The 204235-nt window shown below is 49.5% G+C and overlaps 6 protein-coding genes across 13 annotated transcripts; 3 read left to right on the forward strand and 3 right to left on the reverse strand.

The window, feature by feature from the left end:
- Positions 1-16500: 16500 nt before the first annotated feature.
- On the reverse strand, positions 16501-20140 carry SNAI1 (snail family transcriptional repressor 1). 2 transcript variants are annotated; one of them, XM_037403119.1, is made up of 3 exons: positions 20039-20140; positions 18984-19487; positions 16501-17729 (listed from the first exon to the last, which is right to left on the reverse strand). In XM_037403119.1, exons 1-3 carry the CDS (start codon positions 20115-20117, stop codon positions 17548-17550), a joined length of 765 nt encoding a protein of 254 aa, XP_037259016.1. In that variant the 5' UTR covers positions 20118-20140; the 3' UTR covers positions 16501-17547. The 2 variants fall into 2 exon arrangements, with proteins under 2 accessions (XP_037259016.1, XP_037259015.1); XM_037403118.1 differs by having other exon boundaries at positions 17627-19487.
- Positions 20141-26747: 6607 nt separating this feature from the next.
- Positions 26748-31592, reverse strand: RNF114 (ring finger protein 114). The gene is made up of 6 exons (XM_037402587.1): positions 31434-31592; positions 30618-30768; positions 29456-29562; positions 28738-28852; positions 27178-27285; positions 26748-26952 (listed from the first exon to the last, which is right to left on the reverse strand). The coding sequence occupies exons 1-6, from the start codon at positions 31559-31561 to the stop codon at positions 26887-26889; spliced, it is 675 nt and encodes a 224-aa protein (XP_037258484.1). The 5' UTR covers positions 31562-31592; the 3' UTR covers positions 26748-26886.
- Positions 31593-32664: 1072 nt separating this feature from the next.
- SPATA2 (spermatogenesis associated 2) lies at positions 32665-41892 on the forward strand. Its single transcript, XM_037402246.1, has 3 exons — positions 32665-32927; positions 35879-36304; positions 38050-41892. Exons 2-3 carry the CDS (start codon positions 35987-35989, stop codon positions 39301-39303), a joined length of 1572 nt encoding a protein of 523 aa, XP_037258143.1. The 5' UTR covers positions 32665-32927; positions 35879-35986; the 3' UTR covers positions 39304-41892.
- Positions 36234-81043, forward strand: LOC119154559 (opsin-5-like). 6 transcript variants are annotated; one of them, XM_037402250.1, is made up of 9 exons: positions 36234-36304; positions 51856-55321; positions 62725-63103; positions 70305-70461; positions 71821-71908; positions 73522-73684; positions 74296-74423; positions 77877-78205; positions 79069-81043. In XM_037402250.1, the coding sequence occupies exons 5-9, from the start codon at positions 71821-71823 to the stop codon at positions 79621-79623; spliced, it is 1263 nt and encodes a 420-aa protein (XP_037258147.1). In that variant the 5' UTR covers positions 36234-36304; positions 51856-55321; positions 62725-63103; positions 70305-70461; the 3' UTR covers positions 79624-81043. The 6 variants fall into 6 exon arrangements, with proteins under 6 accessions (XP_037258147.1, XP_037258145.1, XP_037258146.1 ...); XM_037402248.1 differs by lacking the exon at positions 70305-70461 and having other exon boundaries at positions 51856-52024; positions 55167-55321; XM_037402249.1 differs by lacking the exon at positions 70305-70461 and having other exon boundaries at positions 51856-52024.
- A 6829-nt stretch (positions 81044-87872) lies between these two features.
- SLC9A8 (solute carrier family 9 member A8) lies at positions 87873-118766 on the reverse strand. The gene is made up of 16 exons (XM_037402434.1): positions 118643-118766; positions 117722-117900; positions 113055-113135; positions 108081-108139; positions 104933-105016; positions 103883-103984; positions 103166-103200; positions 101965-102108; positions 100530-100668; positions 98592-98697; positions 96045-96161; positions 94440-94522; positions 92545-92656; positions 91894-92114; positions 90650-90796; positions 87873-89400 (listed from the first exon to the last, which is right to left on the reverse strand). Exons 1-16 carry the CDS (start codon positions 118648-118650, stop codon positions 89293-89295), a joined length of 1725 nt encoding a protein of 574 aa, XP_037258331.1. The 5' UTR covers positions 118651-118766; the 3' UTR covers positions 87873-89292.
- A 20187-nt stretch (positions 118767-138953) lies between these two features.
- Positions 138954-179178, forward strand: B4GALT5 (beta-1,4-galactosyltransferase 5). 2 transcript variants are annotated; one of them, XM_037402467.1, is made up of 9 exons: positions 138954-139154; positions 165143-165277; positions 169619-169732; positions 170593-170717; positions 171392-171508; positions 172343-172530; positions 172768-172890; positions 173395-173496; positions 176094-179178. In XM_037402467.1, the coding sequence occupies exons 1-9, from the start codon at positions 139028-139030 to the stop codon at positions 176239-176241; spliced, it is 1179 nt and encodes a 392-aa protein (XP_037258364.1). In that variant the 5' UTR covers positions 138954-139027; the 3' UTR covers positions 176242-179178. The 2 variants fall into 2 exon arrangements, with proteins under 2 accessions (XP_037258364.1, XP_037258365.1); XM_037402468.1 differs by lacking the exon at positions 138954-139154 and adding an exon at positions 155191-155403.
- Positions 179179-204235: the final 25057 nt, after the last annotated feature.

Consider the following 204235-nt stretch of genomic DNA (forward strand, 5'->3'; position numbering starts at 1 on the left):
ACCCCGCTGCCAGGCGTTAGAGGGCAGATGTTACAGCTGTGGGCATGACAGCTCGACACATGGATGGTGAGATCCTGGAAACTTTGCACTGGCAACCTAATTGCTCGTTTGCTGTGGGTCTCCACGGTGAAATATTTGTCTTAAAAGCAGCCCCTGGAGCTGTAGAGCTGTTCTGAGGTACACTGGGCTGTTCACACTTGAGAGGTGGGAGCAGCACTGGGTTTCCATTGCTGGGGGCAATGGAATAATTCGGACAGAGCAATGCAGCTGGCAAGGGGTGGCTGTGAGCTGCCGGACCCTGCTGAGGCATTGCCCACATGGGGAGGCTTCGCGGCTGGGGAGTGGGTTCCTGCCAAGCTGTAGTTACAACGAAGGGAAATGAAAATAAAAGCATGGTATTTCCAACCACCTCCTAACATGCCCAAAAATGTGGTGGGACGGCTGTCTCCGTCAGCATGCCTATGGAGCCTGCCCTGCTCTCTGAGCCCAGCCTGGAGAGGGGAAAAACAGACCATTATTAGGAGGGAGGTATTAGAAGAGCTCAGAGATGAGGGGAGATGTTGGAAAATGCCCTGCTTGTCTGGGGCCCCGGACCTGCACAGCCTCATGTTAGTGGTCAGTGCAACATGGGGAGCCTGCAGCGCCAACAACCAGCTCAAAGAATTCATAGGGATGGGGTGGGCAAAGAGGGACCCCAGAGCCTGGGCAGCCGCATAACCCAGGGCCATTCCTCTTCGCCAGTCTGACCGGCATGTTCTGGGGGCTCAGGAGACACTGGCCACTGGGACAGAAGTTGAAGACAAGCTGCCTCAGCCCCAAACCCCAGACATCCCCTGAACCCCTCTGTGGGATGAACTTGGCAGGAGCTGAGATTTGGACCCACAGCCACCACCTGGGGACCCCGTCCCAGCTCCTCTGCCCTCAGCCCAGGGGCACTGCGGGGTCTGTGCAAGGGTTGCCCTGCCTGGAAGGGGCATGGCATGGTTTATCCAAGCTCTATGGGGACAATCCAGGCAATGGGGCCAGTCTGGTGATGTTTTCACCTGCTTCTATAGCGCTGGGTCCCCCCTTGAGCTGGGGGTGAGTGAGACGGCGCCTCGAGAAAGCATTTGTTCATTCACATCTTCAGCTGCCAGGGAAAGACCACACACACGCGCGTCCCTGGGAGCCATACGGGTCCTCTCCCCAAGCCCCTCCTGCAGCAGGCAATGCTCAGCATCCCTGGGGAGCAGTGGCAGGGATCATCCAGCCGAGGGGAGGCGAGGGCCTCGGCGGGTGTCTGGGAGGGCGAGGAATGTGCGGTTAGCTGGAGACAGCTCCTCTGCTGCAGTGGAGCAGGGGGGACCGTCTCCCCCCAGCACAGCGGTGCCGGTGGTCTGGGCACAAACAGCCCTTTAAGGGCCGGCAGGTTGCACGGCTCAATCCTCCCTTGTCTGACCCGCCAGCGGAGCGGGGCGGCAGGCACCCCCACCAGGACGGGGGTCATCCCAAAGGTGGAGTTTCTCTCCAGCCCTCTCGTAGAAAAATCAAACCTTTCCTGGCAGAAAGGGAGATGCTGCGCAGAAGCCTGCGAGGGGATGCCCACCAGCACCCACTGGGGAAGGGGCACAGGACATATGGGACATAAGGACCCTTCTTTCCAACAGGCCCTTAGGGATGGTGGAATGGCTGATGTTTTTTATTAGGCTTAATAATTATTAATTATTAATAATGATAAGACACTGACTGCCTGTGTATAAGGTGCTTCTTTTTTTCAGCTTTAAACTTCAAAGCTCTTTAGAAAAAAATTGTTGGGTTCACTAAGGCTGTGCTACAGATGGGGAAACTGAGGCAAGGAGGGGACTGAGGCTGACACCATGTCTGCCTGGCCAGCCGGCAGCACTGGGACAGGGCCGACCTGCAAGGACAGGGTGCGGGAGCTCTCCTGGTGGCAGAAGCCCTGGGGCTTTCACCCTGTGGTGGGACCAGCACTGAGCTCAGCTCACAGCCTCTTCCAAGCCCTGGATCAAGCTGCATTACAAAAACGCTCTTAAGTGCTGCTGCAGCCCAGCTAGCAGGACGAGGACTGGGGAGGAAGATGTGGCCAGGGCCTGGCTGCAATCCCTGCAGGAGCCCAGGGATGCCAGCGAGATAATGAGAGGGGATGTTAAACATTACTGCAGTCACAGAGCTATTTATCTGACACGAACAGAGGCAGCCAGGAATCCTCCAGGGTGCACAGCTCAACTTAGACCCCATTAAAGTTCCTTTTATTCCCTGTGTTTTGGCTGACGTTAAAACAGTGCCTGAATTGCTCCTGCGGGAGCCGGCTTCCACGCCTGGCGTCAGGTCTGCTGCTCGCTCCGGCCAGCGGCCATGGGGCCGGGCTGCCTCTGCTTCGCCCATCGCCCCAGTGCCCCCGGCACCACCAGCACCCAGCCCGGCGTGGGTGCTGCGGGGCTGAGTGGGGCTGGTGGGCAGCTCCAAGGCGCAGGGGGCTGCAGGTGCAGGCAGGGCAGGCAGGAGAGGAGCTGATGTCCCGCTTAGATGCCAGCCATCCCAGGACTCGGAGTGCTCCCGCTCTGGCAGGGCTCTCGGGATGGGGAGAAGAGCCCAAGCCAGGAGGGAGATGCCAGAGGCTGTTTTTGCAGGAGCCAGGCTTGGGCTGCCTGTGGTGCAGCCATCTTCCTAGCGCTGGCACTGCCAGCAAATGATCTTCCTGCGTGCTGAGATTTTCTGGTGTTTGGTGGGGTTTTTTCTCTATCCTGAAATAGGAAAAAACCTGAAAAACCTCACAGAGATTGTGCTGTACCTGGGCAGGAGCACAGCAGGCTGAGCAGAACCTTCCACTAAAGAGCTTACACTTCCAATCAAAGCCTATTGTGGACTAAAAACATGTTTAGTTTGGGGGCGGGGAACACACCAAAATGAAACAATTCAAAAACTTTCCAAAAGTGTTTTGGACCCTCTGCCCTGCACCTCCCCACCAGCTGCTGCTGGACGTGGCTTTGGGGCTGCAAAATGACCATGGTCAGGGACAGCGGTGACATGGAGCTGCATTATATGGCCACGCTTTACACAGGCAAGCCAGGTGCCTGCAGCAGTGCCGAGGGGATGCCCAGCAAGCGCAAGGTGCCACCACACCACCATCACCATCACCCCCCCTGCCCACTGCCCACTGCCCGCACAGGTGAGCAGGAGCCGGGAGCTGCTCCTCGAGGCAGGGCAAGGCAGGAGGGCAACGAAGCCGGCACAGGCTGGGGAATTCAGAACCAGAAGTGGAACAGACAATTTCCAAGCCGTCGTGTTGGTGTGCGGTGATGAGCCGGGGCTGCTTCAAAAGGAACCAGCTTTAACTGGATCAAGCCCCGAGCCAAAAGCATAAACACTAGGAGGAAGTTTGGCTAAAGTTAAATCATGTTTTATTTAAAAATCTCCCTCTCCCTGTTGTAAGATGGAAACTCTCCATCTGAAAAGTGAAACTAAGATTGGAAACAGTCCGCAGTCATTAAGTTTATGCTGCTTTTTTTTTTTTTTCTCTCCAGCTTCTCAAGTAAAATATCAACTGGCTCCACTGTCAGGGACAGGAAACATTAGTAATAAGTTCATAGATTTACATTTTCCCCAGGGAAATACAGGAATATCAGAGATCAAAAGTTGGAGAAAGGAGTTATTTTTATACAGAGTGATTTGCAACCAGCATTCATTGGGGGGAGTAAATAAATTACAAGACCTTCACTTTGGGGTTGTTTAAGTTCTTTTTCTTTAATGCCGTGCCTTTTAACTACTGTAGAGAGTCTGTCAGGACTTACACAGGGCAGAGACTTTCTTGCCTGAAAAAGGGCAGTTTTCCAGCAAAAAAAATCAGTCACTGCAATTAGTTGTCATACGCAGACGTCACATAGGGTGGGCGTTGGGGTGGCTCAGGGCAGGACGGGGGACGGGCCAGCCCTGTGTGCAGGGACAACATGGGGAGGTGGCTCGGCTGGCCCAAAAGGTGTATTTTGGGGCTGTCAGACCCAGCACAGCGTACCCGCAGGAGGTGACACTGATGCTGGTGCTGGGCACAGTGGGATGCGCAGCACTGGGGTTGTTTGGACCTCGCCGCTGCCTTCGCCTGCCCCTCGTGGGCAAGGAGAGGCGCTGGTCGGGGCTGATCCGATCAGGGCAAGGTGATGGCCACGGGTGCCCTGCTTTCCAGGCAGGCAGGGATGGTCCCAAGGGCTTTGCAGCTGCCCAGGCTGGTCCTTGTCACAGCCCGGCAGGTGGCTTGCAGCATCCCTGGCACCTCGGGGTGTCTGCTCTCCTCTCTCCCAAAGGTTTCTGCACCGAGCTGGTGCCCCAGGCTGGGCACAGCCATTGCTCCGTGCAGGGTCTCCTGCAGCAGCCCCTGCTCCCCTGGGAGCCGCACCACGAGGGACCGGAGCTCCCAGCGGCCGTGTCCCACTCACCCTCCACGTCACCTGCCAGGGCAGAACTGTGCTGGCAGGGTCTGGGGTGGCAGGGAGCCAGTCCCAGTTATGGTGGAGACACTGGAAACTTTGACCAGGCATTTTGTCTGGTGTCATCAATTAAAGGTGAGGCACTCGTTGGCTAGGCAGGATAATGAATGATGGTTTTAAGTACAACTGGAAAAACAATAAAATACTCTATTAGGGTGACACAGCTGTGAACAATGAACATTAAACAACTTCACAGCTAGCAGAGCTGCTGCAGCAACACTTAGCCCTGGCGTTTGATGGATTCCTGTTTGGAGTGCGCCTCGCAAAGCAAGTCTCCATCCATCCCAGGCACGGAGGGCTGGGAACCGCTCTCTCCTTCTCCTGCTTAAAAATACATCCACATAAAACGTGCTTTAAGAATCCCTTAAGGTTCATTAATGTCACAAGCAGGGGAGGAGAAAAGAGTTGGAAGGCCTTGAAGTACATGTCGGAAACACTCCAGAGAAAACTGTAAATGCTGCTGGGATGAACTGCAGGCTCTGGAGGATCAGTCGCGCTGGAAGACTATTTATTTTCCAGTCTATTTTAAACACTGGACTGTTTCAGATAAGAGTTGCCTGTGGTGGCAGACAGGATCGTGGGACTGGTGTGCAGGAACTCATGCCAGATTCATTTCTGGGGAGTATTTCCTCCCTGCCTTGATTAATCTGCCTTGTCTGCTGTACCAGGTTACTTCCTTTGGAGTTCTCTCTCCTTATTATTACTTATTAAAATTGCCTGCAAATAGCACTTGGGCTTCATGCAACATCCTGTACGAACAATTCATCCTTCTTGTTATCTCAAAGCTGACAATTCCCACCAGGGCTAGGGAGGGTGGGTGGAAAAATGCCTTGAGAAGAAACAGAAATGGCCATCCCTTATTGCATGGCTGGAGAAACCGCACTGGGGAGACCGGAGAGGGCAGGAGATAAGTAGGGACTTCTCCCCCTTCAGAGACAAAACAATGCACAGGAAGAAAACATGAAGAAAACATGAAGAAATGAAGCTGGCAACATTGATGAGCATCCTCCCTCGCCTGCTGGTGCTGGTGTTCAGAGGGGTCAGCAAGCCCCCTGTGACCTGACCTTGCAAACTCCCCTGCTTTGCCTAGATCTTATCTAGAAAATCGCTCTCAGGTTACAGGGGTTGTTGGTGCTGGGCTTTTGGCTGCAGATGGCAAACCTGCATCTTCCCTCTGCACCACACAGAGGAGGCCCAGCCGGGGTCACCGGCCCCTGGACTTTGAAACTCCACTGCATCCCTTTCTGCAGCGAAGAGATACGGCGTTTCAGTGACCCAAGGGTGTATGGAGGAGGAAGGTTTAGGGAGTCGAGCTGCTGGCTGGAGCCAGATGCTCATTCCTCCAAGCAGACTGCACATGGCATTAGTGCTGGGGCTGCTGTGCTGGAGATGCACTGGGGATGGCTCTCCCCACCCTCCTGGCCTCCAGGGCTTCAACCCCGGCAGTGCAAGCCATCAGGATGCCGCTCCCCAGCCCTTGTCTCACACAGTTCTGTCATCCTGATGGGGCTGAAAAGTTCAGCTTAGCTCCTGCAAGCCTGGGGTGTTGCCATCAGGCAGACCATTTCCACCCCAATCATCACTCCTGGGGGACACAGAAACAGCTCCCCTGGCTCCATCCTGCCATCCCTCCCCAGCCCTGGCCAGCAGAAGCTGGGCTGCCTCCAGCCCCTCCGCTGGCTGCCAGCCCGAGACATCCCTGCCCGAAGCAGCCTTTGCTCCAGCGCGTGCCCTCCATCCCCTGGCCCGGGCACTGCAGCCCCACTCGGACGGCGCTGCCCTGTGCATGTGGGCTTAATCACAGAGCATCTGCTTCCCATTGTGGCCGCCCAGGGCAGGTTTCCCCTGGCAGCCTCCTGCATGGGTGCTAATTTTATATACGATGCTGCCTTCAGCGTGGCCATGGGGAGAGCTGTGGGGCTGGGCGGCAGCAGGGGGATGGGGGGCTCTGCCCCAGCCAGGGGGAGCAGGGCAGAGGGGGGCCAAGACAGTGTGAAGGGAGAGAGGCTCCTCTTCCCACTGGGGTATGGGGAAGCTGGAAGCAAGTCTCAGAGACACTTGGCCCAGCCCGGCAGCATGGAGAGGTGCCAGGGACTATTTTCAGCAGCCTCGCTCGTGGTAGCATCCCAAGCCCAGGGTAATGCTGGCCCGGTATGGGTGGCACAGGCTGGCCCACGCGAAAGCCGGAGGGTTTTGCAAGATGACTCACCTCTTGGTGATGGGCACCCCCAGCGCCAGGCAGGCAGGCATCTTAACTAGCGGTTCCTGACCACAGCTTGTAGAAATGGCAAACGCTGCTGGTGCCAAACGATGGATCGCTCCTCCAGACGTTTTGGAGAAGCCTCTGGAAAACAGCCTCTTCAAGGCAGCTCAGTTTTGGCTTTCTAAATTGAGGCTCCCCAAATTACTTTTGGAAGCATTAGCCATTATTATTTTCCTTCTTTCTGTCTAATTACAGTATTTTCCCTGACACTTAGTGATAACAGGCATCCAAGGGCTTCATGCCTCCCAGGAGGGACCACACGCCATCACACTCCCCAGCTCCACACTGTGGCAGTCACCACTGTTGTGCCAGGCACTGCCGTCACCCCACATCCACAGGCAGGTGCAGGTGACGCTGAGCAGGAGACCCAGCGGTGCCTTAGCAAGGGGCATGGGAGCTCTGCAAGCCCAGGCACCACGGCGGGCAGCCGGTGCAGGAGCTCAGTGCTGAGCAGTGCCAAGGGTCTGCAGACCCAGCCAAGCACCCACCCACCTGCCTGCAGGACAAAAAGAAGGTGGCTGTGCTGGGGGAGGGGAAAACTCCGTACCAGTGGCCAGGGGCTGCTGACAGCAGAGCATTGCCCTCTGAGAGTGCTTCAGACCGCACAAGGAAAACCTCAGAGCACTTTGATCTGTGCTGGGGCTCCTTGACGTAAAGCAGGGATGGGGTGAAGGTGGCTGTGGGATGAGCCCTTTGGCTGCCACTTCTTCTGGCTGGGGAGGAACAGAGCTGGCTGCCCAGCAGCTCTGAGCAGTGAGGCAGCACTGGCCTCGCCAACAGGGACCAAAGGGGCACCCGAAATGCATGTGTGTGACCAGGCAGGGCTGGGCTGCACAGGGATCAACAGCCCTGGTGTCATCTGCTGCAGAGGATCCTTTGCATCTGCCTCTGCCCTCCCTTGCAGAACCCCCAAGGGCCATGGCAGACCTCTGTGGTGTGGGGCTGGGGCTGGATCCTGCTCAGCAGCGCAGGAGCCTGGCTGGGGGCTGACAGACCTCACAGCATCCACCCCATTTAATGGGGGAAAATGGGTCATGGGAAGCAAAGAGCCAAGCCTGGTGCAGCTGAGAAAGCTCAAGTCTCTGCCTTAGCTAGAATGAGACCATGTTGGCAAGATCCCATGTGGCTCAACAGCAAATGGGGCCCTTGTGAAGAGTCGTTCATGATGCACTGGAAATTGTCCCCACAGTGTTGCACCCGGAGGCTGCTTTAAATACCTGCCAGTGGCAGCTCCCCAGGTCAGCAAACGGCTCTCCTCTCCGTGCCCCACCAAGAGCCAGCTAAACTCTGGGCGAAAACACACCCAGCAAGTGTGCGTGCAAAAATCAGTCTGCAAACTCAGTCAGCTTCTAACACTGCAAACCACCCCCAGATGAAGTTTTTGTACCAGAGCAGGGCCCTGTGTGTGGGGCCGGCGAGTCACACTGCCAGCCTGGGGGGGGACTGGAGCACTGCGAGTGCGAGCATCCTTGTGCGGCACCTCTGACTGGCATGGTGCATATGGTCCCTATTTATCTGACTTCTTTGCTGCTGGATCACTTTCAGAATAGTTTTCTGCAATTACTTTGTTTCCCCAGAGCAGACTGGGAGTGAAACTTGTGCTTCGGGAGATAAACTGCAGACCGTTTGGCATCAAGGGAAGCTGTTAATTTGCCAGCAGCAGAGACAGAGGGAAAATGAAAATGAAGAGAGATAATTCATTCCCATCGCAGCTTGGTTTTGAAAGCAAATAGGGGCTGTGGGCTGGAGAGACGCAACTACAACTGGTTATTAATGGCTCAGAGCTGAGGCCAGGCCAGCAGAGAGAAACCCGCAGCCAGCAGAGCCCTGACCTGCAGGTACACAAGGCCAGGCGGTCCTGGGCCTCCCCATGGAGATACCAGTGAGGGTCCCCTGGGAGGGCGCTGGTCCTAGTGCCCCTTCTCACCTTTTGGCTTGTCTGCTGTGCATGCCTGCTCCCCAGCACCAGGCTCATAGAGCTCCTTACAGGTGCAGCTGTGATACAGTGTTCCCCACTGTGCATGAAAAAAAGTGCATGTGGAGATGATGTGCGATGAGCAAGGATGCAGAGCTGGAGTCGTGATACCTGCACCTACCCAGCTGTTCCCTGTGCTGCCAACCTGCCCTCGCTCAGTGCCACAAGGTGGTTTTGCAGGTCCCCCCATCTGAAGCTCCTGCTCCAGTGGGGAAACAGCTCTGGGTGCCCAGGAGCCCAGGCTCAGGGCTCAGTGTGTGGGGCTCACCGCAGGGATGCTCCCAGCACACCCCTGCTATGCTGGGCCAGGATGATGCTTGCAGGAAGGATGCTCGGAGGGTGACAAGGGGAAGGCTGGGGGTGTCTGAGGCATGGTCAGATGGGAGCAGCTCCTTGGCACACGTGTGCATCTTGGACTCTCTCTGCTCTTCCGCTTATTGATGTTATCCTGCAGCCGTGAGCTGGAGCATGCAGGGAAAAGCTTTCTGCATCTGCCTCGCCCGCACTTGCAGCCTCCCCCACGCTCCCTCCCACCTTCCTTTATTTATGGGACAGCTATTTCCTTTTGGACAGAAGTAGCCAGTATTATGAAATGGCAAAAGGGTTTGAATGAAAACAAGTTGTTTGCCTAAATTGTAGATGTGGGCTTCCCGATGGGTGATGGAGTGTGATGCCCCAGCCTTCCCTTCTTCCCCAGCAGCCGACGAGGACCACAGTCCCTGTCTCTCAGGCATGTGCCAACTGCTGTTTTGGCTCCTGGGGTGCTCTGAAGACTGTTTGAGGAAAACCAGTTGCCATCTACCATGGTGTCTTCATTTAAAAACTGGCTTTTTGGTCCTCACCTGAGTCTTGAGTACTAATAACCATAAATTTTTGCAGCAAATGGAGGCCCAACATTGCTGCCCTCCAGCCCGGTGGAAGTGACAGCAGAGAGCTATTGCTGTAAAGTGAGGTTTTGAGGGGGAAATCTGGGTGATATTGATCACAGACAGCAGCTGCCACAACCAGGGCAGTAAACTTTCCTACCCCGGTACTTCTTTTGACCTAAAATAACTTCTGTGCTTAGGCTGCATCTTCCTGAAGTCTGAGCAATGGTTATTTTTTATGGGGGATGGAAAACCCCCAAGCCCAGCTCCTCCTTTGGCAGCACGGCATGGGAGGGAGTATCTGGCTGATGGACACCCTGGGGAAGGAGGATGTGGGGTGGGCGAGGTGCCTGCGGGCTGTGTCCTGCTGGGGGCTGTGGCAGGATGAGGCCCCAGGGACCAGCTGGGCAGAAGCCTCACACGGGGTTGTAGCTGAAAACAGCCTGGCCATCATGGTGGGGAGATCTGGGGGACCCGGTTCCTGTGGGGTGCAGGAGCCCACTGGCTTTGAAGCCAACGGGACAGGCAGGACATGGGGAACACTTCACAGCCCCATGGTGTTACCCCAGCCGGGCACCTCTGCGCTGGCTGGGAGCTACCTGTACCTCCATATTTGCTCTATCACTGCCTTGAATGGAAGCAGATACCTTTATTAAAAATAAGGAAGGGCTTCGTTTCGCTTCCTGCTCCTCTTGTCAGTGAGTTGTCCCGCACCAGCTGCTCACCCCTTGGTCCCACCGCCTGGTGCTGACATCCTTTCCTGACATACATCAGTTTCCTGCGTGCGGCTCTCGTGCCACTTCCTACCCTGCTTATGTTTCCACTGAGCACTGCGTGTCACGGAACAGAGGAGGGGGGAAACAAAGCAAGAAAAAAAAAAAAAGAAAAAAAAGAAGAAATAGAAAGTAGCTTTTCTTTCTGCCCCCACTATGAACCGAAGAAAGGTGCAGGCTGGGCAGACACTGCCCATCCCTGCAGCTGGTCCCCCAGGAGCATCCCTGGCACTGGCTCACCCATTGTGTCTGGCCAGGTGAAGAGAGGTCATGGTCCCAGCTGTCATTGCCCATGGTTTGACACCAAACCTCTTCTGTTCCCTGATTTCTGAGGTTGGTGAGAAGGGCAGGTGCTCTGCACCCCACATCCCCAAGCTGCTGGGGCTGGGTGCTGCCACCCCTGTCTTGGTTGGGGTGGGTGGGGGGCTGCCCTGGCCATGCTGGTGGGATCATTCCCCCCCTTCTGCTGCAGGGCCGCGCTCCAAACCCGCTTTCTGCCTCATCGGGAAAGCGGGAAAAGCGATCAATGGCTCCAGCCCTGTCTTTAGAAAGTGGATTAGGGCCAGTGAATAGGAACTGTCTCTCTAATGAAGTGCTATTACCAACAGGCTAATTGAGTAATGACATAATGCAGGCCCTTGAAGCTCTTTATAACGGGCCATGACTCTGTGCCGCAACACGCCGCCACTTCCTTGCCTTGCCCCGCTCTGCCTCCAGCGCATCGCCAGCGAAGGGGGCTGAGCGTGCAGCACCGTCCTCCTGGAGCGGCCACAGACAAAGTGTCGCCAGCATAACCCTGCGTGGAAAATGCGGAGGTGGAGGGGAACCCGGATTAATTAGCTCGGGAGACGCCAATCTCCTCGCATGTGAAATGTGAGCCTTTTTATTGAGAAAAGTAAAACAGGCCTCGCATTGCTTTCAGGGAGCCCAGTAAAACAGAAGGTGATCCATAAATATGTATGTTATGCTGGATTTAAAATACTTTCTGATGATTTTCTAGGCAGATCTCCAATAAATTACAACACAGCATTGCTATTGTAAAGCCGTCGGTGCAGGCTGGTAACTCCTGCACTTCTTGTTGTGGGGAGGGCAAGGGTCGCTGCTGTGCCTGTGCTTGTGTCCCTTCTGCCAAAGTGCTCATCCACGGGTGAAGAAATGGCACGTAACAGCTTCAGGCCTTTCATTTCCAACCCACTGCCGTTAAGGGAGCAGGCTGAAGTGCTCGGTGCTCTGGCGAGGGTGTCTCTGCGGAGGGTCCCTGCAGCTGTACCGGGATGTTTGCTCAGTCACCCACTGCCTGCGCCAGGGGCAGAGTCCCCCTCCCAGCCCACACCAGCTCGTGCCTGCTGGGGGGGCAGCACCAGCAGCCCCCAGAGCTGTCACGATCGTTAAGACCAGCTGAGAGTGAAAGAGGAGAAACAACCATTTAACCCACAAGAATATCGGGCTTGTCCGTCCTTCCGTGGTCTCCCAAACCCCCCTGGGCACAGCTGGGTGCTGCCCACCCTCCCGCCAGCCATGGCCGCTGCCGTAACATTTGCACCAGGGACGTAAATAGCTGGAGGGTGACACAGCCCCGGGAAGGTGTTTCTCAGCTCAGCAGGATGAGCGGGGCTGCCCCGTGCACCCAGGGTGAGGAGCTTGTGCTTGCTTTGCCCTGGGGAAAGCTGGCCTCCACCGGCACGACTTATGACCTGATTTTGGAGCCAGCGAGGCACGTGCGCTCGCGCTGCTTTGGCAGGTGGCTGGTGCTTGGCTGGGCACGGTGCAGCCCTGGGGCAGGCATCGCCCCTTGCCCCACGGGCACAGGGGCAGGCAGGGAGGCACTCACAGGCAGCACAGCCAAGGAGAGGCGATGCCCTTGGAAAGACGAGCGCAGGTGGTGGCAAGACAATGGTGATGCTGCAACCCAGTCCACCTGCATCCGCAGGGAGGAATCATCTTTATTTTAATCCTCCAGCCTCGCATCCCTTCCCTGGGGTCTCCCTGGCTCCTTCTCTCCTCATTTGCCATGCTCTTTGTCTCCATGGGAAGACTCACACCTCTCCAGCCCCACGCTATCAGTTCATCATCTGATTAAAGATTAATTTGAGATTATTGCTCATGTCAATAGCCCAGAGCCAGAAAAACAATAGCTACACCTGCAGCTTGTTTGTAAACCCCACTCCTTATGGTGAGCTATTAACGGACGGAGGCTTTCACCAGCACCGCCTGTTGACATGGGCTCGCTGAGCCCTGCACCGGCACCTGCTGCCCTGGTCCGGCGAGGATAAACGCACACATCTTCCAAGGCCTCCCGCAGTCCCAGGTATCTCAAGTGGACAACCCGTGTTGTCTCCGTGGATCACCCCACGAGCCATCGCAGCTTCTGCCGTGAAGCTCCGGTCATTCCCTTCCCAAATCAGAAACAGCCCTCCAGCAACTGACTTTAATAACGGGCCTTTCCCTGGATCCTGCCAGGTTTCTGTTTGTTTATTCAGCTTTTTCTAGGTAAGGTAAGAGCCAAAAGAAGAATTAGGCAGCTACGATTTGTAGGAGCTGAGCTTTGCCCACCTTCTCCGGGGGCTGCATGCTCAGATGCTGGAAGCTCTCCTCCAGAGGCTGTGGGGGATCCAGGAGATCACGAAAAGAACATATCTGTCGGGCCATTTTGCAGTGACAGAAGAAAGTGGAAAATTTTTTCCTTCCTACTGCCCTGGAGGTGGGGAGAGGCATTTCAGGGGCCCCCAGAGCTGCTCTTCACCCTCACAGTGCCAGGGCCAGGCATGCCTTGTGCCTGTCCCTGAGACAGACGGGTACAGAAAGGGGTGAAAAAGGCAAATTTGGGAACTACAGCTCCCTAATCACTGAGCAGAGGAAGCTTAGCCTTTGCAAAGGTGGCTGTAATCCACCCATTTCCCTTCTCGTCCCCTCTGGGACATTCTGAATGCCCGCAGAGACAGGACTATTTCAAACAGCCATGTGGAAGCCTTAAAGCCCTTTTTAACCCGGTACCTCCACGTGGGTCTGCCCCAGCTCTCTGCCCCGGGGGCGTCCCGTGGCACGGTGGGTTTCCAAACACCCTTAATTCTGCATCAGGTCAGGGAAGGGAGAAAAAACTACTCCTCTCTGGGAAGAAAAGGCACTTTGTGGTTTTCCCAGAGCCTTTGAAAGGGCTCCAGGAGCCGAGGGGACGTACGTGCTTGTTTAAAGGTCCTGTGGAGGTCCGTGGAAATTAAACAGCGGAGTTCAAACGCTCGACGCCATGGCCGTGCCACCGCCCGGGGAGTGCGGCAGCCCGGAGCCGGCACAGCCTGCACCCCGGCACCACGGCCCCTGCCAGCGGGGCCCCCCGCTACCTGCCGGGCGCTTGATTGAATCCCGGCTTTTACGAGCGCTGACACCGTAATCTGTTACAGATGGTCACACAAGGTGGTCACCAAATGGTTCCTCCCGTTAATCGCCGGCTGCCCCCCTACCCCCCGCCACCCCCACCACCAAAACTGCAGCCTGTGCTACCTGGATGAAACAGCCCGGCTGTGGGCAGCGGCTTTACAGTGTGTTTAGTTCCTGTGGCATTAAAACAGAGAGGGGGAAAAAACAGGGGAAAAAAATGCTGAGGTTTTGCCATGAACCTTCCGGCTTCGCCATGCAGCAGTCATTGCCCAGGCCAGCACAGGGGACCAAGGGCTGGGGACCACGGCACTGCTACCAACTGCGCTTGCTGCCAGGGGTGCTGCTCTGGGGGGGTTTCCTTCTGAAAATGAAATGAAAAAGCAATTGCAACGCATCCACAAGCCCAGCTTCCAGGTGCAATTCTCCATCATGGATCCCCAAAGGTGTATGGAGGCAGAGAAAGGACAGAGGGGACTGCCTACATCTGCAGCAGGTTTGAGCTGGACACAAGGGTGTCCTTGTCCCAGCCCTCTGCTCACCCTAAGAGCCCTCAGTGTAGAAATAAGAAATATTTTTGCAGTAGGAAAATGAGCAGCCAGTCAGAAGAGCAGGAATCTGGGCCACGTCCATCACCCTGCAACGGGGCAGCAGCTGGTCCAGACCTGGGCACAACCTGGGGAGGTCAGAGGCACTGCCCCAAGCTGCAGAACAGCACCTGAGCAGCCGTGGTCCCCAGGGCACAAGGTGCTTGGGCAGCGCAGGGAGCAGATGCAGCAGCAGCCCAAGTGCCAGTGGGCTGCGCTTCAGTGACTCAGAACAGGCAGCATTTTTTTTTTCCCATGTTTTAAGGCTGCATTTGTGTTTGAATGCTAGCTGGATTTGTCAGACGGAGCCTAGGCTGTCCTCCACCTTGTACCTTCCCTCTAAAAGCCTTGTGTCCCAGCCAGATTCTGGACAAAGCCATCACAACTGAGCACAGGAAAGATTGCTGAGGAGGAGGTTTCTCCCAGCTCTCCTCATCTGCCTAACCAATATTAGTTGAAGCCCATTGAGAGGGAGGGAGCTGGCAGGGTTCCCGGGTGGGTGCCAGTGGATCAAGCAACAGCTTGAATGACGCGGGAAAGGGTCCGCATCCAAGCGTGTGACAGCCACGACATGCGTGGATGGGGATAAGGCACAGCCCATGGCCCTGCGGCTGGATGCATGCTGCAGGGCCCCAACGTTGAGCAATAACCGAGGACTCCGGCACATCGGAGCTGCAAAGCCACCACCGACCCGGGCTGGTGGGACCAACTTGGGCTGGTGGGACCGACCCGGGCTGGTGGGACCGACCCGGGCTGGTGGGACTGACCCGGGCTGGTGGGACCGACCCGGGCTGGTGGGACCCCCCGGGCTGGTGGGACTGACCCGGGCTGGTGGGACTGACCCGGGCTGGTGGGACCCCCCGGGCTGGTGGGACCGACCCGGGCTGGTGGGACTGACCCGGGCTTGCGAGACCGCGTGCACCTCGCTGGGCAGCAGGGCTCGGCGGGCTTCTGCTCCATGCTTACCCGCTCCTTGAGCCTCCTTTCCAGCTCCTGCAGGTGGTCCGTTCTCAAAATTGGTCTTTTTTTTAACTGTTTAGCTGCTTTTGCGGCTCCAGGATTTTATGGATGGAAAGCTGAAAGTAATTAGTGCCCCTCCCCCGCTTCCTGTTGGGAAAAGGAAGAAAAAAGCACACACAAGAGCAAACCCAAAACTTCCTGCCCTGCTTAATAATCAAGTAATGAGTCCAACTCGGCTGGGAAAGTCAGTTTATACTGGGCGAGCTCTTAATTAAAGAAGGGCCGAGCAGCAGCTCTGCTCACTTTTACAGCCACACACATCTTCCTGCTCCGTAACAGCCCCTGGGAGAGGCACAGGGAGCCGGGCGCCAGCGGGCTGGAGGGGGGATGAGTGCTGGGGGGCACACGCTTTTATTCCCTGGTTAAAAGCAATGCCCCGGAGATGGCACCAAGAAAATGCGGGGGAGAGAACGACAAAACCCCAGCCCCCAAGGGAGGCATGTGGCAAGACTGTGGTGTCCCTGAAGCACCCCAGATTTGGAGGTGGCTGGGAAGGTGCAAGGCAGGTGTTTTGGGGCACTGGGATGGTTTCATTATGGAAATCCGAGAGGCAGGTACCTGGGGCATCCCGGAGCACCTGTCCCTCGGTCCCCTCACAACTGTGGGCACGCAGGGGACAGCCCCACCTGCACTGGTAGAAGGGCTCTGCAGAATGTGCCACCTCCACTGCCCCCCACCCACATCAGGTCACCCATCTGGAGGCTTGGCTCACTGAGGTGCCATCCCCAGGGAGGCTCGGGAGCCCAGCAAGAGCTGGAGGCACCCCCACCGCCCCAGTGGAGCAATCCCCTATGCTGCAGCATGGACCTGCTCCCCAGGGAGTGCTGGGGGCCATGGCCAGGCTTTGGGAGCTCCAGTAGCCCCACGGGGAAGCCAGCACCCACCCAGGCAGGCTGGGAAGGATGCGGGGCCAGGGAGATCCACTGCACCCCAGCCCCCACCAGCCCACATCACCACACAGCTGCCCCTTGCCCAGCCCCAACCCTTCGGCAGGAACTGACTCAGCCTGCCTCTTCCGACTTCTCCTCCTCGGAGAGGCTCTGCAGATCCCCTCACCCTTCACCTGCAGCCAGGAGCGCAGGGTGGGAGCTTGAGAGCTGAGCCCAGCACCCCAGTCCCCACAACTCACTGCTGCACATTCCCCCTAAGCACCCACAAAACCCTACTATAAATTAACCATTTTATTGAATATCAATAAACTGTATATAATTATATAAAAAGTTTCATCAGTACAAAATTGTGGCACAAAAATATAAATACCAGTGTACCTTTGAAATGTAAACATCCTCTTTGTAATGATTCCATGAAAAACAATGTCCAAAGAAAGATGCATTCAGGAGGCACCTGTCAATACCCATAAATAGGGCTTTTGGCACACACCTGTCGATGGGCAGCCTTGGGACAGGCCACCATTGTATCAGCTGACAAGTGCCTGCTATTAGTCACAGCTCTCTTGAAAAGCAGTTGTTAAGAGTCATATTAACAGGTGCTTGAGTGCATAGCTGCTCTGTAAACAGGGTTGGTGTTTGAAATGGCTACCCATGCCTTTTATGGACACTGTTAATCTCGCAGGCATTGCAAATTGTCATTGTGCTGGGGAGAAGCAGCTGCTTCACAACTACTGGGATACTGTATTATTGCATAGTTACACCTTCTACAGGCGGCATATATACACTCGGGGTTGGGGGTGTGTGTGTTAACATTTTGTCCTTCATTACAAAAATATTGGTTCTTAAAAGTTACCAAGTGGTTACGGTAAAAAAAACAAACAAAAAACAAAACAACAAAAACCAAACAACATAAAAAAAACCCCAACCCCCCCCAAGCTACACGGTCACAATGTTTGATAGGAGCGGTGGGGCCGGGGTGCAGGTCCAGCCCTGCAAGGTGCCGAGTGCCTCCGGCAAGGGGGTGCACCTGCTGAGGGGCTGTGGCAGCAGCGGGTCAGGCTCAGGGCTGCGGCGCCCGAGCCTCACACACTCGCTTTGCACCGGGGTCCAATCCTGCACCCTCAGACGCTGGGCTCGGAGAAGGATCAGGCCTTCACATTGCACAGGAGGCACCGAACAAGGAGTGTGAGGGCCTTGAGGGCCAGAGTAGCTGGGTCCAGCCCGGTGCACACTGCGATGGTGATGGAGGAAACTAACTCCTACAGAAACTAGTTATAATATAGGTATTCGCGAGGTGAGAGGCCGGGGGGCGCGGGGTCCTCAGCGAGAGCCGGAGCAGCCCGTCTCCTCGTGCTTGTGGAGCAGCGACATACGGGAGAAAGTCCGGGAGCAGGTTTTGCATTGGTACTTCTTTACATCTGAATGGGTCTGCAGGTGGGCTCGGAGATTAGAGCGGTCAGCAAAGGCCCGGTTGCAGTGTGTACAGGAAAAGGGCTTTTCACCTATGGGACAAAGAGAAACGCTCCCAATTAACCAGTGCATCAACACATAGGGAATATCAAAGAAAGAGCCATTCATTAGCCTAAGTTTGTGAAGAACACAGTGAAAAGAAGTGCTGGCTGTTATTGTTTGGAGGGAAAGCCGGGAGAGGTCTGTACAGCATTCACTTTGGGGAAAGCGCGGACTTGGGAATTTCCTACTCCCAGAAAAGCCTCCCCGGTGAACCACAGAAAATTAATGCTGGAAACATCTGCGAGCAGCAATGCAGTCGCACATACAAACGAAGACATGATACTCATCTCCTGCCTGGAGCCAAAGCGAAGCGTTTGCAGAGAGGCAGGAAAGCCAAGCACTATGTGTTAATTATATCATAGCAGGCAGCGGCTGAAAGGCGCCAGCGCCAGGGTGAGTATAGCTATTTCCTAACCCCGCGCTCCCCCTTCTCCTGCCCGGCTCGCACTGAAAAGCCTGGCCAGGGTGAATTCCTCCCAGAAAGCCTCTGTTGGAGGAAACAAATGCATATGCTCAATTTGGAAAGCACAATTAAGTCTTCCCAGCTTCCTTCAGCCATCATCTTTAGTACGTTAAGAGGGTGTGAAATCAGTGCCAAGTAACAATTACACTATCCCCGCAGCCCCACAAAGGATGCTCAGGAGATGCATTGTACGGGCGGCCGTGGCAGCAGGGTGGGCTGCAGCTGCGGCACCCGGACCCGCATCAACAGGTGCGGGGGGTGGCCGGCCCCGCACCCCCAGCACCTGCCCAGAGGCCATGCCGAGCCTTGCTGTGGTGCATCCCGGCAGCGAGTGAGCCCTGAGCTGGGCTCATCGCTGCCGAGTGGGGCGGTGGGTTGGAGGCCACGGTGGTGGGCAGCCGGGTCTGGACAGCCTGGCTGGGAGCCCTCAGTGTGGGCAGAGAGGGATGCTTTGGGCATCAGGGAGTGCTGCGGCTGTCTCATAGCCCCAGTTTATGAAACTGGGGTGAAGTGTGCGCCGTCACACTGTGGCCCTGGGGCTGGCTCACGGGCAGACACAGCACTAACAGCAGCGGCACAGATTTCCGAGCAGAGCCTTGACCCTGTGCTCGGTTCCAGCCAAGAGGATATTTAAAGGACATTTTAGAGAGATGTGCCAAGGGGGTTTGGGAAGCTCTTATCTTCCCAGATAACACCCGGCCTGCCCATTCGCTGGGGGCCTCGGAGCTGGGAAGCGGGAGGCGATAAGGGAGGGAGGGAGAGGGGCGAGAGCCGGCATTACCGGTGTGCGTCCGGATGTGGCCCTGCAGCAGCCAGGGCCGGGAGAAGGCCTTGCCACACATCTTGCAGACGCAGGGCAGCGTGTGGCTCCGGATGTGCATCTTGAGAGCCCCCAGGCTCACGTACTCCTTCTCGCAGTACTTGCAGCTGAAGGATTTCCTGGCCTGGGCGTCGCAGTGCAATTGCTTGTGCTTGGAGAGCCCGGCGAAGGTGGAGTAAGCCTTGGCACACTGGGCGCAGCGGAAGCGCTCGGCGGCGGCGGGGGCCGAGGCTGGGCTGGGGGGCCCCGAGCTCTTGCCTTCATCCTCCTCGCTGGAGAGCGCGGTCAGGTCCAGGGCGGGGGTCGTGCCGCCTGCCGCCTCGCTGCCCGGGCCGCCCGGGAAGAGGCTGGAGAGCAGCCCCGCATCCCACACCAGCGGTGGGTAGTAGGCGCCGGGGCCGAGCACCTCGGGCGGGGGGATGACGGGCAGCGGGCAAGTCTCGTACAGCAGCGGGGCGGCCAGCACTGCGGGAGGCGGCGGCACTCAGCGGGGGCCCGATGCTCCCCGTGGGAACGGGGGCGAGGGGGCCCTGACCCAACCCCACGGGGCTCCGCAGGGCTGCAGGGTGCCCGGCCCAGCCCACCCCCGGGGGACTCCGCACCACCTTGGGGCAACGGGACCCGACCCCAAGCCACTCCGTGGGAGCCCCGCGCTCCACCCGGGGCCGGAGGGGCAAAGGGACCCCAGCCCGTCCCGGGGCAAAGGAGACCCGAGCCCACACCGCGGGGGCCCGGCGCCCCTGCCCACGCTGCTGCGAGGGATGGGGCGAAGGGGACCGCGCCCCTTCCCACCCCCATCACGGGGGAGCCCGGCGTCTCCGCCCGCCCCGAGGTACCAGGGCCGGCTCCCCATCGCGGGACACGGGAGAGCCCTCACCCCGTCTCTACCCGGGACACACAAAACCGAGAAACACCCCCCGCGAGAAGTCCGCCACCCACTCGCTGCCGCGTGGGGACACCGGGACCCCCGCACCGCCCCACGTGCGCGGCCCGTCCCGCCGCGCCCCGCCACGCACCGGCCTGGCTCTCCAGCTCGCTGTAGTTGGGCTTCTTGCTGGCCGAGAAGTGCTTCTTCACCAGGAACGAGCGCGGCATCTTGCAGCCCCGGTGCCGCCGCCCGCTGCGGGGCCGCCGCGCCGCCGCGCCCGCTAATATGGGCCCGGGTCCGGGGGGGCGGGGCGGGGGCGGGGCGGGCGGCGCGGGGCGGCCCCCGGGTCCCGCAGCCAATGGGCCGGGCGGGGCGGGGGCCCGGCAGGTGCCGGCCCCGCTCCCGGGGGTGCCCCCGGGGCTGCGCTCCGGCGGGGCGGCCCCGCTGCCCGCCCGGTGCCCGCGCCGCTGGCGGTGCTGCCGGCGCTGATGGTGGCTTCCTTCCCTCCGGAGCGCTCCCCGTGCCGCGCTGCGGCGGGAGGCAGGGCAAGGAGCCGTGCCACTGACCCGCGGCCCCGGTGGCCGGGCCGGGCCGGCCTGCAGCAGCGGGGCTGGGGGAAGACGCCGTGCCGGGGGGCATGGCCGGGCCCCCCACGCGTGGCGGCCGCGGGGGATGCGGTGCGGGTCAGCACAAACCTGCGCCGCTGCCGCAGGGACGGGTGGGACGCAGCCCGGCGCAGGGAACACGCTTCGCCCCGGGTTATTAATCTTCTGAGGAGAGGCGATGGCTTGCGAGGAGCGGGAGGGATGCAGCACAGCCCTTGCTGACTCCTTCCCCCAGGCAGCGGCCAGAAGCACCTGCCCAGACAGGCTTCTCCCTTCTGCTGGGCAGGTTGCAGGCAGCGCAGCCTCCCCCACCAAGCTGCCCTCTGGTTTTCTTCCCTCCTGCCTTCCCCTGACTCCCCGCGGGCACGGCAGTGTGGGTCGAAGAGCCCCAATGGGTCACACGCTCCCTTTGGCTTCCCGCTCCCCCGGGGACACGCACCCATGGAAGGTGCCCAGGCTTTGCTACCAGGTGTTTGGGGCGCAGTGGGCAAAGCTGGAGCGGTCCGGTCCTCCTCCCTCGAAAGCCCACCCTGGGCTTCCAGCTCGCCCCATCCCTCCCGCTCATGTGGGGATTTCCCTGCTGGAAGGGCTCAGGGCATGGGTCCAGCCACCTGCTGTAGGAGTGGTGCTCAGCTCCAGGCCAAGACAGCTGCCGGCGGCTGCTGGAGGAGGAGGAATGGGACCTGCTGGGAATGCCTCCTTGCTCTCAGCCAGTGTCTGGCTCTGCCAGCTGAAAAGGGGCCCGTGATGCTGGGCCACTCGTGACTCAGCCGTCACACACCACTCGCCAGCCCTTGCTGACCACACGTTACTGTTTAGCCACAACCCACATGAAATGCAGAAGTGGGGAGCAAAGCTTTCCACTGGTACAGCTGCAGCACAGGGGGCTGAGCTCACTGTCAGTCTTTCCTCAGGGCAGGAGCAGCTTGGAAAGCTTGTCCTCCTAGCCACACGCAGTCCTGCGGACACAAGACACGTTTTCAAACTCTTCCCCTGCGGCCACGAGCTCTGGAGCTGGATCCATCCCTCCTTTGCTGCAGTCGCCTGTAGCTTTCAGCAGGTGTTTATCTGACCTGGGTCAGCCTGAAGGTCAGGGGAAAATGTGCTCCTGAAGGCCTTGGGGGATGCTAATCTCAGAGGCCAGGTCCACCCCATTTCTCACAGGGGTCCAGAGGTGCAGCACCCCGCAGTGCAGGGGGAAGGAGCCTGGGTGCTACTGCAGGTGCCTCCCCGGGCCCCTCATCGGTGCCCCCCCGCACTCCTCCACCTGCCACGGATGTGGTTACGCTGGGGACACTTGTACGAGGAACCCAACTAGGCGGTTTTCTTTCAAGAAGCAAAGCCTGCTCCTCTCTCCTTTCTGAAATGTTAATAATCAGATCTGTTCCAACCACCACGCGTGGAAAAAACCTGCATGTGCTAGAGGAAAAACTGAGATCAAGGGGAGAAAGCAACCTGACCTACCTGTGCTGGTGAGCCAGAGTGCTACGGGATGGAGAGCAGGAGACCAGAGGCAAGGGGAAGCTCAGCAATGATTCACAGGCTGGAAATGGCAGTGGCTTCTAGCCGTCCCACCCTGCACCAGCGCACTGGGCTCTGGCAGCAGCTGAGCCACGGGTGCTCAGAGCTGCCCTGCCACCTGCCCGTGGCACAGATCCACTCCCAGGCCCACATGGGCTGGCCCAGGGAGCTCACAGGCACACTCTATCCACCTCCAGAGCGCAAATCCGCCGCAAATTCTTTTTACCTTTCTCGGCCCCATGGCTACATGAAACATCTCAAATATCCTGCCACAGAACAAAGCTCCTGCTGCCAAGGGGGACTGGGATGGAGCGAAGAGAAGTTCTGGCCACGAGGTGTGGGAATGAGGTGTGCACCCTCACTGCAAGACTGGAGAAGCTGCGTGAAACCCACCGCTGGCCCCTGAGCCCTGTGGAGGAGGAGGAGGACCAGCACCGGGCCGGGAGGTTCTCTCCAAAATGCAAGACCTCCCTCTGCTGTCGGCTCACACCGTGCCTGCCACCGCTCCAGCCACTGGGGTTTATTCCCCCTACGCTCAAGTTATGGAAGGGAACTGGTTGCATGGGGGCACTAAAACAGCTCCCAGAAGCTCCACTGGGTTATTTTTTTTAAGTCCAGTGTCTGAGTCCTAGGTAAAGACCGAACAAATGCAAGGACTAGAAGACAGACCCAAGCCTGCAGCAACCACGCTTATTTTCACTACGTGTTGAATATTTTCCGGAGTTTTGGGGAAGGAGCAGGGAAGGAAAAGGAAGTTTTCTTAGTGGTTTCAACAGTCCTCATTTGTATTACCAGGAGAGTAATGTAGTTTACTCATAAAAAATTGAGGTGCTTTTGAAGAATGAAGCACGGACCAACGCAGCTGTGACGTGAAGCATGTGACAAGTGCATGTTCCCTACAACTGCCTGACAGGGGCTGTAGGCAGGTGAGGGTCAGTCTCACCTCCCAGGTAACAACCGAGAGGACAAGAGGCAATGGCTTCAAGTTGTGCCACAGGAGGTTTAGACTGGCCGTTAGGAAAAATGTCTTCACTGAAAGGGTGGTCCAGCATTGGAACAGGCTGCCCAGGGAGGTGGTGGAGTCACCATCCCTGGAGGTGTTTAAGAAACATAAATGCAGTGCTTAGGGACATGGGTTAGTGGTGGACTTGGCAGTGCTGGGTTAATGGTTGGACTTGATGATCTTAAAGGTCTTTTCCAACCTAAATGATTCTATGAAGCTCTGCATTAGAAGAACAAACAAAACCCCAACCCCAAAACAAGCGAATGCCTTGTTGTCACTCTTAGTTTATTTAAACTAAAGAAAAGCTTTAGGACTGTGAGCCCATCCCTCATCTGCTTTTCCGTGACAGTATAGCCTTGGTACTGCACGAGACGTTAATCCTTCTTATGCTAGTCTTACCAGTGACCATCCAGTATAGCTGGCCAAAGGCCTCAATGCAAATTCGCTGTGCCTTTGCCAATCAGGTGACATGAGGACCCAGAATATACCATTAATGTTCCATTACAGATGGGATCCTTTACCTCATCCCCCCCGCAGCGTAAGGAAACTGGGGTGTGTGTAGCATGTGGCGTTACTGCTGTAATTCCAGATGAAGCAATGCTTTTGTGTTAGGTAATTAAAGCTGACAACAATTTATCAGACCTATTAGGCTTAATCTTTAACTAGAGACAGATTAATTTAAAAAACAGTTCAACTGCAAGCTTGTCTCTTCCCACTCTGTCCCTCTCCCTCTGAGCTAATTGTCCTCCTAAGGCTGACTCCTCGTGCCAGACACGGAGAATTTCACAGGTCTGAGGTGGCCCAATTACATTATCACCAACAATGGGCACTTGGGATCTGCTGTGGCTACAGTATCAGCTGCTGACAAGGTGCGAGCAGCTCTGGCAGAGTCCTCCACTCTTCTGCAGTAACATTCCACTGGATTTAGAAGCCCAGACTAGCTTGTTCCATAATAAGGTTTTTTTTCATCATGAGTTTCTGCATACAAAGGAGATGAATCAAGCCTATACACAGAACACATTCACCTCTCAACAGAATGTCTTTTTAAATCAACCGGCAAGTATCCGTAAGACATACCACAGCATGTGTAAACACCTTTGCTTTTGTTAAATTGACGAAGTCAGCAGCACAGAGACACAAAACTTTTCAGCAGCTAGAGTAAGTGGAAGCCTATGGCTGGGTTTACCTCCCAAGTGGTTCTAGGGATGCTCTCCGCAGCATAGAAAGCAGTGCTGCGAACCCCACTGTTACCGGGGTAGCAGGTGCCGGAACACGGCTTCTTATTCATACACTGACATAATCAAAGTTAAAGTAGAATTAGCATGCGTTTTCCAGTCAGTATTTTTGGCCTATACCTTCTATCAAGTTCTTCCAAGTAATCAATTGATGCAGATCAAACCCAAGTTGTACAGTCCAGGGGCAGGTCTGTGCAGCTAGGGTACTCTGCACAAGCGTTTTCTGACCAGCCATCGCTGCAAGCCAGCCTTCACCTCCTCATTTGAAGCTACCTAAACGGAGGACGACACAAAGGTATAAACATCCCAAATTTCACAGCTAGAAGATTATAAGCTAAGGGGGCTTTACAGATTTCAACAGAAAAGCCCTGCTGGATAGTCGCACTTCCAGGACTTAGTAAGCAACTCTAGGGTGGTTTGTTTCTGAGGCATGTAAAAGTATTCAGGCACCAGACCGCACCTGCAGTATTCTGGCCAGCTCTAGCAGAGCTCAATCTGAACTTAATCTGAACTATTTTTTCATAACCTGCATGGGTCCACTGTTTGAAAGATTATAAACGAAGTTGCAACTAATCAGTACAGAATATTTAATGGAAGCCAGAAGTTCAAGTCCCTGCAGCTGCTCCCTGCAGCGCCCCACAGCCAGCAAGAAGTGTTTTTAAGGAGGCGCTGAAATGAAATATACAGACCATGAGGAAGAAATGACAGGAGTTGACATCAAGATAGGATTTTATAAATTAAATGACCTTTATTTGTAGTTGTCTTCAAAATTCAAGAACATGACAAAGTAATTGCTCGGAAGCTTCTAACTGCTTTTTAAAACATTTTATCAGAATTGCATGGAAGTGCACTTAGAATAGGAGCAGAAATCTAGAGAGTCAATGGGTATCACCCAAACTGTGTTCTAGCCAGAACCCAGAAATCCCCATCCAACCACTAATACATTTTAATGACTTTGCAGATCGAGCATTAAAAATAATCAAACCCAAACACAGTACTTCTTCCACAGTACCATGAGATTTCCTTCTTCCCCCCCCCCCCCCCCCAAGGCTGAGCTTCCAGTCACCAAGCAGACACTTGAGGATGAGTCTGTAACAGCCCATACCAAGTTGGGGAAAACATACTAAAACCAAGTTCAACTTCAACGTTAGAGGTCTGGCTGACATAACGGGGCATGTTTCATCGTTTTAAGTATAAGGCTATGCTGCAGTCTGCCGAGTGCAGTGATACTAAGTTTACTGCTCAAATATATTAATTAGTATTCAATTCTGTGGCGGTGCAGGTCCACTGCTCCAATTAATCATGCTTAAATTAGACTAGACATCTCAACACTACTGTGATTTACAAGTTCTGTTCAGATGTCTTAGATCATTAGATCTCAGCATCTTGACTGTGCAGTTAATGAGAATGTTAAACTGAAAAGGAATCTCTATAGTAAAGGCATAGACTTGAATACAGAGTATCCATTTACCACGTGCTGGAATTGTCATCCTGCTTTCTTGGTTATATTTTACTTCTCCTTTGAAAGCTATACCTGCATACTATACACATAATATTATATGGAAAACAATCTAAGTACAGCTTCAGCTACTTTAGCAATATTTAAATGAAGAACAGGAATTCAAAATAGCTGTTCAAATCTGTAATGCAGAAACTATGCAAGTGCTATGAATTATTGGTTAGTTTTGCTACCAGGTTGCCTTGAGAGATGGGAAAACTAGGAATATATATATATACGAAAATTTTAGTTCAAATAGAAAGCAGAGGTATTGAAAAAAACTTCTGAATTCCCCTATCAGCATAAGGCTTAAAATCACTAGAAAATCAGTTTCAAAAACACCAGTTCAATCATAAAGCCAGCAAATACAATTCATATTTGCTAAAATAGTTTAAAAATGATGCATTTTAACTAAGACCAACATTAAAGTTTATTTTCCAGGCTAGAAATTATGGAAGAAAGTAATAATCATGCATAGAAGTAAAATATTTTGAACTAGTTGCTTACACAGGTGCAAAGATTGGCTAAGGAAGTTTGTAGTTTGAAGACTCATACTGAAGACATGTTTTCCATATAGTTGAGACGCTGCCTATAAGAATTTAAACACTGGGAAACATCATGAAATCACAGGCATTATAGGTCACTTTAAATGAGAGCTGGTCTGACAATTACGGTTAGCACCTAGAGGTCTCACTAAAGGAAAACAGCTACAAATACACCTCTCATACTATCATTTAAGATATGTAACTGAGATAGGGAAGATATAGTTATTAACTAGTTCAGGACATTCCATTTGGAATGTTTTTAAGACAGTCAAATGAACACAACTGCAGTAGAAACCAAGAAATAGGTATAAGTAAACAGATTTGTCTCCTCCATGTTGATCTACAATCAAGCTGTGTGTTGAAGCAAGTAAGAAAATCAGGCTGACAGGGTTAAACGGCAAAGAGCATGTTAACAAAAGATTAAGTGGTACAGAAATACCAAACCAGGATTTGAAACCAAGATAGGGATTAAAGTATTCCGTATTTCAGGATGCCTGAGTTAATCTTGGGATGTACAGGGAGACATGCGAGGATGCTGGGCATTTCCCCCTCATGGAAGCTTGGTTTTACAGTTAATCTTCTAGTTGGTTCATTTATCCCGTAAGGAACGCATCAAAACCTGTGCCATCATATCATCTTCATCAGCATCATAATCCTATGGACAAAGAGTACAGAAATTCCTTTACTGCAACAGCCGTGCTGGTTAATACAACACCAGGTAAGAACAGAAAAAAAGCTGTTTTTTCTCTTGACTTGCCAATAATCTAATTTCTCTCACGATACTATCTGCATGGATGAGATGTCACAGTAGTGGCTAAGTAAAAAATGTTGGGCTTTTAAGAATCATCAGGATGTATTCCAAAGGTGAGGAAACACATACCACAAAAGTATCATACGAAAAGCGATGTCGCCTTTGAAGGTGCTCCATGAAGTTAGCACTCCTGTAATTTGGATCTCCCCATGGCATTGAGGCACAAATTGGGCAAACCTTCAAGAAAAACCCAAAAAAGCCAATTAAGCCCCAGTGGTTAAGTGCTTTAACATTTACAGTAGGAAGTGCAGGACAGAGACAGTATGGAAGACTGAAATTTGAGGTTTATGACAACTAGTATTCTATATGCAAAATTATGTCAAATATTTTGCTGGGACATTTAATACAAAAGCCTCAAATAACCCTCAATAATTTTGTCTTAGGTCTCTGAAATGGAAAGGCTTAGCCTTCTCCCTACATTCTGAGAATCAGAATTCACTACAGCTGTTTGCTTTACAAAAGTTCAGCCTTTATTTCTCAGTAACAGAAAAGTTTTCTTGATCTCCTTTGTAAAGATCACTTCACTCCAAGAGGAAAAAGTAACTTTTTTCTAAATAATTTGGAATTCAAAAAACCTTCTAGAAAAATGGAAGTTTCAAATACAGCTCCATGTTGCACAATTCCTCTTACATGAAGAGGGAGTATCAGCAGATAAAGATTACTAGAGTGATATACTATTTTTTGCAAGCATTTTTCCCAATGGTTTATATTATCTTCTTGCTGAAAATAGCAGAGGAGAAAATTAAATGTCTTTTTTCAAATTATATTTTATTAATTTGATGTTTGTTACTGTGCATAATTAACTTTCAATGTCTACCATTTTTCAAATATGAAAGAAGGATGTGACCTAGCTGCAATAGGAATAAACTAGTCACCTCCAGAGAACGTATCGAAAACCAACATCAAAATTATGTAAAAGTTAAATGCATGAACAGCTGTCATTGTTTAATCCCAGCTGGCAACTAAGCACCACACAGCAACTCGCTCACTCTCCTTGCCCTAGCGGAATTGGGGAGAGAAGACTAAGCAAAAAAACTTGTGGGTTGCTATAAAGACGATTTAATGGGACAGAAAAGAAAGAAAATAATAATAATAATGATAAAAGAATTAGAATATACAAAGCAAGTGATGCACAATGCAGTTGCTCACCACTCACCAACTGATGCCCAGCCAGTTCCTGAGCAGCGGCCCCCGGCCAGCTTTCCCCCCCAGTTTATATACTGACCATGACGTCATATGGTACGGAACATCCCTTTGGCCAGTTTGGGTCAGCTGTCCTGGCTGTGTCCCCTCCCAGCTTCTTGTGCCCCCCAGCCTCCTCGCTGGCAGGGCACGAGAAGCTGAAAAATCCTTGACTTAGTATAAACACTGCTTAGCAACAACTAAAAATATCAGTGCGTTATCAACATTACTCTCATCCAAAATCCAAAACACAGCACTGTACCAGCTACTAGGAAGAAAATTCACTCTATCCCAGCCAAAACCAGGACAACAGCATTCCCACATTTGACTTCAACAGGAATAATTATAAATATGTACTTAACTTCAAGAGTAAGTCTCTAATTCATTGTTTCAAAGGGATTTAAGACTAGACTTCATTGCAATTCTTGCACCAAGACTTTTTATTACCACTTGTTTTGCATCCATGCTGTGCAATGTTTTGCAGTGTTCAACTAGTCCTTCTTGATCAAAGTTTTTCTCGCTGCAGTAGGGACAAGGAAAGGTAAAGCGATTTGGGAAGTTCCTGGTTGGGGGGAGAAAAGAGATTACTTATTGTAAGAAAGTTAAAAGTAAAAACTTTAGGATTCAATACTTGAAAGTTGTCTTACTAGCTCTTAAGAATATAAATTACTCAAAGCAATAATCTTATTCTATGCAATTAAGACAGGCTAATTTTAACCCTCAACTTGTAATCCCTAACAATATTTTAAGTAACTCTGAATATCATCCATATTTACACAGAAAGATAGTTCTGTAAATGTTATGAGTGTAATTTATCACTACTTTTTAAATGCACAGGATAACACCCAGTGCACTACAATGCAGATGAATGCACTACAGTCAATGCTGACTTCCCTTCATTATCAGTTACTAAAATCAAGAGCCAGAAAGAAAGGTTTTATTTAAAAAATAGTTACTTTTATCGAGTACCCTGATCTTAAAGACGTCTTGTGCATACTTGCCTGTGCACAGTCATTTGCAGGATTAAGGCTTAGTTTTTAATTATGTGAAAGGATTAAAACAATTAACACACAAACTGAACAAAGAGGTAAAGCCTGCTTTTACTTAATTTTTTTTTGTGTGTGACACAAAAAAGGACAAGTATTTCCAGAGAAGAGCTAGTTACCTGGTGTTGTGAAGTGGTTCTTTAGTTACGGCTTTCACACCTTCCATTATATAATTCTGGTACTTTGAACAAGAAGCTGCATGGCTACGCATCTTTGAGAGATACATCTGCACCGGCAACAATTGCATAGCAAGGTTAATTTAAACTATTTGCAGTTACTTCCACATTTTTAAGCAGAAGCAGTAAAAAAGTAAAACAGAGCACATTTCTGCAGACAGTGTTAAAGCAGGAAAACCCAAACACTTCAGCTGGCAAGGCAGAAAGCTTTGAGATTATAAATTAGTTAACCCGTAATTTTGCTGCCTGTAATATTTTACAAATACAACACTGTTCAGAAAAGCTCACTTTTCTTAACCTATACTATAGTACAAAAAAAAAGAAACCTTTGGGTAAAGCTAGTTTACCTAGTCACTGAGGAGAAGAGACAGTGTATGGAAAATAATTTGGCTTTTAGTAAAGATTTTGGTGGAGACTGATTGCTAATTTACAATAAGGAAATCTGTAATTCAAGGCCCTACAGTTTCCTGTCTGCTGGAATGAAGATACTACCCAAAAATAAAAAGTGAAATTAAGTGTAATGCTACCCCCCCTTCGTGTGTCTAACTATCCTTTTCTTGTTGTTTTGCCATCTGCTGATATGTTCTTTGCATTCAATTAATGCTAAGAAGCTCAACTTTACAAAGAGAAAGATAGTATCTGTATGGCATCCTTCCTGTTACTCAACATGCAGGACACTAACAAACAATAAGTCTATGGAATATAGCACCCATATAAGACAACTTTGACTCATAACTATTTCAAATGAAGCAAATAAATTTCTATTTAAGAGCCAAGAGATCGCTATCTAAAACCCACATCCACTGTTTCATTACAATGTTCCTCCCACAGAGACATGCTCACAGAAGCAGCTTCAGAAGCAATATTTTGCTATAATTTTAAAATCAGTATCTTTCATTTGAAATTCACTTTCTGAACAGGTACCAATAAAAACCTGTGGCAAAAATGTCAACACTTGGGTGCTACTTATATAAATTAGCACTTATCAGAACAAACATTTTGACCTGATGCTGCAGAAAGCTGAAGAGCAAGCACTTTATTTCCCTCTAAGCAGCATGGCTGAGCAGGCACACTTCATGCACTTAGTTTCCAAATACTTTCATACTTTTTTATTGCAGCCATTGCAAGTGGTTTCTGTTGTTTCAATTTGCTTTTCCAAGTCCAGAGCTCTGCTACCAGGTGACAGGGTACTGCGGCAGACCCCACAAACCGGCTTTTTCGGCTTAAGACATTCCTGCAGGCACGGAGTGCAAAAGCTAGGATGCGAGAAAAACAGTGGGTGGTGAGAACAGCCCCGCTGGACACACAGCGTAACCATCCAGAGCCCTTCCAATTCTTCTGCCCTAACCAATAAAGGAGTCTCAAGAAATTATATCTAATACAAGAGCAGCCTGTTGACATTTGTGCATGAAGGGAGAAGTCTAGCTCATCATGCTCGGTGTTCTTAGCTTTCGGACAGCGCTTTGCTCCCTTGGTTTGCACATCCTCCAGAAGGGAAAGATACTGAAAGTGAAAGAATATTAGGTTTTTCCCCTGCCGATTAGGGTTGGTTGGGTTTTTTTCCCCCTTTCGTTTTTCAGGAAAGCTCCAGGCCACCGGTATGGCGCTGCTGAAAAGCGGAAGGGCCCGCGGGGGCCCCCTCTCCTCAGGCAGCGCCGATTCATCCCCCGGCCCCCAGCGGGATCCAGCCCGGCCGCACAACCAGCAGCCCTGCCTACCTCGCCCCCGGAGTGGAGAAAGGGGAGCTCTAGGGGTAACCGAGCCACGGCCCCTCACCAAGGCCTCGCTGCCCCCGCCGAGGAAGCCGCCTGCGGGCCCGGGCCTAGGTCCAGCTGCCCTCCCACCGAGGGCTCCAGGGCCCCAAACCACCGCCACCGCAGGCCCGGCCTGGCCCCGCCCCGCGCCGCCAGCAGTCGCTCACACGTGTCCGCAGGGCACCCGCACCGGGCTCTCGTACACCTCCAGGCACACGGGGCAGGTGAAACGTGACAGCGGGTCGTGCCGCCGCTCCGGGGACCGGGAGGAGCCACCGCCACCGGCCACCGCCATCTTCCCGCCGCCGCGCCCCGCCCCGCCCCGCCCGCCAACGGGGGAGCGGCCCGTGCGCAGGCGCAGCACCGCCCCAGGGCGTGTCCGCACTGTGGGCGTGGCTTCCCGCTGGTGGGTGGCCTGGCGCTGCCGCGCCCCGGGGCGCCAACCCGTCTGCCCGCAGGGAGCTGGCGCAGTGCTGCCCGGCGGGACCGGGCGGCGGGCATGGGAACGGAAGGGTTTCACCGGCAGCCCAGCGCCATGGCGGCAGCGGGCGGGGGGGTGCCTGGCGGCGGGCTAACGCCAAGCCCGGTCCGTGCCCAGCCGCCGCAGTGCTGGCCGGGGTGCCCCGCCGGCGGCGGGACGCAGCGCTGTCCTCTCCCTCGTTTGCTTCTAGGGCTGTTCTGGCTTTAGAAAAACTACTGACTTTTCAAGGAAGGAGCCACACGGCCCCTCACCGTCGTTTCTAACGCAACACACAAGCTATCGATAGGAGAGCAAAGATTTAACGATCGATCTTTGTTACTGCCGGTGCATAGCACATCCCCCAGGCACGGCCGCTCCGTGCCCCGGTTACGCTCCTTGCCCCGCACGCCGGCTGGCAGGCTCCTCGTGCGCTTCGCCCCCAGGCTCCAGCCGGCAGCGGGGCCTTCCTGGCGCTGGGGCGCCACCGGGCCCAGCCCCCGGCCCCAGCCGTGCGCAGCTCCTGGGGCAGGAGCTAGCCGAATCCCGCCGCAGCCCAGCGCGCTCCCGCTCCCGAACGCACACGCCGCCTCCACGCTCCCACACGGAGCCGCCGCGGCCGCGCGTGGGACGGGGCAGCGCAGAGCAGGCCCGCGGGGCAGGAGGGGCCCGGGTGCTGCCCGCCCTGGCTGCCCTCGCACCAAGCGATCCTGGCAGTCGCGGCCCGCGCCTCTTCCTCCCCGCCCGCCCCACGGGCCCGCGGCTCAGCCCCAGGGGTCCGGCCCGGGAGCTGGGTCCAGCCCGGGAGCTGGGTCCAGCCCGGGGGCGGCTCAGCCCCGCAGCCGGGCGGGCCCTGAGGAGGCCGCCCCGCCCCGCCGACGTCACGCGGCGGAAGTGCATCCCAACGGCAGGAGGCGGTGCCCCGCCCACGCCATCTACTTCCGGGGCGCCGCTGTCAGCCGCCCCCTCCCGCTGGCCGCCGGCAGCCCCCGGGCTGGTGCCGGGAGGCCGAGCTGTGAGGGCGGGCGTGCTGCGCCGCTGGGCAGCCGGCAGCTCTTCCGGGGGGGGGGTGGGGTGGCCCCTACTGGGACGTCGCGGGAGCGTGTGAGGGGCCGAGGGGTCCGCGGTCCGCATCCGGGTCACCGGGCGCTTCCGGCAGAGCGGCGGCGGGTCCCGGGCGGCAGGCGCGGCCTGGCGCGGAGCGGTGAGGGACGGGCTCGGCCGGCGCGGGGGGGGCTCTGCCCGGCCGGGTCCCCCGGCGCAGTGCTGGCCGCTGAGGGCCCGGGGTGGTGGGTTGCCGGGGCGGGGCGACGGGCGCTGCGCCCCTCTGCGGCGGGGCGCTGGGGGCAGCCCCGGCGGGGCCGGCTCGGGGTGCCGTGGCCGGTGAGTGCCGCTGGCGCTGGGGAAGCGCAGGCGGCTCTCGGGGCCGTGCCTGCGGCTCCTGGCAGCGGCTGGCCCCCTCCCGCTCTCCCAGCCGGACCGGGCGTCTCTGCAACAAGTGTCTGTGGGAGAACCAGGGTGCGGAGCGGCTCGGAGCCGGTTTGCGTTGGCGTGTCGTTTGCTGCCTCCCCCTCGGCTCACGGGCTGGATTTCCCCGGCGGTGCGGGGTGCTCTCGGGCTATTAAATAGCCTTTGTCGTCGGGATAATTTCCTTTTCAAGTCTTTGGTGCAAGCCTGACGTTTCTGGTCTCCTTGGCGTGGGGCAGGGGAAGGCTGTACCTGCCCGGTGTTCCTCCCCTGCTTCCATAAAGGCTTTTGCATGACAGTGCCCTGCCAGGCAGCCCCGGGTGGGCAGAGTGGTTGGTTCCCTCAGTGGAGGTTTTGACCCAGGAGGTGGACAGAAACGTTTTCTTGTCTTACCAGCAAAAACTGGACTCTGATCAGAACTATTCATGCATCTCCAATGAAATCACGAGGGTTTTGGTCAATCATTTGCAGCAAAACGGCCTTGTTCCATCTGTTCTATCAGCTAGTGTGCTTCTTAAAACTATATTTATCTGTACCTGCTCGCATGCTGAGGTTTTTCTTGAGCCTTGTAACCATGGTTGTTAGCTGTTCGGAGCCTGCCTGGTACTGGATGGGCTGCCTGGGGCAGGGATGTTTTGCTTCTGGAAGATCTGGTGCAGAGGAGCAGCTCAGTGAAGGCTTGCTGGGGTGCTTGCTTTGTCGTGTTTTGCTTTTTGGCTGTGTGAACTCTGCTTTGTGTACAAACTGCAAGTCAAAATCAGAGTTAGCAGTGGCTTTGCAGTGTCACAGTCCGCAGGGCTTTGATGAAGGACTTTCCTTTCATTTGGGGACTTTCCTAATCCTGACGTCTCATATGTGTAACCAAGCACTTTTGTTTAGTAGTTATTAACAGTGGGGGTGGAAGAACTGTAATACATAATCATTGTCAGCACAGGATCATTCCCTGTCCTGGGGGTGTATAACTGATGTGCCAGACAAAGATCCTTCTCTGAAATTGTCTTGTGGAGCTCTTCTTGCTGAGGAACAGACGTTTTGTTGTCTTTGTCCGCAGACTTAATCTTGCACAACTTAAGGAGGAAAGATCTTGGGAAGAGAGAGGGGTTCACTCCTGTCCCTTATGCTCAGATGTTAATTTAGAACTCTGCACTTCCTGTGATTCACAGCTTGTCTCTTGACATCAGTGCAAATTCTGATCGTGGGGAAACTGGGAACAGTGTGCCTTTGAGCAGAAATTGAACTGCTAGTTAACTTTTCCCACTTGGTGTTGCTATTAAGCACACCCTTTCATCAAGTATTATTAACTGCTAGGCTGTTGATTGTTTGTTTGTTTGTTTTCCTGGCCTATTGGTTGTTGGTTTGTAGTGGTGGGTATTTTTGTGGTCCCCCTCCCATGTATTTTGTATTATGGCTCCTTTCATTCAGTTAATTTTGCTCTTAACAGTGATTTTAACTGGAGTGTGTGGGGGCATTGATCAGTATTCTAGCAGCTGAAATTAGTATTGGGTGGAAAGTCTTTTCTAAAGAGCCGTTTCAGACTGACTACAGCCAAAGCAGTACATTGATTTCTCCTGCCTCCCCTCCACTTGATTCACAGTTGGGAAGTCCGTAAGGGCTGGATTGTGTTTTTACTTAAAAAACCAAAGCGCATTGTGTGCTTTTTGATCACAAGCTCTTCGGGCAGAGAGGATGGAAATGGAGTCTGTTGGCCTGTTAATTACCTTGGGTTTGGTAAAGTAGCATTAGAAGCTTCTTTTGTCACCAGCTTTTTCTATGAGCTCAGTGAAGTGAAAATGTAGAGCAGTATATACATAAAAACAGCTATCCCCGCAAACAAAAGTGTACATGATGTAAAAACAGAAATTATTTTGCTCTGTTCTAATAAAGCAGCTAAAAATGGCAGGTGTAGCTTTTTTCTGAAATGATGAAAATCTTCTTTGCAGCTGCCAGCATTCAGCTGAAACTTTGGCTATAGTTTGCAGCAATCAGGGAAGTGTGTTCTCTGTGAGACGGCTGCAGAGCTCTCCCAGCACAGTGATGGCCTGGGTGTGCCATCAGGTGTAATGTGAGTGGCAGTCAAAAGCCTAGAAAATGTTAGAAATAGAAAGGCAAAGTAAATTAATTTGCTCAGTCTAGGGGCAGTCCTGTGCCACTAGAGGAAAAAAAATAAAAGTAGATGCTTTCCCAAGTTGAGTGAAGTAAAACTTCTTTGTTTTTAAAATCTTTATTTCGTTGTGCAGGGAAAAAGAATTAGAATAATGTTTGTGCTAAGTTGTTTGATCTGAAAGGGCAAAATAAAATGCGGAGGAGAGACCCTAAAAACTCATGCTTCTCCTTTCATTTTTTTTGTTGTGAGTTACTTTTGCCTTGATTCCTTGAGCCAAGGAACACTCAGTCTGAGCCTGAGCCTGCCCCAGGTTTATTGTATCATACTCTCAGTGCCTTCCTCGATGTGGGTTTGTTATGCTGTTTTACGTGGATAACTGGAAGAGGAATTCAGAATGACAGTGAAAAGCAGGACAGCAGCACTTCTGTAGGCTCTTGTTCTTTTTCGGAAACCTAAAGAGGCTGTTCTGGGAGCTGGTGTTCTGTGAACCATTTCGTAGAATCCTGTGAAGGAGATAGATGCTGTGGACATCTGGGATTTATGCAACTGTGATGACTTGTCTTTGTTTTCAATTTTTATTCCAGAAGAGTTGCCATTACTGAAGATTCTTAATGCCAGATAATCAACCTGCAGCTGAATAACCATGAAAGAGACGAGGTAGCTGCCCAAGTGTGAGACAAAAACTGATTTCAATGGATACAAAATATAAAGACGATTTATTTAGGAAATATGTACAGTTCCATGAATGCAAACTGAATGCTTCTGACAACAAGCAGCGTCCTATTAATGATGAGTATTTGCGAGTGGCAGCGGCAGCCTTACTTTGCCTTCCCAAAATTGATCCGTTTTATAGATTCCGGTTGATAAAATTTTATGAGATGGCTGAAAACTCACTGAGATCTGTGAAATCCTCAAGTTTACATTCTCTCCATAATGCATTCGGCATGCTCGAGACAGTTGGAATTAATCTCTTTCTTTACCCCTGGAAAAAGGAGTTCAGAAATATTAAGGTAAGACACTTCGTGTGGCCATAGAGAAAGCATGATTTATTTTTCTTTGTTTTAATACATTTCATGCATTTCCTTTAAAGACTTCTTTTTTCCACCTATTAGCATGGTTGTATATCTTTGTCTACATACAGCTGGTAAACAGAAGTCATAGGAACATTTCTATGTAAAATAAGTGAAGTTTGTGCTGGTGAGAGTATCCGGAGAACAGAAGTATGAATACCGTCAGCATTTATAATTTGACCATAAAGTAGAGAAAGAGCCTATTTAAGGTTCTTGTTCAGCCTACCCTGCTGCAGTGTCTTAATTTCTACTTGGAGATGCTTTCACTAGGGTTGAGCGGTCAAGTTGTGTTTAAGCTCACTCAAAGTTTGATTTTTGTCTTGCAACAGCTATTAATGGAGCACAGGTGCTAACAACCATTGCATGCTTTAGAGTGGATGCTTTGCTGAGGTTCCCACACGTTGTATGATGATGGTAAAGGAACTTCTCTGAAGGAATTGTTTCCAGAATCTCTTACCTGTTTTTTGGTTCTCAATTAACAAAGTTTTGATTTTAATGTACTTTCAAATTATTTACCTGCAAGGATCTCAGAGGGAAAAGTAGGAACTTATATATTGCTCAGCTTGGGTGCTGGAAGCCAGATAACGGCTTCTCTGCTGTTGATTTCTCTATTTTATCTTTTACTTGTTCTTATATGCTAATACAAAATCACTGCAGTGTTTCAGTAATGAATGCAGCAGATGACCTACAAGAATAGTTTTGAGACTTGAAAGCTGGATAAAAACACTGCTGGTATAGGTGTCTGAAGTCACTTGCAGGTTGTGTGCACCAGTGATGGGTATTTTTGTTGTTTTTTTTTTTCTTAAAAAGACAGTATTTCACTATTTAGCAGAGTATTTGAACGTTATTAGAACATTTGAGAGTTCTCCCAACACCCCAAGGGGGAAATTAGCTTCTTTCAAGATCCCTCCATAAATCTTTGTGCTTAAGTTCTGCCCTTTGAAATGCTGGCTGATCCACCAAGGATATCTCTTGACGCACTGCTGATACTGACTTTGGTTAAGTACTATGGATCCAGTACCTGCTCTGTACAGAGATGGGATGGGCAGGCTATTCTTGTCTGCAATCCAAACCAGTTTGAACTAGCTTAAGAACATATCTCGGGTATGCCACGTGAGAAGGATAAACTCCTATCTTTGTTTTCGGGGCTTTTTTAGTGGAAGTTCTTGACCTAATATAAAATTAAATAAAACGGATGTTTGAAACTGCATGGTAATGGTACACAAAAACCATACACACCTCAAGTGTATTTAAAGCTGGACTGAAGAGGACTTTGGTACTCCCGCAGTAATTCTGAGTTCCTGTTATCTCTAGCAAGCCCCTTGTCCAGGGGCAATACATGAAATCTCTGCCTTTTTACCTTCCATAGTAGACTTGCTTGTACACGCATAAAAGTTAATGCCAGTGTATAGCATAGTGGATTTAAATCAACAGGGAGGACATTATGCTAATCAGCATCTCAATTTGAATGAAAACTCTCCTACTTTGAATTTGCCTCGTGAGGAATTTCCATCTGCTGAACAGGAGGGATGCAGAAATGGAGTCGTCTTGCCATAGGAGTTGCATGTGTTCACTGTTGTTATTATTCTATTTAATTATATATTATCTGTCAATTATCTGAGCATCTAGTCCACCACTGAATTTGTAACCTAGTTTTCCTTTTATTCCCCCCTCCCTCCCCTTAGACCTACACTGGACCCTTTGTTTATTATGTAAAGTCTGCTCTAACTGAAGATGACGTAAGGCAGATTTTGAACTACATGGGCTATGTCCAAGAACTGGGAACAATGTATAAGCTCAAAGAGCAGGTTGAAGCCATTCAAGTGAAAATGGTTTCATTTGAACTCTTTTTGGCCAAAGTGGAATGTGAGCAGCTTCTTGAAATTCACTTGCAAGTGAAGGATAAAGGTTATTCAGAGATTGATGTCATAAATGAACGAAAAAATAGCAATGAAGATGTTAGAGGCTGCTCAGAGGCCATGAAACGGCGTGTAGAGTGCAAAGAAAACTTAAACACTTCCATGGCACGAATGGTACTGCAGAAATCGGCTAGTGAAAGGGCCTCTAAAGATTATTTCAAGCCAAAGGTGAGCAAGCCTTCTAAATCAGTGGACACATATGATAATTATTGGGAAAGTAAGAAGCCACCTTTGATGAGCTCACTGAGTCTCAGGAAAGAACCAATTTTAGTTGATGCAGAAGATGACATTAAAGATGAAATTATCCGTCCATCACCCTCTCTTCTGACAATGTCAAGCTCCCCACATGGGTGTTCAGATGAATTCTTGCCAACTTCATCTCATCACAATGGCATGCTAAGAACAAATGTCCCTTACAGCTCCTATTTTTCTGCTCAAGAGGACTTAGATTTATATACTGATCCTGATTCTAGAAGTATGTTAAATTTTAAAAGACAAGAAGCTATTAAGCCTGATGTATGGCTGTTAAAAACCGATGCCAACCCTGTTTACCACAAACGCACCCACCTAGCCAAAGAGACAGCTTCCCTCAAGTGCCAAAACTGTGGCGTACCTTGTGGCACTTCTGTTTGCCAAAAGTGTGACAATCTGTTCAACTCTAGGCAGGACTACCCAGCAGTGAAACAGAGCGCCTATTCAATCAAACCACTTCCAAATGATGGCTTGTCTCCTGCGTCTGCTTTAAGGGAGAAATCTCAGTACACGTCACAGACTCAGAGTCAAGAGAGAGCTGCTCAATTCAGTTCAAAATCCAAACCTTCAGGCACCTCGCGCTGTGGCTTTTGTAACCGATCCGGAGCTGCAAACACTTGCACGTTTTGCTCAAAAGTCTCATGTGACACTTGCCTCAATGCTTACTATTACGATCCCTGCTGTAGAAAAAGCGAGCTTCACAGATTCATGCCTAACAATCAGTTAAACTATAAATCGTCCCAGTTGTCCCATGTAGTTTATAGATAGGCTCGATTAGTCGGTTTTGGAGGGGAAAGAAAGGGGGAGGGGAAAGGGCTATCCTAACTAATGTTCTGACACCACTGATAAGAAAATACACTGACCTCTTACCAAATCGACACGTCCAAATATTTGGAACCATGGTTCAGTGATCAGGTGCCAGTTCTTGATTTTTGTGGCTTCACAGATGCTGCAGATACATTAGATTTCATGCTGCTATAATTTAGGTAACTCCTAAATGATCATTACTTTTCAATTTAAATGGGGGAGAAGAGCACATTTTTCTTTAAAACTTGGCAGCTGTTGTATTTTAGAAAAGTGACATCACACCTTTCTATTACATTGCAGTCATCTCCTTGCCCAAATAAAACCATGCAAGGCTTGAAAATTAAGTCTGAAAATTAAGATTCTCATTTTCTATGAGCAATGAAGCTACTGCCAATTTTTGATAAAGTATGACTTCAAAATGTGCAAGAAATATGTGAATGGCTTCTTTTGCCAACAAGGACTATTTTTTGAAGTGTGTCTGCATTTCTTGCTCTCCAAAATGCAAACACCACAGCATCTCTTCCTTTCATCTTCATGTTTCTTCCTTCTCCCCTTATCTCCCAGTTGTTTATCTCAAGCTTATATAATCTGAATCTGGGTAATACGTGCTTTATTTTCTGGTGTTGCCAATATCATCCTACTGGTTTTTACTGTATGGTATTTTAAAAAGGTGAACCTGTATTCATGTCATTTAAATTATGCCTAGGGTGTCGTCCTTTCAGATGAGTACAGATTTTCTTTACTTTGTGTTGCACATGTATTAAGTACTGTTCTTTGTACTGTAAATAGGTAATTTGGAAACAGTTTATTTTTAATAAATATTTAATATGTTGAGTTCTTAAAAGTGGTATAATCATTATAACTATGAAGTCTCTCTGGGTTATTTGTTCAGGTGACTTTTTGTTTTTCCTTGTACTGTATTTCATAGCTTATTATAATCACTGTGGTAGACTGATATTCTTGGCTCTGATCAATTTTTGGTTTTTATCTGACTTCTTTCCCCCCCCCCCCCCCCCCCCCCCCCCCCCCCCCCCGATAAGGCTACCATTAGTCTAAGTGGAGTCTTGTCTAAGAATTGCAGGATTTTGGTTCTCGGTGCATGCTTTTCCTTTGTGGTTATGGAAATTGTAAGTATAAATGTTATGCTTGCTTCCAAATTCACTGCAAAATCTGTAGTGTAGTCCAGCAAGTAAAGCACTGGCCTGGTTAAAAATCAGAGCTCATTTGTGACTCCTGTTAAAGTAAACCCATCAGTTATGGATGTGAATCAGATAATAATATTTATCTGTATTACTGTAGCACGTAGGAACCCTAGCTGACAACCAGGACTCCGTTGTGCTAGGCTCTGTACAGTTTGACCCCCAAACAACACATGATTATGAATAGTCTTTAGATTTTTATGAAAAGGAAACCCACAAGAATCCTTCTAACTTCCTTATTCCAACTAGCTAGTTAGAACAAAGTATCAGGCAACCTAATCTGACGTGCAGAATTAAATGTGTTTAAAATATCTGTAAAGAATTCTAGCTGAGATGTGAACTATGTAGTCCACTTTGCACTAAAATTATTCACTTAGGGGTTTTTTAAACACTGTTAGAGTCTAGGCTTCTAAACTTAAATGTCCGTTGATCCCTGTGTGATCGAAACATGCATGAATGATCATCGTTCGTCTTACATTTTTTGGGTGGGGGGAGGGCTTGAGGTAGGTAGAGGGGAAACTATATAGGCTAATGTTGTAAAATAGCTAAAATAATTTTAGCCATAAATGGGTGTCAGAAGTATTACGGAAATAAGATGAAACCAGAGTCTTACAGAGGGCTGAGAACAATAAGTTACTGTACAGTTTGCACTAAGAAACAAAGTGAATGGCATGTTTAGCAATCAGGGAAATTTCTGAATCAAGCGACTGCAACTGAACATAATGTTATAGGCAAGTCTTGCCTTGCTGACCCTGAAGGTTGGGGTGAATATTGTTTAGGTGAATGATTTTAAGGTTTTCAAAATCTTGTATGTTTTTTATAAATATATATATATATAAATATGACACAAATGTAGATACATTATGTATATAGTGAAGAATTTAAAAACAATTTTACTATTAAAATACAGTCTAAGGGTGGTTTTCTTTTCGGTGGTTATTTTGTTTTTGTTCATCTTCTGAAGTGTCATGCCTGTTTGGCTGCTATACAGTGTATCTTCTAGTTCACTAGTTCAATTTCCATATGGCTACTCACACTACAGTGAATAACTAAAACTGTGATGCCACGTAATTTTTACGGTGAACATAGCAGGGACTATACTTGCTTTGAAAACGAAAAGTCCTGTGTATATATGTCATGGAATACTGTAGTACAAAACTGTGTTGAATTGAAGTGATACCATGCTCTATTTTTGTGTATCTTACTGTATGAAGTTGCTGTGATTGATACAGTAAAATATATGCTAATTTAAAATGCAGGTGTTTTGCATCTGATTTGTTTAAATCAATTTGTTTTGAAGGAATTGAAAAATAAAGAGGCCTTTAAGAAAAGGCTTAACTCTTTTCTTAAAGTTGAGTGCATGTAGCTGTCTGTTTCACAACTGCGTTTTGCATGCAGAAATGAGTTTAGTGCACAAAGGTAGTCTTGGGGGCAAAATGGGCAAGAGTGTATGTATCATGAGCCTCAGCTTTATGAAATCGGCTGTGCTGCTTGCAGAATGCAGAGCTTTTTACAAAAAGGTTTATTTTCAAGTCTAAGCAGCATGACTCAGTTTGTTCGGTAAGAGCATGTAAGCCAATATGTCAGCAATCTGCAGCAGACAGACTAACGTGGGGTGGAGAGCAGGTTTCATGTGCAATGTGAAGCTAACCTACATTGATTTTCAGCCTTGACTCTTGATATACGCGCTTTTTCTAACCAGCTTCCTGATGTAAGCCGCATCTCACAGAAGTTGTGTGATACTACTGATGTACTTCTTGGCACTTGAGTTAGGCCTTCTGGCTCCTTTTTCATCCTGCTAGCTCTGGAGCAGGATAATCTCAAGTTCCAAACTAGATGGTTTTGTTTGTTTGTTTGTTCCTTGTGTTAAAGCATGTCAGGTGAACGCTTAAATGCCTGAAGTGGCATTTCTGCAAGCCCTCTAATCCTATGAACTGTTGAGGTTACTGAAGTATCAGGGATGATCATAAAAATCTGGCTCAAGGTAACTAAAATATTCTTGCAGCAAATCTTATCTTACATCAGCACAAGAAGCATAGCGGTGTATTTCTGGTACATATAAAATAAGACTTCATACTGTCCTACTGTCTTGACATCTCAGATTACAGACCTGTATGTGTGTCTGCCATGTCTTTTGCTCTCAGCAGAAGTTCAAAGGTTCAGTACACTGTCAAGCAGTTCGGATTTGATGGTTTGAACTGACAGCTCCTTACATTTATTTTTTTTCTGGAAGATTCTGTGGATTATTGGATTATAGGTGTTTAGTACGTGTTGCTAATTTTGCTATAGAATCTTTTTAGGGGAAAAGGTTCACCTTTCCAGTATTTGTTTAGAAACAGGAGCTAATCTGAGCATGGTGATAGTTGATATGTTGCCAGAGTGAGGAAAAAAAGCAGGAGGTGACTGCAAGTTAAGGTAACATGTTGATGTACCTGGTTTGGCTCCAGTTTAGTTAGTTCTCTGAAATCAGTGGGAGTTAATTAGGACTCTTAGCATGGCCATTACTGTGGTATCAAAGCAGCAACTGAGTTGGGCTACGAATGTTCCTGTTATTTGTGAAGGGTGTTCCATGCTTCTGAAAAGCACGGGATGTGGTCATGTTTGTCTAAAGATTGTAAGCGTGTAAATGTCATAGGGCTCATGTACAAAATCAAGTAAAACTGGACATTGCAGCTACTCTCAATTACTTTTTTTTTCTACAGTTGATCATATTCTCCTAGAAAATGTTTTCTGTAACTTGCCAGTTTGAAAATGTAGGGGCAGGGAATCAGTAACTAAGTAGCTTTCTGGTTTTGTACTCCTACACCCCTGCTGTGAAAAACAAACTCTGAGGGCAACCTTTTGCTTTGAGCCACCGTGTGAAAATGAACAGACTAGTGCATCAGATCTTCTTAGACAGTGCCTAGAGGAAGGCAAAAGGTTGGAATATGTGATACGGCAGCAGCTCTTTAAAATCCTGCAGACATGCCACATAATTGAAGCTCTTCCATCTGAGGAGAGGTGTAGGAGAGCCAGAGAGCAGCTGCTTTGTTTGACAGGCTTGCTGTACAGATTTCAATGTGCTAATGTGTGGAAAGCAAGGCTGTTCCTTGCAGCACTGAAAGCTCTCTGCGTTGAAAATACCTTCGCCTATCTTTTTATACTGTCTAGTGGGGTCCTTGGTTTGGACCAGAATCTAGAGCCCTGCGACAAGGTAACCGGTGTGGCACTAGAGCTGGACGGTGAGCTGATGGGCAGGCCCCTGCAGCCAGACTCTGTGCCGGTCAGAAAAGGCAATTATAACACCAGGCTGTCCACGCGGAGCTGTGGGGATGTTTGACCTGTAACCAGGAATTTACAACACGTAGCAGTGCCCAAAGTGGAGCAATCCTTATAATTCCTTGTTTTCCCCCTCTTGCGCTGCTTTTGCTGCTTTCACAGGGTGAAACAGGGTATGAGAGCTCGGTCATTGCTATGAGTTGTTGCTTTTTTGGAAACAGCTGCTTTGCTGCCCTGACCTCTGCAAAAGAAAGGATCTCATCTCCTTAGGAGTCCCTGCAAGCAGGGGAGACCCTGCCATGCTCAGGGACGGTGGGTGCTGCCAGTTGGTTTCTGCCATTTTGTAAGGCAGAGTTGCTCCAAGCTTTTTCAAATGCATGCAAAATGCTTCCCTTATCTGGGCCATGCTGCCGCGGATCCCTTCTGGGAGAACTGGGTTTGCTGTTCCCTTGCCCAGAGGAACCAGCAGGCTCAGAGGCTGTGATTACTGCTGGTCTGCCACTACAATCAGCTGCTTCTCCTCCCAGTCCTCCCTCAGCTGGCAGCAGTGGGTCTGGCTTTCCACTGCAGTAGCAGAAGCAAAGGGGCTATGGAAATCTTCCTGACACCCATCAGCTTCCTGTGTTGCCTGTGCTTAAAGCCAGGCATGGACTTCTACTGAACTTGGAAAGGCTTTGTGCAGAAAAGAAGTGGGCAGGTGGAAATGTTCCAGATAAAAATGAAACAACCTGCTCTGATTTTTTTCTCCTCTTTTTTTTTCTTTTTTTTTTTTTTTTTTTCCCCACCTTAGCATCAAGAAGAAATTTCTCTTCCAGTGTTCAGAGTTTGGGAGGCACTGAAGTCATATTGCAGGGAACTTCAGATGAGGTTAGAGGTTGTTGTAATTACTGATACTTCTTACTTGTGGGATCCTTTCTTAGGGCTGCAGATCCTGAGTATAAGTGGTGGTGGTCCTAATACTGCTGTTCAGGCTGGGCTCTCTCGTAGCAGTTACCACTTTGAGATGGGGGTGTGAAATACCTTCTGGCTTGGGTAATACCACCCATTTGTTTTTCCTCTCTTATACTGGACTTTTAGTTAATTCTGAATTGTGCAGTTCACTGCATTGAAGACAATGTCAAAGCTCCAAGTAGCTGTAAGTAGTGCAGGATCAGACCTGCAGTATGTGGCTGACAACTTGCATGTGGCAGCTGCTTCTGCTGTTGTGGGTGTGGGGCTGTCATGCTTCCTGCTTTAGAAATCATTCTTATGATAGTCATACTGTTCTGAGATTTTTTTTTCATCATCAACCTGCTTTAAAAAAAGAAAAAGAAAAATCAACCCACAACTGCTCATCAACTCCTTAGTGAAAAATGTTGCTTTTCCCCAGAGTAAGTAGAATCTGTTTCGTACCTTTGTGTGCAAGGTGCTCTGATTTAACTGCCTTACCCTGAAACTCTCACAGACCAGCTTTCCTAAAGCATGGCCGGTACTGGTAAACCATCTTCACCGAAGCAGTGATCTTTACACATCTCTCCATCACTGCACATATGTAAATCTGCACTTTACCTTCCAGTTAGGCAAGACTGAGCTTCTGTAGTGACCCAGTTGTGGGTGCTTGCCAGTGGCATCTGTAAACCCCGAATTCTAATAAATGCACTGTTAATCAAAATAAATGCTACCAACCAGCAAGTCTAAAAAGGAGCAGCCTGTTTGCATGTCTTGGTGCACTTATGCTAACTAGCATATTTATGGGGAACCTTCCCACAAGGCAGCTCTGTGATGGAGAGGAGAGGCCTCTTCCTCTCCTGTGTGGTCTGCTGTGTGTGTCCCTTGCACCGCCGGGAGCGGTGGGTGTGCATGTGGTCCCACAGCGGGGCCACCGAAGCTGGTAGAAGTTCACTGACTAATAAGAAGAATCTGTGTGGTCCTTAAAGGGTACAGGGGAACCTTGTTAGATACCCACGTTAGCACAGGGTTGGAAGATCTCTTGAAGAGCTGAATCCTGGCATGAAGATTCCCTCTGCGTCCCTAGGAGAAGTATGGCTGGGTGGGAATGCTGAATGCAACCCTTGGGAACAACTACGTAACTGTTCCGTGGCAGTTTCTGACGCTGGAAGCCAGCAGACACCTGACAGCACTTTGCCAGCTTGGTTGGAGCATGTAGGTGGGGTTGTCCAGCTCTAAAGTGATGGGGTTTTTGTTTGGCTGGGGTTTTTGGACTTACTTTCCATTACAGCCAAGCATGCAGCGGAGCCTGTAGTTGTTACTGACGTGGCGAGGGTTGTGTGGCCACCCCAGGGAGCTGGTGGAAGGAATCGGCAGAGTGCCAGCGGCGGCTCGCCCTGTGCCTGGCAGCACCAGTGCCCAAGGAGGAGGGCAGCTGTGTGCAGGTTTGCGGGTTGCCTCGGTGGCAGAAGCAGGAGGAGGCAAGGACGTTATCTGCCACATCACCTGTTCAAACCCTGTTTCCTCAGGCTGTGTTTCTGGGGTTAGCTGTAAGCCTTTCTGTCCTGGGGGGTCAGCTCAGCACCGCTGTGGAACACCTCCCCAGGAGCTCGGTTTCCCTTGGGAAGAGCTGGTGGAGGCGGCTCGTTTATCTGTCCTGGGATGTGCACTGAGGGGAGAGTGCTGTTTCCATCTCTTTTTCCTTTATGCTTGGTTCCTGGCCCTAAAAATGCAAACCTGTTCTACTATCTTTTCATGCAGTATTAAATGAGAAGATATATTCTTATAGCTGTAACAAGCCTGTTTTATAAGCTGGCTTTGGGCCACCTCAGCAGAAATCAGTGGGCTGTATGCATATGCTCTGCCTCTCCTGTTTAGTGGAGAGTGGGGAGAGGGGCTTTATTCCCCACGCTCCGCCTCTCACTCTGGGAGAAGTAGAGCCCCTCTTAGGGTAGCTACCGTTAAATCTTTTGCTATGATTAAATTCTCTTATTCTCAAGCCCTTAAGGAAAGAAGGTTCTGTGAGAGGTATTCCTCATGCCAGGAAGGGGAGAGAGCATGCATGTACGTTTTCTGCTGTGCTGTGAAGTCATGTGCAGCAGCTATAGATGGCACTCTGGTATTGGTTACTGCTGGTGCCTGGTCGGTTTGGTGCTGGGAGGACGGAGCACAGTGAGACACCGTCTTGGGAGAGTAAGATCCATTTGGCCAGCTTCTGAGAGAAGATTTCTGTGTAGCTTCTGCAGCGAACACATGGTGTGAGCAAGGCTATAGTTAAGGGTGGGAAGGGTAGAAATTAAGTTTAAGGAATAAGATGAAGCCTAGTGGTGGAACAGCATCATATTATACAAATACTGTTTCCTGCTATACATATTTTTATAGACAGTGCTTCCACGTAGATGATCTGGCATTTTGGGTCATGTGTTGATAAGGATTTAAGGAAACTTTGTTCCTTAAGGAGATGTTTTATTCAGGGTCTGCCCAGGCTTTCCCTGCCCTAAGAACTGGTGCTGGAGGCCGTGGTGCCCTGCAGTGCCTGTACTGCTGGGGGGTCTGGCTGGCCTGGTGCTGCTCCAGGACGGAGCTGGGGAGGTGTTAGCTGTGCAGAGCATGCAGTGAGGCTCTCTCCCACTCCTAGATCTCCAGTGAGAATTTCTCTCAGGAGAATTTCCTGAGAGCACAAAACTTCTGCATGTAAATCAGTAATATAAATACAATTCAGAATGGGTGAGTCCTTGGAGGGTAGAAGGAGGTGTTTGCTCTGTGTGTGGCCCTTGTCCTGCTGGGGAGGGTCTGTATCTTTGGAGTTTGTTCAAACTTGAAAGGTGCTTTATGTGCACAGTCAATCTCGGGGATCCCTTTCTATCCCTTTCGTACTCCTGCATTTCAATATTCAGGTAGAGAAGCACTGATTAATTTGAAGTGCATTCTCTGCTCCACAGATCGCTGCCAGGCTCTGTGAAGCCTGCCATGTCCAGGTTTTCAGAACTGCTGTTTGCTTGGACTCTAGTTACTTCTGCCTGTTTCAGGAATCAGTCTGATTCACTTTCCATTGCAACTCACAAAGTCTTGGACTATTTAGAGGCATATCAAAAATTAAAAGGATCTCTTCTAGCAGCCTCAAAGCCTGTGGTGTTTGAATCTTTGACGTGAAGATTTCTCCTGCTTGGAGAGTAGTTCATTTTAATGCTGTGAAATAGTGCGTGATAACTTTGCTGCTATATAACTACAGTGAGCATTATGGCTGCTTAATAAAATGATGCTCCTGTCTTCCTTTCCTACTGAACTTCCTTTCATAACGAAAGAGGGAAGGTGCAGTATTCAGATACTAGTTACTCACACCTAAAACTTTAGGCACAAATTTTTTTTTAGTGTAGTTCTACTGCCCGCAGCAGGAGCTGAATTCAGTAACTTTCTGATTCAGTGCTCACTGCTTAAAATACAGCCTGTTAAATGTTGCATTAGCCTAGACAGCTTTGGAACCTAGTGTCTGTCTGGGCTTGCTCTGCAGAGAATTTGGTAAGCAGAAGTGGGGTTGAGACATGAAGACGTGGTGTGTAGCCATCATTCTACTTGGGTTGAGCTCAATACAATGGAAAGCTGAGAAAGAAAACAACCTGTTTTCCGTGAAGTCATTTTTGAGATGTGTTAAAACAACTGTAAAGTCTGAAAACATGATTTGGGGAAAAGAAAGATGAGAAATCCTGGGAAGCAACATAAAGCTGCAGAAGTGCAAAACCTACAGGGCTTTGCCATCAAGAACTCTACCTGCTAGGAATGATCAAACCCAAATGTTCCTTGTTGTAGTACAGGCACAGGGTATAATCACTGTATTTTGTTCCTTGTCTTTTCCTGGGTTTGTAGTCTCAGGGCAGGTTGTAGGCATCTTCTGCTACTTTTCAGTGCTTGATTTAAAAATCCTCTTTTTTTCCTTTCATTGTCCTTCCTTCTTCTTTTCAACAGGCTCAAAGCCTGTTGGCAAAATGACTTTTACTGAGCTCAAGTAGCACGCTCACATGTCTTGGGAGTGAATGTAGGTTTGACACTGATTTGATTCTGTTTTTTTTGCCTGCAGCTTATCACTCAAGCTCTCCAATGAAGGACTTTATTTTCTCAGTCAAATATTTTCCATTTGACTAGGTAATAGCTAGGGGCAGTGATTTTCCTGTCAGTGCTCAGCGCTGTGGATTTTCTGTTCGGAAATCGTATGGCCATCTGAGAAGTAGTCTTAAAAACAACCATGCATTTGTTCAGAGTGACAGGATAAAATGAAGTGATGGGGTATTTTTATTTCCGTGGCACTTAAATCTTGTCTTTTTTTCCCCAGCAAAGCTTGAAGTCATAGGGAGGTTCATTCATTGTCAGCAGACACCTTCCCTGTCAAGCTGAAAGTCATGTCCCAGTTTCTCCATTTGTACTCCCTGGAACATGGTGCTTGTGAAAAGCACCAGCTGAGCTGCTGGGAATGTCCGGATTTCACCCACCTCCCTGATGGGCTGTAGCTATAAGGTTTTTTTTTTCCCCCCTGATGCATTAAAGTTATGATACCTGGCAGCTTTGCCCCAGAAGCAGCTTTGTGAAGGAGAGCCTGATTTCCAGTCTGCTTAGTCAACAGTGCTCCCATCACCAGCAAACACAGAGGTTTTTAAGTGGGTTTATGATTAGGGAAAATTGTGTACTAGAAACCTGACTGGGACACCAAACTAGCCTATGTACCGGTCACCATGATGCTGCCTTGTAATCGTAACCGACACAGCTTTATGTTCAAAACAAAGCCTGGCACCACAATGTTTGTGCTGGTTTTATGCTGGTAGAGGACTGCAGAGGAATGAAGCTGGGTTAATTAGCATTGATAATATACAGCTGTGGGCTGGCTTCAGGGGCGGTGGGTTGGCTGACGTAGATAAGGTGCAGCTGTGGCTGGTTCTGTTAAGTGGTTGGGCAGCCGAGGAAGAAAGAGGAGGAAGAAGCAGAGAGAAGAGAGCACCCTGGGTGAGGAGAGAGGAGGAGAAGGCAGCAGAGGGGCTGGCATGAAGAGTGTGCTGGTATGAGATGGTAAAAGACCTTGTTGCAGCCGGCTAGTTTGTGACAGAGGACCACTGATTACAATGTAGTTAAACCTGATCTGTACGACAGGGAGAGGAACTGAGGGTACAGAATTAATACTAGATAAAACCACAGGTGTGAAAGGCTCATTAAAAACTGTCAAGCCATGGAGTAAAGAAATGTGGGAAAGAAATTACACCGATGCCAAAGAGCAGTATGAGTAGGAAGATAAGGGGAGAAAGTTACTAGCCTGACAGTCCTTCAGAGAGGAGGAGAAAAAATTGGCTTAAAAATTAAACCTTGATAACGAAGCAGTATCTAATGACTCTACACGCAAAAGTGACTTTTGCTTGAAATACTGGTTTTATATTCTAATGCAGAAAATCTAGGTAGTAGCAAAGGAAACTGAGAGATTTCAAAGGGAATATTAATTAGGAACAATTTGAAAGTCCAGCCAAAGATCTATTTAAATTGATGCATTTCTAATGGAAATTTATCTGCCATGTGTCTTCCTAAAATAAAATAACTTGTTAAGATACTAAATCGGCATGTGTTCGAAGTAGACTTTGAACATGAGAAAATAATAAAACAAAAATTAGAGAAATTCTCTCCGGCGTGTGAAATAGCTGGTCTGGTGAAAGGGGGGGGTGTGGGGCTGGATGGCTTCATGCCAGAGAGCCCGGCGTGCAGCCCTTCCCAGCAGTGCTGCTCCCGGCGCTGGGAAGCCTACAGCAGGGCTCGATAGAAGTTCTCATGTCTTTCCATGATGTTTTGAGCAACAAAATACTGATTCTTTTGCAGCTTGTTAAGATATGAGCTAGCATAAGGTGTACACTGAGGAGAGTGGTCCCTCGCAGCGTTCTTGTCAGACTAGTAGCTAACTTCCATTTCTTATGGGGAGAGCAATAGGGCTGGGAAAACCACAAGTACATGGCTTTCAAAGAGGACAGGAGATGATATTTGGGGCATCTGTGTGTGATATGGGACTGGGAAGGAAGGATCAGCATTTTTCTCATTAGATGTTTGCCTCTTGCCTTGATTTTACATTAGAACCCTTTGTCAGCCACTAGATGTTGTTCCTTTGGTGTCGCTTAGAGCTGTGTTTGATTTATGCCAATTGAGAATCTAGTCCATAACTCCTAAGGATGAAGCCTTATACACCACTACAGAGGTTGTATTTCTTGTCAGGTCATTTCGCACGTGTGGATCCTTTTAAAAAACCAGATCACACAGATCTCCATGCACTTCCATTTGCGTATGTTGGAATGTGCTTGATTTGTCATATGGCCCTGCAGCATTTGCAAACTGAAGCATGATGTACAGCATCCTTGTGCAATGGAGACCCAAGCTCCCTTGGTGACCTCTGGAAGAGTTAAAAATATTGAGAAGATACCAAGAAAATTGTTAATGAAACAGAGAGCCTTGTGGAAGAGTTTAGTGAAGTGACAGACCTGAGAGGATTTTCAAATACTACATTTTTCCTTTCCTGGACCACCCCTGAATTCTTGGCACCAGTGCACCTTAGTGCCAGTGGGATTCTGCTCCTGTGTGCATGTATCGAAGGCCGTGAATGGTCTACCAGTGCTCGGTGCACCAGTTCTAATTTGCAAGGCAAATGCGAGACATTCTGAATGTTGATGGATCTGTCTGCACGTTTGCAGAGATTTTTGCAGAAAATGAGACTTATAGGCCTAATGTGCTCAATTTTTCATAGGAGCTTAAAAGTGTGACAGTCTTTTCAGTTTTGTTGGGAAAAGCAGGTAGGTATGTGGCATAAAGGAGATGCTACAGTCAGAGGACACAAGAAATGGCTGAGCTAGTAAGTGCTCTTTGATCTCAGCACACCTGTTCCCTTTGAGATAGCTTCGTGAAACACACAGACCCTTTGCACCATCCCCACAGCTCAGCCCTCGTCACTGCTGTGAAATAGCCACGAGCTGGAAGAGTTCCCTATGTGCTGCTGTTTAAAGGCAACTGTCAGGTATCCCCTGTTGTGTCAAGGTTACTGCAGTCTCTGCAGATGGTTCTTGGCTGAGCTGAGTGCTTCCTACTTATATGTGGGTTTATACCTTTTGCTTTCCAGGCTTTTGTCTGATCCTAGGAAAGTAACCCAAGGCATGTGCTAACCCCTGGCTCCCGGCCTCAGAGCCTGCTTCAGGACCTTCAGCTTGTTGCTTCACAGATGTTTGTCCCACACCCGTCTCCTTCGGTCTCTTCACTGAAGTTTGACTGCTGAGAAACTATGGCAAGGGGTGAGATGAGCTCTTCATGGCAGGGGAAGGTGGAGAAGGAGCACCCTGGTTACCGTGCTGGCTGTTTCCTCCTGGTGGTGATGATGTCGGGTGGGATCCGGCCCCCAGACTGCTGCTGGGGATGCTTTGCGGTATCCTGTCCGGGGCTGTGGAGCTGAGTGGGCTGGCTTAGAGAGAGAGCCAGGGAGAGGATCTTGGAAGTTAAGGGTTAAACTCTGGCCAGCTGGACTTCAAGTAGCAAGCAACATTCAAAGCACAGCGGACAAGTGGGATGTGAGAAGCCAGAATGTGCAGGCACTGGGAATTGTGGGTGGCACCGAAAAGCCAAATACAAGAACAGAAACATGTATTTTAATATATATTTCCATTACAGTCACAAGCACAAATTGTGAGTGGGGAAGTGCATCTCAAGAGCAACATATGTGTTATCTCATGCCTCCATCTAAGTATACAAGCATGAGATTAATGTCTATTTAACATAAAGCTGAAAGTTTGGTGTACAGATGGTAGGAAGTTGGGCAACAGCACGCATAGCTTGTAGCATAGATCTGTCTTAAATGAATGCCGTCACCTAGCGTTGTTTCTCGCAGAATGTTACCCTTTGAATCTGTCCCTAACCCACTTGCAAAGATGCTGAGCTGCCTCTGCAGCACACCAGTACTCAGGAAATTATAGGCCAGTGAGTCTGACCTCAGTTGGGTTAGGTAAGAGTCTAGTGACGAGAACATGAAGCAGTAGGAGAAACAGAAGTTGATAAAAATCAGCCAGTATGGCTAAATCTTGTCAGACAAATGTAGTGGGGTTTCTTCCTCCCCCAGCTTTTAAGGTGATGGTGCAGTGAGCAGAGTTGCACGCAGGAAGCGATGGACATAGACATCAGTGAGACACGACACAGTGAGGCACAGCAGGCTGAGGGTAGGGTTAGCAGGTACAAAATGTGCCTGGCATGCTGCAAAACTCAGTGCATGCAGATTTCACAGCTATGCGCAGACAGGTAATTAGCAGAATCTCGTACCATGCTGTCTGTGAAATAAATACTATTAATGCTGTTTGCAGGTGGGGAGACAAGAGGCCCAGTGAGATGACGTGATTTACCAAAAAGGAGAGCAAAAGAACTGGAAGTAATGCTTTCCAGATTAATTGCATTAGTGTGATGTGCTGTGACTGTTTTGGTACATCCCTGCTCAAGCCAAATAACTGTGGGGTGCTGGGAGAAGGGATGAGGCTTTACAGAGACCCTCACTCTAGTTCAGGCAGGTTTGCTTCAGAATTTTCTTCTGTCTGTTTGTGACGATTGTCTTTATGAATCTCACCAAGCCTATCTTGAAAGTGAACTTAATCTTTCAGTCTGCTGTTACTGAGGTCAAATGTTAGGAGCATGCTTTTAGGGAAGTATCTTTGACTTTGTTGATTATGTTGTAGCTCTGTCTTTTCTAAAGCTTAGGACACTGCCTTATGAAGGCAATTGAAATCAGCACTTTTATTCTCTGCTCTCCATTTGCTCTCTAAAATTAAATGCTCTTGTGGTCTGAGTGAAAGCCAAGAGTGGTAGTATGCAACGCTTCAGCTGCAGCTGGCTGGCTTGGAGACCTCTCAACTGGTGTTCAAAAATTTTATGCCAAGTGAGGACAATAATGCTTCACTTTAAATGCCCTCCTCATGCACGGCAGTGGAGCTGGGAAGTGACTTACAAAGTATCTGCTCTGTTTTAGTCCTTTGAGCCCTCTCTGAAGGGGCATAAAACAGCCACTTGAGCAGAATCTGAAGCCTTCTCTTCAGTTCCCCACTTTCTATTTAGTGGATCAGTTCTGTGTTTTCCATTGTATTTAAAATTAGTCTACTTGTAGATCCCTGTTTTTAGCTGAAATTATCCCCAAATTGTCCTTCATGGGCTCTGTTCCTTTGCAAATGATCCTCTTAACTCATCACTGCTTATTTTTATAGACCTTTCCTTGTAATATACGTGATGATTCTGTGAGATACTGATCTATTGCTTACTGAAGACCATAAATTTCTTTCAACGGTTTTTTTTTGTTGTTGATTGTCCTGAATGAATTTTGCCTGGCAGCTGCCAATATTCCTTTAAAATTTCCTGTGGCAGACCTGACTAAAACATCAGTGTGCTGGTACCTTTGGGGTTTCATACTCCCAGTCGTGGACTAGCAAGTGATGTCAGTGTTATCCATTCTGTTGAGTGCTTACTGGTAAATGGGTTTAATAGTAGGGTTTTCACAAGGGGTTAAATACCAGCTGACGGAGGTTTTATTTCTAATGTAAGGAAGCACAGCTCAGGATTTATACTGACCTAACTCTTCATCTCAGTTACGGCCACCAAAGCTTTGTATCACGCCAAGAGCTGCAGAAAGTTCATGGTCAGTGTTGCATGGAGGAGGTACTAAGGCAGAGTTTCGGTGACTTGCCCGAAGTTACAGAACAGTTCAGTAGCAGAGCCTGGAGCTGCTCCTGCAGATGTACGTAGCGAGGTCTGTAGCTTGCTGTGCAACGGGCGGGACAGTACAGAGGCTGGGAGAAATGGGAAAATGGCTTCCCAATACAGGCTGGGGAATGCTGGAAAAAGGGTTTATCCAATAGTTCTGTGGGGGCAATAAATGTTAGTGGGAACGTGATGGAGTGCATCCTCTAACTCTGGGAATTATGAGGGAAATCAATGGCAAGACCATGTTTTCAGTGCCTGTATAGCTTCAGAAATGAAGGCTCCACCTTGGCTTTGGCTGGTGGGCAGTGAAGTGTTGCTCACCATCTGATCTCTGTGGACTTCTGTGCCTTGAAAAACAAACAACTTTTTACTGTCCTTTGAGACAGGATGTTTTAAGGGTGCAATTTGTCTGGAGACTGGGAGAGGTATTTAGGAGCAGGGACTTGCAGAGGTCTACGCCAGCCGTATTGCAGTGGGTAGGTAGGTCATTAGCTCGCTGCCAGCCTTGGTTTCTTTGTGTCTGATCAATGCGGGCACTTATTTTGGTTGCACCACAGCATCGGTGTGTGAGTAGGTAAGTAATTGTTCAGAATGCCTTGTTTAGCCTCACATGGCCTTTTTTGCTCATACAAAGTGCTGACAAAGGTGCGAGTCCTCCTAAGGGTTACAGTTTCCTTCAGCTCCCACCTGAAGCTTCTCCGTTAGCTCACACAGATTCGGGCTGCAGTTGTGCTGATGGCTGTATACAGAGAACATCAAAAAAGGGCAGAAGTGAATCCCTAGCAAGGATGTTGTGCAAGATTCACCCTCTGGTTCTGATACTGCGCAGCGTTGTGCTTTGTACGTGACTGGCAAAGTGGGTAAGTGTGCCCATCTGCACATCAAGACCTTTCTACCCTACCTGTGGCCATTCAGTTGCTGCCCCTCGTGCTCCAAATAGAGCTGTCTCTTAGGGAACTCCCCTTTCTTTAGCTGCTGGTGCTGGCCTGCACGGTGGAGATAGTGTTTGCATCTGGTACTGAGCCTTTTGCTGCCTGCAGATATCCTCGGTATCAGACACAGCTGTTTGGACAGTTCTCTGAGTCATTAATCCAGGCGAGTATTGAGATAGTTTTCTCCCGATTGTCTCTGCACTCCCTTGTCCCGTGAATACATCCACAGACTAATTTTTCATTCAACTCAAGGACGAGGCTCCTTTCAGCTCCCTGACAATGCAGGATGCAGCAGCGTTTGGCTTGGGCAGCGCTGCGCAGCTGGCTGACTCGTATTCCTCGTGACTGCCCCTGTCCTGGGAAAGAGACCCTTTCATGGGGCTGTGCCATTTGTACTCGCTCTCACAAGATTTGTGACTCTGTCCCCTTTCGCACAGGAGTTTGAATTTCCATCTGCTCACATGCTGTAGTGGCCTGCCTGGGCTGCCTGCTCCTGCAGATGTTCACTCTGCCTCCTCGTGCTGTCTCCCCAAGCCTCCTGTTTCACAGGTGAGCAACTGTGGGGCATAACAGCTCTAATTCCTCCTCTCCATCCCATTACCCTGCTGCTCACCTGCTTGGGAGATGATGGAAAGGGCTCATGTCTGAAACACCGTGAAGGGCAAAACCACCCCCAGAGTCTCCATCTTGCCCAACCAACACAAAGTGATTATTCAAGCCTCTCTCTCGTGAATAGTTTTAATATCATGGTTTTTTGAGCAAAATATCCTCAGACCTGTTTTGCCACTTGAGCCCTGTATCCCTGCTCCCTGTCACTTTATTTTTGCCCGTCCCAGCTTGATTATTGATGAGACCAATTTGCAGTATGTCCAGCTTTATTCAGCAGGAACAAACTAGCGTAGAAGAGAGAAAGGTATTCCCATCCTCTTTTGTAGGAGATTGAACAATGTGCTTCCCAATCTCTGCACACGTGTTCTGTCATTGATTCATGTTTCTGCGGACAACTGTCATTTGCATACAAACAACTGTGGTTCTTCCAGGCTTTGCTACACCTCAGACTGCAGCTGGGCTTCATGTTCACGCTATGGGACATGTTCCCAATCTGTATCTGTCACTGCTGCTTAATGAAGAAGCTAAACATAGTCTCTCTTGCAGGCTCTGCTAATGGTGCAATTTTAATTTGCATGTTTCTGACTGGTTTTTTTTTTGTTTAGGGTATGATAACTAAAAATTAAACTTTCAGAACAGAGCTCTAGCTAGCGATGCCAACACATTTTGCAGATTTAAATTACGCCTCACGACGTCTCTGCAGTCTGCTTTCTTCTGAGATGGGAAACTGAGGCAAGCAGAGGTGACCAAGGAAACTGAGAGTCCTAATGCTGGAAGCAAATCTATTGCTGCCAGTACAGAGTCACTGGGCACGGTCCGGTTAACATCTCTGTGTGGCAGCCAGGGGCTGGTCTGAGTTACCAAGTTGAAAGCTCTGGAAAATCTAGTTGTAGTGATTTAAGGCAATCCTATCCATGACTGTCTGCTCTGTTTCTCTGCCTGACATGAATGTCGCTGCAGTAGGGACTGCAGGAAACAGTGTACTCCTCTACATCAGCCCCTCCAGTCCAAGCCTTGTGTTTCAACAGTTACAAACCTTCCTTTAGCTGAAACACTAGTTCAAGCATGGTAGAACTTCTTATTTCTTGGCTTAGTGCTGAGGGTCTTCTCATTTCAGAGGTTTCTGTAAAACTTTGTTCCTAGAAGTCATTGGAATGGAAATGAAACGTTTCACTGGACATTCAGATGTACCACTGCTGCCATGGTATGTGCAAATGATGCGTATGCACAGTTACCTGCTCCTGACATCCAGGTTCAGCGTGTTAAAATGATGTTAATGTTCAAACTCAATAATTTTATGCTGAGGGGGAATGATATTTTCATGTGCTGCTCAGTTATCTGAGTTCCTAACATTGCTGGATGTTAGTAAGTGTTGTACTTAAGTGTTGTCTCCTTACAGTTTTCTGATAGAAATGCCTGTCCCTTTTTAAAACTGAAATATGTGATCAGAAGCGTTGTGTAGGTTTAAGTTCAAGGTGTAGGCTGCACCTTTCATTGCCTGTAAAGGTCACTCATGTAAGTAGGAATTTGTAAGCAATGTTATCTGCCAGCAATACAGATTTCATGGACATTTTGCCTGAATAATTACCTGTGTGGATGCTGTATTCGGTACTGCCATCGCCAGAGACCTTTAAAGTAGGGGTAACCACATATTTTCATAAAAAGGAAGAGTAACACCACAGCTTAAGACTGAGAAGGCAGAAAATTGTGATTCAGGACTTAGCCTGAGCCAAGGAGATCATTAGAGATTAATTCAGTGCCAATACTAATCAGGAACAGGCCACTTAGGAAGTCCATGGATTTCAGGATAGTCTGTCTCATGATTGACTGCAATGATGTGGAGTCTGTCCTGCCTCTTGGTCCATCAGTGGTGGAAGTGCTCACAGAGGGTACTAGATAACCTCATCTAATTTTAAGATAAAGCATTTGTACCACCAGTGCACTAAAATGCAATAGATTCACAAAGTGCTTCCCAGCTGTGCTGCTGTAGAAATCCTAAATGGAAATCTGAACTCCATCAGCCCTTCACTTCTAAAAACCAAAATAGATAAATACATTAAAAGGACCAATAACCGTTTGGGAATGTTGGGGGTCTGTGCAGTAGAACTGGCACTTGCTGCCTCAGCGATGGATCAATAACAAGGAAAAGCCTAATAGCATTTTTATGTAGCTGAAGCAGCTTGTGGGTGCACGTAGCATATCCACAGAGCTTTCCCTTCGCAGGGCAGAAGCCAAAATCTCACCCTTGGTCATTAGGGCAGCCATCACAAACTGGAAGGGCTGCTTGATTCCTTCTCCAAGCAGCCTGTCTGGCTGCAGCTTACTCTCAGACCTGTCACCAGTGCCAACACGACCATCTTGCCATGAGATGCAGACTGGTTTGGCTGTGGGATGGCAGATGTTTGTGCTCACCAGCAGCATCGACCCAAGGAGCTGGCTGGGGCCTCCTGAGCCTGGGCTGAATTCCAGGCTGAGCGTGGAGAATTGCTACGAGTTGCTCACTGAAAACAGTAAGGATGAGGCCCTAGGGGCACTTCGTGGGGATGTAACTCAGGCCTGGTTGAAGGCATCATCCCTGCGTGACAGTGGCCTTCGGTGGAGGAAGAGCAAGATATGAACAAGGGTGTAAAAATCTGAGCTTTAGGGGCAAGTTGCCAGGTTCATGCTGCCTTCTTAGGGACCCTGGCTTAGTTAGATCTGTCTGTGGGCATGGCAGGTGGTCTAGACTTTTGTGTTATTGAGGAAATCAGTGGCTAATTAAAAATTCTTTAGTTAGATTAGTACCAGATGTTTCACAAAGCACTGTTATAAACATCTGTCCAGCTGCCTTAGTAAAATCTAGTTAGATAATGCAGAGTCCTGCTGGTCTTCAGTTTGAGAAAATATACTTGACAAAGTTTTAGTTTTTGGATCAGATCTATGGAAATATTTAAAGATTTATCAGATTAATAGGCCTTTACAATAACTCCAGAAGCACGCTTCTACTTCATGAGTAGAAGTAGTGTCTTTTTAAACACGGCAGCAGCCTCTGAAGATGGATGACAGCTCTCAGTTTGATTGTCAATTATGTGTTTATACTCTATTTGACAGATGATTTTTTCGTGGTGATTTACTCTTCTTCATAATTAGATGTAGCAATTAGAATATCTTAATATATTATGCTGGCATTTTCTTCTAATGGTGCTGTAGCCGGATGGCCTGTCAGACACCTGTTCCACAGCAGAGCAGGCATGCGAATTAACTCTCCGCCACACCGATCTGTTTCTTCTTCTCCTCCACCCCGAATCATTTTAGTCTCCTGGTATCAGGGAACTTCCACTGTTCTCTCAGGATATTCCCTATCCCCAGCTGATGTTTGTTTGTCTTACCTTTATCGAAGTTACTTCCTTACAGATCTGATAAGCTGGCTTGCTATCTTTAGCTGGGCAGCAGCATCCCTCCTCCTTTGCCTCAGAAAACATGCTCTGCCATGTCCCTTTGGTACCTCCAGGAAGGCTTTTCAGATCACCATCAATGCAAAAAAAAATAGCCAGAGAACTGAGCACCCAGCAACACCGGCAGCACTGGCCATGGCCGTGTATCCTCTTGTCCTTGGCTTCTTAAAAACAGCTTTCCCTGCTCGCTATCACAAACCATGTACCGCAGTAAGGACAAGAGTTCCCCGCCAGAGATTGCCGCTGGCATCAGGGTTGATATGCAGAAGAGAGGCATGGCTGGGTGTCTGTTTGCAATGTACAATAATTAGACAAGTAAATTAAGTGTAAAGGCACATCTCTGTAATGAATGCTTGTGTGTCAAAATGCCCTATCTGCGCAGAAAAGGTTATAACATTTGCATGCACAAAGTAGGCGCACAATTATGTAGTTTAAACAACTGAATGCACTGTTGTGCTTACAAATTCTTGCATTTAGTGTCTTCCAGCACAAGGACACAACCACAGGGAACAAAGCCCAAACAGAGCCGAACTAATGGTTCTTAGAGTCTCATCTCCTCCTTATCTCCAACACTATCGGAGTTGTGCTGCTAGCATTTTAATGGGGTGCTCCCAGGAAAGGGTCCCGTATCTGGTGGCGAGCTGGCAGTTTCTAAAAGGCACAGGGACATGGGTTTCAGGTTACTTCTCACCATCTGGGCTTAAGAAATGCTGAGCTGAGGCTGGGCAAGGACACCGTGCTGCAAAGCACCTCTGAGGGGTGGCAGCTGGGCTGCACTGTCCCTTCCTCACCTGGTGCCAAAGTGATACCCCCATCCTCAGCGGGCCAGCTGGGGGGCAGGCGAAGCCAGCCCCATGGGGGGAGAGCTGTGTGCTGAGGGAGCAGAGACCTGCCCGGCAAGGCTGAAAGGCTGAGCAAGCAGCAGTGAATATAGCATTTCTGTATGGTGTAGCTGCAAAACAAGGCGGCTTTTATAGGTCTTTGTCACTGTGTGTAGAGCTGGTGGAAAGCTTTAGGAGGTGAACCGTGTTACTCTCTGCTTGTAACATGACTTGCTGGGTTCCTCTGGACAGGAGGACGTAGCATCTTTACACAAGTGTGTGCATGTGCATTTTCTTCCCCTACCAGCTTCCCTTGGCTGAAGAAGAACCCAGATACCCATTTGGAAGAGCCGTGGTAATTTTATTTTGGTTTCTTTTTTTTTTTTTTTTCATTTTCAAGTTTGTTGAAAGAAAAAGAGCCCATAAGCTTCATTTCAAAGGTGGAAGCTAGAAAGCTTACCCCTAGGTGTGGAGGCTGGTGGTGTTAACATGGAGCTTCTACCAGCTGCTGCAGTGTCCTGGTGACTGATGGGTGAGCAGGGGAGTTCCCGTGTCCCTGTGCTCACTACTGTTCCCCTCAGTTTTGTGCAATTATGCTGCAATTTCTTAAGCACTTGTGTGTTTAATTACATGAAAAAACTTCTTTGATTTGATTAGTACAGACTTTGAAAAGAATCTGGAGAAAGTATCTTCTAACAGCGAAGCTGTTCTTCTCAGGAGAACACAATTAAATGGGCATTGAGAGACTTAAACCCTGGTCTTTTTTGGAGGCATAGCTGGAACCAAGACCTTAGACCAACAGGTTCTGCTGTACAAAGTTGCCTCACCTGATGCAAATGGGCTGCAGTGGCTTGGGAGCAAAGCCGAGTACTTACAGTCTTGAGATGGAGCTGGAGTCTTCAGGAGGTGGCCAAAGATGAATCAAAACCTTTTGGATAGCCTTCTCCTGTGGCCCACAGGGCAGAGAGGGAGAGACAGAGAAAAAGGAAACAGGATTCCAGTCCCCACGCTGGGATTCATGTTGGTGTTGAAAGGGAGCAGGGCGCTCTGGGTCGCCTGCCTCATCACAGGCTGTGACCTGCTTGGCAAGGCTCTCCCGCTTTAGGCTCTCCTGACTGGCAGCCAGAGGTCTTAATTCTGGGACAGGTGACACTGTGTAGGTTTGACATACCTCTCCTGTTGTTTTTGTAATGCCTCCACTGTCCTGTGGTCATGTGCTGTCAATTGGGTCCTTGTTCCTTTTGTGTGTCCCCCAAATTCAAATGTGCATTCTTTCTTTGGTTTGGTTTTTTTTTTTTTGGGGGGGGGGGGGGGGTTTGGTTGGGGTTTTTTGGGTTTTTTTTTGGGGGGGGGGGCCAGGAAGAGGGAGGAAGAAGGGAGAGCTTAGAAAACAAAATTAGATGCTTAAGATAACAAAGGCTATACCAAAAACTCAAGGATTCACAGCAAAGAATTATGCTTCAGGTCAATTTTCATTTCTAGAGATCAACCTGTTGGTTAAATCCCAGATCAAAAGTACTCCTTTTACAGACACGCTCCGTGCCTCGACCATTGCCGTAAAAAAGTGATGTTGAAGGAGCGTGGTAGGTCTGGGTTTAAGTGCAGCTCACTGTGTGCTTGGGCTTGAAGAAAAAAACCTGTTCCATGAACGGCCGACCTTATGAAGTCATTTCCTGCAGGTTTGGTTTTCTGTCCCGTCACCTCTGTAATCCCTGGCTCCTCCATCTCTCTCTCAAAATCTCTCGCAGACAAGAAGGGAGGCAGCAAGCAGGGCTCTGTGGGCACTGCTTGATCAGCCACCCGCCCCGTGGCATCTCCACTGAGCTGTCTCACCTCCTCAGCCAGCTCCCGCGGGTCTTTCCTCACTGCACAAAGCAGGTGGGAACTAAATTATCTCCAGGACTTCAATCCCTCTTCCAAATCTGGGTGAGAGCGGCTGACGAATGGAGTGCTGTTGGGGAGGAGTGATATTGCTGAGGAGAGACAGGCTGAGGTGGAGGTCTGTTTCCCAAGGAAACTATGCTGAAAAAATAATGAGATTGTGCAAATGTGCCCACAAAGTTCAGTAACTGTTTGTGGTCCCCATGTGCGGTGTGGTGTGGAGTGGGAAGTGCTGCTGCTCCTGTGTGAGCTTGTGACTCTGCCAAGGACTGCCCGTGTCCCTTGGCATGTCGCTGAACGTCATGCCCCTCAGGTCTATCCCAGGTGAAAGGGAGAAGATGGGGCACATTCCCTGGGGGACGTCGGGGTCTTTGGGTTAACTCTGGCCATGAGGAGGGGACGGCGCAGCAGGGCCTCAAACTTGGCTGAGGCCTTTGTGTTTCTGGAACACAAACAACTAACTTTCCGTTTATAATAATCTCAGTATGTATCTATTTACATAGCTGTTTAATCCACAAACGTTTCTCATGTAGGCTCTCTCCAAAGCACATAGGGTGCGTAAGGCTATTGCTATGTATTTCTCCAGCTCCAGGGTTCCTTTCTGAAGCAAATTTAAGCAGCCAAATCCAAACTGACCAGCAATCCTGACGATGCCTGGAGCTCCAAAAATGAATACTAGGATTTTTGATATTGGTCCCATGTCTAACTGGCAACCAAGGGAAGGCTCTTGGTGTGGAGAGAATTAACGAAGCACGCAGTTAAGTGATGGTTGTGACTCGTGTTTTGCCAAGCAGAGACAGGTCAAATGATTTGGGTGGAAAACAAAACCCAGCTCCAATTGGCAACAGGCTCCGCACAGCGATCCCCACCTCCTCGTCTCCTCTGTCACTCCAAGCATGTCCTTGGAGCACCTCACAGCACAGCATGGGGCTGTGCCGGGTGGCCAGCCAGATCTTCAGGGAGAGGTGAGTGAAGTACCAGCCTGTCTCCTTTGAGGGGGGATGAGGGGAGGGGAGAGTGAGCCTGGGGATGCAGGGGCTCCAGGGTGCTGCTTTGAACTACTCTCTCTGTGCCTCAGTTTCCCTTGCTATGAGAATAGCGGCTGGGAGGGCTGTGCGGCCGGGGAGGAGGGTGCTGGGGAGCGGGGTGCAGGGAAGGTGGGTGCCCGGGCTGAGCTGGCCGTGCCAGCCCTGCAGCGCAAGGGCTGCCCGGCGGCGGGGACGGCGACCCGCAGCATGCCCTGCCCGGGGGCTGTGCCCAGCGCCGCGGGGCGGGCAGGGCAGGTCCCGGAGCGGGCAGGGCAGGTCCCGGGGCGGGCAGGTGCGGGCAGGGCAGGTCCCGGGGCGGGCAGGTGCGGGCAGGTGCGGGCAGGGCAGGTCCCGGGGCGGGCAGGGCAGGTCCCGGGGCGGGCAGAGCCGGGCAGGGGCGGTGCGGGAGCGGAGCGGAGCTGTCCGCGGCCGCCGGTGCTGAGCTGCGGTGCAGCCGCCGCGATTCCGCGGGCGCGGAACCTGCCCCGCCCCCCCCCCCCCCCCCCCGCGGAGCTGCCGCGGGAGCCCCAGCGAGTTGCTGGCGGGGCAGAGCGGGGCGGGCTGCGCCGGGGGCTCCGCCGGGAGAGGTAAGGGGGGCCCGGCCGCGGGGGGGGCGCTGCCGCGGGCACCCCGGGAGGGACACGGTGCCGCCGCGCACCCGGGCGTGGGGAGGACAGCGGACCCCGTGCGTGTCCCCAGCGGCAGGAGGGAGGCGACCCCGGGACCCCAGCCCCGTTCGCTGTGTCCCCGGCGGGGTGCTGGAGCGCAGCACCGGGGCGGTGCGTGTCCCGGGTGGGCACGGGTCCTGGGTGCGAGCTCCGCTTCCCCCCAGGCAGCCTTGAGCGTGCGAGTGATACATCCCACTGGGCACTTTAGGGGAGGTGTGCATGGGACTGCATCGCCTCTCAAAGGGGCTTGCAAGAGTCCGAGGTGGCTACCGGGGTGGCAGAAAGCAGGCTCCTTTTGTCTGTAACCGACAGGATGGGCAGCCCTGGCACGGGAGATCTCTGTCATCTACAAAGCGATTTTGGGCAGGGGGCTGAGGGCTGCCTTGCCTTACACTGCAACCTGTCCTTCAGGAGCTGAGCAGCCACTCAGCCGTGCTCTTTTGCTCTTCTACGACTTTTAAGGCTTGCTTTACTCGCTAGGCAGGCAGTGGTGTCTGAGCTTCCCCCATGCTAGGAATTGCAGAAATCGATTCCTGCTATTTACTATTGAAAGAGACTGGAGGTCAGCTGAGTTTCTAGGCTCATCAGGTTTCCTCCTCCTCTTCTCCAAGAAAGGCTCTGGCTTTGTGGCACGTTGGCTGAGGAAAAGCAACTGTCCAAGTCTGGAGAGGAAAAGGGCAAAACCAACAATCACACAAAATAAAACGCGTGGCTTTTCAGGTAGACATGGTGCATGTGATCAGGCCAGTCCAGCCAGCCATGCCCGTGTCCTCCCAGGTTCCGGACGTGGACATGTGAGGGAGGTTTAGGTTTGATTCTTCTAGCAAACACAAGATTAGGCTCTGGGATGCAGAATACAAGGGTTTCCTGGTAATGTACCTGTGGCAGCAGCTGCCTGGAAAACTTCATCTCATTTTGAAGTCTGATTAAATTGAGGGGAAGGGAGCTTTCACAGTCTGTCTCTTCTTAGAACAGAGTCTGAGCATTGAAGCTTAAATCAAATTCAACAGCAGCTTTGTATGTCCAAAGACTACGTGGCCAGGCAGTTTGATTTTAAAGGGCTGCGTTGTGCTGGCTGGGTAGCCCCCGATGCGACATTCTCGTCTGAAGTCATTCCCAGAGGAGTTACAGTTTTAGTCTTGATGGAGCATAGTCGTGTTTTTGAAATGTTTTTGAACTGGAAGAAAACTCCAGCAGCTGTTCCTGTCAGAAATGAATGTGAATGTGTTTAGTACCTGCAATGATACTTCTGCAGCTTGTGATTTAATACTAAACATGACAGCAGAGAGGGAGGCTTGTGCGAGTCCCCCTCTGTCACACGCTCACCCGAGGGAGCAGCCCAGAGAGAGGGAGGACTTTGGTTTCCAGCACAGAACCGGAATTTGTGAACTGGCAGGGAGGCAGGTTAGTCACTGTCTTGTTTCCACGAGGGTAAAGACCATGGAAGCACCTCCTGGGGCCAGGTGTAAAGGAGCCACACCAGCATCCCCCTCACAGAGTAGCTCAGACAAATGGACCACCTTCTAATTTGTCTGTGGGGGAAAGGATTTACAAGCCCCCCATGAATGCAGCAGGGCAAAGTCCGAGATTTTTGCTATAGTTTTTATACTGATCCTACCTTCTCTTGCCTGTACGCTGCACATAGCTACAGTATGTCTACAGGATGTAGTTTATGATTTACTTCCAGATGCAAAAATGACTTTCCATATTTCTGTAAAACTGATTTATTGTCCGTGTGTCAATGACATCAGCATATCTATCAGTGCACGTGATGCATTTTTATCATTTTCTGTATCACAATGAAAGATGCGTGCTTTACAAATAGCTCAAGCACAGCCATAAAAATAAGGCCTATCCGAAGTAATATGTCAGAAATATAATTTCCTCTCCCCTGGATTATTGTTATTTGCCAGCTTGATCTCAGAGGACACTTGTAGGTCCCCTGATGTATGGTAGGATGGAGACCTGCCAGGGTTCTGAAAGAAATAAAAGTCCTGCAGGCTTTGCCAGTTCTCTTCTTCCTTTGCTGCGTGTGTGCATGCACGCTGAGGAGCAGGAACAATTCCTTCCAGACTGTTTGTGCTAGGCTTTGCCCTGTCTTGTCACCAGTGCAGCTGTGTGACCAAAGTCCTTCCTTTTTCCCAGGCTCCATGTTCTTAATACACATATACTTTGCTAAAGCATCTCAGAGAGGTGGTGTGTGTGTGCTGTGTTCAGCGTGTCTGCTTCCGAGGGCTCTTGAGGAAGAATAAAATATGGCCTAAGGGAGAACAATGCATTATGAGAATTTCAGGAATGATTTGCTCAGCCCTAAATGAAGGTTGTTTCCAATTAGGTTAATGAAGGACGTCATTCTCATGGCCAGAGTCACTTAGTGTGGTACAGGAAAGTATAAATCACCTGTCCCTCTACATGGACACTCTTTACCCTCCAAAGAGCACAGGAGAGTAAGGGAAATTATTCTTATTAGGCAGAGAAGCATTTAGCATCCAAGGTGCTCTGTGGAGGAGATGAAGCCAGCAGCCCCCTTTCACCACCAGCACTCTGTCCTCCTGCCCACCCATAGCACAAGGGGGGGCTGCCAGTCTCCATCACCTCCGCATCCTCCTCTCCTGCTAGGTTCACTCTCCTCTACACCAGCTTTGCTCCCAGGGTGGGTGACTCCCAGTCCCAATCCTGGGTGCCAGTCTGCAGCCTGGGACACAGCTGCAGCACTCTGACCCCTCGGCTGGGTCTCGCCCAGTTTGCACTGTCACAGGGCTCTTGTTGCCAGGAACCGCACCTCCCTCCCTCGCAATCTCTTGCATATAGGGATGTTCAGAGCAACCGGCATCGTTGAAGGCACTTGTGTGGACAAGTGCTGTAACTAGGGCTGCCCAACAGTGCGTGCATTTGTCCCAAAGGCACAGGCTCATGTCTTAATGCCCATGTCCAAAATGTGCCCGTGGGAGCTCTGCCCATTTTCGATCTGTTTGTGGTTAAGGGGAAAGAAAGAGTCACTTTCTCAAGAAATTTTGAAGAGAAACTTTGAAGCTGATGAGTATGTAGCAAAACCTCCTCCCTCATTCTCTTTCCACATCCACAGTGTCATACTGTGGGTCTAATAACTTGGTGGTTTTCTAATAAATTTAACTTTAGCATCAATTAAAATGCTTTGGCACACAAGGAAGGGAGAGGTGGACTCCTAAGGACATTCATCATAGAAAGCACATTGAGATTGGATTTTCATTAGTTGTGAAATTAAATACTCTGAAGCAGCTTTTTCACCTTGACAATTACGAATATGCATCAGAGTGATGTTCTCACCCAGCCCTGCCTGCTCCTGCATGTGCTGGTGAGGAGGAAAGCCCGTTTCCTCACAAGCCTTTTAGAGGGTGGCCTGAAAAAGGGAGAAGCTGGGCTCCAACCTTTTCTGCGTCCTTGTGATGGAGAAATCTTATCAGGGAACTTTTCTGCAGCATCCAATCAGTTCTGCCTGCACCCTTCAGTTAAAGCCTTAGATCCCGTAGCTGTCTGTCGTCCACCAGCTGCCTTCCACTAAAGCCCAGATTTGCCATTGCTGCTTTTCCTAAGACAGAATGACTCAGAAGATTTTAAACAAAACCTGAACACAAGCCCCATTGATTTTGCTGTTCTTTATGAGTCACTGCATCATATGGTGAGGATTTGAGGCTGAGGACAAGATTCGCACAGGGCAGGTGAAGAAAGGCTGGGAAATGTTTCCCTTTTTCCTGCTAGGGATTTCCAGCACAAGTGTCCAACAAGTCAGGATTGTCAGTGAAAATCTCAAGGGAGAACCTGAGTCTCCACTGGACAGTCAATGAAGGGAGAGGTTCAGCTTGAACCCCGGGTGTGAAAGCACATGGAATGCTTGCAAGGGGCCCACATCGCAGGGTCGGTGCCAGGTATCCAGGAACATCTTTTTGTTGGCACGATTGATCTTGTAAAGGGAGAAAACGCCCATCACAGAGCTACTGTGCTCTCCTCCTATGTGATGTTGTTGTTCCTCTGCAGTCAGGCAGCGTGTAGGTGATGCCCAGAGCCTGGCTGGCACTGGGTGTAAGCTGGCAGGAGCGCAGCAGCCGGGCTGGTTACAGAGGAGGGACAGTTTAAAGCTGCCTGGTGTCACCTCTGTGCTGGTGCCTCTGTCTGGGATTCATGGGCTCCGCTCAGGATTCCTGCCAATTCTATTCCCCAAGCTCCCAGGGAGCAAATGGGAAAGGCCACCCTGGATGGACACCAGCACGTCCCAGTGCCTCAGACGGGCAGACAGGGAGGAGCTTCCCAGGGCTGCAGGTGCCATCAGTCATGCTGAGGACGCAGAGAGGGGACAGTCACCTTCAACATAAACCTGTAAGTGAAAGCCTGAGAGCAGGTGGCGAGCTGAGCAAACTGACTTATCCTGAGATGCTTTTAGTGTGGTGCAGAAAGATCAGGCAGTGAATTGCTTCCCTGGGTATCCAGCACGGGGGAAGGAATGGCGTGCAGCTTCCCAGGTTACTATTAGCTGAGATAAATTCCTGCCTAAACTCTTTTCCCTCTAAGCAGAGCTCAGGGTGGATCTTGGCCCGTTGCTGTTCAGACTCCAACCTTGCGTGCCCTGGTAATTACGTTGTGTAGACATTTACGAGGATGGCCAGGGAGGTTGCACTCTGCCCAGAGCAGCTGGAAAGCCCAGGCAAGCGGAGGGTGGTGACAGTGACTTCTCATAACCTCGTAAGCAGCATCTCTGCTGTGTGGCCACGCTGAGGGGGCTCGGTTCTCTGCACTGTGACCGGGCCAGATGAATAGGGAGAAGGTAGGAGGGGTGTAAAGCAAGCACCTTGTGAATTGTATTTGCTAAGAAAAGCAAATTGATGCAGCTGAACTATATCATGCAAATGAGGACATTCAAATGTGTTAAAGTGGTCCAAGGCTACACCAGTGCCAAAGCAGAAATGAGAGAGCAATGTCCACCAGCCAGGAAAGCAAAAGGAAGAGCGGATCCGGGGAATAAGCACCTGCAAACCGTGTGCTGGGCTGGCAGCGAGAAGCCCTCCAAGTCAAGTTGCTGCTTTGACACCAGCACTATGTTATTTAAAGTAGGAAGCCTCTAAGATGCAAATATTAATATTTTCTTACACCTTTTAGCAGGCAATTATTAAAAGGTAATGAATATTTAAGGCTGAACATCAAAACTGCATGTACGTAAATTCAAGTAATAATGCATGAGAAGTTACCGTACTGTATTTCTATGTACTGGCAACAAGACAGGGGACATTTGATATGTTCAAGTAGCAAACTGCCTGTGTGGCTGCCAGCCTGCCTGGGCAATCACACTGCTGGGCGCTTGTTGCCCTAGGTGCTTGCATATCGAACCCCCAGGGCTACCAGCCTCTTCCTAGCCAGTAGAGAATGGCTGGGGTTTAGTTTCTTAGTAAAGCACGTGCTGTTGTTAAATGAATGCTTTGTTTTGCACAACAAAAGACTAGAAAAGTCCCAGGTGTGGTAGTCATCTCTCTGAAGTGAAAGATTGTGGCAGGATTGTGGCTCTTTTGTACTAGGAAACCCAAATAGGAGTGGTTAGACCCCCTGGCTGTGCATGTTTACCTTCACAGTGTCCATACAGTGCCACAGACCGACTTTCCAGACCCAGGCAGGAGGATGAGGCTTTTCAAAACGATACAGGATCTCTTTCTCATCACCAAAAGCCAACAAATGAGTTGGGGAAGGAGGAAAGTGTGCCACACAGCTTCCTGAGAACCTCTGTCAGTTTAGCAGGACAATGTAAATGGAGCTTAATTTAAAATCACATTTACATCAAGCTGTCCAACCAGTAACCTGGGCAAAATGTGTCTCAAGGATGAGGGACTCTGCCAGCAGCACAAGGGCTCTGGCCATGTCTGCTAGGGTGAGCGAGCCAAAGCCTGGCTTGCTGTTGCTCCTTCGGTCTTCGGCGCATGGCACCTCTCCCTGCGGAGCACACACTTGTTGGGACTGTTTTGCACAGACCAGTTCTCCTGCTTTCCACTGTCTCTGTTCATAAGGGGAGCAGGAACCACCCAGAGAGGCCAGAAGTTCAACAGGGTGATTTGAGAACCACGAATGACCATTGCAACTCCCATTAGCTATATTAACCAGCATCCTACCTGGCCTGCAAAGGCAGCTCCATCATATTCATGGTATGTAGGCACTGACCATAAAAATATTAGATTGCTTAACATCAGATGCTTGAGACAGGCTCACTGAAAAGTAGTAAGTGAAACTATGCGAGTTGTAAACATCCCATAGGTTGTGTGCCCACCTAACCCAAGAAAGCCATGACCTTTGTCCATTGGTATTTGGCTGTATGGGCCAATAACACAGAGAATGAAGAACTATTGTCAGGATCTCTTGGCACTTTAACACCAATTATTGTCTTAAAGTACATTTATACTGAAAGCAGATTTACTCGTTACTTCAAGTAATCAGCTCCATCTCTCTGAATGCAGCCTTGGATATGAAGGCGTTTTCACCGGGGTACGGATAACAAGGGTAGTTGCTCTGTTGGTGAAGTCCGTGTCAGCAAAACCCGTGGAAAGGCTCCGTGTCCCTGCCTCCTGGCCCACGCGATAGCTCCCAAGCCGCCTCACGGCACTCAGAGGCCAGGTAGGAATCTCTGCTGGGGATGCTGCTGTTACCCACCTCCTCCCCGTAAGGCCAGATCTGTTCCCTGTTCCAGCTCACGGTGTGGCCCTATGAAAACCAGGCACCGGGGCAGGAATCCGCAGCCTGATGCCACTTGTCAGGGTTGGACCATGCCACGGCTGCCCCCAGCTGCCTCCCCCCAGCCCCTGCTCCTTCCCAGGGCACTGGTTTCAGTTCAGGGAGGGACCTTGGGGAAGGAGGCAGGAATACTGCATGCATTAAACATCCCAGCAAGCAAGCTAACAGCTATTGAAACATATAATTAAACCATTATTTTCTCTCACCCCCTCTTTTCTTTTTTCTTCACCTGAACAAAATATTTTCCCATTTACTTGTTATCAGTGAAGGGAGTGAATATACTGAAACACATCTGCTGTTCTGCTAGACTACCCCCTATTAACTCCCTGAGCACTTGGGAACCTTTGGCTCAGCTGCACAGAATAACAGGGAAACTAATTAGTTCGATAAAGCTCAATGATTGAGACAGGCACCCTGAGAAAGGGAGTGACTTTTTACTACTGGTTTTTTTATTTTATTTTATTGTTAATACATGGGTTCACCCTCACGTTCTTCACTGCCTGCACTGCTGGCAGCATGGAGCAGATTTAGTTCCAGCTGAACAAGGAAGGTCCCAGGCAGGAGCAGTGATGATCGGGGTGACAATTCCTTTTTGTCCCAAGCTGTGGGGTCTCCTAGGCTGGGGTTTGGCCAGCAGCTTGTTGCAAGTCCCCTTGTGTGCGTAGGCTCTTCTCAGCACGCACAGTGCGTGTCTCACAGTAGAGGCAATTAATATGCCGCCAGGACGGCACACGAACAGGTCTTGGCCACATAACAAAGAGAGTTTTGGCCAAGTCTTTACGCTGATGTGGACACAGGGACAGGCGGAGGCACGCGAAGGACGGGGCAAGCCTGGAGGAGGGGGGGCTTTGCAGAACACGAGGCCTCCAGCTCCGAGCAGCTGGTCCCCGCGGCCAGGCACACAGCGCCTGCTGCGGTCAGCACATGGCTGAGGCAAAGAAAATTTAGATCCAAAGGCTAATCCTAATCAGTAAAATCTGTAATTGAAGAAATGGTAATCACGTGAGATTACCAGCCCGATCCTGTTATCAGCCCCCTGCCCAGCCGGTTAGGTCAGCGCTGCACCAGCGTTAACAAAGCCACCCCTGCAGCCGGGGGCTGGGGGGCTGCACGCTGCTGCCTCCATCATCGTGCAGTGCCAGGAGCGAGGCGCAGAGCTGTCCTCCCCGCGAAGCAAGGAAGCTGAACACTCCTTCATTAGCCAGAATTCACTCTCACTTCTATTTGTGTCTTGCTTTGCAGATGGGAAATGCGTCCGACACCTCAGTGTTCATCTCCACCTTATCGGAGAGAGAAGACCTGATCTTTGGCACACTCTATTTAGTCTTTGGTAAGCAAGGACAGCCTGTTATACCTGTGTCCCTGCCAGAGACATTCAGGCCTTTTGCAGTCACTGATGCTTCCAGAAGTGTGCAGTCATTAGCAGAACAATCAAACTGGTCCTTCCTGTGTCAGCCTTAGGTTGCTCAAAAGGATGATCTGGCCAAAGCTTGGGGGCTGCATTCCCCTCTCAGGGGAACTGCAAGTACCACTTAATGTTTTTAAATATTTGGAAAGTTGAACAACGTTTGAGGAACGTGCTGTAACTCCTACCGCAGCCACCCAGCGTGAGATGGATAGGGGCTGTGTTAGCGCTGCCAGCTTCGTGAGTATTGAAGGTATTTAGACCTGAGCGGCCCTTGCTTTCAGCAGAAGATGCTGGTGAATGTCCTGTGATTTGGAGTTAGTGGCACTGAAAAGCCAGCAGGCACAACTGAGGGGCTGGGGTGTGCTCTGAGGTGGCCTAGACCTGCGTGGTGCGGTCCAGAAGTGAATGATGGCCAAAGAAAAGCCTTCCAGTGTTCTGAGCCCTGAGCAAGTTGTCTCCCAATGCTAGAAGAGTTTTGCATGCCTGTGAGGGTGGGGAGCCCAAGGGATGCTCACGCCACTGGCACTACCAGCAGCCCTATAGGCACCTACAGCTCTTCAGAGTTAGTAAAGCTAATGAAATGTACTTAGTACGGATGTGAGACTAGCTCTGTGGGAAAGACGCCTTGTGAGGCTGGGAAGAAGGATAAACATCTCAGTATTCTGCCCTCCAGCAGCTCCAGAGCCTCCAAAGCTCTGGTGTTGACCAGGTCCTGGAATCATGTTCCTGAGGGGAACTTTAGTGTTGGCTGTTCAGCGGCTTTGGAAGCTGATTCTTTCCATGGTATTTAATTTACAGCCTGATTCATTAGGGAGAAACCCTTGTCCTACCCGAGCTGTCCCAAGAGCAGCAAAGATCCTCCTTCTGAGGACACAGAAACCTCTTTTCAATGAAAGCACAAATAGGTAATTTAAAAAAGAGAGAAAGCCCTTGTTACAGAATTTTAATCGCTGCTGCTGTTTTAAATACACTAATAGCAAGCAAAGAGCCTTCTTTTGTTTAGTCTGGATTTTCCTTGATCTTCATAATGCCTTTCTTCTTGTTTATTTTGTTACCATGATATTGGACAACACAGACTCACAGGAGTGACATTGCCAGGAAGAAATTAAAAAGGCGAAGGGGCCCAGCTCCTTGGCCTCACATCAGAAGAGCAATCACACAAAGCTCCTGTTATTTATCTAGCTGGAAGGAAGTGCCCCCCTTGCTCCTTCCAGCTGGAAGAAGTGACTCTGGCCAGATCCTGCACCCGGAGCCCATTGCAGTCTCATCCCATCACTGCACTCCTACCAAACGCCTCTGTAGGATCTCAGGAAGGGGAAGGGATCATATGCAATGTAAAGCAGCTGCAGATGTACTCACAGAGCCCTGCAGGTCCTGTGGGCTCCCCTGGTCAGCCCGCTCCAGAGAGGGAAGCCTGGAAGCCCTTCCCATCCTCTGTAGACATCTCCAGTGTTTGCTTCCAAACATCTCAAGATGATCCTGGCTCCTTTCCCGGCCCCATTACATACAGCACCGTTCCTCTGTCTTCTCCGCAGGAATCATGTCCCTCTCTGGGAACTCGCTGCTCCTGCTGGTGGCCTATCAGAAGAGGTCCATGCTGAAGCCTGCTGAGTTCTTCATCGTCAACCTGGCCATCAGTGATTTGAGCATGACAGTGACGCTCTTCCCCTTGGCCACCTCCTCCTTCTTTGCACACAGGTACCTTGTGGACATGGCTCTGCACCGGCCAACAGCCATGGGTGCAGTTTGAAAACCTTGTCTTGGAATGGGGAGATCCCTGACAGGGGATCACTCTGGGATCACTCCAGAGGTCACTCTGGTGGCACGGGGCACTGTAACCTCGCAGCCAGCCAGCCCACAGCAGGGTGCTTTGCTCTTCCCTGTCCCTTTGGTTCATCACATAGACCTGCTGTAAAAGGGGTTTGGTGGTGGGTTTCCAAAGCAGCACCTGCGCGGTGTGGGCACTGCTGTGGTGTGCACCGGCATGGACCAGGGCAGCTCCCACACCCATGGCTCCATCTGTGCTTGTCACTGGGATGCTCAGGGAACAAATTAGGGCAAGATCATGCCTGTGTTTGCTTGGGCAGTCAGGTGCCGGTATCCATGCAGCCTGTTGCAGCCACCCCGCACACGGCCAGCTTTGCTTCTGGTGTGGGACCAGCAGCTGCAGCTCCACTGCTGGGAAATGCCCAGCCTTCCTCCAGAGCAGGGACCCTGGGGAACACTGGGTCCAGCCGAGTGCCAGGGGCTGTCATCCAGCCGCCCGGCGGGGGGAAGGGCCGGGTTTACCTGCAGGCTTTCCCTTGCAGGTGGCTGTTCAACCAGGCGGTGTGCACCCTCTACGCCTTCTGCGGGGTCTTGTTCGGGCTCTGCAGCCTCACCAGCCTGACAGTGCTCAGCACGGTTTGCTGCCTGAAGGTCTGTTACCCAGCATATGGTAGGTGCTGGGACACGTGTTATCTGATCTATACTTACACCCCTTTCTTTTTAATGGGCCAGATCCACCTCTTCTGGGAAAGCTTTGCCCCAGGGCAACCTATTCCCAGTCAATACACAGAACCATAGAATCGTTTAGGTTGGAAAAGGCTTTTAAGATCATCAAGTCCACCACTAACCCATGTCCCTAAGTGCCACATCTACATGTCTTTTAAACACCTCCAGGGATGGTGACCCCACCACCCCCGTGGCAGCCTGTTCCAATCCTGGCCAGCCCTTTAGGTGAAGAACTCTTTCCCAATATCCAACCTAACGCCCCCCTGGTGCAACTTGAGGCTGTTTCCTCTTGTCCCATCGCTTGTTACCTGGGAGAAGAGACTGACCCCCACCTCCCTACAGCCTCCTTTCAGGTAGTTGTAGAGAGTGAGAAGGTCTCCCCTCAGCCTCCTTTTCTCCACCCCCAGTTCCCGCAGCCGCCCCCCATCAGACTGGTGCCCCGGCCCCTTCCCCAGCCCCGTTCCCATCTCTGGACACGCTCCAGCCCCTCCACGTCCCTCCCGCAGCGAGGGGCCCAGAGCCGGACACGGGACTCGCAGTGCAGCCTCACCAGTGCCGAGCACAGCGGGACGATCGCCGCCCTGGTCCTGCTGGCCACACTGCTGGGGACACCAGCCAGGCTGCTGTTGGCCTCTTGGCCACCTGGGCACACTGGGGGCTCCTGCCCAGCGGCTGCCGCCCAGCCCCCCCGGCCCTTTCCCGCCGGGCAGTTCCCAGCCCCCTGCCCCAGCCCGCAGCTGCCGGGGGCTGGTGTGACCCCCGGGCAGGGCCCGGCACTGACCCTGCTGAACCTCACACCGGTGGCCTCGGCCCCTCGGCCCGGCTGCCCAGCCCCCCCGCAGAGCCCCCCGCCCCCCAGCAGGCCAGCGCTCCCCCCCAGCTTGGTGGTGTCTGCAAACTGACTGGGGGTGCACTCGATCCCCTCGTCCAGATCATCCATAAAGACATTGAACAGGGCTGGCCCCAGCGCTGAGCCCCGGGGAACATCGCTGGTGCCCAGCACCAGCAGGATGAGACTCCATCCCACACCACGCTTTGGGCTCGGCCGCCCAGCCAGGGCCTCACCCAGCGCGGAGCATCCCCATCCCAGCCATGAGCAGCCGGGTTCTCCAGGAGATGCTGTGGGAGACAGTATCCAAAAGCTTTACTAAAGTCTAGGTAGACACCAGCCACAGCCTTTCCCTCATCCACTAGGCAGGTCTCCTTGTCATAGAAGGAGATTAGGTTCGTCAGGCAGGACCTGCCTTTTATAACCCCACTCTGGCTGGGCCTGACCCCCGGTTGTCCTGCACATGCCACATGATGGCACCCAGGGTGATCAGCTCCATAACCTTCCCCAGCACCGAGGTTGGGCTGACAGGGCTGTAGTTCCCTGGATCCTCCTTCCAGCCCTTCTTGTAGATGGGCATCACACCTGCTACCTTCCTGTCAGTTGGGACCTCCCCGGTTAGCCAGGACTGGTGACAAATGATGGAGGTTGGCTCGGTGAGCGCTGCCGCCAGCTCCCTCCGTGCCCTCGGGTGGATCCCATCCGGCCCCAGAGACCCGTGTGTGTCTGAGTGGTGTAGCAGGTCGCTGACCATTTCCCCTTGGGTTATGGGGGCTTCATTCTGCTCCTCGTCTCTGCCTTTCAGCTCGGGGCTGGGTACCCAGAGAAAAACTGGTACACTTGTGCCGCAAACTCTGAAGGCTTTGATCACTTGTGTATTCACTCCTCTCCACCTGCATGGGGCTACGGAGCCCCAGCACCCTGTGCCCATGCCCTGTGCATGCATCCCAGCTGTCCCCTGCTTCACTCTAGGGCTCAGGAACATCATCCCAAAAAGTGTCAAGGGGCTTGTCCTCCCTCCGTAGAAAACTCCCAGCTGCTGTATCACAGCAGGTTGCAGAATGTTAAATGTCCCGGCACAGACTTGAGCTTAGACTAGAGCAGGCTCTGGGAAGCCACAAGCTGTGACGGTGCAAGAAGAGCTGCTTTCCCTTGTCCCTGGTGGGAGAGCCATAGGCCAAATGTATTTAATTCACCGAAATAATTAATACAAGAGAGCTGGGTTTTCAGTGTTATAGCTCACTTCTGTAGCCCTATTTTCACCTGGACTTCCTCTGCAGAGCTAATGTGAGTGTTTGCAGCTCTAAGCTGGGGCACCAGGTCTTTGTAAAGGACATGCACTGCAGAGAGCACCTGAGCAAGCGAGGGGACGCAGGGATGTCCCCTGTACATTTACAGCTCCTCCTGTTTGTGGTTGCTTCTTAATTTCCTCAGCTCAGCTGCCAACCCTCCATCCAGTGTGTATCTTCAGAATAGAGTTTGGATTAAAGGCCAAGAATAGACATAAAATAAGAAATCAAAGATACTAGTTTGCTTTGCAGAGCAGCACCCCAGGGTACATCCTCACCCCCCGTCCTGTGGCTTGCTGTCTGGCTGTCCCGAGCCTGTGGCTGTTGCCAGCCACCAACACGCTTTGTCCCCGGCAGCTCGCAGTGCCTCAAGGACAATGCTGGAGCAGAGTCACCTTGGTTATGTGCCAGCACGACAGCTCTGGAGATCACTAAAAAGGTAGAAGGAAAGATAAAGATAAAAGTTGGCTTTTCAAAGGCAGCCCAGGTACCGGTGGCTTTCCCCGCGCAGGTTCTGCTCGCTGGATTAGCCGGCGCTTGGCAGCCTGGCACCTTGGGCTTATCTCCCCGTGGGTCCCCAGCCCTTTTTCCACGAGGAAATGGCCCATCTCAATGTGCTTTTCATTGCTTAGGGTCAAAGAAAAATGTTACTGCTATGTATGGCTGAAGATTTAGCACTTTAAGCTGAGCTCTTAGAAGAGCAGGGTTTTAGATTTGACAGGGGATGGGTCAAAAAGGAGAAGACACACCTCCCCCAGTGCTTCAGTCTGCCGGCGAGGGAAGGGTCCTTCATGTGGCAGTGTCTGGGGAGGCTTTGCGTGGTCCCTGCCCCATGTCCAGGCTGCTGCAGCCAGCCAGGCTCCCTCCCAGCTGCCCAAGGGCCATGGGTGCAGCCCTGTCCCTGCGGGGCCATGGGTGCAGTGTCCCCTCCCATGCCACCAGCAGCCACGTGGCCTCCCAGCAATTCCTCCCGAAGCTGTGAGAGGCTGCGCTGCTGATCCTGCCATTGCAAACCCTTACGTTTCTCTCGGCTCCGTGCTCTGGCCACTGGCCCAAGGGGACAGGAGGATACCTGTGTGTCCTGGGGCAAGTGTCGGTGTGGCTCTGCCTGCTCCACGGCACCAGCTCCTGCTCTGCTCCGGTGACCCTGTCCATGTCCCAGGGCAGCTGGCTTCGGCCCTGGTGCCTGGAGGTGTGGGTGTCTTGGGGGTCACAAGGCTCTCTCTCTGCTCCCCCTGGCCCATGGGAAGCCATTCTCACCCCAATCCCTCTGCCACAGGCAACAAGTTCTCGCCCTGCCACGCCGGAGTGCTGCTGCTGTGCGTCTGGGCGTACGCCCTGATGTTTGCCACGGCCCCCCTGGCCGAGTGGGGCAGCTATGGCCCCGAGCCCTATGGGACAGCCTGCTGCATCACGTGGAAAGCCTCGAGCAGGGAGGCCACGCTCTACATCCTCGCCCTCTTCATCTTCTGCTACCTTCTCCCCTGCCTCCTCATCCTCGTCTCCTACTCGCTGATCCTCTGGACGGTGCGGGTGTCCCGGAGAGCCGTCAGGCAGCACGTTTCCCCCCAGCGCAGAGCCCGCAGCGTGCACAGCCTGGTCATGAAGGTAGGGGGGGGCTCGGGGCACTGCAGGGTCTCTGGGAACCCCCTGCCCCAGCCCCTGCCCCAGGCAAACGTGGCAGGACCCTTTCTGCCAGGATGTCTGCTGTTCCCAATGAATTCTCCAGGTGTTTGTATCTGTGGGTAATAACACATTTCTCCTTGTTTAAAGCCATCGGGTGGAGGAGTTTTCATTTTAAATTACATTGGAAAAGATCACAAAAGGAGCTTGCATGAGTCATTGTTCCCCAGACTACGAGCTAATACTATAATTTACCAAGGATATGTAAAAAAAAAAAAAAAAAAAAAGTGGATACCCTTTAAAAAAAGCCACAAACACGAAAGAAAACAGCTTGCAAGCCTGGCCTCGAATGAAACGTTTGTGTCTGCTTGGAGGAAGGGGGTCTGAGCGTGGCCGGTTTCCAGAGCCTCTCGGTCGGTCTGCACGCCAGCACACATTGCTGGAGGGTTTTTAAGTGCTGCCAAAAGGCTGCTGGAGTCCAATGCTGTCCTGGTCCCAGGCGGGTCCCTGGGTGCTTCGTACCCGTCTGCTGTGGTGGGCCGAGGCAGCTCCTGAGTTCCCCAGGTGGGACAGGGTGGGAGTCGCCTGCAGCGAGTGCAGGTTAATGCTGTCACGCTGGGACGTGCTGAGTTGCTGTCCTGATGTCTGACATCCCGATGTTCCAGTGTGATGGGTCCAGAAGCACCTTTCCCTGGGGATGTGAGCAACTGCTCAGGGTGGGCGCCCACTGTGGTGTGACCCCACGGGGTCTCAGCATGTGGCTGAGGTGGGGGGAGGGGAGCAGTTAGCATCCCGCGTGTGCCGCAGGAGGCTCAGGGCATTGCTGTCTCCATCGCCTTCTCTTCCAGCTGAGCATTGCCGTGTGCCTGGGGTTTTTGGCTGCCTGGACCCCTTACGCCGTCGTGGCCCTCTGGGCAGTCCTCGGTGACGCCAGCCAGGTGCCGGCACTGGCCTTTGTGCTGTCGGCCGTCTTTGCCAAGTCCTCAACGCTCTACAACCCCCTGGTGTACCTGCTTTTCAAGCCCAACTTCCAGAAGTTCCTCTCCAAGGACGTGGTGCTCCTCCAGGCCATCCGCACCCTCCTCTGCTGCGGCTGCCCGAGCACTGCGCTCCAGCCTTTCCCCTCCTCAGGCTTCGGTGACCATCCTGGAGCCTGCAGAAACTGCAACGATACTTTTGAGTGTTTCAGTAACTACCCCAAGTGCTACAAACTGCCCCAGGCCCCTGGCAGCTCGCCCCGGCGTGCTCCCCTGGCTCTCTTGGCCGATAGAGCTGCTTGCCAGCCGGGGCTGAAGAGGACGGTGCAGGTGATGGTGCTTGTCACACGGAAGAGATCGAGCCTGGGTGCTGCGAGTGTGGCGGGGGAAGCCCTGCCGGCAGGTATCATGAAAGACCTTCTCTGAGCCCAGCCGTGCCCAGCTGTATCCTGCCAGCGCACGGAAAGACAAACCTGGATGCAACATTTCTCTCGCCTACACACCCGATGGGTCCCCGGCATGTTCTGCAGATGAAGCGACGTGAAAATTTGAAAATTCCAGACCAGCCTTGCCTCTCCCTCTGGTCTGGCTCTTGCAACTTTGAGCCTAGTCTTTGCACTTGCAAAACAAACAAACAAAAAAAAGACCCCCGGTGCCTGAAATCAGCCCAGGGTGCAAGCCCTGGGTGCAGTTGCTCCTGCAGTTTGCTCTCTGGGCTCATGGCCTTTGTTTTTCCATCCTGGTGCTCTGATGACCAAGTAGGAACTTGGTTGTCTTAAGAAACAGTGCCTAGCAGGGAGGGCTGGGGGCTGGGGGGCCCCGGGAGCCATCCTGCCTCCAGCGCCAGCCCCTGCAGCCCCCACTGACCGTGTCCTTCCCCGCCGGGGAGCGGGACCATGCCGCTCAGCTACCTCACTGGGGATTATGAAGCATTTTTCTGTACCTCTCAAGAGACGACTCTTTGTGCAGGTAGCGTTGCCCCACTCCCTTGATTTGAACACAAACCCACCACCATCCTACAGATCGAAATGGGAGCTTGTCTTTAAGGATTTGGGGTTGGAATAATCCCGGTGCAAGTAATAGCAGTCCCAGGTCGTGCTCTCCAGGCAGGGGACGGCAGGTCTGTGGCTGAGCACCATCCCGAGAGGGGCTGTGGCTGCAGGGACAGCTCATGCCACCTGCACTGCTGCACAGGGGAGCAGCTGCCTGGGCAGCTGTGTCCTGCGGGCATTTGGAGATCAGTGTGGGCAGGTCACCCACGGGAATGGTCTGGGATGAGAAGGACCCAGAAGCTGTGAAATGGCCCGATGCAAAGCCATGAACAGAAGACTCCCCATGTTACCCGCTGTGGCAGGCGCAGGGCAGGCTTGCAGGCGTCTCTCCAGAAGCGTGGTGCCCCCACGGTGAAGGTCACCTGGGGCTCAGCTCGAGGGGTCCCCATCCCACCCCTAGCACCGAGCTGCCCTGGGCATGGTGGGAGCTGGTTTTGCTTTGCAGGGGCTGAATAACAGCCGGAGTGCTGAGAGAGGTTGGTTATGTCCCCCCAAAATTACAAGATATATTCAAGATGATGAGAAGAGGTGGGGAACATGCTGCCCTCTGGCACGCAGCCAACCAACTTACTGGTGGGACCGCTTTACATTGTCACTGGTGAACGAACAGAACCACGCCGCAACCCGTCACCAGAGCTGCAGCAGTAAATCATGGCTGTGCTAAAAGGGAATAGCGATCCGCTTTCTGCACCGAGTGCTGGGAAACAGCTGGTGCCCCCAGTGCTGTCACTGGCTGCGATCTGCCTGCCAGCCTCCCTGCCAGCCTCCCTGCCTGCTCTGCCTGCCTGCTCTGCCTGCCTCCCTGCCTGCTCTGCCTGCCAGCCTCCCTGCCAGCCTCCCTGCCAGCCTCCCTGCCTGCTCTGCCTGCCTGCTCTGCCTGCCAGCCTCCCTGCCAGCCTCCCTGCCTGCTCTGCCTGCCAGCCTCCCTGCCAGCCTCCCTGCCTCCCTGCCTGCTCTGCCTGCCTGCTCTGCCTGCCAGCCTCCCTGCCAGCCTCCCTGCCTGCTCTGCCTGCCAGCCTCCCTGCCAGCCTCCCTGCCTCCCTGCCTGCTCTGCCTGCCAGCCTCCCTGCCAGCCTCCCTGCCAGCCTCCCTGCCTGCTCTGCCTGCCTGCTCTGCCTGCCAGCCTCCCTGCCTGCTCTGCCTGCCAGCCTCCCCGCCCGTAAGCCGACCCTGAGCTCTCCCTCCTCCCGCTGCTCTCCAGATACAGATACTGCTATTTTTAGCGGTCGCTCCTAGAACCAGGATGGATCCCTGCCTTTTCTTAGCACAGCTACGGCAGCCTCCTCCCTTCCAAGGACACACAGCGCTCCGCAGAAGACCCACCAGCTGCAGGGGTGTGCAGAAATGGAGGGGCGGGTGTGCTCCTGGGGGGCAGGCAGCAGATGCCCACCACCAGTCATTTAAGCTGCAAACTTGGTACCGCTGAACCTAGGCATTAAAAACACCAAGGTTTTTGGCCTTGATGTTATGGCCCAATTCTGGCGTAGGTGGCAATGGGGCTGGTGTGAGCTCTGCAGTAGAGGAAGCAGTTGCTGCACACAGAGGCACCCAGTGAAGCAGCGCAGGGTGCTGGGGTGCAGGTGGTGCTGCCCTGGCTTTCCCTGTGTGTGCTGCACAGCTCTCCGGCGCACGACAGCATGGCAGTTGAGGCACTTGCTTTTGTCCCTTGGTCATTCCACTTAACCACTTTAACTAGCAGTTCCCTTGTGACAGGAGAGGGTCATCGCTGCCTCTGGGGTGCAGTTGCATCTTCCTGGGATGGTTTTGCCCACGTGTGATACCCACAGACGGTTGGGACAGGGCAGGGTTTATGCACAAGAGCCAAGTAATAACGGGGAGGCCGTGCAGGGATTGACTCTTCTGCCTTCGCTCCCTCCTCCTGCTGTGCAACCCCCACCCCCAACCCAAAGATGTGCAATATTTGCAAAATGCTGCAAACAAACAAAGAAAAATCAGGGCAGCCAGTGAAGAGAGGACATTTCCAACACAGGTGCAGGTTTCTAGGAGGGCTGGTCCCCATCTGGCATGGGGCATGGCTGCTCGGCCCCTTGCCCCCCTCCAGCTCGGGCACCACTGCCCGCGCCCCATCCCAGGCACTCCGGCACACAAGAGAATCACACGCACTCGGTGTCTCTGCTGATTTGTCATCATGTTCCAGAAATTGTACATTTCTAAAGTAAATTCATTCATGCAAAATGCATTCGGCTTGGTTCAGTTGGGTGTTAGCCGCGCTCTGGGATGAATGGAAATGCTGCTGCTGTGCCTGCTGCGGCCAGGCTGGGTGCAGTGGTGGGTGCTGGCAGAGACAGGGCATGGCTCAGGGCAGGCAAACCTCGCCTTCCCCAGCAGCCAAGCCCGGGGCAGCAGGGCCCATGGGCTGGGCTGTGCCCCCCAGCTGCCCCCCTGCCCCACCGAACCTGCTGCCCGTTGCCCTGGGCAGAGGGGAGCCTCCAGAGCTGCCCCAGGGCTCATTTCCCCCCGCGAGGACACACGAAGGGCTGCTGCCATCTCCTGGGGGCTCTCGGGCCATGGCCACCCTGGGGTGATGGGCGGCTGAGGATGTGACCCCCGTCAGGCTGGGGGCTGTGAGGGGCTCAGGACATGGCACGGTCCAGCCACTGATGCAGCATCGGGTCCCTGCTTTGCTTACCAGCCCTCCTGGCCTGCTGCTTTGGCCCCTGCTAGCTAGGAAACACTGCCACCCAGAACTCACCTAAAGAGGAAAAAAATACGTATATATCTGCAAATCCCCCAGCTCCTTTATTACTCCAGGAAAACCCCAGATCAGCACCTTCATCTCTAGTTCGGTGTGAGGGTGCCTAACACTGCAAGCATGTAATACTGAGTGTGCTTTAATCCACATTCGTAGGGACACTGGGGCTGCTGGACAGTCCAGACAGCAGCACTGCAGTCACTTAGCAAAACCCTCATCAACGTAATTAACTCCATACACCATGGCCTGGCCAAACAGTAAGTCCAGGGTCCCTCCCCTGGCACAACCCAGGGCTGCCATAACCCGGGTACCTTCACCCACGCGCCTGGACCTTCCCCTGGGACACGGCACAGCTGGTGCCGATTTAACGAGTGTCCCCAGCTGGGAAGGGGCCATCAGCTGCCATCAATTACCTGAGGACAAGAGCCCCCCCCTGCAAGGGCAGCCCCTGCAGTGAGCCTGATGGCTTCGTCCTGCAGGGCTGAGGTAGGGTCTGCGCTGCGGGGTGGGAGGGGGTTTCTCTTTGCCCAGGACAGAAGGGGGTTGGGTCCCTTTATTTTTGGAAGAATAAAACCCCACATCCCAGAGCCCTACGGTCCCGTCGGTGGAGAAAGCCCAGGGGTCATTGCCCTACGCAACCAGGCTGCTACCAAAGTGATTTTATGACGCTGATGGATGTGAAGTCATGGAAGATTTGCGCCAAGTATAATCCCAGAATGGGCCAACCGCCTTGTGAAACTGGTTATAACTGGCCTCCACCAGCCTGCCTTTGGGAAGGCATCTCTCCTGGAAAAAGGTTTCTTGCTGCAGGTGTTTTGGCTCAGGCTGAGCGGTAACTACATCTTGCTCACATGGAGGTCGATGGAATGCATGTGTCTGCTCTTGCCTCAGCTTCTTCAGCCTCAAGAGGCTGACTGAGCCTGGAATACGATGGCTATTTGAAAACAAAGCCATCGCTGGCGAGAGGCACAAGTGCTCTAACTCAGCCAGAACCGAGTGGGAAAGGCAGCACCCGCAGCACCCACCGCCACGCACCAGACCCACCCCAAGGCACCCCTGGCCCGTTCCCTGCACAGGACCAGGCTCTTGCCCAGCAGTAACACAGCCCCCAGCCCCCCGGCTCAGAGCTGGGGGCCAGGCTGCTGCGGCAGCACCAAAAGCTAAAGAAATCAGCTCTCACAACCAGCAACCACCTCCCAACCCCTGCCGGACTGCAGCACTTCCAGGACACCTTCTCCTTTGTGCCCTACCTTGGGTGGGAGGCAGGCGAGCAATGCACTCCTACCCCTGCCAGGAGAGCCCGAGCCTCGCAGCAGCAGTTTAGGTTTGAAAGAGAATTTAAGGGTGAATTAAAGCAGCCGGTGCATGTCCACGGTCTTCCCGCTTGTCCTGGGGACACGGGCACACGCCTCACAGCAGTGTCATGTCGCACCGACCCTGGCTGTGTGCAGGGCTGGACCCTGGAGCAATGCAGCACCCTGCAGCTGGCCACGGCAAAGCGGCTGTTGTGTGATTTGAGCCTCGGTCTCCATTTACCAAAGGGCTTCACCCGAGGCTGCCCCTTCCCGGCGATCCAGGCCCCGGCCGGGCTGTGTTCTCCAGACCCCAGGCGCACTCTCAGGCCAGGTTTCACAGTGCTCATGGCCAGTAAACCAGGATTTTCACAAACATGAAGCTGAGAGCAAATCTAATTCTTCTACCCCTTCCCTCTCCGCTCCAGCCTGGGCAGCGGGCTCGGCTAAGGGTAGCAGCGGTGGGATTGTGTACAAACGTGAACCTTTTGGGGGAAAAAAAAATCATCTGCCCTTTGAGATTAATTTGTATTAGCACTGGTGCTGTGAACTGGCTCCGCAAGGAGAGCTTCACTTCCAGCAAGGTGAACGGTGCCTGCTGTGCTCCCCTCGGAGCCGCTCTGAGACCCCAGGGACACGCTCTACCCTTCTGCTTGGTTTTCAGTTTGCCACGGACAAAACCTTCCACCAGCTGGAGGTGGCCCATAGCCAGGGCGCATCAACCCAAGCATCCCCGGGGCCCACCGTGAGCTGTGTGCCACCAAAACCGGGGATCACTTGGGGGTCTGAGGGCACAGCAACACACTTGCAGGTGGCAGGGAAACCATGTGTCCTGGGAAAGGAAAAATGGGGAAGAAGGCGTCTGTTGGGGAAAGTCAGCAAAATTACAAATGGATGTGAAAATGAATCATTGATATAATGGTAGAAATTTCTTCCGGTGGTTCCAAACTATGGAGCTTAACGTGTAGTTTGAGGGAAAATGAAATCTTAACTCCAAGTTGTGACAAGCATAGTGGGTGCCTTCTGACGTTTTAGTGCAGTTGCCTTTTAACATTCCTCCGTCTTAATTGCTTCAGAGTGATTTCATTACTTCTGGCTGTGGTGGTGAATTGAATGTATAAACCCCTCCCAGCCGGTGGCTCTTGGTTGTTGTGCTGCTGTTGGCCTCCCCACCAGCAGGACTGGGAGCAGGACCAGTATCCCCAGTAGCTTCATGCTCTGGCAGGTCCCACACAAGCTCATCCGGCTCCTGCTCATATTAAAGCAGGAATAACTGATGACGTTCCCATCAGCTCAAATCGAAGCTGTCCTTCACCTGCACCACCATTCCAGGTAATGGCCAGCAACCCCTTGCACCCAGGCCCTTGGTACCTCCAAAATCAGTGGTTGCACAAAGCTGTACGTTCCCCTCTGGCGACACCTCCTGTGGCCCCATTCTTCTCAAAGGCTGAGCAGCCCTCAGCTGCGGTCTGTGCCACTGACCTTTAAACGGAGCCCTGTGGGTGGAAACCTCCTCTCTGAGGTGGGTGGCCTCACCTTCAGGCTGCACAGCAGCTGGGAAGAGGTGAAGGGTGTTTAACAAACCAAGCCCAGAACCCTGCTCCGCCTTTCCAAATGTGAAGCTCCTCAACAGTAGATAATGACTATTGCTTTTGGTCCTTCTAGGGAGGCTTTTAGATCAGGCTGTAGAAACAGCCCGTAGGTGCTTTTGTGTTTAAAATAAGTGTTTCTTGGTGTGGTTGAGTTAAAAATATCTTCATCATGATGAAACCAAGGCAGGGAAAGCTGGAGGTGTTTACTTGCATTTAGCTGGTGAGTCACAAGCAGGCTGGGGCCGGGGTCTGGCTCTCGGGCACCTGGGGCAGGATGGGGCTCAAAGACAGCGCACGTTAAACTTAAACCAGACCCTGTGGCGATGACCCGCTTTGCGTGTGCCGGTCCTGCAGCTGTCTCGGGATGCAAGGTGCCCCGGACATGTCACTCTGCGGCAGCCCTGCACAGGGTGGGCGCTTGGGTGCTGTCCCAAGCCTGGTGGCACGACTGTGCTCAGTGCAGCTGCCCTGAGATGGGGGATGCGAAGGAGTGGGGCAGGCGGGGGCATCCCCATCCCCTCCCTGCCTGGCACAGGGGTTGCTGTTAGGCTGGACAAGCTGACCACAGTTTTAGCAGCCCCAAAAATCAAGCAGCTCGGAGGGCCACCCACTGGCTTTGCAAAGGGGATCTTGATTATTGGGTAAATTGAGGCACAGATCAGGCCTGTGAGCTGGCCGTGACCGCATAGCAGAGCGGGTCTGCTGTCCTCTTGAGCAGTGGTGTGAAAACTGGTGAAAGCTCCTGTTGGTTTGGGGAATAGGATGGGCTGGAAGGGGTGGAAAAAAAACTCCTGGGAGGCTCTGAGTTGCCAGAAGCTGGGCTCTGGGCTCCCCCTGCCTCTCCTGTGCACAGCTCCTCAGTCGTCAGGAGAAACAGCCACTGGGTTTGCTGTCTGGCAGAACTTCATGGCTCTGTAATTAGCAACATCTGCACTGTACTTCCTGCTGGCTCCGTATTTGAGAGTGCAAAAATCAAGTTTACCCTTGCACAAATCTGCAGATCGCACCAGGTTAGGATGGGGCTGCTCATACTTTTGGAAAGAGGATTAGAGTTTAATGTTGGTCTGATAAAATAGGAAACTATCTAAAGTAACTGCAAAGCAAGTCAATAAGGAGACATAATTTTTCTTTTCTAAGCATATTACTTTAAGCAAAGTAGTCCAAACTCTGAAATGACTGACACTAAGAAGTCAATGTATTGGTAAATTAATATGAAAGTTGGCCACTATGGTAAAAATTTCTTCCATTGGTTCCAAAATAAGGAAGCTAGCGCATGCACCGAGAGAACAAAGCTCCTACACTTGTCAAAACTTGGGAGTTAGTATTTTCTGAAGTTTTAGAATAGATGCTTTTAAATTAAGCCATCCAAATTTTCACATTAATTGCTTCCAAGTGATTTCATTAATTCTAGCTGTATCAGTTAATTGCTTCAATTTAACATGTAAAATTATTCCCAGCGAACGGCTCGTGGCCAGCAGAGGGCAGGAACCGATCACTTTGCCTTGGTGGCAGTTCCCACGGGGCTGATCTATCGGCACCTACCTCTAATTATTTCTCAGGTGACCTATTTCACCGGAATAACAATAGAAATTAGACGCTATTTTATATTTCATCATGACTAAGGCGTAATAGTAAGCCCAGTGCAATAGCATCTAGATCAACGTACGCCTTCCAGTTCAAGAGAAGCTCCCAGAGACCTTCCAGCCCACTCCTGGGCTTGCACGTTCAACCTGAGAAACCTAGTAAGGCTGATGGATAACTGAAATGTAATTAAGTCTACTGTTGTCTAGAAAGGTGAAGATGAACTCTGACTTTTTTACACAGATCTGCTCCTAAGGATTGTAGAGCAAGGTGCTTTCTGGTCAACACCAGAAGCTGAATTCATGTCCCACCCAGAGTCCCACCAGTGTGTGTTTCAGCTCTGGGATTAGCAGAGAAGTTCTTTGAAGTGATGGAGCAGGGAAAGGGGAGAAGGGAGGCCGGACGTAAGTTGTGTTATTTGGAAAAACTGCTCACACAACACAGGTTTAGGATTCTAAATACATTCTTGAACTTTTATTCCTCCCAGCAGGTAAGCGGCTGATTAAAAACCTTAGTAGCAAAACCAGACCAAAAATATGTCTCACTTTCAGAAACAAACGTGCACTTGCATGTCAAATTTATGTGCAGAACTACAATTCACATTTCAACAGTGAATATGCAAATGACTAATAAGGAATTTGGGTTGGCAGTGCGAGCAAACTGCTGCATGTGTAACCATGGCAAATGCGCACCTACACACACGGTGTTTGTTGTATGCCGCTTGGAGCAAATGGACTAGGCCATGTAAAGAAAGTGAAATGCTGCTGCTGATTTTGAAACAGTGCAAACAGAAGAGAAAGTTCTTATTAAAAAATGGGACAGCTTAATGAAAGCTGTCTGGCACTTCCCCACCAAGGCGGCTTCAGCCATGTGCAGTATTAACCTTTCTGTACCTGGATTCCATTTTTGCAGGCTCAACGTACACACTGCTTTTGCTTCCACTAGAACTTAAGAATTCCACTAGGGAATTCTGGAGTGTTTGGGACACTTCATGAACTCAGCAAAACAAAAGCTGCTGTTTTCTAAGATTTGAAGCCAAAGTGTCAGCAAGGAGCAACAGCCAATTACAGAAACCCAACTGCAACTGGCTTTAGCCGAAGAAAAAAATACATTAAAACTACAATTTCAAAATGCAGTCCTGTAGTGTGTCATACAATCGCCCACTCTCCCAAACCATGCTATAATCACTTCTGTGGATTAGATACCTCAGTATAAAAAAAAAATAATAGAAATAATTAATTTCTTAAATGACAAACCCACCAGTTTTCAGAGGTGTTTCCTTGTATGTGCAACAGCTGCTTTTTGTCAAGGTATGCATCTTCCCTGGATTCATAATGTGCAAATCCCATAAATTACAGATTTATTCCAGTCTGCTTCCCTTACTAGTGCTGAAACAAATTCACAGTATAAACTGTCAAGACTCTCCATGCTGTGAATGAATATATATATATATATACGTGTATATAAAGTGCAATTCATTCTGTTTTGCAGAGTCATACAATGGCTCTGTACTTCAGCATACATGTATAGCAGATTTTGTAACAGGAAGAAGACCTCCCCTATTAAACAGTGTCATCGTTTCACGGCAGATGTTTCTGCTGCATGAAATTTGCTATGCTGTGCCATCTGAATGAAAGGCTCTTCATTCAGTCCAGTGTCTGACACTTAATGGGCTTCCATCACTGACCAGTAACATCAAGCACAGCCCGTCTGCGGTTTTATACCTAAACAGGTAGCGTAAGACATGTCTGAAATCAGAAAGTTCCTTCTTAGCTTTCCAGCTTTTGTGCAGTCAGACCCTTGATACTTTAAATCCTCTTTCTAATGCTCAAATGATAAACTCACTGCACTCCTGCCCTGGTCTACTATAGCAGCTCTTGCTCATCATCTTCAGAGCCCGAGGGTCCTTGCCGTACCTCTTCATACCATTTGTTTGTGAGGGTTTTCATCTGTATGCGCCCGTGATGCAAGTCCTAAGGCAAACAGAAACCAGAACAGTTCGTTACATAGCTACAACACTACTTGTTTGTTAGAGCAAAAGAGAAAGACCAGTTTAACATATTCCAAAAGAAATAATCCACTCCTGGTCTTTAAGCATGCAAAGCAACTCTGTTTCCTACCAGAAAATATTTATCAAGTGTTCAGTCAGTAATTTTTTTCCACGGATGATGTTTTTGATGACAGGTATTTTTACCTATTTTTTTATAGACAGTCCTGCTCTGTGGGTTTTAACAATCCTAATGCTGTCTGGATGGCCTGGCTTTGAATCTCACTTCTCTCTACACATTCCCAGAGACAGTGGGAAGCTTGTGACCTGCTTTGGCGATTCACATACTTATTTTTCTAGCCTTTGGTTGCAGTCTGGAAGGCAGCCTGTGCTTTTGGCTACCAACTACGAATCAGATGCTTACTCTGGTTTCTTGATTTCCTTTTGTTTTGCAAAGAATGCCTTTAGCTTTTGTGGGGAAACTGCAGAAAGCATTCTTTTGAAAAGAAAGGTACACAACAAGAGGAAAAATAGTATGTTTGAGCAGGCTAGGAAGATGGAATGTGCACACTTTACACAAAGTTATTACTCTACAGCAAAAATGCTTAATTCTGTGGCAAATTGGAAAACCAGTGAATTACATGGCTAACGAGTCTCAGGTTTCTGATGCGTGGGAGTGAAAATGGCATAGTATTTACACCTCCCGGAGCTACTCAGTGTTAAGTTACATGTTCAGTCAGGTGTCATTTTGCATTTACAGCTTCGAAGTCTTGAAGGCTGCAATGCTGGTGCATATATCCAAGATAAAATCTGCACTCTGCAGAAAAATTGCAGCTCCAGAATCCTCAGGACCACCTATAGTAAAAGGCAGGAACTTTGTGTAACAGCTCATTAAAAACCACATAAGCTGCAGCAGCTTTTTTTAGCAACAGTAGTAACTAGTGACTCCTGATACTCTTTGTGGTACTTTACAGGATTAAAGGCAAGTTCAATAAATCCATACACCTTTAAAAGTTTAATTGTGGTAGCTCTGAGAGATGCTCATTTAGTCCAACCTGCAATTTTACAGTGCAGCTTTTCATTACAGCTGCTCTACATATGCACAAATGATACATTAGATAGCTCACTGTTCCTCACGTAGAAGTTGCATGGGTACACTATGAGCCTCGAATGGTGTGGAGTGAAATGACAACCAGGTCTACCACAGTTTCTTCAAGAAAACAAGAAAGACTTACTTCTTGTGTGAGTCTTCTGGTGAAGAAAGGATTTAAATACTTGGCATCAAACCACATAAACCCTTTGAGGTCCTGGCGTTTTATATACTGGGCTTCATACTCCTCCTCTGTGAGCTCTGATAAGTGTTCGGATTCTATGGTATTTCCCTAGAAAGACCACAAATATTGGAACAACATAAGAAATGTGGCAGTCATCCCTCCAGCTTATTTCAGCCCCCTTCTCTGTGTTCTCCCTTCTCATAACCAACTCCTATGCTGGAACAATATGGAAATTATCAGCCCAGCCTACCAGGGCTTATAGCTGTACGGATCAGTCTAGCTGTTGATACCCAGAGCCACTTAGCTTCCCTTTTCATGCTGAAAGGTAAAAGACCTCAAATGTTCCATATTTTGTATTGTTACTATTGCTGAGAGCATATTTCTAGTGTGCAGGCTTTCTCTTGTGAGCTGGACAAAGATTTTATTGAGCAAGCAACACTAATGTCATTGTCTCGCTGAAAACAAGCCCTGTATCGGAACACACCCTATCCCTGTGCTCCTATACACACCTCCCTACATGGACAGAGTAAGATAATTTTGAAGACTGCAAGCTTTTTGAAACCTCATGGCAGGAGGAGTTGTTCTTTAGATCCTACAGAACAATACCCTCCGTATATTGTTTGATGGTTTGTGGAAAAACAGACAAATGCTCTGGGATGACTTATGTACTCCAGCTTTTTGCACATGAGGTTTCAGACTGGCTGTTAAGTTTTCTTTAATACTCCTGCTTAGCCAGAAATTGCGTTAAAATAAAACCCAGGCAGAGGGGTGCTGTTGTTACCACCTTCTCATGGCCTTTGCTTTGACTCTTTCAAAATAATTCCCATCTGCCTTTTATGATTAATTCATGACTCACTGTACTAGCTACTTTCCCTCTGTATATGACTCAATCCTCTCTCATCTGCTTTATGCTTTTTCAGGGGTTACTTTAATCTGTATGGATCAATTTAAAATTAGATCATAATTATAATTAAGATAAAAAGTAAGTTAAGAAACTGTTTCTCCTCCCTTTGTCCAAATAGTTACTCTGTGCTAACACTAACCAAGCTCTGCCTTTGGGATATTTTAAAATTACATTGCTTGGCTTTTTCCACCGCTTTCATTTATCTTTTTTAGAAAATATAATGCACAAGTCTTGGGAAATGTAAAAAGCAAAAATAAAACCCACAAATCAGTGACCCACTGAATAAAAAACCCAAACCAACCATCTTCTCTGTCTTGCTAAGATTAATGTCCTTCTTGTTCCTCTTGCGTGCTTTGGAGTCCTCAATGTCAATCAGTCTGATGAGCGGCATGGTTCCTCCTCCCAGCAGCAAAATTGTGAACAGTACTATGATGATTGTTGTTGTCCCAATGAGCTGCCGCTTCTCTATCGGTTCCAAGCCCAAATGGAGGCTGAGGGCATAGGGAATTGCACCACGTAAGCCTGATCAAAGAGAACAGTAAATCAATGAAGACTGAATCAACAAGCACACTGGTCTACAGCACCCTGATAACTCAACAGGAATTCTCCATCTTTAAAAGATTTTTTACAATCCTGTATTGTGTCTGTTTGTTTATCATTTGTTGCCACCCTAAAATCAATCTGAGCTCTCTGGATACTGTTCAAACTGTGAAGTTGCTAGACCTAGGAAGAAAAGTAGATTCTCTGCAGAAAAGCTTTAGTGGGGATCACCACTGCATAGTCCTCTAGCATAAGCAGGAAAGAGAACACATACACTGCACTTGGGTTTCAGAACAGTGAAAATGTTGAGTTTTGTTCCACAGATGGAAACCCAGTTCTTCCTGGAGTAGCCCACACAATGTAAAAGGTAAAACATTTTTTCCATTTCTCTGCACTTTGAGCTTTAACTTACCACTAAACCACATGATAAACATCATTTTGGGGGTGATTTTATGATCACGGAAAAAGTTGAGTAGGTAGGAAAGTGGGAAAATATTCACTGCTCTACCAAACAGAACAAGTACCTGAAAAACAGAAATAAAAGCAAAAGACTGTTTGATGTGTTACATTCAAGCAGGCCCCGGCTGCACCTGGTTTGCACAGGGTAAGGTGAATATGCTCTTTTCACTCACAAGTCTTGCAAGCAGGCGTGCTGCTAAACTGACATAGAGAAATCCCTCAGCATAGGTCATTGTGGAATTCAACTTTTTAAACATTTTGTCTGATTAACTGAAACTCAACCAGACTTGTCACTGACAGAGACCAGACACCACTTTACTTTTAATAAATAAATGAAACCCAAGAGGCGTTCCAGGGAGACCAAGAATTACTTTGGGTAAAAGTTCTCCTCAGTTCAGCCCCTTTAATCATTCCCTTGGCACAGCAGCTAAAAGGCAGTAAGATATTTCTATTGTCTCCCCATGGACCAGTTCCTCAGAGAAAAAGGCCAGAAGCCAAACAAACAGCATGTAATCCAGTTCCTCAACACTTCCCGGGGTACGCTTAGAAAATATACCATGCACTGAAGTAACATTTTGAGGGGTGTGTGTGTGTGGAGGTACTATTGATTTAATGGCAGACAATTAACAAATACAGTGAAAACTTCAACTCAAATAACAAAGGTTTTCACAATGGCATTGCTTTTAAGCTCCACTACAAACAGACCTCGGTAAGGTAAATATCCTCAAATTAGTCAGCAGGATCCTTGAAGGGCTGTGCTGTTTTCCTTTATGAATCACCCCAAAATTACACAATTTGCATTATACCTGTGAGGGCAATGCAATATAAGGAAGCGTCACACCTTAGATATATATTAGATAAGGAAGCTGGGTGTAATGCAGTGAGAGCAGTTCCCCATGCTGCTACTACTATCTGTAAATTGTAGGTAACAATTCTCCCCTTGAACCATGGACTAAAATGTGCCAGTATACATTGCTGTACATGACTGGAAATGGATTCACATTTCCCTCTTTTGACTCTGCAAAACGGAACATACCCTTCATGTCTATGTTAGACAATTATAATAGCAATAGATGTAGGTAACCGCCATGTGAAACAGAAGTCAAAGTGCCACTACATAAAACTACGCTGAAATACAGAATGAAAGAAAAAGATTTAAGAATGGAGTCAAAGAATGAGTACACATTGAAGAAGGTTTGAGTAAGGTCTTCCTCTGAAGAAGGCGAGCACAGAGTGAAGAAGTGATACTAAATTGGATTGTGATACTAAATTGAAGGAGTGATGGAATTAATTGGTTTATCTAAACAAACTGCAATGATATACAAGAAATAAAGATTCAAGAGCAGTCTGTAGTCCTGGAGAGATGAAATGGAGCAGAGTTTGATACTCGTTTGCATTGTAGTTTCTACAAACTGCCCCTTCGCGCTAAAGATACGTAAAAACTCAGGATTGTTTTCTGTAAAATAACTTCTAGAATAAAGTGGCCTGTATAATAACCTCTCAACACCTTTTGAGATTTCTTTTATTTTAATAAATCTAATAGGGTCAAAACAAGTCAGGTTGTTTTCCTTCTTTTTAATAATCTTACAGAACAGGGCTCCAAAAAAACAGCAAACCAAAATTCGTTAAAGACGACTGATGCATTTGTACACCACAGTGCTGAGAACTAGATGAATAATTTCACGCTAGCTATTAGTGATAGTTAACTTTGTGCAATATATAAAAACATAGAAGTATTTTCATAAAACCAACAAAACATAACAACTATTCTAAAATGTTTTAACTGTAAGGTGTTTCCACCCTCCCGAATACCAAGGTATCTAAAGAAGTATGAAAGTAAATACCTACTATGCACCAGATGACAAAGGACATTTCAAACTTGTGAGGAAAACTAAAAATTGACAGGCCAAGAAATGCAAAAACACACGTTTCTGAAAAAGAGAAATCACATGTTAAATAAGTAATGATATAAAATATTTTTTACTTTTATTATAAGTCACTACATAGGGTACATAAAATACTATTTCCTGAGTTTTGAATGCACAAAGGCCATTAAGCAAAAGGCCAGATTCTTCCACTCCTGCTGTCAGTGGACAGCACCTTAGTCTACGTGTGCAGGCTTTTTTTAGCTGTAAATTACTAATGAGTATGAAACAAAGCTAGCAAAACCTTGTTCTAAAGACCGAGGAATTTTTTACTTGAGGAATATAGGACAAACTGCAGAACACAAGCTACATGAGCAACTCCTAATGACTTCTGTAGCTTTGAATCAGATTCTATACAAAACTGAAATGTCAAGGCACAATCTCATATATTGCAAATTGAACACTACTACGAAATATTAAATGCCTTACATTCTTATAAATGGCAGCAGTTCATTACTTGATTTGTAATAAAATACTGTACTGTATGATCTAACAACCCTAGAAGCGATGTTTGCAAATCTGAAATAGTACCACCACTGCACAGTGACTACAGTAATCCAGACATTTTATTTCCACAGCACCAATCCATTACACCATCAGAGAACTGCAGAGTCAAGATGTTTCGTCAGTTCACTGCTGCCCTAGCAAGGTAGGTTCCTTATCATAAAGGCAGTTAAAAAAAGGACAGTTTTGGACAGACAGTAGCAATACCTGAGTTACTGCAGCATAAGACATTGGTCGTGCTTTGGGAACTGGCCACTTACATTTGCATGTTCACAACCTGCTGCAGTCGTGTTTTACAGTCTTTTGAATGAATACGTGCTTTTTTAGCATTTGTAATAGATTAAGACCAAACCTGATGAGCTACTGGTGCTCAGGTAATGAGTGGTTTAGTTTGCAGCAAGGCCGCTCCCTGACCATGTTCCAAATGCATATTCCTGCAAACAATACAGAACGCATTCATGCCATCCCCTAAAACCCAGGGCTATATTAGTAATACAGAAGCATGCCACTTCTTTGAAAGTTTGCTTGTAAAAAGAAACAGAAAGACTATGGGATTCTAAGATGCTTGTATCCCTACTTCCAAAACTAACTTCTCCATTTGTGAAGCTATCGTTTTTGCAAGTATCTTCTTATATCCAAAACTGCTTTTAAAAATACCGCTAAAAATCCATCTCCTAAAACTAAAAATTGACCAGAGGAATACAGGAGTCAGAGATCTCATTTGGTTATCAGTCTTGTGGCAAATCCTAGCAGGAGCCTGCAGGATGGGAGAGATTTACTGGATGTTTTATCCAGTATGGCAGGAAAGGTGACTTTTGACTGCCTTCCAGCCTCCACTACTAGGAATTCTTCTCTTGAAGACATGTACTACTGACATAAGCATGGCCTAAAGAAAATTCACACCTCTGCTGCTGCCATCAGAATCATCATTTCAGGCAAATATATGTTTAAACTATTAATATTAGATATTAATATATATTAATATAACCATTAATCTTGGATATGAATAGTAGGTAGAACCTACCACACATGAAAGCAACAGTTCTCAGTGTCTGCTGCATTAAAATCTGTGTCACTGGGGACAAGTTATGGTGTGTGTAGTGAGACATCACGATGCCAGAGAAGAGGATTGCCATGATACCTGGAGATAAAAATGTGACAGTCAACAGAAGACGAATAGCTTGCACTGCAAATATTTGTGTTCATCACCCCTACTAACTCAAAAGCTTACGAAGAAATAAGTGAGCCACTCCAGTATGGTGCACCACATCCACCAATACCATAAAAAGCTAAGAATGAGCAGCACATACAGGTGTACCCCCAATTTTCCATCAATCTGAGAATGAGAAAAGCTATTGACACTTGAGAATTCAGGGCAAAAATTACCTTCATAGGGATCATAGAATCCCAACTGTAAGGAAGGTACAGCCTGATACCTAAGGCCCACAAGGAACGCTACTGTGCAGAATGTCCCTTATCTCCAGCAGAAAGCGTCACTAAAGCATCTGCTGTAAGTTACTACAGAGATGTATCTTGGCTATCCACTATGGGAAAATGCACCAAATTTGCCATTTATAGAGTTCTGTCCCCCTACTGACATGCACAGCTTGGACAGAGGTACAGCAACAGATATCACAGGCCAGAACAGCTACCTCAGATTTCACTGTATTTTGATTTGTGTTAGGGATTTTTCCCATCTACCTTGCTTGCCAGCTCTTGGTTATTTATGGGAAGAATCTGAACTTCACTCTATCTTGCTAACTGCTCAAGACATATCACAGGTGCTGTCAGCTGTTCACTGTTCAGAGGGAGCTGGATATCTTTAAGCATTTCCACGGCTGCTGCATAGACTTACACCTGCAAAGGATGTCATCTGAGATGATGGTTAGGGTTGTGGAAAAATTTAGCAGTCCACTTGAAGAACAACTTCCCTGTGAGGAAATGACTGACCAAAATTGACAGCATAACCCAGACGAAATCAATTGCAATGCAAAACTCGAGAGGACAGGATGACATGTGGGATTATGTCCTCTTTGCCCCAAACAAGCAAGGTTCAAAAGACTAGAAGTATTTGGCTGGAGCTACATGCCTGGGAGTGGCCCTGAACGCAACTGGAAGGATTAAAATACCTGAGAATACAAGAATCCTTTGTCTGAAACACACAGGTGACCTAAGGTCATTCAAAGTTTGTATTTCTTGAGGGCATGTCAGCAAATTAAAGAGGTTGTCTTTACAAATAAAATTACAAAGAACCTCTATCATCCTGACAGTAACTAAGAATCTTACTGTAAATTCTTTTTCATTGTATACCAACATACAGATATGTTGGTTATATAATGCAATGACACTGTAATTCTGTAGTATTTTATTATAATTTTATATTAATAAGCAATATAAATTAGAAATAGAAAAGGCCACATTTTGAAACCCTCCAGAATAATCTTCTCACAAGGAAAAACTTGTTTTTACAGCAATACAGATATTTTAACATATCAAACTACTTGCTCAGGTTTCCTATACTATCATTTCCCTACATATGTATTGACCTATACACACATATGGAGTAGTTCTGGATGCAAGTGGGCAGAATGGAATGTTTGCATTAGGATTACGCACCTTCGTTGTGTAACTACCATGATTACAGGTCATATCTTCATACATATTAAAAAAATACAACTCCACTGACAGTGAAGGTATGCTGATATACACTGCTACAGTTCCATTTCAAAACAGTCATATCAGCTCACATTTACTTCTTCAGAAAGTCTGACTTCAAACTTGCAGCTCATTTACAAGAAATCTAGTCCTGCTGCTACTCCTCACAAACTTGTAACATTCTTACACAGTTCAAGTTCTAGAGCAAATATATCTTTTAATGCACTTAAAATTAGAAAAAAGGGAAAAAAGGAAAATCAAGAGCCAAGCAGAGGCTCTAGCTATTTGGATTATAGTAACTCTTACATCCTTTCCTACTTTTCTTTGAGAAATGAGATGGGAAGCTGATTGCCTTTAAAAACCACTTAAATCAGCAAAGATCAGAGACATTGGGCATCCAGCAGAACTGGACCCTGTCTTCATACTTGGTTCCACAGAATGATGGAAGAAGTTCAACTGTAAGCCTCTTCTTGTGGCCTTTAGCAAAACTTCCACCAAGTATTCAGAGATACATATGACACCCAGTGGTCTCAGTTGACTTCCCCAATGGCACTGAAGGACAGGCAGAAATACGGCTACAAGCGTAGTGGGCTGGATATGATCCAAGTCAGCTCAGATGTGGCTCAGATCTACAGCATGCAGCTGAAATTTTAATTCTCTGTTAGGCAGAGGTAACCAAGGAGAATACTAGTCTTTATGTTCATTAACTAATGCTTATAAAACTGCAATTACCTTTCCTATACTTTTATAACATGAAGTAGAGAATAAGTGTTTATTTAAAGTATGTCAAAGTTAAAAGTAAAAGCATAGGTTAAATGAGAAAACGTGTGATAAACCAGGGGCCCTCTTAGACGCAAATAATATCTAGTCCTTAAATGTACCAAAGAAACCAGCACCCACTCATTTTGCTACTCACCTGAGAGTGAGATACCTTCTGCAAGTCCATATGGAAGGTAAGCGAAAATAATCATCATCCCAAACTCTAGGGAGGGTGTCTTCCTTAAATCAATATGCTTTAGCACGTACACATGAAAACGTTATGGAAAAAGTAAAAAAAAAACCATTTCAAAGACAAGTTTAAATCTGTGCTATTCCATTACAAAACCAGGATTACGCTTAATGTACTGCATCTACTGAATAGCTACTAAAGCCTGCACATTGGCCTTTGACTCAAGTATGGAAAGATGAATAATTTCTTACGAGGACTGTTTCTTATAGAATCTACTGCTGGTAGAAATTTAACAGAAAGGACAGACCTAAAGACAGAAAAGATCTGCTACTGATGTACCCATACAACACTGACAGCAACACACCAAACTGTTCGGAGCTAGAAGGGCCATTTCCCTACACATTCAGTCTTTGAAATATCTGCCTCAAAACTATTGCAGAAAATCCACAGAGAATCATTAAATAGTAAAGGAGCACTATGAAACAGCAAATGTAAGAGTAAAATAGCTCTCATTTATGTTTTAACAAAAATAATGTCCTTTTGATACTCATAATATTTAAAACTTACTTTACGTTTGTAGTCATAAATGTGGACTCTTGTCAAGGGGCCACAAGTTCTGCTTTGCATCTCATGCATGGTTCTGCAGCACAGTGGCCAAGTACAAGTACATTTTGCGTCAGACATCATTATTTGTCACACTAAGCATGCATGCAATCTCCTCTGCTCAGTCACTAGACTTCTAGCTACTTTCAAATGGATGTGACGGATTTGCAGTAATATTAACAGCGAGGAATATTCCTTCAATCACATCCTTGCCTTAACGCTTAAGATACTCCACCTACCATCTTTGTTAAAATTCACATGCCTGTGACATGGAAGTTCACATTCCTCCTGGGTCATGAACAAGCAACAACCTTCAACGATATTTATTTGATGGCAACTGGTAAAAGATGTCCTTTGCCACACTGAAATTTTGCATGCTTAGGGTAAATCCAATAATTTGAGGCACAAGTAACTGCAATAGGGCAAACAAGCTGCTTTTCTCTTTGTCTTAATATAATTTAGATACCAGTGAAAGAAGTGTTGAACATCTGTCTCCCAGTTTTGTTCGGATGCATGGAATAATTTAAAAGTTCATGGAATCAGGCTAATGAACTAAGACACGGAAGTGTGTCTACATTTAATGAAACACTCTGTTCCTGTTATTTACAAACAAAGTGCTTCACAGTATGTCCCAAATGACATCAATAACTGTTGTACAAACCTAGCACAAAGACAGTATTAATATAAAACAAGCTCTGAAAAGTAACAAAGGTGTCTGACTTACAGCAAACGTCCCTCCTTATCTCAACAGAGAAGCCGCTGGGTTGTTTAGCAACCAATTCATGGTAGTAAAAGAGGCAAAATATAACTCAGAGTAAATCCAAATGGAACAGTATCTATTCAGCTGCCTGAATATGATACATAGGGACAAATGAGCTGGTCTGACTCAAAAGCCCTCAGGAAAAACAGTTCTTTTTTTCCTTTTTAATTAACTGTTTTATGTATGTAAAAAAGGAGCCATATGCTTGTAAAAATGGATCAGTATTGAAATGGAGTACGATATTTTGAATTCAAAAAACAATTAGCATATTTTATAACACTCCAATGCACATAATATACACTACTATACAGCATTTCTGACATTAATTATGTTCATAAAAAATTTATGCAACTTTTTAATACACATGCATGCACACTAATATAAAACCAAAATGAGCATGAGGAAATCTGCAGCCAACAAAATAACATCTAATAAGAAATAAGCCCTAAGAAATGTTGGAGAAGATGGGAAACTAAAATACTATTCAAATGCTGAATTTCACCAATTTATACATGTGTATCACCAAAATTAAAAAAGGATATTAATGCAGAAATAAGACCAGTAAGTGTGCCCAGTGCTGCAGAGCCAAAGAACATCTTGAGGAAGTATCCCAGTGCCTGTAGAAAGGTTTGCCATCCACTGACATCTGACATATTTTCTCTTGTCAAACCTTCTGCTGTGCTAGATACAATTAACGAATAAATAAAAAGAAACGGTTACAAATTCTAAGACTGGATCCCAAAATTCCAAACGTCTTTTGAGAACAACAAAAAAAAAGACTTCCGTTTCTTTGTGGCTACCATTCTTAAAAGGCTTTTACTGTGATACACATAACAAGAGGAATGTCAAAACACATTAAATCAAATCTTAGCATAATCCCCAAAGGGAAACCTAATTCTGCTAAAAATCTGAAAATCCAGCATTGCTCTGCTGAAGAATCCCCAGAATGGCGTAAATAGGCTATGGTAATGCCCAGTATTACAAAACAATTTTCAGACTCTGAAAAGGAAAACACATTTTGCAGTGGTAAAAACTCAGGGCATGAAAAAGAAAAGAGGTGGATCATGTGATCTTCAGAGAAGAACAAATGAACAGGAAGACCTCTCATCAAATATTTAGGTGTGGATGAGAGGCAAGAAGGTCACTGAAGAAGAACGAAGAAGCTCTCAGGAGGAAAGGGGAGAACTCTCTTTGAATTTCAGCAATGTATTTCATAAAAATTCCATGCAAAGATGACATGGATTCCAACTACTGTTCCTTTTTACTCCTGTTAGCCTTCATGGTCTTCCATAAAAGAACCACAACTGTATTAAAAGCAGTTAGTTCACTGAAAAATGACTAACTTCATTACCTTCTTCGTGTATCTACTTCTATACATTCATAGTCATATCTACTGACCTTAGCAATAACATGAAGATAGACTTTTTATTTTTTTATACTCTTTCAATCCCAAAGAATTATCATGGACAAAGCATAAGTATATGGATGTTTTTCTTCCATATAGTCCCAACATATACATAAACCTATTGCATGGATGTTGAGGTATCATTGCCCTCCCCCCAGCTGAAGGTGACTCTTGGGTACAAGCCAATACCGGAGACACAGCTGTGTATTTGGCAAGCTAAATATTTTTGTGCAAGCCTGAAAGGACACAGGTTGGGTTTCTGTTGACAGGACCCTCAGGTGGAAGAGAGCTGGTCAATGTATGGACTTAGAAAACAATCAGTTATCTGGGGTCAATGAGATAAGACATTCAGGTAGTGGTAATAAGACATCCATTAACTGTCTTCTGCCTGCACAGTTTATGTTATGGACTGCTTTTAACAAAGAAAAATCATACACAATTCAGCTTTACACCAGAAACACATGATTTGCTCCAAATGGAGATGGAAGAATTACTGTATATTTGAACAATTAATTAACAGAACATAGCATGGTTGCTGTTTCCATAAACACGTGTAGTTCCAACGCACTTACTTCGTCAAGACAATAGAGACCGCATCATTGAGAATGCTTTCTCCAAAAACCAGCATGTTAAGTACAGGATCCACATTGAGGGCATTGAAAATGGCAATAGTAGCCACAGGGTCAACTGCAGATATTAAAGAGCCAAATGCAAAACTGGGAAAACACAAAAAAACCCAGAAAGCTAGATTAAAGAAAGCTGTGTACCTAGTAAACTTACGTGAACAACTAGTAACAAAGACATTATGTGTTAACAGTTTCTACACAGTGAAAAGTAGTCTTCCCATTCATAAGAACCTGAAGGGACAAAAGGGAAGTTTTTGTTTTTCATTTTCTGATATACCAAAGAGAAAAGTTGTTATCCAGCTGGAGGAGATGTTGGAGAAATAGCTATCAATGTCTTGCTCCAACTAAATAAAAAAATCAGAGGAATGGGAAACGAAAACAACTTTACAGACGCAGCCCAAACCACGTACCATACATGTATAGTGTTACCTGTTCAGGAGTACTAGTCAGGAAGATTTAAAGGGAATTGCTAAAACTCCTTTACTTTGGAATCCAAAAATAGACAATACAGAGGCAATGTGACTGCTCAGCTGTGGCTATGTAAAGTTGAACACTGGAACCAAGTAAGGAAGATTTTTGCTGTTCATGCATATTTTACTTGTTATTTTCTTGCTTGCCACCCAATTTATTTGGTAATCCATTTATTTATGGTTTTTAACAGAAAACTGTTGTATTTGCTATACAATAAACAAACAAACGAAAATCCCAACTAAATGAGGCACAAACAGGTAGGGTGCTGTACTCCTAAAAACTGATTAGATCCTCTGCCAAGTTCTTAAAAAATCTTCATTACTGACACTGAAAAACTCATTCTGTCTTCTAAGAGAAGATTTGGACAAGGAACTTATGCCCCTATCATATATATTAGTAATAGCAACCAAAGTTTGTACATTTTAACTTAATTTAAAAGTTGGTTAAAAAACCCAGCTAGAAAAATCACTAAGCGCAGACTACTATTTGGAAACAAGGGTGTAATAAATAGGGTTTAGAAGTGTTTGATCTGTTTATTACTGTCATACACCATGTTGAATCTAAGTAATGTAAACAATAAGCAGAAGAGCTGGCCAACTACAGTGCATTTCCCATAGACAGTTACCTTGAATAATGCTTCATTTCATTCATATACACCGTTTTCCCAAGAGCTTACCTGTCTGTCATGTTGAGTTTATAAATTACATCAGCCTGAAAAAATAAGTAAAACATTACAACAAATCACAACCCACTGTGTTTTTCTGCTGTTTCAAAAAATGAAACTATTCATCAAATCCTAAGTTTGCTATCACGAAAAAAAATCACAGTAGTGATGTTAGCCAGTCTAACACTACCCTTCAACAGTGATCTACTCCTACAGTTCTGGTCACCCAAAATCAGGGAAGACCAGATGAAACTGGAAAAGATACAGGTGAGCAGAGTAACTAAGGTATTCAAAGGAATGAAAATCTGAGAGGCAAAGAGGAAAGTATGGATTGTTTGGCCTACCAGAATGAAGTCTGAGAGAAAATGTAATTATCTATGTCTGTAACTAATCAACCAAAGAAGAGAAGCAAAAAAAAAAAAAAATATTGAGAGAAGAACAAGTAAGTTTAATACTGGAAATTAGAAGGCTCTAGAGAATACAGGTTTTGGAACAGCCTTCTGATAGGAAGATTGAGTAAGTTAAAAAAGTAAAACTCAAGTCTTAATTGCTTTTAACGTGGAGCATGCTGTATCTATGGAAGGGATTATACAGCATTGCCTCTGTGACAGCAGAGAACTGGACTTTGTGACCCAGGAATTCACTTTCACTATGTTTGCCTGCTCTTGAAAGATGGACTTTCAAAGAGTAAGCAAATAAACTTAAGTGCTTCAAAACTGTTATTCTTACCTGGCCCAGGAAATAAATTCCTCCACCTACAATGAAAGCTGATATTGCAGTGCCAAACACAGAAAACAGAGTGATGGAACCAATGTTCTGGAAAAAATTACCCTGGAACACAATAATAGAGTAAGTAAATTAACGAAAATTATCTGAGGGAAAACTCATGTTTGGGTCTGCATATAAATTAGATTGTGATTCACAACTGGGTTTCCAATAATAAAGCTTTATTACTTTGGTGCCAGGTACCCCAGGACATCCACCCACCCCATTTGCCTGCTCTCCTGAGGGTAACAGCAAATCCCTCTGATACCCAGGACAGGCTGTCAGTCTGGTACACCGACAACAAACCAATGCTCACACCAACAGCAAGATATTCACAGCACTTTGACATATTCCCCACCTGACAGAACTGTAAATTAAGCCATCTATTGAAGACAGGGCATGTGAAAAGGCTTGTAAACTTCCCAGCTGCTAGCCCATCTCTTAGGTTGTGATTCTGTATGAAAAAATCTTCTGTGTTGGTACCAATTCATGATAATGCTGTCACCCACTGCTCACTCCCTTTCTGCAGCACAGCTCAAGCTGAAAGGCAGCACACAGGGAGGACAGACCCGCTTCAGCCAGGACCAGCGCTGTGAGAAATGCCGACGGAAACACAGGCTCTCGGGCAAACAGTGAAAACCCTTGTAAACATTTACCTCCTCTTTAGCTATGGAGTGGCCCCACCTTTCCCACTTCTGATCCTACTCCTTCCCATTTTGCCTCCTCCACATCAGCCCTCGTACAGCTCTGATGAGGTAAGAAACCTCTCCAACCAAGGGAAACAAGCTCTATGTAGTACCTAACACCTTGCCAACATTCAGTTAACAGGAATAAGCTACCTTCCCTGCATTCTGGGTTGAAAAGGCTTAATCATTAGGGAATTGAGGATGCAAAATTTAACATGATGGAATTTTTTGCAATTATTCTAAACTTCATGAAGATTAATTACAAGCAGAATGTGTTCCAAACAAAACCTCAACATGTAAAATGACTGTCTGGCAGGGGCTAACTAACCTTGTGCAATGAATATCCAGATTCAAATATAATAGGTGGAAGCAAAAGCAGAAAAAACATATTTGGACGAAACATTTCTTCTTCCTGCAAAACAAAAATGAAGTATAATTTCAAGGATATCATAATTATTGAAATAACACCTAATCTCTCAGAAGGGAAATTATTTAAAACAAACAAAAAAAAATGTTGGAAAATGGAAAGGGCATTAACCTTTCTCCCTTCTTATCACAAAATAAAAGACTGAACAACAGAAAGCTACTCTCCAGGGCTGATATTTCTATTGGAGTTTTTTTATCCAATAATGGAAATCTAGGCATTACTAATTTTAAATTACTGTATCCAAGTAAACTGCACAAAAAAGGGATTGTTTATAGCAAAGGAAAAGACTTTCTGTTTCCACAGAAAAGTATTCCCATTCTATCTCATGGTCTCAAAATCTGTAAGGACTGTCAAGACAGTGGCCTCCCAGTCACTGGTTTGAATATAATCTAGATTAGCTATGACCAAGTACAGTTTCACTAGAAAATTTATCACCCAACAGGCAGAAAACAGATCACGTTAGTACACTTGCAAGTGAACAGGCTCAAGATATACGTTGCTGTTAAGAGTCTGAGGATCGATTCTTCTTGGCAAATGTCATTTATGCCTGTAATTTAATGTTCTGATGTTCCTTTTTACCATCAGAGTGATATAAATGAAGCCTACCATGAAGTAAGATGTTATTTTTTGGTGACCATACTCTTTGACACCTATCTCATCAACTCACTAACACCGCTTTATGGAGTTGTGCCCCCAAACTGGCACTGGCACCTTGTTTTTTCTGCTGGCAGATTAAGCACAGAAGGCAAACCTGGCTGAATGCGCCTCTCGTGCTCTACCCACCAGGCTGCCTCCTGGTCACCAGAGGTCTGAATACAGCAGAACTTGTCACCTTTGTAAGCAGTGATTAATTTGTATAAATCCAGGTTAAACTGCCAATTGACTGTTCTGTTAAAACATCAGCTTTCAAAAAAAAGTACTCATCTCTTTAAAGTCTCGTTCCTGTCTGTGCCAGCGATAATCATCTTAAAGGATTTGGGGGACTTAGAAAATAAAACTCATCCTTTATACTGAAATGCTTTAGTCCATTATTCTGCATGCACAATTCCATGTGTCGATGGCTAACACTACCTAGTTTCTGTCAACACAGTAACTGCGCTAGAACAAAAAACCCACATACCTGATTAATTACACTGTTTAAAAGCCCCTGAAAGCAAAGCTGGACAAGGAGGGGAGAAATAATGAAAAGGAAGGACTGCATTTGTGCTGCATTGAAGCAGAGACCAGGAAAGTAAAACATGAAGACTGTAATTATCAGCCATGCTAGCCAGCAAGAAACACCAGCAAGTACAAGGTCCGCCGAAGACTTAATAAGGCACAATTGCAAGAAATTACATTACAAAGTTCTTAGGGCAGGGATATCATCCAAGATTTGCTTTGTACACGTACATAGCCTGCAGTTAAATATTATAATTTTTTCCATATCAGATAAAAAAAGCTCCAGTAAATTTATAATATTTAAAACCATTTTATAAAGCACATAATAATTATTGATGAAAACATTTAATATCTGAAGTTATGACAGCCTATGTTAAGACCTAAGCTTTAACACAGTGAAAGTAACTTAAATAAGCAAATAATAATGTGATATCTGCAACCCTTTACCTTAGCTGATAACACGAGCAACTGGACACAGCATCTGCAGTGCCTTCCAACATTTGACCAATGCATACCAGAAATATAATTCACTAGCTATGATCAATATTTCCTGTGTTTATAGGATCAGTGCTCAAATCAGAACATACTTCAAGATTCCTTTTTTCTTCCTACAGAGGCAATCTTCTTCAAAGTTATTTTATTTAACCAATAAGAAGCTATTTTAAAATGCTGATTTTGTAGTTGTTTAACTGACTTTCAATTGTAAGTCAAATCCAGTTGAAACAAAACAGGAATGAAAAAACACTAACCAGTGCATCATCCACTGTTTCTAATAAATAAATACGTAGAAATTAGGTATTACAACATAACTCTTGAACTATGTAATTGCTTACATAAATGTACACAGAATTAGTGAAGTTAGTTGACAAAGAGTATAATACGTAATTAAAAAGCTACATCTGATTTAAAATCTATGCATTTTAATGCATTTCAACTAAGGAAAAAAAAAATCTTCCTTTAGGGAAATAACTGCCAAGAACTATAAAGCTGCAAGCTAGGATGAGAATTCACTACTAAGCCAAGTTTTGAATATCTTTGTGGATAAAGATTCCCACAATCTCTCTGGTCACATGTTCCTATGTTTGGTTGCCAGCACTGTTAACATTTTCTTCCTAACGTCTAAATCCATAAAGTACCAGGCACCAGCCTCCTGCACAGAAGCTTTGCTTGCGTTTTCTGCTGGAAATACAGCTCAAATCATGTTTCCATTGTCTTAATCAGCATGAATCATGCTGCTGCTTCAGGCATGCTGGTTTCAGCAGTCTTTCCAAAAGAAGCAAAAGAAGCACCCAGGAAACATGCCATGCTGAACGGATTGCTTTGAGAACTGTCTGTTCTTAGCACCACAATTTGTTCGTTTTAAGTATAAGTAAATAAAACAAGTAAATAACATGAATTTTAGCATAGCTATTCTGAAGAAGTGCTCCTTTTTACCTCTGTGAAATCCATGTCAACATCTTCAGGTAAAACATCTGACTTTACAACCTATCAAAACACACTGTTTTCTATGAAAACACCTACAAAATCAAGGCTAAAAGGAGGAAGAGGACAAAATACCATCAAAAAGTATCCAAGACAAATAACTGAACTGCTGTATTTTTTACTCTAATTGATCCCAAAGATGCTCAGTACCTTCTACCATGTATCTAACAGGAACAGATTTGGTACCGTGAAAAGGATTACTGGGGAAAAAAAAAATACTCTGCAGAAAATGTTTAGCAGGATCAGGACCTCAAATTGGTTGTATTATTATTTTTAAAAACCTGAATTCTGGCATCAAGTATAATGTACCTGATTTTTGGAAATTACATCTAAAGAAACCAATATTTCAGCCTTATTTTAAACATTTAAGGATTTTTCTACAATTAAAAATTCATTGCTTCAAATATACCTTCCAGTTGGCCAGCTTTTGAGCCTCTATGATTTTTATAAAAGCTCCCATAAGGATACCTAGGAGAGAACGAGATAACATTCTGAAATATTCACAAAACACATCACTGTTTCCATTAACTGTTTATCAACTCTTAGTCAAAATAGTTTTAAAAGTGAAAACAAAGCAAAACATAAAGCAGCAAGTCTTTCATTCCTATCACAATTCACAAAAACACAAACTGCTTTTTGGGTCAGATGTATGCCATTTTCCAGTACGTTACATAATTACATAGCTTCCCTACACAACAGATTGTCACTTGGGATATTCAAATCCTGAACACACATATTCAGAGTGCTGTGTTCATTGGTTCATAAAGGTAACAGGTTTACTCAAAAACGTTTCTCATCTAAGCTGCATATTATTAAAATTTCACATTTCATGCTAAAGAATCAGGAAGTTATGAGTTAGATATCTGTGTCATAGCACAAAACCTTCATGTCACTTCGTTATGAGTTAGATATCTGTGTCATAGCACAAAACCTTCATGTCACTTCGTTATGAGTTAGATATCTGTGTCATAGCACAAAACCTTCATGTCACTTCAATGGTATTTGCAGTGCTAACACAGATGAAGTGAAATCGGTCTCCTCCACAGAAGTGAATTCTGTCTCAATGAAATCATAGTGCTTACTGGCAATGAAGTAGGCAACAAATTCTCATCAGGGTGGAGACACTGTCAGAACTATTTCCCAAATGAATTACACACATTTTAAGTCATGTAGAAATACTAATTTGAGTATAGAAGAATTTATCAAGGGTGCTGCAAACTCAATAGTTAAAGGTTATCAGGTTCTTTCCTCCTGTACATATTCAAACAGATAAAGTCATCAAGAAGTTATGAGAAATGTTATTTAGTCAAAGTTCAGATCTGTGTTTCTGCACAGTTGTGTTTTATTATTTACATAATGGAGACTTCATAGTCAAACACTGGGATGTAGACACGAAATACACTGAATGAGAGGTAAAATGTGGCTAAGAAGCTTAAAGTATGCTTTCCTTTAAGTCATGCGTTTTCATTCTCTCATGATGTAGCTATCAAAAGAGTATTACAAACAGCATCACATGGATTACTCCTGATGGATGTGTCATACACACAAAGCCACATAAAAAATATGTGAGAGCACTGGTTCCAGAAGACAGAAATAATTGTTTCATGAAATGGTTTATATAGAAAGGAAGAGCAAAACATTAGTGAGGGAACATCAAAGGTCTGCTGTTCTTTGAAGGAGGGCAGAATGCAGATACAGCCACTCATATGCCATATGAACACTGGTCTCAGCACTAACAGGCAGGCTTTCCATGCTGGGATGGAAGCTGTGTCAGAAGCTGAGAACTACAACATTTCTATTTCTGCAGAGGAGCAACACTGTCTTCAACTGGTACAGGCAGTACTTGTATCATTTAACAAGAAGTTTATGTGGGGAAACAACAAACCACAACAACCAGACTGCATACATCTGAAGGCACAGACTTTAGGAAGTATATACTTCCTGAATGAGCTTGCAGTATTTTTTGAATTAGTATTGAGAGCTCTCACATAGATTTAAAAGAAAAGAGAATCCCTTAACTCACATCTCCTGAAGTGGAAGGGCTCCAGCACAACTTTGTGAAATTGGACCCCCCTGAGTAGGCCAACTACAGCCTGTGGGCTACAAGCTGGGCATCCCTATCCTATGAGCTCACGAGGCTTAAGTAAAAGGCTGGTCTCGACCTCTTTTTTAGAGGAAGAGCTAACCACAAGCTGACCCTAACAACAGTGACACAGACAGATGAGGTCCTTTTATGATATCAAAAGTTAAGCGAACAACAATATAAATTTAAGGCAACAGCAGAGATTATGGGAAAAGGATAATCCTGAATCATACAACTTACACCTTTATATAGCACAAAGCTGCATGTTACACACAACAGTACTACTAAACAAAAATTATGCTAAGTCAAGTCATGAAAAGGCTGCACAAAATAATGCATCACCAAGAGGGTTTAATAGCAGCAGAATCAAACTTGGACACTGGTTTTCAAAACCTGTCCCACATATCCTTACAAACTACTCTTCTTTTATTACTAGATTAATGAATGCAGGTTTTGTTCAGCTGGTTCCATATACTTAATCAGGCAGATCAGTTGTGTGATAGGGCTAATTGGAAAGTTAAGTCTGTAAGAGTTAATCTAAGCCTCATTCTTTTGAAAATGCTATAGGAATCTTCTTATTACAACCAGCCTTTATTTTTCTTGAGAACAAGTTAAAACTCACTAAGAAATCAAAGAGAAAAACTCTTCTGGCAACTGTTTTTACAAAAAAATATTCCAGTAACTTTTAAGAATGAAGACCACAATCCAGAGAATGCACTCCCATCCTGTCCCCTGGGACAGTAACATAACCTAGAAACTGTAAAGTGGAGCTTCCCGAGTAGCTTAGACAATGGAAGGAAAAGCAGTCATGAAAATCGTACTTGTCTTCTCTGCTGCCATTTTTACTAGTCTTCAATAACTTTCTGAGAGTATTTGCTTAATTTACAGGACAAAACAGGACACACCTCACTTCTGGCATGGCTAGCAACACTGGATACTTGAAACTCAAGCTGTGCTCTTGCAGCTGTGTAGATCATTACCAGTAACAGAGGCTCACTGACCAGCAATTAGCTGGCAATTCCAATAATTATACAGATGCCACACCCTGTCAACAGAGTTGACAGTAGTTTAAATATGACTGAGTCAATACACTAAATAAATAAGACTTAAGTGACACAGGACATCTGTTAGCTGGGTTGCTACTGGGTATAACTCCTGATTTAGTGGAATTGCATTTGCTGGTATCAGCTTGTCTGGTTTGGGAGACAAGACTACAGCTATGCTGCAGTTCAGAACAAAAACCAAACTCTGCAGGTCTCCTATACACCCTCTATGTAAAACCACAAGAGATGCACACAACTGGTACCATCTTACCCATCTTGAGTAGCAGTGACAGCCCCAGCAAGACAACTTACTAGTTTCATGAACGAGCTTTTGTTGGGACTGACAGAAGCACAGAACATACTAGCACAGCTAAAATCCTTGTCCTACTGCTGAGATGCCAAGAACAAGAAACAGAAAAAGAACGGCTGTGCCTCTGCTGCTCTCTGCAAAGCTCAGCAGGAGCAGTGACGTAAGCTTGCCTGACACCTCAGCTCAGCACTGCCCAGTAGTTGGCTTGGGGAAAACCCTAAGAAATTATAGCAAAGAAAATCCAAAACTATGCCAGCAAGAGCAATCAATATACTGCTGCATTTAAAATTGGGGGTTAGGCTTAAATTTAGATTAGCTATTTGCTAACAATGGTAACTAACCTCATTAGAAGCCAAATTAACATCCTTCACCTGGATTTTTGTGTACAAAGATGAAGATATAAAGGGATAGTACAGTCCTTTTGGAATCTTTCAAGACACTGGAAGATATACTACACAAGACATCTCAACTATCCACAGCAATAATGTAAGAAGGGAAGGGAAGAGAAGTGTGTCAACAGTGAATCAAATGCTGCATGGTTTCTATGGGGATGACACAGTAAGACAGGATGATCTGCAGCAGCTCTGATCTTTCTATGTCGTAAGATGGTAGACAGAAACACAAACGCACAAATTTGTGGATGCTGCTCCGATAACGATGAGGTGTGCATGCAATACCCAGGAAATCCATACCAGCACTGACAGATTTACAGGTCTACTTGTTTTTCAACTGCACAGAAATATCGAAACTCAGATAGGGCCTTGCAAGTGAATGTTCCTAAGCTTCAATACTTTCTACTATGCCAGTAATGTGATGTGATCTGCATCAAATTGAGTTCTCTAAAAATTCAGGAAATCACGCCTGCAGGAAAATATGTTTTTCTTTCTGCTAAGTAACAGCTCTAAGATTTTTTCAATCTAACACCCAAGATGCAAGAAGATCCCTGTTTTTCAGAAAGCATAAGGTACTGACAAGCACCAGAAAGCTTACTCCCTCCCATTGAGAAATTGTGTGAAACTACAGTTAAGAAATGAGAGCAGAAGACACCAGCAAAGCCCAGGAGAAAGTACAAAATCTACCTGCTCAACAAGTATTACACTCCCCCATGCTACGTTAGGATTATAGCTTAGCACCTTTCTCTTTGTGTTCTATTTTCAGAATGGCTGTCAGTGAAAGTGTCAGTATTAACAGAAGCAAAATATCACAGATTCTTGTAAACAAGTTACAGAGACAGCTGAAAAACTGTTGCTGGGATTAGTTAGGCCAGGTTCTTTAAACGTTATGTTAAACATTATGTAGAGAAAATAACTGTATTTGGCCCGATTCCCTCCTCATTTACACATTTATACATCAGGAGCAACAGCATACAAATAAATGAAATTACCCTAACATAAAACTACATGATTAGGAATATTCCCAATTTGATTCATATTAAGTAAGCACTTGATCTCCGTTAAGAGTGGTACTCTTATAGCTCATGTCACAGGAAGAGCTCTTGTCATGTTACTGAAGGGATAGTTCAGTATCTGGAAGTCCAGCCAAGTTTTCAGGATGCAATTACAGTCCCCAACTAGATTAAAATCACATACACAGACATCATTCCACCAAAACTAATACAAACACATACGCTACTTCAAAGGGAAGGCCAGAGTCTTGCTGCCAGGGAATGTGGCCATATCTTGTCCAGATGCAAAAATAAGAGGAAGCTGCCTGTAGTGACATCCCTATAGTGCCCGTTATGTATCATTTTACTGGGCTAGCCTCTGCACATATGCTCATTTCTTGATTTCTCCCATGAATCTAATCATACGAATTGGTTGTTTTCTTTGCTGCAGTTTGCCACATCTTTCTAGTGATGGTTAACACATAACAGAGCATTATTTCAAGTACAGGCTACCGAGGGTAGTCTGTAAACAAATTCAATATAAAAATGTCCCAGTTACTCACCTAAAGAAACAACAGCCACACTCTCTGGTAAAAAATGAAGTCTGTATTTTATCAGTAAATGCACCAATATGATGCAGATAGCTGTGAAGGGAAAAAAAAATCAGATTTAGAAGTGTTAGAAGAGAATAAAATATACTTTTAAGTGGGAATACTAAAATGCACGCAGCAAATCTTACTTCTAATGATTCAGTAGAAACTCACTAATGCAAGTAACCAAATTTTAGTTCAAACCTAATTCTCACTTAAGTACATAAATGGATCTACAAATGACAGAGAATAACTAAAAGCAAATTTTAGGCCTCAAAATTATCTCCTAAAAATACAAGTATTACTACATTTAAAGCCTGATTCAGCTTACAAGAAAACATTCTCTGAGCAGTAGCTGTAAAAAATGAGTTATACAGAATACAGTTTTAATAAAGCTGTTGGTAAACCATTTTGTATTTTTTAACTAAAACATACATGTACACATGGCCTCAATTAAAATTTCAAAGCAACACTTTCACGTCTGAGTCCCTCTGAGCAAATGGACTTTACCCAAACCGATAATTACAGAATCTGAAAAATTACATTGGAAGGGATCTCTCGAGGTCATCTAGTCCAACTTCCTGCTTAAAGCAGGGCTAACCTGAAATCAAAGAAGGCTTACCAGGGACTTGTCCAGTCAAGTTTGAAAATCTCTGAAGACAGAGAAGTCACAACCTCTGTCAACCCCAGTCCCACTGCTTAAGTCTTATGGTGAAGAATGTTCTTCTCTCCAATCCACATTTCCCTTTTTGCAAGTTGTGACTGGTGCTTCTTGGTTTTTTGTGCACCTCAGAAGTGTCTCGCTAAATAGCCTCTGTAACTCCCGTTCACTGGGGCTATGAGGTTGCAGATGGCCAACTGTTCTAACACCCCGGTTCTCATAACAAGCAGCAGCCAAATTCTTATCCAGATCAGCAAGAGACATTTATTGCTGAGCATTGCTAAAAGTTAAACCAGTGAGGGGAAAAGACCAGTGTAGAAAAACACAAAACAGATCTGGCTTGAAGTAAAAAAACAACCAGAATTTAAATCTGATGCAACATTCACTTATTATTTTTAAAAATTCAGTTTTGTACTGTAGTAATGTATTTCACCCAGTAGGGAGAAAGCCTATGTCTCACAACAAGAACAAAGGTTACAGTAATAGGAAAATCCCATCACAGCCTCTGTGCCAATGGTAAAGGCAAATTACAAAGGATGTATAGCAGATCTGGGTACCTTCCGTGGATAATTTTGGAAGACACCATTTGATTTATTTACAACTACTGCAGGCAGGAAATTTATCTAAAAGAATCAAATAATCCTGGGTTATTGAATTCTTAAGAATTTTGATCTAAATATTCCCCATATTGAAAGTACCGCAATTCTTCTCCCATTTTAATTTAGCTCAACAAAGGGTCAACCAAAGAAACAACATCTGGCTTGCTTGCCTATAATACACGTATTTCTCTCTATTTGCTAACAAATCATTCTGCAGTGGCCAGGGATATAAGCTGTATTACTGCTTGTTTTGTCAGAAAGCAATTGAAGCTCAAGCAAAGTCAACAGCATTTTACATTCAGGAATCAAATTGTGGCCTGTTAATTGCAGCAGAAACTGTTTTAAACTGTGTACTTGGCAAACCTAGTCACAACTGCAACAGAAATCTTCATTCTCCTTACTCCGTGCCTTGTGTCTGTGACTCTCACCCTATTTCAGCGTGGGCAGCACAGTGCCAGGCCACAATACAACAGTGCATATTTTGAACCTGGGAACGAACTAGCTTCTTGGAACTGCTCTTGGTGATTTGGTTTAACAGCTCCTTCTAGTTCGCTAAAAGCCAGCCACTCAGAGATGGTTTAGAAGAGTGTTTTCAGATTTCAACCTGAAAAGGGGCAAAATGGCCCACAAGTAGTTCTCAGCACTGGCATGGTTTACTGGATCCCACCACCCGTGAACTACTGGGGTCTACAACATGATCTGTATTAACTATATAGTCACAAAGAAGTACAAACCTCATAAATAAAGTATCATTTTTCATTGTCCCACTCTCCGATATGGTGCTAAGGAACGGGATATCACACTAACACCTGCATTCTGCCACTTGCTATCTTGTACACTCGGTTCATAACAACATGGTAAACATTTCATTGACGTGCACGTGGATAGATGGATGGGTTTACAAACTGAGCAAGAACTCATGAAAACCAGTAATATTTGCTCAATTACTGGCATGTAATTTGTTCAGGGACAAAGCTGTGGGTTTGGAGTGATGAGCAGGGATGGTTCCACTCATGAATACTGGCAGGGCTCTCCCACATATTTACCCCACTTCCACTCCACCAATCTTTAAGATATTGGATCAACCAGTTCTTGAAACCCCTGAGTTTACAGTACGATACTTTAATGCACGCAAGCTGGTGTGTTTAAAATGCTGTAGTAGAAACTGCAGCAGTTCAGAAGCTGACTAACAAGCAACTAAGATATTTGGCTGCTAAGTGCCAAACAGACTATGGGAGCAATAGCTTCATCATGTATCCCAAGCAAAGTTTTTATTCACCTGTCAATCAGTATTATTGAGTTTCATAACATGAAAAATACGGATCTAGTAACGACATCTAGGATTACTGTGTTAAAAGCATTCTATACTGCTCTTTGGGATAGATCCATAAAGGCATCTGGACATGACGGATTTCCAGCGAACTCCAACGCAAGCACAAACATGCCTTCTATTCAACTGATCTAATCACCATCTCCCTTCTAGCAGCTTCTGACTACTTTGGCAATAAACCAAAAAGCAACCATACCCTAAGAAGTAACTCCCACCACCATAAATATTATGGCAGCCTGGTATACTCTTTAGCTGTTGGTCACCCACTCCTTGTGTAAGACTGCTCAGTTCATATCTGGCAGTGTATCATCTGCTCCAGGCGCTTGTATGTATCAGGAGTACAACAAGGCAACAGACTCAAAAACCCAGTGTTCTGGACAGGCTAAAAGACCATTTGAGTGTCCCTTTAAGGATGAGCACAGTAAAAGCATATAATATAAAAGAAGGGAATTCATAGGTCACATGAATACAGCAGAACAGAGGCAAGACTTTGAAAGCGAATTGGTGTTTGAACAGATAAACAAGCCATAGAAATCTGGGGTCAAAGACTAACTCATGCTACTTCAGGGACTTGAAATTTAGTGCTTGACTCTGACACTACACAGCCATGAACTGATCTGCTTCTGGGTCTATTCCAGTTTAGCCCATTTCAAAGAGCATTTTACAGCTCACAACATCCAGATTTAAGAGTATGGTATACACATTCATTTTTACTATTCCTACACTCTTAAATCAGACATTATAAATGGGAATAACTATGAACAATAAGCTTTCATACTGGCTTTACTTTGTTCAGGGAACTCCCCTGTCCTGAGGGTGATGCTTTTAAGATCCATTAAGTTACCAAAATGGCATAAATAGGCTGGAACACAGCCAAAAAAATCATAGCTCTGTTCTTGCGACTTAAGAATACAATTTTTCCATGAATGGCCCTTTTAAAATCCACGAGACACACGTATTCAGAAACTTTCTTTTAATCTTAGAGGTCTTCTGATCACTGCATTTTGCTTTGGTCTTTCCTTTGTTTCTGTTCAAATTCTAATATGCCACTGACCTCTGGAAAAACATTAACCCTCTTTGAAGACACGTAGACACTTTAGAAATAAGTAGAAGCCTTCTACTTTTTGCTGCACTTAGTAAGTTATTTATAGGAGGCAAAAAAATCCTTTTTTAAACTCCAATGTCTTGAAGAAGTTTCTGCATTGCTGTCCACTCCATAGCTATTACTTTCTCCATTTGCTACTGGAAAGAATAACCACTTAAAAGACTAGGTGACCCATCTGTCACAAGAAAGTGTCTCTGCGTAGGTTGCTTTGAAGGAACCAAACACACAAATGAGAACAGATGAACCTCAACCCTCCATAAAGTTTTGTTATTCTTACAGTTTTGATTACAGCACTGCTCTAAGCAGATGGTGAGAGATAACTATATTCTATTAAAATAAGATAACAGCCCAGACTTATAGAAAAGCTGGGCATGCATCTGTCATTCAAAATGCCTATAGATGTACAACATTAATACAATTATGGCAATCTGCAGATTATCATACTCTTGTAGGAATGTAAGAAAGTAACGAGAGCCAGAAAAATAGATACTGAACTTTAGTATTTGTGCACGTAAATCTGACTGCCTTCTATTGGTTTATATACCAAAATATCTGAGGGCTGGCCAGAAGTGCTAGAAGTAGTTAAATTGGCATCTATCCAGTACACTGTCCTCAAAGACAGATGCAAACACCATAGAGTATTCTGACAGTGTCTTTTTCATATATGAACATATGCCATGTGTTGATAAAGAAGGCAAAGACAATTAAGCATGTTGTTTGCACATTTGAGACCACGGTGAAAAGGTTTGGAACAGTCTTCAGCCTTCTACAGTTTTGGGAGGTTCAGGCATTTGTATACCCAATTTTCTAAATCCCTGTGCCTATATATTCCACTTCATGGAGAGAAAACCAGAGGATAAATAAATATGATTTAGAAAGCTGGCCTATATCCTTCAGACAGAGTACAATTAACAGAGATTAAAAGACTTTCAGTTCATCATTCACCTAGAACAAGAAGACTAAAAAAAATCGTCATGCCACTAGATTGCTCCTCTTGCTGCGCTTGGACTCCAGTCTGAACTGGAAGGATAGGTTTAGCAGGTGTTGGTACCACCAGTTTGGTAGTAGCAGCCAGCGTAGTGTGGAGGGTGACATTGATGACTTCACGTGTGGCATTTGCGGACCTGTCAGGATAACATAATACATGATTACACTGGATGGGAGCAGCAAGATGAAGACTTAGCCTACCAAAGACACGCACATATGAAATAACTACCAGGTCACAGTGAATTTGTACTGGTGACCAACACGTTAAGAGTGTTTTTTAGAAGTGGTCTCTGATCACAGATAAATACTGGAACTTCAGATTCATGAAGCCGATTATTGCTGAGCTCCTTCACACACCTCAGATACCAAATATTCTGTGCTGCAGCTCGGGGTGCAGGTGAAAGCCAGACTCAAGCGAATGAAGTACCCCGCTCAGCCTGCCGAGTGTAACAAACCTGCTGTGCAGGGACCCCGGGACCGCACTCGCCAGCTCCCACTGCCCGCCCCGCCGCGCAGGGCCGCTCCAGAGCCGGCCTCCCGCTCCCGGGGGCCCGATGCTCCCAGAGCCACCAGGGGCCCGCCCCGCAGCCCCCAGCCCAGGGGCAGGCAGAGCCCACCGGGCTGCCCCGCTACACGGCAGGCCGTCCCGCAGCTGCAGGCGCCGCGCTGAGCGGAGAGGCCGGCACCGAGGGGCTGGGGACGCTGCCCCCCCTTCCCCCCGGAAGCCCCTGCTGAGGGGAAGGGGAAAGGCAAAGGCGCCCCCGTCGGACACACGGCAGCGAGGCCCTGCCCCGGAGACGGCGCCTTCCCGCCAACAGGGCCTGGGGGAAGCAGGCCAACCCCGCCCGCCGCCCGCGGCCCACCCGCCACCGCACTCACTCCGCCATCTTGCCGGCCGCCAGCTTAAACCTCCCACCGCGCTCCTGCGGGGCCGCCCCACATGCAGCCACTTCCGGGGCTCCTGGGCGACACTCTGGCGGGCGCGTCCGCAGTCTCTATGGTAGAAGCAGGGCGGGGCGGGAGGGCGCACGCGTGCGCGGGGGCTGCCTGCCGCCGGCCTCCTGCGACGGGCGCGTGATCGGGGGCGGGAGGGGGGACGTCACGTGGGAGCGGGGCGGCTGCGCGCGCGGCGGGAGGCGAGAGGGGTTGGGCGCGTGGTGGCGGCGCGTCGTCGTGCGCGGAGCGGTGGCGGTGTGTCCTGCCGCCCGGCCCCTCTGCCGCCATCGGCCCGCGGCCTCTGCTGCCTCTGCCGCCATCGCCTCGCGGCCTCTGCTGCCTCTGCCGCTATCGCCTCGCGGCCTCTGCTGCCTCTGCCGCCATCGCCTCGCGGCCTCGGCTACCTCAGCCGCCATCGCCCCGCGGCCTGTGCTGCCGCTGCCACCATCGCCCCGTGGCCTCGGCTACCTCAGCCGCTATCGGCCCGCGGCCTCTGCTACCTCTGCCGCTATCACCCTGTGGCTTCTGGCCCCTCAGCTGCCATCCCCCATGGCCTCTGGTCCCTGAACCATAACCCAGCAGCCCTGGTCCCTCAGCCATCACAGCCTGGGTGCTGTGTCCCTCAGCTACCTTTGCCCTGTGGTGGCTGGTCCCTCAGCCATCACAGCCTGGTGCCATGTCCCTCAGCCACCATCGCCCAGTTCCTGGTTCCTCAGCCATTGCTGCTTGGCACCATGTCCCTCAGAGCTGCCACCACCCAGCAGCTTATTCTCCCTCAGTCACCCTGGCCTTGCACCTTGTCCTGCAGTTGTCTGGTGGTTCCTCCTGCTTTGGCCAGGACTGCCCAGCAGCTCCGTGTCCCTCAGCCACAGTCGTCCAGTAGCTGCTTGTCCCTCAGTCGTTGTTACCTGACAGCTCCTTCCCCAGCACTATTGCCCAGCTGCTTTCCCCTCAGCTGCCATCACTCAGCCGCAACTTGTCCCTCAACTGTCATTGCCTGGTGGCTCCTTGTCCCTCCACCACCATCACCCAAGCTCATACGTAACCCCTTGTGCTTAAATGGAGACTGAGGTCAGGATGGCGTAGGGTTATTGGAGAGGGTCTGCTGAAACCTGGGTATAAAGACTGCAAAAGTGTGCCGAAGTATCACGTCAAAGTATTCTGCCTAAAAGCAGGAAATTGGTCCTGACTTTTTTAAACAAGACACGATCAACGTGCAGCTCCTCTAACCCTTTCCCACTGCCTGAGCAGACCTGGGCAGCTGATCCGTGGTCGGCTTTCACTGCTCAATCACAGACTGAAAACCTAGCCTTACAGCAAAAAGGAAGCGTCAAATCAGCATTTATCCGGTTACCATCAAACTGAAATAGAAAGCCAGTGCCTCAAAATCAGTGTCAAAGTGCTCTTGAGTTAAAATATCATCGAGTTGTCAGCCTTACTCAGTGTGAGTTTCAAATGCCGTCCTCTGGCACAGGCTGCCGCTCTGACTCGGGTCTCTGAGATCTCCCGCAAATCCATTCTGGAAATGGAAAAAAAACCCTGGAAAATGGGGCTGATTAGCAACTCCAAGCTTATAAAGCCAGCCATGGACACACATCCAGTCTGTGAAACTCTGAGATGCTGGGATGGTGGGCACTATGGAAACAAGCAGTATAATGTCATTACATGCCTTTTCTGTTCATTGCTGGTTTGACTTCTTCAGGGCAAAAAAAGGGGACTGTACAGCAGACATACTGGTTTGTATAGCTCAGGTCATTTTGAAGGCCCTTTAGCGTATCAGCTGTGCACTTAAATCAAAACGAAATTTTAGATTTATGGCACAGACACACTGTCACTCATGTGATCGTTTACATGAAAGTGAAAGCCGCTCAAATAGGTGTGAACATGCATGAGTTTTTTAAAACAGTGAGATTTGGGCAGCAGCTGGTTTTATCTGTTCCACAGGCAGGGCAAAGCTGGAGAATGTCTGGTTTCCTGTAGTGAGATTGAACCCACACCTCCTTCTTTGCTCTCATCTTCTGATGTGGTTTTGTGGTGACCTACTTAGATAGCCTTACTACAGTTACAACCAAATTTTTTTTTTCCACGCTGGCTAATTTCCGACAATCTGCAGTTTGCTAATCCCTAACTGCTTTAACTCATTCTCTCCATCCCAGTAGTGTTTGGTACAATTTAGAGAGTGTGACTTCAGTTTAGCACATGTGATGTGGCGCACTTAAAGCTTACTGATGTCAGTGAAAAACGAGAGTGGAGCTTTGCAAAGTGGTGCATTTGGACATTGCCCATTTGGAAACTAGGGGCGACTGCAGCCCTCCAACACATCTTAAGCTCAGGCACTTCTGCTTCTTTGATCTCTGTTTTCATGATGCTCTGAGGTGGAGATTTTGAACAACAACTTCATCCATAAATAATGAAGCTTGATCCAGAATGTGTTACACTTAAATGGATGAAACACAGGAAATTTCCTGTGAATGCTATCTTCCTTTTTTGTGCAAAAATTAAAATTCAAAGTTTGCCAAGACTTGGCCAATTTCAGTGTTTGTGAAGTGCTCCAAATGCCCTGTGTCAAAGCACCGGAGGACTATGGAGGTCAGTCTAGATGGCTGGAAGTTGCTGGTTGCTAAAAGGTGAATTCTCAGTGTTTCCCTTGAGGACATCTCTAAAAAGGAATTGGTCTTCTGCAAATTTGCATGTTTTTAGCTTTTACTAATTTTAGGGTGTTTTCTTTTGCTTTTCTGGGAAGCTCCATGAAAATGCAAGAAGTTAAATTGAAAGGGATTGAGGGAGAACAGGTGGGAACATGGCAGAGAAGGACAGTGGGGGCCAGGGGCATCTCGCCTCCACACGGTATGGCTCATGCTCTGGGTCATACAACAGGAAGAAGCTCCCCTGTTGTGCAGCCCAGTCCTCCTCGCCTGGTTCTTACCCTATCCATCTAGAAATCAGAGAAAAAATAGTTGAGAGCTCCAGTCCAGCCTCCTGCTCACAGTTGGGCCAACTTCAAAGTTAGAGGACGTTGCTCTTGTCCAGATAAATTTTGAAAATCTCTGAGGATGGAGGGTTCCCAGATTCTCTGGGAGACCTCTCCCCATGCTGCACCACTGTCAGGGTGAAGAACTTTTTCCCTGTTGCACAGCTGGAAGCCTCCTTTTTGCCACTTCATAACTGGTGCCTCTCCTGTTGTGCAGCTCTGATAGGAGTCTGCTCCTCCTCCCTGTAGCCCACTTCATATCTTATAGCTGTGCCTATGCTGCTCTGAGTTAAAAGGAGTAGCTGGGTTTGTCTGCAAGGGCAAAGTTTCTTAAAAGCGAATGGTGGAAGACGTAGAGCCATTGCAGCAGTGCCAGACCAGGAAAAGGGCATGGCTAGAGTCCCGTGTAATCTTCATCTGTTGCAATGGGCTCTTGCAGCTGTCACCAGAGTGATGTTCATTTCTGTACCAGACTGGTGCAGAATAAAGAAAAACTTAAAACTATCTTTCTTAGTCACTCGAGTTTTGCTTGGCGTGAAGAATAGGTCATCTGGCCTAAGAATGAAAGCCAGAAATTTTAGCCGTTTTGCTTTCTGTTTGGTTTTGTGTTGTTTTGGGCTTTTTTGGTTTTGGCCTTGACCTTGGCCTCATTTTTTTGGTTGTTTTTGTTCCTTAAATCATTAAACTGGCATGATCAGGAAACTCCACGCTTGTTTTCTTGTAGCTGTCATGTGCTTTTAGTCTTGAGAGATTGATGTAGAAAAGGGATGACCGCAGATGCAACTCTGCAGGACGTGAGCTGACCTTCTCCTCACTGTGCCTGCTGGCCCTGGCCAAAGGGAAATCACAGATGGGTGTTGGGGGCCATGGGAAGGGTTCAGGAAGGGATGTGGAAGGAAGGAGGACTGAGCCAGGAAAGCAGAGGCCTAGGAACCTAGAGAAATAAAAATCCAGGACTGAACCTCACAAAAGCCAGGATCTGAAGGCGGGGAAAAAAAAAAGAAAAAAAAAGAAAAAGGTAAAAGGTAGGAGGAGGACAAGAATCCCAGGGACCCCTGTGGGAGCAGGGAGCATCAGAGCAGCTGGAGGCTGATCAAGGGCTGCTGAGTCAAGCAACTGTGTGAGAACAGAAAGCCACAAGTACCAGGAGGTGCAGTTGGTCAGCTACTGTGAATTGTCACATTTCCACTGAGAGCACACACTGTGGGTGAAGTAACCACAGGTGATATCAAATTATAATGTCTAAAATGTTCTGTATGGAGAGACAGTGATTTTCATGTCTCACCTCTGACTCATCAGCAGGAAATACCACGGCTTGCTTGACCTGTTGTTGCCACTGAGAAGGGGTAAGTCAGACTTACTGCCACCGAGATAACTACTGAACCGAACACCGGTCTAGCATCTCTATACAGATGGTTTTCCAAGGACTTGGTGGCAACAGAAAGTAATCATTTTGGCAGGAGGCCTTTCAGCCTGCTTCTCACTTGTGGTTTTCTGATACACAGCTACTGAGCATCTGTTGATTAATGTATGCACTGAATGTTTCTTTTAATAGATCCCAGGAATTTCACAGTTGTTTAAGCTCATCTAAGATGATGTGGCTGTAGGTAACATAGTATTTAGTTTTAATTCTTCAATTATACAGAGCAGCCTAAATAGATAGCTATGTGGAACACTGAGGGCAAGCACAGATGAGTAAGTGACCAGCTGTAACCCTGTGCTGGAAATGTAGGGGAAGGTGCTAATTTACAGGCACAGGACTTTGTTCTTTCTTGTAAGTGGAGGCTGTGAGCTCTAAAGAGCAAGGGCATGCCACGCTTACTCTAGGGACCTGGTTTAGCAGATATGGCAGCCTTTGGCCGTGGAGAGCTCTGCATTCACCTTTTGGATTATCTGCAAACACGGTGATCTTAAGCAGGCTGGAGTGACCCTTGATTCAAGTCTTTCTGAAACAGAGACCACTGAACTTCCTCCTGCAGCACTGTTAGGTGGTGGGAGGAGGCTGCCACGTGTAGGTAAGGTAGAAGTGCTTCACCTAAGTTTAATGTAGAACTATCCTACAAGTACTTAAATACACCAATCAGCTTCATAGCTTGCTTTTGTAGTAAAAAGAAAATACTTCCTGGGGTGTGGAGAGTGGTTACACTCTAAGCTCACCTGAAGCCAGATTCTGATTTTGGTGTGGTATATGGTATAGGCCAAACAACAAGATGAGCCTGGGATTTCAATGACATAAGACAAAATCAGCAGTATCAACAATACCAAAATCAGGAGTAGTCTTAAAATGTCAGTATCTATAGGCTGCATGTGAGGAAATGCCTATGGCTATGGCACCAAAGTGCTGACAGGGCACTTATTGCTTACAAAAGCCTTGCCTTTTGGGGGCATCTTCGTTCCCCAGGATCGGTCCCATCACAGCTCCTGAAGACGTTGGCAGGCTGGGATGTGAATGCTGAGGAGCTGCATTGGCCTGAAAACAATCTGTGCAGTAAGATCATCTCCTCCTACTCCCTTCTCTCAGTTCTCCTGCACTCTGGTATGAGACTGAGAGAGAACTGATGGTACTTTAAAAGAAAGGATGAATGATCTTTGTTATAAGACTCAGGACATTTATTTATTATACAGGCAAAGGTTAAACATGCTGCTAAGAAGGTAGAGAAAGAGTCAGCTGTGTAATTTGCTTGCTTTATTGCTTTTGGGCAGATGGGAAGGATTCTCTTAAGCTGACTGATGAAATGCTGAAAATTGTTTTAAACCCTTCACTATATAGATTTGGCTTTATATCTTCTTAATGTGTCTTGGTATATATAGTGTCTTATTCTCCTGTTCTCTAGATATATGCAGTAGGCATATGCCTGTGTGAATACATATACACACACTTACATATATAAATATAAGCAAATATACATATATATATATGCAAATTCCAGGCATGAGTTCTCAGCAGATAATGTTTCTCCTGTTGCTTTGGTATTTGTTGTTTGAAACTATTGGATGCATGGATCTAAAAAAGAAACTATTTGTTTGCCTTTCATTTCATGTTTTATCTGCTTCTGACATGCTAAATCTGGAGTGTTTCTAGGAGGAGGCAGTGACAGAGGGAAGTACATCACATGTCTGTAGTCAGTGCCCAGCAAGATGTGCTGCTGTGGCCAGTCACCAAAACTTGTGATCCATCTGCAATGAAATGCAAACAAATGGGATCAGCCCTTGGAAACACAGACCCAAAGGGCGCTGGGAAGGGAATGTTCCCAAGGTCACTGTCATGTCACCTGCTGGCACTGCCAGTTAGGTGGCTGAATACACAGGCTGGGGAGACTGAACTCCTCCCTTTCCTTGGACATGGGGGTGGGGTGAGGTGTTCTTTGTTGAGAAGTAATGGCTGACTTCTCCAGCCCTGTTTGCCCTTCAGGAAAATGCAGCCCTCCTGACTCCAACCTCATTTCCTCATTTTTGGTACCAGATCCTTGTTCATGCTGGCTTGTGCCCTGCCACGCACCGACAACTCCGCTGGGTAGGCAGACACAGTCCCCATCCATGGAGCTGGCAGGCTTCCCAGCAGACAGGCTGTGCTGAGTGAATGGTTCAGACCCTGTCAAGTGAGGCCAGGAGGTGCAGCCCAGAGACAGGACATAGAGGAATTGTCCTTCCTCAGCTTTGCTTTTAAACAGCGAATTTTTTTGGACTGAGAGCTCAGGCATTTCATGTGTTTCAGAGCTGGTGCTGTGCTTGTGTGCCATGACTCATCCGAGTCTGCTCTCGCAGCAGTGTGTGATGGGCCTTCTGTCTCAAGACGTGACTCTCCCAGCATGAATGGGTTATGCTTAGTGACAGGCTTCAGCAGGAGGCAGTTGCTATTTTACAAATGCCTAAACTGAGGCACAGAGAGGCTGGAGAAACAGCCCTGAAATGGACAGCAAGTCAACAAGTGAGCTGGGAAGCACATCTCACAGCATCCCCTACCACCTGCCCTCTGACCAATGCTTTATCTGAAGACTCGAAAAGACTGGGGATATCTGGTCCCACTTTTTCACTCTAATCTCCCAGTAAACAGGTTTCTGTTTGTTTACTGGCACAGACAGCTCTCACTAACACCTTTCTTATCTGATGTTTGTGGCCACCACAGGCAGCCAGCCACACAGGCTCACCGTACCACAGGCTGAAGCCCAGCATTATGCAGCGCCATGGCCATGTCCTCTGCCAGGCCCAGGGATGCAGCTGCACTGTGTCAGGCCAGCAGGTCCTGCAGGCCCTGGGCCTTCTTTCCAGCAGTGGCCTCCAAATGCTTCTGCACGGTCAGAAAATGAGGGGAGAAGGCAGTGACAGCAAAGTACCACCCTTTTCCATATCTTCCTGAATGTCTTCCTCAAGTCAATGTAGTTTCTTCTTCAGAGGGCTGTTAAATGCTTAATTTCAAACATGCATTGCAAGTTCAAGCCTCCCACAGCCTGTGACAGGTGTGATTTCTGGAGTGTATCTATTTGGTGCATGTGTATCTATCCCAGAATTTGATGGCATGTTGCATGTGTGCATGTATAGAGGGGATGACAGGGAAAGAAGATGCCAACAGTAGAAACCATCATTTGTAAATTAAGAAAGACAAACAAAATAACCAAGAACGGAAAAATCAATTATGGTCAGACTAGAATTAGAATTTAAAAAACCAACACCTGCCTCTTCTCCTACACAAAGCCAGCAGAGGCTGTAAGCAGAACTCTTGAGAGACAAAGAGCAGGGCAAGCAGATGCAGTCCTGCTCCTGATAGCCTCCAGCTACTCTTCAGCATTTTGAAATTGTGGAAACGTATAGTATCTGCAGCTTCCTCTAGCAGCCAGTCCCCTGTTTGCATCGGGCTGTGAGCAGAACCACCTCCTTTTCTGTTCTGGACCTGGCTGCCCCAGCTTCCTTGGATGTGTGTCCATGCACTGCGAGGGACCATGAGTGTTGTGTCCGCCTTCGCCCTCGGTGGCCATGCAGCAGCTGCTTCCCGGACAGAAGCCATTCATCACCCGGGAGGTGAAACCTGAATACCAGCTGCAGGAAGCTTGGCCTTGCATGTCCTCTGCCTTCCTCTCTCCCACAGCAGTTCTTCACTGCCTGCCCCTCCAATGGGGGTTGTTTGTAATGCTGAATACCTTTTTGCTGAGGGCAGTGTTTAGGTATTCTCTGAATTACATTCTTGTTGGCATAGACATTAAAAATTCTTCCTCCTTCCTTGCTGCAGACTATCCTGAAAGCCCTTCTGGTAGTGGGAATTAACAAATCTTTGTGACAACTCTGATAAACAGACTGTGTTGTTAGCTGGATTACAGTTACTGGTACTAGACCCAAATGAGTCCAAGTATCCGTTGTACTGGTGAGAAGCATCTGCTGTGACATGTCTACAAACAAACGGCAATGGTAAAAGAGAACAACTGTACAAACTGCATTTCTCGCTCGGAGCAGTAGCCTGGAGCTGCTGGGCACTCCCAGGACTTGTCACCTCACGCTTACATGAGCAGCCTGCTCTTGAGCTGCCTCCGATACCTGCCAGCCCTTGCGGGAGGCAGCGCAGGGCCCTTCCAAGAAGGATGCCAATCTTCTCTGCCCTTTGCCAGTAATGGGATGGCATGGCAAAGGCAGCTGGGACACAGGGAGGCACCTGGGGTGGGCACCCCAAAGTGTGATTTAATGACAGCGTGCACACAGATGTCCCACCACCTGGGTGCTTCTGCTCAGTAGCCCTGATGCAGCCAGAGTGCTGTTTAGCAGATTGTTGGGAATCCAAGCAGTAGGACCTAGATATTTTGGTAGGCTCTGTTACCCTGCCCATGGTGCCTCTGCTGGGAGAAGTTTCACAGCTGATATGAGGCAAGTATCCAGTTCAGTATCCAGCAAAGTGATAGCAGAGAGAAAAACAGTAATCTGAATGTGCTGACTCCTGCTCTAACTAGTAAACCATGTTTTCTCTCATGTCTTCTTTCCATCAGAAGCAGCTGGTGGCGATTTTTATGAGCACTCTTCTGAAGTGTCTCCCTAGAAGAATGTTCTGCTGCTTCTGATATCTCTGTAATCCCTCATCAGGACAGCAATTGGTTTGTTGATAAAACACAGCTCCTGTTCACACCTACTCCACAAATCGCTTTTGATACACAACATGAAGGCCCCATATCATAGAGCAGGGCATCCCTTCCCATGGCTCTGTGGCCTGCCTTGCCCTGGGTAGAGCAACATTGCTTCTGCAGCCAGGAGCAGAGATAGGAGGAGAAGTACAGATTTATGAGAGTTAAAATGAAAAAGCAACAATAACAGAGATTTATCACTGGCAAGAGTGGTAACCATCTCATAGGAAAGGGGGGAAACATAACAAAAGAAACAGAAAGGCTAAATGGAAGGAAACTTATCTAGCTGTGGTGGGCTGGTAAGCACCCACCCAAGTTGTTCACTCCTCTCCAGTGGGATGGGGGAAAGAATCAGAAGGGCGAAAGTGAGGAAAAAACTAGTGGATTGAGACATAATTTAATAAGTGAAGCAAAGCTGCATGAGCAAGCAAAGCAAATTAAGGAATTCATTCACTGCTTACCATCAGCAGGCAGGTGTTCGACCATTCCTAGGGAAGCAAACAGAGGTTACTTGGGAAGACAAACACCATAACCTCAAACATCCCCCTTTCCTCCTCCTGTCCCTGAGTTTTTATTGCTGAGCACAACATCCTATGGCATGGAATACCCCTTTGGTAACTGGGGGTCAGCTGTCCTGGCTGTGTGTCTCCCCCTCAGCTTCTCACCACCCCCAGCCTCCTTGTTGCGAGGGCAGAGTAGGAAAAAGAAAAAAAAAAGCCTTGATGCTGTGCCAGCCCTGCTCAGCAGTAGGTAAAACACTGTGGTGTTATCAGCACTGGTTTAGTCACAGATCCAAAACACAGCACCCGACCAGAGCCTCTGAAGAAAATCCACTCCACCCCAGCCAGACCCCCTCCAGCAGCACTGGAGGAGGAGAGCCTGCTGAAAACAGACCAAGAGCTGAGGGCATGGGAATTGTTTCTTTCCTTGGCAAGGCCATTCTCCTTGGATCCTTTCTTCCCAAGAAGAGCTCAGCTCTGGCAGCCTCCTTTCACCCCCGCAATGACCCTTCTGATAGCTCCATCTGCCCCTTCTCTCTGCCACATCCATCCAGCCTTGGTACACGAATTGAAGGGGGTGCCTCACCCATCGCCACGGTGCTGCTGCCCATGTCTCTCCCTAGCTGTGGGGCGAGACGAAGCTGTAACCCAGCGGCTCCCCCTGCTCTGAAAGCCAAGGGAAAGCCTGAGGGTCAGGCCTTCGGCTGATGCCTCCAATGAATTTCAGAGACACTGCCAGAAAAATGGCTGCATGGTCTCAGAGTTTCAGCTGGGATGTACAACTTCTCACCCCTCTGTCCTAGCAAAGCAGTACTGGCTCAAAGAGATCAGTGCTATTCTAAACCTAGAAATCTGCAGTGCTAGTGAAAATGTTAACAAAAAGTGTTTGTTTAGTTCAAAATACCCTTACAAACTAAACAGCTTAAATCCATGTTGTGTACAATGAACGGCACACTGTAAAAAAAATTTTTTTCTTGGTTTATCTGAGAAAAATATGCCCATGGCAAAGCCAAGTTTGGTTTGTTGTTGTAACTAGGCACCCTTCTTAGCAAACTCGCCTGCTAGCCGCCGTCAGCTGTTGTGAATAACTAATGCAGGTTGCATAAGATGAGAAACTCTGTGAACCTGGCTGAAACCAGCTGTCATGCTGGTAATGCAGGGAGTACCTCTCTTCCCTGTGAATCATGAGGTGGCGATTGTTTAGGGACACATAGCAGTTAGGGCCAGAAGAGCCAGTAGGTCATCGCCACTGGCCGCCTCTCTATCATAGACCACGTAATACAGCTGTAAAACTCTGTAATGAACCTCATAGCTTGTGTTTCAGGAAGGTAGGATGTTGGCTGACACAGAAATTCCACAGAATTACACTTCTTTAACTAGGTGACAGCGAGAAATAAAGAAACTACAACTTCCACTTTTGCTATTACAAAATTAATCCCAGCCTTTAATTGGAATATTTCTGTCTGCAGTTACATCATGTAGTCACTCAGGTTGTTCATAACAAGCAAATATGAGCCCTGGTGTCTTGATTAAATTCCAGGTTAGATGATTGCGTTCTGCTTTGCTACGGTTTCCACCATTCCTGTACCAGCTGGTGATGCTCTGCCTTTCCTGCCCTGCCCTGTGATCTGGGGTCATTCTGTGCTGTCAGCAGACCCTGGCATGGGCTTGGGCTGACGTCTTGAGCTCACCAGAGGAAATATCAGCACAGGCTCAGCCTCATCATGGATTGCAGCCCTTGTTCCTGTTCTTCAGATGGATACATAGCACACACAGAGCCACATGTGCAAAACCAAACCAATTTGGCTGGCAGCCACAGTGCCACCACCAAATGGTGCCATGTTGCAGTATCCGGGCTGGGACAGACAACCCCGTCACACCAAAACTGTGGTGTCCATCAGGAAATGCTCTGCCTCTTTCAAGGCCCACCCTGCGATGACTGCCGTCTTTCCCTGTGGGTGAATGGGACCTCTGCCATTCTGTGTGGGGAACCAGGGCTGGTGCCTTTCTTTGTGGCTTTACTGGGCAGATGGTTTGTACACACTTAGCAAATCCATTGCACGCAAAAGGTGCTGATCCATCACACACATGTACGCAGCTGCATAGCACCTCTACAATAAATCTGATCCTTCCAGAAGGTGTTAGTCTTGCAGCAGATTCACTATGTGATGGACAGAATAACGCTGTGCTTCTTCCTGGTTTTTGCTGTGTGTGGCAGCACAGCTGGGGCTGTCGTACAGTGGTGCCAACCAGCTTGCAGATCCCGGACTGCTGTAAATAACTCTTCTCTCCAGGTACAACGTCTAGGCTGAAAAAGAGCATGTATCTTGGGAAATGCAGGCAGGCAGCAAGCTTGCCTAGGGGGATGGCTGCAGTTTGGAAATAAGTCGCTTCCGGGTGCCTGAGGATCCTTGCACTGACGGTATTGAATCAATACCTATTTCACTGCTATAGGCAGGGTCCTGCTTATGTCAACAGCTGATGCTTCAAAGCATTAAGTAATTAGAAAAATGAACTGCCCTGTAGAGTAAGATATGCAGTGGAGTAAAGATCTATTTAAACCAGATTGTTGTGATGGATGCTGTGCAAACCTCGGAGGCCACTCAAGAGATACTTTGCCCTTGAATTCTGTGGAGAAAGAAGGACAAGAGATGTGCACGTGGCACCTCCTGGCCTTGCGTGAAGGTCATCACAGGGATGACTCTGGTGAGTGTTTTCCAGAACCAGTACTGCAAAGACAGTGTGTGAGCAGTGGTGCGGGTGCTGCTTTGTGCAGGTGTGTGCCCTGCCCTTGGTGGCAGCTCAGCTCTTTGACTGCAGCCCTGTACGGTTGAAATCACTCATTTACTTTATTTTGCTCAGTAAGTCAGGCCAATACCCTGGGAATGGGCAAGCTGAGCCCTCGCCCTTGCTTCACGCTGGACTTCTGCGAGCAGCAGCATCTGTAGAGCCCTGCATGCTGGGGGCCTGGGGCGGTTTATAGTTTGCAACCCCATATTCAGAGTCCTGTTATAGCTGTTACAAACAACCCTGCTGGCCCTGAGTTTAACTTTCTGCTCCATGCTAGGGAATTTCTGGTTGTTAATTTTTCAGAGGCACCCAGCACAGCTGAGTAATGCAGGGAAGCAGCCTCAGACTGCCTGAGCGTGGAGGAAGTTACACATTTGGCATTTGAGAAAATGTATGCAAATAGCTTTTCCAAGGCGTTCTCATCATCATCCATGTTGAAAGCAATTAAACCTCCCTCAGAGTGACACTTCTATGCAAAAAACATTATACAGCACGTCGCCAAACTCCAGCACAGCCAAATAAATCATCGGAGGCAACGATTCTGGGCTATGAACTGTTGCTCTCCAGATGAGGTATAAATCAGTTGCAGCAGCAAGAGCAGCAGCTGTTTTTAGAGCTGGTAAAGGTCTCTTTAGCTTGACTTCACCTTTTCTGCTCTTGGTCACGCTCGCTTCTGCAAAGATTTCAGAGTCAGATATTTATAGAGCAACAGCAGGAGTCCCATTGGAAACAGGAACAAAATCAAGCATGACAGAAAATCATTAGGATTTCCTCAGAATAAAATAAATATAGCAAAGGTGCAAATGCTCCTTTGGGGAAAAATAAAAGCATACAGCACAAGTGGTGCCAGCACCAAAAGCAGGCGATAATTAAGCCTAGAGGAGAGGGAACCCGAAAGGGTGGTGTTGATGGTTCTAGCAGATCGCTCGCACGGGCTGAGCTGCTTCCCAAGCCTTGATTCAGCACATGCCTAAGCCGTGCTGAAGTTGGTGACTTTTAAGCAGGTATTTGAGTGCTTTGTTGAATTGCAGGTTACAGGGAAGGGAAGGGGAGCATGGCCACCATGCATGCCTCTCACCCAGCACTGTCACCAATGTGCAGCCCACTATGCAGTGTGTCAGTGTTACCTGCCTCGTGTCAGCACCACAGCAGTGCTCTACACAGGAGAACATCCTGAGTATGGTCCTGCCTGGTACCCACCGCAGTGCAGCCGGCAGGTCCCCCGGAGCTCTGCAGTGGCCATGACCAGGAGCTTTTTCCATGTCTATGTTACAGCTCATCACAGCAAACATTTAGCCAGGCAGTCACCACTTCGGGACTGCTGCGGGAGCAGGGGGCAGCAGGGCCAGCCTTCCAGCCCTATGGTTTTCGTAGGGAATTGAGTGACATGGGGACCTGGAAAACAAATGCCCAAGGTCCTGTTGGCTGTGGAGGGCAAAGCAAGCCTCCCCTCATCAGACCAAGCTCAGCAGGAATCACTTTGTGCAACGTTCACCACACTGCTTCTGAGCGACAAACCCCAAAACGAGCCCAACCTTGCTATGATTTTAAAAGAAATGAAAGGCTGCACTTGTTTTAAGAAAGTCCTACAAGCCTTTTCCCTGTACATCAAAGGGCAATGACTACAGAGGCAAAGCCTGGGTAGTCAAGAGGTTCAGCTCTTTGCCTTTTTAATTAAATATTTATTCCACTTAATCAAAATCCAGGCTGGGAAGAAGGTTAAGATGGCTGGAAGCCTTTACACGTTATTCCAGCAAAATATCTAAATATATTCACAGAATTAATTGGGACTCAGCTGTGTGGCTGGAAGCATGAGGAGGCATCCAGAATGGAGCCGTCTCGTCAGGTCACCTGGGTAGTTTGCGCTGGTCAGCGACTGAGTGGAAATGGTTAAAATCCCCTCAGCTGCAGCTCTTGAAGGTAATGGGCATTTTCTGCTGCACAGCAGAATTTATATTCTATATTTAAAACACGGTATTTAACATAGCTGGAAGGTTCTTATTCACCACACAACTGTCTTCCCCGCTTGGGAATCCAATTAAGCTGTTGGCCTTTGCAAGTTACTTTTGCATTATGTAATTATGAGTTAATAGAAAGCAATTTCCTCTGAACTGTTCTTTGTTCCTGGTTGTCCTTGTCCCCAGATTTCTGGAAGGCAGTCACATTTCTACATGGTGTGAAGTCCTGAAATCATTTTTACAGGTGGCTTCAATACAGGCAGAGTTTGATCCCATTTTCTTGCCTCTGCTGTTAGTTTTGAAATCCAGCTGAATGTCTGAATAGTCCAGATGTTTCTTTTCCATCGCTATCACCTGGCAGGAGTTAGGCAGGGTTTCACCTCTGCCTGCACTGCCCTTTCGTCTGGTTTTTCCCGATGTCCTTACAATCAGACCAGGGAAGAGCAGTATTCTTCCATACCGTCCACAAACAAGGCTGGCCCCAGTGGAGAATTTCCTGGCACCCCCATCTCGACCTCCTGGTGTGCCGAAGATGGCCTATTTATTTTCTGACTTTTAGACCGTTCAGGCTGTTTGACAGTATTTTAGCCCAGCCATCATCATAACTTTTTGAGAGGGGCTTTGTTAAATGACATTTGAAAATCTGGATAAGGGACTTACACTAAATTATGCAATAATTTTACTTCTTGTCTGCTGAAGTTTCCTTCCTTGTGAAATTTTGGAAAGTACAGCCTGATGTATTCCCTCAACAGAATATTTAGATCCCAAAGGCATTTTATGAGCTTTGCACAAGACCACTTTGACTGGGATAGATCATCAGCCTCCAGAGGTAGGCTGATGCAAACAGAGGCAACGAAATCAATTGAATCTCTGCAAAGTGCCATGACAAGCTTAATATTTTAGCCTACTTTTCTGATGACAGACACCTTCCAAGTGAACATGAAGCTCTGCAAAATAATTTCTGTCGATATTGCCTCCTTTTGGGAGCTATGACACATCTGTTGACTGTGGTAGAATGAGCAGTCCCTATGGTTAGGCACGTGTACAGGTGCTATTAAGATAGGAGCCCTAACAGCCTTGTTAGAAAGTGTAGTGGGTGGCATAATCTGAGAACTGGTCTACAGTAATTCTGCTGGCAAGGAGCACCTTGCAGTGTTCAGTTGAGTTTTTCCATCTTAATAAACAAATATCTGCCTTTGGTTTCCTTTCTGCTACTGCCGACACATTGATGTGAGATAAAACAGCAGCACTCGTGGGTGGCAGTGGTCTTAACAGCCAAAAATGCCAGGGCCACTTAGGTGTGCTCTTATTGCCAAATTAAGTACACACCCTGTTGTGTCTTTTTGAAAAACCTGCTGCATCAATAATTATGTCTATGATCTGGCACACAGCAAACGATATGCTGAGTGAGTATTTATTGCATACTCTGTGTCTGTGGGTGTAAATGTAGAAAATATTTACATTCCTACTGTGCATCCTCTGTATCTTGCTCCTGCTCAAAGCTGGTGATGACACTGCATTGGCTTTAAATGGAGCTGGAGCAAGCCCTGTGTTGCAAAGAGACTTTTAGTAAAAAACAGAGGGAGCACATTGTTTTTGTAAAGCCGAGAGCTGGTCAGCATCTACTCCACCCCAAGTGTCCGTCTCTGAGTGACACAGCTCAGGCTCCCACTTTGCTCACAAACCATCTGGCAGCAGAAACTCCAGGGAAGATCTAAAGCAAACAGCATTGCTGAGCAGCTGGAGGGCTGACATGGTGCAATGCTGACTGTCCTCACCTTTAAGTAGAGGCATTTTCCTAATCACAGGATGGAGTCTATTCTGGAAAGTCTCTACCATTGGGGCTGAAGGTGCCAGAAGCTCTGGAGACTATGACAAAGACTGCAAAACACTAGTGAGGGCTGTGACATCCTTGCTACAATCTGTTATTCGCTGAAGTGGCAGAACAAAGATTATCCTCCCAGATTAGACAGTCCGCGTCAAGCCTTTGCATAAAGTGGCAATAAAAGGTGTGTGGTTGAAGTGGAGCAGCCCTTTAATGACTGTTTCAAACCCAAAACTGAGGATTAGGTTCCCCACAGCAGCTGTTTTACACGGCTGCCTGCTCTGGGGCCAGGTCCTGCGTGTGGCTCTGCTGCTAACCCTGCTGTGCAGCGCTCCCCAGCCCTGCCTGCTCCCCGCTGGCCCTTGGGAGCATGTGACACTGTCCTTCAGAGGTCCGAGACCTTGGGGTACTTACTGGGCAGGTGAGTTTGCTCCTTGCAGGGTGCAGGGCAGCCCCTGGCCACCCTCTCCCATAGTGGCTCCGATGCTCTCGCAGCTGGGCACAGGATCTGGCCCTACCAGACGTCTGCCCATCCTGGCCATGCCAGTGTTCATCAGGAGTGAGCAATGATAGCTGCCAGGCTGGTCTCCCACACACAGCGCTTGAGCAACTGTGTTGGTGCCACTGTGAATATGCAGCTCCAGCCTCTCCAGACCATGCGTGGTGCAATAGTGCCTGTACCGTCCCTCCAAGCACCGCACTTGCACCGGGGCACCCCCAAGCCATCAAAACAGAGCTCTCCCTCCAGTGATGCAGAATGCCTTTTATGTGGAGACGTGCTTTAAGGGTGCAGCTACATCTTCTTGTGAGCGTAGGTGCGCTGGCAGGACCTGTCCCTGCATTCCTGCTCATGGCCACACAGCAAGAGATCTTACCTTCCCCTTCAGGCTGCTGGCAAAGCTGCTCACACAAGCCCTCCTTAAAGTGTCTCAGGCACCATCCATATGTTAAACTCTGCAGAAAATGGGACTTGGCTTATCCACCTCAGGCTGGGAGGGCTGGAGTAGCAGGTGCAGGCTGGAGCAGGGCAGGCAGAGGAAGGTGGTGGGACCGAGCCAGGACTCCCTGGGCATGAGCCACCCACACGCTCCCTGCAACAGCCCTGCTCAGAAGTGCTCCCACCCCAAAGTCCTCACCTGGCCCTGTGGAATGATCTGAGACTTGTAAATCTCTCTTCCTGTTGTTTTTCATTTTATTTTATTGGAAGAGGGCAAAGGGAGGGAGAATGGCTTTGGCTGATGTTTCTATTCCCTTAGTGGAGAGGCAGGATGGAGAGAAGAGGGAAAGAGGGAGTAAGCAAAAAAAAAAAAAGGGGTGGGTGGGGTGGGGAAAGTGAAGCGGGCTGAGTGGGACTGAGCTGAGCCCTGGGAGAGGGAGAGGTGAGGTGAGTCAGAGCCAGGGCAGCAGGGCAGGCATGCCCCAGCATGGCTCCAGGGCTTCCCTGGCTTCACTCCTCCGTGACAGTCCCCATTGCGGCAGCCTGGGCCTGGGAGCGAGTTTCTGGGTGGCTCCTCCAGCAATGTCATTGCTAATTAAATATGTTTAAAAGGTTAGATTATTGGTTGTGACGATGTCTCACCTTTGACGATGTCTGCATCAAACAAATCATAAACCAAGCAAGAAATCTTGAGTTTCCTTGACCAAGGCATCCTTTTAGGAGTTGGATAAAAGGTATTTTGCAAACAGCAGTTCCAGCCACCACTTGGCCGTGCAGTTCTGCTGGAGTATTGTGGGCTCCCAGAAATTAATAGGGCTCAGGGATTAATTTATTTCAGTTAAGGTGGTGATGGAGTGGCAATTCTGGAAAAGAAGAACAAGTACCAGTTTCCTTGTTCCTGAAGTTAATGCAGCTCACACAGCCTCTTCAGGGAAATCCCTGCTTTCCTCCTCAGCCTTCTGGCTCTTGAGGGTCTTCTGCCCTTGAGATCCTTCTGCACCTTGGCACATTAAGAAAATTAATGCCTTACCTTTTAAAGAGAGATTTCTACTTATCCCTGCTCTTTTTTACTTTATCTTTGTTTTTTATCTCCTCTCTCTTCTGAGAACCTATGTCTCTAACAGGAACATGTTTGTCTCCCATTTGTCAAACATGGGAACTGTTTTCTTCATTTGCCCTTACTGCATCCAGGCTGGAAGGGGTGCTAATCCTTCCTGGAATTACTGTGATATACAGCTGTACCTGGAGAATCCTTTATCCCAGCGTCTGGCCCCTGGCTGACATGGGGCTGGCGCTGGGCACCCCCCAGCCCACAGCCAGGCAGTCACCGTCTGGCTGGGTCAGAAGTCTGGATTGAGCAATGCCTCGCTCCCTGCTGGGGAGAGGCTCACCCTGGGGCGCGGAAGCAGTTGGGGACACACTGGACATGTCCCAGCAGACAGTCTGTCCCCATCTCCCACCCCACAGCCTGCCATTACGGGAGGTGCCCCTGCCTTTGCTGCCCACCCTGGGTGGAGGTGGCCAGCCTCTGCCTGCATGCCTGATCCACAGCCCTGCATCCCGCCCTTGGCTGGGAGCCCGGGCTCAGTTTTCTCAGCTCTGGCTGTCCATGAAATACAGAATTACCTCTCCCTCCGGCCTCCCCTGAATGAAGTCTGAGTTGCACTGATCCTGCAATCATAAATGAGGCAAAAATCACAGCTCCATGGGCTGGACTGGGCCCCATCTGCTCTGCAGCTACTTCTGGCTCCCCTGATGGGGATGGCATTTCTTCCAGTTTTTCATTTTCAGGCATCTCCGTATCTCCTTCCAGCTCCTCCTACACACAACAGAGGAACTGCCCAGAAACATGTGCAAAACTGCTTAATTACTCTTTAACCGACGGGGCTGCTGATTGCTGCTGGTGCTGATCATTGCACTGACCGTGATGGCTTCGCCCCATCTTCACTTCTGCCCATCTGTGCCCATCACCTCCTCCCAGGCTGCGCCTCCTGCGCAGTGTCTGGGGGGCACACAGCACTCATCCGAACAGACCCCTGCTGCCTGGTGGGCTGAGTGTCCTTGCTCTCCTGCGGCTGGGTGTCTCAGGTTCATTACCAGGTGTCCCAGGACCATGGCTGGGTGCCCTGAGCCATTGTCAAGTGTCTTGGGGCCATTGCTGGGTGTTCCAGGCATATGGATGAATGTCCCTGGACCATTGATTGTCCCTGGACCATTGCTGAGTGTCTCAGATCCATTGCAGGGTGTCCCAGGGCCATTGCTGAGGCTCAGGGGCTATTGCTGGGTGTCCCAGGGCCATCAGTGGTACCCCAGGACCATGGCTGGGTGTCCTAATGTCATTGCTGGGTGTCCCAGGACCATTGCTGGGTGTGCCAAGACCATCAGCATGTGTCCCAGGACCATGGCTGAGCATGTTGAGGCCACTGCCTGGTGCCCCAGGGCCATCAGTTTTGCCCAGATCTGTGGTCAGGTGTCCCTGGGTCACTGCCCGGTGTCCTGGGGTCCACGGCCAGGTGTCGCGGGGCCGTCAGGGGTGCCCGGGTCGATAGCTGGGTGTCCCTGAATCACTGCCCAGAGTCCCAGGGCCATCAAGACGTGCCCAGTCCATCATAAGGTGTTGTTGGTTCACTGTCTGGTGTCCTGGGACCATCAGTCATGCCCACATCTGTGGTCAGGTGTCCCTGGGTCACCGCCCGTGGTCCTGGGGTTCACAGCTAGGTGCCCCAGGGCCATCAGGGGTGCCCAGGTCCATGACCAGGTGTCCTTGGGTCACTGCCCGGGGCCCCAGGGTCCACAGCCAGGCGTCCTGGGGCCACCAGGGGTGCCCAGGTCCACGGCCGGGTGTCCCTGGGGCGCTGCCCGGTGTCGCGGGACCACCAGGGGTGCCCAGGTCCGTGGCCGGGTGTCCCCAGGACCACCAGCGGGGCCGCAGGGTGCCCGGCAGCCGCGGGGGGCGGGGGGGGCGGTCTCTGCTGCGGATCCCCGGGCGCTGCAGCGGCGGCGGCGGCAGGAGTTTGCTGCCGGTCCCCGGGCGCCCCGCCCCGCCCCGCGCCTCCCGCCCCGCCCCGCCCCGCCCCGCCCCGCCGCGGCTCATTCATGCGGCGGCGCTGGGCGCGGGCGGCGGCTCGGAGCGGCCCAGGCGGGGCGCCTCCCGCCGGGCCTCGGCGCATGTGAGCGGCGGCGGCGGTAGCAGGGCGGCGGCAGCAGCAGCAGCAGGGCGGCGGCGGCGGCGGCGCCGCATCGGCCATGCGGTGGCACCGCGGCCCCCGCTGTGCCTGGCGGCTGCTGCCCCGGCGCTCGCTGCTGGCCGCGCTCTTCCTCTTCTCGCTCTCTTCCTCCTTCCTCTACTTCGTCTATGTGGCGCCGGGCATCGGTAAGCGGCGGGCCGAGGCCCGGGGCGCGGGGAGGGGGCACGCCGTCTCCCACTGGAAACGCTGAGTAATCCGCGGAGGGGGGGCGGCATCCCCGGCGGCCGTTGCCCCGAGAGGGACGGCCCGGGCCCGGCGGCCCCGGCTGCGGCTCCGCGGTGCCCCGGGGCTCGGCGCGGCAGCGCGTCCTCGCCCCGCTGCGGGGCTGGGGGAGCCCGGGGGTGGGGGGGCTCCCCCCGGGGGGGCGCCTGCTCGTGCCTCTCAGGGTGGGCACACGGAGGGGTGACGGGAGGTGCCGGCTGCGCTCCCCGCGGGCTTCCCCGGGCCGTGGCGCTGCCGGAGCCGGGCGGGGGGCAGCGAGCCTGGCAGCCTCCTGCCTGCCTCCTGCCTGCGAGTTTGTTTTGAAGAAGCGGAGCGTTGTCCAAGTGCTTGTGGTCTAAACTCGCTCTCAGGCGGAAATCCTAATCTTTTTGTCAAGTGGGAAGATGAGAAGTGTGTGTTTCAGAAGGAGCGCGCGTTCCTTCCTATCCTCTTAGTGTGCTTCGCGGGGGCCCCGGTATCAAAATGGCCAGTGCCTGGCGGCGGGGCCAGCGGGGCTGCGTGCCCATCTCCCCTGAGATACGGGAAGACTCGTTCCTCAGAAAGCAGCTGTTGTCTTGATATGGTGTGTCTTGTTTCTGTGAGGAGCCAAGGCTCGCGGTTTGGCCTTCAACCAAACTTTGGCAACAATTTATTTCTATGAAAACAACCCTTTCAAAAGAAATCCTGCGGATGGGAGTTTCTCCTTGAAATGTCATTGGTATTGCTCATGCCATTCCTAGCTTGGACATCCCATGGAGACCTTTGTGTGATTTCCAAGGTGACTTCTGTGGGTTTTTATTTACGGATGATGTCCCATGGCTGCCAGTGGGCTTTGGGAGCCTTTCCTGGGGCTAGGTAGGGGCTGGCTGGTGTGCGAAGACCTGCTCATGGGGTTCGTGTCTGGGCAGAGCCTGGGTGAGGCTGGGCATCCCTGTGGTGGCCCAGGGCTTTGCTGTCCCCACAGGCAGGCCACCGAGCTCCTGGCCACTGTCCTGCAGGCTGGCCTCGGAGCTGCTGAGCTGCTCTCTTGCATGTGTTGGAGGACATGGTGCTGTGGGTGGTGCAGCTGCTGCTTGCTCCCTCTGTAAACACAGCTGGACTTGTCCTGTTCTTGCGCTGCTGTGGGGCCGGCAGTTGTATCAGATGCATCCCGCAGCCCTTTGTGGGGCAGGCCCAAGGGATGCCTCCTCCAAGAGCTGTGGTGTGGGTGTTGACAGACTTCCCTGGGCCCAGAGGGAATAGCTTTTTAGAAATAGTACAGTTTAAGAAGGAAACTTCTCTTATAAGGGTGGTTTTGTTCCTTTTTTAGAGTTGTCTAATTCATTTTGTGCCTATTCTGCATGGTTGCCAGTTCTAGAGGTGCTGGAGATGCTGTAGGGTATAAAAAACTGTTTAAAACCAGCTTTGTGCCCAGAGGCCTTTTCCTAAGTGGACCTTGGATAATGTGGTCATGTCCCACCCAGTGTTCTCACTATCTCTGATGCTGGAAGAAGAGGCAGGGAGGTGAAGGTGGTCCCTTTCCCCACCCACCCATGGATTTCAGTGGTGTTCTGAGTCATCTCCCCATCAGGTGACAGAAGATCTGCTTCCTGTTTTTTTTTTTTTTTCTCTCCCTCTTTCAGCCAAAAGTGTTCAGTCATGAAAACCCAGCCCCAGTATTCCTGGGGTGGCTGGGCTTGTCCTTCCAGTGCTTGAAGAGAGTTTGTGTTCAGGCCAGAGTGGTGAGGAGAAGCTTGGAAGAAAAGGAAATGAGAGGACACGAGCAGAGCTGGGGACTTTAATAAATTGTATGGCATGTGACAGAGAGATGTTGTCAGCAGGGTGTTCTGGAGGCCTTTGGCCTGCCTGCCGCCACCTTGGTGTGGTGGGGTAGGGCTGGGCTGGTTTTCTCCAGCCACTGAAGGGCCTGGAGAAGCTTCTGTCCTAAAACTGTCTGTTGCAGGACATGCTGGAGAAGCGGCTGAAGAAGGACTTGCAGCTCATCAGCTAAAGCACAGGCAGAGGAGTGATGAATCCATTACTTGATCATACATCAGTTAAAAAGGAAAAAGTCCAAATAAACATGACATGATGCTGCAAGTGAGCTTGAACCTGCTGGAGCCTGGGCCTGGAAGGGCTTTCATCTGTGTGGTGCCACAGGCTGCTGGGGAGGGTCTGTTACAGCAGACCCCCGCTTGTGGGGGTCAGCAGCTGGTGCTGCCAGGGCTGGAGCCAGCCTGCCCTGCCTGGACAGTGTCAGCCCCATGGCGTGGGGGACAGCCCTGCGAGGGGAGTTGGGGTCTAGGCATCCCTGCAGTAGGATGTGCTGTCACTGTGGCAGAGGGCAGAGCTGGGCCAAGCCTGTCCCTGAGCCCCTCATTTGGGGGGCAAAAACTCATCAGCATTGTTAAGGCTTGTTGTGTTTGAGCAGTTGTGCGCCAGTGCCAGGAGAAAACTGGGACAGTTGCACTTCTGGGTGCTGTCTCAGCGCATTGGCGTGGAGCTGGCGTGCTTGCCGGCTCTCTTGTCGGCTGGAAAACTGCTCCTGGTGCCCTTTGGAGGTGGGAAAGGCGAGGCCAGCCTGGGCTCTGGGTTGCCTACCCCAGCGCTGGCCTGTTGCCCGGCTGGCTGTTGTACTTGGCTCCCTGCAGCCCAGGTAATGCCAGCATGCCCTCGGTCTGCTTGAGACGGAAAAGCAGGAAGAAATTCATGTTTACTGTCAGCAAATCACCACGCTTGGTACCCAGAGAGTTCAGAGCTCTTGGGGCTTATGTCTGTATTGTGCCTGGGTTTGTGATGACTGGGGTAGCTCCTTATTTCTGTTCTTCACTGAGGTTTCCTTCTGTGGAACTGAGATTTTCTTGTGGCATCAAGTTTGTGCAGAGGGATCAAATGTGAACACCCAGTGCTGCCTCTTTCCCTGCACTCGCATCCCATGTCTGGGTGTCCTCCGCACGCATCACCCTGAGAACTTACATCCCCGTGCTCCCACAGCCACCTCGGAAAGTAAATTACCAGGGACCCAGCTGATGGCACAAATACAGAAGGCTGCCCTTTTATTCGATGCTATTCCCTGGCGCTCACTTGCTTTTGTCCCTGCTGTGGCTGGGGTGATGATGTGGGTCTGTCTCATCGTGGCCATTGTGCGCTGGATGAGGCGGCCAATTGTTCTGCTCCGCAGTGAGCTGGGGCTGAGGCATGCCGGGGCTGGTGGAGATGAAGTGGCTGGAGGCTCCAGGAGATGCTCTCGTATCTGCATGGGTCCCTGCTCCTCCTAGAGAAGCCTCACCAGGCAGCAGGTATGAGGCGATGCTGTATGGGTGGGGAGCTTGCTTTTCCTTGCTCTGAAGTCTTGTGAGTGGCAGCAGCAGGGTAAAGAGCTGTGAGGCAGACTGTTTTAATTACAAGAAGTTGCACTGGCCTTGTCTCTGGAATAAGCAGAGCTTGGTGCTGGGTGAACTGTTTGGGCTCACTCTGGGGTCCAGCAGGCACCTCAGCAGGTTTTTTTTGCAGAGCTTGTTGCTGGCGTTGAGGCTTTCGCCCTCCTGGGACAGCCACCCTGCGTGCTTCTCGCTTCTCCAGAAGGAATGTGAAGAAGTGGGCTTGCCAGAGTTGTTCTGGTGTGGTGGTTCATCCAGCTTTCCTAAAAATGTCAGGTTTTATGCTCTTTTAACAGGGCCTAGGAAATCAGGGGAATTCCTTCCTGCAGCTGGAACAGTAATGCTTTGACAAGCTGTTTGCACTGCAAGCTGCTGTTTCATCTTGATAACTCGCTACAACAGTAGGAATTTCTCAGGCCTTGGACTTGGCCCTCGCAGAGAGGGTGGTTGCTGCGTGGCTGGGAGCAGTGAGGTCAGGGACCTTCCCCGGTGCTTGGGTAGCTGCCCTTGGCTTTTCCCTTGTCCCTCCAGACACTGGAGCCTTTTTTTTTTAATTTTTTAAATTTTTTTAAAACTCGAGTTTGCACTGGAGTCTTATTTGATTGAATCTGATGCAGGAAAATAATGCTGAGAAATTATTGGGTGAGAGACTATTACCTTTGTGAGACAGCTGTAATTCGCTCTGGCTTTACTTCCCGAAAGCTTATTGGGAATTGCTCCCCATTGGTCGTACAGGACACGAAGTAGCAGCGTTATCCCTGGATTACCTTTATGGCACAAGAACTTGATTTTGATAGTCAGGAGTGCTTTGAAATGATATTGCTTCACGCTGTGTTTGGGTAGACAGCAGAGCAGTACTGTGCAGACCAGCAGCTTCCTTTGTACAGCTTGCTTGTGGCTTTGGTCTCTTTCAAGAACATTACATGGCTGGATGTGGCTGATCCAGTTTGGTGGTTTAATGCATCAGCCTGACAAATTTTAGCACAGAGAAGATCCACGGGTGAAAATGCCAAAAGATTTTGCTGCTGCCAGTTTGCCCCAGATTGAGGGGACCATGGCACTGTGAGGAGTGGGTGAGTTGCCCTTGGTGTCAAGGAACAGAGGAAAAGTAGTGGCCGTGGTCCCAGGAGAGGAGATGGCACTGTGGGGACACAGAGCTGGGGCTGGTGAGCCCTCGAATGACAGAATTGTTTAGATTGGAAAAAAAACTTTTAAGATCATTGAGTCCAACTGTTAACCCAGCACTGCCAAGTCCATCACTAAACCGTGTCCCTAAGTGCCACATCTATGTGTTTTTTGAGTACCTCCAGGGATGGTGACTCCACTGCCCCCTGGGCAGGCTGTTTCAATGCTTGATAACCCTTTCAGTGAAGAAATTTTTCCTAATATCCAGTGTAAACCTCCTTGGCACAACCTGAGGCCATTTCCTCTTGTCTTGCTGCTTTTTACTTGGGGGAGGAGACTGACACCAAGTCTGGGCGAGGGGAGTGGGGAGGTCATATGGGGGAGTGGGTACCTGCTGCTGTACCTTCTGTGCACCTCTCGTGGGGATGCCATCAGGACTAGCATGGTTAGACTGAGCGGCCGGTGGAGAGAAAGGCAGAAGGGGGCTGGCAGCGCAGAGTCCTGAGCGAGGGGGCAGGGGTTGCTGGTACCCAGCTCATCAGAGAAACACTGGTGCGCTGTGGTGGCCTTGGCTCGGCTGGGCAGAGGCTGGGTGCAGGTGTCCTTCTGGGCTTGCCACGTGGCTGGGCACTGCCTGAGCTGGGACAGAAGGTGAAGGTGCAGCATGGAATAATGACACAAGGTTTGTGCGGCTGTAGCCCTGGCTCTTATCTTCTGAGCCTTCCCTCAGCAGTGTAAGGGAGTATGGTACCTCACTGAAACACCAACAGTGCTGCCCTCCTCCACCCTCTCTGCCTGAAAGATCTGCCAAGCAGCATTTCACAACCAAAGTAAGGAACAGCCCAGTTCCTCAGCATATCCTACTGAGGTTTTTGCAGTCATTGGATCCAGCAGTGACTGGGGGTAGTAAGAAATCATCAGGTGCTCCTAGATGCAGTAACTTGAGCTCAGGATCTCCTGTGCTGTGCATGGAAGGAGACTGGTGGTGGCTGTGGGACACTGCTCCTCTGGTAGCACCACTTTTTTCCAGCACTGAGCCTCCTCAGAGGCAGATGCAGGCAGGAGAGCAGCTGAGGCCCTGCTTGCACATTGCTGCTCCTGTGCCAATGCATCCAAAGTGCTGGTGGTGCAGAGCATTGGCTGGAGACCACCTTTTGGTCAAGGCTAACAAATTACAAGATTTATTTGAGGGCAGGTGAATTACTGGACTTTCTTTGCCTGTAAGCACCTGTGTTGTCTGTCAGGCACATCTGGTTTGGGTTATTTTGCTGGTGGCTCGCAGGGTGTTGCAACTGCAGGGAGGATGTGAAGAATTTGTCTCATCTGTCTACCTCTGGAAGGCCTGGCTTCTGGAAGCTGCTCAGCAGTCACAAAACCTTACAGGTACTGGTTCATTCCTGCAAATTAAATGCTTCGAAACTTGATGTTCTGCCACAGACCAAACCTTAAAGCAAAGCCATTAGTGCTGTCAGCCCAGGCTTCCAAGAGACCTGATCTGCATGGGCTTGGGAGGCCATGGAAGGCTGGGGCTTCACCAGGTACTCAACCACTTCAGCTGGCTGCTGGCTTGGGGGGAGATAAGGGCTCCGACACTGCTGGTTTGTTTCCTGAGCTGATCGGCTGACTTTTCCAGGTGGACTCATTAATTGTATTAACTCGGCAGCATCTGCTCTGCAGGGTACGGTGGAACACCCAGGGGACGACTGCAGGGAATGGAGATGAGCAATGTGGGGAGCTGTATGTTTGCACTTGTTCCTGTTTGAATGCTGTTACTGTTAGTGGATTTTAATATCCAAGCAGTGCATGGAGTCTTAAAATGCTTAATTTTATTTGAACTTCTGGGGAATATCACAGGGCTGGCACTGGTGACCCTCAAGCAGTGGTGCTGGCTGGGGCTGCTGTGCTGCTGGCTGGGTAGGACTGCAGAGCCCTCAGCTCTCCCTGTGGCAGCATCAAGGGATGAATAGTCTGGAAGAGAAACTGATATGTAGCTATACAGAGCGAGAAAATCTTTCCTTGAACAGCTTTATTTTTAAAGCATCATTGTTACAATAGAATGCATTTACTTTGACAAAATCTTTGCTGGGTTAGTTTAGTAAAGTTGATTTTCATACTAGCTTTTTCTTTGCATTTGCATTTTGACTGTTGTTCTGACTGTGGTTTTGTCTGACAGCATTTTGAATGCTGGTGTGTTAGGGTGGTTAATGTGTGTTTGAAGGTTTTCTAGCACTTGCTGTAAATACTGTGGGTATTAGTCCTGTTTTGAGAGATGGAGCAGAAAATGTATAGTGGACTGTGCTGCTGAAATGCAAAGAAAAAAACCCAAATCAGAAATTTTTGAGTTGTTTGTGGGTGTGTTTTTGAGAACATTAAAAATGCCAGGGCTTTTTGGAGCTGCTCTTATTTTGAAAGGAGAGGTAGACCACAGAGCTGAGGGGTGATATCAGTGCCTGGCAGGAGAACTGTTCTTGGCCGTCCTCATCTGCTACTTGGAAAGGTCCCAGGGGTGATGGAGGGACAGCATGTGTAACCCCCATCCTGGTGACTGGCAGGGCAGCGGAGCCCTTTTTCTGTTACAAAAGGAATTTTCTGGGGCTTGCAGGTTGTGCTCAAACCTAAAGAGGAACAGGCTGTTGTGCCTGGGGGGCAGGCAGGTTTGGGGTATCCCTTGTGCTCTGTAGTGACCTGTGGGTGTGTTGTATAAAGCCACAAGCTTTAGTACACCTTATTTGACACTTTGTTTTTCCAAGGCATGTAAATACTACTTCAGGGGTACAAGAAGCTTGGCTTGTTCGTACCTCCTGGCTACATGGAGGAGGCAAGGGGGCTAGTGCTTGCTTGGGCTGGGCTTTAGCGGAAAGTCTGTGGCCATGTTGTTTGTGACTTCCTAAAGCTCATTTTTGTAGGTTTTTGGTTTTGAGGTGCAAAACCAATGGACTCTTTCCTTTGCAAACCTGTGGTTGTGTGTGACATGGCTGGGCTGAGACAAGTGCCTCCAGCGTCCTTGCCCTGTGCATGGGTCTTGCCCTGGGGCCCCTCTGAAGATGCTGGCCAGCCCCCCTTGCAGCAGAGGGGACCCCAACCTGGGTACCCATCCCTTCCCCCCCAGCTCTTGCTGCAAGGGAGAGGCTGCTTGCAGGGGATTTGGGTTCAAATAGCACCATGGGTATTTTTTTTTTCCTCCAGTTTGTGTCTTGGTTTCCCTGCTTGGTGAGAGCTGTCTGTTAGAAAGCCACTGTTTTCCTGCCCCGGTGAGCAGGCACATGTCTGCACGGTGCTTGCTTGGGCTGTGTGCTCCCAGCCTGCTGCGAGAGGGCTGCATGTGAGATGGCGCCTGCAAAGCTCTTCCCTCCCTGTGCCTTTCTAACCTGCCAGGTAAACGTTGGGAGGTATTTCTGCATGGAGGATGCCACGGCACACGTAATGGAAGAAAGCAAATACAGGCAAAAAAACCCCATCACACAGCTGCAGGTTGGACTATGGTATAAGCAGTCTTCAGCCAGTGTTTGCTTGCATATCTAGGGAATTTTATGGCAAAGTAATTGATCGGTTTTACTTGAATGCTATTGTCGTACAGATGATCAAAGGAATGTCTTGAATCCTGGCACTGTTAGCTACCTTCCTTGCTTTGGAGAGGCCAGGGACCAAGCTGTGCTGAAACTTTATAAATATGCTGATACGCTGCCAAAAGGCTCCTGTGCAGGGATCAGAGGGTTATGCTGCAACAACGAGGACAAGCTGGTGGAGGTCTGTGTCATGCCTGTGATGGGGGAGCCTGTACTCTTAATTTATGGTGTCTCCCCTCAGCAGCAGGTTGGGAGAGGCTATGTCTTGAGCAAGGATTTTGGATGGGAAGTGGTGAAGACTGCTATGTGAATGCCAATGTTTATGAAGTGCCTCTGGAAAAAAAATATGTGTACAAAGCATACAGAGTAGAAGAGGAAGGCAAACACTGCAGTGCACCAGGTAGTCAAGTCCTAACTGATTTTTTTTTTTTCTCTCCCTCACTGACCTGGCAGGAAAAGGAAAGGGTTTCAGTCCTGTTTCCTGCCTTTCATGTCCCTGTGTGGCATGTGGCTGTGGCGTGGGAGCCTTGGGCACGTTGTGCAATGGCTGCTCTTGCTAAAACACCCGGCAGCGTGGCCAGGGCTCTGCTGGGGGGCTGCTTGGGGTGCAAAGCAACGAGGGGAAGCTGCTGGGAGTCTGCAAGTGATGCACCGACCACAGCTAAATAAACCTGCTAAAATGGCTGTCTTACACAGCAGAAAAGCCCAGGGCTGTCCTAGCTTGAAACTAGTGTGGGCCATGCCCAAGGCGTGTGGTATGTTCTGCGCTAGGGTTGCAGCAACCTGCTTTGGGGGAGAAAACTGGATATTAAGGTCCTGTCGGCAAACATGGTGTTCCCTTGGAGCTGGGGACCCTCAGGAGGTGCATGGGGTGGCCCCCAGCCGCAGCAGCCCCACGAGCGCAGCAGCTCCCGCAGGAGTGTGAAATGATTCCACACATGCAGTTCGCTCTTATTCTGCAGTCATATTTTTTCCCCCTCAGTGTTTTTCCAACTCATGTCTTGCTGCCAGAGTCCATATTAATAATGCATGACTTTTTTTTTTTTTATGGTGCTTCCTTCCCAGCGTCCCTTTCAGCTGCTGAGTCAGAGAAGATTGTTATAGCAGCAACCTCTGAAGCGGTGAAATGCCCCTGCAATGCTCAACTGCTGTCATTTATCATCCCGGCTCCTCTGCAGGCAGCCCTTTCCCTTGCTGGGCTCTGGGTGAGGATACCAATGCCAAAAGGCTGGTTCCCGCTATGCCAGCTGGTGACTGGCAAGATCTGCTCTGCTGAGCCTTCCTGGCTAGTATTTGATTAAAGCAGTTACTGTCTCTGACTGCTTTTTTGGTTTGTTTTGAAATCCTGTGAGGGTTGTTTTCTCTCTTCCCCCCCCGACCTGCCAGAGACTCTGCTTTGGGATCATGCCCAAGATTCCCCCCCAAGTAATTTTTAAATCGTAGTTTTTTTCCTCCTCCATGCATTCCCCCTGAGATCTGTGCCTGAGCTTTTTAAGGTAATTGAGATGACAGAAACCACATAACGTATTAACATGGTTAAATTAACTTAAAATCCTTCAGTGGACGTTGAAACGTGGCTGGCTGCTGCGGGAAGCTGTAGAGCTGCTAATGCAGCATGGAGCAGGGCTTTGCGGGGCTCCTGCCTCTGGGTTGGGATCGGCCCTGGGGGGGAAATCACCACCCCTCAGAGCTGGTCCGACACCTGGAGGGGAATAGGGAGCAGCAGTGCTTTCCAGAGAATTTGTCTTCTAATGACTCAAATAATAAATATGCTGTAGTCTTTGGAGCTGATCTCTCCTGTCCCATGTCCCAACAGAATTTTCTCTTTGGATGGAACTGGTGGGGAGTGGGGTCATACAGCTTCAGGCTGGGAAGGAGCATCCTTGGGGCTGGGAAAAGCATCTTCATAGTCTTCCCCTGCTTGGTGTTCTACTTCTGTGGGCTTTGAAAGACTCACCTCTTATATAAATATATATATATGTTTATAGAGTTATCCCAGAGCCAAGCAAGAGAGGAACAGGCTTGCCTGGGGCAGGAGGGTTTCTTTTTGCCAGACTTCCCCAACTGCCTTGTTCCCCCATGTCTCGCTGCTGGGGATGGCATGAACATGCGTGCACCCACACTGGCATCTGCGCTGGGAAGTGCAGAGGAGTTGGAGAGAGGCAGCCTGGGACCCAGGAGGGAAGCGGTGCTGCTTTTCCTCCTCAGCTGGTGAGCGATGCCACCCTTGGGAGCGGGCTGTGCGTGCGAGGCAGACCCTGGCTGCATGCCTGTATCTTGCCCAGAGCCAGGCTCTTGCCTGTCTGGCATGGGGAAAGTTGCCCTTGCTGTGGCACGCTTCCCACGCAGCAGCCGGGCCTTTCTGCTAATGCTCTACAAACGCCGTGCCACAGATTCATTCGTCCCGAGGAAGGGGAAGCGTGACCAGCATATCCTGCGCTCCAGCCTGGCTCCCTCACTTGGGGCCAGTGATTGCGCTGGTGTGACCAGTGCTGAGTGGCGTTTCTATGGAGTCTGTGCTGGGACCAGTGCTGTTCAGCATCTTTGTCAGTGACATGGACAGTGGGATCAAGTGCACCCTTGGCAAGTTTGCCAGTGACAGTGAGCTGTGTAGTGTGGTTGATGTGCTGGAGGGAAGGACGTGCTGTCCAGAGGGACCTGGAGAGGCTTGGATGGTGGGGCCGAGCAAACCTCGTGAAGTTCAGCAAGGCCAAGTGCAAGATCTTGTATGTGGGATGGGGCAGTCCCCAGCAGCAACACAGGCTGAGCAGAGAATGGATTGAGAGCAGCCCTGTGGAGGAGGACTTGGGGGTGCTGGTCAGTAAAAAACTGAATATGAGCCAGCAATGGCTGTTTGCAGCCCAGAAAGCCAGCCATGTCCTGGGCTGCACCAGAAGAAGCGTGACCAGCAGGTCGAGCGAGGCGATTCTCCCCCTCTGCTCTGCTCTTGTGAGACCCCCCCCCCCCCCGCCCCGTGCTGCATTCAGCTCTGGGGCCCCCAGCGTTAAGAAGGACATGGACCTGCTGGAGCGAGTCCAGAGGAGGCCACGAAGATGGGCAGAGGGCTGGAGCACCTCTCCTGGGATGAGGGGCTGAGAGAGCTGGGGTTGTTCAGCCTGGAGAAGTGAAGGCTCTGGGGAGACCTTACAGCTCCTGCTGGTACCTAAAGGGGCTGACAGGAAAGCTGGCGAGGGGCTTGTCACAAGGGCATGTGGCGATAGGACAAGGGGGAATGGGTTTAAACTGAAAGAGGGTAGATTTAGGTTAGATATCAGGAAGAACTTCTTCACTGTGAGGGTGGTGAGACCCTGGCACAGGCTGCCCAGAGCAGCTGTGGCTGCCCCATCCCTGGAAGTGCTCAAGGCCAGGCTGGATGGGGCTGGGAGCAACTGGTCTAGTGGAAGGTGTCCCTGCCCATGGCTGGGGGTTGGAACCCGGTGATCTTTAGGGTCCCTTCCAACCCAAACCGTTCTATGATTTCTTTTGCTGTAGTTTTTTTGTTGTTTTTTTTAATTTATTTTTTTTTTTTAGAGCTTTGCTGGCTGTTGGATGCTCATTGTCCTGGCCATGGGGTGAGCCTGGAAGTGGTCTCCCTGTGTCCTCCAGCGGGAAGCTGACAAGCTCTTTCCCTGGGTGGCTTTTGCCAGTTACAGGGAGAAGCTTTATGGAAGGGTCTTGTGAACTTCTGCACCTTGAATCCATATGGGCTTGCTGGGGCAGTGGTGGCAAGCAGTGCACCTTCTTGCTGTGGTTGCCAGCTGCCCCAGTGCTTCTGCCTGCCTGGGCTGTGTCCCCGAGGGGCACTGTCACGCTGGAGGTAGCCTGGCTTGCCTGGCAGTGAAACACAACGCCACCCACAACTAGTGAGATGAGCGACTTGCTTCTCGGCTAACAAGATTTAGGTGGATTATGCTATGTATTTAATCAAGGGCTAAGCTCATTGCCTTATTTGAAATGGATCAAAGCCTTTGAAAATGCCAGCCTGGAGACCAGCTATTGAGCAAGAATATTATCCAGCCGTGTTTGTGTGGCAAGGCTTGCTTTCGAAGAAGTTGGGTAGTTTAGCAGGCAGGTTTCAGACTGCAGCAGTGACCAAATGCAGAACCAGATGGGAAAAGTTTGAAGTGATGGGGAAGTAGGAGCGTGCAAATGTTCTTAGTCATTCAGCATCCTGGAGGATTTTGGGGAAAAGGGCGTCCTTTTCTGGCTTGCAGTTTGAACCCATGTTTCCAGATATATAAAGCTCTGTGCTGACAGGTAAGGGAGATGCTCTGGCATTTGGCAGTCAGGCTTCCACCTTCTAGAAAAGCAGCTGTGACTTGTGGAGCTTGTGTGGCTCTGCAGAAGGGACCAGATTCTCCAGTGCTTCCACAGGGAGGCCAGCACCCCCCTGCAGTGGCCATTGCCAGCGTTGGACCTCACAAGGGTCTCCCCTGCCCTTATGCCAGTCGCTGCAGCATCGTGTCCCTGGGAGCCTGTGGGACTTCAGCTGTGGCAGCGGAGGAGCTCGTGCTGGTTGCAGAGGAGTAAAGCAGATGATGCCTCTTGCTGCGCTCTCAGCCCAGAGGCACTGGCTGCTCGGCCCTTTGCTGCGCTGGGGGCACGCCGGGCGGTGGGAGCCCACCTCTCCCTGTTTCCTGGGGTTGCTGGCCACAGGGCTTCTGCTGGGCTCGGGCAGGTGCTGCCCTGCCTGGAGCTTGTCCTGGCACAGGGCAAGAGGGGACCTGGCCCCCTCCCACCCCATGCCCTGCTCACACTGCCGGTGTGGGCATGGCAGCAGACCAGCTGTGCTGGGTTTGTGCCTGTGTGTGTGCCACGGCGGGCAGGGGGAAGTGTCGCAATCAGCAGATAGAGGGAAGTGTCGCAATCAGCAGATAGAGGGAAGTTTAAAATCACTTTCCAGTTAAGAGCTGTTGTGCTTGCCAGCATCCGCCTGGAGTGGTAGGGCAAGGGTGTCCAAGGTGCATGGCTGTCTCTTTTTTCACAAGGTTACAGTTTTGTGCTGTGGGGAGTGTGTTGGTGCTTGCGGGTGCCCTGTCCCTGTGGGTCTGTGATCATTGTGCTGTGAGCGTGCCCTGTGCCGCTTCACCTGCACGCAGCGAGCTGCCCTGACTTAGCTGAATGAGCTGCTGAAAATATGCTGGCTATTCAAATTGTCTTTCCTTTTTCTTAAAAAGGCTTATTCTGGTAACCACCTTCTGTCTCCCTGCCATTCGACGTAAGGAGGGCAGCCACAGCTCGCAGCAATCCGGTGCTTGGCTTGTGACTGTTGGCACTGCCGGCAGGACAGAAAATACCCCAAGCAAGTGGCTTGGAGGATTTGGGACTGGAGGACAGGTATTGGTGACTTCTGCTTTGAGATGAACTGAACAGTGCAGTTATCATGCAGCAGCAGATGCTGGTGCTCCCTGCAGTGTTGTTGCTCCTTCCCCTTTGCTTAAAGCAGTGATGCTGCTTTGCAGACTTCTCTCCGCTCTGATTCTCAGACCTCCTCATGTTTTTGTCTTGTTGCATGCTGCAGTGGAAATTATTCCAGAGTAAATGTGGGGCAATAAATTCAGCTGCATCCCACCTGTGCTGCAGGCATGGGGGTCCCACACTCAGGCTGCCCCATCTCTCCTGGATGTGACCTGAGCCCTTGTGTGGGGCTGGCAGAGCTTCTTGTGTGACAGCCGGCTGCAAAATGTTCCCATGTTTAATTTATTGCTAATCAAACCTGCAAATGAGGCTTGGCCTCAGTTCTCCTCCAGCCTAAGCCCGTTATGTGTCTTCCTGCCCTAACTTGCTTTTGTAATTATGGGCAAGGATTAGTCAAGCATCTTTTTGTATTTCGGAGGCCTTGGCAGACTTGCTAGCTTGCAATAGTCTTGTCAGCATAGCCTTTCTGGTGTCCTGGGTTGTATCAAATGGTCTTACAGCTTCTAGGTTGCAGCAGTGGGCTGTCTGCTGGTACCTGGCCCTGTGAAGCAGCTCCAGGGTTGCTGGTTCCACACATGATGTTGCGAAGGGCTGTAGGGCAAGAGCAGATGGAGGGAGCTGTGCTGGGGGCGGGGGGCTGCCTAGCTTCAGGGTGCTTTAGGTTAACCTTGCTTTCACATAATTAAAGTAGAAAAAATGCCAGTCAACACAGTAATTGGCTTGTTTGCTGCTGTGCTGCAGAAAGCTGATAGCAAAGCAGGTCTTGCAGCGGGTGCTGACACCAACCCTTTCCCCCCTTGTTGCACTCCCCCGGCTGCCTCCCCACTTTGCATTTGGGGTACTGCACCTGGTTCAGGAGCCGGTCAGACACACACACACCCCATTTGCAGGGTGCTGCTGAAGAGGGACCTGGCACTTAGGGGCTGTGTTTGCAAGGTGCTGCTGAGGGTTTGGCCACATTTGGGATGGGGGAGTGGAGGAGGATGGGGTTTAGCTGTAATACCTTGGAGAAGCAAGCGCAACCTGCACACATCGGGTAACTTGACTGAATACATTGGTGTAATCTAAAAATCTCGTTATCCAGCATGGAGGGAAGGGCTGGTGCCTCGGCCAGGAGGAGGGTGGGCTGCTGTCACTGGGCTGGTGCCGTGCTGGGTGGGTTGGAGGGGCTGCTGTGGGCAGTCTGTGGGACACCAGCCCTGATCAGCTCCTTCTGTGTGGCCCCTTGGGGTCCTGCGCTTGCTTCGTGCCCGGCTCCTTCCCTGCAGCCTTCGCAAACCCATGGGTGTCTGCAGTAGCCAACCCTGCCCGTTTGAACTGAGGGCGATGTTTGCAGAGGGAGAGAAGGAGGTTAACCCCTGATGAAGCTAGCTTTGCTTCCAGCTGTCCTGTGTGGGCTCTCCCAGTGCCTGCCCTGGCCCTGAGGCTGATGGGGAGCTGCTCTGATCCATCTTTGTGAGATGCACACCAAGATACATATTTTTTTTGGTGCATTTTTTTAGGATGCAAAGGAAACATGTCATCCCTGAGACCTCACAGCATGCTTGATGCACTCATGAGTTTTAGCTTCCCAGTAGTGATGTGGGGGTTGGAGGCCAGGAAGACTTAAATGGGAGCTGGATGTGAGAGGGGACAGAAATTGGAGGCTGGCATCTCTGGGCTCTGCGTATGGTCACAGGGAGTTGCTTGGGTAAGGGCAGGGAAGCCCATGTCAGGATCAGCCACAGCTTCAGGTGAGCACAGGGGCTTCCTTCTCTGCATCCGAGACTGAAACACTGCAAGGCCTGGCGCTGCCTTGGTGCAGGAGGTGGCCGGTGTTTGCTCTTAGAGGTTGTGTTTCTGACCCATCCCACCCTTAGTGTTTGTATGCTGGGCGTCCCCTTGGGGTTTGGTGCCCTCTTGGACTTTGGTGTCTTGCTCTGCCTCTGCTCAGGGATCTGGTTGCGCAGTAAGGTGCCAGCATGCTCCTGGTTTTCCCAGAGCCCACCCTTGTGCTGTGGTGACAAAGCCCTGAGCTGCTCCCCAGCTCGCCCTGCCTTGCTCCTGCCCACCCGGGTCCTGTTTGCAGGCTGTGGTAGGTGCTGGAGCACCTGTGGGTGCTGTGTGCTGGCCCCCATGGATGGGCTTCTGGAGCTGCCATGTCTAAACCCTGCTCCTGAGCCCAAACAGAGATGTGCCCACCTGTGAGAAGTTAATTCCCCTCCTAGTCTGCCAAGTGCTGCCCTGATCTGGGGGTCTGTGCAGGAGGCAGGCTGGGGCAGCACAGCAGAGCTGGGCACGGCGGGGGGACGTGTCCCACGTGGGGCTGGGGAGGGATGATCAACCTGGGGAGCACTGGCCTCCTGTTCCCAGCGTGTTTATCTTTTCCAAGGTAGCCAAATGTATGACTCTTGTTTGCAGAGCTTGACTTCGGGCTGCAGGCAGGCTGGAATCTGATTAGTTTATTTTTTTATTTCCCTCCCCTGCCCTGTTTCTCATATTGATGATCAGATCCCTCAGTAAACACACACCTCTAAAACTTCAGCTGCTGCTGTGTGTGAGGAGATAAAGGTGTCTGTGGGGCAGTGGGTTGCAGGGAGGGGGTGTTTGCTGTTCCCCAGTGTGTCCCCACATGTACTTGTCTCTCTCCAGGGCTGCCGGGGTGGGGGTGCTAAGGAAGAACATTGGCTTGGAAGTCCCCAGGCAGCTGTAGAGCCACCACACAGGTGAGTGCTGGTGGCTCCGGGCAGGAGAAGGCCGCCCTGGCTGCCTGCGGTGGGACGGGCATGGCACTGTGTGCCCCATGCTGCTGGGCTGCTGTGGGCAGCTGGGCTCAGTGCCCAGCGCCCTGTCCCCACAGCCTGCTCACGGGCACCCTGTGATGCTGAACTTGGATCAGTTTTTTTCCCCTGTTTGTATAAACCCCAAACCTGGTGGGGTGGGAGTTGGGGGGCCGCAAGCTTCCAGTCCCTTGCAGCCAGCATGTCCCCATCACGCCATGAAGCCTGGTTACAGCTTGTGGCTGTGGGCGCTCTTTCTTATCCCTTGATGAGCTCACTCACTTAATAGCTTTTTTTCTGCTTATCTGGGATTAATATGTAACTTAATGGTAGTGTGTTAGGCACAACTCTGCAAGTGTGCTGATTGTGGTAAAGGGCAGTGCAAATGTGGTTCCTGATGCCAGGGCACTTTATCACGGGAAGGGGGGAATAGGGTTTAGGGTTTTCTTTATGCCTGGCGCCAGGGCAGCAGTGCTGTTAGTAAATGTTTGCCAGAGGAACGAGTCAGCAGAGGGAGGGAGAGCAGGGTGATCCTGGGGGGAAGCCGTGGGGCGCAGCAGAGGTGTGTGGTGTGGGGTGGTGGAGAGAAGAGTTTTTCAATTTCAGACATTTATGTCCTATTCAGAGCATCCCGAACAGACTGTCACACCATTGTTTTTCTGCTGACATACAGGAGGGCATCACACAGGCTGTGATTTGGTGTGTAGTCTCTTAGTTAAGTGCTAAATAAGTTTGCAGATGTGAATTACTTCCAATAAAATAATTCCCTACTCTGATAATGGAATTAGTTAATTTATTTACAGCAGCTGTATTACCAGCTTGCTTGTCAGGTGGAAGAAGACCATATTAAAAATGTTAGGTATTTCAAGGCTGCATAAGTCACAACAAAGCTGATAAATGTCTTGGGACATCAGAGTTCTTACAAAATCTGATAGGTAATGGTCTGTGTGTTGGAACTTCAAAGTCCCATCCTGTCTCTGATAGCTTTTTCTGTTCTATAAAAACACAGCAGCTGTACGGACTGTTTGCAGTGCAGTCTTTAATTATTGCAGACAAGAGCAACTCTGTAATCTTACTGCGGAGGCCAGGCTACTGTGGATCTTAATGGCACTGTACGGTAAAAGTACCCTTGGCAGGGAGCTCCGAGCTGCTGCCTTTTAAAATCTTGGACAACAATAATCCCACGTGATTGAAGAATTTCAGCTTGGAGAATTTTTTAGGAGTTGAAGGGGCTAATGGGCAGATGAGACAGGCTGATGCATAGTGTGGAGATGGGGCTGTGGCAGTGCTCCTTCTCTGGCTGCTGAAACGGTGGGTTTCCCAGGACCTGGCAATGTATGGGAAAGAAATCACAGCAGGGACAGTCTTGGTGTATTGCTACAGAGGGATCTCTCCTTAGATGCAGTCTCCACAGTGCAAATAGTGTCTGCTGCAAAGCTGCTTTTACGCTTCCCAGGGCTGGAGCATTTGCAGGGTGGTTTATTCCCACCAGCAGGTACTGACCCAGTATCGCAGTGCGTGCTCCTGGCTCTGGGCTTTTTAGCCGCAGTGAGGAGTCAAAGCGCCCGATGTCAGGTCAGATGAGAGCCTGCATCTTCTGGTGGTAGATACTGCCCTGCTGATAAGAGTAATCATGTTATGGCGCTTGGGTATTGCTAGGGTAAATGCCTTAGTGCAGGCGGAGGGTTGCGCTCTGCAGCCTGCCTTGAACCTCCTGTGGGACGGTTTGTGGGGTGTCCCTGCCCTGCTCAGGTTGGGGACACGAAGCAGCCAGCAGCTTGGCGTAGGAAAGACCGCTGCGGGGCTAAAAATCGCTGCCTTGGGTTTCACCGTTCCGATGGTGAGGAGTGGGTCCCCTGGGATTGCATGCATCATGGGCAAACTAGGCAGGGGGCAGGACTTGCCCCATGGTAATCTGGTTTTTTGGAGACAAAGAAGATTTCACAGGAGCTGGGCCGTGCTTTAGCAGTAAATGGCAGTGGAAGATGTGCCACGGGTCTTGCTGAACTGATCAGAGAGCAAATGCCATCCTGGATGCTGTAACTACAAATCTGGTGCCTGTATTTAAGCATAACTGGGAGGGCATATTGTTTCGTATGTGTTAACTGGGATGGTCCAGCCTGGTGTAAGAGGCAAGCCACTGAGCAGAAACAACATCTCAGGCTCCCCTGTGGAACTGCTCATTGCCGTAAACATGAGGCTGTACATGTGATAACCCTTTTTGTTCAGCCATGCTGAACTTGTAAAACATGCTTGAAAAATCAGGTCTTTTGTCTGTTTTTTGGGGGAATATCCTAAACAACAGTCCTGTTCTCTTTTTCTCCATTAAAGTCAGGGTGTGAAAGCTTCAGACAGTGCAGTTTGTACTGTGTGAACTGAGTCAGTAAATCCATGACTCTGAAATTGTTTTTATCTTGACAATTTTATACTCTCCAGTATGTACAGCTGATGTCCTAATTTGGAAGGCTAACAAATCGGTGATTTCAAAATCTATTTAAATAGTGTGTGATGTATATAGAAATTTTAAATCCAAATCTAACCTGTCTTCTGTTCTCTGCTGTGGTTTGGCTGTATTCCAGATTGCTTCAACTGGTGAAGGCCAGCCCTGAGGAAAACGCCCTGTTGAATGCATTTCTTGAGGAGTACCACCCCATGTGTACCCTTTTTCCTGTACGTCCTAAGGCTGCGTGTTTGAGTAGGGTGCCCAGGCTGGTGCCTGGGGTTGCCTGCAGTAAAGGATTTCCTTTCTGTCCTGCAGCCCTTCTGATTCCCACGACCTGGGAGATGAGGAGTTGTCCCAGGCTGCCCACATCCTCCCCTGCCCTTCTGCTTCTGGGGCAGCACGGGGGAGTATCTGCCTGTTCTTCCTCTCCCTTGCTTGCCCAAGTGTTCACTGATTTATTTTTTTTTTTTTTAAATTGAAACCCTCCCTCTGTTTCCTTATCCTGATCCTATGTGAGCATTGGGCTTAGGTGTCAGGATTCCTGCTGCTTTGAGATGGTGTCTGGGGTGCAGGAATTTCCACCGCTTTGTCTCCTAATGAACCTAAGGAACAAATGCTGAGCTGTAAATGTTTGCTGTTGGTAGCCAGCAGCAGCCTGCCAGTGCTGCCAGCCAGAGAGGTTAGCAACCATTTCACTCCGCCTGCTGAAGAGCCTTTTATTGTGCATTTAACTGTGCGGTGCCCACAAGTGCCCAGTGAGTGCTGTGCTTTTATGCTTTGTGTGCGGAGAAATCTGCTGGCAGCTGATGCTCTTTTTCTCCTTGGAAGTGTTTGCGCTGACCCTGGCGAAGGGAGGCGAGATGGGGAGGGCAGGCTGGCTGTAGATGGGGAGAGCTGCCCATTGCTGTGAAGGAGGAGGGATGGAAAATAAACAGGAGATACAGTCGTGTGGAATTGCATCTCCTGAGCTGCAGTTAAGAGTCCGAATCTCTCTGGGAAGGGTAATATTTAACTTGGGCAAATGCTTGTTATGCTCTGTGCTCCAGCCTGCACATGTCACTACGCCCTTCCTTGGAAAGAGGAATTGCAGCCAAGCCCAGGGGCTGAGCTGCTCGCTGCTCTTGGGCTTTGTAAAGCCCTGTGTGACCTTACAGCCATCCGTTGCGTTGCTGCCCTGGTGCACGGGTGTACTCTGTCCTCCTGGTTTCCCCACCCGCAGCATCACTTGTGTGGAGCCAGGTACAGTGCGTGCCGGCGCTGGGCTCCTTGCTGTCCCGGTCAGTGTGACTGTGCCTGGGTGACCTGGGGCTCAATCCCTCCGCCTGTCCTGGCAGCTGCTGGGGTGCAGGGCTCCTTCCATGGGTACTTTGGTGCTGTAAACACTCCCTTGGACTCATGAGTTTTCCCATGTGCAGAGCATGTTGTGCTTTTCTTGCTGGGTATCCTAAAATTGGTGCAGCGTTCTTCAAAGTGACAAACACCTTAGCTTGTCCAGTTGTGGGATTGCAACTGAAAGCTGCCATCTTAAATATGTCCATTAAAATTTCAGGGATTATTAGAATAATTTGAATTTTCTTCCCCCTTGCTAAATCCTCCCCAGGGTCACTTTTCTCTAAGACAGTTCAGATGCAGATTCCCTGTATTCAGGTTCTGGTCGAGCATCCCTGCAGTCTCCCATCTTCCCCACTGGCTTCGTGCACGTGCAGGCTGTGAACTTGCCAATTTTGGGGCTGGATGGTTTGTAATTAACAGCTCAGTGCTGCTGCTGCACTGTTAATTCTTAGACCACTTAACGTATCAAATTATTCCTTCCTGTACTATTTATAGGTGAAGGACTAAGTAACAGTGAGGGCGTTAATATTATATTCTCTAAAACTAATAGGAACCGCTTGCTTATTTGTTCTGGCACTCTGTATGTCTGGGGAATACGGTGCTGCTGGAAGGCTAATAGAGACAGAGGTCTCGTGGTGTGTTAGTGATGGGATGCTGCTAAATTTCCTAGTTAGGTTGTTTAAGAGTTAAGACTATCTTAACTGTCTATCTGTTCCTTGGAGGCTTAGTTTGATTAAACCCCTTTGTACTGCTAATGCTAACAGAGCTGAATTGATGCTGGGGATCTGCTGGGAGAGCTTAACCAAAGGCTTAAGGCAGACGTGACTGCTGGTTTGGCTGTCTCTGGGCCCCGTGGGAGGTGTTGGCAGTGGGCAGCATCTCCCAGCCCTGGCAGGGTGCTGGGTGACCTCAGCACCCAGCCCTGCTGCCTGTGGGACCTTCACCCCTTCTGGAGTCTGTTGTGCCTCCTGCGTGCGGGGGTCCCGCAGGCTCTGCTGGGTGCTTCCTACCTGCTCCCAGCGCCTGGCCGAGCAGTTTGTGCAGCAGCAGTTCCCTTTCCCTGGCTGTATGGATTTATGATGGGGTTGTTGGGATGTGTGCTCCCGTGGCAGGGCAGGGGTATGTGCTGGCTGCCCTGGCTGGGCTGGGGTCCAGCTGCCCCAGAGCTCCCGGGAGAAGGCTGCACGTCGCAGTGAGACCATGGTAAACTCACAAATGGGGCCCCTTTGTGCATCTGCATGACGGACTAATGAACTGGGAAAAATGCTGAACGGAACAGTCCTGAATCTCAAAGCAGAGGAAGACCTGCTCCTTCCTCAGGAAAGCCTGGGTGTCGTGCTGGGCGCTGATACTGCTGCGGGCATGCAGGGCTGCTGTGAGCTGCCTGGCCCCTCTTCCTGACCCCAGCCCCGGTGGCTGTCCCTCCCAGTGTGGGGCTTGGCGTGCCGCGCCATCCCTGTGCCGGGGGATGCTGGAGGAAGGTCCTTTCCGCAGGTGGCGGAAGCATGCTGCGGTCAAGAGCAAGATGTGTCAGGTCTGTCTCCTTCCTGTGCCGGTAGCTGGCACGGCTTATGCTCAGACCTCTTCTGAATCAACTCCCAAGTTGCAAATTACCCTGCTGCCTCTTCTGGTACATATCATCACAGTGAAATTAATTTTCCATGAGCGAGTCAGCTGTTTCTTGATTAGAAGTGCTCCGAAAATACCACCGGAGAAATGATTACAGGAAGCCTTCAGCACTCATTTATATAATTGGACTTTACCTCCTCAGTTGAAGTCACTGCATCCACTCGTGGCTTGGACGAGCGCTTGCCATCCCTGTTGCTTGTGGGCAGGGGTTGGGGTGCAGCAGCCCTGGGGTGCAGCCGGGGACCTCTGCTCCAGCTGGTGGCAAGCTGTAGGTCTGATGTCATGGTTTCCACGTGTTTAAATCCCAGCAGGGTTGACTTGTTCTTTAACGAGCTAACAAGAATAATTTTCAGGCAGTCGTTTGGGCAAATGCACTCTTAAAGCTTGCTTGTTTTACGCGTGGGTAGTGAGGGTCTGCTGGAAACTGGTAGGAAAAGGGACATTTCCGCAACCACTCACAGCAGCTAAAAATCCCTCTCCTGTCCTTGTCCTGCTGCTCTGTGGCCGTGGCCAGGCTGTTACTGCTGCGTGTATGTGGTCTGAAGTGCTGCATGCTCAAATGGAATAAAGGCAGAAGGCCAATGTAATTTTCAAGATCATCCTATGTGATTAGGTTAGCAATATCTCACAACACGGAGAATTACTTTCTGGCTGAACCCTGGTTCAGACCGAGCGCACCGTGGGGGTGTGTGTGCACGTTCCTCCCCTGGCAGAGGGGATGCCCGATGCTCGGCATGTCCTTCCTCCCTGGTGGGGGCTCTGGCACTGGAGCGATGTCGGGTCAGCCAGGTCAGGCTTAATAAATTTAAAACGTGGCCGATTTGCTCATCAGAAGCAAAGTAAACGGAGGAGTTGAGGTATGAGTTCGGTGCAGTGATTCCCAAATGTCTGTCCAGACCCAGCCCTGGCCACCGCAGCCCTGTGGGGCTAATTTAAGCCCCGTGTGGGTACGTGGAGTGAAATGTTTTCAATCATGAGTTTTAAATCTGATTTTCTGACCTGAATGGATTGCGTGTTCTGGATAAGCATGGGGTTTGTGAAGCTTATCTCATGGTGGGGGTCATTTTGGGGGCAGGAGAAGGGACTCTCACCCCTGGGCTGGGGTCATATGGCTGGGGCAGGGGGGATCTTGGTGTTGGGGGTGTGGCGTGTTGGTGGCACGGCTTGTCTGTGGCCAGGTATCTCCTGAGTCATCTGAGTAAAGGGGTTAATATGTGAAAAGACAACTGCTGCCTTAAACAAAGCTGGCGTTGTTTGTGCTCGTGCTCCCCTGGGATGGTGGCTGCTGTGACAGTCTGTTCAGGATTCCCACTGCAAGTCCGTGGACCAGCAAGCCGTGTCATGTGGCTGTGGTGAGCCCTGCTCCGTCTGCCCGCCGAGGCAGCGGGGAACAAATGGCGCTTTCACTGCGCCCAGCAAACCTCCCTCGTCCTTAAATGAAGCAGGGATTGGATGCCGGTTTGAGTCTCTCCTGTTCTTTCATGCTTCACCAAACCTGGTTCTGCTTTATCCAATAAATGGAAGGCGTAATGAAGTAAAAGCTAAATTACTTGTTCAGCATCAGCAAGTTACACCTTGCCACTGACTCAAACTCCATGTGAGCTGGGAGGTGAAGGCTTGCTGCCCCCTCTTTCCTTATCAGCAGCCTGGTCCTGATAAGCATTGCGACTCCACTCGGGTGGCTTCAGCTACCCATTGCTCCGTGCACCGGCTCTTGGTTAGCCTTCCAGGTTTTTGGGAAGGGAGCTGGGCAGTCGCTAACCCTCGCTGATGGCAGAGGTGAGGCTGTGCCGCTCTCCCTTAGGAGCCCACACTCTGCTGTGCTCCTCGGCTTTGGAGGATGCCGCTCCTGTCCCGCGGTGTTGGGTTTGTGCTGCCTCCCTGCAGAGCCTCGCAGTGTCTGCCCGCAGCTTGGGGTGGGTGCTCTCAGTGGGGCAGGACGTTGTAAATGTGTCCTGAGGAGCTGTATGCCCCAAGCATCAGCCCTTAATATGTCACCTTTGCAACCGAGGCAGAGCTGCGACTTGGGCTGCTGAGCTAGAGGAGAGACTGCCCAGCTTCTGTGTCCTGTTGTGGTCATCTGGGAGGGCTGCCCTGTGCATCCTGCCCTCGACCCCAAGGCCATGCCAGCCTGGCTGTGTCGCTCGCTTGTTCACCACTAGCCCCCCTGCCCCCCTCCCTGAACAAGCCCATTTCTGTGAATTTTTATTCTTCCTCCAGGAACGCCTCATTTCCGTAAATCCTGGTTGGCAGCTGCCTGGCGATGCTGGGGCTGTGGTGGGGAGGGATGCTGGGGCTGAATCACTGATGCTGGGAGGCGACGCAGTTTCATGCTGAGCTCTGAGCAGGACACGAGTCCAAGTGTGAGCATATGAAGGTTTTAGGGCTGGGTGTAAGGCTTTGCATGGGAATTCCAGCTACATTCTTTTCTGGCCAGTAGTGCCACATCAAAATGCCAGCTTTTCATTCAGCCTTGTCCCCTGGGGATCTGGCAGAGCAGATTCCCCATCTTTCTGAGTGGGAGCAGCCCTTGCTGCCTCGCTGTCATTGCAACAGGAGTGCCTTGCCAAGGAGCTGCACCAGAGCACATGTTTATTTTGTAGCTGTCACTAATGGACCCCGACGGCGGGTGAGCAAAGAGGGTTTGGGTGGGTGCAGCTTTGGCTGAGGCAGCTCCTGCTTGCAGCTGCTGTAACCACTGGCTCAGGGTGCCATCACTGGCTCCACCACGAAGGGTACCCTGTGGGGAGGGAGGGGATGGGAATGGGCATTTAAAATTGCATTTCAAAGCCATTTAGTTGCCAAGGACTTAATGCAGCTGACCCTCTTTTTGCTGAAAATCTGATGATTGCCCATGGCTCGGAGGCAGGCTGGGCACGGGCAGCACCTGTGGGGGCTCTGGGCATGGCGTGGGGCTCTGTTGCCCTTTAAAATATTTACTTAGCTGTGTGAAAACAAAGTCTGGTTGGGATTGGGAAATGCATCTGAGCAGCCTTTCTGGAGGCTGACTCAGTCTGTGGGTGTAAAAGGGGAAAGCAGGGCAGGGAGGCTGGGGGGCGTGCGTCTGGCTGTGTGTTGGGGGGACCTCACTCTCTGATAGTGGTGCCATCTCTGGGCTGCCCTATCTAATCTGTGCTCCTCGTGACTCCAGCAGTGACTGTACCTTCCTGGCACCGGCAGCCTCTGGTTTCAGGCTATTACAGCTTGTGATATGCCTGCTGTGGAAATGACCTGTTCGTTATGGATGTTCCGTGATGACGTTTCATCGGTTACTGCCCTCCTCTGTGTGGGGTCCCTGGTCTTCCCTTGGCCTGCTGCCCTTTTCATCCCTCCTGGAGCATCTTCTGACCTGGTTTTTTGAATATTAATACAGAACTGTTAGATCTCCCCTCCTCCCGGTTTTGAAATCAAGATTATTTTTTTTTTTTCTTCCCTTCATTCTTAAGCCTAAAACTTCACTGCGAGGGGCGCGTGGCTGGCACTGCGATGCTGGTGAGGGGTGCTGGGGCGTGCATGGTGGCTGTCCTGCGTCCCCACGAGTGCTGCTGGGGGTGCAGGGCTGTGCTTGCTGCCATTTGCTCTGGGACCCGTGTCTGCCAGCGCCGGGTGTCAGCTTAAACTGAAACCTAAGTAGGCTCAGTCTGAGCTGTGCCAGGGCACAGGGTCAGAGGGAAAGGAATGGGGGAAGAAAGCTGGCTTTGGGGGTGGGGGGTGGGGTGGGGTGGGGGGTGGGCTGGTCCCAGGGACCCAGGGGGCTTGTGCTGCAAAATGCTGCCTGCTCTGGGACTTCCAGATTGCTGGTGGGCTCAGAGACTGGCAGTGGGATGTTTTTTGTGGTGCCCGTTGAGGCACCCTTGCCAAGCAAGTGTCAACCCTTGGTGTTGCAGTCTAGGAACAACTGCCCTTCTCCAGGCGTGCAGCTTGGTTTCCTGTTATAATGATATTTCCTAATTAAACTTCCCTACTTGGGCAGCAAAAGGTACTGGTCTTAGACTGTAACACAGCATTCAGCTTGTGTTGTCAGGTCTAGCTGGGGACGTTCCCCTTATTAATCAGCTGGGTTTCCAGACATGCCCTACGCCTCTGCTTTCCGACTCCGTGCCCTTCCCAGCTCCCGTCAGGCAACCGAGGCACGTGCGACCTGGGGATCCTCCTGGCAGGAGGGAGCTGAAACCAAGCAGAAGGCTGGGAATGGTTCCAAAAGACTCCTATTTCTCTTTCCTATAAAAGCTGATGCTTGTGGAAATATTCCTTTTTTTTTTTTTTTTTTCTTCCTTGCAGTGAACACCTACCTCTTCATGATGCAAGCCCAAGGCATCATGATTCGTGAAAACATGAGAACAATAGGAGCTCAGGTGTACGAGCAGGTGGTCCGCAGTGCCTATGCCAAGAGGAACAGCAGTGTGAATGACTCAGGTACTTCTTGAGTAATTGTCATTTTGATCAAAGATTCTGTTTCCATTGGAAATAAGAGTGGTTCAGGTCAACTCTGCTTGAAAGAATTAATGCATGCTGGTAAATGCAGGGTGGGAACTTTAATTGGTTTATTTTTTTTATTTTATATGTAAGAATATTTTATGTAACATAAAATACATATGATATAAAGAATGAATATGTATATATATGCACTATATATAAAAAATATTAATTTCTTTATAAAACATAAAAATGCTTCTGACTTGTGTAACGGGTGAAAAATCTTGAAAGGTCTCAAATGATGGAATGTGGAGCTGAGAACCTCTTTGCTTTCCAGGAATTCAGCTTGTTAGCTTCAACCAGTCTGAAGGTAAACATTGGGAATTCAGTGCAAGGATCAGGTTTCATATGTAAAAAATAACTTCCCAGGCACAAGCGCATGCAGATCCCCGGCTCCGTGCACGTGGAGGAGCCTGTGCTCATAAGCTTCACTCTTCCCATGCAAGGATGAGCAGAGATGACTTGGCTGGAGACCTGCCACAAATAATATATTGAACTTTGGGCAGAATGCAGCGAGCAGAGTCGCAGGCTCCCACTCCCAGGCTGCTCATCGTCTGTAATATAAAGCTGATAACAGGGTTATGAGTTTTGGTGTAAATCTGGTACAGCGAAGCATAAATGCACATTGGCTGTGTGTAAGGCAGGGTGAGGCATCATCGCCTTTGGGCTGCTGTGACACCAAGCGGGTACCTCCCCTGCTGACATGTCACCAGTGCCCCATGCTGGTGGGGCTGGCATCAGGCTGCAGCAGTGCCAGGGAGCTGAGCTCAGCTCCTCTGCTGCGAGGGCTCAGTGGCAGGGGCTGGCAGGGTTTCACGGGGCAAGATTATTTTCTTATTAACAAGAAATAGAAGCAGTGTCCTTGCTGGCCAGCCTGCTGGGGAGCTGAGCGGGGTGGCTGACAGTTTAGCTGTACTCTGGCTGGGGATGGGGGGTGGTGTGGTGGTGGTGGTGGAATTACGAACTTGTGCAAGGGATTGACATGCTGGGACTCCTCCGAAGGCAGCCGGGGCTGCCACCATGGGCTATTTTTGAGGCTGGAAACATGGAGCAGAGCAGACGCAGGGTGAGGAAGTGACTGATCCCCTGAGGGGAGGAGGGTTTGGTGCTCCCGCTGCTGCTTGTGGTGATGAGAGCCTCAGCCCTGCTGCTGTCCTGGCCCTCAGGGCTCAGAGCCCTGCAGAAGCCTGCTGTGTGCTCCTGCTGCCTGCAGCAGGCAGGGGGATGGTTACCACATTAGCGCAGCAATACTGGTGGTGCCATTAATGAAGTAACTGTCCTTGCTTGGACCTCACATCTGTCCCAGATCTGCAGGCACGGGCAGATGCCCCTCCTGCCCTGAGAGTTCCGGCTGCAAGGAGAGTTTAATGTACACAAGTGCTGTGCACCATTCTTGGGCGGCCTTCCCTGGCAGGCAGGTCAGAGCACATGCATGACGGATGGTGGTGACATCTGGAAGGCACGTGGCACTGTGGCCACAAGGATTATGTTAACACTGGGATCAGTATCTTGCCTCCCTGACTCTAGGTTTGGGTGCCTCGGTGGGATCTGGGTGGGCAGCACTGCCTGGTTAGCGCATCCTCCCCACGCCGCTGCGGGCAGCGTGACAGTGACGGCCAGGAGAGCGAGCCCACCTGGTGCGGTGGTGGGGATGGACCCAGCAAAGGCCTTGGCCATCTCAGCAGCTCCCCAGGCTCTCCTGCCTCCATCCTGCCCTGCAGGCAGCAGTGGATGTCACATCTCTCCCTGTGCCCCCTCCCCATCCCTGCACTCCCTCCCCTTTTGCTGGGCGAGGCATGTGGAGCAGGGTCGGGGATGCTGCTTCTGGGTGTGAGCTCCACAGGTCACAAACCAGTTTGGGCAGTAGAAGACCCTGTGACCCCTCTCTGGTTGTCCCTGCTCCAGCTGCATGGGAGTACTGGGAGGTAGGAGGCTGCCGATGCTTTCTGAGCTGCAACCTCTCCCGCACATCATTTGTGTTCCAGCAAGGGGCTGGGCAGGGGGGAGCAGTTCTTTGTGCAGTGCTGCCTCATGTTTGTGTCCTCCTGGGGCTTTAATTTTGGGGCAGATTCCTTAAAGATGCGATGTCCCACCCTGAATGACGAGGTGCCCAAGCACAGAGTGGTCTGCTGCGAGCACAGTGTGCTTGTCCCCATCCAGCTGCACTTACTCTTTGCCCTTAGCTGTTTTCCTCTTGTGTTAAAATGGGGAAGTAATTTATCTTTTTCTGCATTTGCTAATAGATGCAATAATAGGTTTCCTGTTCGGTAAGTCAAAAAGGGTCCCTTCTGTGCTTCTGCAAGCAAAGAAGGTGGCCCTTTATGCGAAAGAAGGGAGCTGAGCTTCACCATGTGTTGTCAGCTGGACCAAATATTGAGAGTGTACTTTGGTGATAGGAGTCTAATGGGAATTTGGTTATTAAAATTTAGAACAGCATCAAGCATTCAAAACAGTATCTATCATACTTGGAAAGCTCTTAGGTTCTGTTTACAAGTCCATCTTGAGTCTGAGAGAGTTTGGGTGCCACTTCTTTGCGTGGATAAACAGTATTCATGTTGTGATGGTAGATACTAGCACAATAAAGCAAGCTGAAATATCAGTCCAGCAATTACTTGCCCCAGTTAATTGAAATGAAAGATTTTGACCTTGCAGGTAAAGACAACCTTCCCTGCTTTGCTTTAAAAAGATTAACTTGTCACTAGATTATTTTTCCCAGATACATCATGAATGTGGTTATTAGATGCAGCCTTTCTGCTGCAGAGAATATACTGTGCTTAAGCAATTACTTAAATGTCCCTATCCTTAAATATGACTTACATTCTTAACTCTTAATCTTAGCAGATTCATTTACTTCACTACACTGTAATTCTAGGTTTATTAAATTGCTCTCAGGATAAAATGTGTGAAGCCCTTTTGCTATCAGTATGTTCTTGATACTAAATGTATGCTTAATTTGAAAGGTTATAGCTGCTGGTTTAAAAAAATGTGTGAATCTCACACTGGGTTCAGTCAAATAACTTAAAAATCTGGCTCCCTACTGTAACATCAAGTTTGCTGATGGATCACTTGCCAACCCTTGTGTCCAAGGCTTAGCAGAGCTGCTTGGACAGCTCTCGGGGGGGGTGGCAGGAGGGATCCTAGACCTCCTTTTTGTCTCTGGGTGCCTGAACACCAGCTGGTTTGTACTGTGCTCATGAGAAACCAGGGCTGCTCTTGCTCTGAATCGGCATGGTGAATGTCAGCCCCAAGGCGTGCTTCTGCAGATGCCTCTGCATGGGAAGGCAACTAGAAAGGATGAGACCACCTTGTCCTGGTAGGTCCGAGGGCTGCCTGTGATGGGACTGGGTGGCTCAGCACTAAATGGCTGCTTTCCAGGACCACTGTGAGGTGTCAGGTTGGTGCTGTGGGACCAAAAGGCCAACATCAGATCAGAGAAAGTACATCCTCCTGTAACAGCTGATGCTTTACCACAGACAGGGAACTTTTTCTAGTGCCTAAAATGAAGGTTATGCTTGGCTAAAGAAGCCTTATGCAAAGCTGGTGACTTTGCTGTAGAAAGCAGAAGTTCATGGTTATGTAAAAACCTTCTTAAAACATCTCCAGGTGTAGCAGGCTGGAGGGAGTTTGCCTGGGAGGTACAAGGATGCAGGGGGTTGGGGGGGGCTTGAAAAATGTGCTGTGCTGGGCACTGCCACAGCTGTTGGGGCACGGGGGCTCCTCTGCTTTTGCACGGTGTAAAGCAGAGGAAAGGCCAGGTGTAACGTGATCATTTTTATTGATCCTTTGAGGAGGATGCAAGGCAGGATTTTCCTGCGCAGACTGCTGCACTGACAGTCCTTGCTGGCATCAGGACCTGCCTGGGGACTTCCCTCTCCGAGCCTGTTGGGAAAGGACCCGCTGGAGGGGCAAGTCTCCTCCTGCTGTGCCGTGGTCCTTCTTCCAAGTGCCATGTGCTCCTTCACTTTGAGCTGTTTGTGGTACCTAAAGGTGACACTCAAAATTCTTCCTCTGGCCAGAAAATGTGAAGGTTTCTTTGGTGTGGCATTGTGTAAGGCCACAGGGGCTTCTGCAGCCACCAGCCCCAGGGTGGGGATGAGCCCATAGCTGGGCTGCAAGTCTAGAGCTGGTGTTGTGGGGGGACACTCACATGCCACTGGGGACATCCTTAGCCATGGGTGGCTTTGGAGTCTGCTCACAGTGGCACAGGGAGGTGGCTGAAAATAAAAAAGACCTGCAGCTCAAGTGTGCACTCTTTTTTTTTTCTTTTTTCTCATTCCTCAGATTATCCTCTTGATCTGAACCACAACGACACCTTTCTGCAAGCCACAACATTTCTTCCTGAAGACTTTACCTACTTCCCCAACCTCACCTGCCCTGAGAGGCTCCCTTCTATGAGTGAGTAGCATCCTGACAGCCCTGTGCCCTTGTCCTGTTCCCTGTGGCTTTGGAGGGCACATCGTGGCGTTCCCTGGCTCGCCAACGTTGCACCTTTCCCTGCCGGGTACCTGGGGGTGAATGGGAGCGCTGTTTGGAGCCTGGTCCCCTCCTGGGAAATCATTGTTTACCCACTCACACAAATTAATCCCTGCTATGTCGGAGGCACGTCTCCCCGCCGAAGCAGGAACCCATTGCTTGGCAGACGCAAACAAAAGAGGGATTGTGTGCTGGGAGCTGGTGAAAAGGCTCGGCCAGCTCTTTTCCAGGGGCAGTGGCAGCGGGGTGGCTCCTTTGCCCTGTGGCAGTGCTACTGGTCCCAGCCTGAGCTGTGCCCGGTACAGCTGGGCAGGGACTGGTGCAGGAGACAGGCTGGTGGTGGACCCCCAGAAGGGAGCCACAGCCAGGAGAAATGCTTCCAGCAAAGTGATATTGCAGTGGAAAACTGGGCTTTTGCAGGTAAATTTTTCCTGAAAGGGGGAGACTGCTCTCTGCCGAGGTGAGGGGTGTTGCATCTGCTGGAAACCTGTATGGAGGAGTAGAGGGGTGCCATGGCCAGTGTGGGTCTCTAATGGAGCGCATCCATCGGCCACAAAGGCTAAACAGCCCAGCTGCCAAGGAGATGGAGGTGTTACAAGTCGTGCCAGCAGCATTTCCTAATCATTTTTGTTGGTGCTTGGGGAAAAGAAGAGGCTGCCTGCATTCAGTGCCGGGGATAGAGGGCAGGGATGCAGCGAAGTGCTGCCCTGAGCAGGCACTGAGCCACCTCAGGACCACAGCAGTTCCTGACCCCCTCCTGCTTCTCCCTGCTGTCTCTGCAGAGGGCCTCATTGATGTAAATATGAGCGAGATCACGATGGAGGATATCCACCAGTTCTTCTCAAAAGACCCTTCTATCAAGCTGGGAGGCCACTGGAAGCCGAGCGACTGCCTGCCTCGCTGGAAGGTAACTGGGGTGCTGGGCAGCCCCATGTCCCTGCTGAGCACGGGGGGTGTGGAGGGTCCCAGGGGGGTGCTGGGAAGACAGGAATGTCTCTCATGTGCTACAGCTTCAGAGTAATGAATATAAGGATCTGAAGTGTGGGGCTGCAGTGCCTGAGGAAGAAATGCTGAGCTCAGAGGCTGCTTTAGTGCTGCGTGAGTCAGCTCTGGATTTCTGCACGGACTGCTGAGGGGTCGGGCAGCAAGCTTGCCTGCCTGCTTCCCTGCTGGCCTGTCCGGGGTAGGATTTGATGTAGAGAGGCAAGGTGGCAGTGCTGGGACTCCTGTTTCCAGCGGGCGGTGGCTTTAGGCCAGCATGATAGCAGGACCTGGCCCCGCTCCTGCTGTGCCTGGCACCGGGCAGAGGCAGTGGGGTGGGCAGCGGGTCTCCCTCCCAGTCAAGGTCACATGGAATTTCCCCAAAGCAACAATTCCCCAAGAGGTGAATAACAAATCCATGTTGTGGGGGTTGGATGGGTTTCAGGCTGCTCAGCCCTACTTGGGAGAGCTGAGACACCATGTTTAGTGCTGCTCCTCCGACAACACCATACCAGCCGGCCCCGCTCCCCAGCCCAGGGGTCAGTCAGCAGCAGGAGCCACTGGTGCAGTACAGTAAGAGCTGTGTCCTCTCCCCATCAGGTGGCAATCCTGATCCCATTCCGCAATCGATACGAGCATCTTCCTGTCCTCTTCAGACACCTTATTCCCATGCTGCAGCGACAACGTTTACAGTTCGCCTTCTACGTTGTGGAACAAGTGAGTGAGCCCTGGGGTGGTCTGGGCAGCAGCCACAGGGGCATGGATGTGCTGCGCTAAAAATGCATCTGCTAAAGCTGCAAGTGTAGCTCTGTGCCATGTCCCAAGGAGCTTACCTGCCAGATCACATCATTTGACCTGTGGCAGGTTTAGGGTTCATGTTGCAATGTGTAAGTTGTCCCATTCTGCCTAGAAGTGGCACAGCTAAGAGGGGTGCCCAAAAATCACTGGTTTTATCTGAAAATGAAGTAGATTCAGGGTGGTGTGGTTGGTTTTTTTTAAGTCCTGTATTGGAGGAGGTATTTCTAAAAAAAAAAAAAAAAAAAAGACAACTTTGAACCTAGTATTTGTAGTTTAACTAATGGTGCGTTATTTTTGTGGGTTTGTACATCTGTTCTGGGGAGCATCCCCTAGGCACAGGGTGGCCTGACCAGAGTCAGACATTTCTTGTCTGGGCAGTATCTAGAAGACTTTTATAAATGTTAAACCTAAGATTCTCATTTGGTATACACATGGCTTCATCCACTCAGTAAATGTACTTTCATATTTAGCTCTATCTTAAAAAAATTGATGAAAACTGGGTAGTGGGGTGGGTTTTTTTTTTTCCAAGTGTCTGAGTAAATAAGACTTTAGCATCTTTATTTTTGCTCCTGCACAGTAAAGTGAATATTTAAGTCTTGGTTGATCTCACCAGTCTGTCCCAATACATCGTTTCCTTTTGCGGTACCTTGGTGGGAGCTGGTTGCCCTCCAGTTTTCTAGACAAGACAGAGAAAGTACACGCGGACATGAACTGCGCGGGACTCCCCTTGAGAAGGAACTTTCTCCCTCCTAGGCTGGAAACCACCCCTTTAACCGTGCCATGCTCTTCAATGTTGGCTTTCGGGAAGCAATGAAGGACTTGGACTGGGACTGTCTCATCTTCCACGATGTGGACCACATACCAGAAAATGACCGTAACTATTATGGGTGTGGACAGATGCCGAGGCACTTTGCAGCCAAGCTGGATAAGTACATGTATCTGTAAGCACTGTTCTTCCTCCCCACTACCATAGTAGCTAAGGAGCCAGTGTCAGATGTATTTTTTTTTTTTTTTTAAAAAGGAGGAAGATGAATTTCAGTTTGCTTCTCAGGCTTTGTGCAAAGTGAACATGGGAGGGGAATAGAAGAAGGCATCCTCCCAGCTTGGGCTTTCCCCGTTGCAGGCAGGAGAGCTGCAGTGCTGGTGGGCTCTGCCCTAACCCCTTCTCTCCCGCTTAGGCTCCCTTACAAGGAGTTCTTCGGTGGGGTGAGCGGCCTGACTGTCGAGCAGTTTCAGAAGATCAATGGTTTCGCTAACGCCTTCTGGGGCTGGGGCGGCGAAGACGATGACCTCTGGAACAGGTATGGGCTTGGCTCAGCTGGCGCCCCTGGGCTCACTGCTGGTGGTGGTTCTGTGTGCCGGGCTTTGCACATGCTGCGGCACGAAGCGTTGTCACTGTGGCAGTCGGCGCTGGGCTTGCTGCGCCTGCTTCACCGTGGCTAGGGACCAGCCAGCCTGGCTGCGGTGGCTTGGTGGGAACAGGGGCTGCTCCAGCCCGTGCAGGCACTAGATGGGAAACTCAGAGTAGTGCTGGCTGGGGGAGTTGTTGGCCCTGTGTGCGGTTATCTCACGCTGCTGAGCTCAAACTGATCTCGGCTGAGCTGAAGCCTTGAGGTGCCGAGTGTCGTGTGGCTTGCCTGGAGCCTGGGCTGGAGTGAGGAGGTTTGTGTGGCTTATCTGCTGGGTGGAAAGGCAGAGCTGCTGTCGGAGCCGCAAGCGCGCTGACTGTGCAGCCCTGGCAAGTGCTGACAGCACAGCAAATGCAACGACGGATTTTTACTTTATTTCTCCCCTTTCTAATGCAGGGTGCAGTATGCAGGTTACTCGGTGACTCGACCAGAAGGAGACACAGGGAAATACAAATCAATTCCTCACCATCATCGGGGAGAAGTCCAGTTCCTGGGAAGGCAAGTAGTTTAATTTTAATATCTTGTGGGGTTTTTTTAAGAATTCCAAAGCCCTTCACAAAGAGTCTACCAAGTACAAGGCTCCCTGCAGCTGTTTGGGGGCAGTAACAGCCTCAACTCCTGAAGGAAACCAACTGTGGAGAGATGGAGGTAGAGCACTGTCGGGATTCCTTCATCCCTGTGTTTTATATCCCGCATCCCTGCAACAAGGGGTCCTCACTTTGTGGCTTTAGCTGCTTGGGTGCCATCCAGAAGAGGGAGTTGTCAGCATGGCACGCTGTGGGCCTGTCCTGTATCTCCAGCGGGATGTTCCCAAAGGGGTGGCTAATGCCAGAAGTCAGAGAAGCTTACGTGTTCCTAGGAGAGCCTGACCCAAGTGTTGAAGGAGGAACTGGTCATCCCGCAGAAGGCAGAGAGCAGGGGCTCTCTCTGTATGTGGCTGCTAAAGCATCAGGTGTCCCTGAGAACACTGACAAGGTCCAGTAGCAACACCCTGGCTTTGTGCCGCAAAGGCAGTTGCTGTCACAGCAGCGATGTCCTCCTGCGGTGGAGTTCTTCAGCAGTGGATGGTGTTCAGGGTTTGGAGTCGGAGGGTAGCACTGACACCGATTTCATCCCGTGATGGTGTGTGCAGACAGGGAGATGGCAGCAGCTCCAGCACACTTCCACTGCAGTGCTGAGACGGAGCAGCTCGCTCCTTCCCATTCTTCTGTTCCTGCCTCTTGGCCCCAAACTGGGCTGAGTGTACAGAGCCCCTGAACTCAGGGTTTGCTCTCTTGCGAGACTTCGGACATCCATCAGGGGCACTGACTGTCCCCTGCATCTAAGGAGCCTGCGTACTACGTGAACGTTTTGTCTTTTTCTCTCAAAAAGCTGAAATCTTGGAGCTTTCCAGGACATCTCTGACCCCTTTGTCCAGGAGCCAGGGTTGTTTCAGAAGGTACAAGAACTGGTTGAATGACTGCGTTTGCCTAGGGACCTGGGTGGAACTCGAGTCTTCTGAAAACTGTGCAACAAAAATGAGAGAAATACCTTTTTCACAAACAACTGCAGGAATTAACACTTACAAGTGATGAGCTGCTGGACCATGCAAGCTCTGTTCTGTGCAGGGGCTCCTGGCTGCTGCTGCAGAAGAGGCAGCAAGGAGGGTTTTTATGTTGCAGACACCATGTCAGCTATCTGTGGGTCTCTTTACAGAAGACTCATTTTTTGGGGAGTTTCCATTTGAGGTTGTCATCTTTAGCCCTAGTTTCCATTTCTCTTTCAGGCAGAACGCAGCCACTAAGAGATACTTACCTTGTTCCACTCTTGAAAAAGAGAAGTTGGTTTGGCTTAAAGCCGTATTTAGTCAAACCCTTGAGGCATGGAAGGCTGGCAGTGCAGTGGGATTGAGCTCTTGTTCCTGATGCTTCCCTGGTCTCCTGTTGGCCCCAGCCAGCCAGGAGCCCGAGTTCAATGTCAGCAGGAGCTGTGGGAGGGGGATCTGTGGTGAAGGGTGGTGGTGGGTAAGGCAGTGGTGGCCCTGGTGAGGCTGGCGCCGGTGCTGCTAGTGCTCCTGCCTCTGCTGCTGCATCCGGAGCTCGACGCCCAGCCTAGGCAAGGCTTAGCAATAGATACCCTCTTGTGTCCTGCACGGAAACCTCAATTTCCTTCTCCTCTGTACTCACCCACAGGCAAGTACTAACTGCTGCCATCTGAAAGCCCTGCTGCTTCTCCCACCCGAGCAGGGGGACCCAACACTTCTCGCTGTGGAGAAGGAAAGTGTTCATCAAGACACTTAAGTGTCCTGCCCATGTCCTGATGCTGTGACTTTGAAACGAGCTTTAGCACTTCCCTCTTTGCTCTCACCCAGCATCTTCCTCTTCCTCCTGGCACATCCCTTCCCTGGTGCTTTTTTCTGTCCCCAGGTCTCAGCCCAGCTCCCACTTGTCCTGGTGCTGCCAGGCCCCCAGCACTGTGGTGCAGAAAGTCAGTGTCATGTCCTGATGAAATGTTTCTGCTTATTTTGTTTTTTGCCCGTCTCACCCTCAGCCTGTACATCTCATCATCTTGCCCCTAAATATGGTTGAGGTGGGTAGTTTTTATGCACCAGCTGCAGTTTCCTTCCCCAAACCATCATTTTTCTAGTTTTACTTCCTTGTCCCCCATCCCTTAGACTAAAACAATTCAGTTCTGCTCTTGTTTGTGGCCTAGGTTGTCAAAAATGGACAGGACCACATCACCCATTACTGGTTTTCTCTGGAATGCTTTGTCTGGTGAGGGCTTGGCAGGAGGCCCCCATGCTCATCCACCTCCTGGGAATGGGACCCCCAGGCTCTGGGCAGGAGTGACAGGCTGTTCTGACAGCTGAGTGCTTGCTGGTGGCACAGGGAGCATTTTACTCTTCATCCAGTGATGGACTGTAGTTTTCAAAGTTTGTGGTGTTTACCAGTATAGAAAGTGTGATTGTTCCCTTTATTAAGGGCTCAGAAGTGTGTTGGGTTGTACCTGCTGCTGGGACTGGCTGTTTTAAGGGTGTTTTAGTAGCGTTGGGAGAACTTTGCAGGGCTCTGTAGGATCCAGGGAAGTGACTCTGGCCTCTGGTTCTCATTCCACAGGTATGCCTTGCTGAGGAAGTCGAGAGAAAGGCAAGCCCTGGACGGCCTCAATAACTTGAACTACTTTCCAAACGTCACGTATGACGCCTTGTATAAGAACATCACTGTTAACCTGACACCGGAGCTGGCTCTGGTGCCTGAATATTAAGAGGAGAAAATAACTTTGCTCTGCCCTTCACCAAGAAAGCACCACACTAGACTTTCTTTTCCAAGGGTTATCAAGGACAAGCAACACTTTGTCTAATGAAGGATCACAGTATTTTGGAGAATAAGGCTGAAAGTGCACGCACAAATTGCCCTAGCTGTACCAATCCAGCCCGATACTTGTGCAGCGAGCTCAGCAGTCTCTTTCTTTTTTCTGCCACTTGCTTTCTGGGTTTCAGGACAACTGTTTGACCTGCTGCTCTCGACTCCACATTCCTCCTCCAGCAATCTTCGGCACTGGGACTCGCCTCGGACGTGCTTTCTCCTCCAGGAAGCAGCTCAGCTGAGGGACTCTGGCTTCTCGATGGCGAACGTCGGGAGTGATTCAGTCGGTAACTGCCCTGGTGGGAGATCAAGCGACTTCTAATACCGTTCTTCTATGTCTGTGCAGTTTTTTAAATGACCTGCTTGAAGTATATACAACAGAATCGCTTCTTAAAGAAGTGTAAGTGTAAATATGCTGTGTAAATTGCCCCTTTTTTCCTCCTATGGCTCAAATCCAAGCTAGAGGTTTACATACAGTCACTCATTTTAGTCCTGAATTCTGTAAACACTTGTGTGTGCATCACTGTACTTGTGCAAGGTGTTCCCTTTTAAGCCAGTGAGACTGCTTGCATGATTTAAGCTGTGCATATGCAGAAATGTTTGTGGGACAGGGCCCTAAACTTGCCAGTGTAGCGGATGAAATACAGCCATGTCATTGCTCATTCCAGAAACCACAGGGGTGGCTTTTTCCAGGGAGAGTGAGGAGATGGGAATATTTATGACAAAACTCCCCTTTCTGTCACTCTTGCAACACGATGTGCAAATGAATCCAGAAGCCATATGGGATAAAATCCTTTGCCTGTTGCTCTCTATCCCAGTGGTGGTAAGCATGAGCATGGCAGGTTGCTCAAGAGCTCACATCCCCGCTGCTGCGGGAAGCGCAGCCCCTGGGCGCCATCCTCGGAATGGGGCGGCTGACCCCCCACGGAGCCCTCCCCGCACCAGCAGCACCCTGCCATCACTCCCGTAACGTGAAGGTACAGTTTGGGAGGTTGTTCCTGTGTAAATCCAGCAGCACACTGGTGCTGTCAGAGCCAGGCAGTGCCTGTGGTTATCACCGTCGGCACCTGGTGGCCCTTGCGCAGGCGCAGCTGGTGGGGTAGGTTGTGGGAGGTTAGCGAGAGAAATGAAGGACGCACGTATCAAGCTCATGAAAACATGAGGACCAGGAACCAGAGAGCTTGGTCCGACACCCCATCCAGCCACCCAAACTGGAGTGCCCGCTCCCTTCTCCCGTGGGCCGCCCCCTCCTTCCCCGCAGCCGCGGTGGGCAGGCTGGGCTCCGGGCTCTCCCCACCGCTGCCCCTTGGTCCGGTCCTTTACACAGCACTGACACCGTCACTTCTACTGGGCCTCTGACTTAAAAGTAAATATATTGGGGGTTGCTTTTTAATTTGTATTTCTACGTAACAATGGTGTGTACGTAACCTCCAATGTACTTTAACTTTCTCTTTATTGCATTGTTTGCCTTCAATTTCCTTATCTCCTCATGGTTTACATTGTTTTCTTGGTTCTGTGGACGTATGATCCCCATATGCATCTGTTGTGGGTGTGACTGCCCAGGGCATTCCTAACCTGTGTCCAGAAAATGTTAGTTTAGAAAACACGAGTTCTTGTGTAGATCTTATCGGCCCGTATGAGAGGACAGCAAGCCTGCCCTTGAAAAGCGCTGATAAGTTTGTAACTTAGGTTTTAAAGTCTTTGAACTTACATGTGCTTTAAGCTCACTTCCCAAGGGGATTCAACCTGGCTATTTATAGGCAGAGGTGAGGACTTGCTTTTTATGGCGCATATAGCAATAAAGACTTTTGCTTCTGAATCTCGATGTCTAATTCACGTGGACCCTTTCCAGATGCTGAACCCGTGTTGCCCTACCCCGCTTTTCTTTCATCTTGAGACCTTGCTAGAAATCTCTTTGTTTAATGGTGCTTCAAACAAGGAATGTATTTCAACTAGTCCAAGTCCACTACCCCAGGAATCATGCATGTGTGTGTGAGTAGGTGTTAAACTACCTTAGTCGGGATCCTCAGCCTTTGATGTGTACCTGAGACCCATCGCACCTTGTGTTGAACAAAAAGCCGTTACCTCTGCTCAGAAATGCACTCTATGGTTGGCACAAAAGGGTCCACCCCCTGCCCCAGCAGCATCCTTCTTCATAGTTCCTTTGTTCTAATCACGTTGATTTTTCTCCACCCCCTTCCCCCCTTTTTAAGATGTGGAATATCTGAAAATGTGCACTGTTAATCTTATCAGCTATGTCAAATCCTGTATAGTAAATGTAACTGTTAAAAACATACTGTCAAGCGCATGTGCTGTTATGGTGTAAAAATTCTCATATTAAGGAGAACTTGTACATATTCTGGCAGCTGAGATTCAACAAGGCCACTCACCCCTTCCATGTCAACACCGTTGGTCAGCCCTGCTGGAGGGCAGGTCCTGTTCAATGCTGACATCTTTTTTTTTTAATTTTTTTTTAAATGAGCCATGTGGATTTTATTTGAAAAACTATTTATTGACAGTTAATTATCTATAAAGCTCTGCTTCTCTAAGGGAGGTACCGTCTGAGCAACAGCCACGCACTTCGGGTCGCTCACCATCAGAAGTGGCTTTAAACTCTAAAGTAGTTTCCATCATCATGGCTTTTGAGCTTACTGTTACGTTTTTAAGAGGTGCCAGGGGGACGTTTTTGCACTGAAGACTAGTGTTTTAAAACACACACACACTTCTCAGCAAAGCAATCCTTTGTGTCATTACATTTATTTACCCATGTGTTTGTACATTTTTGTATTTGTTAATTTATGAATGATTTTTTCAGTAAAAAATACATATTCAAGAACAAAGTTTGCAGTCTTTGCTTTTTTTTATAGGGAGTTGGGGTGTGCTTTTTGTTTGAAGGAGGTGAGATCTGTAAGCCCGGAGTGGTAAGTGCTTATGGCAGTTTGAGTGGAGAAGGGTAAGTCCTGGATGCTAAAAATGGTTAGAATTTTTATGGTTAGAAATCTGTCATTAGGACTGGACAGAAGTAAACTGAGTGCAGGATGGGGATGCTCCCCAAGCTCGTACCACACTGTACATGCTACAGCCTTTTCTCCAAGCATCTGCTTCAGTGTAGTACTGATGGAGGGGCTGGCTGCTGTAGAGAGGGTGCATTTGGGAAGGTACATGGCTGTAGGTGGTGCAGGGCTTGGAGCTGTTGGTGGGGAGGGCTGGTGATTAGATTTTTTGATCAACAAACCCAGGCAGATAGACAAGCGTCCTTGGAGCAGCTTTAAAATATCTTTCTCCTGCTCTGCAGTGTACAGGCATGCTAGAATAAATAGCTGGCAGCCCTGGGTTGTTCCAGGCCTTGCCTTTATTTAGCTCTCTGTCTTCTGGGAAGCTTCCTCCCACCCACGGCGCTTGGCTGGAGCCTGCGGGGTGACAGGCTCCTTCCAGCCACTGCACCCGCCTGGGAATGGCAGCCTTGCCTCCCCCTACACTTGCAGGAGCGAGGGTGGGAGCTTGTCTTGCTGGTGGGAGTCTGACCTCACTTTGTGGGGGGTCCTCTGTGGGTACCCTGGCTGCCCCGAGGGGTTTGTTGCCTGTGTTGTCCCTGCAGTGGCTGGGGGAGATGGATGCACATGCAAAATATTGGGGTTGCTCCTATACAGGAAAAATGAGATGGGTAGCAAAGCCTCCAGCCTGCATCCCATGTGTGTGCGTGGGACCCCTTCACTGGGGCCAGCTGCAAAAACAGGAGCTGGAGCAAACCCCCTTTTGCACGGGCTGTGCTGGGAGGGTGCTAAAGAGAGGAACCCTGCGAGGGACTGGCATGGCAGCACGTTTCTGGCATGGCCACCGCTGCAGACCAGCAGCCACAGAGCCGAGGCTTTCCTCTGGAGCAGCCCATGCCTGTGCGGGAGAGCGCCCGCTGCTCAGGCTGGAAAACCCTCAAGCTTCTCTGCAGAGTGCATCAAAAAGAACCCTAACTGCCAAAGCAGGGTGTTTTCTCACACTTCTTCCCCTCTTCATCTCTGTGTGGCACAATAGACCTGCTTGGGTTGGCCCGGGCTGGCAGCGGGGGCCACGCGTGCTGGGGCATGCAGCTGCAGGGCATCCCTGCCCATCCGGAGCAGCCCCACCAGGATGCCCAGAGGATGCCCGGCTCAGGAGCTGGTGGAAAGGCTGGGCAGGAGCTTGGGGCAGGAGTTTCTGTCCTGTTCACGAGTATTTTTATGGCACTGTTCAGCCTCACCGGGCTGGGGGGTGTGAGCGTGGGCACCCACAATGGCTTGGGAGAGGCAGAGGCACTGGTCCCTGCGCTGCAATGAGCTCAAGTTGGAAGTGTGAGGCTAGTGCTACTCCTTCCACTATAGAGCACCTGCTCTAGAAATCAGGCTTTTTCTGAACATCTGGTAAATACCACAGAAAACGTTTTCCCCCCCAAAGATTCATCAGTGTAACCTTTTCCAGGGTAACAGCATCTACCCTGGCAGGACGGGGCCAGGCTGTCTGCCCAGTGGCCGGTGGCACAGCCCTGCTGCTGGCACATGCCATCAGTGCATCTCCTGGGATTAGGCGGCTGCACGTGGTGATACCCCTGGTGAAACCTCAGTATGGCTTCAGAGGCTCCTCCAGTGCTGGGAAGTCATTTTTTTAGGTTAAAAGTTTCTAGTTGCAGGAATTTTGTTCCCCTTTAGGGTTACTAATTTCCTCCCAGGAGTGTTGTGCTGATGTACAGTGGCTCTTGGGTTGGCCTCTCAAAGGCACAGCCGGGGGCTCCTGCTGACCCCCCGAGCCTGGGGGTTTGCTGCTGCAGGCGTGCTCCCCACGGGAAGGGCAAGGTGTCCCCAGATATTTGTTCTCTTGGGCGAGCAGTGTGACAATATTGACTGTTATTTAAGAAGGGTTCTTTGTAATCATGAGGTGAGGGGGCAAGCGAGCAGGAGTGGTGGGGTCATGGAGGCTCTCAGGCAGCTGCCCTTAGTAAAGCCTGCTGGGGAGGACTTCCTAAAATACCTCTTTTCTCTGAAAGACTCTCCCACTTATGCAGCCAAGGACTGCCGGCAGCTCCCTCTCCTCCCCCGCAGACGGTACCGATAGCTCAGCCCCACAGCAGTGTCCGCTGTGCCATGCCCACCCTTTGCATCCCGTCTCCCACCGCCCCGGGTGCCCCCTTTGCCAGCTGGCCACCCTGGTGGTGCCCAGCCAGCACCCTGCTCTGCCCCAGCAGCACCCACCGGAGCAAGGAGCCTCGGTGACATCCCTCCAGGGATTTCGGGCACCCCCTGGTCTGTGCCAGCCCCCTGTGCTCCCCCAGGGGGGAGGAGACCCCCCAGCCCCAGGCACTGCCCTGCTGTGGGGGGTCAGGCCGGAGCTCCGTGAGGTTTATCCGGGCAGCCTGGGGCGCGAGGAGCAGAGCCACAGGCACTGGCCCACGTCACAGCTCCCAGGCTCTCCAGCACCGCTGATGGTGCTGCGTGCCCACCGCATTGCTTTTGGATAAGGAAACAGCAAAAAGGGCGAAAACCAAAAACTCGTCCAGCATCACCCGGGTGATGCTAGAGCGAACACTCCCCTGTGAGCAGCGGGGACTCAGGCTGGTCCTTTACCCCCGTTGTGCTGGCGCAGGTGCAGGATGAGTGGGTGGGTGGCTGGGGGGAACAGGCAGAGCTGGTCAGCCAAGGGGAGCTATGGGATGCCTGGACATCCAGGTGAGAAACTGGCTCCTTAAGTGCCATCTTGAGCAGGGGACGGTGGGCGGCAGGGCACTTTCTGAAGGCCACAGATGAGGTGGCATGTTTGGGACTCCCTTGCACAGCCACCTGCATCCCCAGGACCTCCTGCTCACTGGTGGTGGGTTCCCAGCGGACAGGAATGCTTCCCCGGCCATAAAACTGCGAGTCACCTCGCAGTGCGTGCCTCGCTGCAGAGCCAAGGTACAGGACCAGGCGGGCCCTGCCTCCCCTGCTCTGCCCCCGGCGGGGTCGGGCACGGGCAGTGCCTCCCCAGGTCTAACACTGGTGGCCCCAGCACAGTCCCTGCGGCCACATTGCTGCAATTTGCGTCGGCCCATGAGACAGGCTGGGGACCAGGCTGGGGGGCGATGCCGATGCAGCCAGCTGTGCTGCCCAGGAATCACCGCCGGGCACACTGCCTCCCCACACATCCCAGCACCACTCCCCTCTGATTACATTTCATCCCAGCACCGCTCCCCGCTTTGATTGCATTATGGCAGCTAATCGTGTTATTGAGGCAACGGCCCGGGATCCATCCCGGGGTACGTGTGTGCCGGGGGCTTTGTTACCGATAAGTGTCCCCAGCACACGGCTGAGACCTAACCCCTGAGCAGAGCCCTGCCTCTGACAAAGCAAATTCATTCATAATTCAGAGCTGCTTCTGTGGCTGGAAACTTCTCCTGGGGGACTGATCAGCCTGGAGCTGCCGTGGCCCCGGCAGCCACCCCAGGGCAGGGGGCCCCCGAACAGCTCATTTTAACAGAGCTCGTTTCTGCTGGGGTTTGGAGCCCCCCTGAAGCGGAGGATGAGGCAGGGTCGGGGTTACCGTGCCTGGCTCCGCGGTCGGTAATCCCGTGCGGCACCGGGCTGGGCTGGGAGCTCGCTCCCGTGGGGGGCGGGGGGTCACTGGAAGGCAGATCAGCTGTTTGCCTGGGGGGTCCCTGCCCAGCTGCTCTCTGCCTGGCTGCGGGGGGTCCCTGCCCGCTGGGACCCCCGCGGCGGGGGCTGTAGCCCGGCCCTGGGGCGCGGCCAGGCCGCTGCTACCCTCCGGGGACGGGGGGCGGAAGGCAACGCTGCGGAGGCAGCGCTGAGCCCCGACCCCCCCCCGCAGAGCCGGACCCCCGCCCCGCTGCAGCCCCCGTCCCCAGGCGGGAACAGGCAGGTGCTTCGGGGCAGCCCGGAGCGGGAGGAGCCGGGGAGGGCAGCCGGGGCCGGGGCTGGGGGTGCCCCCGGGACCTGGCCTTGCTCCCCCCGCGCCCCCCCGGACCGCCCTGCGGCAGGGGCTGACGGGGCTGAGGGCTCCGGGGGCGGCGGGGGTGGGCGCAGGCGGGGCCGGGCCTCGGGGCGCCCGGAGGAGGGCTCGGGAGATGCTCCGCAAGCAGCAGGAGCCCAGAGCTGCCAGGGGCGTGGGTGAGACCCCCGGCCCCGGCCCCGGCCCCTCTCTCCGAGCTGGCAGCCGGGGGGAGCCGTGCCGCCGGGGCCCGGGGGATGTTCCGGCGGGGCGGGGCGGGCGGTGGAGCGCGGTCCCACAGCGCCGCCTGGCGGCACGAGCGAGCGAGGCCCCGACCCCGCCGCCGCCGAACCCTGCGTCCCCCTTCCGGCGCGGCGGCGGGGGCACCCACGCGTGTGTCCCCCGGGGGCCAGCCGCCCCCTGCCCGGCCTCGCAGGGTCCTGCTTTGCCGTGAAGCCCCGGCAGCGAGGCTGGCCGGCTCCCCCCCCGGCGGGCTCGTACCGGCGCTTTGCCGGCTCCGGTCCGGGTGCGGCGGGCAGCCAGAGCCCGGGGGACCGGCCGCTGGGGTGTGGGGCTGGGGGCAGCCGGGGCAGGGGGGGTGAAGGGGGAGGAAGGCGCCGGAGGGGAAGGGGGTTCAGGGGGTTCTCCCGCTCCCAGGAGCAATCCTCAGCCCAGCATCCCCAGCATTTGCTGGTCGGGGTAATGATGCCAGCTGGGCAAAATAAAAAAATAGCTTGGGGAAAAACTGGGACCAGTTTCTGCACGAGGGAGAGAAATCCCAGAATTTCAGAGGCAGCAAAAGGCGCCAAGTGAAAGCGAAGCAGGAGACTCAGAGCACCCACGGAGGCTGGGCACCCCCGGGTGAGCGGCTGACGGCTTTTGCTTGCTGGGTGTGAGATGAGGCCGGGGCTTGAAGATGCTCCCCGACATCTCCGTGACGCTTCCCTGATTTCTCTGGGTGAGTTATCCCTCTCTTGCAGCTGGCACTTTCCACCCAGACGACATCACTGTAACTTTTTCAGTTGCTTCATTCCTTTCTGTAACAGTGCCTGGTGAGGGTCTCCCTTCCACTGCCCCTCCGCAGAGCACTGAGCCTGCCATAGATTTTCCTGTCCCGTGACCAAAACTAGGGAAAGTTCTGAGCTGAAGAGAAACATCTGTCCCCAAACTCATATATGATGTTTCATGTTCACGCTGTTTTACCCTCCTGTTTAACCCTTTTCTCTATTAATATTTATCAACACAACGTTTTTCTTCTTTTAAACAATGTCTTGCAAAATGATTTGCCTTAAAAAAAAAAAAAAAAAGTAGAATAAAATGTTTAAGTGCTTGGACGTTTTTCAGCTCCCCCTTTCCTCCTTCCCTGCCTGTTTTGGCCCAGACTGCAGCCTGATTTTAGTGAAATGTATTATTCTGTAGAAACATCAGATAAACATGCCTAGGTCAAATGCTGTCAGCCTCCTGAAACAGCTGCAAGGTCAGTGTCATGGCAGGAGATGGACACAGGGAGGTGAAGCCACATCTCCTTCCCATGGATGGGCTCAAGAAACCTGAGTGCTCTTGCAGCCACTTCTGCGGTAAAGGCACCCTTCCCAGCACCCTTCCCAGCACCCTTCCCAGCACCCCTCCCAGCACCCCTGCTCCCTCGCACCCCTGCCAGCACCCCTCCCAGTGCCCCTGCTCTCTCTGGGACCCAGTGGGGCTGGGTTCCCCCTGCCCTGCTCATCCCACCAACCTTCACGGCTGCCTGCTGTTGTGTCCCTTCCGCTCCTTCCTCTGACTTTTAGGGGAGTGCAGCATCCTCGTGGGTGCCCCTTGAACTGCCGTGGCACTCCTGGCCCTTGCTCCCCCCCAAGCAGGGACCTAACCAAGCCTAGAAAGGAGCTGAAGTTCTCCATGCTCTCATGCCTTCTTTGGGTAAACCGTTTGGCTATCAGAGGGAGAGAGTGGGGAGCTGGGTCCTCTGCGGGGGGGGGTGGGGGGGGTGTGAGCCACGTTTGTGACAGTCCAGCTGTCTGCCTGCACAGGAGGAGGTTGGGATGTAAGTTGGGACAATATGGGAAGGCATTTGGAAAAGGAGACAGGTGTTTCTGAACATCCCATGAGTCTATCTTGAGAGCTTTTTTTCCCCTGTGGGAATTTTGCAGGGAACCAGGTTTCTCTCAGAAAACCAAGGTGTCTTGAAGGCTTAACTCACCCCTGCTCCCAAACCCTGTGCAAGCCGGCAGCAGTGGCTGTTCCCCTGGGAACATGTCCTACCCTGCTCCAGAAGCACTGTGTCCCACCAGGTGCAGTTTAGGATGTGGTGGATTTTTAAACCTGATGCTTTACTCCTTTCAAGTACTGTCTCCTCTCAAGACACTGCAGTTCATGTTTTTCTTAAGTACACATGAATACTGCAAAGTCTGACAGTGGTTTATGTTGGCGAATTCCTGCTGCCCTTGCGTATCTATCTTGCGTTTGTTGGATGATGTGAATCGGTTCTTTGGGTTTTTCATGTTCTTATTTGGTAAACTAAGGTTCATGTTCTAGGAAGTTCACCCCAGAGCTCTATCATGGTCTGTGAGTATAAATCTACTTTGAATTAGTGCTCATTGCCAACATTTTTCAAAATAAATATTGAATGAGAGAGGTTTCTGGTTAATATAAACCTGAGTCAATTTATGATGACAAAATATTGCTAGATGTGTCAGGGAAAAGACAATCTGCTGAAAAGTTTGGCTAAAGTCAAGTTAAAAACTGGAACGTTGTTCTTTGGTGGATTCCCAAAGCCTGGCTCCAGCAGGGTGGGGAGGTTGCTCGTCACCAGCTATCTTTGCCAGCTCCCGGTTGTGCTCAGGAGGAGGATGGAGACTGATGTTTTCAACCATTTGGCAGTGGGTGGTAGGTAAGGTCCTTCTGAAACTCAGCTGGTCTGTTTTGATGGTGCGTTTGGTTTGGTTTTCTTCTTTAAGATATCTTCAGTGCAAAATGTGGTTATGGATATTTTGCTTGAGATAAAAAAGTGCAGAGCCCTGTAGTGCTGTACTCAGACTAGCGGCTTCCCACACTTTCCTGATGCAAACACTGATGGCTGCAACTCGGGCAGGCTGTGATGACTGACTAAAAGTGGTTTTCCTGGCTGGTTTCCAGTGGCTCAAGGACAATACTTTCTCCTGCTGGGACTTGATGGAGTTGGACTTGATGATCCTTATGGATTCTTTCCAACCTGAGATATTCTATCATTGCAGCACCCAGGCAGGAGCACCTTCAGGGTCTGCAGCATCCGTCAGTGAATGGCTTGGCCATTAGGCTGAAGGTGCTTAACATTTATGGTTAAATTCACTGAGAGTTTTTGCAGCCTGAGGGGCTGGAGACCCATCTGCTGCTCAGAAACACCTGCGTCCAGACCTCTGCTCTCCAGTGTCTGTGCCCCATCGCCGTGTGGCTCAGCCGCTGAACCTGGGAAAGCAGCTTGTGCTCTGTGAAAATGTCTCCTGGTACTGACAACCTGTTCACACATAGCTATTGGACTTCATTATATTTTCAGTCCCAAATAACTCTGGAGACAACAGGAACACAGGGAAATGCACAGCAAAGGGTCTCCACGGTCCTTGCTCCCCTCACTCTTGCTCAAGGAGTTACTCTGCCAGAGCTGTGTCAGCCTTGTTAGCTGACAGCATAAGGTGTCTTCCTCTCCCCTTCCCGACAACATGCCTGCCTGTTTTTCTTCCATTTTCTGCCTGAGGTAGCTGTAGGGCTGTGTGTGTATGGAGCTGGGAGAGATTTACTTGGCTGGGTCAGATACAACAAGATATCAGCATGATCAGTTGCCCTTCTTGATTGCCAAAGCAGCCTACAGCTGAAATGGTGATGCTGATACGGGTGTGCCATGATCACTGGCTGCTGGAAAGTCACTCCTTTGTGCCCTTAATCCCATTTTTGTGCCTTCTGCTGGGGCTGTCAGGGCTCTGTCCCACCATGGGGTCATCAGCCCTGCTGCAGTGAGCTGGGTTCAACCTCGTGCAGGAGGTTCTGCTCCCTGCGGGGCATGCCTAGGGACAGAGGGTCCCTCCTGAGGGGCATGCCTAGGGATGGGGGCCTGGGGACCACTGAGAAATGTGCTCAGGGATGAAGCAGCCACCTCTGTGCAGGCTGCTCCAGCTGTAGTCATGTGTGTGGTTTCAACACAAGAGATGAATGGAAAGGAGGAACCTCAAGCAATCAAGCGAAAACATTTTTCTTGGGATCAAAATTATAAATGTGTCTCAGAATACTTTTTCAAAACTCTCAGCGCTTGCACTGTGCTTGCACCTCAAAGCCAAAGGAGACTTCACAATGTGAGTAAAGGCAGCTCTGAGAGGATCAATAACACTCAAAAGCATATTCATACTTCCAGTGGCTTGAATTTAAACAGTTAAATCCTCTTCCCTCCAGCGCAGTCTTCCTTGCTTGCCAGCTGTCAGATCTTGTGATTATTTGTCTGTATGGCATGCACTTGTGACTTAAAGACATTAATAAGTAACAGAAACAGTAACTTTTTCTTCTTTGCAATGACACTGCTATGAGCTTGGAGCAGAGCTCCTCAGAAGTACCCCCAAGTGTTTGCAGGAGGTTGCACATGCTCTAAGCAGCAGCTCAGAGTTTCCAGTGTCAGGTTTTCCATTTGCAATAATCTAACCCATTACTTATCCAAATGTGTCCAGAAGAGTGATAGCGGTGCTGGACTTTTATATTACTTTATTTTCGTAAGGGGAAGGCATGCCCTCACACTCTTATTCAGGGCAAGAACTTTAGGCTGAGGTCCAGCCTTTGCGCCTGTCCCTGTTCATCACCACTGCCTCTGCCGCTTTTGAAGGATTTCTGCAGTGTATTGAAAGATGACAGGGATCAAATCATTAGCAGCTTCTGTTATAGTTTGAGTTTTTGTGTGCTGAATCTCTGCACCGGATGAAAAATGAATCGGATAAGGCAGTGTGGCAGCGGGGTGAGTCGAGTTCTGTCTCTGGCACTGTGGTTTCTCTGCAAGCCTCTGTGCAAGGTCCTGAGCCAGCTCCCTCTGATGCTGGTTCAATGCACTGTGATACACTTGGATCATCCCGAGGAGAGAGGTCTGGAACAAAGGCTGTGGGTTAGCTGCCAGACCACCGCAGCAATAGTTGCTGTGTAGATCTGGACATATCAAGTGTCTTGGCCACGCAGTTAAACTGCAGGACACTGGAGAAGGGCAGAAAGCTGGTATGGGGCTGGCAGAACTGTCTCTAGGGAGGAGAGACTGTCCTTAAGGCTGTAACAAGCATAACTCTGCTAAAAGTGAGTTAAAAACCTGAAAGGCCTGAGTTAGAGACTTAATCTCATGATCATATTTTTTTTTCCATCCTCCTCAGGCGTGGAGGTGCCTTGCCAGGGGCCGAGCTGTCACAACGGGGTGGCTTTGCTTCGGACATGGAGCCAGATCCCTTTGCTGTAGGTTGCTGTGGGCCGTGGGCACAAAGCAGAGCCCACTCACCCGTCCATGGGTTGGAGTGCTTAGTCTGAGCACCATGGTGTACTGGGTGAGTTGGGCTAAACCAGCGTGGTTTCCTCCAAAAGGCTTAGTGCCGTACAGCTCAGGAAATCCCCAGGGTAAGCCCTGTGGCTCCGTGCACCAAGGAGGATGGGAAATGATGGAAGCTGCCTTGGATGCTGCTGAGATGGTGTGAAGAGATCAGAGGGCTGGGTCTGCTCATGCAAGCGGCGCGGGGCTGCTCATTCCCACACTGTGTTCGTCACCCCACAGCCTCGTCAGCAGGAACGCTGATCTCTGCCTGGGAAAGGTGTGCTGTGCCAGCCAAACCCTGCAGCCGCACCACGGCCACCCCCACCCCCGATCACTGCACCACCCCGATCACCATCCAGCCAAGCCTGTAGCTGCCTTTCTCCTCCCCAGACATCATGCCTCCTTGAGACCAAAACGTGGAGGTCATGCCCTTGTGGGACCTGAGACACGAACACGCTGAGGGCAGCAGCTGGGCTGTGTCTGTCCTGCCGTGAGGGCCATGCAACCGCAGATGCCAGGGATGCCATGTGCCAGCAACGATTATCTATCTATTGCTGGAAGTTTGGGAGATGGTTTTGGTGGTTTTAACCAGGAGTCCAAAAGCAAGGAGAAGTGAGTGACAAGAGAGCCACTGAATACCAAAATGCTGATGTACCAGATGAAGGCAAACACCATGAGTACAGAGTGTTTTCACTGTTCATTTTGACTAGAGCTGGGTCCCTGATGCTATCTGGCAATGACAGAGGAAACTGCAGTGCTCCACCTTCTCGGGCTACAGGCTGGACACATCTATGAGCAGTTCAGGAACGCGGAGCAGGTTTTGATGCCATGGCTGCTCCATGCTGGCCACAGGTCACTGCCAGGGCTGGGGTGACCATGCAGCTGCTCTCCTACTCTCCTCCTCGCGGGTGGGAATGATGAGTGTTGGCTGCTTTTGATTTGCTTTCTGAGCAGTATAACTTTATTTTGGGCTGATATCCATTTTGTGGAGGTTACTGCTCAGACCAGGGCTGGGGTTCCCCCTGCACTGCCCTCATCCAGGGCATCACGAGCCAGCAGAGAAGTTCCCATTGAGCCAGAGGTCTGGGGAAGAAGGGAGAGGGCTGTTTCCTGCAGTGTCATTAGGAAGAAAGCAATTTGAAATCATCTGCATTCTGGTTATCTGCCTTCATAACATCCCTAATTGCGAGGGAGAACCTGCTTTAAGGCAGGCACTGGGGCAGATTGATTTTGCATCGCATTGGCTCTCCAGCACTTTGTTCTTTTTTTGGTTTGACCTCAGCAAATGCATCTTCCCAGATGACTCTGTGCTGCACAGGGGACCAAAACACGCTCTCATCACAAGACAGACTTCCTCAGCTCATTCACAGCCCGGCAGTTTGCTGGGTGTAATCCACAGAAAGATGAAAGCCGCTTTATTCTTTGTAACGCGCAACCAAGGCAGCTTGCTCCAAACATGAATGATTAAAGACCCACGTGTGTTTGTAAATGCCTACATTTAAATTAAAAAGCAACCTTCTCCTTGAAAATTTAGGCAGCTAAAGTGGCATTGTGCTTACCAAAAGAGCATGAATTATTTGTGTGATATGCTCTGCTCTTTAAATTACTTGGGTTTAATGTACTGCATAGGCACTCTGTATTGATAACAGTACTGTTTTGCTTCCACTTAATCATCCCAACTTTATTTATTTATTTATTAACAAGAACAAAAGTACCCAGCGCTGGCCAATCTGACCCTTTGCTGGGCTGCTGACAGGCTGCGTTTCCTCCCAGTCTTATTTTGTAATAATGGTGGTTTTGCTGTAAAGAGGCTGTTTCACAGCCCGCTGTAGTACTTGGTGCTGTGCGCGAGCTGGGACGGTGGCATTTGTCACCACAGTGGTGCTGACACCCATTTGTGTTTTCCTCTCTGTGCTTTATGGGAGCTCTGTTGGTTCCAGTTCATCTACTCACCGTTTTAATAACTGACTCCTCTCGGGTGTTTATTTTTAGGGTAATGTAGGCCCTGCGGTTTTTTGGCTTCTCCTGTTTCTTTTAAAGTATCCTGCAGCTGTGGCAGCAGTTCAAGGTGAATTAGAAAAAGTAGTAGAAGCAGAGAGAGGGACAAGCTGCAAAGCTGATATGTGGATGTAACCAGGGGATGCTGGACAATGCGGCTGTTCTGGGCTGCTGCACCTCCTCTGCGTGTTTTGATTCCCAATAACTGAGCTTTATTTCCCTAGAATTGAATTTACCAGAAAAGAAAACTTTTGGACAACTTAGGAGACCGTGTTCAAGGGGACTGGATGCCTCGAACAGAGTTGCTGCCCTGTGTCTGTGGTTTGCAGCCATTGCACAGTGTGCACGGTCACGTCGCCGCGTGCAGAGCTGGCGTAGGGTGCAAGAGCGTTGCACAACAGCTTTCAGGGGAGGAAGCCAGAGGTAAGAGGCAACTGTGGGAGCATCTGTTTGCCACGCAGCAGCTGTGGAGGTCTCCCTCAGGTGCACCTTACTCCTTTCCTGGCTTATCTAACCCATAAATGATCCTTTTTGATGCCCAGATACCTGCCTGCGGCACAGTGAGAGCGTGCGATGCTGCTGGGGCACCTCTGCCCTGGTTTGGTGGCATCGCTGCACAGATTTAATGAGCATTTTTTGCCCAGAGCAGGGGCAGGGCTGTGCCCGCTGAGCGGCTCTCTCCCTGGCTGGGTTACAGACCTAGAAGCCCTGGCTGCCTGTGGAGGGCAGTTTGGATCTGATTTTGATACAAAGCAGAAGGTTTTTGATAGAGCTGAGCAGAAGCAAACATTGGGGCTTTGATTTAATTTATTTTGCCTTGCCATTTGGAATTAGACTGCCATGTTACCAGAGTTATTTCAGATGGGGTCAGTTGCTACTTTCTTGTGACAATTTAAAAATATTTCATTTCAGTTTTGATACACTCCCTTCATTTTCCCTCTGTTTCAACTATCAGTTGTTGGGGGTTTTGCTTTTGTACTTCAAATCAGTTGGGATTCAAGCTTCCTGGCTGCTCAGCAGCCTCCCCACTGGGATCGCTCTGTCAGCTTTAATGTGGTACTGTACCCCGTTAGTAATTGCACACTCTTCAGGCGCACAGGGATGCTGTGTGCAATCTCCTGACTTCTTTTCCACAGTCTCCTAGTAAGCAAAGGATTTTGACTCTTAGTAAGATGCAAAGAGCTGCTGTTAACTCCAGAACAGTCAAGACAGTTTAGCACAAACTTAAAAGCGTAGAAAACCAGGCATTGATGGGCTGCAGAAAAGGTGTTATTGCATTACAGACATTTCTAAGTGCTGGGTCATGTTTGCTAGATTAGTAACAGGTTTTGCTAGTTTAAGATAAAGGGACATCAGCTGAGAGGGATGGAGCAGATAGACCTGTGAATGCTGCTGCTGGGGACACTGAGCTTCCAGGCTGCTGTGGCCATGAAAAGGCAAGCTGAAAACTGCTGAGTCTGCAAAGAGAGGTGCTGCCGGGGTGCCGCTGAAAACTTTAGCTTCCTTCTGAAATACCAGATCTAACTCCGGTCACTGCAATCAAGAAGACTCTGACTGCTGTAAATGGCTGCTGAGGTGTGTGGAAGATCAGTGTGTGATGGTAATGCATAGGTGAGGTTCTCACAGAAAAACCAAGTTATGTGTGGCAGGAAGGGACAGGAAGATGTACCTTAATCCATCCTCTTGTACCAAGCCCAGATCAATATGTCTAGACCATCCCTGACAGATGCTTAAGCACCTTTTTCTTGAAAGTCTTCATGATGTCTCCATCCTCCAGTCTCCTTGGGCAACCTACCCCAGGCCTTTACTGTACTTCTGCTATGAAAGTTTTTCCCAACAGCCATTCTAATTCTCTCATCTTATTTTTTGTCTGATTCCCAGCAGACACGGAAAGCAAGTCTCCTTTCTTCTACACTCTCTTCTACAGGAACAGAAACCTGTTACCCCATCTCTGCTCTGCCTTCCATTTTCATGAGTTAATTGACCCATTTTCTCTGCCTCTCTGTAGAGGCTGTTTTCTCCATCTCTGGTCACTTCTGCTGCTGCCCTCTGGGCTCTTGCCAGTTTGGGCCTCTCTTTCTTGATGAACAGTGCCCAAACTTGGATGCAGGGCTCCAGCCGAGGCTTTAGTGACGGGGAAGGGAAGGTTTATTTCGTATGTCTCACATACAGCTTTTCTGTTTATGAATTCCAGCTTGATAGCTGCAAAAAAAAGCAAACCATGTCCTGGTGGCCCTTGAGATTTGTGCACAGCGGAGATGAGGACCATATAAGCACATGGATGGATGCAGGGATGAAATGCAGAGTTTCACCTGTCAGACAAAAGAAATTAAGCTTGGGGAAGTGGCACCGCAAGGGACAAACTCCTGCTACCATACGTGTGAGCCTCAGGTCTGCCCTGATAAGGACCGACGGTGGGTATGGAAGGAGGGGTCCGTTCCCATCCCACCGGGATGCACCCCGTGAGCACCCTGTTCACATCCAGAGCAGTTGCCTGGGGACACACCAGGTGGGTTTCATCATGCTGGTGGCTCCCAGCCCCTGTGGGCTCCATGAGCTGAGCGGGTCTGAGCCTTTCTGCTGCTAGACTTGGCGCTCAGCGCTTGTCTCTGTAGGCATATTTATTTAAGCTGTTCTTCTCATTTGCTTTTCACTTCTGGAGGAAAAATCTTTCTGTGAAAAGATGAGTTGCACATTTTTTTTTGCCTCCCCTTCAGCCCAAGTGTTAGGCAGGAGGCTGGTGAGTGATGCAGAGTTGGGCTCTGCAGAGGATGGCGGGGAGGCGTTTGGAGGAGCACGCGGTGGTGGCTGGAATTCCTGTTGCCATAACAACCGGATGCAGGGCTCAAATATAGAACGGGTTCTACCCCATAGCCTCCCTCTGTCCTTCCTCCTGTAACACAGGAGCAAATGGCCTTTGCTTCCTTCACGCTGCAACCTGGTAAGGGTCCGAAAGGTCAGGAACGGGGCCGACCGCGGCAATGTAAACCGTAATAAAATGGTGAGGGCGGTGTGGGAGGTCAAGAGACTGGCTAGTAACGGGTGTGATGGTCCTGCTCTGTTCAGAGCTGTGGTGTGTGGGCTCCAGATACTGGTTTAGCTCAGTGAATATCCTCAGACAGGTTGGGCTGAAAGAAAAAAATCTCCCAGCAAGAGTGGAAAACATTTAGCTGCTGACGTGGCTGCTTCCCTGCTGCAGCTTTGACCGTGGTGGGTGGGAGGGGACCGTCGCTGCTTTGGAGCTGGGCATGGATGGGGACAAACTGCGCCAGAGCAAAATGTCAGCCTTACTCTGCGTGGGGACTCGGTGTCACTTTCCAAAGGAAAACTTGATTGAAGGAGCTGCCCTGTCTTTGTGAGCTATTTGCAGATGCTGTCCAAAGAACTGTCCCCACACAAGGGTCTTCTTTCCTGTGACCCCCTGTCACTGTCTCATTCCCATGAACACTGGGAGACTGCAAAGCATCAATGGCTGTGCTCCATGCGTCAAGCATGAGCTGTCTGCACCAGGGACAGGTCAATTAGCTGGGATGTGGCATTATTGTCTTTCAGGAACTTAACTACAGGAGATTCCTCAATGCAGACACCACCGAGGAAGATTTCTAGATGGGAGGCTCAGTACTGCAGCGTGCGGGGAGCAGGAGCAAGGAAACGTGTTGGGCAGCCACGTGCAGCCAGTAGCATCAAGCAGTAAGCGTGCAGCGAGTCTGCGGAGTGTGGCTCTCCTCCCCAGCGTGCTCCTGGTGATGGTGATGCTAATGAATTCAGCTGAAGTCCCTTAGCTTGGGAGAAAGATCATCACATAGAAAATTCACTGGATGCCTTTGATATCTCCAGCGTATGATTACACAGCAAACCCATCTGTTAAATTTATGCTTATTCCTCATCAAACTGTATAGATGCTTTTAGAACTTCATACATATCTTTTTAATTAAATATTGGGTTTCATACCATAGATCAGGAAAACTCCCAAACTGCAGGAATTATTTACTGGTGCAATATAGAGGGAGAGCTCCCAGGATCCCGACTACACTGTAGTCTTGGTTTCATTTTGTTGGTGTAATTAGTGTAATTTCATTCTCCTAGTTTGTTAGAGGGATACTTGAATTGCGAAATCAAGTAGCTAATTGATATGAAATACTATAATTAAAGTTTTCCCATAAAATCCTAATTCCTCTCCCTTATCAATCTACAGAGAGATGCAACCTGCAAATGGCAGATGAATCTCTTATTTTTCATTCTCCAATAACAATCTCATCCCTGTTAATGTTGTGTAATTTTCCCCTCATCTGGTCATTGAAAATAGCCAATTTTCCTGAAATGGCCTTTGATTCCTGCTAGACATCAACAAATGGTGTGGAAAATTCCAACCTGAGCCATTTTAATCTTGGCAAAGTTGTAAGTAACTGAATATGGAATAACTTGGGTAGGTCAAGCAGGTATCTTCCAAGTGCAGCAACAGAAGACAGCTCTTCTGAACTGACTGTTCTACCATTTTAGATATATTTTCCTTCAGTTGACCTCTTCTGAATTGGAAGTGAAAGACAGAAGTTCACAGATTCCAGGGTTTAACAAGAGAAAGACACCACTTTGGGATGTCACAGCTAGAAAAGGACATCAGGGTTCAATATCAATTGAAGATTGAGTAAAAGAGAAAGGGCTTGCCTTCCATCAGCTGATCATCTTCTTCCACTTCTCTGTATGTTTGTTGAGAATTGTTACTGTCCTGCTTCTCAACCCAACTAATATATTGATTAGTCCATTGGGATGAAGAAAAAATTGCACTCAAAAAATAGCATTGCTGTACATCAGCTTTGTAGCTGTGAGCCTCTACCTTTGACACAGAGTGTCTGAGGATGCTGGGGGGTTCCAGCATGCTGTGCAGTCATTTCAAGTAACTAAGGACTAGATACACTCAAAGAGAACTGCATCCTGGAGGCATATTTCAAGGGAAAACATAACTGTCAGAAACTACAGGATGTAACTTGCAATTAAGTTTGCACATTCATCCATTTTCTTGCAAATCCTTGGGTAGATGGGAGCTAAATATAGCTAATGGACTCATGAGCTCAAGTACACACAATGCTGTGCTTTTATTTCTACAGAGTGAGCCCCAGGGTCTGGGCAGAGGGTTGATGTTCCTTGACAGCAGCATAACGAGTGAGAACTGGAGGGAAGATGCTCTGGAGTGACTCAGCATCACAACTGTACATATAAAGTGCATTAGTGCCATATTTAGCCACTGGAAAAAGTCCTGACACTTTTTAAGGGTTTTTAAGGGTTTAAGGTCCCCGCCCAAGCAGTGGTGGACCAGAAGACCTGCACGCAGCATGGCTGGGCAGGAGATGCTCAGATGGGTGTTTAAAGGTGGCTGCTGTGTTTGTATAGGTGTTCCCCAAGGGCTGGAGGTGCTGTGCACAGCTCACCTGGCTCAGAGCTGCTGCAGTGGCTTCTCACAGCACCAAGGAGCTGCTGCCCTGTGCAGCTTTCCCCTGGCAGACCAGTTGTGTTTGAAGCAGGGAAGAGGGGGAGGAGGAGGCAGCTAATCTAGTAACCCTTTGTTCCAAACCTGGGGAGACTATTTCTCTCTGAGAACCAAGGTCTTTGGTAAACCTGGTGGCACCTAGCAGAAAGGCACAAGTCTTGCTTTGCCTGTAACTACTGGTGCTTATACGTGCCCTCCTGCAAGGCACTAGCTGGAAAGTTCATCTTCTCCCAGGCTGCAGCTTTCCAGCTGCTTGGTGCTGAGACAGCCTCCTGCTCTCTTCTGGGGGAGCTCCTTTAGGGTCTGGAAAGACTGCATTTAAACCTGGAAACTGTGAGCAGGCCAAAGGATTTGCTTGTATCTACAAAGTCACCCCCCTAAAGTGTGCTTTAGTCCATATGAGGGCTGGAGCATCACATTTCTCCTGATCCAGCAAATGGCTGGGAGATTTGGTCTCAGATTGCACTGCAAAGACTTGTAAAGCAAACCATTGAAGTTCCTGGGATGGTTCCCCAGGCACTGCTGCTTGTTTGTGCTTGTTCCTGTCCTAATTAATTTTTTTCTGCAGGGAAACCCTTGTTTTAGTCAATTTCTTTCAAAATTGAACTGGTCTTTCTTGGTTTACTAAATAAAAATCCACAAAGGTGGATGCTTTAAGAATAGATACTTCAAGACGTATTGTTCACATGGTTGATGCTGATGTTGCAGCAAGATGACCAGTGCACACCTCTCTGCTCACACATCCCTACGAGATGAACCCAGGCTCTTCCGTAGGCAAGGAAGGGATACCAAGGGACAGTGTTCCTAATGGCACATGCTCAGCAGTCTGGGACTGCCAGGGTAAGTCGTACCTGCGTATCTGTGTGATGTTACTTCAGGTCTTTGCATGGCTGCAGTAGGACATGCTGCTTTAACTTAAAGAACCCACTGATGGGCACTTCTGCAGGGACCCATCAGTTGCCAATGTCGTCTTAGTAACCCTAGAGAAGCAGTGGAGAAGACCTGCTTGCACCCAGTGCTGGGGAAGGGGAACAGCTGAACTAACCTCAAGGTATTGTTATGGAAGCTTCAAGCAAACCTACTTTTTATTACTGAATAAAATACTTACCTTTGTTACCCTGAAGAAACAATGCAAGCTCAAAAACTGTGCTTTTTACAGTGGTTTTTTTTTTTTTTATTTTAATTTTATTTATTCCCTTGTGTGCATTGTTCCTGGGGGCTATTAGCTGCTTTAACTGGAAAAGCAGCTGCTGGGACCCTGGGTATTTGCCCTCAGAGGCAGCATGTTCCCTGCAGCCCCCAGCCCCTGCGGGGGGGCCCACACTCGGAGCCCTCATCAGCCTCTGAACTGCTGCCCTACATCTCCCTGCCTCCTTTCCTCTGAAAGCATCATTTAGGAGAGCAAAGACCAGGGGCAGGAAGGGTTTGTGCAGCCACGTGTGGCACCCTAAAGGTCAATCCACATTTTACATGGACTTTTTCTGCAGAAAGGAGAAAAACACACATGCAGGACAAATAGCTTTAGGCTAGGAATGAATTGTAGCTGCTTTATGGAGCTTAAGATCTATTGAAACGATACTTGGTTGCCCTTGGTAATCAGGAGAGCTGAACTGCTGCTTGGCTTCCCTAAGCCCCCCCCTGCACAAGGGATTGTGCCCTTTCTGTATCAAAGGGGTTGGTCTGGGCAAGGCACGCAGAGATCACCCGCACACACACTGGGCTTGGGGAGGAGGCTTTGATGTGTTGCTGAGCAGAGGTATTTAACTAAGCTCCTCTGATTTTGATGGAGAGCCACCTTCACTTTTTATGTGCAAGAGAAAAAGGGACTGCCTGAAGAGCAGCCATCTGTAGATGATGGCCAAGCGAGTGCTGGGATGGGCTTGGTTCACTCACCTCTGGTTTTCCAGTGCAAGACTGTGGCTGACCTTTGCAAACACACCAGAAAATAAAGACAGGGTGAGGGAGTTGAAGAAAACTGGAGAGAACATCTCCAGATGCCTTATGTTCCCCCAGCATGATGCAGAGTGATACGGGCAGTGTGCGGGGGGTGGAGAAACACCCCGCTCCTTCCAGCAAGTGAGCCATGGCCTCGAGCCATGGATCTGCTCTGCACCAAGATCAAAGGGAAGAGGGAAGGTGGACATCCCCTAGCATCAGCGGCCAGGACAGAGGATTTCAGTGCTTCCAGCTGTGGTGAATTCCACCAGGTGGAGGTGTGAGTGGGTCATCCCTCGGCAGCCTTACTTAGCCCTGTTGCACATCCCATCAGGAGTGAGGAGATAGGTTGGAAATGCAGGCTAAGCTTGAATGGCCATCAAAGGATTTTGGAGAACAATTATGAAATATTGAAATGGCTGCTTGTTCTTCAGGCACAACGATGGGTGAGAAGTTTGGGAGTTTACTGGGATTTCCTGGGGATAACTGCTTGAACTGAGGGCCTTTTAAATTTCACACTATGCTGGCTAGGTGTCAATATTTAACATATGGAAAAAGAAAAAGGTACCTACAACTGAAAACAGCTGACAACTCTCTTAAAGTTAAAATCTCTATTATGATAATCCTGAGGAATCTTTGCTATTGTTATTACTTTGGTTACTGGAATGGCCGAACATAAATGCGAGGAGCAGGGAAGGAAATCCGGTTTGTGCCAGGAGCCATGTGAATGGAGGGGGGTCAGAAGCCTGCAGTCTCAAAGACAGGGAGGACATGGGGACAGAAGTCTGTCCCCTAGTGAAGGCTGTGACCATGTCAAGCCCTCAATGTCTCATGGCTGCACTCAAGGCAGCCCTCTCTGATGTGACTCCCTGCGCTGTGCTGGGTGCACCATGGGGTGCGATGTCCTCTGCGGGGCACCTGTGACTGCCATGCCACTGCACGGAGCAGGAAGGCATCCCAAGTCTGGGGTCATGCCGCTGCTTTTTAATCTGTGGCCTTTTCTCCCCTTCCCTTCCCAGCCTCGCCCTTCCAGCCAGCAGAGATTTGAAGAGCCGGTGGTGGCAGCCCAGGACTGCTGCTCCCCGAAGGCACTCACCACCTGCAAAGCTGCAGGAGCTTAGCCAGACCATCGTAGCCAGACCATACCTTTTCTTCTGCTTAAAACAGGTGACAATGATTTCTGTCTTCCACAGTGGATCTGAGTTCTGCTGAATCCCCCCTCCCCGAGCTGGCATAAGCACAGGCAGGGATTTCAGAGGCATCTCTGCCGGATCCTCTGCCCTTTGCACAGAAGCAGCCTGATGTGCTTTACAGCAAAGCTGGATTGCAACTGTTTTTTGCAAAAAATAAAGCATTCACCAGAACCCTTAATTCTGTGTTGTAGTGAGGAGTTTGATAGTAAAATGCTTTTTAGAGCGCTCCAATGCTAGATGGTAGAAATTTCTAAGCTGTTGACCTTTTTATGTGTTTAGTCACACTGGAAAATGAGTCTCCATGGGACAGGGATGGTTGGGTTAGATGTTGGGGTAAAGGTTTTGCTGTGAAGCTGTTGAGAATTTTCATGCCTAAATCTAAAGCAGTTGGGGGCAGGGAGTGGATTTGAGCCTATTTGTGCTGAAGGACTTGAGCAGGGGTCTCTGCTCCCTCGACAAGTGTTCATTGCTGAAGTATTTCTAAAAAAATTAAAAATCTGCTTGGACCCATGTTTTCCAGCTGCACCTCTGAGAAACAAAGTGACCAGTAAGCAATACACTGAAAGATATAGCACATGAAACTTTAGGAGAGGGTCTCAAGGCTGCAAATCCCAAGGGGAAGCAGAAATGCCCCTGGCACCCTCAAAGAGGGACTACCCAAACATCCAAAAAATATGATCTTAAGATGGCTTCATCCTCTGGTTTTCCTCCTGGTCTGCTCCAGATAACTCCTTGCTTCATTGCTGGCTCTTCCCAGCCCTGCTTTACTGCTCCGTGGGCACTGTGCAATAGCCTGGTCTCAAAATCCAGACCTGCAGCACCCTCTGAGCTGGGCACTGCGGCAATACCTGCTCTGCTCTCAGCATCCTCCACTCCCGCTGAGATCAAGGAAGTGAAGCTGCATTTTGGTAAGTTATTGCAGTGTTTTCAGTTTGTATGATTACCCTCGATTTGTTCTTTTTGGTTAGCTGGTGCTGGGTATTGTTCTTCTGCAGAACCCGTGTATACGGCGAAAAGGGCATGTTTAGAAGAGCTCATTAAAATTCACGGGGAGTAGTGCTGTCCCATGTGAAGAAGTTTAATCCGAGGCAGGCTTCAAGAATGGCTTATCGCAGCCTTCTGCATCACCCACAAATACTTTGGGGAAAAACAGGGAAGCAGAATTAGTGTGTTAGATAAGCTGCTTTGAAGCGATCTTCATAATCCTGCAAATTAAAACATATTTTGTTAAAGACAAGTTACAGATGCAAAATAACCCAAGGAAGGCTGGAAGTTACCCTTCCCAGAGACAATTTATGCTATTCCTGCAACTGTGACTGGATGTTACCAAAATCAAAGCTCTCCCCCTCCAAGGAGTAAGCCCCACTGGTGGCACAAGACACCCAGCCTTTCTTCCAGGACCTGCCCCCAGGGGACCTAGGCCCCCTTAATACTAGGAATAGCGTTAAATAGTTGCTTGAAATTAGATTTGACCCCGCCACGTCACTTTGCAGCCATTGGCATTGGACCCCAATGTGGCCCAGCTTTTACTGCTGTTGAATGGCACAATGGCGAGGAGAAGGAGGAGTGCTTTTATTCAAGGCTTAGGGCAACTGGGATCAGCAAATGGCCAAGAAGGGCTGGGTTCATGCAAGGTTTTCAAATCCTGCCCATTTTCTGCCAGTTCCTCATAAAAGATGAGCATCAAAAAGCTTAAACTGTTGGGTACTCCCATCAGCCTTATTCTCACCGAGACGTGCGACTCTCAGAAAAGCTTCTGCCACGGGTGGCAGCAGCCTCTGACAGACACGCTCCCCGTTAGCGGCACTAACAGGGACAAGGCAAACAATCTTGGTAGGAATCACTGAAGGATAGCTCTTAAGATTTAAAGTACATTTAGCTGCTCATTTATCCCCCACCCCATGTGGTTTTTGGCAGGTCACTTTAATCCTTCTTAGTCTCAATTTCCCTCAGCCTGAAAGAGGATATTACCGTACTTTCCTCCCAGGAACCATCTGAAATTGCTCTCTGACTGCAGAATCCTTTTAGGATCCGCATATGCAAGAGCAGAGCAATTCTTACTCTCATTATCCTGAGAAAACTCCCACTTCAGGACACTGAAGTGATAGCATTTTCCCAGCATTAGACTCCAAAGCAGATTTTATCTGTTGGCTGAGTTAAGTGTTTGCTCTGCCTCCAGTGCTGAGCCTTCAGCCTGTGTCTGTTAAAAAGGAGCTGGGCAAGAGATGGGGCAGGGATGGAAATTGGGTGTCTGTCGAGCAGCAGTGAATCCTATTAGGAACAAGTTCAGGTCACAGCTGCCTTGTTGCCACATTCCCACACTATGTCCCCAAACTCAGGTGAAAGATGCTTAGGGAGAGAACCTGACTTTGCCTCTCCAGCTGTAAGGATGCTGTGAGCAGCTGCACCCTGACTTGCCCTTCAGAGCCCCAGCTCCCTTGCAGCATCACTTGTGTTTGCTTCAGCCACACGGGAAGATGCTGCCAGGGACTGGAACAGGGAAGCTCTTTTGGAGACCCAGCTGCTAGCTATACTGCTTGGAGTCCCGCTGCCAAAAGCCTTTCCTGAAGCAGTTGAGCTGGCATATTGTCTACTGGAGGAAGGTGGACTTGTCGTTCCCCTTGCTGCTCTTTCTCAGTGCTTCTGTCCCCTGTAGCAGGCGAGGGCTCCCCACCCCCTGTTGTGGCATGCTTCAAGAAGTTTGGCTCTCCCTCCACATGCTGGTTAAAGCAGTCAGGATTCCTCCAACCCAGGGGGAGAAACAGCACCCACCACCTTTGAATCAGACTCGTGTGTAATGTGCAGGGCTGGTGGAAGCATGAAAGGGTCAATGATATTTATCTAGTTCCCATTACATCCCTATTTGTGTCTTTTGTTCAGAGCTGGGACGTCACCTTGCTCCCTGCATCAGCAGCTGCCCCACCATGTCTGCAGCCCCTGCCTGGCTGTCCAAGGGGGTTTCCCCTACGTGCAAGCTCCCCCCATGGCTGGGATCCCTGTGGCAGCTGGGGGAGGTGGCTAGGCTGAGGGAGGCAGAGGAATCCCAGCCATGGGGGCAGCTTAGGGAGGGCAGGCAGGGCCTCTTGCCCATGACTTCCTGGGAATGATACTGCATCTGGCTCCTGCATCCTGGCTTTGCCAAAAGACTGCCCAGTCCACCTGCAGTCAGCATGAGTCTGGTGTGCCACAGCCCCCAAGGGGTGTGAAGGGCTGCAGGGCCATTTACAGCCCTCAGCAGGTGGGAAAGTGGCCTGGTCACCCCTGCGAGAGAGAGGTCACATCACCACTGCAGAGACTGGCTGAGACCTCTAGCTCTGCTGCCCTTCCCCCTGACTGGTGGGGAGGTGACTAATGTGAGCCTCCAGCCCTTCAGGGGCTAATAAATCTGCAGTTGCTGAATAACACAGTAAGTCCAATTGCTTTACAGATCTTGGCGCTTAAAGCTAAATGTTAGGTAACATATTATAGGCAGCTGTTTTTCCCTTGGTGCCAGCCCTGCCTTGAACAGCACAAGCCAGGAGGATAAAAGGTCCCCCTGGACCCTCCATGGGCTGCCACCAGTCCTTCCTGGGCAGGACAGGGACCTGGGCCCCCAAGGATTTGGCTTAGGATGATGATAAGTAGGAAAAAAATTCATTTCTCAGGTCATTTTGCAAATTCCCTAGCAGGTGGGTGACAGGAACAAATTGGCCCATTGGGGGCTTTTTATTCCTTAATCAGCAGAGAAGTTTGTGTATTTTTTGTTCCTGCATGACTTGTATTTGATCTCAAACCTGATGTGAACAAGACAGGCGCAGCCGGGAGGTGATGCTTTACACACCTGGCCACCTTAGGGAATAGGCTGGTGCTTCCACAGCTTTCAGTCAGTCCCCCAGACTCATCCTCATCAAGATAAGAGGAAAGGTGGGTCTGATGGAGCCATCCTTGGGAAGAAGAGTCGCAGGGTGTGTGCTTGTGGTCAGTGAGCGCAGAGAGGAGACTTAACAGAGGAAATGCACACCCTGGGAAAGGCAGAAAGCTGGAGCCAAGGCGGGTGGCTCTGAATGCGCTTTGTGGGAACCTGAACCAGAAGCTTCTCTGATAACCAATTTGCACTGGCGTGTTTCCTGCCCTTTTCCTGAAGGCCAAAGGAGCCCAAGGCTGACTAAGCACCAAGAGCCTGGGCAGAGTGGTGCCAGGCAAGCAGCGAAGCAGCTCTGCTCTGCCCCTCCTTGAGGCAGCAGGAGGGAGGGAAGCCTGCCTGCAACTGGGGATATGGGACGACTTTGGGTACTCCTGGGACTTCAAAATGCATCTGAAAAGTTTACATAAGCTGGAAATTTCAACTTCTTACAGGACAGGGTCCCCCTGTGGCTTATTGTCCCCCCGAACATGAGAGAGGGCTGCCCTCACCTGTCTTTTCCATAGCTGAGACTGTTTTCAGAGACTGCCCTCTGCCAAGGGGCATTTGCTGTCTGGTCCTTGGTCCCTGCTGAGACCTCTCCACTCTTCCTCCATCCATCTCCCACTTTTGCAGATATCCAGCCATGCAGCTCAGCCCTCTCCGATCCTTTGGTACTTCTCTGAGGACCCAGAGAGCCTGGCAGAGGTCAGACCCTGCTTTCTGCACCAAGAAGCTATTATGGACTTAAACAGTTGGGGAAAGGCTTTTACTGTGGTGAGAGGAGGAGCTGGTACAAGGCAAGAGTGGACGGTGGAGCATGCTGGGGGGCCAGGAAAGCCGTGGCTACCATGGCTTCCCCCCTGCATGCAGAGCCTGCTTTCCCACAGTAGTGCAGCTCAACTCCTCCAAAAGGGGCTTTCAGCAAGGGACAAT

The sequence above is a fragment of the Falco rusticolus genome, chromosome 10 (genome assembly GCF_015220075.1).
Source record: "Falco rusticolus isolate bFalRus1 chromosome 10, bFalRus1.pri, whole genome shotgun sequence".
Classification (NCBI taxonomy): domain Eukaryota; kingdom Metazoa; phylum Chordata; class Aves; order Falconiformes; family Falconidae; genus Falco; species Falco rusticolus.

Bases quoted from the DNA above. Each gene is read 5' to 3' on its own strand.
- SNAI1 (XM_037403118.1), bottom strand. From the start codon at position 20,117: ATGCCGCGCTCGTTCCTGGTGAAGAAGCACTTCTCGGCCAGCAAGAAG. The intron at 19,488-20,038 runs GTGCGTGGCGGG...CGCCTCCCGCAG, and splicing joins CGAGCTGGAGAGCCAGGCCG to TGCTGGCCGCCCCGCTGCTG.
- RNF114 (XM_037402587.1), bottom strand. From the start codon at position 31,561: ATGGCGGTGGCCGGTGGCGGTGGCTCCTCCCGGTCCCCGGAGCGGCGG. The intron at 30,769-31,433 runs GTGAGCGACTGC...CTCGCATCCTAG, and splicing joins CGGGTGCCCTGCGGACACGT to CTTTTGCACTCCGTGCCTGC. The intron at 26,953-27,177 runs GTATGTGTTTCC...CTTTGTCCATAG, and splicing joins TTTCGTATGATACTTTTGTG to GATTATGATGCTGATGAAGA.
- SPATA2 (XM_037402246.1), top strand. From the start codon at position 35,987: ATGGATACAAAATATAAAGACGATTTATTTAGGAAATATGTACAGTTC. The intron at 36,305-38,049 runs GTAAGACACTTC...CCCTCCCCTTAG, and splicing joins AGGAGTTCAGAAATATTAAG to ACCTACACTGGACCCTTTGT.
- LOC119154559 (XM_037402248.1), top strand. From the start codon at position 63,035: ATGTCCTTGGAGCACCTCACAGCACAGCATGGGGCTGTGCCGGGTGGC. The intron at 63,104-71,820 runs GTGAGTGAAGTA...CTTGCTTTGCAG, and splicing joins AGCCAGATCTTCAGGGAGAG to ATGGGAAATGCGTCCGACAC. The intron at 74,424-77,876 runs GTAGGTGCTGGG...CCTCTGCCACAG, and splicing joins GGTCTGTTACCCAGCATATG to GCAACAAGTTCTCGCCCTGC.
- SLC9A8 (XM_037402434.1), bottom strand. The intron at 94,523-96,044 runs GTAGGTTCTACC...TCTCTTTTTCAG, and splicing joins AACTGTTGCTTTCATGTGTG to AAACGTGTGTTTTTGCATTT. The intron at 90,797-91,893 runs GTTGGTTTGGGT...TGGTCTTTCTAG, and splicing joins TTAGCAAGACAGAGAAGATG to GGAAATACCATAGAATCCGA.
- B4GALT5 (XM_037402467.1), top strand. From the start codon at position 139,028: ATGCGGTGGCACCGCGGCCCCCGCTGTGCCTGGCGGCTGCTGCCCCGG. The intron at 171,509-172,342 runs GTGAGTGAGCCC...TCTCCCTCCTAG, and splicing joins CCTTCTACGTTGTGGAACAA to GCTGGAAACCACCCCTTTAA. The intron at 172,531-172,767 runs GTAAGCACTGTT...TCTCCCGCTTAG, and splicing joins CTGGATAAGTACATGTATCT to GCTCCCTTACAAGGAGTTCT.